At 37.7% G+C, this 288,358-nt stretch overlaps 1 protein-coding gene across 1 annotated transcript; it reads right to left on the bottom strand.

The window, feature by feature from the left end:
* Positions 1-64,691: 64,691 nt before the first annotated feature.
* Positions 64,692-268,517, bottom strand: CFTR (CF transmembrane conductance regulator; the record flags this gene model as incomplete). The annotated part of the gene is made up of 30 exons (XM_082846837.1): positions 64,692-66,300; positions 67,452-67,557; positions 68,197-68,369; positions 80,129-80,218; positions 89,715-89,870; positions 104,894-105,145; positions 119,232-119,332; positions 122,280-122,507; positions 123,592-123,742; positions 129,025-129,104; positions 132,346-132,596; positions 133,054-133,091; positions 141,034-141,162; positions 142,916-143,642; positions 145,370-145,456; positions 147,980-148,074; positions 180,944-181,135; positions 187,385-187,567; positions 193,731-193,823; positions 195,763-196,009; positions 205,439-205,564; positions 206,383-206,546; positions 207,393-207,482; positions 210,941-211,156; positions 226,157-226,265; positions 230,236-230,346; positions 259,878-260,314; positions 260,578-260,723; positions 263,298-263,420; positions 268,508-268,517. 30 exons carry the CDS (start codon positions 268,515-268,517, stop codon positions 66,100-66,102), a joined length of 5,112 nt encoding a protein of 1,703 aa, XP_082702963.1. The 3' UTR covers positions 64,692-66,099.
* Positions 268,518-288,358: the final 19,841 nt, after the last annotated feature.

The following is a 288,358-nucleotide window of genomic DNA, read 5'->3' as shown; positions in this document are numbered from 1 at the left end:
TGTGGAACAACTCCTACAGAACACCTACTGAACGTTGGCAGAAGACCAAAGACCAATCAAAAGGCAAGAAACTCCCCACGTACCTGGGTAGGACAAAAGGAAAAAGAAAAAACAGAGACAAAAGAATAGGGACGGGACCTGCACCAGTGGGAGGGAGCTATGAAGGAGGAAAGGTTTCCACGTACTAGAAGCCCCTTCGCGGGTGGAGACTGCGGGTGGCGGAGCGGGGGAGCTTCCGAGCCACAGAGTAGAGCGCAGCAACAGGGGTGCAGAGGGCAAAGCGGAGAGATTTCCGCACAGAGGATCGGTGCCGACCAGCACTCACCAGTCCAAGAGGCTTGTCTGCTCACCCGCCGGGACGGGTCGGGCCTGGGAGCTGAGGCTCGGGCTTCGGTCGGAGCGCAGGGAGAGGACTGGGGTTGGTGGCGTGAACACAGCCTGAAGGGGGCTAGTGCGCCACAGCTAGCTGGGAGGGAGTCCGGGAAAGAACCTGGAGCTGCCAAAGAGACAAGAGACTTTCTTGCCTCTCTGCTTCCTGGTGCGTGAGGAGAGGGGATTATGAGCGCCACTTAAGGAGCTCCAGAGATGGGCGAGAGCTGCAGCGATCAGCGCGGACCCCAGAGACAGGCATGAGACACTAAGGCTGCTGCTGCTGCCACCAAGAAACCTGTGTGCAAGCACAGGTCACTATCCACACCTCCCCTCCCAGGAGCCTGTGCAACCCGCCACTGCCAGGGTCCAGTGATCCAGGGACAACTCCCCCGGGAGACACACGGTGCACCTCAGGCTGGTGCAACGTCACGCCGGCCTCTGCCGCCCTGCATTCGTACCCCTCCCTCTCCCCGACCTGAGTAAGCCAGAGCTCCCTAATGAGCTGCTCCTTTAACCCCATCCTGTCTGAGCGAAGAACAGACGCCCTCAGGCGACCTACATGCAGAGGTGGTTCCAAATCCAAAGCTGAACCCCAGGAGCTGTGCAAACAAAGAAGAGAAAGGGAAGTCTCTCCCAGAAGCCTCAGGAGCAGCAGATTAAATCTCCACAATCAACTTGATGTACCCTGCATCTGTGGAATACCTGAATAGACAATGAATCATCCCAAACTGAGGAGGTGGACTTTGGGAGCAACGATATATATATATTTTCCCTTTTTCTCTTTTTGTGAGTGTGTATGTGTATGCTTCTGTATGTGATTTTGTCTGTATAGCTTTGCTTTTACCATTTGTCCTAGGGTTCTGTTTTTTTGTTTTGTTTTGTTTTTAGTATAGTTTTCAGCACTTGTTATCATTGGTGGATTTCTTTTTTGGTTTGATTGCTCTCTTCTTTCTTTCTTTTATTTATTATTTAAAAATTTTTTTTAAATAATTTTATTTTACTTCATTTTATCTTATCCTTTCTTTCTTTCTTTTTTTTCTCATTTTTATTCTGAGCCATGTTGATGACAGGCTCTTGGTGCTCCAGCCAGGTGTCAGGGAAGAGCCAAGTTCAGGACACTGGTCCACCAGAGACCTCCCAGCTGCACGTAATATCAAATGGCAAAAAGCTCCCAGAAACCTCGCTCTCAATGCTATGACTCAGCTCCACTCAATGACCAGCAAGCTACAGTGCTGGACAGCCTATGCCAAACACCTAGCAAGACAGGACCATAACCCCATCCATTAGCAGAGAGGCTGCCTAAAATCATAATAAGGCCACAGACACCCCAAAACACACCACCAGAGGTGGACCTGCCCACCAGAAAGACAAGATCCAGCCTCATCCATCAGAACACAGGCACCACTCCCCTCCACCAGGAAGCCTATACAACCCACTGAACCAACTTTAGCCACTGGGGACAGACACCAAAAACAACGGGAACTACGAAGCTGCAGCCTGGAAAAAGAGACCCCAACCACAGTAAGTTAAGCAAAATGAGAAGACAGAGAAACACACAGCAGATGAAGAAGCAAGGTAAAAACCCACCACACCAAACAAGTGAAGAGAAAATAGTCAGTCTACCTGAAAAAGAATTCAGAATAATGATAGTAAAGATGATCCAAAATCTTGGAAATAGAATGGAGAAAATACAAGAAATGTTTAACAAGGACTTAGAAGAATGAAAGAGCAAAGAAAACAGTGATGAACAACACAATAAATGAAATTAAAAATTCTCTAGAAGGGATCAATAGCAGAATAACTGAGGCAGAAGAACGGATAAGTGACCTGGTAGATAAAATAGTGGAAATAACTACTGCAGAGCAGAATAAAGAAAAATGAATGAAAAGAATTGAGGACAGTCTCAGAGACCTCTGGGATAACATTAAACACACCAACAATCAAATTATAGGGGTACCAGAAGAAGAAGAGAAAGAGAAAGGGACTGCGAAAATATCTGAAGAGATTATAGTTGAAAATTTCCCTAATATGGGAAAGGAAATAGTTAATCAAGCCCAGGAAGCACAGAGAGTCCCATACAGGATACATCCAAGGAGAAACACACCAAGACACATATTAATCAACTATCAAAAATTAAATACAAAGAAAACATATTAAAAGCAGCAAGGAAAGAAACAACAAATAACCTTAACCTTATGGGAATCCCCATAAGGTTAATAGCTGATCTTTCAGCAGAAACTCTGCAAGCCAGAAGGAAGGGACAGGACATATTTAAAGTGATGAAGTAGAAGAACCTACAACCAAGATTACTCTACCCAGAAAGGATCTCATTCAGATTGGATGGAGAAATTAAAACCTTTACAGACAAGCAAAAGCTAAGAAAATTCAGCACTACCAAACCAGCTTTACAACAAATGCTAAAGGAACTTCTCTAGGCAGGAAACACAAGAGAAGAAAAAGACCTACAATAACAAACCCAAACAATTAAGAAAATGGTAATAGGAACATACATTTCGATAATTACCTTAAATGTAAGTGGATTAAATGCTCCAACCAAGAGACAAAGACTGGTTGAATGGATACAGAAACAAGACACGTATATATGCTGTCTACAAGAGTCCCACTTCAAAATGAGGGGATAGAAAAAGATATTCCATGCAAATGGAAATCAAAAGAAGGCTGGAGTAGCAATTCTCATATCAGACAAAATAGACTTTAACACAAAGACTATTACAAGAGACAAAGAAGGACACTACATAATGATCAAGGGATCAATCCAAGAAGAAGATACAACAATTGTAAATATTTATGCACCCAACATAGGAGCACCTCAATACATAAGGCAAATACTAACAGCCATAAAAGGGGAAATTGACAGCAACACAATCATAGTAGGGGAATTTAACACCCCACTTTCACCAATGGACAGATCATCCAAAATGAAAATAAATAAGGAAACACAAGCTTTTAAATAATACATTAAATAAGATGGGCTTAATTAAAATTTATATGACATTCCATCCAAAAACAGAATACACTTTCTTGTCAAGGGCTCATGGAACATTCTCCAGGATAGATCATATCTTGGGTCACAAATCAAGCCTTGGTAAATTTAAGAAAATGGAATCGTATCAAGTATCTTTTCCGACCACAATGCTATGAGACTAGATATCAATTACAGGAAAAACTCTGTAAGAAATACAAACACATGGAGGCTAAACAATACACTACTTAATAACCAAGAGATCACTGAAGAAATCAAACAGGAAATCAAAAAATACACAGAAACAAATGACAATGAAAACACGATGACCCAAAACCTATGGGATGCAACAAAAGCAGTTCTAAGACGGAAGTTTATAGCAATACAATCCTACCTTAAGAAACAAGAAACATCTCAAATAAACAACCTAACCTTACACCTAAAGCAATTAGAGAAAGAAGAACAAAAAACCCCCAAAGTTAGCAGAAGGAAAGAAATCATAAAGATCAGACCAGAAATAAATGAAAAAGAAATGAAGGAAACAAGAACAAAGATCAATAAAACTAAAAGCTGGTTCTTTGAGAAGATAAACAGAATTCATAAACCATTAGCCAGACTCATCAAGAAAAAAAGGGAGAAGACTCAAATCAATAGAATTAGAAATGAAAAAGGAGAAGTAACAAGCGACACTGCAGAAATACAAAGGATCGTGAGAGATTACTACAAGCAACTAGATGGCAATAAAATGGACAATCTGGAAGAAATGGACAAATTCTTAGAAAAGCACAACCTTCTGAGACTGAACCAGGATGAAATAGAAAATATGAACAGACCAATCACAAGCACTGAAATTGAAACTGTGATATAAAATCTTCCAGCAAACAAAAGCCCAGGATCAGATGGCTTCAAAGGCGAATTCTATCAAACATTTAGAGAAGAGTTAATACCCATACTTCTCAAACTCTTCCAAAATATAGCAGAGGGAGGAATACTCCCAAACTCATTCTGCGAGGCCACCATCACTCTGATACCAAAACCAGACAAAGATGTCACAAAGAAAGAAAACTACAGGCCAATATCACGGATGAACATAGATGCAAAAATCCTCAACAAAATACTAGCAAACAGAATCCAACAGCACATTAAAAGGATCATACACCATGATCAAGTGAGGTTTATCCCAGGAATGCAAGGATTCTTCAATATATGCAAATCAATCAACGTGATACACCATATTAACAAATTGAAGGAGAAAAAACATGATCACCTCAATAGATGCAGAGAAAGCTTTCGACAAATTCAACACCCATTTATGATAAAAAAAAAAAAACCCTCCAGAAAACAGGCATAGAGGGAACTTGCCTCAACATAATAAAGGCCATATATGACAAAACCAAGCCACATTGTCCTCAATGGTGAAAAACTGAAAGCATTTCCACTAAGATCAGGAACAAGACAAGGTTGCCCACTCTCACCACTATTATTCAACATAGTTCTGGAAGTTTTAGCCACAGAAATCAGAGAAGAAAAGGAAATAAAAGGAATCCAAATCGGAAAAGAAGAAGTAAAGCTGTCACTGTTGCCGATGACATGATACTATACATAGAGAATCCTAAAGATGCTACCAGAAAACTACTAGAGCTAATCAATGAATTTGGTAAAGTAGCAGGATACAAAATTAACGCACAGAAATCTCTTGCATTCCATTTTTCACTAATGATGAAAAATCTGAAGGTGAAATTAAGAAAACACTCCCATTTACCATTCAACAAAAAGAATAAAATACCTAGGAATAAACCTACCTAAAGAGACAAAAGACCCATATGCAGAAAATTACAAGACACTGATGAAAGAAATTAAAGATGATACAAACAGATGGAGAGAAATACCATGTTCTTGGATGGGAAGAATCAACATTGTGAAAATGACTCTACTATCCAAAGCAATCTACAGATTCAATGCAATGCCTATCAAACTACCACTGGCATTTTTCACAGAACTAGAACAAAAAATTTCACAATTTGTATGGAAACACAAAAGACCCCTAATAGCCAAAGCAATCTTGAGAAAGAAAAACAGAGCTGGAGGAATCAGGCTCCCAGATTCCAGAGTGTACTACAAACCTACAGTAATCAAGACATTTTGGTACTGACACAAAAACAGAAATATAGATCAATGGAACAGGATAGAAAGCCCAGAGGTAAACCCATGCACATATGGTCACCTTATCTTTGATGAAGGAGGCAAGAATATACAATGGCGAAAAGATAGCCTCTTCAATAAGTGGTGCTGGGAAAGCTGGACAGCTACATGTAAAAGAATGAAATTAGAACACTCCTTAACACCATACACAAAAATAAATTCAAAATGGATTAAAGACCAGACACTATGAAACTCTTAAAGGAAAACATAGGCAGAACACTCTATGACATAACTCACAGCAAGATCCTTTTTGACTCAGCTTCTAGAGAAATGGAAATAAAAATAAACAAATGGGACCTAATGAAACTTAAAAGCTTTTGCACAGCAAAGGAAACCATAAAGAAGACCAAAAGACAACCCTCAGAATGGTAGAAAATATTTGCAAATGAAGCAACTGACAATGGATTAATGTCCAAAATTTACAAGCAGCTCATGTAGTTCAATATCAAAACAACAAACAACCCAATCCAAAAATGGACAGAAGACCTAAATAGACATTTCTCCAAAGAACATATACAGATCGCCAACAAACACATGAAAGAATGCTCAACATCATTAATCATTAGAGAAATGCAAATCAAAAGTACAATGAGATATCATCTCACACTGGTCAGAATGGCCATCATCAAAAAATCTTGAAACAATAAATGCTGGAGAGGGTGTGGAGAAAAGGGAACCCTCTTGCACTGTTGGTGGGAATGTAAATTGATACAGCCACTATGGAGAACAGTATGGAGGTTCCTTAAAAAACTACAAATAGAACTACCATATGACCCAGCAATCCCACTACTGGGCATAAACCCTGAGAAAACCATAATTCAAAAAGAGTCATGTACAAAATGTTCATTTCAGCTCTATTTACAATAGCCATAACATGGAAGCAGCCTAAGTGTCCACCAACAAATGAATGGATAAAGAAGATGTGGCACATATATACAATGGAATATTACTCAGCCATAAAAAGAAACGAAACTGAGTTATTTGTAGTGAGGTGTATGGACCTAGCGTCTTTCATACAGAGTGAAGTAAGTCAGAAAGAGAAAAACAAATACCGTGTGTTAACACATATATATGGAATCTAAAAAAAAAAAAAAGGTCATGAAGAACCTAGGGCAAGATGGGAATAAAGACAGAGACCTACTAGAGAATGGACTTGAGGATATAGGGAGGGGGATGGGTAAGCTGGGATAAAGTGAGAGAGTGGCATGGACATACATATACTACCAAACGTAAAATAGATTGCTAGTGGGAAGCAGCCACATAGCACAGGGAGATCAGCTCGGTGCTTTGTGACCACCTAGAGGGGTGGGATAGGGAGGGTAGGAGAGAGGGAGACGCAAGAGGAAAGAGATATGGGGACATATGTATAAGTACCACTGATTCACTTTGTTTTAAAGCAGAAACGAACACACCATTGTAAAGCCATTATACTCCAATAAAGATGTTAAAAAAAAGGACATTTAATCATAAACTTCAAAAAAAAAAAAAAAAACAAAGAGATGTTTAAGGACTAGACCTCAAGAGGCCCAGACTCTGCTCTCAAGAAGTAGCCAAAGTGGTGCAGCACTTTGCAAAGGGGTTCCATGAGAAGAGCGTGGGTGCTTAGCAGGTTAACAGCCAGAAAAGGACTATTTGAACTTTCCCAGGAGCCTGTCTACATCACTTTAGTCTGGTTTTTTAATGGGTATTTTGAGCAGTATTTCATGTGAAAGAGTCCTGGTGCTCTATAAGTGTGAAAATCACTGGTCCAATGGAATGGATCCTGAAGAGAAGTCAGTAGATGAATAATTAAATGCTAATCCAGGCATGGTGTCTTTCTGGTTGTGTGACCTCTAAGCCCTTCATATCAGTAAATGCTACTCCCAAAATATTTACTCCAGAGAGATGAAAATGTATCTACACAAAGAACTTTACATAAATGTTCACAGCAGCTTTATTCCTAATAGCCTCAAAATGGAAACAACCCAAAAGTCCATCAACAGGAGAATGGCTAAGAACGTTACAGTACATCCACACAGTGGGATACCACACAACAGTACAAAGGACTAGACCACACCAACAACGAGGATCAACCTCAAAAATAATTACCATGAGTGAAAGAAGCCAGATATAAGAATACAAAAAATATAATTCCAGTGATATAAAACCTAAAGAGAACCTTCATCTATGATGACAGGAAGCAGATCAGTGGTTGCCTGGACCCAGGTGTAAGAATGGAAGATTAAGTGGGAAAGATGGGAATTTGGGGCGCAATAGAAATGTTTTAAATCTTGGTTATGGTAGTGATTCAATTCTAAACTCACAGCACTGTATACTTAAAATGGGTACATTTTATTGTATGCGAAAATAAAGTTGAAAAAAACAAAACAAAACAAAACAAGGATTGTATATATATATATATGTGTATATATATGTGTGTAACTGAATCGCTTTGCTGTACAGCAGAAATTAACACAACATTGTAAATCAACTATACTTCAATAAAAATTAATTAATTAAAAATAGAACTACTGTGTGATCCAGCAATTCCACTTCTGGGTATTTATCTGAAGGAAATGAAAACACTAACTCAAAAAGATATCTGCACCTCCATGTTCATTGCAGCATTATTTACAATAGCTGGAAGTAACCTAAGTGTCCATCAATGGGTGAATGGATCAAGAAAATGTGGTATATATAAACAATAGAATATCATTCAGCCATAAAAGAGAAAGAAATCTTGCCATTTGTGACAACCTAGATGGACCTTGAGGGCATTATGCTAGATGAAATAAGTCAGAGAAGACAAATATTGTACACTGTCACTTATATATATGTGGAATCTAAAAGATCAAGCTCACAGAAACAGACAAAAGATTGGTAGTTGCCAGATACAAGGGATGGGGGCTTGGGGAAATGAGTGAAGGGGGTAAAAAGGTACAAACTTCCAGTTATAATATAAATAGGCCCTGGGCATGTATTGGGTTGGCCAAAAAGTTCGTTCGGTTAATGAATATGTTAAGTTCTTGGTAAAAATGAAAAGTGTGTCTTTTATTTTTACTTAAAATTGAACAAACTTTTTGGCCAACCCAACAATATACAGCATGGTACTATAGTTAACAATACTGTATTGTATATTTGAAAGTCACTAAGAGAAGAGCAACTTAAAAGTTCTTACACACACACAATGTAACTGTGTGAGGTGATGAATAAGCTAACTAAATTTATTGTGGTAACTGTTTCACAATACATACATATATCAAATCATTGTGTTGACAATAAACTTATACAATACTGTTTGTCAGTTATATATCAAGAAAGCTGGAAAAAATCAACTCAACATTTTTTGAATATAGAAGAAAAATCATAGGATCTTCTTAACAGTTTTAGAAAAGCATCCGAAAAAATTTAACACCCACTCATGACAGAAACTCCCAGGAGACAAGGAATAGAGGGAATTACCTCAACCTGTTAAAGGACATCTAGGAAAAACCTACAACCAATATCATATTCAATGGTGAAAGATTTCATGTATTCCCCGAAAATCAACAGAAGGCAAGGATACTCTTACCACTTTTACTGAAAATAGCCACACACAAAACAAAGGTCTACATACTGGGATGGAAGAATTTAAACTCTCATTATTTGCAGATGACATGATCATATACATAGAAAATCCTAAGGAATCTACAAAAAAGCTTCTAGAACTAATAAAGTGAATTTAGTAAGATACAAGGTTGGTATACAAAAATCAATTGTATTTTTATATTCTACCAATAAACAGTTGGAAAACAATGTCATTTGCCGTAGCATCAAATATATGAAATATAGGAATAAATGTAACAAAATAAGTATAAATCCTATGCTGAATAATACAAAATATTGCTAAATAAATGTAGAGACACAGCGTGTTAGTGGCTAGGAGCACCTAAAGTTGAGTCAATTTGTCCCAGATCTACAGATTTAGTGCAATTCTAACAAAAATCCCAGCAAAAAAAAAAAAATTTAAGAAGTTGACAAGCTCTTTGAAAGAGCATATCTTCCCTTTTAATCTGGAAAGTTCTGGTGTATCTGCTGCTTGGCCCTCTGACCTAGAAACAGCACAAAGATATTCAAGTCACTCTGGCTTAGAGCTGAATTCCTTCTACAATAATTGCATTGATTTGGGGGCATTTTCTCCTCTTTAGGAAGGAAAAACAGGCTGACTGAATTCATCTGGCTTCTGGGTCTCTGTGCCAAGGGGCCTAAACAATCAATGTTCTATTTTCTTCCTGACAAATCCTCCAAGGAGTGTTCAAGTCAAAATATAATAATATTTTAGCTAAAGTATTTTTAAAAAGCAAAAGCAGCCTGAGTTGGTCTTGTCAAACCAGTTTGTTGTTCAGATATTTCTGACAACTCATTCACTTTAGCCTGGATCTTTCAAGACTGGCCGTGTAATGAAATAGGCACTAGTATAATATGTAGCATTTGTGTGGTATAATTTGAGAGGTGAGGCAAGCTTTGCCTGCCCCACTCTTTTCCTTTCTCGTTTCTAAACTGTCTTAAGATGTGATATATATTGTGGCATTTTGTGCTTTGGTCAAGAGAGCACAGGAACTGAAGTAATAAAATTTCCTGTTCTACCCTTGAGTGATCTGTGTCATTGACCTTGTGACACTTAACTTTCCTGGGCCTAGGTTTTTGATTTGGAAAGAAAGTACCTTCTAACTCCATAAATCTTTGCTTCTATAATTTATCAACTACCTCAAGTAACCTCAGGTTAGCTTTTTTTCTTTAATTTCTCTCAGCTGAACACTGAAGGATGGCACAAGAATCCCTGCATTTAGTTAGAAGGAAGCCATCAGATAGGATAAAGGACATGGGTCCCTCAACATCAAGTGATGCCCCAGGTGCGTGGTGTTGGAAGGGAAACACCACGAAAGTGTGAAAGACGCTGTGTTGGTACAGGAAGGGAGTGAGGAGCAGAAAATCCAAGAGGAAAATACACAGAAGCTAGAAAAGTAGGTAATGAAAAGGAAACACAGACAGAAGATGGGCATTTTGGTGGAGAGATATTTCAACCAGCTAGTCCTAGCTGAGTCCAGGAACTCTGAATGAAAATAAAATATTGTGTCAAATATTAACACCAACCAAACACAAGGTTCTCTATCAGCTACTTGGAGGCAAAGGTCATTCATGCCTTCCTCACTTCTTTTTACCTCTAATACCTAGTACTACCCTACAGTAGAACAATAATAGATATATAAATATTTGACAAGAACTGATGGTGATATGATGGTAGTGTCCTAGACTAACCAGGAACCCAACTTCAGTTCAAGTTCCTCTTAAGAAAAGTTCTAAGGGCTTCTCACCTTCGCCCTCACCTCCTCCACCACAGTAGATAACTACATGTCTTTCATGTAGGGAGTTAGAGCTCCTGTGATTGTATGCATTAGGTTGATAACAGCAGGGCAAAAACCACAGGATAAGAACTGGCAGGTGGAAAATGCAAACCATCAGCTTGTAACCCCCCCATCCCATCCAGGTTCCTCAGCATCCAAATGGGCCCTCTTGCAGTGGCTCTTCCCTCTAGCCACTGGCTTCTCTTTCCAACCATGTTTCCTAATGAACGCCCAGTTTTTTAGACCCTGGGTTCCCCAACCCCTTCTTTGCTCTTTCTTCCCTACTTCCTTCATTTCCTGCCCACCCAAGTTCTTTTCCCTTGCAGAAGAGAAGTCCTTAGTTTACTTCACAGAATTTTCATGGCCAATTAAACTCAAAAGCTAAAAAGTATCCATCTAAAATGGCAAAGAAAAAAAGAAAAGATTATTTATCTACTAAATTAGATAATGTTTATTGATCTAAATATATTTATGCCAGCTACTGTGTTAAGTGTTATCTCATGCATTATTCCACCTAATATATTGAGAAATAGTATCGTATTGTTTTGTATCATATAGTTTATCAGATGAGTTTTGGCTCTGTAGACAGACTTGAGTTTGAGTAACAGCTCCTTCATTTACTAGCTGAGAATGACCTTAGGGAAATTACATACATTTCTGACTCCAAGTTCCTTATCTGAATAATGGAGATAATATTTGTACTACTTCATAGGGTTTTTATAAAGATGAATTGATGAAAAGTAAATACCACTGAGAACCTATTATATGGTCAACACATTAGAAAGTGTGATCTCTAAAATCTAGACAAATGCAGATGAGCAAATAAAGGTCTGTGGTTAAACAGATAAAATTTTATTTGTACAGATAAAATTTTTAATTATTAAACCTTAAGGGTCAATGGAGAGGACATGGGATTCATCAGAACTGTAGAGAGATTTCATAGAGGACCTTGATTAATCCTTGGAACAATTAAATCAAGTGTCTAGGGAAGGACAGTAAAAAATTAAAGGACTATATAGATAACATTGAAAGTTTCTTTCAACCCTGACCTACCTAACTGTGACTCAAGGCTGTGATTTAAGTTTTTTGATGTTTTTGAAGATGGATATTGTGGACAGAAAAAAGCTATTTGGGTGATTTCATGTTTTTAAGTCTTATTTTCTATTTATATATCTAGTACATTTTAATAATCATTTTTATAAGGACCATTAACTAATTTGGGGCCTGGTATAAATTTTTTTAAACATCTTTATTGGAGTATAATTGCTTTACAATGGTGTGTTAGTTTCTGCTGTATAACAAAGTGAATCAGCTATACATATACATATATCCCCATATCTCCTCCCTCTTGCATCTCCCTCCCACCCTCCCTATCCCACCCCTCTAGGTGGTCACAAAGCACTGAGCTGATCTCCCTGTGCTACGTGGCTGCTTCCCACTAGCTATCTATTTTACGTTTGGTAGTGTATATATGTCCATGCCACTCTCTCACTTCATCCCAGCTTACCCATCCCCCTCCCGATGTCCTCAAGTCTGTTCTCTACGTCTGTGTCTTTATTCCTGTCCTGCCCCTAGGTTCTTCAGAACCTTTTTTTTTTTTTAGATTCCATATCTATGTGTTAGCATACGGTATTTGTTTTTCTCTTTCTGACTTACTTCACTCTGTATGACAGACTCTAGGTCCATGCACCTCAGTACAAATAACTCAATTTCATTTCTTTTTATGGCTGAGTAATATCCCATTGTATGTGGGGATATAATATCCCATTGTATATGTGGGGCCTGTTATAAATTGGTCACGCACAACTCTTAGGTCCTTTTTGGTAAATACTGATAGCCACCTAAAATTAAAGGTGGGTAAAGGTTAATTACTTCCCTCAACTTCACTATCAGGTGATTATGAAAGCAAGAATCTCAGATCAAATTTTGCCTCATATTCACATGTTTTTTAAAAACCTTCATTAGAAATTAGACACCAAGCAGTTCTCATAACTTTTTTTTAAGAAGTTTGATGAAGTCTCGGCTTTCTATCCCTTTCAGATGATCTAACATCTTGCATGAAAAGACGTCAGAATACAAGGATATGGAACTCACCTCCTGCCACAAATACATCAAAAATACTTTTACAGACGGAACAATTCTCACAGAACACCTACTGAACACTAGCAGAAGACCTCAAACACCTGAAAGGACAAGAAAGATCTCCATATAACCAGGCTGAAATTAAAAAAAAAAAAAAAGAGGAAGCAGGATAGGATCTGTGTCCCTGGGAGGGAGCTGAAAAACAGGAAATGTTCCCACACGCCGGGAAGCCTCCTCACTGGCAGGGAGATCAGTTGGGACAGGAAGGGAATTTCAGAGGCTCAGAGGACAGCACAACAACTGGTTTGTGGCAGGCAGAACAGAGAGAGAGAGAGACCTGCGCAGATGATCCCTGCCACTGCCCTGCGAGCCCCAGCCTGAGACATGCATGTCCACTGGTAGGGGCCAGGGCTGGGTGTTGAGATTCATTGTTTAGAGGACAGACCCAGAGAGAGGACTGCTGTTGGATGGGCGGATACAGCCAGAAGGGGCTGGAGTGGGGTATGGCCACAACCTGGGGTGTTCACAGCAGAAGCCCTGATCTGCCATAGAAGCGAAGAGCCATTGTTAAGTGGTGCACAAAGGGAGGGGCGGGGCTGCCATTACAGCCTCTTTCTCCATGCACCGGCCCCCACCTCCATGGGCTCCAGGAGAACACGCCCCAGCCACTGCCTGGGGGGCTCCTGTCTCCATGGGCTGTCATGCCCCAGCTGCCACCTCAGCCAGCTCCAGGAGCAGAAGCCAGTGGGTTGCCCACTCACAGAGGTGGGGCTGAAACCACAGCTGAGCCCCAGGGGCCACGTGACTTAGGAAGCAGGGCTGAAATCTCTCGCCATGGCTATGCAAGCCGCAGACTTACACTTCTACTAGCAGCTTTGTAGATTCAGCGCCTGCAGGACATCTGAGTGGACAATGGGGGTTCCCACAGCTAGGATGGGTTGGGCCTTAGCAGCTGTGGGCTTTGTGGGCATGTGCACATGGGGGCTGGGCCAGGTCAAAGTCTGAACTGCCTCTATAGCTCTCACAGTGGGTCCAGGTGCACAATCACTACAGTCCTGGGACCTGATTTCAGTGGATCTGTGCTGGTGGACTTGTAAAAACAATGCCTGAGGGACACCAGGGCCAACTGTTGGCATTCCCAAGGTTGACAGGGGGCCAAGGGCAGTGCCAACAACAGTGTACTTTGTGTGTCTGCAGAATGGGTGACAGGTGACACAACAGAGCACACTCACTGGTGAACAGCTCTGGTAGAGAAATACTCAGTGGCTCCTCTCCCAGTGGGAGTGCTCTAATCCATCTACCTTGCACCACAGCTCAGAAACAGATCTGGGGGCTTCTACTCCAACAGCTAAGGAACAGAGTCAGCCCCTGACAGGGCAGTGGCAACCACAGAGCAAAGAGGAGGTCCTGCTCAGTATCCAGTGAAGGCTCTGGTCACCACAACATCAGTCACACCTCCTATCAAGGGGATACTGGCCAGCATACACTGAGGAAAGAGGCAGCAGGCAAGCACACGAAAAAACAGCACTGACACCAAAAAACATTAAACCCACACAGGCTACACAGGGACGCTCCCACATAGAAATAGCCCTCCAAGACCACAGTAGAAAATTGTTTCTCCTAAAGTCAAAGACAAAGAGAGATAAGTAAAAAGAAGAAGCAAAGGAACCACTCCCAATTAAAAGATCAAGAGAATTCCCCTGAAAGAACAAACAATGAAACAGACCTCTTCTGTCTAATAGACTGAGTTCAAAAAGGAGATAATGAAAATACTGAAGGAACTAAGAAAGGCTATCAACAGAAATGCAGATTGCTATAAAAAGGAACTAGAAACTATAAAGAGAAACTAAGAAAAATTAGAACCTTCATTCACTGAGACAGAAGCTGAGCTAAAAGCAATAAATAGCAGAATGAATAATGCAGAAGAATGAATAAGTGACCTGGAAGATAGAATAATGGAAATCACTCAATCAGAACAGCAGACAGAAAGCCAAATGAAAAAAATGAAAGCAATATAAGAGACCTACGGGATAATATAAAGCATGCCATTCTATGCATAATAGGGATCCCAGAAGGAGAAGAAAGAGAAAAGGGGATTGAAAATGTATTTGAAGAAATTATGGCTGAAAACTTCCCAAACCTACAGAAGGAAACAGATATCCAGGTACAGGAAGCACAGAGGGTCCCAAACAATATAAACCCAAACAGACCTACACCAAGACATATTATAATAAAAATGGCAAAAGTTAAAGATAAAGAGAGGTTTCTAAAGGCAGGAAGAGAAAAACAAATAGTTAATTACAAGGGAACCCCCATAAGGCTATTAGCTGATTTACCTACAGAAACGTTGCAGGCCAGAAGGAGTGTCAAGATATATGTAAAGTCCTGAAAGGGAAAAGTCTGCAAGCTAGGGTACTCTAACCAGCAAGATTATCATTTAGAGTAGAGAGAGAAAAAGAGTTTCTCAGACAAGCAAAAACTAAAAGAATAAAGCAATAATAACCTATCCTAAAGGAAATACTGAAAGGTTTTCTCTAAATAGAAAATATGTAAGAATCTATAGGAAAGAGAAAAGCACAATTGGAAAGTAATCACTTAAATAAGCCAGTACACAGATTAAAAAATAATCAAAAAAATTCCTGTGAAAGCAGTGATAACCACAATCAACAGCAAAAGGATGAACATGAAGATATAAAAGAGGACATCAAAATCATAAAATATGGGGGAGGAGAGTAAGAAAATGTAGATTTTTTTTCCCCCTAGCATGTGTTTGAGACTATATGACTACCAGTCTAAGGAAAGCAGATATAGGAAGGGGTTAACATACCTGAGTAACAGGGCAACCACAAATCAAAAACATACAGTAGATTCACAAAAACCAGAAAGAAGAGAACATAAACATAATACAAAAGAAAATCATCAAACCACAAAAGGAAAAACAAAAAGAAAAAGAAAGGGACAAAAGAAGAAATACAAAATCAACGGGAAAACAAGGTTTAAAATGGCAATAAATACATATCTATCAATAATTACCTAAATGTCAATGGACTAAATGCTCCAATCAAAAAACATGGAGTGGCAGGTTGGGTAAAAAAACAAGAGCCTACAATATGCTGCCTAAAAGACACCCACTTTAGGGCAAAGGAAACACACAGATGGAAAGTGAGGGGATGGAAAAAGATATTTCATGCAAACAGAAATGACTAGAAAGCAGAGGTTACAATACTCATATCAGACAAAATAGACTTTACAACAAAGGTTATAAAGAAAGATAAAAAAGGACACTATATAATGATAAAAGGATCAATACAAGGAGAAGATATTACACTTGTCAACACATATACACCCAATACAGGAGCACCCAAATACATAAAACAAATACTAACAGACATAAAGGGAGAAATTGAAAGGAATACAATAATAGTAGGAGACTTTAACACCCCACTCACATCAATGGACAGATCTTTGAGACAGAAAATCAATAAGGCAACAGAGATCCTAAATGATACAACAGAACAGTTAGACTTAATTGATATTTTCAGGACATTACATCCAAAAAAAGCAGAAAACACATTCTTTTCAAGTGCACATGGAACATCCTCTAGGATTGACCACACGCTAGGGCACAAAACAAGCCTCAACAAATTTCAGAGCACAGATATTATTTCAAGCACCTCTTCCGACCACAATGGCATAAAACTAGAAATCAACCACAGAAAAAGAAACAAGAAAAAACAAACCAATTACATGGAGACTAAACAACATGCTACTAAAAAACCAATTGGTCAATGATGAAATCAAAGAAGAAATTTTAACATACCTTGAGACAAATGACAATGAAAACACAACCATACAAGATCTATGGGAGGCAGCAAAAGCAGTTATTAGAGGGAAGTTCATAGTGATACAGGCCTTTTTTAAGAAACAAGAAAAATCTCAAATCAATAACCTAACCCACCACCTAAAATAATTAGAAAAAGAAGAACAAACAAAACCTAAAGTCAAGAGAAGGAAGGAGATAATAAAGATCAGAGAGGAAATAAATAAAATAGAGATTAAAAAAACAAGAGAAAAATATCAATAAAACAAAGACCTGGTTCTTTGAAATGGTAGACAATATTGACAAACCTCTGGCCAAGCTCACCAGGAAGAAAAGAGAGAAGTCCCAAGTAAAGAAAACAAGAAATGAAAGAGGAGAAAACACTAGATACTGCAGAAATACAAAAAACTGTAAGAGAATGCTATGAACAATTATATGCCAACAAATTCGACAACCTAGAAGAAATGGACAACTTTCTAGAAACATACAGCCCACGAAAACTGAATCAAAAAGAGATAGATGATTTGAACAGACCAATCACTAAAAGCAAAATAGAATATGTAATTCAAAAACTCCCTACAAACAAAAGTCCAGGACCAGATGGCTTCACAGGCAAATTCTACCAAACGTACAAAGAAGAACTTATACCGATGCTTCTCAAACTCTTCCAAAAGATTGAAGAGGAGGGAACACTCCCAAAGACATTCTATGAAGCCACCATCACCCTGATACCAAAACTAGACAACAACACTCCCAAAAAATAAAATTACAGGCCAATATCTTTGATGAATATAGATGCAAAAATTCTCAATAAAATATTAGCAAACTCGAATCCAAAAACACATAAAAAAGATCATACACCAGGACAAAGTTGGATTCATCCTAGGGTCATAAGGATGGTAATACATACTCAAATCAGTCAATGTCATACACCACATCAAGAAAAGAAAACACAAAAAGTACATGATCATCTCAATAGATGCAGAAAAACATTTGATAAAATTCAACATCCATTCATGATAAAAACTCTTACCAAAGTGGGTATAGAGGGAACATATCTCAACATAATAAAAGCTATCTATGACAAACTCACGGCCACTGTAATACTCAACAGTGAAAAGCTGAAAACCTTCCCATTAAAATCTGGAAAAAGAGAAGGATGCCTACTCTTACCACTTCTCTTCAACATAGTATTAGAAGTCCTAGCCACAGCAATCAGACAAGAAAAAGAAATAAACGGTATCCAAGTCAGAAGGGAAGAAGTAAAATTGTCATTATATGCAGATGACATGATACTATATATAGAAAACCCTAAAGACTCCACAAAATAATTGCTAAAACTGACAAATGAATTCAGCAAGGTAGCAGGATACAAGATTAGCATACAGAAATCGGTTGCATTTCTTTACTAATAATGAAATATCAGAACGGGAATGTAAACAAACAATCCTTTTAAAATCGGACCCCCTAAAATAAAATACTTAGGAATAAACCTGACCAAGGAGGTGAAAGACTTACATGCTGAGAACTACAAAACATTAATAAAGGAAACTGAAGATGATTCAAGGAAATGGAAAGCTATCCTATGTTCCTGGATTGGAAGAATTAATATTGTTAAAATGGCCATACTACCCAAAGTAATCTACAGATTTAGTGTGATCCCTATAAAACTACCCATGACATTTTTCACTGAAATAGAACAAATAATTCTAAAATTTATATGGAACCATAAAAGACCCAGAATTGCCAAAGCAATCCTGAGGAGAAAGAACAAAGCAGGACGCATAACCCTCCCAGACTTCAGACAATACTCCAAAGCTACAGTAATCAAAACAGAATGATATTGGCACAAAAACAGACATATGGACCAATGGAACAGAATAGAGAGCCCAGAATTAAACCCACACACTTATGGACAATTAATCTTTGACAAACGAGGGAAGAATATACAATGGAGAAAAAACAGTCTCTTCAGTAAGTGGTGTTGGGAATTTGGACAGCCACATGTAAATCAGTGACTTTAGAACACACCCTCACACTATACACAAAAATAAACTCAAAATCACTTAAAGACTTAAATATAAGACATGACACCATAAAGCTCCTAGAAGAGACAATAGGCAAAACATTCTCTGACACAAATCATACCAATATTTTCTTAGGTCACTCTCCCATGGCAATATAGATAAAAGCAAAAAAATAAACAAATGGGGCCTAATCAAACACATAAGCTTCTGCACAGCAAAGGAAACCAAAAATAAAACAAAATGACAACCTACAGACTGGGAGAAAATGTTTGGAAATGACGTGACTGACAAGGGATTTCCAAAGTATACAAACAGCACATACAACTCAATAACAAAGAAACATAGATGCAGAGAAAGCTTTCGACAAAATTCAACACCCGTTTATGATAAAAACCCTGCAGAAAGTAGGCATAGAGAGAACTTTCCTCAACATAATAAAGGCCATATATGACAAACCCACAGCCAACATCATCCTCAATGGTGAAAAACTGAAACCATTTCCACTAAGATCAGGAACAAGACAAGGTTGCCCACTCTCACCACTCTTATTCAACATAGTTTTGGAAGTTTTAGCCACAGCAATCAGAGAAGAAAAGGAAATAAAAGGAATCCAAATCGGAAAAGAAGAAGTAAAGCTGTCACTGTTTGCAGATGACATGATACTATACATAGAGAATCCTAAAGATGCCACCAGAAAACTACTAGAGCTAATCAATGAATTTGGTAAAGTAACAGGATACAAAATTAATGCACTGAAATCTCTGGCATTCCTATACACTAATGATGAAAAATCTGAAAGTGAAATCAAGAAAATACTCCCATTTACCACTGCAACAAAAAGAATAAAATATCTAGGAATAAACCTACCTAAGGAGACAAAAGACCTGTATGCAGAAAATTATAAGACACTGATGAAAGAAATTAAAGATGATACAAATAGATGGAGAGATATACCATGTTCTTGGATTGGAAGAATCAACATTGTGAAAATGACTCTACTACCCAAAGCAATCTACACATTCAATGCAATCCCTATCAAACTACCACTGGTATTTTTCACAGAACTAGGACAAAAATTTTCACAATTTGTATGGAAAAACAAAAGACCCCGAATAGCCAAAGCAATCTTGAGAACGAAAAATGGAGCTGGAGGAATCAGGCTCCCTGACTTCAGACTATACTACAAAGCTACAGTAACCAAGACAGTATGGTACTGGCACAAAAACAGAAAGATAGATCAATGGAACAGGATAGAAAGCCCAGAGATAAACCCACGCACATACAGTCACCTTATCTTTGATAAAGGAGGCAGGAATGTATAGTGGAGAAAGGACAGCCTCTTCAATAAGTGGCTGGGAAAACTGGACAGGTACATGTAAAAGTATGAGATTAGATCACTCCCTAACACCATACACAAAAATAAGCTCAAAATGGATTAAAGACCTAAATGTAAGGCCAGAAACTATCAAACTCTTAGAGGAAAACATAGGCAGAACACTCTATGACATAAATCACAGCAAGATCCTTTTTGACCCACCTCCTAGAGAAGTGGAAATAAAAACAAACAAATGGGACCTAATGAAACTTAAAAGCTTTTGCACAGCAAAGGAAACCATAAACAAGACCAAAAGACAACCCTCAGAATGGGAGAAAACATTTGCAAATGAAGCAACTGACAAAGGATTAATCTCCAAAATTTATAAGCAGCTCATGCAGCTCAATAACAAAAAAACAAACAAACCAATTCAAAAATGGGCAGAAGACCTAAAGAGACATTTCTCCAAAGACATACAGATGGCCAAGAAGCACATGAAAGAATGCTCAACATCACTAGTCATTAGAGAAATGCAAATCAAAACTACAATGAGGTATCATCTCACACCAGTCAGAATGGCCATCATCAAGAAATCTAGAAACAATAAATTTTGGAGCGGGTGTGGAGAAAAGGGAACCCTCTTGAACTGTTGGTGGGAATGTAAATTGATACAGCCACTGTGGAGAACAGTATGGAGGTTCCTTAAAAAACTACAAATAGAACTACCATATGACCCAGCAATCCCACTACTGGGCATATACCCTGAGAAAACTATAATTCACAAAGAGTCATGTACCAAAATGTTCATTGCAGCTCTATTTACAATATCCCGGAGATGGAAACAACCTAAGTGTCCATCTTCAGATGAATGGATAAAGAAGATGTGGCACATATATACAATGGAATATTACTCAGCCATAAAAAGAAACGAAATTGAGTTATTTGTAATGAGGTGGATAGACCTAGAGTCTGTCATACAGAGTGAAGTAAGTCAGAAAGAGAAAGACAAATACCGTATGCTAACACTTATATATGGAATTTAAGAAAAAATGTCATGAAGAACAAGACAGGGATAAAGACACAGACCTACTAGAGAATGGACTTGAGGATATGGGGAGGGGGAAGGGTAAGCTGTGACAAAGCGAGAGAGTGGCATGGACATATATACACTACCAAACATAAGGTAGATAGCTAGTGGGAAGCAGCTGCATAGCACAGAGAGATCAGCTCGGTGCTTTGTGACCGCCTGGAGGGGTGGGATAGGGAGGGTGGGAGGGAGGGAGATGCAAGAGGGAAGAGATATGGGAACACATGTATATATATAACTGATTCATTTTGTTGTAAAGCAGAAACTAATACACCATCGTAAAGCAATTATACTCCAATAAAGATGTTAAAAAAACAAAAGAAACAAAGAACCCAATCGAAAAATCAGCAGAAAACCTAAGTAGACATTTTTCTTTAAAGAAAACATACAGATGGCCAACAGGCACGTGAAAAGATGCTCATCATCGCTAATTATCAGAGAAATGTAAATCACAACTACAATGAGGTATCACCACACACCAGTTAGAATGGCCATCATTAAAAAGTCTACAACTATTAAATGCTGGAGAGAGTGTGGAAAAAAGGGAACCCTCTTACACTGTTGGTGGGAATGTAAATTGGTGTAGCCATTATGTAAAACAGTATGGAGATTCCTCAAAAAACTAAAACTAGAATTACCATATGATCCAGCAATCCCACTCCTGGGCATATATCAAGACAAAACTCTAATTCAAAAAGATACATGTACCCCTATGTTCATAGCAGCACTATTCACAATAGCCAAGACATGGAAACAACCTAAGTGTCCATCAAAAGTCTACAAATAACAAAGGGAACCCTCTTACACTGTTGGTGGGAATGTAAATTGGTGCAGCCACTGTAGAAAACAGTATGGAGATTCCTCAGAAAACTAAAAATAGAGTTGCCATATGATCCAGCAATTCCACTCCTTGGCATATAACCAGACAAAACTATAATATGAAAAGAAAGATGCACCCCTATGTTCATAGCAGCACTATTTACAATAGCCAAGACATGGAAGCAACCTAAGTGTTCATCAACAGATGAATGGATAAAGAAGATGTGGTACATATATACAATGGAATATTACTCAGCCATAAAAAAGAATGAAATAATGCCATTTTCAGCAGCATGGATGGACCTAGAGATTATCATACTAAGCGAAGTAAGTCAGAAAGAGAAAGACAAATACCAATATGATATCACTTATATGTGGAATCTAAAATATGACACAAATGAACATATTTATGAAACAGAAACAGACTCACAGACATAGAGAACAGACTTGTTGGGCTGCCAAGCAGGAGTGGAGGTAGGGGAGGGAAGGATTGGGAGTTTGGGATTAGCATATGCAAACTAGTATATATAGGATGAGTAAACACAAGGTCCTACTATATAGCACAGGAAACTATACTCAATATCCTGTGACAAACCATAATGGAAAAAATATGAAAAAGAACATATCAACATATATGTATAACCGAGTCACTTGGCTGCACAGGAGAAATTAACACAGCATTGTAAATCAACTATACTTCAATTAAAAAAAAAGTTTGCTTGAGGTAGACATATTCTTAAAGCAGATTGATTTATGTTATAGTCAGAACTGGTCAACCAGAAAAACCCTTAACTAATGATTGGATCTGGGAGCACTTAAGAGATCAAGCACCGTCTTCGAGGTGCTAGAATTTCCAAGATGCCTATAATTTATTCTCTGTAAAGAATGTCTCCAAAATATTCTAGCCAGGTCATAAAACTTGAATACTCATTTAACCAACAAGATATTTCTAACATTCATTTAGCTAATTGACAAGTCACTAATTTCATCAATGAAAACTTATTTCAGACATGTATTACACTAACTAGCCAAGGATCTAATGTTGATCAATGGTGACGTTAGAAAAGTGCTTGTAGTATCTGCTTCTGTCGCCTGAGCTTCCTCTTTAGAATGCTGGCCGACCACCCCTGGGGTATGGATTTCTGGTTAGGAAAACAGCCTGAACTAAAGTGATAAAGAGAAAATCTTAAAAACAGTCAGAGAAAGACAGACTTATTACAGACAAAGATAAGAACTTCCGCAGACTTATCAGAAACTATAAAAGCCAGAAGAAAATCAAATGATATTTCTAAAGTGCTAAAAAAAAGTAATACTATCAACTTATGGTTTCAATATCCAGTGAAAAATATCTTCTGAAGGTTAAAATACAGGAGAAAAAATATTCATATATAACCATTTCAATACAGGCAGAAAAACACATAAGACAATTCAACACCCATTCATGATAAGAACTCTCAGCTGACCAGGAAGAGACTTAACCTGAAAAAGGGCATCTACAAAAAACAAAAACAAAACAACACGGAAGCCTTTTAAAATGGTGACACAGCAGGCTCCTGAACTCCCCCCTCTTCCCATGGATGCACTGAATGAACAACTACACGTGGAACAATTTCCTCCAAAAGAAATCCAGAAATTAGCTGAGCGATTCCTATACATAGGGCAAACAAGAAGAAAACCCACATGGAAGTGGGTGGAGAAGGAGGAGCCACACTCCCGCCAGTAACCCCACCTCAGCACAGTGCCATACAGTTGGGAGGGAACCCTCAACTCCCAGCTTCTCCATGAGGAGCAAAGGGTTTGGACCCCAGTCTAGCGATCCAACTTTTAAGAATCCCACAGGAGGGATGGGCCTCACCTACATCTGAAACCTAACAAAGCTTGGGTCCACAAGACCCACAAGACTAACGGCACAAACATTCACTGAAGCCATCACCAGGGTTCCACTCAGAGAGAGCAGGCAAAAAATGCCCATTTCCCAGTCTTCCCCTGAATAAAATCTATTTGCATCCTTTAAAAGCTACTGCCTCGGGGTCAAATTGTAATTTAGCATACACCTAGGGGCTGACTGCAATCCTTCCCAGAGATGAGAGAAGCCAGCAGACACCTCACCCACCGTTTCCTCCCTGCGTGTCCCAAGTAGCCAGTATTTCCCTGGAGGGAGCTGGGACACACATCTATACCCCACTTTTGCAGTTGCCACCTAAGAGGTGGGTGCCCAGATTACCTTAGCTCTGATCACCAATGGGGTTTCCATTCAGGAGCCCCACAGGACTGTAGGAAACAAAAACTTAAGTTTTTACTGGTTCACCTTACCCCAGCTGTACACCCTGACCCCGGCACAGAGGAAGAAAATAAAAACCACGATGAGGTATCACCTCACATCTGTTAGAATGGCTATATTATCAAAAAGTCAAGTAAAAACAAATGTTGGAGAGGGGGTGGAGAAAAGGGAACCCTTGTGCACTGCTGGTGGGAATGTAAATTGGTGCAGCCACTATGGAAAACAGTATGAAGTTTCCTCAAAAAATTAAAAATAGAATTATCATATGATCTGGCAATTCCACTTTGGGAATCTTAGAAAAACAAATAAAATTCATGGATACAGCAAACAGATTGGTGGTTGCCAGAGGTACGGGGTAGGGCATGGGTGGGTGAAATGGGTGAAGGTGGTCAAGAGGTACAGATTTCCAGTTACAAAGTAAGTCAGTCCTGGGGATGTAATCTACAGCACAGTTACTATAATTAATAATACTTTACTATATGTCTGAAATTTACTAATAGAAGAGTTCTTAAAAGTTCTCACAGAAGGAAAAGAAATCACCATCTCAAAGAGTTATCTGCACCCCCATGTTCATTGAATTATTATTTACAGTAGCCAAGATAGGGAAACAACCTAAGTGACCATCAGTGAATAAATGGATAAAGAAAACGTGGCATAGATACACAATGGCATATTATTCAGCCATAAAAAAGAAGGAAATCTGCCATTTGTGCAACATGGATGGACCTTGAGGGGATTATGCTAAATGAAATAAGTCCAATAAAGAAAGACAAATACCGTATGATCTCATGTATGTGTGGGATCATAAAAAAACCAAAACCAAAAAACCTCCCATCAATACAGCAAACAGATTGGTGGTTGTCAGAAGCAGGGTAGGTAGGGGAGTAAAATGGGTGAAGGTGTTCAAAAGGTAGAAAATTCCAGTTATAAATTAAGCAAGCCCAGGAAATGTAATGTAGAGCATGTTGACTCTAATTAATAATACTCTATTATATATTTATAAGTTACTAATACAATAGTTCTTAAAAGTTCTCATCAAAAGAAAAAAGGTAATTACATGTGGTGATGGGTGTTACCTAAATTTGTGTTGATCATTTCACAATATACATATACATGTATCGAATCATTATGTTGTACATCTAAAAACTAACACAATGTCAATTATATTTAAATTTTGAAAAAAAGAAAAGAGAAAAAATCACTAGGAATTTCATACAGTAGCAAATGGACATTTTAAAAGATACCTTATTTATAATATCAGCAAAATTAAGAAAAAGTTAGAAATACCTTCAGTAAAATAAGTATGTAAGACATGTACACTGAAAACTGTAAAACAATGTGGGGAAAAAAAAGACTCAGAAAAATGGAGAGATATACTGTGCTAGTGGATGAAGAGAGCTAGTATTTTTTAGATATCCATTCTTCCCAAAATGACCCATAGATTCAAAGCAATCCCCATTAAACTCCCTGCACTTTTTAAAGAAATTTACAAGCTGAATCTAAAATTTATATGGAAATAGAAAGGACAAAAAATAGCCAAACCAATTTTGAAAAGAAATTCAATGGGGAAAGGATAATCTTTACAATAAATGGTACTGATACAATTTTACATCAATATGTAAAAAACAAAAAGAAAAAAAAACCCTCAATCCTTACTTTACATCATATATAAAAATCAACTCAAATGGGGTATAGACCTAAATATAAGAGCTAAAAGTATGCAACTTCTGAAAGAAACCATACGCAAAAACCCTTAACTTCAGATTAGGCACAGATTTCTCAGGATGTAAAAAGCACTAACCATTGAATTTGACTGTTGGCTACTTTCAAGCTCCACCACTCTCCTTTCCCCTTACCCACATCTGGGCAAGATGATGAGAAAACTTGGATTCTCCTTCCGTTAGCACTGGTGAGAAGTTCAAATCATATAAGCCTCACCCATACAAAGGAATCATTACCCCAGCCCTACCACCTAACCACCATAGAACCCCAAGTCCTCCCTGATTGAAGTCCACTTTTGGACTTGCGTGGGAGCCCACCCTGCTTTGTCTAGAAGACCTCATTATATAAGTAATAAACCTTTCATACCTTCTTGGTGGGGTGTGTGTGTTCATCAGTTTTGATATCTGAACCAAATATTGCGTGGAGGGTTCCTACTCCCTCTGTGGGGTGACCACAACATCATCTTCTTTCCCTCCCTTTGAGGTGCTAATATTAATTTATACCTCACTTAATCATGTAAATACTTATAAAGTACTTCACCTTTAAACCTAATACTTACCCAAAGTACTTGGAGAGCATTACTGTACCAACTAATCCCTCATACAAGGTTCATGACTGGGCACTCATGCCAATCACGGAAATCTTGTGGTAGATATGTACGTACGTATTTCAGTATAAGCCTAACAACCTGTTAAGCTCACATCTACCAACTTGCCCATTCACTGGAGCATTTGCATTGCCAAGACAGATCATTATTTTACTCCTTCTCACACCTTCCTTGACAGATGTACTGCATAACCACTTTAGACTTTTCAAAAACGTGGCTGCAATGAACATTTTGGTACATGACTCTTTTTGAATTATGGCTTTCTCAGGGTATATGCCCAGTAGTGGGATTGCTGGGTCATATGGTAGTTCTATTTGTGGTTTTTTAAGGAACCTCCATACTGTTCTCCATAGTGGCTGTATCAATTTACATTCCCACCAACAGTGCAAGAGGGTTCCCTTTTCTCCACACCCTCTCCAGCATTTATTGTTTCAAGATTTTTTGATGATGGCCATTCTGACCGGTGTGAGATGATATCTCATTGTAGTTTTGATTTGCATTTCTCTAATGATTAATGATGTTGAGCATTCTTTCATGTGTTTGTTGGCAATCTGTATATCTTCTTTGGAGAAATGTCTTAAGACCTTTCTTTTGGGCTTACTCTTTTCCCCAGCTCAATTCTATAGTTCTTAACTTGTGATGATAGCTCCATTTTTTTAAAAAAAAAGCATATCAGAAGGTTCATTTATGCTAGCAACCTGACTCTATCTCGTTTTTTCTAACTGATCCTTGCTACTTCCAAGAATTCATTCATTCTCTAAGCAACACCACAAGGCTTGATGTAAACATACAGAAAGTACTGGAAGCAACTTGATCTCCAGTATGACTTCTTCTAAATCATAAGGGATTAAACTTCTTTAAACAGACTAGAGAGTTCAACAATGAGTTAGAAACCTTGCACTCTTCTAGTTAATATTCAGTTATCAAAGACAGCACACAACCTCATGACTCCAGGCAGAACCGTGCTTGCTATAGGATATATTCCATGAAAGTCATTGTACTGATTTTTATCAAAGAAACTCAGGGCTAGTCATGCCTATTTAATACCAAAATATCTAGCCAATTCATCACTGAAATAGAATTTTAAACAGAGACCTTTAAGGACTACTTATGCAAGTCTGTAGTTTTACAAAATTTGGAACCAATGTCTACAGAGTAAGTGATTTGTTTCAGGTAATAAAACTACTTAGTGGCAAATAAGACTAAAATCCAGATTTTATGACTCATACTGCAGCAGTCTTTAATCATGATCCTTTCTTTTTACCGGCCCCAAAGCCATCCCTTTGACCGCTTCATCTGGTAACGCACCCAATTTTCCTTGGGAAACAATTCCTCCCCTTTTCTGTCAAGTGGACCAGACAGAGCTGACTCCCTCTCCAGTGCCAAGAGTTGGCATGTGACCCAGTTCAGGCCAATCAGAGCCAAGGACACTCAATTCTACGACTATGTTTCTGGTTCACATAGAGGTATTCTCCCCACCACTAAGGTTGTTGAGAGGATAGATTGTACGTCTGGAGCTGCTGGCAGCCACCCTGCCACCTTAAGGAGCAAGCCTGCCTTAGAATGGAGTCAACCAAGAAAGGCAGAGGGCACAAGACTGAACCTTGGTGATAGTGTTTGAGCATCTAATCTGGCAGTGCCTAAGGACCCTGGGTTCACATGAGCCAATAAATCCCCATTTTGCTTAAGTCAGCGTGAGTCAGACTTCTGTCTCTTGTGATTGGAAATTCTAAGTAATATAACTTCCAACTATACCATGCCGTACATGATCACGTTTTGTAAAAAAGGAAAGAAAGCCTATCTAAAACTAATCAGGCATTCTCTAATCATAGCACAGATCTCTTTTCCTTCTCAATGTTATGCTTTGATACTATGTAGAGTGCTAAAAAATATATTTTGTTCTGCTTTAATTTTGAAGTAAATGGTACGTTTAGTCACAGGTGCTAATCCAACTGGAGTGCAGAGAACAGAACCCAGTGTCTGTTTCTCCACACCAAGGGACTGAAACAGGGAAATCCAAGCCAGAGAATATATTAAAAAAAACATTTTTTAAATCTTCTTACAGAACGCTATGTATTTTAAAAAGCCAAAAAACCAGTAACTGTGAAGAGATAGAGAGTAGATTAGCAGTTGCTTAGGCCTAGGGGAGATAGAGGGGTTGAGGGCGGTAATAGCTAAAGGTGTAGGGTTTCTTTTTGAGGTGATAAGAATATCTCAAATTGATTTTTTTATTGTTTCATAATTCTAAATACACTAAAAACCATTGAATTGTAGTGGTTTCAAATGGAAGAATTGTACGACATCCTACCTATATACGAATTATATCTCGGTAAAGTTGTTACCAAAATAAAATAAAATAAAACAAAAAGTTGCAGTCTAAGGAGTGTACTCTTTCAAGGACCACATGGAATTGTTTTCCTTGTAATGTGGCAATGATATTGTAAAATTTTCTATAGAAAAAAATAGAAAGATAATTCAGTTTTTACTGTAGCAGAGTTTTTCAGACTTTAATTATTGCTGCTTCTGGCTGTGGGCAGGATGGGCCAGCTGGTCATATAGGCTAAGTCACGGTGGTCTGGCTCAGAGAGCAAAGCAGCGACTCATTCAGATTCTTCTCCTTGGGGCCTTGGGGCAAAAACAAGATTTGATCCTGGATGAAGTCTATTGGTCTGGGGTAATCAAAGCTTCTGGGTAACAACACTGTATCTCTTATCACATGCTGTGGCTATTGTGTTAACCTGCAACCACTGAGGAGAATATTTGGAGGTTTGGAATGGGTCAGTGTAAGAGAATATCCATGAACTTAAGCTTCATGGTAAATTCCTTTGACATATTTCTAACCCTAAGCCTGGAACTAGCCATTCACCTAAATTATAAAATTCTCTAAGAGTGAGTAAGAGGAAGGGGAAAGGAAGAGGACCCAGCTACCAAGGTTTATGTTATGATGAAGTTCAGGGACCGACTTGGACATAATCCACCAATGGGCTTCAGTGGTCTATAAATTGGTCATTTTGAGGCACTGATCAAGTAATCCTTTTATCATACATTATAGGTGAGAATAAGGTTGTCTAAAGGTAGGATGTCAGCCCAATGTCACAATTAACTGAGCAGTCACAAGCAAACTTGAGAGGTGGTTGAATATTATGTGAACTTCCTACAACCATGGGTCAATTATCCATGTCTTAGATGTGTGTCAAGGCAGCATGGAAAGTGGCCTTTCCATGCTTATCTACCTGGCACTTAACACAGTGAAAAGGATGGCTGTAAGCTGTTTGGAAAATATTTTGAGAAGGATTGTCAAATTCTGGTTCTAGAGGATTATTGGATCAGAGATGCGATCACTTGTTGAAATGGAGCTCTAAATGGCCTTTGTGTGCAGAACCAGACAGCCAGAGACTCTGCATATTGAAAGCTAAAATAGTAAGAATCTTAAATCCAAGGAGGGGCAGCTCACCTCCCCAACCCTCAAAGAATAAAATAAAGTGCAAAGAAAACACTTAGAGTTAGACCTATGGATAATTAAAAAGAGTTTTCATATGTGTTGGAGAAGATTCTCACATGGAAGTTTCTACCACATCTAAGATAGAAGAGTAAGCCTCCCTCAGAGTCCTTTTCTCAGCTACTCTAAGGTCCTATCCATCTGCATCTTCCTTTCCTTTATGACATTAAGTTTCCAGCCTTTTCGCCAACACTAACAAACTCCACTTTTTTCTGAAGTGGCAACAGCCCAGTTTGCTATGCGGGAGGAAAGTAGATCTTAATAACCTTAAAAGTAGATACTGTTAATACAAAAGGATTATTCAAATAAATCCACTCTGTTCTGTTGACCTTGTCAAAGTTTCCTCAAAGAAGATGTCTTTTCCTCTGAAGGAACGGAACCCTGAGAGACCAATGGTAGCTACATAACAAGCAGAAATTGGAGCTGAAATCTAGGTCCTCAGAGTTTACCTCTAAATAGAGAGAAAAATATTAACCTTCAGAAAAGATGAAAAATCATTAATTATGAAACATCTAAGTACTGGTTATCTGAGTAAATCACCAGAAAAGTCTCTTGGAGGGGCTTATCACGTTGGCAAGGGCTCTATGACTTTAATTTCATTCACAACTGTTTACTGATATTTCTGTATGACATTGTAAAGCCTGGAGTGAATTAATCAAGTGTGAAGAGCCTTAAACATGTTTTCTTGACTGGAGTCTACTGTGTAGCATTAACAGTGAAGATAATTCAGCTGGGCATACCTTGATGGCCTGTATTAAGCTTCATCGGAAGAACTTAGCAATAGCACTGAATAACCTCCATTCTGTACAGTAAGTACATTTCCCTCCATTCTGTAGAGTAAGTACATTCTGTACAGCAATTCATTTTTACCTTATAAGGTAGAGGCCCTGATTATACAATATTATACTTGTATCCTCCAGTAGTTTTTATCCCAAGTTACTGAGAAGACAGAAGAGGCTTATTAATGAGGGGGAAATTTTTTAAACGGTTCCACATATTATGACTAGCTGGAGTCTCAAACGTTTGGAAATGAACAAAAGGGCCCAAGTGAAGAAATGCTATAGACTGAATTTGTGTCTCCTCAAATTCTTATGTTGAAACCTAATCCCCAATGTGATGGTTTTAGGAGGTAGGGACTTAAGGAAGTGATTAGGTCATGAAGGTAGGTTTCTCCTGAATGGGATTAGTGCCCATTAAAAGAGACCACAGAGTCCTCCTTTGCCCCTTCTGCCATGTGAGGACACAGGGGAAAAAACAGCTGTCTATGAACCAGGCCCTCACCAGACATGATTCTGCCAGTGACTTGATCTTGGACTCAGCAGACTTCAGAACTGTGAGAAATAAATTTCTGTTGTTTATAAACCACCCACTCTATGGTATTTTTGTTTTAGCAGCCCAAACAGACTAATAATCAACATTCAGGATTAGCTTATTTACTGGTTAAGGTGAATTAGATACTATAGCAGGGCTACCTCCCTCCTTTCCTCTCCAAACCCAGACCTTGACTGATTTACAGACTCATTGGCAGGTAAGATAACTAAGTGAATAACTAAGACGCTGCACCAACACTACTGTGTACCAAGTATATGTAGTTTCCTGCCCACAAAATTATCACTGCCTAGTAGAGGGAAATACCTGGGTGCAATACGGCATTGTGCGAATGTGCAAAATTTGAAAATGTGCAGGAAGTGCAAAATGCAGCAGCATCTGTTAAGCTTGGGAAATAGGGGAGAGATCCCCAAAAGCTTGAGGAGTGTATGAACAACAGATTTACCCACCTGTGTTTGAAACTGGGCATATGAGACACTAGATATAAAGAGTGACTGAGCAGTTGATTAGCAATCTAGACATGAGGTGGTCACCATTTGGCCCGGATCAAGGTCCTGAATTAGAAGATGACAAATGGGGAGAAGGGTCGGCACCTGGTGCTATTTTAGACATTGAAGATAATAACCCAGCCACAACTCTATCCACTCCATGAGTCTCAACCCAAAGCCACCTCCACAAAGGCTTTCTTGACCTACCTACCCTCCCTACTATCTCCTGTCTGGGTGGCTCTATACCTCTTCTGAAATCCCGTAGATTTTATTTGTACCTCTCTATGCCACCTATCATAGCCTCCCTTGTTCAAAGTTACACATTCCTTGAGGGCAGAAAACCATGTTTATATCTCCCTCTGTGATGTATACATAGCAAGTGAGATATATATATATATATATATATATGTGTGTGTGTGTGTGTGTGTGTGTGTATATATATATGTATATGTATATATTTGCATTTAATTAAATGAGGGACAACTTACTAATAACTTAAAGTCTCAATGTGACTCTGCCTTGGAACCAGGCATGACACTAACAGTAAAGGGATCAGTCACAAGATCATCCTTCTCTATTCTTACTACATCCCTCCAGAGGAAAGCACATTTGTGCCTTGTTAGTTCCACTACACAACACAGTCCATTAAGTTTCCATTCTCAGCGATATCTTGTGTGGCACAAAATCATTTATCTTCTCAGTTTCTGCTGTTCCAAACCTTCATCACACAAGTCCCTTCCCCAATTCTGTTCTCTCCTCTTTTTTCATTTTAGCCAGATTAAAACGTAAAGCTCCAAACTTCAAAGAAAAATGAGGCTGCCAGCTGAGACTTCCCTTATCTTCCTGCTCTCATTTCTTGACATCCAAACACAGCCACAGTTGTAGCAACATTTTACCATGAAAATGCACTGCCCAGATTTCCTGCTGCAGCAGAATCCCTGAGGACTCCAGCTGCTGCCCCTAGGGGTCCACCCCTTCATTGGTTTGAGACCACACTGCCCATAGGCTGCCCCTCAGCTAGGGAGTGAGCATGGAAGGGATACTGACCGGCCCATTCCTATGAGACATAGAACTTCTTTAACTAGAGACTTTGTCACTCCATAGGCACTCCATAGGCCTGGCCCAAACTTCCTTGGAACTGTGTTAGAGAAGAGATACTTCCTGCCTAATCCTCCTCCCTTCCCCTTTCCTTCACAGGTGTCAGATCTCCACCGAAGTCTGAAAGCTCTCCCTCCTTACACTTGCTCCTTATCCTTCACAAGTGTTTTCCCCAGTGACTCTTACACATCCAATCACATCTTGGTGTCTGCTTCTTGGAGAACCCAAACTAACATACTTCTTATCACAAAATGAGGTTTTCCCTTTCACCTGCACAACTGCCCAGGACCTAGCTCCTTCAGTGACCTCTTTGGTCTCCTTTATTTTCCCTCATTGTAGTTCTTTCCCTTAAGCCCACATGTAAGCTCAAAAAGCCCTCACTAAAAAATGAAAAGGACCACCTCTAGCAACTGACATCTCTTCCCATGTCTTCTCATCCAGCCTTTTCCTCCCCTCCTTTATTCTTTAATCAACTAAAATGGGCTCTGTGCTCATTCTATTAGTGCAACTGCTATCCCTAAAATCACCCATGACCTTCTAACTTCCAGAACCAATGGGCAGATTTTAAGCCTTGAGTTACTACATTTCCATGCTGTATTTGGCACTATTGATCATGCCTCTCCTTCCCCTCCTGCCTCTACCACCACGACAAAGGCTTTCTCCTTCCATGGTCCCCCCAGAACACCAAGCTCTTCCAGTCTTCTTTCTACTCCAGTGGCTGCTTCTCAGCTTCCCTCACTGGAACCTCTATCTGTTCAACTCAAAAGTTCAAGCACAAACTCCCTTTGCACTTGTTTTTCTGCTCACTAAACTCTTCCTGAAGAACCTTATCCACTCCCATGGTGTTAACAACCTATATGCTAATGATTACCAAAAATTCATATCTGTACTGTGGGTTGTAAATACTTAGATCTATTTGTGAAATGATGACAGACAATTGCCTTGAAGTTGACATGGCCACATCTGAACCTACTCCTTCTTTACCTTCACATGCTTTTATTCTTGTTCCTTATCTCAGGTGTCAGGAGCATAAAGACACAAACCTGCAAGTCACCCTTACTTTTTCCCTCCAGTTAGAAACAGCATGGATGATAGTTTCTAGCATAAAATGCTGAGCGGGAGAGCTAGAGTGTCCTGTATATAAAAGATAGGAAACCCAGAAAGAAGATGACAAGAGAAAAGCAGAAAAATAAAGTTGAACACAATAAAAATAAAAACTGGAAGGGCTACCTGTTCACTTCTCTGCCTTTAGACAAATAGGGAAATAGTCTTATCCCCAATTTACCGATGAATAGCTTAGACCCCGAGTGATTAACCCAAGGTCACCCAGCAAGTCTGGTGTAAAAGGGAAACTAAGACCCAGGATTCTGGTGTATTAGTGCAGTGCACCTCATGCTACAAGATGGTGGCTGAAGGGTGACAGGGAATAAATGTACTGGAGGCCAGGTCTTTCAGCAGAGGCTGCCCTACAACAATGGGACACAGACATCTTTCAGAGAAAGCTCACTCTCCTCACTCCATGCATCTCTAACACAGAGCTTAATCTCAAACACTTTCTGGCAGACAATATAGCATCTGTAGAAACAGATCAAAAGGCAACTTCATCTCCTCTGCTTGTTACCTGAAAAAAAAATCAGTGTTGTCTCCTGATGATAACCCACCCCACTACCACCAAGTTTGAGAAGCCACTTGGGCAAGTCAGTCTCCTAAAATCCATGGACATCTGGGAACATCATTTCATCACAGCAATTTCACTGGCTGCAAGAAAATCATGGTGGAGGGAGCTCTGGCTGCCCTAAACCTGACAAAACAAATTTCAGAGAATTACACACTATCTGACCAAACATGATCATTGATTTCATTGAGATGTTGGAGAACGTGCTGAAGTTATTACAAATTCAATATTTAAAAGTGTACCAAATCACAATATTGTAGAGTGGGCTCACAGCAGAGTCTAGAATTAGGACTTTTTAATGAACATTTTGCCCAGCCATGCAAATAAGCACACTAAATTCACCAATCCTTAGAAAAAGAACTTTTACACATGGGTAATAATATTGTGTACTGACATTCAACACAGGAGGCCCTGTGAACATTTCACCTGAATTAATCTTCTACAATCCTATGACGGTTATTACTTTTTTGCATTTGAAGGAAAGAAAGGCTGGAATTATAATTCGGGCATTTCTAACCTCAAACATCTTGCTTTCCACTGTGTCCCAAGACTGGCTATAAAAGAATGATCCTTTGGTCAATGACCCAATCCGAGGCTTACGTTTAATTATAGCTGACCACAACCATATCCTCTTCATCTCTCACCTCCTTACACACGCACACAAAGTGCAGAAGTGACATGGGAGCTACCTTCCTCACTTAGCCAGCGCAAATATTTACCTAGCTCAGCTCTGTTGACAAATTTGTATTGTCACATTAAGACATTTTGGCCGGATAGCAGCTTGAGGCTAAGGCTACTATAGTATTCTAGATTAGGTACAGTCCTCTTCAAATTCATCCCTATGTAAACACTATCTTTATTTTCTTCATTTGCTTACACAAACCTACTCAAATGTAGACAGGTTTTATAGGGGTGTAATTTTTCAACTTTATTGAGAAAGGACTTATGTAAAATGAACTACATTCAATGTACAATTCCATGAGTTTTAACGGTTGTATATACCCATGAAACCATCACTACAATTAAGATACAGAACATTTCTATCACCACATAATGGGTTTTTTAAAATAATTTTAGATTGTTATATAGTATTACACTTTCTACTTACATATTATTTCTGTAGGCCAGTCTACCACTCAAAATAATGTATTGTGGACATTTTTCTAAGTCAAATACAGATCCAACACATTCTTTTTTTTTTTTTTTTTTTTTTTGCGGTACGCGGAGCTCTCACTGTTGTGCCCTCTCCCGTTGCCGAGCACAGGCTCCGGACGCGCAGGCTCAGCGGCCATGGCTCACGGGCCTAGCCGCTCCGCGGCATGTGGGATCTTCCCGGACCGGGGCACGAACTCGTGTCCCCTGCATCTGCAGGCAGACTCTCAACCACTGCGCCACCGGGGAAGCCCCCAACACATTCTTTTTAATAGCTGCACAGAAGTCCATCTTATATATGTACCGTAATTTATTCATCCATTTCCCTGTTGATGGGCTTTATTCAGATTGTTTCAGGGTTTCTTTTTCCCCCTCATATTAAATCCTGTATTTTATCTCCTGCTGTTTGTACTAAAGTCATTGGTAAGATGTGACTTTTTTTTTTTTTTTTTTTTTTTGGCTGCACTGGGTCTTCATTGCTGTGCACGGGCTTTCTCTAGTTGTGGCGAGCGGGGACTACTCTTCATTGCAGTGCACAGCCTTCTCATTGCGGTGGTTTCTCTTGTTGTGGAGCACGGGCTCTAGGCATGTGGGCTTCAGTAGTTGTGGCTCACGGGCTCTAGAGCGCAGGCTCAGTAGTTGTGGCACACGGGCTTAGTTGCTCCGCGGCATGTGGGATTTTCCCGGACCAGGGATCAAATCCGTGTCTCCTGCATTGGCAGGTGGATTCTTAACCACTGCACCACCAGGGAAGTCCAAGATGTGACTTCTTTTTCCTTAAAAGAAACTTGGGGTTTGAGTCATGGGTGTATTTTCCTTCCACTTACTTTCTTAGGTTGCATACAAGGAAAGCCTTATCATTCAACTGTTCATTTAATCACCTAATCCACAATATTACCAGCAATCAGAACAGATTTGTAATTCATGAGCAAAGAAGAGAGATCTCGCTTCACTGAGAAAATAGACAATTTTGTGAAACATTAGCCATTTATCTGTCAAAGTGGGTCATTATACATTGAACCACAGTAAGAAGCCACTATGTAGCTTCAATTCTTTTCATTTGTGCTTTAATAAAGCTTTTTTGTATCAGGTGTAAGTTTCATCCAAATTTTGCTATATTTCAATTTGCTTTTGACAAAACTAAGTATACGAAAATATTAATCAGGAGAATTAGAAGAATGAAGTTAGAATGCACAGTCAGCCCCAATTTTTTTTTTAATTAAAAAGTCAATAATTGAGAAAACAGTAAAGGAGATTGTTTCAGTTTTTTGAATGTTGTTTCTACTATTATAATCAACGGCACAGTAAAATCTTTACACTCTGTATTTAAGTATTAATAATTTTGTTTCTATAAGACAGATTCCTGGAAATGGTCTTGCTGTGTGAAAGGCATAGATGTTTTAGAGTTAGTTGTAATGCTTTGCAGAGGGACACCCTCTAAATGATCATATCTCACAAAGTGGTCACTCCTTCGTCTTACATTGAGGAATGCTGTGCCTTACAATGGCAGTGGGAGCCCACGATCCACAAACAGCGACTTCAGGGGCCAGGGACAGTATCCTGTTCCTGGAAGGCAGCCACAGAGCCTCGGGTCCCCGCTGGTACTCTGAAGAAGTTCAGGAAATGAAGACAGGACCCACAGGGGCCCACCTGACGCTGCCCTGCCTCTTTCCCTTTGATTGCTATGGTGCATCTGATGGCTTCCCAGGCTGAAATCATCAAGGTTCTAGCTGTCCTTTCTTTCCTTCAACACACTGGGCTTAAGGCTTTCCAATTTCTATTCCCTCAAGGTTTTTAGAAGGCCGGCTACTTCTGGTCATTCATGTATGAGCTAAGATGTCACCTCCTCAGGGAGACCTTGCCTGGTTACTAGCAGCCTAACAGAATTACCTTTCTGCACACCCCCTCCTCTCCTTCATGCCAAGTTTACCTCACAGCACTTTTCACTATCTGAATCCCATTGGCTCTGTAGTCAAAATCCCTCCCAAACCTGAGTCCCTTTCCACCCATTACTCACAATAGCCAAGGGAGGGGGGACTTCCCTGGTGGCACAGTGATAAAGAATCCACCTGCCAATGCAGGGGACATGGGTTCAATCCCTGGTCCGGGAAAATCCCACATGCTGCAGAGCAACTAAGCCTGTGAGCCACAACTACTGAGCCTGCGCTCTAGAGCCGCGAGCCACAACTACTGAGTCCATGTGCCACAACTACTGAAGCCCACGCAGCTAGACCCCAATCTCCACAAGAGAAGCCACGACAATAAGAAGTCCACGCACCGCAACGAAGAGTAGCCCCTGCTCGCCCCAACCAGAGAAAGCCCGTGTACAGCAACGAAGACCCAACACAGCCAAAAATAAAAATAAATAAAAAATAAATAAAATTTAAAAAAAATGGCCAAGGGGGTTCCCTATCAAACCCAAGTAAATTCAAATTACTCTCCTGCTCAAAACCCTCAGACTGCTTTCCAGAGGTTTAGAGCCATAGTATCTTTTGATGGTTTACCAGGCTCTATCTGAGCCCCAGGCTACTACTGCTCAATCCTTTTCTTTCCATTCTTTCCTGTTTGACTCCACAGTGGCCTCCTGCTGTTTCTAAATGTACCAGGAACTTCCTTTACCTCCAGTCCCTCCCACTAGAACACTGAACTTACACATTCAGGAGACTCATATCCTGGCTTCCTTCAGGCTCAGAACAAAAGAACTCCCTGCACCACTTTGCTCTGCCTTTTATTTCTTCATGGCATTTATCACTAGCTAAAATTATTTTGCTTCCTTAATTTATGAATTGTTTTTCTACCAATGGAAAGTAAGTTCTATGAGGGCATGGACTTCTGCTCTTTCTTCCCCTTCTTCATCCTCAGTGACCAGCACATAGTAAGTTCTCAAAATATATTGCCGGTGAGCCCAGTGAAATTGTACTTGTATCTCTCTCCCCCAACTAGAATGTAAGCTCCTTGAGAACAAGGACCTCGCGTCTCTGGTTCTTCACTGTCTTCCTAGTGCCCACCACTGTCTGTGGCGTCTGACAGACTCTCAATAAGTATTTGTTAAATGCATGGAAGTGTGGCACTTGGGAATGTGATGGTGATTATTTCTGTCTAGGTATTTGTTTGAACCACATTTAGTTTAAAAGGATTTAGCATATTAAGAAGAATATCTTCAAGACTACTTGTACTGAGTTGAATAGTGTCTGTCCAAAATTCACTTGAACTTACGAGTGTGACCTTATTTGGAAATAGGGTCTTGGCAGGAGTGATCACATTAAGTTGAGGACGAAGGTGGTGGCACTTAATCGAGTGCCCGGTGCCCTTATAAGAGGGAAATGCTGATACACAAAGATACGCAGGGAGAACGGCATGTGATAAAGGAGACAGAGACTACATTGATGCATTTGCAAGCCGAGAACACCAAGGATTGCTGGCACCTACCAGAAGCTAGGAAGAAGCAAGGAAGTCTCCTCCCCTAGAGCCTTCAGAGAACATGGCCCTGCCAACACCTTGATCTTGGACTTCTAGAACTTCTAGAACTCTGAGAGTAAGTTTCTGTTGTTTTAATCCACCCAGTTTGTGTTACTTTGTTTTAGCATCCCTAGGAAACTTATAATACACCGTCTCTCTTTTTTAAAAAAATGTTATTAATCAAAAGATATAATGGTGTCAATATCAAAAAACAGTTAAGAGTTTGATAGTGGTTTAGAAGTCCCTCCATTTTGAATGTTGGAGATTCTATAAAAGACAAGATTGTTCAAGGTGAGAAACTAATGACAAACTGGCTTGGCCTGTTAAACATTTGCCTGAAGAAATGAGAATCTATTTCCAGGGAAATCAGTGCTCAGTGTAACAGCTGGTGAGGTGAGCAAACACACATTGGTATTAGCTTTACTGACAGAAAGTCAAGAACACAGAAGTAGTTGAGTCATATGAATGTATCCTGAGACAGCCTCTAGGAAAGCCAAGATTTATGTAACATGTAACACACCTAGACAGCTACACACTCATTAAACAGCAGCAGTATGTAAGGAATGATGCTTACTTGGCCTACACTCATTGGGTAAAACAATCTTAACTGAAATCATCAGTTGACGTTATAGATATATATCACTAACAATACCTGAAGGGGTTCCTTCACCCAAGACATTAAAAAACATTGAGAAAATTAAGCCTATCCTATGGAAAAGTACCTTTATATATGTAGAGAAAAACACCCCCATGTCTGTCCCCACACTCCCTCTAACCCAGCAAACATATGAGGCTTAATTAGGAGAGAAAGTTAAGGCGAATCTGGATGGAGAAGTCTGGATTCCAGGAGAGAGCAGGCATAATATTCAGGTCTCATGGGATACTTCACAATATTTTGTGACACTGCAGAGAATGAGGAAGGAAAAAACAATTCCTTGCCTCTCCTGGGAACAAAGCAAGTTTTACTCCTTACTGGGAATTTCTGCTCAAGCATATGAGAAAGGAAAAAGTGGAAAAGGTCACAGTCCTTCTTATAGAAGCTTCTGATTCTCTTGTGTTAAATAATACGAAATTGTTCTTTTTGTCCGGCAAAAATGGTCAATATCAGCAATATCATATGGTTCAACATAATGCATTCCACCTGGATTTGCAGGGGAGGTGCTTTTCTTCTCTGATCCTTTGGGTGGGAGGATTAACTTCCACACTGAAAAGTGAGGATCTTCCCAGGGTGCATCACACTATTAAACAAGTCCCCTGATGCAGCGCCTGGGCATTTAACTCTTTCACCTTTCTATGCCACATTAGCAAAGCTCAATAATCCTTAATTTCAGTAAAAAGGATGCTTAAGTCAAACCTAGAAGATGGAATTGCTTTATATTTTTTTCCTCTAACTTGTGTATCATTTTTTTTTAATGTAAAATGCCAGTGCATGGTAGTATTTTAATTACAACAACCGTTTGGGTTTTAAAAGTGCATGAAAATAGACTCTTTATTCTCTCTGAGCTCTTCTCCAACTAAAGCCAAGTCTGAAGAGGTGTCAGGGTCCACCTGGGGCTGCACTCCAAAGGGAAGCAGCCTGCCTAGGGACAGCTGATGGTCTCATATGTGCTGTTGGCCATGCTAACCTAATGTAGTGGTGCACGGTCACACTGGCCATCACTGTTCATTAGAGGTAATAAAACTGATCACTGAAATAAGGCTGTTTTTATTATTTTTGTCTTCATAGCAAAAAAGCTTGAAAACAATAACCCATTTGTCCTGAGGGAGAGATAGAAGACAACCTCCTAGGCTCTGAGAGGAGACGCTGAACAGCACCAGGTGGAAATCATAAGGTAAATACCAACCAAGAAGTACCTGCAGGAGAGTTGCTTATTTAACATGTATTGAGAACATTCTGCCAACCCCTCAGCTTTGTATCAGTTAGTCCCTGAGGTACTACTTGACATGGTTACTCTAAAGAAAAACCCATCCACTATGAGAGACCGTGCACAGGCCAACCTACCTTTTCCCTGCTGCTTCCCAGAGGCGAAGATCTCACTGGATCCAGGCAATAACGTTTCAGGAAGATCCATCACACATTCCTTCGGGGCCTCTCGTGTTTGCCATGGGTTCTTATAACCTAGACAGCAAGAGCCACGAAAAGAAAGTGTGGTGGGAGCTGACAAGATAATGTAATGGAAGTTTTTCCAACAAATAAGATGTGTGTTCAAATAAAAGGAAAAGAACCAAGCTCTCTGAAAACTACATGAACAACAATATAAAAGGTAAGGTCAGAAGTAGAGCCAAAAATAAGTTTTTTAAAAATGCTGAGGGCTTCCCTGGTGGCGCAGTGGTTGAGAGTCCGCCTGCCGATGCAGGGGACGTGGGTTCGTGCCCCGGTCCGGGAAGATCCCACATGCCGCGAAGCGGCTGGGCCTGTGAGCCATCGCTGCTGAGCTTGCGCGTCCGGAGCCCGTGCTCCGCAACGGGAGAGGCCACAACAGTGAGAGGCCCGCGTACTGCAAAAAAAAAAAAAAAAATTGCTGAGAACATAATGCCAGCTGGTTGTGTTGATCTGTCTTCCTTCATAAGGGTTTTCTCTCTTCTTGATTCAATATAAGCATTGTTCTGACCCTTTCCAAATCCAAAGAGAAAAGTAAAATGTAATCATCATGTTTTACGTGTCTTTCCTGGAGCTGTATTCAAGATTTGTGTAGAGCATGTTATTGAAATATTGGCTTTTTTCTTTACCTTAATAGAATAGTCTATTATAATAAAAGACCTGGTATTGATAAACATTAAAAAAAAATCTTCCAAAACAAATGCAGAAAATACAAGTGCAAGCCCTAAATGCCTTTTCAACTGAAATGAATTTTCATTCACTTTTTTAAAAGAGTTCAGATTTCTCAAAGGAAGAAAAATAAGAGTATTTCTTACAGTTACATTGGTCTTTGCATGAGAAACTTTCTGCAAAAATTAACAATGATCCTTGATGCCCAGGGAACTGAGTAGTGATCATCCCTACTCTCAAAAGATGTCTTAAAAATTTGTAAAGACCCTTACAGTACATTCACATTATCAAGTCTTAAACCCTTTCAATGTCAGCGAACTGAAAACTCTGGCAAAATAAATTTTGTTTCCTGGCTTTGGTTAGCTTTGGTAGGTGCTGCTGGTTAATTCACTTACAGAGTTAATGACATCAGGTTGAACTTGAACCACGTGTTGCTTCACTCGGAAGACAAACACCACCCAAACCTTCCTTCCATCTTCTCTAACTCAGGGCCCTGAAGCCCAGGCAGAGCCCTGGCTATGAAAGTGATTGTTTACATCAAGAGATAAGTGCATTCGACTTGGAATAGCTGACTATACAAGCAACGTAAGTTCACGTCATCCATGTCATCTTTGGGGTTGAAGAACAGCATTTACACTTTCTTTTTAGACTTGCTATCCATTTATTTTGATAATGCTGTTGATTGGGTCTGAGTCAATGCCAGATATACTGAAAACCCTGCTGCAGGTGGTTAAAAGTTTACCTTTGCACAGAGGCATGGGCCAGAGAAACCTTTAGGATTGCCTGGAATTCCCGTACATATAGTCGGAGAATCTTTACCACTAAAGTGTGGGAGATTGGCATCTAAACTGTCTGCTCTCTAAAAAGTGAAAATCCTGGAATGGCTTTCACTTATTCAACCTTGATCACTCAGGAGGAAATGAGAACTGAGTGCAGCAACTATGGCGACCATCGTTAAGGCATATACAGAGTCTATTTGAACAGCGTAAAAGAAACTTATTTGGCCAGAACCACACAAGAAAACCATTCTACATTTGTCACTGAGTCAGGGGGTGGGTATGAGCCCATGGAGACAGATGGGAGAATTTCTGTGATTAATGGAAAGACCAGAAGGAGATATCAGAATCCAATCTGGGGAGGTGAGAGAATTACCTTGCACATTTTGTTCTGTGTCCAGCTGCAGGAGGAGGCTCTGAAGCCTCCAGCTGCTGCCAGGTCATGGACCCCTATTGAGGGTGATGACTCGAATGAACTCATTCCCGCCTGCATTGCCATGGGCCATGAGTAAAGCCCAAATCTGTTACCTGAGCCATGGTTAACTGAAGCAAGGATTAAGGCCCCTTTGGCAATGGGTGATCAACTCCCAAGAAAATGCACATAGGAACAGACTCTCATTCGGGCATATAATTCCAGGGGGGTTTGTGGATCCCCAAAGCCTCAGGTCAAAACTCCCCGATGCTAGAGAAGCTGACCATCAAAGAGGTGAACTTTGGGGAACGATTTCTAGTTGGGGGGCCTCACAGTGAAAAGCTGAAAGCTGACTCAGACTCTGTGGTGGGACGGGAAAAAAGAGAAGACAGTACCTCTCTTCCCTTTGATTACAGGTGAGAAATCTGTTGTGCTTCCTCATCCCAGCTCTGAGGCTCTTGGACCAGGAGGAATTGTGTAGCCGATGAGGAAGTTTCCCATCCTACCCTAAGTTCTCACATATTCTGACAAAATCCCATCAAAGAAGGTGATATGTTATTTATAAGATTCCTTCTTGTGACCTTGAAAAGCCCAACTAATATACCTACCAAGATGTGAGGTGGGATGTTGCAGCAGGATTATTCCATTGCCTGCCGGAAGGCTGGCTTCTCTCTTCCCCACTGCTTCCCTGTGGCATCACAGCCAAGATGGGACCACCCACATGCCAGCCCTTATCCTACATACTGATTGTCTTTATTGTTTGCCTCTTATTGTGGGCTTAGAAGAAAGTTTCTGGGTAGTTGACCTCTGAAATGAGTAATCTGGTAACTTGGAAAACAAGTGCTAACAAAAGTTGCCCAATAAAATGCTGTGAGGGAGGGGAATTGCTCCTCATTAGAATTTGGACAGACTCCTAGAATTTCCTAGCTGTCCTTCAGTGCACAGTGTTTTTGAAAAGAACATTAGTCAAGGTGAGTCACACCCAAAGTCACCAGGTCACAGGAATTGGAAATACCATGGAAGTCCACAGAGGTCAGGTCTAAAGAGCATTCAGGACACCACCACTCCCATCCTGGCAACACACACACACACACACACACACACTCACATACACTGGTATACACCTGCCCTCACCTCCAGAGCAAAGGCTCATGTCCTCATACGGAACACTAAGATGGAATGAGGGCTGCTAAAGATTTGGATCAATGTTCAAATCAGAAGGAGACTCAATAAAGAGGCTTTAAAAAGAGTCTTGAAGAAAATGGATCATCGCTTTTCTAGAATGAATTATCTTAAGGCAGGGAATTAGATGAGATTCATTTCTCATTTCTGGAATTGATAAATGAGGAAATTTTCAAGAAAGGGTTAAAGGAAGGCCAGGCAGCTTTCTCAGCTAGATTATGAGAAAATATTTTGTCTTAGGAAAAAAAATACATTATCTGAAAAGTGACATTAGATAACCTGTAGCTGCTTAGGTAGAAAATTCTGAATGAATTTTCAGAATTGTTGTTGCTCACCAGTAATCGTAGCAGCAGCAGTAATAGCAATACCCATCACTTCATCACCTGAACTCTCATCCCCATCACTCTATGTACCCCCAATCTGATCTCATCTCTCAGATATCCCAAACTCCCAACTCCTCATATCCTCCCATTGTACCCTCTGGAATCACAGCCCTCTCAGAAAAATCTCTGCATCTTCAAACACGGCCAACTGTTTCTTTTTCCAAATGGTTTTAATGAAAATCTGGCTCTCTGTGAGCACACCGCTTTTCCTGGTGCCCTCAAGTGGATTGTTCTCCTTTCCATACATCTTGTACCACCAGACCCAGAGGTGGAGGATGATGGCCTCCCCGACCTCCTTATCCCACCAACACATTGTACCTCCCTCCTCCACAAATGCCCTTCTTTGAAGTTCTGACATCAGACTCTATTAGCAGACAATAGTGGCTCTTTTTTATGGTCACATATCTTTCTTTAGAGTTACTCTCCCTCGCTTGTTGAAGATTGTATCTCCATGTGCTCTGTTACCATCAGCTGGTATCACTTTTGGTGATTTTAATATCAATGTAAATTATTCCTCTGATACCCTGACCTCTCAGCTCATCAACCTCTTCTCCACCTTTCTTCAGCTATCACTGTCATGCAGCACCTTGGCTTTGTCATTACCAATATCTGCATCCCATCCATGATCAAGCATTCCATTCTTTGATCATCTCCTTCCTTTTGGTATCCCACTTCCAAAAACCTTGAGACCCCACATAATTCACAGTCCAGTCAACCATTCACCTTTCAATATTCCTCACCCATTCAGTGTCCTGGTCTCCCTCCTCACTTAGTTTATATTACCTGCTCCAAACTTAAGTCATTCCTTTGCATTCTCCTCAACTCCCTCATCCCCTCTCTCTTCCTGTTGTATTTGCTTGGCATAACTCCAAACCTACTTAAATCCAATTCTCCACCTGCTGTATGACTATACCTGTGTAGCTGAAGATGGTTAAAAAACATACAAACATCCTGACCAGTCTCTCTTCAAATTCATGAACTCTACTGCACATGGATCCTTTCACGATACCTTGCTATCTCTTTACTCTGGTCCATTCATTCCCATATCTTACTTCAAAGCCATATGGCAAACAGAACCAGGGTGCCAGGAGATATTACTTTTGTTACCCATGTGAACATCTAGGCAGGACCTATGGCAAGCAGAAAACCTGAGCCAGTTGCCTCCTACCCCAATAAACTTGTCCAGAGCTCCAAATGCCCTCATAAATACCCAAGTGTGCCACCCAAATATTCTCATGGTTTTATGTGTGCCATGACTTTAAAAGATTAGGGAAAGTATTTTAGATAATAGTTCATACTTCCTTTTCCTTGAATCCCCAATATTTCCTTCCCAATTCTCATGCTCAACTTACGGCTTTCTCCCTATTTAATTGACAAAATTGAGTCAATCAAGAGAAAACTTTCATAATTTCCACCCCCACATTTATCAACCTGCCTTTTCTCCGTTCCTGTGAATGACGTCCATCCTCTTCACTAAAGGTGATCCCTCCTCTTGTGCCCTAGGTCCCTTCACTCTCTCCTACTCAAGGTATCTGGGACAACTCCCGCCTCCCCTTAGCTGCTTATTCCCACATCCAATATACCAATAGGATGCTATTTTTCTTATCTTAAAAACAAACAAAAAACTTGACCTCACTTTCCCATCCACTTACAACCCATCTCTCTCCTTTCCTTTTAAGCAAAACTCAAAATCTATACTTACTGTCTCTAATTGCTCTCTCCCCAATCTCTTGGACTCTCAGCTCTTCTTTTCTATATTGATTCAGACCCCAGGTCATCTAATCCTAAAGCATCTTCAAACTTTAAAGTGCCTTAAAATCACCTGGGGATCATGGTAAAATGCCAATATCCTTTCAATAGTTCTGGGGTAGGGTCTGAGACTCTGCATTCCTAACAAGCTCCTAGGTAATGTTAATGGTGCAAGGAGCAACGATCTAGTTCGCTCTCATGGCATGAAAGAAAATCTACATTTTGATGACTTTCATATTTCTGTCTCTACTCTGGACCTCTCTCCTGAACTTCAGACTCATAATCAACTGCTCACTTGCCATTCCACTTGGATGTCTCAAACTTAATATATCTAAAACAAGTCCTGAATCCTACTGTCCCTCAACCAGCTTCTTCTTCAGTCTTCCCAATCTCAGTAACTGACAATTTCATCCTTAAAACTTCTCAGGCCAAAAACTTTAGCATCATCCTTGAGTACTATCCTTCTTTGCCACCTATATCCAATTCATCATCAAATTCTGTTGCTTCTTTCTTCAAGATACATGCAGGATCCAACCACCTCTCAGCTACACCGTTGTTGCCACCTCAGTCCAAGATGTTGTGGTCTTTCACTGGGACCATATCAACAGACTCCTAACTGGTCTCTCTGCCTTTATGTTCTTACCTCTTTCAGTCTAGTCTCAACACAGCAGCAGAGTGATGCTGCTAGAATATAACTCCAATCACTTCACTTCTCACTCCAATGGCTTTCCTTATCACTTGGGGTAAAAGCCAGTGTTCTTACAGAAGACCATATCATCTCCTCTCCTACCACCCTTATCCCTATGATTCTATTTCTCTAATCTTAATAAAACACCTCATTGTTGTTCCTCCAACTTAATGAGGATCATTTTGCCTTTGCTTTTGCTCTTCCATTTGCCTCAGTGACTCTTCTTCAAGATACCCACATGGCTTACTTCCCTTTAAATCTCTAGTTTTTCTCCTTAATCTACTATATTACATAGTTTAACCAATTGTTTATTTCTGTCCCCACCCAAGAGAATGTAAGCTGCATGAGACTGAAGACTTTGCCTTTTTCGTTGCTGCTATACCACTAACACCTAGAACACAGAGCTGACACTTGATAATTTGTTGAACATCTGGTTAAGAAGTCTCATTTGACCTCACTTTTTCATAAATGCTTCTGTAGTACCCTCAGGTGCCAGGCATCACATTACTGTTCTTGTACTTAGTTGACAAGCTTCAGTCTCCCCAGTCACTGCTGTAATGTTCCACTGGTCTAAGCATCCCAGCTCTTTCAGCCTGCTTGATTGCCCAAGCTACAAGGTTAATGGTTCTCAGCTGGCTGCACATTAGAATCACTTGTGGAGCCTTTGAGCTATCAATAACCTAACTCCATTCTCCCAAGATTCTTCTTTAATTGGTTTGAAATGGGGCTTTGTCTCCATGTTTCCTCAAGTTCTCCAGATTTTCCTAATGTTCATCCAGGTTTAACAACCACTGCTCTGATAATTATCACTCTTAGTTCAGGCTCTACAAAAAAATACCATTACAACAGCAATTTATTTCTTACATTTCTGGAGGCTGGGAAGTCTAGGATCAAGGTGCCGGCAGATCTGGGGTCTGGTGAGAGCGAGCTCCTCGTTCATACGCAGCCATCTTCTCACTGCGTCCTCATCGGAAAAGGACCAGAGAGCATTCTGGGATCTCTTTTATAAGGGAACTAATTCTCTTCATGAAGGCTCCACCCTCATGACCTCATCACCTCCCAAAGGCTCCACCTCCTAATACCATCACACTGAGATTAGGGTTTCAACATAGGAATTTTGGGGAGATACAAACGTTCAGACCATAGCAATCATTTTGACCTTGAAAGAATAGTGTGTTTTTTAAACTTTAGTGTGAATAAGAGTCACCTGGAGGGTTTGTTAAAACAGCTTCCTGGGCAAACCACCAGTGATTCTCATTCAGTAGGTTCGGGGAGGGGTACATGAGTTTCTATATCTAATAAGCTTACAGGTAATGCATGATGCTACAGGCCTCAGGACCACACTCTGCGAACCACTGGTCTAGTTCTTTCAGGTTACTCTCTCTGTGGAGAAAGTTCCAGTAGCCTTGCAGGGACTGGGTTTAGGAGCTCTCAGCAGGATAGCATTTTCTGCAGTCCTGGTCATACCCTCTAGGCACCCACACGTGGGTGCTTGCAGCAAAGGCGCTTTCATTCTCTCTCTCCTCAGAGTGAGTTCCCTCCCCAACAGTGAGGGCAGAACTAATTTTCCTTTTGGGGGGGAAGCTTGACTTTGAATTGTGCATTGACTTGGTATTTATTTAAAGCATTTATTGGAACTTCCCTGGTGGTCCAGTGGTAAAAAAAAAATCTGCCTTCCAGTGCAGGGGACACGGGTTCAATCCCTGGTCGGGGAACTGAGATCCCACATGCCGTGGGGCAACTAAGCCTGTAGTAAGCCACAACTACTGAGCTTGTGCGCCTCAATGAGAGAGCCTGCGTGCCCTGAAGCCACCCGCATGCCATAAGGAAGAGCCCGTAGGCCGCAATGAAAGATCCCACATGCCTCGACAAAGATCCCGTGTGCTGCAACTAAGACCGGACGCAGCCAAAAAAATAAAGAAAACAAATAAAATTAAAAAGAAAATAATTTATTAAACTCCTATTATGCACAATACACCATGCTTGGCACTGGAGGATACAGCAGGGTGTTCTCGCCATAGCAAAGTTAACCACTGGCCCCAAAGTGTTTTTCTGCATTTCTTCCAAGGATCAACAGGTAGCCTGGGAGGTTATTCCAGAGTTCTCCAGACAGAAATGCAGATTAGACTTCAATAGGGAGTTGGATGTGCCCTCACGGACCCTTGCAGCAACTGAACAGTTTGTCCTTGTGCTCTCCCTTTAAGAGACAAAAAAGTAGTTACTCTCATCCAAAAACTAACCCTAAAGGATGACTGATGGAAACATTGTTAATATGCAAATATTTTCCAGCCATTGGTAAGGATTTCCCATGCCCTTTCCTTGCTGGGTAAGTATTTTAGGCCAACCATCCTCCACATAGAGTGTAAGTAGCACAAGGAAATAGAGCTGCACAGCCAAATAAGATGGGAAACACTGCACATGATATTCCACTCTTAGAGAGTTGAAAATGCACCTTTGCAAGTTAAAGGCTCTGAAACGTCCTTCAGTAACATACAACATTCCCCTAAACAGACTGAGAAACTATTGATACAGGTCCATCCAAGCCCCTTGTTAGTATACCTTTACAGACTGGGTTATATTAGGTAGAATCACTTCAGCATTAGTAAAGACTGTTACCAATCAACGACAAAGCCACAAACCTGAATCTCGGCAGTGCTGGGAAACGTGAGCTTTCTCCTGCTGTGAGCATTCTGTTTTTCTGAAGAGATTTTCTGCAGTTTGAGACCCAGGGGGAGGGTAGAGCAGGGCTGGTAGGCTCTCTACACAGGAAAGCATAACTAGAAAGTGGTTCTCTCTTTGTGTGGTAAACAGTCAGGTGACTTGCCTCTGATTAGAAATGAGTCTAAACTTCCAGTGGCTCCAAATCCAGGAGTCAGATGTGATTTCTGGAAAGACCTGTGACCTCTGAGCCTCACAGCTCTCTGAACATCCTTCAACAGGGATTGCGTGAGGAACAAAATGAAAACTATATATAAAAAGCACCTGGCACAAACTCAGTGAAAAAAAAAAAATAGAGTTAACTAGGGGGTGAAAGATCAGAAAAACTGAAAACCACAGGAATTAGTATTAAGCTGGAAGACACCTTCCAGAACCAGCAGGTGAGGAACTTGTGGACCTGCTCCCCAGTGAAACAATGGTTACTGGTAAAAAATCATCAAACAACCATTTAAAGTCTCTGGACTAAAGGCATACAGTAAATGCAGAAACATTTATTCAAGAAAATATAGTAAATCTATTAAGAACAGCAAAAGTCCATAGCAATTCAGCCATAACCTGCTCCCATATCCCTTCCCTAGCTTGGTATGAAAGAAGCTCTACTCTGGGATGTTGTGGTCAAGAAGACGGGGTTCCTTTTCCCCCCGTTCACAGTCTGGGACTACAGGATCTCCCTATGGGTGCAGGCCAGCAGCATTTCGCATTCCCCTGGCCTGCAGCTCTGTGTCACAGAGGCTAAATTCCAGATGAGTGCAATGGAGAGGTCAGGGCCCCCCCACCTCCCCCCAGTCCCCACTGTAGGGCGGAGGCTCATCCCAGGCGTGGCAGCTGAGAACGCTTGGGCCCTGATTACTCACACACTAGCTCATTCAAAGGGCAGAAGTTTTATGTCAGGAGATGCAAGCTTAGAAGACCAGACTCTACCACCCCAACTCAGTACCTTGCTATAAAACTGGGGTGTCCTCCAAGGGCAGTGGGAAACGGCTTGCCCCCAGTTCTGGAACAGTGGCTCAGAGATTTTGCCCAGGTGGAGAGGCACATAATCAGGACAGAGAACTCTCCCCAGATGAAAGGACTTCATTGGGAACAGAGTGTGGGGGAAGCTCAAGCCTGAAGGCACTTTCAGAAACAATGGAGATTTGGGTGGGAAGAAATTGAGAGCAGGCTGGTAGCTCCAGAAGAACAAGGTAGCTACAGTGCTTTGTGACCACCTAGAGGGGTGGGAGAGGGGGGGTGGGAGGGACACTGCAAGAGGGAGGAGATGTGGGGATATGTGTATAACTGATTCACTTTGTTGTGAAGCAGAAAATAACACACCATTGTAAAGCAATTATACTCCAATAAAGATGTTAAAAAAAAAAAAAAAAGAACAACGAGCTAAACCAGTAGGCCGGCTAGTTTACCAGAGAGAACCAGGAAAAAAGACAGCTAAGAAAAAATAAAATAAAACAAAGGAACCTAAATGTGTCACAAGCGGGCAGCTTTATCACATAGAAAGGAATTATTCCAAATGACTTTAAAGCACAGAAATTTGCCTGCATCTCCGGTGGAATATACCCTAAAGATGAAAAAAAAAAATGCAAGGGAAACAGAGGAAAAGGAAATCAAACATTTTTCAGTAATTGTAGTGTTGGTATAGTGTTGTACTATTACTCTGAAACTGTGAGCCAGAGAGTAATTACATAATACCCTAACTTTTATCACTGTTAGTGTTTTGAGGACTGGGATTCTTGGCATGGGAGAAAGAAAATGCAGATAGAAGACAGAAGAAGGTAAGTAAAAACGCTATAGTCCTGAATTTGGATTGAAAGTGATGGTATGACCTTATGACATATTTTCACTATAGTATAGAAATAGGTAGAGATATAGACATAGACATAAACATAGAAATGACATATAGAGAGATGTACTTCTTTGCTCAGTTCAAATCCATTATATATTTTATCTATATCTATTTCTTAGCTCGATCCACTGAAAAGACCAATGCAATGACCAGTTCAATAGCAAGGAGCGACTCTAGTGACCAAATTTTGGTCTTCAAATACCATTGCCCACTGAGAGGAAACTGGGCTCCTTGGAGAAGTGGCAAGTTCCATGTCTGCAAGTAAGCTTAGAATATGTACAAGTAAGCTGAGATACCAAGATGCAAAGAAACTATCCAAACCTACTAGGATGTTTCAAAAGGGCTCAACTAGAAACCTTTGGATCTAACCACTAATTAATAGGAAATAGTGAGTACAGAAACTTGTTAAACAACTCTAGGGAGAAGAAAATAGCAAAATCCAGGCTGTGGAAAACTGCAAAGGATTAAAAAACCCAGTTTCTCCAACCAGTAAATTGCATGAAAAAAAGAAAGAAAACAAAATGGAGGGAGAATCTACAAAGCAACTTAAGAGGTATATAAACCAATTACAATATGTAAACCTTAATAGGATCTTGATTCAAACAAACTAGGCAGGCCTGTTTTATACCATTCAGATATGAATAAATATCTGTTACAACAGTTTAGTTAAATGATACCAGTCCCTCGGCAACATCGTTCAAATCTCAGTTGACACAGTATACTGATTGTGAATAATTGCATAACATACAAACCTCACTACTAGCCCTTCTGTCAGTATCCACAGGGACTGGTTCCAGGAGCCCCCATGGATACCCAAATCCATGGATGCTCAAGTCCCTTATATAAAATGGCATAGTACAATGAATAGTCGACCCTCCATGTCTGCAGGTTTTGCATCAGGCTCAGTGACAAATCACGTCACTTCTTTCAAAGTCTGTTGGTGACTGGTCTCTGTGCAACCGTTACTCAGTACACTCAAAAACAGTAAGGTGGGGTGGGAGGGAGACGCAAGAGGGAGGAGATATGGGGATATATATATATATATATATATATATGTATGTATGTATAGCTGACTCACTTCGTTATAAAGCAGAAATGAACACACCATTGTAAAGCAATTATACTCCAATAAAGATGTTAAAAAAACAACAAAACAGCACGGTGTGTGGAGTGTGTGGTGGTGTGCCTCCTGGTCTCACAGTGATAAACCCACATGCTAGTTTACAAAAATGGAAAATCAAGAGGGAATTGGCCAACAAAGATGAAAATGCAGCAGCGACAAAAAGTGATAACGCTGGAAGTGAAATTCAAATAGTACGTAAATGGAGTTATGGAAGAAACAGCCGACCATGGGAATGTTGAGCAGCTATTTAAGAGATTCTAGATATGCAGCCAGAGGGACCTGATGAAGGCAAACTTAGTGACATAAACGAGGAAAGCGGTTGTGACAAAAAGACAAAGATGTCCCAGAAGAAGTGACATCAGCCAAAGTCTTTACATTAAACAGACTCTTGGAGATATTTCACAACATTGGAGGCACTAAGGATAAAACGCTGGAAGCCGGACTTCCCTGGTGGCGCAGTGGTTGAGAGTCCGCCTGCCGATGCAGGGGACGCAGGTTCGTGCCCCGGTCCGGGAAGATCCCACATGCCGCGGAGCGGCTGGCCCGTGAGCCATGGCCGCTGAGCCTGCGCGTCCGGAGCCTGCGCTCCGCAACGGTAGAGGCCACAACAGTGAGAGGCCCGCGTACGGCAAAAAAAAAAAAAAAAAAAAAAAATGTTGGAAGCCAATCCAAACAGAAAGTATGACAACTTGCCAAGACATGCTCTCTTCACATCGCAAGTTACATGCCCGGAAGAAAAGCATTGCTCAAACAATTCTTGACGATTATTTATAAAGAGATAAAACACTTTAATTCTAAATGTTTTAGAGTGTACTAAATATTAGTTTTACCAGATATTTCATTTCCTTATTTATAACCAGCAGTTTGAGAGGTTTTAAAATTGTTTAATATTTTTAAAGGTCATGGAACAATCATATTTTTCCCATTAATTATTTATTTTTTTAACATCTTTATTGGAGTATAATTGCTTTACAATGGTGTGTTAGTTTCTGCTTTATAACAAAGTGAATCAGTTATACATATATATATGTTCCCATACCTCTTCCCTCTTGCGTCTCCCTCCCTCCCACCCTCCCTATCCCACCCCTCTAGGTGGTCACAAACCACTGAGCTCCCATTAATTATTTAAATTATTTTTGTATGGTACTTTAACATTCCCACACTATTGTGCAAAGGGAGGACTACCTATGTTTGGAAAAAAATGAGACAATGGCACTTGAACATTGAGTGGATATTTGAGGATATTAAGGACTTTTTTCTTTTTAGTTGTTGCAGGGGCATTGTGGATATGGTTTTTTCTTTCTTTTTTCTTTTTTTAAACAAAAGGATAAGAGAGGAAGTCCTTGCCTTTTAGAGATACACACAGCTAAAGTTGTATGATGTCTGGGATTTGCTGAAAATTATGTAGGAGGGAAATTCAAGGGAGAACAGATGAAATAAGATTGGCTACGTGTTGATACCTATTGAAGCTCAGCAACAGGGATGTGAAGTTTATTATATTATATGCCTACTTTTATATATATTTGAAATTTCCAAAATTTTCTAAATATGCTAATTGGCCAGATAATGTAAAAAGATCATCATCCAATGTTTAATTTTACTTTGTAGATCCCTGGCCGCAGAACAGTCAGGCAACATTGCAAAGTTCAAGTGCAAAGCCTGGTGTGGGCTCCCAAGTAGGAAGGAAGCTTAGTCTGTGCAAGGACACTCTAGTGCCTGCTTTGCCTCCTCAAGGGCACTGGAGCATCCAACCTAAATGGGTGACAAGAGGAAATAAAAATAAAGATTTCTTCCTCACAAGAGTATTGCCTATGATCATAAGTTTGTTTATACGTTTCCATAGAATATTAGTAAGCCCCTGGTACCTGTTGCCAGTGAAGAGGCAGAGGGGAAGAGAGATGGTTGTTTAGAAAATTGCCTTGTTTTTGTTAGCTTATAGAACTCGGACAATAATGATGGTCAGGCAATCAACTGTGGCCAACTATTTCTTTTTACCACTGAATTTAATTTCCAGCTTTACTGAGATATAATTTACATATAGGACTGTGTAAATTTAATGTGTTGATTTGATATACTTATGTATTACAAAATGATGACCACCATAGTGTTGGCTAATACCTCCATCACATCACATAATCACCACTTCTTTTCTGTGGTGAGAATATATAAGATGTACTCTCTTGGCAACTTTCAAGTATATAACACAGATTGTTAACTGTAATCAACATGCTGCACATTACATCCCCAGACTTATTCATCCTGACGACTGGAAGTTTGTATCCTTTGACTAAAGTTTGTATCCTTTGACATCTCCCTATTTCCCTTGGCCCCTGGCAACCACCATTCTACTCTGTATTTTTTAAAACAATAAAACAGAGAAAGCCTTTTCTTTGCATTATAATTTTAGGTAAATTACAACTTTAATTTCTTAGGAGTTAATTGCAAGATGGATTTCTGTATTTTTTTAGCATTTGTGTCAATACTTGTCAATCAAAATACAATTCAGCTTTAGTTCATTTATCAGCACATCTGTCATTGCTGTTGAAGATCATTCCTTCTATTATTCCATCAGTGTCAAAGGTGAATGGGGAAGAACATAGTTAAAGAGTTGTTTATACACGAAAATTATTTAGGCTTAAATCCCAATATTTACAATGGCTTCAGGAGAAAATGTATTAGAGATTCATTTAAATCAGTGTGTGAGTCTGAGTTCATTTCTGTAATTGGCATATGCGTTTTTTTTGGGGAAAAGCAGTTAGCCTAACAATAGAACCAAATCTCTACAAGGGAGCACTATTTGAAGGTCAATCTGTACTTTCTGTACCGATTTTGTACTTTGATGAATGGAAGATGTAAACTGTGTCAACTTTTGATCCAAGTAACTATTTATCATTACTGCTGCATTAATTCCTTTTGCTACATGAAATTAAAGGCCAGCGTTAGCATATTTGCTTAAACAAAAATTTTGACCACATTTCCCAATGCTCCATATCATTTTACAGTTAGAGAAACTGAGTTATTAAAAAAAATAGAGTGGTCCCACTATAATGAATTAAGGATGAAGCCTAAACTTCTGCCAAGAAGTCTCCCTTCTCTGAGAAGGTACATAGATACTGATTCCCCAGTTTCCTGTCAACAGACAGAAAGTGACTGGGGTCTGTTTGGCTCTACACACTGCGAGCAGCTAATAATTCACCATCTATTGATTTGGAGTTCTCATGCCCAAGGCATTTGTCTTGAATTTATGGGTTTTTCTCATTGTATCTTTTAATAGGGAATTGTGATTGTCTGCACCTGTTTTAACAGGTCGAACAGGTTTTTATATTGAGCTTTTTAAACTTCATTCTAAATTGTCTTCCACATAATATTTGAGGGTTCTTTCTTTAGCAAACCACTAAAATATTTACATTGGGGGTTTTATTAACCTTTCACTCTGGTACACTGCAATTTCCCAACCCTGGAAGGTTCTCAGTTACTGGAAGGAAATGTACTTGTTTCAAGCCTTAGCTTTTTTCTCGTAATGAGGAAGAATAAAGTGAAAGGTCTGAGAAATAAATGAAAAAAGTATGAGTCAGATGAGAGTGGGTGTAGACTGAGATGAGTAGAACCCCAAACTCCAGACTTGCATATAGAAAATAAATAGATAAAAGTAGAAGGCCTGTGGCCAGAATAATGTATTTTGAAAATGAAAAGAAAGGAGTGAAGAAAATCTGATGTGAGGAGAAGCCCAGTGGTATGATGAGCAGTGGAGCTTTGGGTGAACAACGTTGACTTTCCCTTCTTGTTTCAGAGTTTTCCTTCTTAAAGTGAGCTTTTAGAATTAGGGCTTCTTTTGTCACATTGAGTTTGCATTTGACTCCTTCTACCTCTGCAAAGTTTTGTTTGTTTGGTTTTTGCTCAAAAAGAACTAGAAAGACTTCTGGTTTCAGATCTGGTATGTAAGGAACTTAGAAGTTGCCACTCCAACCTAACAATAAATAAAAGGCTGAACAAACTGAAAGATCAGCAACTCTTCGTAGATCTGTCAGAGAAGTAAAGTCACAGGACAAACTGCTGCTGAAGCAGGGGCTGAGACTGGGGCTAGATGAGGGTGCTCCTGGCTGCCCAGCCTTCTGTCGAGAACCTTTCCTGGGATTAGAGCTGCTGTTGCCAGGGAAAAGTGTTGTCTCCCTTGCCCCTCTAATGGGCCCCATGGTGTGAAGCTGTGTCTGTGTACTCTATACAAAGGTACTTGTCCTTTACCTTTGTAACTACATTTAACATAGATTAAACCTGTATAAACAGCTTTAAAAAATTGGAGACAGACAGGTGTATACAGAGAATCACAACTTACCTGAGTAGAAACTACCAAGGAGAAATCTCCGTAGGAACCAGTGCTGGGATAGGACAACCTGAACTGTAACTGATGAGTTTCTAGAGGCTCAGTGTAGGCAAGCCTGAGAGATGAAAACTCCGAGGGGATGCAGTCATCAGGCGAGAGGGACCCACACCTTCATGAGTTTTACCTCCCAAAGCTCTAACAGGGTCTCACAAAAAAAGATGGACGAAAATTCCCTTTTGCTTCCAGCATGGGGAGCGGAAAGGTAATCATTTTGAAGAATACCAGAGAAGGCCTGACCTCAGAAAAGACTATTTTACCAGAGCCTAACCTATCTGGGGATGGGAAGTACCCAATTCTAACCCACTCTAGCAATCCAGCTCCACTTAAGAGGGGCGAAAAATGCTGAGAAGCATTGGTGAAGTTCACAGTCCAGGGGCACAGGATCACCAGAAGACTGAGACCTAGTCATAAGAGTACAGAACTCTTGTTTCCCCTACATATTACTACTACATAACTAACAGCCTATTTAGCACAGCTCCTTTTCCCCAGTACATCACAAAAAATTTACAAGGGGCATACAGAAAGGTAAAAAAAACAGTTTAAAGAGATTGAACAAGTATCAGAACTAGAGTCAGATATGCCAGGAATTATCAGACCAGGAATGCATAAAAACTATTAATATCCTAAGGGATCTAAAAGAAAAAATAGACAAGATACAAGAACAGATAGATAATGTAAGCAAAAAGATAGAAATTCTAAGAAAGAATCCAAAAGAAATGTAGAAATCAAAAACACTGTAATAGAAATGAAGAATGCCTTTGATGGGCTCATTAGTAGACTGAACATGGCGGAGGAAAGAATCTCTGAGCTTGACGATATGATAATAGAAACCTCCCAGACTGAAAAACATACGGAAAAAAACCTGAATATTCAAGAACTATGGGACAACTACATAAGGTGTAATATATCTGTAATAGGAATACCAGAAGAAAAAGAAAGAAATAAACAAAAGAAATATTTGAAGCAATAATGACTGAGAACTTCCCCCAAAGTAATGTCAGACACCAAACTGCAGATCCAGGAAGCTCAGTGAACACCAAGCAAGATTAATGGCCCTCCAAAGCCCCACACCTAGGCATTATATTCTAACTGCAGAAAATCAAACATAGAGAAAAAATCTTGAAAGAAGAAGAAAAAATACACTATACCTATGAGGAGAAAAGACAAGAATTACATTTGACTACTGCTCAAAAACCATGCAGGCAAGAAGAGTGGGGTGAAATATTTAAAGTGTTGACAGAAAAAACCCAAAACCTAGAATTCAGTACCCTCTAAAATTATCATACAAAAGTAAAGGAGAAATAAAGACAGTGTGAAACAAACAAAAATTGAGGGAATTTGTTGCCAGTAGACCTACTTAGAAAGAAACATTAAAAGAAGTTCTTCAGAGAGAAGGAAAATTATATAGGTCAGAAACACAGCCTTCCATGAAAAAAGGAAGAGCATCAAAGAATGAATAAGTAAAGGTAAAATAAAATCTTTTATTTTTATATTCTTAAATGATCTAAAATATTATAGCTTGTTCAATAAATAATAGAAACATATTTGGTTACATATAGCATGCATATAAATATGCTTACATAATAAATAAAATGAATGCCAGCAATGATATAAGAAACAGGAGAGAGGTATTAGGAATATTTTGTTATTATGAGGTACCTGTACTACTCCTGCAGTGCCATGGTGTTATTTAAAGTTGCCAACTCTATGGCAACCACTAAAAAAGTTCGAAAAAAAAGTTTAATTGATGTGCTAAGAAAGGAGAAAAAATGGCATCATAAAATGCTCAATTAAAGTCATAAAAGGGAGAAAAAGTGACGAGGACAAAAATAGGAACAAAGAACAAGGGCAATAAATAGAAAATAATAACAAGTGTGGTAGATATTAATTGAACTATATCAATAATCACTTTAAATTTTAATGGTCTAAACACTACTTAAAAGAGAGAGACTGTCAGAGTGAATTAAAAAAATTAGACCCAACTTTAAAAATGAAAAGTATGGAAAAAGTTATACCATGCTAACATTAATCAAAAGAAAGTGGGAGTACCTATATTAATTTCAGACAGAGCTGACTTCACAGCAAAGAAAGTTATTAGGGATAGAGAGGGGCATTACATAATTATAAAGAGGTCAATACTACAAGAAGCCTTAACAATCCTTAATGTGTATTTGCCTAACAACTGAGGTGTGTGTACACACAAAATACATGAAGCAAAAACTGACAGAACTGCAAGGAGAAATTGCAATAGATGAATCCACTATTACAGTTGAGAGACTCTATTAATGACAGATTCAGCAGGCAGAAAATCAGTGTGGACATAGTTGAACTCAACAGCACCATTAATCAACTGGATATAACTGACATCTACAGCCTTCATCCAACAACAGAAAAATACTCACTCTTTTCAACCTTGCATGGAACATTCACCAACCTTGCATGGAAAATCACACTGTGGGCCATAGAAACCCTTAACAAATTTAAAAGAATAGAAATTGCATGATGTCTGCTCTCAGACCACAGTGGAATTAAACTAGAAATCAATAAGAGAAGGATAGCTGGAAAACCCCAGAATACTTGGAGATTAAACATTAATTTCTAAAGAACACAAGTCAAACAAGCAATCTCAATATAGATAAAAATATTTTGAACTAAATGAACATAAAAAAGCAACTTATCAAAATTTGTGGCATGCAGCAAAAATCGTGCTTAGACAAAAATTTATAGCATTGAAGGCATATATTAGAAAAGAAGAAGGACCTAAATTCAATCATCTAAGCTTCCACCTTAGAAACCAATAAAGAAACGCATATTAAATCCAAATTAGGCAAAAGAAAAGAAATAAAAAATTAAAGCAGTAATCAATGAAATTTAAAACAGGAGGTCATTTGAGAAAATAAACAAAACAAAAACTTGGTTCTTCGAAAAGATCAACAAAATAGACAAATCTCTAGCCAGGCTAGCTAAGAAAATGAAAGAGAGGACATAAATTACTAATATCAGAAATGAAAGAGGGAAAATCACTACTGATCCTATGGGCATTAAAAAGACAATAAAAGAACAATACGTAAAACTCTATGCCCATAAATTTGATAACCTAGAGGAGATGGACCCATCCCCAAAAGACACAATCTGCTAAACCTCAGACAAGAAGAAATAGGCAATTTGAATAGACCTTTTAAAGAAATTGAAATAATAATTAATAACTTTCTGAAACAAAGCACCAGGCCCAGATGGGTTCACTGGTGAATTCTATCAAACATTTAAGGAAGAAATTCTACCAATTCTCTGCAATCTCTTTCAGAAGATGGACATAGAAGAGATACTTTCTAACTCATTCTTTGAAGCCAGCATTACCCTAATAATAAATCTGACAAAGGCTTTACAAGAAAACAAAAGACCAATATCTCTCATGAACATAGATGCAAAATGCTGAATAAAATATTAGCAAGTCAAATTCAACAATGTGTAAAAAGAATTATATACCATGACCAAGTGGGATTATTCCTTGATATACCAGGCTGGTTCAGCATTTGAAATCAGTTCATGTAATTCATCACAATGACAGGATAAGAAAAATCACATGATCATAACAATATATGCGGAAAAAGCATCTGACAAAATTCAACACCAATTCCTGATAAAAACTCTCAGCAAAGTAGGAATAGAGGGGAACATTCTCAACTTGATAAAGAACATCTACAGAAACCCTCCAGCTAACCTACTTAATGGTGAGAAATTTGAAGCTTTCCCACTATGATCAAGAACCCGGCAATGATGTACCCTCTCACCACTGCTTTCAGCATCTTACCAGAAGTTCTAGCTAATTCAAAACAAAGAGAAAATAAAATCATACAAATTGTGAAGGAAAAAATAAAACTGTATTTGCTCATAATCACATATGTAGAAAATCCAAAAGAATTGACAAAAAAAAAAATCCACTTGAAGCTCGTAAGTGATTTTTTCAAGGATACAAGGTACAAGGTAAATATACAAACAATTACTTTCCTATTTCTAGTAATGAACAAGTAAAATTTGAAATTAAAAACACATTACCATTTACATTAGCATCCTCCCCCAAATGAAATACTTAGGTATAAATCTAACAAAATATTTCCTCTATGTGAGGAAAACTATAAAACTCTGATGAATGAAATAAAAAAGGAACTAAATAGATATTCCATATTCATGGGTAGGAAGACTCAATATTGTCAAGATATTGGTTCTCCCCAACTTATCTACAGATTCAACACAATCCCTATCAGAATCCCAACAAGTTATTTTATAGATATCAACAAACTGATTCTAAAGTTTATATGGAGAGAATAAAGACCCAGAATATCCAGCTCAATAATGAAAGAGAAGAACAAAGTCCAAGAACTGACACTACCCAACTTCAAGTTTTTCTACAAAGTTTCAAGAGACTATAGTATTGGCAAAAGAATACACAAATAGTTCAATGAAGCAGAGTAGAGAGCCCAGAAATAGACCCACATAAATATAGTCAACTTAACTGTGACAATGAGGAAAGGCAATACAATGGGGAAAAGACAGTCCTTTCAACAAATGGTGCTAGAACACCTGGACATCCTCACACCAGAAATGACTCTAGATACAGACCGTACACTTTTCACAAAACCTAACTCAAAATGGATCACAGACATAAATATAAAATACAGAACTATAAAACTTATAGAAGATAACATAGAAAACCTACATGACCTTGGGTATGGTGATGACTTTTTATATACAACACCAAAGGCACGATTAACGAAAGAAAAATTGATAAGTTGGACTTCATTAAAATTAAAAACCTCTGCTCTGCCTAAGGCATTGTCAGGAGCATAAGACAAGCCACACTTGCAAAAGACACATTTGATAAAGGACTGTTACCCACAATATACAAAGAACTCTTAAAACTCTCCAATAAGAGAATGAACGACCCAATTAAAAAATGTGCAAAAGACCTGAACAGACATCCCATCAAAGAAGATATACAGATGGCAAATAAGCATATGAAAAGAGTTCAACATCAGGTCATCAGGGAAATGCAAATTAAAACAACAATGAGATAACATTATACACCTATTAGAATGGCCAAATTCCCAGACACTGACACCACCAAATGCTGGTGAGGATTCAAACAGGAATTCTCATTCATTGCTGGCGGGAATGCAAAATGGTACAGTCACTTTGGAAAACAGTTTGAAGGTTTCTTACAACATTAAATATATTCTTACCACAAGATCCTTGGTATTTACCCAAAGGATTTGAAAACTTATGTCAACACAAAAAGCTGCACAGGAAAGTTTATTCATAATTGCCAGAAGTTGGATACAACCAAAATGTCCTTCAGTAGGTGAATGGATAAATAAACAGTGGTACATCCAGACAATGGAATATTATTCTATACCAAAATGAAATGAGATAGCAAGCCATGAGAAGACAGGGCTTTCCTATCTGAAGGAGGAAACAAATGCAAATTATCAGTACTAAGTAAGAGAAGTCAATTTGAAAAGGCTACTACATACTGTATGATTTCAACTACGTGACATTCCAGAAAAGGCAAAACTATGGAAACAGTAAAAAGATCTGTGGTTACTGGGGCTTAGGAAGGAGGAAGGTATGAATAAGAGTTCACCAAGAATGAAACCTAATGTAAACATTGGATTTTGGGTGATAATGATGTGTTGATCGTAACAAATGTACCACTCTGGTGCGGGATGTTGAGAGTGGGGGAGGTTAGGGAGGGCTGGGATGGGGGTGGGTTACGGGAAGTCTCTTACTTTCTGCTCAGTTTTGCTGTGAACTTAAAACTGCCCTAAAAAATAAAGTTTATTCATTTAAAAACTTGAACTGGGTTAACTAGAATAGAGCATGCTCTGAGACTGCCTTCTCGCGGTCACATATAAAAATAAAAATTTTTTTCTCCCAATAAGAAAAGGGAGTGGGAGGCCTTGGCACTCAGTTGGGATCTACTGTCCATCTACCACACAATGGCACCTGCATATTTCAGGAAGAAACTCTGCAAGGAAGAAAAGGGGTCCCAAGAAGCCTCATCAATTAAAAACAGGGATTTGGACAAAGAAATCCACCCAGGTTCTAGTGTAGAAGTACTATTTCCCTTGATGAGATTTGCTCAGTTGTCAAGATAGTGATAAAAATAGCTACTGCTCTTTAAATAAGCTTTCAAATAAATAAATGAGCCCTTGTGGAATATATTATTTTTTATTCTATAAGTCTCCATTTTAAAACAGAAATAAGCTCAAAAGTGTCCTCATTCGTCAAAGTGGGGACACAAATAGTCATTTGTACAACCATGTTCATAAAAGCATCATCCAACATAGTCAAAAGGTGGAAGCAACCTAAGTTGCCCATTGACAAATGAATGGAAAATCAAAATGTCATATATATGTACCTGCAATGGAATATCATTCAGCCTTTAAAAGAAAATTCTGGGCTTCCCTGGTGGCGCAGTGGTTGAGCGTCCGCCTGCCGATGCAGGGGACGCAGGTTCGTGCCCCGGTCCGGGAAGATCCCACATGCCGTGGAGTGGCTAGGCCCGTGAGCCATGGCCGCTGAGCCTGCGCGTCCGGAGCCTGTGCTCCGCCACGGGAGAGGCCACAACAGTGAGAGGCCCGTGTACCGCAAAAAAAAAAAAAAAAAAAAAAGAAAATTCTGACATATGCTACAATATGATGAACCCTGAAGACATTATTAAGTGAAATAAGCCAGTCACAAAAGGACAAATACTATATGATTCCACTCACATGAGGTACGCAGAGTAGTTAAATTCATAGAGACTGAAGATAGAATGGTAGTTGCCAGGAGCTGGGGGAAAGGATAAATAGGGAGTTTTAGTTAATGGTTTCAGAGTTTCAGTTTTGCAAGATGAAAAAATTTCTGTGGAAAGGATTGTGATGATGATCGTACAACAATGTGAATGTACTTAAAGCCACTGAATTGTACATTTAGAAATGATTAAAATAGTAAATTTTAGGTTATGTATATTTTACCACAATTTAAAAAAAGAAATAATTTTTAGAGTGTCTTAATTCACATAGGATTCTCAAGAAGCTATATCTAAAGGAAAGATTCATGTTTTGTCTACCATGATCCTTAGAGACTGAAGTAAGAGATCAATGAGACACGATTAATGAACACATCTGAAAACCCCTAAGTTTCACACAAATATATGGATTTTATTGACACACGATATTTTCCTACAGTAATAAATAGAATGCAATCTTAAGGGTTACTTTGGAGTTGAGAAGGCAGTGTATCCTTGATAGGGGTGGTCAGATTTTGTGGTACCATTTTCTTTAGAACTGCATCTAAGAGGGAACAAGTGTACTGGCCGGGAATCACACAAGTATATGCAACATCTGTGTGGGCCCTACTGTTTCTCTCCACACCAACATAATTCATAATTCAAACTGGCTAATATCCCCCAAGTTTTCCCCTCCTCCCAGTTTTAACATATCATAAAAATAGCTAGTACCATAAAAGTCAACATTTCAAATATAAAAATCTCTTACACAAATATAATTCATAATATAATCATTCTTAAAATACAGCCATTTATATGAGTTTGAAACATTATTAAAATAAATATTTCCTAGAGAAAATTTCATTTGCATCACAAAATTATAAAACAGAAGCATATAAAACTAATTCATGATTGACTCTACTTCAGTGTGTCCATTATCTCTCCTGCTCAGTATATACAGTATGAAGTACACATAGGTAGCCTGAAAACACACCACATCACCCTTTCTATACCTAGATCTTTGAATTTCACGTACATCTACCTGTAGCGCCCACAGCCTACCTGCCTACACACTCTACCTGGAGCTTCTGGGTGATGAAGGGTTCTCCTGCACCAATTTGCATTAAAGCGTTTTTCCAGCCATCCTTCGGTTCAGAAGTCTTACGAGCTTGTTACTTTCTGGAAGCAGACATCTTCTCTTCCAAATCAAGGGAGCTACATCTTGGTTCCCTACATGGGACTGTAACAGCCCGTTTCCCAGATAACGGATGTTTTCTGATTTATTTGCATTTGGGTACTGCTGAATGGTACTAACCCTGATTTCCAAGATCGGGAAGTTCTGTCTCCTGACTGATACTTAGGTGTTGTGTGGTGCATATTTTGATGGGCTGTCTTGTGACTCTCACAGCATTCCATTACTTGCTTGGAAACGGGGCAGTCTGAATCCTTAACAGACAATATAGCTGTGTTTTTAAATATCGTGGAGAAAGTGGAGAAAAAGGTATATAAACATATATAAGCCACTAAAGTTTCCAGTTATCATTACTTAATTGTATCTCTAAGTAGTATGATTACAGTTCTTCTTCAATAATATAAATGGGTAAGTTTCACTAAACAATAAGTTGAAGAATTAAGCTGGCTGACGTTTACAGCCACCTTTCCAGTGACGACCAAAGGGAAAAGTTTTCAGGAAAAGCTGGCTTGCGATTCCAAGTGGTAAACCTTCAAGGATTTGAAGTACCTGTCACACGGTTTGACCATTGCCAGGAAGCCATTCATCCACGGGAACATCCTTAATTCCTCTTACCCGAAGTTTTCCTTTTTTAAAAAAACATCATTCATCCTTGTTTTCTGAGGCAGAAACTCTTTTTTTTTTCTTTTCTTCAACTCCACGCGTGAATGTCCCAGGCAAACCTTTGTTCTGCTCTCTAAAGCCTTGTTTCTTGTACCTCTTCTTCCGTCTCCTCCTTCAGGGCAGCGATTTTGGACCGAGACGTCTGCTTGCTCGAGTTCCGGTGGGGGAAGAGCTTCAAGCGGACTGTGGGGCTGATCGCCTGCCGGAAGAGGCTCTTCTCGCTCAGCATCCTCTGGATGGAGTCGTACTGCCGCACTCTATTCTCCTCTATGACCTAGGGAAGTGGCCGTTAGTGACAACTCGGACAAAGAGGCAGGGCGGACCAAAGCAAGGCAAGAAGGGCACAGGCTCAGAGGATGAGGAAAGCCAGAAAGAACACACAGCGAGTGTCCAGAGGCTTGCAGTCTGAACAGTCAGGCAGAGCTTGTTTCACTGCTGAGTCCTCGTGCTTTATGGAGCTTCTACCATTTGTGAAATCAGCTGTAATTTTTTACTTGGAAGCTGGGAGATTGCTTTTTTTAAATTGATATAGTACTGAACAATGTGCTTCTTCAGAGAACTTTAGAACTAAGGGGGCTTTGAAAACAAGAACTATTCATGTTAGATCCCTTGTGTATTAACCTTACAAATGAGTGTTAAGTCCACAGCACCATAAAGAGTTGAACCACGTCAACAGTGGATTTGAAGCTTAACAATTTCAAATTGGTCAGGATGTGCCTGAGTTACTGTGCCTCCTTCACTCGTTCAAGCTGAACCTGACCGTAGCTGGGCAAGAGGTTGTGAGTCGGCCCCTAACTTGTCACTCGAAGCTTAGTAATAATAATGGTAATAACAATCCTTCAGTAAGAAAAGCATTTACCTCCAGGAGCCTGAAAAGCCTTAACAGAAATGATGTGATACATCACCTCAGGATTTCCTTGTGGCTAAACCCAAAGGAATTTGTAAACATCACTTGAAAGAATCGGTGACAGTTTTGAAACCACAATGAGAAGGTGGTTGGGAGACGCACTAAGCTGAGTTCCAAATAATGGCTAGAAAAATGAAATAAACCTTTCAACTACTGCGTTAAAACCATACATCAGGTTGCAAGACAATCCAGGCCTGTTCTGGACCCCATCCATGGGAGATTCAGTTACTGAAAGCATCAGGACCTAGTCTTTTTCATGACTGATCCCCAAATAAAAGAAGCAAAACGTATAGATGTTCCAATTTATTAATGTAATTTAGTAATAAGCTGCTATTTTAGATTGGCTGAATTCCAACCTCAACTCGTTGCACAAAGTGAGACACTTGGGCAGGTATTTTGAGTAAAGCTGGATAGCTGTGAGCTTGTACATTGCTGTGACTTGCAGGAACCAGCACATATCAGATTGTTATCAAGAATCAAAGGAGAGATGAGATCTTAGGTAAATTAGAAACACTCACCAAAAATCGCTGACATTCCAACATTGCCTCTATCCTGTGTTCAGAGAGGATTACTGTGCAATCAGCAAATGCTTGTTTTAGGGTTCTTCGAATGATCTGGTATGTTCTAGCAAAGAAAAAATACCACATATAACATCACAGAATGTTAATAATCTGTCTCTATCCTTGATAACATACCTATTCTTCTGTCAATGTAATTCCTTAAATTATCTTTCCTTGAATCCTTTTAACAGAATGTTGCAGTAGAGTCAGCCACAATCAGCTTTCCAACCACAGGGCAGATTCTAAGTTTTCATAAATAAATAGGACAAATATTTGGGAAAAAATTTCACAGTTTGAAAAAAGTTTCCCAAATAAGTATATTTTTCATTATGTAGCATCAATAGTAGTTCTTTATTTTATGCTATAAATATTTCCTATGTTATAAATGGGATAGTAAGGAAGACCATAAGGACCCAAGTATGCCTATGTAACTAAATATTTTATCACACGTCAATAAGGGGGAAGAGTTTGTATGAAATTGCAAAATTACACTTAGAAGAGAACACATAGCTCTTATACTAGGAAATAAGCACTTGTGCGCATGTCAAATAGTAACTTTTCCACTGGGCAATTATTTCATATCTAGAAGGTAGTCTCCTGCTTGCAGACATGACAGCCTGATGGAAATTTGTGTCAATATGAAGTATGTCTCAATGATTCTTTTCCCCCTGTGTTATTAAATAGCAGGAATTCTGAAACTCACATTGGATCCAAATGAGCACTGGGTTCATCAAGCAGCAAGATCTTTGCTTTACTGAGAACAGATCTGGCCAAGCACATCAGCTGCTTGTGGCCATGGCTTAGGACACAACCCCCATCCATAAGGACAAAATCAAGCTTCCCAGGAAACTGCTCTATCACAGATCTGAGTCCAACCTGCAGAAAAGAAAGAGGAAAAACACTGGGCTTAGGAGGGGTAGTTCACATACTACAGGGTTAAAAACACTTAAGAGGCTGATAATCTGAAAAGACAGGAGCTCTAAAAGTTTAAATTTCAAAACAACCCCCCACCATTCCTGCTATTTGGCTTTAACTGAACAAAAGACTATGTATAATCTTGGCAGCTCTAAAGCATCAGTCTACAGACTGTTTCAGCTCTGTACTTTTCCTTTCATGAGGTTTTCAGGGAATGCCTATTCTACGCCAGGTCCTCCAATAGGGATTAAAGAGAGGATAAATGGTCCGTGGGCCCTGCAAAGCTCAGGGTTTATAAAGACATACACAGATAATTATAACACAATTTAATACATGCTAGAAAAGATAATATGTATAGAATGCAGTTACTTACTGTATCATGACAGATTCTTTTATGTTACCTTCCATTCTCTACTCTGTAATAACAGAGCATGAAAGGCAGCAATAAAAATCAACTGAGGAGCCATTTAAAACCACATATGGCAATGTGGTTTTAAATCTCTTTAATTCATAAAAACTGACTTTAAGAAAGTCACGAAACTATGAAGTAAAAATAACTGGAGTTAAAATAGTGGTGTATTACTGGAGATTTAAAGGTGCTTAAATATTCGGGTGGAATATGAGAGTTGTGTTAGGGTCAACGGCTTATTTTTTTAAGCTAGATAGGAAAAATAAATAGGTTGAAAAAGCAAATGAGATAGAGAAACCCATTCTTTCGAAATGAGATAAAAAATGAAACCTTCCCTCATATCACTTATTCAAATAAATGTGCATTGACATATATATTTTTGCCAAGTGTTGCTGAGTGTTTGAGACCTAAAGAGATACACATATGATTATATCCTGCCCTTAGGAAGTCTGGGATTTAGTATTGGGAGGTAAGATGTGTTCCCACCTACCTGTAATACAGGCAGAATAAGATAGTGGCCTTAAGACAGACTCTCACGAGTTCAGTGATGAATCTGGAGATGGCTCACATCACTGTGTTTGTTCAGTAAATATTAACTGTGCCCAGGATATGTATTGCAGCCAATATTCCTTTCCTTGAGTGGATTTCTCATTAAAACAACCTCACTTTGTGTGAATTCATTAATGTTTGAAAAGAGTTTCTGAGATGGTAGGGAAAGTAAACATATTAATTAGACAAGGGGGACTATTCTCATGTATCCTGGAAGACTCAAACATAAAACTAATTTTGGATCTAACCAGCTGAGAATGTGAATAAGGGCTCTTGGGTGAGGAACTGGAGGACTTGTGTTCTTTCTCTCTTCAACTTTCGCTTTTTATTGGCTTCAGCCTGTGAACCTGCTACATCTCTCCCCCCTTGAAACAAAAACCCCTCATTTGCCTCCAGATTCTCCTTTGGCTATTATTTATTTATTTAACAGATCTTTACTGGAGTATAATTGCTTCACAATACTGTGTTAGTTTCTGTTGTACAACAAAGTGAATCAGCCATATGTATATCTATGTCCCCATATCCCCTCCCTCTTGAGCCTCCCTCCCACCCTCCCTATCCCACCTCTCTAGGTCATCGCAAAGCACTGAGCTGATCTCCCTGTGCTATGCAGCAGCTTCCCACTAGCTAACCATTTTAAATTTGGTAGTGTATGTATGTCGATGCTACTCTCACTTTGCCCAGCTTCCCCCTCCCCTCCCGTGTCCTCAAGTCCATTCTCTATGTTTATGTCTTTATTCCTGCCCTGCCACTAGGTTTGTCAGTACCACTTTTTTTTTTTAGAGTCCATATATATGCGTTTGCATACAGTATTTTCTCTTTCTGACTTATTTCACTCTGTATGACAAACTAGGTTCAGACTCATCCACCTAACTATAAATAACTCAATTTCGTTTCTTTTTATGGCTGAGTAATATTCCATTGTATATATGTGCCACGTCTTTATCCATTCATCTGTCGACGGACACTTAGGTTGCTTCCATGTCCTGGCTATTGCAAATAGTGCTGCAATGAATATTGTGGTATATGTTGCTTTTTGAATTATGGTTTTCTCAGGGTATATGCCCAGTAGTGGGATTGCTGGGTTGTATGGTAGTTCTATTTGTAGTTTTTTAAGGAAACTCTATACTGTTCTCCATAGTGGCTGTATCAATTTACATTCCCACCAACAGCGTAAGAGGGTTCCCTTTTCTCCACACCCGCTCCAGCACTTATTGTTTGTAGATTTTTTGATGATGGCCACTCTGACTGGTGTGAGGTGATACCTCATTGTAGTTTTGATTTGCATTTCTCTAATAATTAGTGATGTTGAGCATCCTTTCATGTGCCTCTTGGCCATCTGTATGTCTTCTTTGGTGAAATGTCTATTTAGGTCTTCTGCCCATTTTTTAATTGCATTGTTTGTCTTTTTGATATTGAGCTCCATGAGCGGTTTGTATATTTTGGAGATTAATCCTTTGTCCATTGCTTCATTTGCAAATATATTCTCCCATTCTGAGGGTTGTCTTTTTGTCTTGTTTATGGTTTCCTTTGCTGTGCAAAAGCTTTTAAGTTTAATGAGGTCCCATTGGTTTATTTTTGTTTTATTTTCATTACTCTAGGAGGTGGGTCAAAAAAGATCTTGCTGTGGTTTACATCAAAGAGTGTTTTTCCTATGTTTTCCTTTAAGAGTTTTATAGTGTCTGGTCTTACATTTAGGTCTTTAATCCATTTGGAGTTTATTTTTGTGTATGGTGTTAGGGAGTGTTCTAATTTCATTCTTTTACATGTAGCTGCCCAGTTTTTGCAGCACCACTTATTGAAAAGGCTGCCTTTTCTCCATTTTATGTTCTTGCCTCCTTTGTCGTAAATTAGGTGACCATATATGTGTGGGTTTATCTCTGGGTTTTCTATCCCGTACCATTGATCTATATTTCTGTTCTTGTGCCAGTACCATACTGTCTTGATTACTGTAGCTTTGTAGTATAGTTTGACATCAGGGAGCCTGATACCTCTAGCTCCGTTTTTCTTTCTCAAGATTTCTTTGGCTATTCGGGGTCTTTTGTATTTCCATACGAACTGTAAAATTTTTTGTTCTAACTCTGTGAAGAATGACATTGGTAGTTTGATAGGGATTGCATTGAATCTGTAGATTGCTTTGGGTAGTATAGTCATTTTCACAATACTGATTCTTCCAATCCAAGAACATGGTATATTTCTCCATCTGTTTATGTCATCTTTCATTTCTTTCATCAGTGTTTAATAGTTTTCTGAGTACAAGTCTTTCACCTCCTTAGGCAGGTTTATTCCTGGGTATTTCATTCTTTTTGCTGTGATGGTAAATGGGATTGTTTCCTTAATTCTTCATTTTGATTTTTCATTGTTAGTGTATAGGAATGCCAGAGATTTCTGTGCATTAATTTTGTATCCTGCAACCTTACCAAATTCATTGATTAGTTCTAGTAGTTTTCTGGTGGCATCTTTAGGATTTTCTATGTATAGTATCATGTCATCTGCAAACAGTGACAGTTTTACTTCTTCTTTCCCAATTTGTATTCCTTTTATTTCTTTTTCTTCTCTGGTTGCCGTGGCCAGGACTTCCAAAACTATGTTGAATAAGAATGGTGAGAGTGGACATCCTTGTCTTGTTCCCGATCTTAGAGTAAAGGCTTTCAGCTTTTCACCATTGAGTATGTTTGCTGTGGGCCTGTCATATATGGCCTTTATTATGTTGAGGTATGTTCCCTCTATGCCCATTTTCTGGAGAGTTTTTATCGTAAATGGGTGTCGAATTTTGTCAAAAGCTTTTTCTGCATCTATTGAGATGATCATACGGTTTTTATTCCTTAATTCATTAATACGGTGTATCACATTGATTGATTTGCGTATACTGAAGAATCCTTGCATCCCTGGGATAAATCCCACTTGGTCATGGTGTATGATCATTTTAATATGTTGTTGGATTCTGTTTGCTAGTATTTTGTTCAGGATTTTTGCATCTATGTTCATCAGTGATACTGGTCCATAATTTTCTTTTTTTGTGATATCTTTTTCTGGTTTTGGTATCAGGGTGATGGTCGTTTCATAGAATGAATTTGGGAGTGTTCCTCCCTCTGCAATTTTTTGGAAGAGTTTGAGAAGGATCAGTGTTAGCTCTTCTCTAAATGTTTCGTAGAATTCACTTGTGAAGCCATCTGGTCCTGGACTTTTGTTTGTTGGAAGATTTTAAATTACAGTTTCAATTTCATTACTTCTGTGCACGGGCTTTTACTAGTCGCAGCCAGTGGGGGCTACTCTTTATTTCAGTGCACAGGCTTCTCATTGCGGTGGCTTCTCTTGTTGCGGAGCACAGGCTCTAGATGCGCTGGCTTCAGTAGTTGTGGCGTGCAGGCTCCATAGTTGTGGCTCATGGGCTTAGCTGCTCCGCGGTGTGTGGGATCTTCCCGGACCAGGGCTCAAACCCATGTCCCCTGCAGTGGCACACCGATTCTTAACCACTGTGCCACCAGGGAAGCCCTAGCTATTATTTAATGTATCCCCCTTTTCTCATCTAGAAATCTTAAATAATGAGTGTGTATCTGTTGTCTCTACTGCCTGAGACCATAGAACATTTTTTCCCTTCTTCAAACATCTATTCCTTGCCTTATGAGAAACCACACCCTCTATGGACATTTCTTCTTATTATCACATGTAGGTAATTCTCCCTCTTCCTGTCCCTTGAATATTAGTTTTCCTCATTGCCAGCTCTCCAAATGCTCCTTCTGAGATCTCATTCATGCTCAGAGTATCAACTACCACCGATAAGCGAATGATTTTTCATCTTTATATCCAGCCCTGGACCTCTTCCAAATACTTCTTAATCTTCCATCTCCTTGCCAGCCCTATTACAACAACCCTAGGACAGGCCAGGCCATTATTGTCTCTTAAGCTTCATACTGTAATCTCAAGTTGATTGTCACCCGACAACCCCACAGGGATCCTTCTAAAATATAGGTTTGACCCCATCATTTCTCTGTTTTAAATCCTATGGTGGCTCTCCTGCTGAGAATAACTGAACTCTCTCAGATGGCAGATAAGGCATCCAGAATCGAGCCCCCTCCACTTTTACTTCCAGCAGCACTAAACACTCAGCTTGTAGTTCCCCATACACCTTGACCTTCTCAGGTTTGTGCCATTGCTTAGCCGGGAGCACCATTCCAAATACTCCTGATCATCCTCTAGGGCAGTCAGGCACATAGTCACAGAAGTATGGGTGCAAGTTCCCCTGTTAGACTGTTGGCTTCCTGAGGGTAAAGACATGTGCTCTTTAGCTCACTACCAATGTCAGACACATTGTCAGCCTCAACACACCCATTCATTTGTTCAACAAATGTGTACTGAGCCCCTGGAATGCTGGCCAAACAACACAAACACAGTTTTGATGAATGACAAATCAATCCGATTTAAGGAAGAATGACAAATGGTAAATGAATGAGTGCTGGTTTTAGCTCCCCCAATATGGAGTGTGATCTAAAACCAGTCACTTCACCTGTCGGTGTGCCTCCACTTTCTCATCTTTAAGACTCTATAAAACTCCTTAAAAACAAATTATCAAATAAGAAGTTCTTTAACACTGATAGGTCAGCATTTCCTTTCAGATCAATCAGAAATACTTGAGAATTTTTCTTAAGTCAAATTAAGCATCAAGAAAAGTGCTGATGAAAGACTGGAGCTATGAAGTCACACAGAAGTGGCTTTAAGTCTGCACTCCACCACTCGCTGGCTGACGCTGTCAGATGTGTTACTGGAAGTCTCACTTAGCTCACTGGAAAAAAATGGAGAAAATACTAGGATAGACTTCAAAGGCTTGTAATGGGGACTAAATGGGATAATTTGTGGAAAGAGCTTGCCACAGAGTGTAGCTTGTGGTAAGCACCTAATCAACCCTAACTATTAGTATTGTTAGAGTCTGGGAAATCCCAAGACATGGGCCTGGCCACTGAAACGTTTCCCTGGTATGACAGTATGACTTGTAAGACTTTCCCTTTACAAGTTACCTTGGAAAGCAAGTTAGCAGAAAGTGTCACAATACTAGTAATTTACATCATGCTTAGTAACAAGGTTGAGACTTTGTTAAGAATATTGCAGCATGTAGTCTCCCTTTAGATTCACACCAATCATACTCTAGTTTCCTAAGGCCATAGGGGGAAAGCTACTTTAGTGTGTTATACTTTGTACTTTCTTGTGATAGAGAGCTGAGCAAAGTGTGTGGTTCTTACCCAAATGAAACTATTTCTTAACACAAGTAAATAAGTACCTAAATATATAGCACTGTCAATATTTAGAGAAGAAAACTGTATAAAATGAGTGACAGAGACACAGGCCAATCTAGGGTGCATTTTGCCACATTCCTATCTCAACCGTTTTACTCACTATCAAGTATAGTAAAAATCTTTTAAAATCATATTCACTAGAGAAAGGTCAACATAAGTTAGTAAAAGTTTACTAGTTTGAAGTCAGTGAATATTTAACAAATGTATTAATTACCTATTTTCTGCCAGATATTGTGATAGGCTTTGGAGAGAAAATGGGAAGCAAGATAGACTAGTAATTGGTTTTTAAAAGATGTAAAGTTCTTGTTACCAACTCCATGTACTGATAAGAATGGCTTAAATTAACCTCGTGATTGTTTGGGTGCTCAGTCATGTATTCCTTAATAGACTCTTAATGAGAGTTTATTAAGTTCTAGGCACTATGGCAGACCTGGGAATTCAAAGATGAATAACACAAGGCTCTGCCTTGAAGGAACTCATGGCTCAGACAGGGAGAAAAATAATAGGTGGGAAATTACTGTTAAAAGAGAAAAGAGCTATGGGGGGGGGGGGGAAAGACTTAAAGGGAACTTGCTACAGAGATCATCAAATTTAGTGATCTTTAACAGCAGAATTCTTTAAAAATAAATATATACATGTATACACACACATATACATATATATTCCCAATATAATATTATTTACACTATTGTCACAAACCACTTTTCAACAGATTAAAAAAAAATACAAACTTTAGATTAGCTCTGTCCAAACTAAGGTGAATTTTAATTACTGGGATCTAAACATTTCTAAGTATTTTCGTTCCAACTTAGCATTACAAATTAATCAAAGCATCAAAAGTTTGTGGATATAAAGAACTTTGGGAAGAAAGAATTTGCCAGATTTATGCAGTTGAGCTAATAAATCATATGTATTTCCAAACTACTATTTACAAAGAAGAAATTTTATTTTGTGACATATGAAACTTAAAAAATGTATTACAGTCTGTAAAGGACCAGGTATTTTCTTCAAAGTGTTGACTTTTGCTATTGCTGCCCTCTGGAATGTTATTATAGAGCAAGAGTTTGCTCTTGTGATAAGGAAACATGAAAAAAAAAATCAGAAAAGTGAACTGTGGTTGGACAGGGCAGTTATAAAAATAGACTCTGTCAACTCCTTTAGACACTCCTTTTGCTATTCTGCAGGTTTTCCAGGGCAAATTTTCACCTTAAAAGGCCACTATTTCTGTTAGTTTGTTTGCCCTCTAAAATAGCTTACCTGACTATCGATGTGTAAGGAAGGAAACTATTTTCTAAGTAATCCAAAAAGCAAACAATTACCGAACAGTTTTCCTTCTAAAAGCATTCTAAACCATTCTAGAACCAACAGATGTGCTGCTTGGATGACACAGGGTAACACAGACTGTGGTGAAGGAGCCTGAGATTATGGATGCCACTGGGAAAGCTCACTGTGGCGAAAGAGCCTGTGAACCAGAAATCAAGGGAGACAGCTGTTTCTGCGCCCACCACCCAGCTCAGCTAAGTCCCTCCGATGTCTCAGAGCTCAGTGTCCTCATTGCTAATGGTGATACCCGTTGTGTGTCAATCACAAGGCTACCTGCATGATACAGTACACATGAACCATTTATTTATTCATTTAAATAAATGAATCAGATCATTCATTCATTCATTCATTCATCCAATCAATGTTGATTGAACACCATGCACATGCCCAACACTACTCTAAGCAAGGAAATACCACAGTGAATATCTCTGCCCTCAAGGAACTTACAAGCCGGTGGTGGACATGGACAAGTTAAGAGGTAAATCTCTCTCCCGTGCGAAGAAAGCTGTGAAAGGGGTGGAGGTACAGGATACACGTAGGAGGGGCTCCTCTCTCACACCTGGAGCATCAGGGCAGGTTTCTGGGAAGAAGTGATGTGTAAGGAGAGGCCTGAATGGTGAGGGGGATCAGGCAGTGAAGGGCTGGGGGTGCCCCAGGCACAGAGCGTGTGAAAAAACCTCTGGAGAACAGACAGCACATGGTGCCTTAGAGGAAGCAAAGGAATTCAGTGTAGCTGGATCCTGGCAAGCAGAGGCAGTTGGGGAGGGAGTTTAGAGAGGCAGGCAAAGATGAAATCATGAAGGACGTTACAAGCCACCTTGAGCAGTGTGGACTTTGTCCAACAGGCAATAAGGAGCCTTAGAAGGGGAGAAACAAGTGCTCAGATGCAAGGCTGCAAAGAACAGAATGAACTGTAGGGAGCCAGTAAGAGAGACACCGGACAGGAGCCTGTTTCTAAAATCCACATGAGAATTAGTAGTGGTGTGAGACGGGGATGGAGAAAAGTGAATATATCCTAGATTTTTGCAGGAGACAGTCTTGACAGGGCTTGATATGTGAAGACAGGCGGAGAAACTGGGAGTCAAGGATGAGACCCAGGTCTTGGCTTTGGGCAACGAGAAGCTGGTGATGCCATCCACTGGAATTGGAAACGCAGGACACTTGTGTGGGTGGGGCAGCTAAGAGACTCACTTATGGACATAAGATGCCTGTCCATGCTGAGATGTCAGGTAGGGAGCTCTGGGGACAGGTGGATTTGGGAGTCATCAGCACAGAAGTATTAGTTAGAGCTAAGAGGATGCATGATATTTCCCAGGAAGAGTAAGTAAAGTAAGAAAACAATTAGGATTCTGGCAAGCAACAACATTTAAGAGACGGCCAGGTAAAGACCTCATGAAAACATGATTATAATAGCTAACATTTACTTAGTACCTATTATGTGCCAGGCCTTAGGCTGGGCCCATTATACATATTAGCCTGAAAATGTACAGCAATGCTACCAATTTATTAGACCACAATGTTAGGGTCATCTTTTTGTTTCCTTAAGATTCAGCCTCCTTTGAGATTCTCTTTGGTCTACACAGCTGGTAAAGTCAGTGCTCCTATGGAGAAGCTATCTGGTCCTGAGTTGTTTGTGAAGGGGAAAATTAGATCTCTGTAGTTCTGGGTCTTAGAAACTCTTTCCCTCCCTTGGACTTGCTTTAAATTCATCCATAGAATTATAGGGCATACAGTGCCAAGATGAAGGTACGGGCCTAGGGCACAAAGGGTAAGGAAGCTGCTTTGGCCAGTTTTGTTTCCAAGTCTTAGAGCTTGTAACTAATCATGTTCCTCATGGCTTCACACAATTCAGCCCAGATCTGCAAAGATAAGGTTTCACACTGGAGTGCAGGGCCCAATCCAAGGTAGGAATAGAGTGTTTCTTGGCCTGACATTGTCATCGTGCACACTTTTGATTTCCGTTTCAGGGAAAGGGGAATTACAAAGAATTGGGATAAGATTCAAGTGTTTGGCTCTCTGCTGTTACTCAATTCATTTCCCTCTAGAGAAACAAGTCATACCAAGGTCACAGAGAGGACGTAGATGAAATGAAATTCAATCCCAGTTTGCCCTGGCCAATCCTGGTTTACACCTTTTGTCCCATTATCCTGTCCAGGTGAGAAACTGACCCCTCCCCACATGGTCCTGTTTGGGCAAAGTATATGATCAACCATTTAGGACTAAAGTCCAGACCCCAAAACTTGTAAATCAATGCCTTTTCTGCTTCTCTGGGATGTTGCTTTTTTGTCTGTGCTCCATTCTAAGGCTTCCTCAACAAAAATTTATCACTGCTACTCAAACACATGGCATAACTGTAAGGACAGCAGCCCATCTCTGGTTTTGAACAGCAAATTATTTTTAAAAGGATCAGTAAAAAAGATATACCTAGGGGGCTTCCCTGGTGGCGCAGTGGTTGAGAATCTGCCTGCCAATGCAAGGGACACGGGTTCGAGCCCTGGTCTGGGAAGATCCCACATGCCGCAGAGCAACTAGGCCCGTGAGCCATGGCCGCTGAGCCTGCGCGTCCGGAGCCTGTGCTCCGCAACGGGAGAGGCCGTGATACTGAGAGGCCCGTGCACCACGATGGAGTGGTCCCCACTTGTCGCAACTAGAGAAAGCCCTCGCACAGAAACGAAGAGCCAACACAGCCAAAAATAAATAAATAAATAATTTTTTAAAAAAAGATATACCTAAGTATGAGTTGATCAAATAAAAATCTAAACAGGTAAAATTTCTGCACATATTGGCATTTAAAATCTTAACCATGTCTTCTAAAATTTTAGATTATTTTTATGATCCTGATTTCCTGTAAACTTTATTGTGACTTGGCAATACTTGCAGATTTTATAAAGTCTAATGTCTTCCTTTCAAAGTTTCTCTCCCACCACACTGTGTTCCTATAGTTCATTCTCTGAAGTCACATCAAAGACCTTAAAACGTGTCACTTGCAATTTAGTTAATGTTTTCTTTAAAACCCCTGTTTGTTCGGTAATAAGGAAACTTTGATAATGAAGACGGTTAATCTAAGTGCATTTTATTAGGGGCATGTTAAGGTTAGACACTCAATGGGTAAGTGTTTAACACTCACAGGCATTTCAAAGCTTCTGTCAAGATCTACTCTGAAGGGAGGAAGCCAAGGAAAGAACATTTGGGATAAACCGAATTGGGCTTTACAACAAGGACCAAAAATGTCAGAGACAGTGGAATTAAGCTGTTCTCTGAGAAGACCTTTGCATCTCAATGTTCTTAGGTCCCATAATTGTAGTCTGCCACCATCCAGAGCTTTGGACATAAACCTCAAGTTTAGTAAACTGGAACAATTTATGTTCTCCTTTTCTTAAATATAACGCCTGTATTTCAAGGATTATCAGTTAACAGCTAGGGTGTCGGTTAAGGGAACCAAGAATCCCACTCTAGCTCTCCCCCAGCCCTAAATTCCTTAACCACCTGGTGGGTAAATACAGGGCATTATTTAGGAATTTAGATTCCATTTTAATCCATGTATTTCCTATGGTGTCCTAATGACCTCAAGGAATAGAGTCTGCCACATCTACGTCATGTGGTAATTTGGCTGGAGGTGCTCACAGCCAAAGCCTCTGAAGGCAGTTGATTTCTGGTGACTTCCAGAGAAGACTGTAGCCATCTTCAGGTGTTCTAGGATGATCATTAACCTTTTGTGCTAAACCTATGCTTCCCAGAGAAGTATATCATGGCAAACCAAAGCCTCCTTCTTATGCTGGGAAAGTTTCAGAACCTAGACAGGGAGTAGATGAGATGGTGTGGACAGATGCTCCTCTGTATCGGGAATAATCCTGGTGTGCTGTAGGTGTCTGGGTCTCTCCTAGTTCATGTCTCAGTGATGCGCATTTGGGAAGAAGGCCAAAGTATACTATCTCTGGGGCCTGAGAGTTGGAAACTTACTACTGAGGAAAGGGCTGGGTCTAATCCAAAAAACTTGGTGCTCGAGGTATATTAGAGTTTTCCATTTTAAAGTTATCCACACACACATGCACATACATGCACAAAAGTGTATAAAATTATCTCAGCTGTGATAACCACTCGTGTGTATGAGCAACCTTTTTCAGAATTACTTCAGTGAGAATCCTTACCTCATCAGCAACTTTCCATATTTCTTGATCACTCCACTGCCCATAAGGATCCAGGTTTTTTCTAAATGTTCCATAAAAGATGAATACTTTCTATATCAATAAAAAAAGAGGAAAGCATGAATAACCTAAAAAACTTTGTATATTTCCCTCATTTTATTGTGAAATATTCCAAACAGAAAAAAATATTTAAAGAAATAGCACAACAAACATCCATGTACTTACCATCCAGTTTTCTTAAATTTTTATCATATTTGCTTTGTATATTTTTAAGAAATAAAATATTACAGCTACATTTGAAGCCCCTTGTTAACACTTATCTAATCACAATGTCCTTAGAATAAAGAAACTGAGATCACTATAAGTTGTGGGAAATTAATTATTTTTATTCCTAGTAATATTCCTTACTATGAACAAATATAAAATTAAAGTTAAAAATTACAAGTTTATGAGTTATAATTAACTTGTTAGAAGAAATTCCTATTTTGTTCATGTATTTTCCTTGGATTTCTTTTATGATCCTAGCTTCCTCAGGGATTCTGAAACTCTATGAATTTACAGACACTCAAACACATATATTCATATGGTCTATAAACCAAGGCACACTTCTACTTACACAACCAGACAGACACAGGAAAATGTCACGACTTAGAAATCAGTGAAAGAATGAGAATCAAATATTTGTTTAACTGAATGTATGACACAGAAGGGAAGGGAGGCAGATGAGCTGGATCCTGCTGAGGTAGCAAAATGACAATCAAATTTCCTGTAAGGAGCATTGCAGAACTATCCCCCCTACTTGCTACATCACTGTCTACTTAGGTCTGCCTATATGAATAAAAAAATTTTTTTAAAGAAAATCACTGTCTCACTGGGAAATGCTGATGCAACAATAAAGATAATATTTAGGTCTCTCTCTCTCTGTACACATGGGTGAACTGAAAAATACTTTTGATGTAACATTCAGAAAATTTTTTTCTTTACCATTTTTCTTTTGCCTTTGGTTAATAACATCCAGTCAGGAGAATTGAGAACTAAATTCTTTGAAGCTTTAGTTTTCATTAATTGCCTTAGGCTAAGAGAGAATGCTCAGTGCCCAACTGGTCTGTGAGGAACTGCACAAGGTAAGTCAGCCCCAGATGAATGGTGTCTGTGCCTCTCAGGCAGAAGGAGAGTATCCTCACCATGGCAGCCAAGTTCAAGGACAGTCACATTAGAAACCTCAGTCCCCAGGGCATAATTTATGGCTTAAAGAACAAAGTTGTGGCCAAATATCACAGGAACCCTCTGGAGAAGGCAACAAGACTTATGCTGGTATTTCTTAATCTGCATCAAATCACGTTCCTAAGGGATGCTTCCACTGCTTTACAGAAGTGAATATAAGAGACAAATATATGACTCATAAGAGATGATGGATATATTTGTACATCCTCCTCCAAGCTTCCAGGTAAATGAAAGTAATGTCCAAATAAGCTAAAGAGAGCAGACAAAGTGTGCTATCAGGAGATTCTGATAAACTAAAGAGAATTAAATAAGAAGTGGCTCTGAGAACGCCAGTCAATGTATTATTGAAGCAATTAGGTTTATTTGGTATCTAAAGTTCAAAGGCTTGCCAATGGAATTTTGCCATTTACTGTTTTTCACATGTTTTCTTTTAATATTATGTTTCTTTATATAAAAGCTTCTAGCATTATTGAGAAACATAGGAAATAACAACTATGAGGGTTTACCAAGTATAAGCCAATGTATTACTTCACTGAAGTTATCTCCACCGGGAACTCAGAGGCCAGAACACAGAGCTCCGGTCTATGGCAGGCTTACCGTGTGCCTGGCAAGGCTCTTTACATGTGTTATATCTTTTTATCTTCATATCAGCCTAATGAAATAGATCTTATTGTACATGAAGAAATCACAGCTGGGAGAAGTTAAGTGACTTGCCCAGGGTTACTTAGCTAGTAGTTATGGAGCTGGAATTCAAACCTAATAGTGTTTGTCTCCAAACCTGTGCTCCTCATAACCATAGCAAAATGCCTCAAGTCCTGGGCAGACCAGTTTTTATTCCTATCTGGAGCTCAAGAAAGATTAAAGGTTGAGCAGGTGCAGCCCATTGGGTCCATAAAAAGTCCATCAGTGCTCAGCAGCATAGTCATAATCCAAGCACTGCTATCCATCCCTCTGGTCACAGGCTCAGTTCCTGCACTGGGAGTGGAGATTTTAGCTTCCTGTTCCTATTCAGGACCTGACTTGAAGGTTTTTATATGGGTTACAGTGTCCTTGTAACTTTCAAAGAGACTTAACACATCCAATGGAAGAGCACAATAGGAAATTTTACTTTGGCCAAATGGAAAAGGCCATTATTCTGGAGGACTGTGTAGAGGCCAAAGGTGTCATAACATCAAAGCAGACACAGAAGTTATAAAGGCAAGGTGCCTTCCTAAGATGCTGTGGCAATGCAGCTCCGGCCTGGTAGGTATACCTGTGAACAGGAACCCAATCTCTTTAAGCCTTAGTGTTATTGTAAAATGGGGAGATGCTACCTTTCTTCTCAAATCTTCTCTCACTTCGGGCTTTCCCATTTTGATAGATGGCACCTTCGTTTTATCAATCCACAAACTTTGGAGTCATCCATGACTTTTCTTTCTTCCTGATCCTCCCAAAAGGAACCAATCATCAGTCCTGTGGATTGTTTTCCCCAATGTATCTCAAATCCATTTGTTTCTCTATCTCTATGGCCACCACATAGTTCAAGCCACCAGTATCTTTCTCTGAACACTGTAAGAACCTCCTAATTGGTTTCCTTCCTTTCACTCTTGCCTCCCTCCCAGTCCACTCTCATTTAGCAACCAAAGTAATCACCACAAGTGTAAGTTGCATCATGTCATTAACCTTTTAAAAAACTGTCAGCGGCCTTCCATTACATTCAGAGTAAAATGTAAAACCCTTAAGATGGCCTACAGACCCTGCATGATGCAACCTCTTGCACTTCGTCTGTCTCATTTAGTGTCCCTGGCTACTCCACTCCCTTTTTCACTCCAGCCTCCAGCCACCCGGGTTTCTTTTACTTCCTCAGTTCACTTCACACATTCTATCCTCCCTGCCTGGGAATCTCATCCCCTACCTTCTTCCTATGGCCAACTACATCCTTCAGGTCTCAAGTTCAATGTCACTTCCTCAGAGAATCTCTCTTGATTCTTAACACCGAATAAGGTCGTCCAGTAGGATACGGCTTATAGTGAATATTAAAATTACATATGCATTTATGAGCATTTTGTTTTTAATGTCTATCTCCTCTCCTAGACCATAACTTTGCTGTGTACCCTGTCATTAGCACACAGGCTTTACATAGTATATGCTCAGTAAACACTGCCTGAATAAATAAATGGGCTGATGTGAACATAAGAAGTAAAACTATGAAACATCATAGTCACAGTTCAGCACATACTATTTTTCTTCCTTTTGAAAGAATAGCTACCACAACCCAGAGTGTTTAAATGAATAGTACTAACAGCCCATTAAAACCTTGATGTTTGTAATTGCTTGAGAAATGGTATGCCTAACTTTTTTCACAGTAGCCTGATAATTTATATGTAATAAATGTATGGCAATATACTATATATTAATTTTATTTAAAGTAGATACATATTCAAAATTACACTGGAAGAAAGTTTTCGTTGAAACTAGACATCCAAAAATTTTAGATGCAGTGGATTTGATACCATTCAGAAATTCTATAGGTCTTTTGTTTACAGTTTATTGTCTAGCATTAAAATAATACTTTAATTTTAACTTTAAAGAAAAATTAAGTGAAGGAACTGGTTCAGTTAAAATTCAGTTTCATACAACTAATCAAACATTCCATTCTTGTCTGACAAATAGTACCTGGCACTCATTTGCTTTGAGGGGTGCCAGTGGGTGTCCCATTGTTTTCTATACTATTGGAAACAGTGTTTCTGCAAACTCATCTCTAAAGCTGAGAGGTCCTTGGAGGTCACCTACGTCCTTTTCCTGGTGTACAGATGAAACAGCCAGGGTCCTAAGAAGTTATATGGTTTGGCCAAGGAGGCACAGTCTGATTGTGCAGCAAAAAATACGCTGGAAATTATGTATCACAATGATCTTCTACCTCTCTTTCAAGAAACTGTTCACCGGTGGGAAAATTAGGATGTGCAAATATTTGATATTTATGTAATGTCATCACGTATGTATGCTACAAAAACAATTCTTGGGGCTCAAGGAAGAACAAAGAGAGCACCATTGTTCGCCACCTGACTCATCTCTTCCCTGAAGCTGACTCCTCAGCTGCTCAGGTCAGTGGCGATGGCTGAGCCTGTGTGGGGCGTTCAGGGCTGGCCACGCATCACAGCAACAGGCATTATGCTTTAGCCTTGGAGGTCAGATGAAAAACAAAAAAGCATTTGTCTTCTGCGGTTATTGAGTGTAGTATAAATTAAATAAGTGGGAGGAATGACTCCTTATCCTTAAGTATACAGTGTTGCTTTGTTTTGGCTCAGAAGGGTGGGAAAAAATATATATATATACACAATATGTATATACATACATATACAATGTATAGTTTTATTAAAATGTGGCCCAAATGTTTATAAGCAACAAAGTGTCTGTGATCTTGCCTCTTGGCAATGTTTGCAAAACTTTATTATACATTGAATTTGTACAATAAAAATTCATCAATATGAACAAATCGAGATCCTAAGGTTGGATTACAGAATGTCTAAAAATAAATGCTGCTTTGCTTTTAGGAACATCTAGGAAGAAAAACAAGGTGAATTTTATGAGTCAAAAATGTTTAAGCTTGATAACAACTTGAGAATAACTTTAAAATTTTGATGTACGTATCATTTATTTGTAGGTAAATTGACTGCATGTAACGTGTTCAGATTTTTGTTTCTGTAAAGTCATTTAATGTTTCACGACCTTTTACACTACGTTTTAATACACACTTTCTCAGAAATAGCATTAAAAAATGATTTTCAGATCTGGCCAAATTATCACAAATTTCAAATGGTTAGGCTCAGAAATAGTATAATTGTGTTGCACTAATGTCCATACTAGTTATTTTTCGTTTCTCCCTTGAATTCGGCACTCCACGCCCAATGCCCACTGTCCTCTTCACTTTAGTCCAGGCTCTCACCACATCACAGCTAGAGAGTTTCTGAGCCCATCTCCGTGCTTCCCATCCTGCCTGCTGAAGTCCTCTGTCCACACACAGCCAGCCGCAGCATACCCTTTGGCTGCTCTTTTCCTACCCTCCTTCCAGCTCAAGAAGACTCAACCCACTCCTCGACCACTTTAGTACTAGTGAAGTCTTTCCCTCTTTCTCCTAACGCTCCCTAACAGGTGGCCTCCTCTGCCCATTTTGCCCCCACAGCTCTTTCTAGTTCCACCCCTGTAGCTGTTTACAATATCCATGTCTAGGATCCTAGAATATCCTCTCCACAGCTCCCTGCCCCCAACCCTTCTAAAACCTACACATTTTATGACCCTTTGAGGCCCACCTCCATCATCATCTTCTTTGTGAAACTGTCAATATTCATTTGACAATACAAAGATGAAAGAGACATGCTCCTCTACCCTTAAGGAACTCTAAAAAATAGTAACCACCAGCATAACACAGTGTGTTGTAATTGCTACATGCCAGGGAGTATTTTAAGTACTTCGAGTTATTTATTCCTTTACTCATTTAATCCTCATAAAACCCCAATGAAGTAGTTACTACCATTATACACATTTTACAGACAAGGAAATTGAGGCTCGGAGAAATTAAATAAATTGCATAAGTTTATATGGCAAGAAAACCCAGACACTGGTAGAACCACAGCCTCTTGTAAAAGAGAGCAAGCATTTAGTGACTCAGCAGAAAAATATACATCTTGAATTCCTACCATGTAACCTACTGTATGTGCTATATAAGAGATAGAAAAGTCAGTAAGGGAAAAAAAAATCTGTGTTTAATTTAGCATTGCTACTCTATTCTTCTCGCTAGATTTCTTAGATTGTTGATGATTTTGTCTTTACGTCTTGCTTCCTTAACTAGTATGTCTACAAAGTGTTTATAATACTGAGTGGAAATTAAATAAATACACAGATAATTCCAATATAAGACATAGAGAAGTACCAGGAGAGATTTGTAAATAAAGTTCTAGATCCCATCTGGGACTGGGATGTGGGAGTGGAGAGCTGGGGTTAGAGTCAGGGTTAACAGGGAAAGGGAGTCAGAAGAGGCCATCTGGCAGAGTTTAACATCTGAGATGCCAAAGTGACTCCAGTGAAGGAAGATCATCTCAGACAGAGGAAGTGCATGGACAGAGGAAATGAGCGAGAAAAGTGAGGTACATCTCACGGCACAGTAAGTCCAGCTTGACTGAAACTTAAAGGTGCCCAGGTATGAGGAGTGGTGGATCTGACTGGACAGGTTGGGTTGGGACCAGATTATCAGGGACCTAAACCACAAATGGAAGAATCTGGATGTTATTCAGTGAAGAAAGGGGTGTCTTAGAAGGTTTTTGACTTGGCAAATCACAGAGTTGGAATGCTACTGTAAAAAGTTTAATCTGTGTGCAACATGTGATAGAGAATTCCAAAGAATAAGGTGAGAAAAGCACAGCAGTGGGGGTGAAAGAAGGAAGGCTACAGTTCTGTGGTGGAAGTAGCAATGACGGAGCGTGGAGCTGGATTCTTGCTCATCATTACCCACGGCACTCCATCACTACACTTAATTGCCTATGCTTAATTTATCATTTGGCTTCTTCCTCTGATCGCTGACTTAAGGCGATGAGCTCCCACTGAAAGCTCCTGGGTGGGATCGGGACCTCAGTATCTTTTACATAAGTATGGAACCTATGGTACTTATTACCATTTAAAGCATATGGAAGTAGTTTAATAACTAATTATTAAATTGTTAATTATTGTGAAATTGAATGTGAACTGCTGCACTCAGTTTCATTGTTCAGCTCTACAGATACACGACTTGGCCCTACCTGACATCCCTGATAGCAAAAGAGGCTCCAGCTCTGGGGGAAGTCGTACGCAGGTATGGATTATTTTCAGATCATAAAGTCTTATTGCAGGAATAGGCCTAGTCATTCCCCAATTATAGTTTGCAGCCTTTCAAATTTGTAATTGAGGCTTTAAAATAAATTTAACCTTATTTTTCTGTTTTTCATGAATTAAGTGATTAACAAGATTCAAGGCGAACGAACAATTTTAAGTCTTGGTGTTCAATTGCCTAAGCCAATGGGACTCTGACTATAGGCCTCACTGTCTTGTCCACGCTCTCAGAGCTGAGAGGTAGAGTAGAACAAATTAAAGAAGGCTCCACCTTGAAACGTACACAACGTCCTGTTTTCCACGCTGGTACCTTCTCTAAGATTGCTTTCTAGCTGCAGGAGGGAAGAACACACACACACACACACACACACACACACACACACACACGCACGCACACACACACACACAAACTGCAAGAATTTGCCGAAACTAATGACATCTTGTGATTCCGAGCTGACGTCTCGGGATCACTATGAGGGAGAGGGAAGTTTCTTGTTCAAAGTTCCTGTTTCATGTGTCTGAAAACAAGTGATTAATTGACCTAGAGATCTCTGCTATCTCAATGTCAGAGGTCTTGGGGAAACTCTTGCAAGGTCAGAAAGATGGAAGGGAAAACAAAAGATGGAAAAGCAAACAAAAATAGTTCCTGGATTTTTAATTTCTTCTTTCTGCTTTTTAAAGATCAAACTCCAGAAAAGGAAAAAAATTACTTAATTTGAACTTTCAAAGGAAAGTTGGGAAAATAAAAGCAACTCTTGGTTTGGATGTTAAAAAGGTCTGAGGAGTTTACCCTCTTTCTCTCTTTCTTGGGCATTCACTTAACGTTCTCAAGATGTCACTGTACAAGAAATAGTACCTTCTGTCTACAGACATCCTTGTGATACCGGAAGACAGTCCCAGAAACCGGGGTCATAAACATGTACAATGAGAAGCATTTTTATTAGCACGATTACACAGTTTTAAAGGCGTAGCTCAAAGGATTTCTTGTTTAGTTTATAAAAAACTTGATGCCATAGAAGAGGGAAAAGGCAAGTTTGGAAGATTCATGTTGGCAGAGAGGCAAGATAAAGAATTTTCATAATCCTAGCTCACTTGGTTTTCCCCTACGTTTTGCATATTTGGGTTCCTAAATAGAACATACAATAAAACAAAAATCTTTTCATCACATGGCAGATAAACTAAAGGATTCTCAATGAAACTGAAATTATTTCTTAGAGCTTTGCTTATTCTAATGGGCGGATTTGTATAAACAAGAACAACAAAAAAGAACAAAAGTTTCACTACTGTAGTTTAAAATGGGATCAGAAAACAGAGCCAACTGAACGGCAGTGCATCTCGGAAAACCAAATTCTATCCCATGCTCTTCAACATTGTTATCTTGCCTAATGCTGTCACCTTGGGATACTTGTATTCCCAGTGTTTCTTTATCTTCAGACCCTCTGACAATCCCTTTTTTCTTTCTGAAGAAACAATACTGTTTTTCAAAAGTTCAACCAAAGCTGAACTTTTGAAAAAGCTTTTGATGAAGCTTCTGGCAACATGACAAAGTTTAGACAAATGAATTAAAAGCATCAGTCTAGCAGTTACGATATTTAGTGCCTCACTAGATGAACGGAGCAAATGTTCCACAGAGGTAATCTATCAAGACATACAAGCTGTTTTCTCAGGCTAGATTTGTAGCCTGTAGCATCTACCTGGAGATGCTCCTGGCATTTTAATTTTGTGTTAAAAGTAGAGAATTGTTAGGACCATGGTAGTAGAAAGGATTCAGTGACCATTAGTATAAGGGGAACAAAGATATTAAACCAGCAACTATATCCATAGAGATGAGAACAAACACCAGTAGATATACAGCCCATGCCTTTCAGATTTGGTCCCAGTAAAGACATTCCTTGGTTTCCATTAAGATCATTTAAAAATGGAACTGTTGCTATTTCTCTCATAATTAAAAAGTCCTCTTGCACAATAACACAGATAGAATGATGCTAAGCCAGTGAGGCTGAAGATCCTTTGTGACCCAAATCAAAGAGTGACATTAAAAAAAAAAAAAAGCTACAGATTACTCTGACATGGTTCATTCTTTTAAAGAACAAAAAACCAATCATTACACTTTTTATTTTCAATTCCACTACTTCATGCTTCCAAGTGTTTGTTATTTCAGCAGCATCTTTTATATCTTGCAAAGCATTTCTCAACCTGCTGTGATTGCTAACTTGGAGCTCAGACCACTGAAGCAGAAACAAAAAGTTGATAAAAACAAAAGCCCCATGCTCCTGCTGTGGTTTACGTCTTCTGGAAAAAGCTATCAAAACTATTAATAGTTCGATAACTGTATGTCAGAGAATTCCAAACTTCTAGAAGTAGTTTCTCTCCTATGAAAAGACTGCATTGCAGAAAAAAAAAAGACAGCGATACATAGGGAATATATTTTGCAGGGAAATGTGAATTTCTTGAGTGCAAGTGTCAAATAAAGGGAACACTGTACTTAGTCATTTTTTTTACTAGCTAAGTCTTTCTGGCTTACCTGTGGTAGGACTCCAAAGGCTTTCCTCCACTGTTGCAAAGTTACTGAATCCCAAGACACACCATCTATCTGGATTTCTCCTTTGGTGTTCAGCAGTCTCAAAAAAGCCAGTAACAAAGTGCTCTTCCCTGATCCAGTTCTTCCCAAGAGGCCCACCTAGAATATCAGTGATGGAATTACTCCTGTGACAGATAGATACAATACCATAAATGTAATCTGATATTATACGTTAATAAAAAACCCCACTGGAACCGTTTTCTTGTTGCTGTTGTTGTTTTTTAAATCATCACCAGGGGAAGTTTCACTTATTCATTCAAACCTTTTTGCACACTTCAAATTCTGACCAAAATGGATCTGGAACAGAGCAACCCTGGAAGACAATATAGAAACTGGCCATAACAGATTGGACCCCGATGCTGGGTTCATTTATTACTGACCTTTACTAACGGCAAAAAGGTTGAAAATGCCCATTTTGCATGGAAGAAAACAAAGATACAGTGTCTTAATGCACTAATTTTTTTTTAACATCTTTATTGGGGTATAATTGCTTTACAATGGTGTGTTAGTTTCTGCTTTATAACAAAGTGAATCAGTTATACATATACATATGTTCCCACATCTCTTCCCTCTTGCGTCTCCCTCCCTCCCATCCTCCTTATCCCACCCCTCCAGGCTGTCACAAAGCACCGAGCTGATCTCCCTGTTAATGCACTAATTTTTGAGAATGGGCTCAAGCCAGAAGCAGAGACCTGTAGCTTGATCTAGTTCCAAACATGAATATGAGTTTGAAAATTAATAAATCTGCAACGGTTCTAATATTTAGATACTGCCATAATAAAATAAGCGAGCATCAAGTTTAAGCCTAAAATAAAGAATAAGTTCAGATTCTCACAGAAGGCAGGCTGGGCCTTACCACTCCTCAGTGGATAAGCACATGGACAGTTGTCAAATCAACTTTTTATATCCATTCTGATTGGCAAGAAGAGAATTTTAGGAAGCAAAAGGGATATTAAGGAAAAGAAAAAACTAGTCTTGTTCCTTAAAGACTGTAAGAACACAGCACGGAAGTGAGACGGCTGTGCACTGCAAGGAGAGAAGAGGTGCCTCATGTGCCCCACAGGGAGCTGACTCTGTGTTCTGATGCCAGCCCAGAACCAGCTCTTAGAGGAAGATGCTGTGAGTGGGACAGAACATTTCTGCAGTCATTAACTAAACCCTGAATAAAGTGCTCGACATTTAGTGGCACTGAATGTTTCTTTCTTTCCTCTTACATTATTGCTATTTCTTTTTTATCATTTGGCCTTTTTACAAGAGAGCTGAACAAATGGTCTTGTAAATTGTGCTTTTTACACTATTTGTGGTAAAGGACAGTTTTGCTTTGTGTTTTAGTTTCCAATCCACCATCAGTACTTTAAAAACTAGAAAATAAAAATGAATTTCTAAATGCTTACTCTCAATTTCTATACTTATTACAGACTAGTAACAGTTTCTAAACCAGAACTAGTTACAGACCACAATAAATGCTTGAGAGTGTACAGAAACCCACAATAATAACTTATTGAATACTGATTAGGAACCTGGTAGTAAACTAGGCCTTTAGGTAAGCTGATAAACAAAAGTGACACAATTGTCTTTCTGTCTATCATAAGAGCCCTATAATGGGAGTTTCACACGTTTGTTTTCTGAGACAACTGAGAAAATCAGATAAACAACAGGTTATACATAACACCCTGTTGAGGTTCTTCATACTACTAATCACAATTGGTAATTATTTTATTTATTCTTTCCTTGATTATTGCTTGTATTCACCCGAAGAATATAAGTTCAAAAAGGGCAGGGTAATCTATCTTGTTTTCCACTGAATTCTCAGCACCTGGCATAGTGGTTGGCTCACATAAATACTCAATAAAAACTTATTTGGATTGACTGAGAGACAGTCAGATGGAAGGATGAATGGATGGGTGGACAGACAGACAGATAGGTGGGTGAGCAGGTGGGTAGATAGAGGGAAGGAAGGAAGGAAGGAGGGGAGGAAGGGAGGGAGGGTAGATGAATGAATAAACTTATTTAGTAGATCTAATAAATAAATGGATATAGTCAATTTTGGTCAATTACCAGATCAACTCTTAATTTAAAAATCTTGTGGAATTTCATATGCACACTTCTATTTCTGAATCAGCCCATGTTGTACAAACACATTCGCCATACATCATGATTTTCCAAACACAACAGTAAGGCTTTGTATAAGCAATCTGAGTATGCCCTGTGTAGATGAGGCATGAGGAAAGAGAAGCAAAGGCAAGTTCAAGAGCAGGAAGTGATCTGCTCTAAAGTCATATCAAGCACTTTTGATGAAAAGTTCCTTGAGTTTCAGGCTCTTAAATCATTAGCCAGGATTCTAATGATTAGGATAAATGACTACATTCCTTTTCCTTAAGAAGCAAATATTGAATGTTTAGAGAACACAGGTTTTATGCTGGGATAAAACCGGATTAAGAGGCAATTTGTAAATCTTTAGCTTTAAAGTTTTTAGCTATTGCTCTGGTTTCCTTATATTGTTGAACTGCTGGCATTGCATTATGCCACACACAGTTTTCAGCAGCGTGGAATCTAATTGGTTCATACATAACAAAGTCTTCTGTTGTTTATATAATTGGCACATAATAATTCTTTTCCAGGATTTGTTTTTCCAGGCTTCTCAGTGATCTGTTGAATAAGGCCAGAGTACTTCCCGCAAATAAGCTTTTAAGATAGATCTTAATTCCAAGTCAATGTTTTCTAGTAACTTCAGTGTACCTCCTCTTTGAGAACTTTGGATCAAGATAAATCAAAATGTTATGTGGAAAGTTAAACAGTGTTGAGTTTGGTGCTAGCTGTAATTGCATTGTACCATGACTAGAACAGTCTCAGTACATTCTTTTCAGAGTGTCTTATTCACCATTTTAATACTGCAACAGATTGAAACCTGTTGTAATTATTTTTCATCTCCTTTAGTCTCCAGAAATCAAGATGCCAAATCAAATGAAATTTGGATCCCCAGAGTTATAATAATTGTAACTTTTATATGTTGATTATTAATCTGTTTATTATTAATAAAACATAATTCCTAACATAATAAGTTCTTGAGACTATGCTCCTTATAAAACCAGTATAAGACAGAATTCCATATGCGTTTAACAAATCAAATAGATACTAGGCACTTATGCTGCTATGATCTGAGCCCTTGATATTGTTTGAATTGTTTGTGGCATCTTAGTATTTTAAAGAGACTACAAATGGAGAGAGCAGATAAGCTCACCCAAAAGAACAGACCTTGAAGTCTGATTCAATATCTATTTAATCAGAGAACTATCCAGCACTGTAATATATACAATATATCATCTGAGGCATTTTGTTAATTCTAGGTTTATCATGAAAGACCTAGCTCCAGATTAAAATCACAGCCTGTATTTTGAGAGGAAAGAGAAAAGGAAAAAAAGGAAGAGATATTCTAGTTAGGGGAAGGTGATGTTAAAAATTTAGGCAAAAATCAAAAGCTTTTAAGAAAAAACTATTTGAGACTGAAAAGAAAAATAAGTTTCTTTTAAGTTACTGTTTTTAAGTTAAAGTTATGGAATACTTTCTACATTTCTCATGCGTTGAAAATAAAATTTAAAGCACAGGTTCTGTGAAGTAAAGGCCTAAATTAAGAGCCAAGAAAGTAATAGGACACCTCTTCACTAAAGTAATTTCTATGAACAAAGTGTTTTAATATGAATATTGAATCATTTTTATGCACAAAATATTGATTTTTTCATCTTTTCACCATGCTATAGGCTGAATATTTGTGCCTCTCCTAAATTCATATGTTGAAATCCTAACCCCCAATGTGACAGTATTAGGAGGTAGGGCCAATGGGAGGTGATTTGGTCACAAGGGTGGAGCCTTCATGAATGGGATTAGTGCCCTTATAAAAGAGGCCCCAGAGAAATCCCTTGTCCCTTCCACCATGTGAGGTTACAGTGAGAAGACAGACACCTATGATGAAGTGGGCTCTCATCAGACACTGAACCTGTGGGGCCATGATCTTGGACTTCCCAGACTCCAGAATTGTGAGAAATAAATTTCTGTTGTTTATAAGTCACGAAGCCTATGATATTTTGTAATAGCAGCCTGAATGGACTCAGACACACCATAGAACCAAGAACACTAAAATTCATTAAAAATTAAACAAGAAATGCCCATTTAGGTCCTTTTCAAATGTTTTCTCTCTCTCTTTTAAGAAGATGAATTAGACCACAGTTAAGATTGCAGGACTTTTGGATACTAGAAATAATATACAGATGGTCCCTGACTTAAGATGGTTTGACTTACAATTTTCTGACTTTACAATGAGGCAAAAGCAATATGCATTCAGTAGAAACTGTACTTTGAATTCTGAATTTTGATCTTTTCCTGGGCTAGTGATATGTGGTATGATACTCTCTCATGATGCTGGATAGCAGCAGTGAGCTGCAGCTCCCAGTCAGCCATGTGATTATGAGGGTAAAGAACTGATACATTCACAACCTTTCCATAACCATACAACCATTCTGTTTTCACTCAGTATAATACTCAATAAAGTACATGAGATATTTGACACTTTATTATAAACTAGGCTTTGTGTAAGATAACTTTGCCCAACTGTAGGCTAACGTAAGTGTTCTGAGCTTGTTTAAGGTAGGCCAGGCTAAGCTATGATGTTCAGTAGATTAAGTGTATTAAATGCATTTTTGACTTAATATTTTCAACTTATGATGGGTTTAATAGGACATAACCCCATCATAAGCCAAGGGAGATCCATACTAAACTTGAGCCAACTTCTTAATCACCAGGCAAGAAGTTTTTGGGGGGGCATCTTGTTACAGTTTGTAAGATGTTGTTAAAGGTTCTAAGGGCAAAGCAGTAGAAATTACATTCTTAAGAGAGTTGCTCAGAATAACATTTTAAGAATCAATTCCTACTGTAATCAATCATATGACCTAGAAGTAGGTATAATCCATTCATTCATTCATGCATTTAACATATAGTAAGCTAGGCAATGTGCCAGGCAAAGGGACAAAAAAAATTGAAAAACAAGACTTCTAGTTTCTGGTCCAGCATATAAGGAATTTGGGTGTCATCACTCTGTATTAACAACAAGTGAAAAGCTGAGCAAACTGAAAATCAAAACTCTTCTTAGATCCTTCAGAAAATGAAGTCACAGGGCAAATCACTGCCACCACAAGTGGAGAGACAGACAGAATCACGACTTACTGGAACAGAAACCCATGATCAGAAACCTCCATAGCAACTCGAGTGAGGGTAGGGAAATCTAAACTATAACCAACAAATTGCTGGAGGCTCAGTGGTCAAGTCTGAGAGTAAAAACCTCCCAGGGAGGTCATTCATAGAGAGGTCCCCACACTTTTGTAAGTATTACCTCCAGGAGCTCAATCACAGTTCATCTCACAGTGAAGTACACAGAAATACCCTCTGGTGCATCCAGCAGGAAGATGTGGGAAACCACAATATCATAATATTACAGAACATTCTGTTTTTCTTAACAAGGCCTCCTTCAAGAGAAACTATTTTACCAGAACCTAACCTACTGGGTTTTTTATTAGAACCTAACTGATTGAAGAAAGGAGAATACTCAACTCCGCCCACATAAGTGTACTGTTGCACCTAAGGGGGAGAAAAATCTGAGAAGCACTTGTGAAGTTCACTGCTCAAGGGCACAGTCTCAATAAAAGACTGAGACCTAATTATAGGACAACAGAACACTTCCCTTTCCCCCAGACCTTACACCACTAAAGGCCTAATTATCAGTTTCTTTTATCCAGTATGTCATGCCCACCTTTCAACAAAAAAATCACAAGGTAGGGAATTCCCTGGCAGTCCAGTGGTTAAGACTTCGCCTTCCAATGCAGGGGGTACAAGTTCGATCCCTGGTGAAGGAGCTAAGATCCCATATGCTTCGTGGCCAAAAAACCAAAGCAAAAAAACAGAAGCAATATTGTAACAAATTCAATAAAGACTTTAAAAATGGTCCATGTCAAAAAAAAAAAAACTTTAAAAAAAAATTACAAGGTACGCTAAAAGGCAAAAAACACAGTATGAAGAGATTGAGCAAGCATCAGAACCAGAGTCAGATATGCCAGAAATGTTGGGATTATCAGTCTAGGAATTTAAAACAACTATGAATAACATGCTAAGAGCTCTAATGGAAAAATTAGAAAACATGCAAGAACAGATCGTGTAAGCAGAGAGAATGAAATTTTAATAAAATTAAAAAAGAAATGCAAGAGATAAAAAACAACACCACCACTTTAACAGGAGTGAAGAATGGCTATGATGGGCACAGCCGACTGAACATGGCTAAGGAAAAAAAACCTGTGAGCTTGAGGCTATGACAACAGAAACCTCCAAACCAAAAAGCAAAGAGAAAAAGACTAAAAAACAGAATATCCAAGAACTGTGGGATAATTACAAAAGGTATAATATACCGCCAATGGAAATACCAGAAGGAGAAGAAACAGAGAAAGGAACAAAAATATTTGAAACAATAATGACTCAGAACTTCCCCAAATTAATGTCAAAAACTAAACCACAGGTGCAGGAAGTTCAGAACACCAAGCAGGATAAATGTCAAAAAACTACATGTAGGCATATTATATTCAAACTACAGAAAATCAGAGATAAAGAAAAAATCTTGAAAGAAGCCAGAGGGAAAAAAAACCACCTTACTTATAGAGGAACAAAGAAAAGAACCAAATTCAACTATTCTTCAGAAAACATGCAAGCAAAAAAAGAATGGAGTGAAATATTTAAAGTGTTGAGAGAAAAGAACCACCAAGCTAGAATTCTGTACCTTGTGAAATTATCCTTCAAAAGATAATGGAGAAATAAAGAGTTTCTCAAACAAAAATCAAGGGAATTTGATGCCAGTAGATCAGCTTTGCAATAAGTGTTTTAAAAAGTTCTTTAGGAAAATTATTTAAGCCAGAAATTCTGATCTACGTAAAGAAAGGAAGAGCATCAGAGAATGAATAAGTGAAGGTAAAATAAGAAATATTATTTTTCTTATTCTTAATTGATCTGACAGGTAGTAGTGTGTTCAAAATAATAATAGCAACAATGTATTCAATTATGTACATTTATATATATGCTTCTGTATAAGTGAAATGAATGGCAGCAACAATACAAGGGACAAAGAGGGAGGAAGTGGGAATACAGTTGACCCTTGAACAACACAGGTTTGAACTGTGCAAGTCCACTTACATGCAGATTATTTTCAATAGTAAACACTACAGTGCTACAATATCTAGAGTTGGTTGAATTAGATGATGCAGAACTGCGGATAAAGAGGGACCATGTGTACAGAGCAATCCCGGATAAACAGAGAAGATATTTTCGACTGTGCAGAGGGTGGGCACCCCCTACCTCTACTCTGTTCAGGGGTCAACTGTATTTTGTTATAATAACATACTTCCAAGACCTGTGAGGCACTATAGTGTTGTTTAAAGGTAACCTGGATTAGTTGAAAACATTTATTGCAAATTTTAGGGCAACTACAAAAAATTTTAATCTCTCTCATCTATTTCTCTCATCCTCCCAGTGCCCACCCCTCTGGCAACCACTTGTTCTCTGTATCTATGGCTCTCTGTTTTGTTATATTTGTTCATTTTTTTTTGTTTTTAGAGTTCATGTATAAGTGAAGCCAGGTGGTATTTGTCTTTCCCTAATTTCACTTTAAAGAAATAAACCCACTTTAAATGTAAAGGCATATATAAATAGATTAAAAGTACAGAAAAAGATATACCATGTTAATACTAATTAAAGAAAGTTGTAGTAACTAATTTTACACAGAGCAGACATCAGAGCAAGAGAAATTATCAGATAAGGGGTACCATATAATGATAAAGGGGCCAGAAAGACATAATAATTTTTAATGTGTATATGCCTAACAGTGTGTCAAAATAACATGAGGCAAAAACTGACAGAATTGCAAAGAGAAATAGATGAATCCACTATTAAGTTGGAGACTTCAATATTCCTCTATCAAAAATGGACAGACACAGAAGTTAGAAAATCAGTAAGGATATAGTTGAACTCTACACAATCATCAGTCAATTGGATATAATTAACACCTATACACTACTTCATCCAACAACAGCAAAATAACATTATTCTCAAGCTCACAGGTAACATTCACCAAGATAAATCACATTATGGGTCATAAAACACAATTTAACGAATTCAAGAGAATGCAACTCATACAATGTATGCTCTCAGACCATGATGGAATTAAACCAGAAATCAATAACAGAAAGACAGCTGGAAAATCCCCAAATACTTGGACATTAAAAAACACATAGGTTAAAAAAGAAATCTCAAGGGAAAAAAGATTTCGAATAAATGAAAATAAAAAAGAAATTTATCAGATTTTGTGGTATGCAGCAAAAGCAGTACAGAGGGAAATTTATAATATTAAATGCTATAGAAAATAAGAAATATCTAATATAGAAATATCTAATATATCTCATACAAAAAATATATATTTGTAGTATAATATAAATATCTTGTATAGAAAAGAATATATAATACAAAAAAGAAGAAATATCTAAAATCAATAATCTAAGCTTCCATCTTAGGAAACCAGAAAAAGAAAAGTAAATTAAATCCAAATTAAGCAGAAGAAAAATAAATAAATAACAATTACAGTAGAATCAACCAATTGAAAATAGGAAATTGGCAGGGAAAATCAATGAAACTAAAAACTGGTTCTCTGAAAAGATGATTAAATTTTATAAGTTTCTAGCCAGGCTAACTAAGAAAATAAGGAGATGACACAAATTACTAACATCAAAAATGAAAGAATATTTACCTTATTTAGCATAAGGAATGTGGTTAATATTGTAATAACTTTGTATGGGGATGAATGGTTACTAGACTTATTGTGGTGACCATTTCATAATGTATGCAGATGTCAAATCACTATGTAGTACACCTGAACCTTACATATTATTGTAAGTCAACTATATTTCAATTAAAATTTTTTTTAAAGAAATGAAAGAGGGAAAGTCACTACATCTCTTAATACATATTATTAATAGTAAAGAAATACTATGAACAACTCTATGCCCACTAGTTTGATAACTTAGATGAAATGAACAAATTCCTTAAAAGATACAATCTGCCAAAACTCATAAGAAATAGACAATCTGAATAGGCATATACTTTTTAAAGAAATTGAATTGATAATTAATAACCTTCCAAATCGGAAAGCACCAATCCCAGATAGATTCACTGGTGAATTCTACAAATCACCTAAAGTAGAATTTCTACCAATTTTCTACAATCTCATTCAGAAGACAGAAGCAAAAGGGATACATCCTAAATCATTCTATGAAACCAACATTGCCATAATACCAAAACTAGACATTACAGATCAATATTTCTCATGAACACAGATGCAAAATGCTTTAAAAAATTAACAAATGAAATCCAACAATGTATAAAGAGAATTATACACCATGACCAAGTGGGATTTATCCCAGATATGCAGGGTTGGTTCAACATTTGAAAATCAATTAATACAATCCATCATATCAATGGGCAAGAAAAATAATACGGCCATATCAACAGATGCAGAAAAAGCCTTTGACAAAATCCACCATCAATGCCTGATAAAAACTCTTAGCAAAGTAGGAATAGAGGGAAAGGTCATCAACTTGATAAAGAACCTCTGCAAAAACCCTACAGCTATTATTACTGAATGATGAAAAATGTGAAGCTTTCCCACTAAGATCAACATCAAGGCAAGAATGCCCCCTCTTACAACTGCTTTCAGCATCCTAATCTTAGCTAATGCAAGACAAGAAAAGGAAATAAAAGTCATACAGATTGAGAAGAACAAAATAAAACTGTTTTTGTTCGCAGATGACGTTATCATCTATGTAGAGAGTACAAAAGGATCAATACTAAAACTCCTGGAACTAATAAGTGACTACAGGAAGATTGCAGGATACAAGGTTAATATACATAAGTCAACTGCTTTCCTACATACCAGCAATGAACAAGTGGAATTTTAAATTAAAAACAAAATACAATTTACATTAGCACTCCCCAAAATGAAATACTTAGGTATAAATCTAAGAAAATATACACAAGATCAGGATGAGAAAAACTACAAAAAGTGATGAATTAAATCAAAGAAAAATTAAACAAGTGGAGAGATATTCCATGTTCATGGATAGGAAGACTCAATATTGTCAAGATGTTGGTTCTTCTCAACTTGATCTATAGACTCAGTGCAATCCCAGTCAAAATCCCAGCAAGTTATTTTGTGTATATGGCAAACTGATTCTAAAGTTTACATGGAGATGCAAAAGAACAGTCAACACATTATTGAAGGAGAAGAACAAAATCAGAGAACTGACACTACTCAACTTCGATGATTTTGGAAGTTGACTTAAAATATTAAGGCAGTCTAATAAGAACACCTTCAGTTTTTAGCTTTTTGCTCAATGATTCTCTTTAACTCCACTTCTCTTTAACTCCACTTATCTCCTTTCCTCCTGTCTCAAGAAACAAAACAAAACAAACAAACAAAAAAAAACCCCCAACTACTCCTACAGGACAAAGGCAAATCCCTCTATATACCCATCCTCTTAGACAGATGTTCTTGCTTTCTCTCTCCCACCACCAACATTGGTGTTTTATATAACCCCTCAATTTAGGAATCACCCATTCCCTAAGCCTTTACAGTTGGAATTCTACCCTCACTCTTCTACATCACTCCTCTACACCTAAAGACTCTCTTAAATATGGGTTCTCACAAGTAGATGGGCATGTATCAGCACCACCTGGAAGGTGTGATAAAACACAGACCACTGTTCCCACCCCTTGGGCAGTAGGGCTCAGTGAGGCTCAAAAATATGCATTTCTTGCAAGTTTTCAAGTGACACAGATGATGCTGGTGCAGGAACCACACTTTGAGAACCACTGCTGTCAAAGACCATGTGGTAGCAAAATCAATTAGGATTTTCTGAGTTATCACCTCCCTTTATTGCTTTGGCTCTCAAGATCCATAATCTGCACCAACTTGCACCAACCTTGGATCCAATTACATCCTTTATGCATCCTCTAGTCATCAAATGGCTGAACCAGTCATTGTTTTCCACACATGCTCCATGCCTCATGTTTTTCCCTCTGCCTACAGCACCTTTCTTCACCCACCTTAATCATTCAAATCACAGTTTAAGTCTTGAAGCCTCATTCTAAATGCCACTTCCTGTGGAAAACCTTCCCTGAATAGCCCAACTCCTAGCCAAATGATAATAACTGCTTCCTCTTCTGAACTACCTTAGCATTTTATCTATATATCTCTTATTCAAGGGTATAATTTTTTGGGGGGGAGGGGAGCTCTTTTCAAGAATAAAGATTTCAAAACTATAAACACAAAATTATGTACAGGGCCTTGAAAGGGGCTCAGGCAAGTGAAGTTCTTTGAAACCTCAGCCTTGTTAGCTTCAGAGTAATTCTGCTTTAGCTGTTACTGGATTTCACATTTCCCCTTTTAGAATGACATCTTCTGTGACAGATCTCTCTCTCTCTTTCTGTCTTCTGTCTTCTTTCTTCTGCTCCTTCTTTTTCTTCTTTTAAGAGAAGAGGTAAAATAGGACTTTGAGGTCAGACAGATCTGAGTTTGAGATCCCTGCTACTTCACTCACTTAACTGATTGTTAGTTTCTTCCACTATGCGCAAAAAGGGTAATAACATCTACCTTTGGAGTTAAAATAAGATCAAATGTGATAGCAAATAAAGGTCTTTAAACAGTGCTTAGGACATGATAAGCACTCTATAAACATCTATAGCCTTATGTGAGTGATTTTCAATTCCCCCAAAGCACCTAGGGAGTGTCTTGCAAAGACACATCGCCTGCTTCCTGTGTAAAGGTTCAGAGAAGATGGAATGCCTGAGCATATTGCTTCTTCCTCATTTTACAGCATCTCTGATTACTACTCTCGCATCAAGGAAACTACCTACAAAAACGAGGACTCTGAAACTCTGTCACTCTACTCGGACTTGTTTGTATTTAATTTAGTGGGCAAGTGAGCATTGGAAAAGCAAATGGATGGGAGAATGTCAGGAGGAGGGAAAGCAAATAATTTACCAAATCTATTCCTCCTGTGGATCAACCTATCTGTTGCTGTTGTTATAACTTCACAGTGCTTTTGGCATCCATCCTGGTGACCCTCAGCTGCCTATGGCATTCACTGATGTATAAGCAAGGAAGAGTAATTAATTATGCTTTTCTCAATGGAAGGGAAGAATGAAGGCAAACCATTAATTTTACTTAGTTCCAAAGCATAACTTTAGACAACCTCATTCTAATATTAGGGAAAAATTCAGTCTAAAACCTAGTCTTCCCATTTATGCCCATTTATACTTTTCTCTCAGAAAAAAAAATCTCATTCTTGATGAGCATAAATATAATAGAGAGCTAATTTTAGTAGGATGTGAATATATTTTTCCTAACTAGACTAAAAGGTAAGTCAAACTTTCCAGTGTGCAATTTCAAGCCATTTAGCATAAGATGTAGAAAATTTTTGCTCACTCCATACATTTTTCTTATCAGAACTTTGCCTAATACATCCAATTATCAAACATTCCTAAACCCATGGGCAAAAGCAAGTGAAAACAGTCTGTTTCTGTGTTGGTGACAGTGATGGTGGCCTAACGAAACTTACTGACCAGTATCTCCCCAGTTAAAAAAAAATTTTTTTAAAAATTTAAAAAATTTAAAAAAAAAGTTTTAAAATTCAGTTTTCAGCAAATTCGTTGGTGGCGCAGTGGTTAAAACTTCGCGCTCCCAATGCAGGGGGCCGGGTTAGATCCCTGGTCAGGGAACTAGATCCCAAATGCATGCCACAACTAAGGAGCTGGTGAGCTGCAACTAAGACCAGCGCAACCCAATAAATATTTTTAAAAATAAATAAAATAAAATTCAGTTTTCATAAGAAGTGGCCCTATTGTATTCTATCTCAATTTAAATGGAAAAGAAAGCAATCAAAACAATATAATACTCCTGCTAGATTTATAGAGTGGCCCAGAATAAGGAATCTGGAGAGAATGCAAAATCACATTTACAGAGCATAAAATGTAGGGAGAATGACCATCCCCTTCTCTAAGAATCAATTCCAGAATCCGTATATTTCAGTAACTTCTGTGAATTCAGCCCAGCGCTGGGATCCATAAAAAAACACTTCAAAATAGTACAAGGTTATTTTTGCTTATTAAATTAAAAAAAATTATGGCTTCATAAATAATTATAACTTAGCACATTATTGGGAAAAAAATTTAACAATCCATACCTTGATGAAAACTCCAACTAAACAAGAAAATTGGAAAAAGCTAAGAAAAAAAGTACCACTTGTTTGAAAGAGTGTCAATTACATAAAATTTAAGAAAACTTTAGATGGAGTCAGCAACAAAATATTTCCCTCACCTGAAATGGAAGATAGTTTCAAGATGCAAAATCTAAAACATGTTATAATTTTGGTTTATTTAACAGCTTCTTTAGTTGGTAAGGTAGCAATCAATTAGATATTCTGCAAGTAGAATCACATTTAAAATGGTCCCAGGGCTTCCCTGGTGGCGCAGTGGTTGAGAATCCGCCTGCCAATGCAGTTCGATTCCTGGTCCAGGAAGATCCCACATGCCACAGAGCAACTAAGCCTGTGCGCCACAACTACAGAGCCTGTGCTCTAGAGCCCGTGAGCCATAACTATTGAACCTGCATACCGCAACCACTGAAGCCCACGCACCTAGAGCCCGTGCTCTGCAACAAGAGAAGCCACTGCAATGAGAAGCCTGCGCACCGCAACGAAGAGTAGCCCCTGCTCACCACAACTAGAGAAAGCATGTGCACAGCAACAAAGACCCAACTCAGCCAAAAATAAATAAATCAAATAAATTAATTTTTTTAAAAAAAGATCCCATTATATGCCCAGGAGTGGGATTGCTGGATCATATGGTAGCTCTATTTTTAGTTTTTTAAGGAAACTCCATACTGTTCTCCATAGTGGCGGTATCAATTTACATTCCCACCAACAGTGCAAGAGGGTTCCCTTTTCTCCACACCCTCTCCAGCATTTATTATTTGTAGACTTTTTGATGATGGTCACTCTGACCAGTGTGAGGTGATACCTCACTGTAGTTCTGATTTGCATTTCTCTAATAATTAGTGATGTTGAGCATCTTTTCATGTGTTTTTTTGGCCATGTGTATGTCTTCTTTGGAGAAATGTCTACTTAGATCTTCTACCCATTTTTTGATTGGGTTGTTTGTTTTTTGATATTGAGCTGCATGAGTTGTTTGTATAAGCAACCTAAATGTCCACTGACAGAGGAATGGATAAAGAAGATGTGGCATATATATATATATATATATATATATATATATAAAATGGAATATTACTCAGCCATAAAAAAGAACGAAATAATATCATTTCCAGCAACATGGATGGACCCAGAGATTGTCATACAGAGTGAAGTAAGTCAGAAAGAGGAAGACAAATATCATATAATATTGCTTATATGTGGAACCTAGAAAAATGGTACAGATGAACTTACTTGCAAAGCAGAAATAGAATCACAGATGTAGAAAACAAACTCATGTTTACCAAGGGGGAAAGAGGTGAGTGGGATGAATTGGGGGATTAGGACTGACATATATACACTACTATGTATAAAATAGATAACTAATGAGCACCTACTGTATAGCACAGGGAGTGCTACTCAGTGCTCTGTGGTGATCTAAATAGGAATGGAATCTAAAAAAGAGTGCATATATGTATATATATAACTGATTCACTTTGGTGTACAGCAGAAACTAACATAACATTGTAAAGTAACTATACTCCAATAAAAATTAATACAAAAATAAAATAAAATGGAATAAAGTGGTTCCATTATATAGACTCAGGACTTTGCAAAGTATATTTCACATGAAACAATGACTTCATATAATAACTTGAAAATATTTGTGTTCAATATTGGTCCTGGTCTACAATAACAGTGTTACAAATGGATTCTACTAACACATTGCTTTAGGCTACTGAAATTCACCTACTGAACACAGGTTTAACAAAGGAAGCAATGTTTAAATCTCACCCTCTGGCCAGGACTTATTGAGAAGGAAATGTTCTCTAATATGGCATTCCCACCGTCTATATACTTCGCTGTGAGGTCTTTCACGGTCATTCGGCCCCCTGAGGGCCAGATGTCATCTTTCTTCACATGATGATTCTCGATAATCATAACTTTTGAGAGCTGGCCATCCTTGGATGGTTTCAGTGACTTGTTAGGTTTACCATCTTCTGCTGGCATATCAATAAACTTAAAGACTCGGCTCACAGATCGCATCTGAAATAAAAATAATTTTTAATTTTTCTTTAAGAGCTGCAGACAATGTCTTAATTAGTTTGGTGTTTCCTAAAAAATAACTTGTAAGGTGGGATGCTAGCTAGTCGTCACTTGGTTATTTGTTAGGTTTTTCAATGAACTAACAGGAAATAACTGGATGTAATTAAAAGCTTAACCAAGAGAATTAACTAGGATTTCTATAAATGTGCTCTGTATAAAACTGCTTGTTTTTGTGATCAGTAAATTCTCAGTTATGCAAGTCACACATAAATAGCCAAACTCTACTCAAGGGAATAGATGATGTCAAGGGGAAAACTTTTTTCTACCATGAGTAGTACTACACAATGTTTTACAACTGGTATATTATAATAAAATACTTCACACCTCTAAACCACTACATAGGAGTCTTGCCTTACTCTCACAGTACATTAATAACTATCAACAATTCTATGTCAGCTGGGTGGTAAGTGGACTCTTGAGGCTTAGTAAATTTTGAATAACCACAATAATCTTCAAACAAATTTAAGTCACTGGCATATATCTGTAGTTAGATATTACATTTTTAATCTGAATTACTTAAAGATCAATTTCCATTGCTGAGCAAAATGTGACTGTGTATAAGAGCTGTATTTAAAATTCAACGATTTTTTAAATTAATTTATTTTTTAAAATGTATTTTATTGAAGTATAGTTGATTTACAATGTTGTGTTAGTTTCTGATGTACAGCAAAGTGATTCAGTTATGCATATGTATATAAATTCTTTTTCATATTCTTTTCCCTTATGGTTTATCACAGGATATTGAATATAGTTCCCTTGCAACAGTAGGACCTTGTTGTTTATCCATTCTATATATAATGGCTTGCATCTGCTAACCTCAAACTCCCAATCCATCCCCCACCCCTGCACTGCCTACCCTCCTTGGCAACCACAAGTCCATTCTCTATGTCTGTGAGTCTGTTTCTGTTTTGTAAATAAGTTCATTTGTGTCATATTTTAGATTCTACATATAAGTGATATCATATAGTATTTGTCTTTCTCCTTCTGACTTACTTCACTTAGTATGATAATCTCTAGTTGCATCCATGTTGCTGCAAATGGCATTAAGAAATTCAACTATTTTTCAAAGGTGCTTAAATTCTTTAACAAGAACATATTTCTCTGAACAACTATGATTTATTGGAATTTGATTTTTAAAATAGCCTGGCATATAATAAGCATCCAATAAATATTTGAAAAAATTTAAGTGAATAAAGGGATAAATATGTGAATGATTAAATAAATAAATGAATAAGAAGAAAGAGTTGGAGACTTTGAATTCACTCAATTTCTTTTTTTTTTTTTTTTGCGGTACACGGGCCTCTCACTTTTGTGGCCTCTCCCGTTGCGGAGCACAGGCTCCGGACACGCAGGCTCAGCGGCCATGGCTCATGGGCCCAGCCGCTCCGCGGCATGTGGGATCTTCCCAGACCGAGGCACAAACCCGTGTCCCCTGCATCGGCAGGCGTACTCTCAACCACTGCGCCACCAGGGAAGCCCTCAATTTCTATTTTTAAAAGATATCATCCTTGATTCTATGGCTTAGTCCTTCACAGGTGTTAACAGCTTACTAGACAGAAATTTTTTTGTCTTAAAAGTAATTGTTGATTCTGGCTTTACCCAGTCAAGAACTTAACCTTCTCCTTTACACTGTTAATTTCTTATCATTGTATTTATAGTTAAGGTTTAGATTATTAGAAATGATTCTTTTTGCAAAAAAAATGGTGGGAAGAAATGCCTTTGGGCATATGTCTCTATTATTTCTATTTTTCATTATCAAAAGGTGAAATGGGAAGAATTCTTCACCTTTAGTATGAATGACTGGTAGATGAATCTGAGAAGTTTAGATACTGATCCTTAACTGAACATTAAAAGTTCCACCTTAGCAAATCTAATAGCGTTGCCTGTTTTCACATGCACTGATCAAGCCTGCTGTTTATAAAGGGCTTTCTTCTGTCTAGTAATTGTGTGCTTCAATTTCCTTCATCTTGAGACTATCTTTGAAGTATCTTCAATAATTATTCAAAATTCAAAAAGGGAATCCTTTTAAGCCAAACCCACTGTAAATGGAAGTGAAAAGTGTCCAAAGCCCACATCCATCATAACTAACTCTAGAGGAAATGAAAGGCATATTATAACTAGTCCTCTGACATAGTATTTTAAATTCCAAATTATGAGTGATTTTCAGGGTTTGTTAAATCCTGATTCAGTTATTTTTTATTAATTTTGAATTAAAGTAAACTGTTGACATTTCTGCATGTCAATGCTGTGAAGAATTCTGAACTAGTCTTTGTTAGGTGCTTTAGTATGTCAGGAAAGGTACTGTATAACAAAAATCTATCGTATTTTCATACTTCCAAGCAATCAAAAAGAACATTTAAATATTGCTATCTAAACTACTCAAAATTATATGTGGTGTTATTAGAAAATGACATTCAAAACTACTATTTTGGTAGCACTAAAATGTAGTGGATAAGCTTTCTGTGTAAGGATTTGTGTTTGAGTACAGCAAATTACATTCTCCATTAGCAAGGGTGAATCCAGAACTTCTTTGTTTGCTTGTTTTTTGAATGCAGAACTTCTAATGTCAGCTATGATAGATGGAATGTACCTACCAAATTTAGAAAACAATTTTCAACTCGTCACCTTTCATATAGTCTAATTGCATAAAGTGACCCCAAGACAGGCTATTATAGTTACCCACAGCATGGTTGAATATCCCTGACCAAGAACTAGTTCACCTTAACAATGGGCACTCATCCACAGCACATGAACATTCACTCAACTCAGTGGGTTAGAATATTTTCTGATGGGAAGAAAAGGTGGCTAGGGCAGACACCTGCATTATGGTCAGTTTATCAGCCACTGAAATGCCACTACTGAATAGATGATGTGTCCAGATAATGTTATGAATTGCTAACTAATTCCTTGTACCTCGCAGGCTCTCCAATTTGCACATTCTACTTTCACTGCCTCTCAAAGGAGAAGCTACATCAGAACCAGAGCACAGAAAATCATTTCTAGTCTTGCAAGTTGCAAAAATTTGCCTTTGTAGTCAGAGATTGACAGTTTGAAAATTTTGAGCCACATGAATATTGCCTTTTAAGCTTCAAAAACCAAAACCTGAAGGACACAAAGCACAGTGTTTATGTAAAAAACAGTAGTCATGGATGAAATTCTGATGGATGAGAAATAGCTTCTCTCCTCACTGCACAATCCAACTCATGAATGGGCTGAGACACCAGTTCCTCTTAGAAGAAGCACTGCCTTGCAACTGAACTCTGGTTCTCTCCTCAAGTAGATTTGAGGGATTTTAGAACATAGGAAGCCTATGCCTCATTTCTAAGGTGGAGCCAGGAATGAGGAGGGCCTCAGAGAAGCTTCCAGTGCCCGGCATGGCACAGGAGCAATAGAGTGGACACGGATGCTTGGCATGTCTAGACATAGATAACTTGACATAGCTTCAGACTTTCTTGTATTTCCAGAATGGTGCTGAAGGGAAGCCAAAGAATCCCAATGCTTTGATCCCTCAAGGTCTTCCATTCCTCAGAGACATGGAAGCAGCTGAGAGAGAGAGAGAGAGAGAGCTCACCTAAGGAGAGCTCAGAATCAGGACCAGAAGGACAAAGACCCCATAGACCTGGACTGTACACTTCTAGCTCAGAGATAGTCTCGGAGACAGCAAGCACAACAAGGGACAACCTAGGGCCAGACGCCCCCTCCTTCAGGGTCTTGGCATCCTGTAAACTCCACTCACAATTTATTATAGTTTCACTTCTAGGAAGATCTCTGTATTTGCTGAGGTTGTTTCTTCCACTCGGCGGAAGGCATGTTCAAATAGAAAATAAATTTCACTATAGCACAAGTCATATTTCTCGTACACTTGATTTCACAGCCAAAGATTCATACCTGCAGTCAGGGATGGATCCAGGTTTGGTGGAACCTGAAACTTCAGTAATTTAGGGGACTCTTCTTAAGAAAAAGAATATATATACAATGAAATCTTAGCCATAAAAAGGACGAAATATTGCCATTTGCAGCAACATTGATGGGTCTAGAGAATATCATACTAAGTGAAGCAAGTCAGACAGAGAAAGATAAATATTATATGATATCACTTATATGTGAAATCTAAAAAATAATACTAATGAATCCACCTACAAAACAGAAACAGACTCACAGATACAGAAAACAAACTTATGGTTACTAAGGGGGAATAAATTAGGAGTATGGGATTGACAGATGCACACTACTATAAATAAAATAGATAAGCAACAAGGATTTACTGTATAACAACAAGGATTTACAGGGAACAATATTCAAAAAGAGAGAAGAAAGAAAAAGAATTAAAATTCTGCATAAAAAATTAAGTATAGGGCCTTCAAAGGGTTCCATGCAAGTGGGAGAACGTGAAGCTTACATCTTATGGGCTTCAGTTAAATCCACTGTGGCTATTACAGTAAACTTATTCAAGCATTGTTTGTTGTATCTTCCCCATCTAGTGTTTACCATCATGCAGTCCCTTAATAAATCTTTGTTCATAATGAATTAATGCATTGTTCTACCTCATATGCAGAAAGCAGTTTCTGAGCAGGGAGAATGACAGTGCTGTGAGGACCTTAGCAGGAAATCCAGGCTGCAGTTGTAGCCTCGGCCTCTCAGCCTGAAAATGTACACTGCTATCTGGATTAGAAGGAAGTTGTAACATACCAAACTATTTTTAGTCTCATATATTTGTCTTCATTGAGCTTTTTAAACTAACTTAATTCTGTCTCTAATTTGGAATGTCTAAACATTTTCAGGTGATATGTAAAAACTGCTACGCCATTGTCCAGTTATGTAGATGGAGCTGGATGGAAATTCAAAGTTGGCAATTTTCAGAGCTCTGTAGACGGAGTCGGGCAAACTCCTTAACCGTAAGCTGCTGCTTCTATGCATAGAAACGTGTTTCCCGAAGAGGAATGAGGGGGAAGCTCTGTCTAGCCCACTGACAGCAAAGTCTCAACGTAGCCATTACCAGCTTAGGTGGGAGAATGTGTCTTAGATTTTAAGAAGTAAATGATGAAGTCAAAATGAGACTCAGGCACTGAAACATCAAACCTTTCCTCACATGAAGAGGAAAACTTGATATAATTTGCACAGACTTCTATAAAATTGGAGTTTAACTAAAATGAAGTGGGATTTTTGCTTGAGTAGCATCTGCTTTAAATTTTTGGCTTGATTATTTAAATTTACTATGCTCAAAAAATTCTCCTGAGTCAGTCTTTAAAACTGAATCTCATTATCTTTATGATAGCATCTAAATCAGAGGTCCCCAACCCCCAGTCTGCGGACCGCAGCCCGTTAGGAACAGGGCCGCACAACAGCAGGTGAGCGGTTGGGCAGCGAGCAAAGCCTCATTTGCCGCTCCCCACCGCTCGCGTTACTGCCTGAACCAACCCCCCAACCCCCCGTCCGAGGAAAAATTGTCTTCCATGAAACCGGTCCCTGGTGCCAAAAGGTTGGGGACCGTTGGTCTAAATTACTAATCTAAGCATCAGGAGAACAGAGTCTTTTGGGAAAAGACAGCTCCACAGCCTCATCTCAACTTTATAACAGATATATTTAGTGAAAAAGAAAATGATTCCTGATTTTCCTTTCCACCTTTCGTTAACAAAGAGGCTTAAACATCTATTCTAGGGCAAGTCAGGAAGCCAAACTCCTCTCCCTCACAAAATATTGCTCTTTTTCCTTTCATCCTTTTGGTTATTTGGAAACCAGTACATCAAAACTGTGCATTAACACCTAAACTACATGCTGTAATACCCCAAAAGCCATGATGATAGAAAATATATTTCATAAGCCTGAGATCTGGCTGGCAACACTGTAAAGAGTTTTCACAACTGGTTGTTATAAGAAGATTATAAGAAATAAATGTGAAGAGAATCATCTAGAAGAGTGACATGTGAAATAACACACATTTTGCAAGAGAGATTTTCAAAATGTGAAGTACATGAAAGGGAGGATTAAAGTGTTTTAAATCATAGATTCTTCCTGGTAGACCCAAACTAAATGCTTTTCAGAATCAACTAACTAGAGACCTGAGACCCAAGACCATGTTAGAGTCATTGGCATAATCTTTAAGCCATGCATATAGATTTAAGAGATAATGGTTGAGTAGTGACCACCTGGAGGGGTGGGATAGGGAGGGTGGGAGGGAGGGAGACGCAAGAGGGAAGAGATATGGGAACACATGTATATGTATAACTGATTCACTTTGTTATAAAGCAGAAACTAACTCACCATTGTAAAGCAATTATACTCTAATAAACATGTAAAAAAAAAAAAAAGAGATAATGGTTATCATGGAAACAGACTCTGCCCAAAATATATTCTTGAAACTCTGGTCTATCTTTCTGCGCCCATTACTTATGCTCCTAGAGCACTTAAAAAGTCAATCAGAACTGTATTGTTATAAATTATTAACAGCATGAGTGAGTTACTTATAGTATACTATAAATTCTAACCCTTTGGAAATTATTATAGCTTGCTATTTAACTTGTGGCAAATCACATGGCAAGTCAATGTCACTTTTTCTGACTGTAAGAAGTGAGAAAGAGAAAGAAAACACATTACAACTAATGACAAAAGACATATCCTAAATAAACGTAGAGGTATCAAATATGTTGTGCCTATTTTAATAATTAAGAGTTTCAATAATCAAGGTACTAAGTGCCAATAGGCAAAGGAAGACTCTCAAATTTACCTATCTGAAAAGGTCTGGTATCACTTATTGAATCTATTACTCCAACTTGAACTCTTTCTGGTGTTACTGTTTTTTAACAGCACATGATAGGCCATCAGCAAGTGCTTGGTGAATGCAACTGGGTCTATGTGGTATCCATTAAACATATTTCAAAGGAAATCTCAAGAAGAGAAGATTTACTAAAAAACAAAATCCAGAACAACAAATCAAAATATTTTCCCGAGGTTTTGATTTTCTATAAGCATCTTAATTTTGAGATAGTGCAACTTCCCCAAGTTCTCTCTCATTAAGCACCATCTTTTATATGTCTTATACAGATTTATATGTGTCATTGGTTGATATACAGGACAAAAATAATTTGCTGATGGTCTGTCAGTTCCAAGGTAAATTCTATCCCATAGACCAGAGGTCAGCAAAACTATGGCCCAATGGCCAGATCCAGCCACATCCATTGTTTACATTAGCTTTGCCCGACAAAGGCTGAGTTGAATAAGTGCCATAGAGACCACATAGCTCACAAGGCTGAAAAAAGTACTATCTAACCCTTTATAGACAAAGCTTGCTGACTCCGTGCCATGACTCTCAGAAAACTGGAGTGAAAATGAATCTTAGAGACCATCCAATCCAGTGATTCACAAGTCTAGATATACCAGAATCATCTGTAACACTTTTTAAAAGATAGACATCATGCCTGGTCACCTCGCCCCCAACGAAGAGAACGGCTTTAACTAATCTTAGAGGACCCTGAGTAATCTCTCTCTTTATAAAGTTTCCACATGCGCTGTCAGGTTGAGAACCTCTGTTCTAATCCATTCCTTCTTGGTACAAATGAAAAATTCTAAACCCAGAAAGTTAAAGTGACAGGCACAAAGCTCAACAAATTTTCCCAACTTTTCCACACTCCCGCAATCCCTTCAGGTTCTCGTAAGCCTCTCCTACTAATTCAAGACCCAAGAACATCTTAATGGTGCTTTCTTTGTCTTTCTTGGTTCCAGTAACACACTGGTTCAGAGTTCTTTATCAGCTCTGACAACTGCAGTGGATAATGACCTAATCATTGGACATGAGCATTCAGGGACAGTGGCAGATATGTGTGATTCCTGAGAGCACCTGGAATAGTGCCTGTATACATGCCAGTCAAGACTTGAAATCTTTCATAGGTTCACAAGAGAATGTCAGAGCTAACAGAAGCTTAAAAAATTTCTAACCAAAATAGAATTAGGCATCAGGAGCATTGAAGAAAAGGCAGGTTCCCCACTTCTCCTCCCATCAGGTTTCTTGTTGGTCATTATACAATCAGTCACTTGATCTTTACTGGAACCCAAAATAAACACGGTCAATAAAAGGACAAAGGAGAAACAGAGGGAGTTTCTATTGACAGAAAACTCTTCTCAGATTACATCAATCTTGCAAGAACTTTCTGGAAACTCATTAACTGGAATCTAACTGTGAACCGTACAGAGGCACAGTCTTCCCTGCTCATCCCGGCGGCTTCCTTTACTCCTGTGTTATTAGGAACACACTCTATAACAGGGATGGCTTATCTGCTGCTGCAATTGGTGAATTAAGGCAGTAGATACTATTCATATGCTCAGATCTTTTAGCTACGCTCACTAGGATGTAGACAGTCCTGAAAACAGATGAATTGTCAACTGCCTCATTCAAACATTGAGGCTATGAGTGTGGGCAATTCACTAGTCACCAGATGGCTTGATAACCACTAAGTCTGAAACATCACCTCATCACCTTTCATCCTTTCTACCTCTTATTTATTTATTTAATTTTCACTCATTCATGGAGGCAAAAATCTAGGTATGCACAGCCTACTTAAGATATATAATATTTAAGTAGCTAACAATAGGAGACAGAGAAGCTTTATGGTACTAAAAATGGCAGGCATCTTGTGAATCCAAATAAAATAAGTAAGTACACAGCTTTGTTAATTAAGAACACAAAAATTTTAAGATAATAGCTTTAGCAATAACAACTATAATCCATATAGTATGTGAGGAATGGAGCTAAAAAGAATTAACACTTCTCTTTTCATCCCATCTACAGAACAGTATGAGATACACAACTGAAATGAATAGAGAGACATACATGCTATTCATGTTAAAATGAAGAGTGAATTAGAAGTAATAGTTTTTAAAACACTGTGATATCAATTGAAATAATTGGAAATCCCCTAACATGGGGGTTTCTAGTGGGAATTATTAAGTTGGACTCTGATAATTTTACTATTTTAAAAATTTCTGGGGTTATTCACAACCTATTACACTATGCTGTTCATAAGGTGACAATGTTCAGATGATTTTTTTTCCAAACTGCTATATAAAACTAGACAAACTAGTAGGTAGAAGTTTTGTTCACTTTAAATGGTCTCTTGATACTGCAAGCATATTTTGAGGAGATTCCAAACAAGAGCTTTTGCCCTAGAATGTCGAGTCTACTGGAAGACATTCTATCACTGTGTTTTATAAACACCGGGAGGTGTCAAGTTAGTAGTTGGATATATACTTAGAGGGCAGGGGAGTGGTCTAAATTAGAGATATGAATGTGCAATGCATTGAGAGATGATTTCTGAAGCATGGAGTTAGATAACAGCTAGAGAAAGTGTAGACAGAGGAGGGCTGGAATACAGCTGATGTTTAAGGCTCTGCAAGAAGATGAGAGGCCAGCACAGAGAACTATGGAGGAACCAGAGAGGTAGCGGGAAAACGAGGTGGGAGGAGCATCACCCTATGGAGAGAAGAAAGGATCACAAGAAGGACGTGTCCATGGCATAAGTAACTGCTGAGAGGTTGAGAGAAACAAAGAAGCTGGCTCTGGAAAGATGCTGGTCATGAGTGCTGGGGATGATGGAAATGAAATGAAGCAGGTTATGTAAAGAATGGGCGGGGGGAGGAAATGGAGTCAGGCACTCTTTTAAGAAATTTTGCTGAAAATTGGTCAAAGAAATGGAGTGCTAGCTGGAGATTAAGGGATGGCAGGTTTTTTTTTTTTAATATATATATCTTTATTGGAGTATAATTGCTTTACAGTGTTGTGTTAGTTTCTGCTGTACAACAAACTGAATCAGCTATATGTACACCTATATCCCCATATCCCCTCCCTCTTGAGCCTCCCTCCCACCCTCCTTATCCCACCCCTCTAGATCGTCACAAAGCATCAAGCTGATCTCCCTGTGCTATGCAGCAGCTTCCCAGGATGGTAGTTTTATGCTAGGGAGAAAGGTCCCACAAAGAGGGGTTGATTGCATATCACTGGCCTTTATACAGGAGCGAAGACACAGAGAGCACTGGAGCATATGAGTAGGGGTGCAGAAGGGTGGTGGAGAGAAAGGAGGGAATTCTTTCTGGTTGCATGTTTTTTTTCTATATAGTATGTAGCAAGGTCATTGGCTGAGAATGCAGGGGGTGGAATTATTGGAGCATCTAAGAAGAGACAAGAAGGTGGGAAAGAACCATCTTAGGGAATAAAATAGAGAATTTATTAGGAAAATGTAATAAAAGGGTTGTTGACCAGTTCTGAGTGCCAACATCTGAGATGTGCAGTCAGTCATAAATGCAAAGATACCTGAGGTTGTGATGAGGAAGTGTTATCCTCCAAATATTACCTCTACTGTTTGAAAGCTAATGAAAGCTAGGCACCTGGGTTAAGCAATGGATGAGCAGTAGAAGAAAAGTCATATTGCCATTTTTATAACATCGTATTTCTGTTGATGGTTGACTCTTTGTTCATGCCTAAACCCAGCCAGATGCATAAATGAAATATTCTTTCCAAGTCTAAAGACGTTTTTTCCTGGGTACCTTTGTACTGAAAAACTAAAAGTGTGTGTCAAACAAAACACCCTGTTTACTGCATTTTAAACTCACGTCTAAATCCATTTCAGAACTCAATAAAGTAAAGTGAGTTTTTACTTCAGAGGTCACAAGGACCTTTAGTGTTAACATATATGTAAACATGAAATTTGAGGGCAGACCTCTCTCCCCTTCTACTTTCAACGTATGCTAGGTGAAAACCAACAGATTACTGGACAACTTTAGCAGTTGCAGAGGTGGAAGCAGCAAGATGTGAATTAATAACTAGATAAAGGCCCAGGAAAGACCAGTTGTGCTGTTTGGCAGGGAAATGAAAACTAACATGATCGCTTTGATATTCAAAGAAAAGAAAACGACTTTAAAAAATATGATGAAATGCAAATATTGATACTTTTCATAGATTGTATTAGAACATAATAGTTTTTTGCAAAGATCCTTTTATGCCAGGAGGTGAAACAATGTCGGAGGCAAAACAATGTCAAAGCACAGGTCACAAAGCCCAGGATGACCATGTGAAAAACTAGAGAAATAAAAATGCCTGAAGGAAATTTTAATGGAGATTAGACATGCAAAACAGACAGACACCAAACAAAGAGAGGCTGTAGAGGCTGTTACATAAACCAAGCAAATTAATGTGACAAACAGAAAGGAATTGTGCATAAACGAGGTAAAGAGATGCTTTCAGATAAAGAAAATGAAGTGAAGTGCATGAGGATTTTCATCGTAAAGTCAAAGTTGTAGAAAGTTTGAACAAAGAATTAAATAGATGCCAGCACAATATGTACTTACTACCTTCCTGCTATTTTCCAACAGAAACATTTTAAAGTACATTTACAAGACTCAACCCCAAAAGCATAAGAGCTAAGTGAGCAGATGAATGGCGTCACTAAAAAGAGTTGGTCAAACTCAAAAAAAAAAAAAAAATGTTAAAGGAAAAGAAAAAAAACCCTGCCATAAATCAGGTTAAGGTTAAATTACATTTCAATGAATTACTACAATGCTTTGGTTAAATAAAATATTAAGTCACATAGACAAGAAGAGGGCATGAAAAGGTTTGGATTTTCCCTATAGAAGTATGTTTTATAATGATACTTGTTCTGACAGGAATTGATTATACAAATTTCACAGCTGAACGAATGTGTGCATTTTGAGAACACATCAACTGTCTCAGAGAATAATAAAAAGAACCTAAGCCAAAAGGGTAATAACAAGTGTTATATAGTCATTCCCAACATGGGTTTCTAGACCATCCACAAATACAGTATTGGATGTCTGATTTTGAATACAGTACTCCAGCTAGACTAATAGAAGTTGATGATGAAGCTATCCATCCAGACCAACTATACCATCGGATGAAAATTATGCTTTTTTTTTTTTTTTTTTTGTGGCGATACGCGGGCGTCTCACTGTTGTGGCCTCTCCCGTTGCGGAGCACAGGCTCCGGACGCGCAGGCTCAGTGGACATGGCTCACGGGCCCAGCCGCTCTGCGGCATGTGGGATCTTCCTGGACCGGGGCATGAACCCGTGTCCCCTGCATCGGCAGGCGGACTCTCAACCACTGCACCACCAGGGAAGCCCATGCATTTGTTTTTTAAATAAAAGGGGAAATATGCCTTGATTCCATTTATCTCTCACTCTTGCTGCCATGGGATTTGTGCCCTGGACACAGTGTTACCTCACATACATTACTGCAGGCTCTGCACTCCAAGGAACCAAAACAAGAGGAATCACAAAACCAAAATATGGTCTTTGTACACACTAATAAATTACATAAATATGTGGCAATATTGACCAAGCAAAAAGAGAAGGCAATGATAAACACTTGAGAATGAGGAGCTACCACCAAAGAAAAAAAAAAAGACTGTGGAAATTTTAAAAATATGAAAAAATATTATGAAAAATGTAATGCTGATAAATTTGAAAACCCAAGATAGGGGAGGATTTCTTAAAAAGATACCAAAAGCACAAAACATAAAGGAAAATATTGAAAAATTTAATTTCATTAAACTTAAAAGTTTCATCAAAAGATACTATAAGCTAAGCCACTGACTGAAGGACCATGTTTGAAATGTAAAGAAGTGATAACTGATTCAGAATTCATAAACTCCAACAAATGAATTAAGAAAGAAACCAATCTACCTGAAAAATGAGCAATCGAAATGCACAAGCAATTAACAGAGAAGGAATCTCAAATGGCCAATAAGTATGTATTAAGCTGCCCTAACTCCCTAGCATTCACTTCATACCCATCAGATTTCCAAAATTAAAAAGTCTGACAAGGATGGCTATCGTCAGAAAGTCTACAAATAATAAATGCTGGAGAGGTTGTGGAGAAAAGAGAACCCTCTTACACTACTGGTGGGAATGTAAATTTGTGCAGCCACTATGGAAAACAGTATGGGGAGGTTCCTTAAAAAAAATTAAAATAGAGCTACCATTTGATCCAGCAATCCCATTCCTGGGCATATGTCTGGAAAAGTTAAAAGCTAATTCGAAAAGATACATGTACCCCAATGTTCACAGCAGCACTGTTTACAATAGCCAAGACATGGAAGCAACCTAAGTGTCCATCGACAGATGAATGGATAAAGAAGATGCGGTACATATATACAATGGAATACTACTCAGCCATAAAAAAGAATGAAATAATGCCATTTGCAGCAACATGGATGGACCTAGAGATTATCATACTAATGAAGTCAGACAGAGAAATACTGATGCTATATATTATCACTTATATGTGGAATCTAAAAAGTAATACAAATGAATCTATATACAAAACAGAAACAGACTCACAGACATAGAAAACAAACTTATGGTTACCAAAGGGGCAAGGGAGGAGCGGAGGGATAAATTAGGAGTATAGGGTTAGCAGATACAAACTACTATATAAAATAGATAAGCAACAAGGATTTACTATATCCACAAGGAACTATATTCAATATCTTGTAATAACCTATAATGGAAAATAATCTGAAAAATATATATAACTGAATCACTTCACTGTACACCTGAAACTAACACAGTATTGTAAATCAACTATACTTCAATTAAACCAAAGTCTGACAATATCAAGTGTTGCAGGTCATAGCTATGGACCTCTGAGAATTCTTATACTCTCTTGATGGGAGGTTAAACTGGTACAACAGATCTTAGAACAATTTGGCACCATCTTGTAAAGTTGAACGTGGGTGACTTCTATGGCCTAGCAATACCACTCCTGGATGGCTATCCTAGAAAAATCCTGGGCAAGGAGACTGCAAGAATGTTCACCGTAGCACCAGATCTTGATTGTGGCTATTTATGTGGAGGAAAGAAGAGTTATGGGTTTAATGAGAGATAGATAGTGACCTTCGATTTATCCGCAGTGTTTTATATCTTAAACTGGGTCTGGGTATATAGTCATCCCTTATGTTATTACCTATACTTTTTGGTTCATCTGAATTTTTTTTCATAGAAGATAAAAAGAATAATACTTACCAAGCTATCCACATCTATGCTAGAGTTTACGGCCCACTGTAGTGTACCCATGATATTCATGGCTAAAGTTAGAATAATCCCAGCTGTTCCTTCTCCTTCACCTATAGGTGGAAAAAAGATATAAACAAACTTTATGCTATTTCTCTCTTCTGTGAGCCACTTTATGTATTCCTAGAAGAGGGCACATATTAAAGTTACATTTTGATTCTGTGCCAGTTTTAACCATTTTTCATCTCAGATCCCCACAGCATGTATCCCTAGTAATAATATGCCCTGTATATAATAAGTATTCAACCAACATTTTAAATCAAAGAGTGATTGACTATTAGGAAAGAGTTACCTTTTTTTTTTTTTTTTTTGCGGTACACGGGCCTCTCACTGTTGTGGACTCTCCCGTTGCGGAGCACAGGCTCCGGACGCGCAGGCCCAGCGGCCATGGCGCACGGGCCCAGCCGCTCCACAGCATGTGGGATCTTCCCGGACCGGGGCACGAACCCGTGTCCCCTGCATCGGCAGGTGGACTCTCAACCACTGCGCCACCAGGGAAGCCCAAGTTGCCCTTTTTTAAATGCTTCAGATATTGAAGGGGATGTTGGTGTTGGGTAAATATCACTTTTATCCCTTCTACTATTACTCTGTAAGTAATAATACCTTCAAAGACTTCAAATAATGGACAATGGAAGAAAAGTACTGTGTCTGAATAAGCTCCTCTACAAAGAAGTCAAAAGTAGGAGAGATATGTGTGTGAACAGCATCCAGAAGATGTTTAGATGTACTTCATGCCTTTGCGAGGAGGACTTTCTCTGCCAATCAGATGCTGCTGGGAAGAAAGAACTTCGAGTTTCATGGGGAAGTCAGAACTCATGGGTCTGCCATTTGGAAAAAGAGAAGACTGCTCTTTATGTTAAAAAAAAAATTGACTCGTTCACCCAGGAAGAACAATACTTAAATGTCTAATTAAATAGTTTTTAAGGGCTACAGGGGACCACTAATTAAAATTCATAAATACTCTCTATTCATAGCCCTACAATTTTTCTAATAGGAATGTTCTTAAATTATTATAAATTTAGGTTATCAAGTCTCAATTGAGAGTCAGTCTTTGCATCTGTAATGCATGATAAAACTGTCATAGGGTTCTAAAATTGGGAGAAATAATTCATCCCATTATTATAAATTGAAACTTTGCTTCTACAATTCCTCTAACAGAAAACAAACCATAGATAGCAGGTATGTGCTTTTCATACTAAATCATTTATTCTAAATAGGTAAGATTTATCCAGGGCCCCAATATATTACTCATTCTGAAGATTAAGATGAGAGTAAGATAAAATTTTTAAAATAATAACAATAATAAGTAATATGAGATTTTCAGGTGCTTACTATGGACCAGGCACTATACTAAGTGTTTTATACAAATTATCACATTTAATACTCACCACAAACTTACGGGATAGGTACTATCATTATGTTTATTTATACATGAGGAAAATGAGGGCTTTAGAGAAGTTAGTTAAAGTGTACAAGTTCCCACAGCTGAAGACCAGCAGAGGCAGGGTTGTTATTAGCTGTGTGGCTAACATTCACTCTGGCTGGGCATCTGATTTAATGGATAGGTCCTGAACTATACTGATTGCTAAATGCTTTGACTATCATGCCTGGTAAATCGGGACTCAATCAGATCCTTAACCATTATGTTATAGCACATGATATATTGGTTTGAATTCACTGTTAACAAATCCTTGTTCACTCAGCCCTCTTGGATCCCATTTCAAATAACTTAATCAAAGGCAAAATTTTTAAAAAATTCTGAACTGCAAAAGAGATTTTATTTTGTTTTAAAGTTGCCCCAAATTACTGTACTGCTAAGGATTTAGTTCATTTGCCTGACCCTTTATATTCCTTTCATAGAGTAATTTCCCATCGCCCTAGGCTGAGAGAACAGTGAAGGCGGGGAATCCACTACTCTCACGGCACCTGTGTGGATGGCAGGTGGACCCTTCAGCCAAAATGAGCCTGTTTTCGGTTCTTGCCCATACTTGGTAACTGGACAGAGGAAGTCAGCTGTTCATTCAAAGGGCCTGAATGGAGAGGCCATATAAGGTCACTGTAGCACAGCTCTGGGACATTAGGGAAGCCAGTCTTCAGAGAAAGAGAAATGAATGAAGTAGCCAGAGGAAGGAGTGGGCACAGCCGGCATCCAGTGCCCAGAGACAGGAAGCTCTGAGTCCAACTCTCCACGCCTGTCCCATTTTCCCTGGAGGCTCCGTGTGCCTCCCACCCTGTGCTCCACGAGGTCCTCCTATAATTCTCCAACACGCACTTCATTTTGTTTGATCCGGATTCTATTCTTAGAAACGAACGACCCCTCAGATTTGGCAGTCACTCTGAATCTCTGTCCACAGTCACATATATAAGATATTTCAACTTTTCTTATAGCTCAGTAATTCACTTTTTTAATTAGAAGAGCTCACTTGTCTATATAGGTTTTCATTTTACTTACGATGAAATAGTTTACGTTTGTCACCCAAAGATCCTAAAACTCAGAACATCTGTATTTGAAAAACATGGCACTTTCACCTCAGTTATTTCACTTCTGTGGCAGTTTTTCACCATGCAAAGTTCACATTAGGATGACAAATTGCACCAACAGGTGGTTAAAAGAACAAAATTTACCAGGGATGGAGGTTTTGTGTGTATCTGTATATAAATTTGGATGTTTCTTTTCCCCTATTCAGAGAGTTCTTTAATAAAGAGACCTGTTACTTTTGAAGCCAAGATCCTTTATCAAAATGAGAGTATTAGATGGTTTTTCTCTTTGAATCACAGATTTGTTATCTGACACTCCTTGTATCTCAGTTTTTCAACTGCATACATCTCTAATTCAAAGAAATCATTCATTCAACAATAAACAAATTTTTTGATCAATTAACTCTCAAAAAATTGATTTAAAGATACCTAAAATTTTTAACCTATAAGAATGTAGCATTTTATTGGTTGGCAAAGCTTTAAATTAAGTGCTTAGCTAAATAGTTAAGGAGCTCACAGTACCTGTTGTTAAAATGGAAATGAAGGTAACAGCAATGAAGAAGAGGACAAAAATCAATTCTATTCTCATTTGGAACCAGCGCAGTGTTGATAGATACAAGAACCAGTTGGCAGTATGTAAATTCAGAGCTTTGTGGAACAAAGTTTCAAAGTAAGGCTGCCGTCCAAAGGCACGAAGTGTCCATAGTCCTTTTAAGCTCGTAACAAGATGAGTGAAAATTGGACTTCTGCCTGTGAAATATTCCCATAGAAAATAATGCAAGTCATGTAAACACATAATGCAAATTCTTACTTTAAAAAGAGTGGCTTAAAGAATAACCAAACAACAAACGTCATTGGTTAAAAAGGCTTTTCATTCTGGTGCTGTACTTTGAATAGATGCAATCTGTTATTTTTTTAATGAGTTACCCTCTTTTTTACTTGGTTACCATGGATGGGAACTTATTATAAAATCACTGCCATTATTTATTCATATTCCTTGGCTACCACTGGGCATTGTTTATCTGACTAATTCTAAATTAATCAGAGAAAATGTTTTTCTTTTGAGACAATTTATTCAAGGCCTCAATTAAGAAAGTTCATGTGACTTAATTTAGCAAATAACCTTCAATGCAGAAACACACTGGAAATATATCCCCTGAAAATGCACCCAAACAAAGGCTGTTACTGAACAATGTGCTTCCCAAAGAGCTCAAGCAGTGTTTGGGGGCACACAAAAAGGCAGACCCCCAGGAGAGAAAGGAAAGGTGTCTGAAAACAAGCCAGAGGGAAGAATTTTGTCCAGTACCATTTGGGAACACACACAAACATTTAGTGATAGTAGCACTATCTTTTCAAATTTTAGTTTATATGATTATGAATGGATATCATATACATCAAGCCTCCTAAGACTCTATATACTTGTTTTAAAATCAAAATGAAGTCACATGGTCATTAATTAATAAAAACAATCTATGTGTTCTTTATAATTTACTGTTTCCTTTTCCTACTTATACTATTTTTTTGGGGGGGATAGTTTGTGGTTTAACATTATATTTTAAATCTGAAAGAAGACAAAGGTCAAATTCTCAATAATAATACTTAAGATCTAATGAATAACAAAAGTATGAGACCCAAGAGAGTTATATATGATGAGAATGTACAGACATGGCCTGGATCACAGTTGAAATAGATGTTTTTAAAAGTCATTGTCATATAATGCAAGAGTTTAAAAATAGGAAAAAAATTTTGGAAAGGTACATAAATCACAGATAAATATCCACGAATAGCTCTTGTGATATTTTCCCAGGTGAGCGTTGCACAGGCTGCATCATACCTTCAGATTCCAGCTGTTTGAGTTGCTGTGAGGTGCAGAGGAAGTAGCCTCTCAATAGAATAAAAGCCGCTATCACTGGCACTGTAGCTAGGAAGATGTAGGGTTGTAAAACTGAGACTACCGCCATAGCCCCAATCACAATTAATAACAACTGTGGGATCAAAGAAAATACACTGGTAAGTACATAGTTCCGTGTTGCAAAGTGGACAAGGTATGTTAGCAACATCTTTCTAAATAGGGTCTTCACACTCTGTTCCATTCTTAATACGGGGCAGGTACCTTCATACTGGGAAGGCAGCCACCTCAAAGTACGTTTTTCATAAGTTCTATCAAAATTCCAAAAATTGTTTAGGTTGCTCATAATAATATTTTGAAGTTTAGAAAACACGGTATTCTTGCATCTTAGTATATACTCACTTCCTATACACTTTAAAGTGCTGTATGACAAATAAATTTTAAATGAACATAATTTTTTTCTAGCCTGGGCTTCTTTTAAAACAAACTTTATATTTTAAAATAATTTTAGTATGAATATGAAATTTTAGGATTTATTTTGTTCAGACAATTTCTGAAAATTGGGCATTCATCTTGGAGCCTTTTGAGTCAGAAAAATCTGGTAGGCTTGGTCATCTAGGCAAGCTACTTAATTTCTCCAAACCTAGTTGATTAACATTTAAGATTAAAAAAAAAAAGTATACTTAATAAATTTCACTCCCCTTCCTGTTTTTGTTACTGTTCCTTAAAACAATCGAAGATGACCTAGAGGCTCAAAAAAAAAGAAAAAAGAAGATTTTGGGGGTATGGTTGATTTAATTTGAAATTAGACCACTTTTCTCTCATATATTATCAAATGGATTTTGTGTTTCAGTCAAGCCCATTCATTAGAGACATATCTTCACATTATCCACCCTCAAAACTGGATCCTTGTGGGCAGTCTCAGAAACAAGTTAACCATATTGGTGTTCTTCAGATCAAGTTCAATGCTTAAATTCTATATTTCCAAAGGACACTAAATCCATACATATTAAAAAAAAAATCTGCTAACATTTGTTCCACAATACCCCATGTGAATAAAGCATAAATAAAGTAACTGTCACAACAAGGGTTGAAAAATAAACCTATCATAACATCTATCTGATAATCACTGAGCCAGTTGTCTACCAACTGCCATGGGTGACATATGTACTTTGTACAACCAATGTACTTTGTACAACACATGTACAACCGATACAGAAATACAGAACATTTTGGTAGATGAAAACATGAATAAGCATGTAACTAAGATCTGCATAAATCTTCTTTGAATGGGTTGTTATGTTCATCTAAAGCTTCGGATGATCATATCTCAATGATACTTTTCTAGGGAAAATGCCTCTAAGGTGTCCATCATCAAATTCTACAATAAGCCGTTCACTCATTTTCTTTCAACAAATACTCAGATAAATACAGTGCCAAACACTGGACTAAGTACATATGATGACTCAATAATCTAAAGAAAGTCTTCTCTATTCTGTTCTTGCCCTACAAGTTCCACCAGTACAATGAGAAAGCCTCAAACGCCCCAGTTACTACATGACAAGACTTCATCAATGGCGAAGGACTCAGTTGTTTAACTGAGGGTATTTATTTCTCAGAAATAGGATCTTTTGAAAAAAAGAGAAAAATTAACTTCCAAGCATTATTTACTAGGAAATACAATTTAATTTAAATGGGCCACCATATTATATACCAGTATGTCTGAAACACAAATGCTATTGCATTGGCAACATGGAAACGTTCAGCTATTCCATTAGAATCAGGGTTTTTTTTTTTGTTTGCTGTTGACAGTTGTGAACGGCACTGTGTTCATTTGTCTTGTGCTATTTTTACCATGTAATTCCAATCTGGAGCTGTTGGATTATAACAATGGGTGGGGAAAGTGATCATTATTTTTTCTTTGTTTGTTTTTTCTTTTTTTTTAACATCTTTATTGGAGTATAATTGCTTTACAATGGTGTGTTAGTTTCTGCTTTATAACAAAGTGAATCAGTTATACATATACATATGTCCCCATATCTCTTCCCTCTTGCGTCTCTCTCCCTCCCACCCTCCCTATCCCACCCCTCTAGGTGGTCACAAATTACCAAGCCGATCTCCCTGTGCTATGCGGCTGCTTCCCACTAGCTATCTGTTTTAGGTTTGGTAGTGTATATATGTCCATGCCACTCTCTCACTTTGTCCCAGCTTACCCTTCCCCCTCCCCGTATCCTCAAATCCATTCTCTAGTAAGTCTGTGTCTTTATTCCTGTCTTGCCCCTAGGTTCTTCATGACCATTTTTGTTTTTTTAGATTCCATATATATGTGTTAGCATACGGTATTTGTTTCTCTCTTTCTGACCTAATTATTGCTGATATGGTGGAGATTCTTAGGAATGACAATAACTATTTTACAATAGAACAGGAAGAATTGTGCAGCCAACCCAACCAAGATATCACATAGGGTTTGAGAAGAATGGAGAAGGTGGGTAAACCTGGAAATGGTGAAGTATTCACAAAGTAGATTTCCAGAGATTAAAATTATCCAGAATAAAGCCCAAACTGAGAAGTGGACAGTAAATCTAAGCTTTGAGGAAAATAACTCTATTTGCTTTATAAGAAGCCATCCTTAGGCATTGAGGTCAGAAGCTAATAATTTAGCACTTGTGCAAAACTAAAGGTACTGGTTTAATATGTTTGATATTCTAATTATACAAAGAAACTTTAAATTCTGTCCTAGTTTTTAATTCACAGTGAATAAGAAACAAGTCATTTCAGACCAGGTATATTAGTGAGAGGACAACAAAATAAATAAATAGAGGGACTTCAATACAAGATGGAAATGTGAGTACAGATTCTAATTCCCATTCATCCTTACCCAAATCCTAAAATTCTAGGGGAAAACAAATCAACAGACTATAAAACCTGCAAGGCACCAGATGATAAGAATGAAGGATCACTTTGAAATCATTTAGAAGGTTAATTAATAAATTGATTGATCAATAAATAGATAATAAATACCTATTTAAAACCAGGCAATGAACACCAGATCTGGAATTTCATTCATAATTGATAGTTAGTCCTTGAGAATTTTTAAGCCAGGCATTAATGGGATTAATAGAATGAATAAGGGAAGAAAAAAGATGTAAAAGACACAGTAGAGATCAAAGTGGTGGGACTCACTGTGTATTCATATATTAGGGTAAGACAGAAAGAATCAAACAAATCTAAAGGTTTTGAGGCTGATAAGAGAAGATTTGCATATTTTAAAACACGGAGGCTTCTGTTTTGTGAAAAAAATCAGTCACTGAAGCATAGAGATAAGTAGGACGCCAGGATAGTTCTTTTTCTGTGTGGCTTCAAGTTCAAATTTGTCATGTATGGTCCACCTCCAGTATGCCCATCGGCAGCATACGACTTTAATACTGAAAGTGACCATCATCAGACTTATCTTCCTCACTTGAGAAACCTGAGACTCTTAGAGATTAAGTATCTTGCTCAAGGTAAAATAAACAGTGGTATCTGCAGAATAGAATCTGGATCTTTCATTTTCACTATACAATGTTCCAATCCAGAAAGTAAATTGCCCAGAATATTATCAAATGTTAAGAACTAGAGTTACTAGAAATAACATTTTTTTAAAAAAAGGAAATTTACAGGTGTGCTTCATTCTGTGAAAAAAATCTGTTTCTGAAATGTGACTAAAAAGAAATTTAACTAATCTGAACATAAGTATAACCAAAGGGGTTCACAATTTAAAGGACCCCTCTGATGCATTTTTTAATGAATCAAAATTAATCAGATTTTTACTGTATTTGATTGTCATGTACCATGCTTCCTTAATGTGAGACCTCCTTGTAAATAAAATAGGGAAATCAAAATTAAAAAGCCCTGCCCAATCACTTATGAAACAACTAGTGAGCTGCAACAACATTAGAAGTTGAGCAGAAACTACTGAAATTGCCGTAAGAGGAAGGATGAGAACCATCACATGTGTCAAGACGTGTTAATTCATAAAATAAATGTTCAAAACTGCACTCTCCCAAAGGACTTCTGAAGTAAGCCTTACACTGATTCAGAAAATACTCAGCAGACTACAAAAGTTTTTTTTTTTTAATTATCAAGGGCTAACATTCGTGAATTCTTTTGCAATCATGTCAAGATGTCCATGTTCCAGTTTGTACCTGATTTACTAATATTACAGTTGAGACCAGTCATTTACAATCCTAGAACAAGGAAGAAATGTCTGGAAATTAAAGAAAGACATGGGAAACATTCCTTCACATGCATAAACTCAAAGCAGCGGTTAAAGAATTCCAGCAGCGGCTGCTAAGTTATATCCCTAAACAGAGTAACTGAAGGAAACTCAAGATACTAAAGTTCACCTGGAACAGTTAATGTGTTTGACTGTGCCAATCATTCCAGATGAGGTAAACTGACAATCTGGTTTTTGTGCACCTGCCAATGTCAGTTGTGTATACACACAAATGTGATAGCCCTTATGTTATTTTATTTCACAGGTTCTCAGTGGCGGGGGTGGCAAACAACTCATCCTAAGACGGGCAGCATCCTGTTCCAAGTGTCTCTCTAAGGAGGTCATTGCGACTGCGTCATTTACTCTCTGAGGCTCAACCTAAGCCAGACAGTAAGCTGTTTTCAAACCTCGTTCAACAGCCAAGGTTGTTAGCTCACAACACTCAAGTTCTGTCACTTATGAAGTCTTAATGCGGTATCCCCTAGGTCAACTTCATCTCCAACCCCTTCTTCCCTTCTCCACTTTCACCATCAATCACCCCACCCCAAGGACACATGCTCAGAGTCAGGCTGCCCTGCAGGTGTCTTCAATCTGTCACCCAGGGATAGTCCTGACTAGTCCTGAATTTTTCCTTCCTCTCTCACCTGCTTGAAAACTTACCTGTACTTCTGTCCCTGCATTATGGTCCTTACTGTGAGATTGCTAACTAGCTAATCTTTGCCAAAGTGTTCATGGATGAGACTGGTTGAAACTGTAGTCCACCAGGAAACTGACTGATCTACATTTTAACACGGGCCCTCTGGAGGTAGGTGACTTCTCTCAAATAATGATGCCAATGTCAAAAATGTCACACTTCATGGGCAGTGATTTGGGGGAAAGCGGTCTGCTATACATCTTAAATCACTCCCAAGTAGACAGCTATTATATCTAAATGAGGAATTGCCTTAGGTTTTGGTCAGGTAAACAGTTCTGACTTACTACTGAATTTACTAAATTTATGACTATTTCGAAGATTTTTTTTAATATTGAAAAGATTTATAAATATACAGCCTTCAACTCTTAATCAGATGAAAAGTAAGCAAGAACTAATTTACTACATTTTCTAATTAGTTTTAAAAAGTGCAACAAAGCAAAGTCACTTAATATTACTTATTTTTACAAACCTGAATGAAGTCAAATATGGTAAGAGGCAGAAGATCATCCAAAACTGCTATATCTTTGGAGAATCTATTAAGAATCCCACCTATAATGTGAAGAAAAATTCTTCAGAAACTAGTAATCTTAAAAATACATATCAATATCTGATGAATTTGATAACTTTGGATCACAGCAGAAGCCTTCAGAACTCAAATACAAATGAGTACATAATCATATATATATACATATATATATATAATGACGTACACAATGTTAGTACAAGGATTCTAAGTTGTACAAAGATTCTAAATAACTCTGTGTTCAACTTATTGTCTCCTACTTTTAAACTTTTATCAAATACAGATTGCTATAAGATTCAGGCAAAAACCAAGGTCTTTAATAGAGCCCTATCACAAATTATGTCAGGAATAGGCATCCATCCTACTACTACAGTCTCCCATTTACAAGCCTGAGTTTAGTAATCATTTTCTGGATATGCTCTCATCATTCCCCTATATCTGTATTTTGTAATATAGAGCCTCCGTATCCTTCAGCTTCCACACCTTTCTAAAACATACCTCAGCAGAACCCGTGGCTGCTCTCAACCCCTTCCTGCCCACCATGTGGACCTCCTTTGCCATGTCCTCCTTTTCTACCCTCTTCACTGGCAATCTAAGCTTCCGTCTGTCTTCTAAATTAACAGACTCACATTTGTAAGTCTGATCACTTTTTCCTTCAGGGAAGAAAAGTTACACACGGAGTGCTAGGTGGCAGGCACAATGCTAGGCACTGAGATAACAGAGGTGAATAAGCCTTGCTCCTTGCCCTTGAGGAGTACGTTGTCTAGGGGTGAGTTAAACCTATAATTATAACATATTACTGTACAAACAAAGTGATATTGAATCTTATCATTTACTCCCCCCCCATTTACTGCAGGATAAAGTCTAAAATTCTTAGTTTAATATTTAATACCTTCCATGATTTGGCCTTAAACTACCCTAGGTACAAGCTTCCTCTTCTCAAACATTGTTTCAAACTGGCTTATTGTTTAAATACACCTTATACTCTCCTACCTCCTTGCCTTTTCCATGTAGCTCCTCTGCCTGAAAACCCTTTCCTCTCATGTCTACATGTTAAAATCTATGTCTCCTTCCTGGCCCAACTCAAATGCCTCTCCTGCAAGGAAGCATCAATTTTTGCACCAGCTCAAATTAATCCCTTCTTCCTCTGGACACACTTAATACCTTTAATACATCTTTACAGCACTTCTGTGTTGTAATAATTATATCCATGTTGTACAGTCGCTTGTATACATGTCATCTCTTTTTTCTAGACTGTAAATTTCTAGAGGTCATTGGACCATGCCACATTTATTTTGTATCACTCTGAGCCCTCGGCAAAAAGCCTTATGTAGGAAGAATTCAATTATTTTTTATTTGTCACTATCTCCTTGCCCTTACTAATGATATTTTATTTAGCATATTTAATTAAACATATTTGTATATCTTTTCATAAATGAATCAAAAATTGAAAAAAAGTAGCGTATGGTATTTATTCTGTGTAGAAAATGAAAGTTGCTTTGGTAAAAAATAATATATATACATACATCATTCTAGTGCTTAGTATATTTCAAATGGGAAACAATAGAAAGGGAACAACAGTGGGGAACCGGCATTTATTTCATGTTGGCTATGTAACAGGCTAGTAGATGATGACTTTTTTTCATTCTCACAATGACCCTCTGAGATAATTATTCCTTTCCTCATTTTACAGATGTGGATGCAAAGTCTCAGAAGAGTAACTTGCCCATGATCATCACTCTTATGAGGACAAGCCAGACCTCAAATAATTCCCATGCTCCTTTCATTATATCTCATTGCCCATTTCTCACTGCTAGAATCCTGGGCAAATCCCCTACCTTCTCTGGATCTCAGTTTTCCCATTTAAAAAAATGAAATCATTGGATCAAGGTAATTGGGCATTCTCTTTTAGGTCTAAAATTTCTTAGCTCTAAAACAGAAGTGTGGTGATGAGTATATCCAAATGAGGCAAGGCTTTAGTGATACACAAGGGCTTAAAAGAATAAATGTAAGGAAGATCTTCTTGAATACGAACACTGAAATGTTTTACCCAGAAAAAAATGATGGATAATTCTTATCTTGAGATTTTTAGATACATATCACTCTAAAAATCTCAGTCTTGGAATTTATTCTTTCCTTTATAATCAAGCGTTCCTGTGTCTACCTCCTCTCCCTTGACTGGATTCTTCCAGGGCAAGAACTGTGCCTTATTCATCTTTTCATACCAGTCCCTGGCTTAGTGCCATAGAAAGTAAGTGTTCAACAGATTTCTGTAAGAATAAAACTCGGGAGATTCCTTATTAACCTCAGATTCTTTAAATGTGAATTTGTCTAAAGGGGAATCAATAAAATTGATTACTTTCAAAGTACCTTATTGTCCTTAGTTTTTAAAATCTTTGGTCCCTCTATTTCACTACTCTTAATTTCTGTGGCCTTAATTATTTTTGTTGAGGTATAATTGACAAAAAATTGTAAGATATTTAAAGTATACAATGTGATGATTTAATATATGTATACGTTGGGAAAGGATTCCTCTCACTGAGTTCGTTAACACATTCATCCCCTTTCATAGTTACCTTTGTGTGTGTGTGAGAGAACATTTCAGTTTTATTCTCTTAGCAAATTTCAATAATACAGGGCAGTGTTATTAATTATAGTCACCACATTATACATTAGATCTTCAGACCTTACTCATCTTATAACTGACAGCTTGTACTCTTTTACTAACCTCTATGATAGTGTCAAAAATACTTTAGAAATACATTTGGGATCCACCCAACCCATTTAAAACAACCTTGAATGAATTTATGGGATCATCTTTGAACAGTTACATGAAACTAGATTACTCTACCTCATCAAAACACTTTATTAGTAAAAGAATCTTAGAATTTTTTTGATCACTTCAAATCTTCTCCTCTTTTAAACAACAATATACATTGGCAGCAAGATGCTTAGAAGGGGGCTAAATCAAATATCTGAATAGAGAAGGACAGCTGACTCAGAAGGGCCTGCTTCTGCTGCTACAGTCCCATCAGCATCATGTCCTAACAAACTGAGCTACTCTAATTAACTGATACAGAAAATATGAGGAGTGACTGTATCTGAGAGCCTATAATACCTGAGACAGGTACATGCCAGTCATAAGGAAGCTCAACAAAGGGTAGATGCCTGCATGCAAAAGCCAGTGCTACTACTAGAAAACCAACCAACTCACAGGCCCTGTTTGTGGAGGTGCAGTAGCTTCATTTTGTACACCTAGTCAAGTACCTGCTTTCAACGTGTTGAGGGTTGACATAGGGGCTTGAAGAACAGACTGTAACATTTTGTGGTGTAGTATTTTTGACACTCTGATTAGAGCATGCACCAGTGGTAAACCTCTGAAGAGTCCCAGAGCAAGCAAAGTGTCAGCTACTCCCACATAAATGTAAAAAACATAATACGAGCTGGTGTTGGTGATGATCACTGCATAACTGTTATTTGCACTCTTAGTACTATTCCCTTTGTCTTGAGGAAGTACTCTGTAAAGCAAAAGGAAATTGCTATCAGGCAACCAAACTTTCCCATTGAATTTCCAATACATGTAAATGATGCTGAATTTGAGTCTAAAGAAACACAACATATTTCATTAGCAGAGCTTATGCCTTTAACCTGAAGGACTTACTATTGCAAGAAAGTAGATTAAGTTTTTAACCACTGAAATAGATAAAATTTCAAATACTCAGAGAAAATACTAAGTGTGCAAGGTTGTTTTAAATATTGTTATTGCATTTTATGGAAACTAAACACAACTAAACCCTTTAAAAATTGGTAAAGAGCTGCAGGAACTGCACATGCTCACAATTTTAAACAAAAGAACTCAATTTTCCACTACAGTACTGTGGGGAAATGAAGCAGAGTGGATATTACAATAATTAATAAGACCCAAATAATCAATAGAAACAAAATACAATCCACAATAGGACATGGAATACTCACTTTGGAAGCAGCCACAACAGAACCAAAGAAGCAGCCACCTGGAATGGAACAATACACACTTGATTTTTTTTTCCAGCATCTTCTCCTATTTTTCCCACACCCACTTCTAATTCCACCATGACTAACATTGAAATATATACAATTTCATTTTCCTTTGCTTTACTTTCCTGGGTCCAGCAGCTGCAATAATTGCTCTAAGAACCACTATTTGAGGTGAGAACATGTTAAGTTAATGGAATTCCAATTTCACTGAATAAAATACTTTTCCATTTCTCTCCTTCATTCAACAGGAACTGTTCATTGAACCTCACAGGAGAGCTAATACTGCAGTTAAACACTTTAAATAATAAAGTTTTTTTCTTATGAAGAGATTACTCTCAGCCTGCTGGCAGATAATTTATCTGGTTGATGGCTATAAATAATTTCATTTGTCATACAATGATTATGAGGGGCATAACTATAAGACCAATTAATTACTGGAAAAGATGAGATATATATTCATGAAAACAAGTTAAAATCTCAAAAGTGTAAAAATTCATGGTTTTTTGGGAGGTGGTGGTGGTGGGATGAATTGGGAGATTGGGATTGACAGATATACACTAATATGTATAAAACAGATAACTAATAAGAACTTGCTGTAAACAAAATAAATAAATAAAATAAAATTCAAAATAAATAAATAAATAAATTCATATTTTTTAAATAAAGATAAGGTGCATTCAGGTTAAAACATACACTATTGGCACTATTTGGGCTTTCTCAAGGTGGAAACTTTTGGTTGAAGAACAAATGTTCTACCTCATAACTAAACCAAAAAAGAAAAATGTTTAACAACCATGATTTTATTTTTTAGTTTCTGTGTTATTTAAATGATCTGTACTCTGTTCTATTTCAATTTGGCATTGCAGTCTCCTAAATGCTTGGGAAAACAATCTTGTGATGATACCAACACAACTATAACACCAGAAATATTTACACAATTATAAGACTGAAATTATACAATTAGCCTGATAATAACTTTAACAAAGAATCAAATAGAAAAAAAGGAGAAATTGTAAGTAAAATAATTTGAAAATGAACACAGAGTAAAAATAAATAGGGGAAAAACAAATACGCTTGGTATAAGAAATCTATCTCTTATTTCATAATCAATTTATCTTAAGTATTTAACAGTACCATATAAAAATTATGGAGAATAATTAGCATTAAGAAATTACATTATGAAGTTATATACTTTAAATAGTATATAATTTTTGGTAAATTTGCATACCAGATAGGAGTATAATAATGAAAAATCTAATAGCATCATTCTCACTTTCCCACTTTTTTTCATTATACACATAGCCTCCATGAACCATATTAATAAAAAGAAAAACCACCTTTGTTTCCTTGAAATTCAAGTGAATTCAAAATGACAAGAAACACAGCAATAATCTAGCTATTTCAAAAGTCTTTGTTCCAGTACAAATGTTTTCCTACTTCCTAAGACTAATCAAATTATTCAAGAACCTAGATAAGGGTGTATTTGTGAGGGACTCTTTGGTTATTACAGTCCCTCTTTGTTCCAGTGAAAGAAGTGTCAATAATGTTGGCATTCCAACCTTCTCTGAATGTGAGTAAATCCCAGAAATAAATATTTTATAATATTTACAATAACCAAAGCAGTTGTTCAAAGACACTGGTCTAATCAGTGTAATATAAAGTTATTTCTTGGCTCTTGTGAATAGAGACCACTTGCGGAAGAGACCACTTGTGGAACCACCAACCCAAACTACTTTTATTGACTGGAACAAAAACATTTCCAAGGACTTGACATAATGACTTTAATGAAAATGTCTGGGGCATATAGAAACAATTAAGCAAGCAAGTTCTAACATTTAATTTCCAAAATGTTTGAGGTTGGGCTTCCCTGGTGGCGCAGTGGTCGAGAATCTGCCTGCTAATGCAGGGGACACGGGCTCGAGCCCTGGTCTGGGAGGATCCCACATCCCGCGGAGCAACTAGGCCCATGAGCCACAACTACTGAGCCTGCACGTCTGGAACCTGTGCTCCGTAACAAGAGAGTCCGTGATCGTGAGAGGCCCGCGCACCGTGATGAAGAGTGGACCCCGCTTGCCACAACTAGAGAAAGCCCTTGCACAGAAACCAAAACCCAACACAGCAAAAATTAATTAATTAATTAATAAACTCCTACCCCCAACATCTTCTTTAAAAAAAAAAAATGTTTGAGGTTATAAAGTTCATACAGTTTGTGATAGAGTGACAGTACTGAAAGATTAGAGGAAAAGCAAAAAGGTCATTATTTTCAGCTCTTTCAGGGTTTTAAACACCATTCCATAACACATAGAAAATGGTCCCGTCTAGATCAGCACTGTCCAAGAGAAATTTCTACAAAAATAGAAATGTTTAATATCTGCACTGTTCAGTATCGTTGCCACTTAATACACATGGCACTTGATCACTTGAAATGTGGCCATTGTGGGTGACTGAGGAACTGAATTTTACATTGTGTTTCATTTAAAATAATTTCATTTAATTTACGTGGTCATACATGGCTGGTGGGCGGCTACTGTACCGGACAGTGCATGAATAGACTAAAACTGTTAGTTAGATAGCGGTGTAGCCAGAGTATTTATTATATACCCATGCTAAGTACCAGGAGTCTGATGATGGTGTCCTCTAAGGATAGATCCCTGAACAGTCAACGTGATGATTCACGAACTTTGCAAATGACCCCAAATGAAAAAGAAGTAGCCAGTATTTAGAAGCTAGGTCACAATTTAACTTATATAGATAATTTGTCTCTATGATTTAAAAAATAATGGCATGTCGGGGATAGAATATACAGCATATACATACGGAAAGAGAAATTAAGTGCCTCTTTCTGAAAGGCTTATTTGCTAAATGAACTAGTAAACATCTTCGGACACGTGATAGATGAAGCTTGGTCATCTATATAGTAAAACACCAACAGTATGATTTCAAAAATAAGATGTGATGGAGAACTACAGCAAGAATACATTCAAGACCTAGGAGGAACCCTACCATGACATAACCTGGCTAGGTACAAGTTTGATACTCACAACGAAAGAAAATAGGCGTGAAAAGAGAAGAAAACTGCCAAGGTCCAATATTCTATCATGAAGAACTTTAATAAACTACAAAGAAGACACTCCTATATACTTCACTGTGGAATATCTTCAGAGGCCTTTAAGTATGACTTAACGGTTCTAAACACTCTGGATGCTGAGCCTAGTTAATAACAGCAATCCCTTCCTGTCATAACAGATGTTCCGGCCTCCCTTCGTGTCCCCATCCAATCCATTTTCCATATAGCAGACAGAGTGATCTTTTTTAAAGCATAAAAAAAGTCATATCATACCCTGAATGAAGCCTTTCAAAGGCTTCCTGTTGCATTTAAAATAAAACCCAAACTCTTTACTTCAGCCAATGGTTCTGCAAACCTGTTTCTGGCCTGCTTTTCCAATGTCACCACGTGACATGCCACTCACTTCTCTCTCCCACTGTTTCAATTGTGCTGGCCTCCTCTCAGTTTCCGTAATTTACCAAACTTTTCCAAGACCTTTGCATTTGCCCCAGTTTCTGCATGTCTGAGTCCTTCTTATCTTTCGGGTGTGAATGAAATGTCATTTCGTCAGGAAGCCTTCCCTGTCTACCCTCCTTTGCCCAGATTTATATTAGCCCTTATTATAATATAAGTGCCTTATATTAATAAGGTTAATATAAGTGCCTTATATTAATAAGGCACTTATTACACTCTGTGATTATTTCCATCAAAATGTATTTATCCTCTGTTCTCTTTCCTATTATAGCCTTAGTGTCTAAAACAACGCCCAGTAAACAGTAGGCATTCGGTAAATCCGTACTTAATAAATAAAGGAAGGGATAAATAAGAGTATACTTAAATAAAATATACAGGGACTTCCCTGGTGGCATGATGGTTGGGACTCTGCTCTCCCAATGGGGGGGGGGGGCCTGGGTTCAATCCCTGGTCAGGGAACTAGATCCCACGTGCATGCCACATCTAAGAGTTCGCCTGCCACAACTAAGACCCAGCGCAACCAAATAAATAATAAATAAATATTTTTTTAAAATAAAAAATACCAATGTCAACAGACAGAAATTATATACTAATCACATAGAAAACATTTAAAAAAGCATAACATATCATGATATGTTATGTAGGATAAAGATAAAGAACCGGAACCAATTCATTCTATAAGTTCTGTACAAATGCAGAATTCAGAGCTCTTCCCAAGTCACACAAGGAGATCTGTGTGTAAATGACTACCATTCAAATAGTATTGGCATTTTGAGTTTTCACCAAGGAGCACAGTATTATGAATGCTCTGCTAACATAAGTACATTAGTGTATTCTATCTGTACACTCTGTTTTGTACTTTATGGTATACACAGCATATAGAATTATGCCTGACATACTGAAAGAACTAAAAAAATATGTGTTGAATTAGTAAGTGGCTGAATGAATGACAGGCAGTAATAGTAAAGTGACACCTTGTTATGACTTAATCGCAGATTTCAATGCTTTGCAGGTTAAATCACGCCCTAAAACATAGACACTTGCTAAGTAATGCTGCCTTAAAAGTATTACTATCAATAAAGGTATAACTATCATTAAGGTATTATGGGAGCATATATTGTGTATACTAATAATGTAAAGCCACCTAGTGATTCCTCATTAGCAAACAGAAGGGAAATCATAAGGGAATAGTATATAGCAGTTCTCTGACACTTTTCTTAAAACTCTCAGGAGTAAAAGGACTAAACTGGATCTTTAGATACTCCAGGCAACAATAATACCCTCTGGTTGTTGTAAAAGTAAGGAGGAAACTGCCTCCTACTGTATAATTTGCGTTTCTTCTCTATCTAGTCAATGCTGTACTGCCAAGTTAGAGCACTAGAGAGACCAACATAATAGAAATTTAAAAGCCTATATCCCTGGTGCTAATATCTAAGAACTTAACAGAAGACATTGTTCTATGGTAAAGAAAACAGTATAAAAATATAAGGTAGACTGACTCCTTTATCAAAATGACACTCTAATGATAATTGGTAACAAACTGAGTAGACCAAACTAATTTTTTCAGTTTAGCACTTTGAAGAAATAAAAAAGTTATTACTTTCATACTCTAAAAGGGAAGTTTATTGAACCTACTCTATAAAATTATAAAATCTAGATTGAAGTGGCCCCTATGAAAACTAAAAATGGGTACATCACTTCCACAAAGGAAGAAATGTATCTTTTCTTTAGGTTCTCTGATCATGTTGAGTATGAGACTCTAAATAAAGTTTAAAAGACCTAAACTATCTTCCTGGATTAGCACTTGTACCATGATGCAAAGCACATATGAGATATTTCAATGGTAATGAGAAGAGGCACATTGGTATTAAGAAAGGAGCTTAGTCTAAAAGTAAAATTATGTAAATTTTGATTCAAAGATGTGACAGAATTGTGAACATCGGAATGATTTGTTTAGCTGTATAACGGTGCACATGATGAAAACAATTACTCTTTTTCTACTATCACCAAGTTCTTGTTATTCAAAATTTTGAGAACCAGTCAATTGGCAATGCCTTCAGGATATTGGGCCAAAAAAGGCTCATAATTTTTTATATTATTTCTTGCCTAGAAAATGACATTACTGGTTATTTTGTCCATTAAAAAGAAAAGTTTTTGCAATAATTGTGAGAGCTCAACTAATAATGGGAAGTTATACAACATTTACATCCTCTGTTGTAGTTTGGTTTCTAGCCTAAAGACAAAGGACCACTGTCTTCTTGAGTAAGTGAGCTAATAATATTGTACACATGTTCAATAGCTCAACGCTCAGTCTCTAATTAATTAACTATACACTGTGTTGAAAGGCATGTAAGTTCAGCTCTACAGCTCTACAGCTCTACATGGGACAAGGGTCCTGTAAGTGAACATAAATCACCACCACGTTCAGATAGGACCATTTTTTCTCATAAAACTAAACTGAAGACAGTCAAGTAATGTTGATCTTTCAATGAAGAGGTTCAAATCATTAACAATGACAAAGGGCTGGTTTGAGATTAACTGTGGCACAAGACTGAGTTTCAGTCGCATTAATGTTGGTCATTTGGCATGACTGGCAGAGATTGATGAGGTAAATTAAAAATACATTTCAACGTAATTTTCATTACCTCATGTGAGAGTCTCAAGTTACTCAACCCCATAGTTTTGTTAAACTGTAAAAGGAATTATTGAAATTTTTACTATATCTCTGTCATGGACTTGTTCACCTCAAACTAACTTGAGCTTTATAATGATGATAGACATTAAGGATACTAGTAAGAATAGCAATTAGCATCGCTCATTATATGCCAAGCCCTACAGTAAGTGCTTTATAATCATGATATCTCTTAACCCACAAAAATGACCTTTGAAATTGGTACTATTACAACCTCCATTTTATAGATGAGGAAACTGAGGCTCAGAGAGGTTAACTAACTTGTTCAGTGTCATAGTGTTAAAAACACAGAATTAGAATTCACAGCCAGATCAGTCTGAGTCCAGAGGTGGCACTATGCAATACTGCATCTCACATTCAGCCTCCATTTGTTTTATTAATTTAAAAAAGTAGTAGAGCAAAAGAAGTGATATCATCAAAACTCAAAGATCAAATGGAAACCAACACTTTATAGGTGAAGTGGTATGTACAACTTTTGGTACATACCTTTAATATTTTACACTACTTTACTTGGTCAAGGAGGAGTGATAATATTTTATGTGGACTTCTTAACTGAGATTAGAAGCAGCCTAATAAGACAATGGTGTAGTTTTAAGTTTGGGTTTCAGGTATGTATATAATTATACACCCTCAGTAGAGGCAGTACTTCACCTGGGTCATTTCTCCCCCTGAAGGCAGCCTGGGCCTTTATGTTGGATTCAGCCTGTATATTAGGACACATCCAGCAGTATCCTCTGAGATAAATATCTAGAGTAGTCATTCACAGGCTGAATCCAATCCACAGATATGTTTTTTTGTCCCCACGTAGTGTTCATTTGTTTGTTTTGATTTAACCAACTACCCACACTTACAAATGAGAAATTTTTACAGAAAAAATCTGTATTTTCATCTTATGTTGAAAAATAAGAAGATTTAGTGAAACTGATCCCGAAACCCCTCATGGGAAGTCCTTGGCTGGTGTTGAGTTACGACTGCCCCCGTTCGACAATTGGAGGGCAAATATTCTCCATCCAGCCTCCAAGCCACTTCACCACTAGACGTCCTCTGCCAAGCCTCTTTTCTCATTTAAGTGGCTGCTCCTGACCTAGAGAATAACCTCATTCACCAACCAGCTTCAGAAACCTCTTACCTTAATGCAGAACTGAACCTGTGACCTACTGCCCCCCTCTTTTATTTTAACCTGGTGATGTGAAGGAGAGCAGCATGGTAAAGAGACCATGATGGTGGCATTGAAGACAAAAGAATTCTGTAAGCAAATGGGTGATCTGAATCTCTGAAAGGCTTATTTAAAATGATTTCTAAGCCACTAATATATATTTATTTTATTTTGTGAGGAAATAGTCTTTTAAAGGTGGTGATTCATCACTGGCATATTTAATAATGCAATATCTAGAGTCAAATGAATTTAATATTTAGTACAGAATAATTTTCATTGTTTAAATTCAATTCATATAAAGACATTCTACTCTGAGGTTTTGAATGTCTCAAAAACTCTTCATACAGAAGATATGTGCTTAAGTATATTTTATATGCTATGTATGAAGTAATAAAATATCAGTAGAACTATACATATCATTATATGATATAAAATTTCATATATACACTTACATTTATGCATATATATACATTTATACATGTATATATATATATATATATATATATCCTTCCAAACTATTCCTAATTTAACTTTAAATCACATTAATATTTAATAACAGAAAATTCTTACCTCAGCCAGAAAAATGACTAAGCACCAAATTAGCACAAAAAGTAAGCTCTTGCGGACAGTAATATATCGAAGGTATGTGTTCCATGTAGTCACTGCTGGTATGTTCTCCACATCATCAAAAAAGCACTCCTGAAAAAAAGAATCATAGTTATTACAATGTGACAATACAGGTTCACACCAGCACTGTGGTTTTATTTTGAATGTGTGGAAATAAAGGAATAGTACTATTTGAAACTAAGTGAATTTCAACAAATATAAACCATTATGAATGACACATGTGATGTCACTCCACAGCCAATATAATGTCCACTGGAGCAACATAGCTTTTTGAAAAATGAGAAACACTGCGATTCTTCAAACTCTGAATGTAATATTGCTGATAAAACGACTGTATTGTTTTTGAACAATTTTACCATTTTAATGCTTAACAGTGTCACACATTTTATCAAATAAATGGTACCAGCAAACTGAAGCTTCCCAGAACCGTCCTTGACTTAACTTTGAGAGCTATAGTTCAATAATTTGAAAGAGAGAAAATCCAGATATTTCAAAGGGAAAGGATAGTTTTGTTCCTTATAAAGTCAACAAAATTCACAGAAGAAGCACTAGAACATCAAAGAAAGGGTCCTAGGAAATTGGAATATGACACACTGGTTAGATGTAAAAATTTTCGAAGTCAAGTAAACCTGGATTTGAATCTGGACTCTATCATTGACTTCCTAGGAGCTGCTTGAATTCAGGCAGCTGAACTTCTCTAAAATTTAGTTTCCTTCTCTATAAATGAGGATAATGAGAGGATCTTCTAAGAATATGCTCATGGCACTAGAAGCAATCAATAAATACTATTATCAGTCAAAGTGATCATTCTTTACAATTAAACTTATAGAATCAGGTTTGAGAAATTCATTCAGATTGGTATTAAAACCATACAGATAAATTATCTTTTAGGAAATCTTTTTTAAGATTATAGAAACACTGAAAGTATGTATTTTAGAGATCATCTATTCTGTTCCCTCATTTTACAAAGAAAGAAACTTTGGCCCAGAGACATTAAATGACATGTGACTTGCCAAAGGTCACACTACTCGTAATTGATCTACGCTATTAAACATATCAATTTATTACAACACTGTTTCATCCAAGGCACTTAAGGAATTTTTCTAGTTTAAAAAAAAACCCTCCTCTTTTCTATTGCCTCCTATTTTAAAAATAAAAGCATTTTATTCTTTAGAACTTAATATAAAAGACTTTCTACCTGAACGTTGGCACTAGTATATGTTGAATTTCACATACCTTCTTTAAAAGAAATCTGCCCAGAAATCCTACGTATAATGAAATTTAAATGATAAAAAAGCTCACATTAACTAAATTCAGGCAAGACTGAGGTATAAGCCAGAATGTTAGTCCTGTTGAGAGACTAGATGTTTATATACCTTATAGAGGCTACCCGCATACAGAAACATTTCTTTGTCTCTCAATAACTGAAGCTATTATTTGTTTATATATTTGTTTTCACTCCACCTCTTCCCACAGAGGTTTTAGGAGGGTAATGAAACAGATTTATAATAATTCATAATTTTTCTCATTAACAATAATGATTATCACTGCTTAGTAAAGGACTCAATATTAGTCCTTGCTTTGACTTACAATACATCTTACAGTAAGAGACATCACAAAAGGAAATAGTTGATTCTTTCACATTTCGAAGCTGCTTACGTAATTTACATACTTCGGACTTTGGGAATCTTAAAAATAAACCTCATCCTAAACTCAAATTTGAGTAAATTTTGCTACATAGTATGTATTACATCCCACTCTTTGTGGCCAAAAGAAAAAAAAGAAAGGAAAACATGGAAACACCACACTGATTACTTATACACACCCTTAAATCTTCTTCATTAATTTCTTCACTTATTTCAAAGCCAGTATCTTCAGATAACCGTCTTGAATATATATCTATTTCAGTTAAATTCGCCTGAGGGGCCAGTGACATTTTTCGTGTGGATGTCGCTGTCTTTCGGTGAATGCTTTGACCTTGGTTCACCGAGGAGCGGGTCATAAGGTTCAGGACTGACTGCCTCCTTCGTCCCTGAAATGTGGGACCAGCATCGATCATGTTGCTCCGAGGCAGGATAGCCTCTCCCAGTTCAGAACCGGAAACTAAGGATAGTCTTCTCTCTGAAGGCTCAACAGAATCATCTTCGATGCCATTCATTTGTAATGGAGTCTTCTGTACAAATGAAAATTTCCTCATAGAGCTGATTGAATTGAGAATGGAGTTCTTCCTTTTTTCACCAAACTCTCCAGTCTGTTTAAAAGATTGCTTTTTCGTTTCATTCCAGGACACAGAGGTATCTCCTTCCAGTGAGAAACGCCGTAAAGTCTCAGTTATGATTGAATTTCTTCGTTCTGCAGTAAACTGGTCAAAAGTGTCATATCCCATGAGCTTTGAGCTGAAGTCGGGCCGTTGATTTTGTAATTCAGAAAATGTCCCATAAAAATAGCTGCTACCTTCATGTAAAATTAATATTTTGTCAGCTTTCTTTAAATGTTCCATTTTAGAAGTGACCAAAATCCTAGTTTTGTTAGCCATCAATTTACAGACACAGCTTTAAGAATATAAAAATATATAAATATTAATTTAATAAACAATTTATTACAATAGTATATATATTGCATTTTAACATTTTATTAACCTATTCTTGTATAAAACCTCTACCATACAATGCTATTATTATACTTAAAATAAGTAAATATTCAATAGTAACTAATTTGCACTTCTTGAATTATTATGACATGAAATACTGTATTACTGAATTATTATAGTATGCTACATTATAAAGTTGAGTGTTAACAGACCTAGAATGAAATTAAATATCTGATATTAAATAAACATTTGACTTTGAATGAACTGGTTACCCTCTGGGTCATGGCTGATTCATCTAGAAAATAAGGGAATCGTTAGATGACCTTTAAGATTCCTTAGGGTTTATATTTCTACATGTCTTCTAAAACGTCAGAGCTTTCTTGTTCTTTAAACTTTCTACTCATTTCCTTTTATATTTTAAGTTGACCACCAATTTTGTCCTCAAGAGCTTATATTAAGACTAATTTTATTTGTTAAAAACACAACAACAGGGCTTCCCTGGTGGCGCAGTGGTTGAGAGTCCACCTGCCGATGCAGGGGACACGGATTCGTGCCCTGGTCCGGGAAGATCCTACATGCCGCGGAGCGGCTGGGCCCGTGAGCGGTGGCCGCTGAGCCTGCGCGTCCGGAGCCTGTGCTCCGCAACGGGAGAGGCCACAACAGTGAGAGGCCCGCGTACCACAAAAAAACCCACAAAAAACAAAAAACACAACAACAATAACAAACCTGAGAATTGGATAATACATTTGACCGTCCTCCAACAAAACTTCCCTCTAAGTCTAGAAGTAAATCCTGACTAGAACCATCTGAGACCAATTTCTTTTTGGCATTAAAACATTTTATATTATATATTGATAGAAAGAGGCATCATTCTAGTCTATACTCTAACATACTAACATAACTAGCAAAGTTTATATTGGTAAGAAGGTACTTATAGTTACAGGATTATAAAAACAGTATCATAGGTATTAAATTTTGCTAAATTCTAGGAAAGGTGCTTCTAGGAAAAATATGGCCATTTTATACACACACAATCTACATCCTTATTGATTAAAATGAATCATGATAATTCTCTTAATAAACTACTTTACAGTCTATGAAATCATTTTGAAACCTTAAAATCAAGTTATATAACTAACTGTTCCTGGTAGGAACTTCACATACATTGAGCCCTAATGGGAGCTCCAATGAAATGTATACCCTGAGCTTTGTGTGACTGAGGAGAAGGTTCTGAAGGAGGTATTGAGGTAGATGAATAGTCTGAGCATTCACCTATATTAAAACATTAAAACCTTCAGTTTCTTTGGTTCCTTAAGAAGTTTACTACCTAAGGAGGAGATAAAATAAAATACTAACACGAAAAAAGTGAATAAAAAGTTTAAGTATAATAATCAATTAAAATAATATAAGCTATGTCACAAGACAATAATACTATAAAAACCTACATAAATAGTGATTGTTAAAGTAATAATGGGAAAAATTGGTTCAGCGTAAGGTGGACAGAAAAGTGGACGTGATCTTTAATGTTGACCATAGAGGGAAGATCAGATTTGAGTAAGTGGCTACATTACATTCTGCCATTCTGAGTCACAATGGTGGACATATTTCTCAAGCAGTAATATGCAGCCTATGGTGGTATAGTTGTTCCTTCTTGTCTTTTAGCATGAATAAGTTATTCAAAGAACATACCTTTCAAATATTTCTTTCTCTGTTAACACATCTAGGTATCCAAAGGGAGAGTCTAATAGGTACAAATCAGCATCTCTGTATACTGCTCTAAAAAGAAAATGGAAATGAAATTAGATTCCTTCAATATTTCCCATGTCTTTTGGTATGGATTATTTTAAGTGAAGAACAAAAAGATAAGTCATATGTGATTTTTATGGCTTTTCACAATACTCCAAAAACTGCTGAAGTGGTTTTGCTAAATATAAGTGACATACACTTGAAGTTACAAAAGTTACAAACTGAATCACACCATACATACAATTTTAAATATTACTTCAAAAAAGAAAAAGAAAACCTTTTAACAGTAGTATCTATTTACAGCCAAGCACTATGCCACACGCTGGGAATACAATCGTAAAAATTACACAAGTTCTGCCCTCAAAGGTCTTGCATTTTGGTGGGAAACAAAGAAGAATAGACTGTTTCAAACCTGTAAAATGTCAGAGACAGCAATTAAATTGCAGCACTTATGTGAAATTATTTTTTAAATATTTTTTCAGTGTTGACTGTTACCAACAAATTGATAGCAGTGTTGTTACGGCTGTATGATTGACATTGCTCTTTGCTCCTTATAGTCTTAGTTTCTGGACCATACTCATAAAAATGCCACACAAGTGAAGGATGAAAAATTTGCAATGAAAATGTATACCCATATTATTTTATATTATAAAATTTTAGAAAATTTTACTATTTTCTAAGTTAAAAGATAAAATTTTATGAGCAAGTAAAATCTTCATTAAGTTGATCTTAGGACAGTAATAAGATGAAGATATGGTCCCATATGAACGGAAGTGAGGCAATTTCTTCATAACATTTAAATTTTTTCAGCTGTGGTTGTTAGTACCCTATACCTGTGCCAGTCACATAGCATTCAGTGTTTACGTATAATTCTGTAAAAAAGGAAACTGTGTTTAGTCAGCAGGTAACTAAGAGAAGTAATAATAATAATAATAATAATTAAAAAACAGAACTGACAAAAAGTCAAAGTAAAATCTAGAAGAACCTTTGCAGTGTAAATTATTTTTGAAGATAACACGTAAGAACTAGATAAAAGTCCCCCATCTAAATGTACCCTCGAGGGCTTTCTTCCCTGACTCAGCTCTTCTCTCTATCTACACATCTATGACCACAGTTTCTCAAGAGATCAGAAATAACATATTCACCATCCCCAAATGGACAACACATGACACATTCAGATCAGAATAGCAATAAACAATTATTTTCTTTAATGCCTCAAACTGTGTGCATTTTATAATAAAACTGCATCTTCAACTGGGAAATACAAACTCAATTCTATTCTGAATGCCTGAAGCCATAGAGCATATCCTACCTAAATTTGAAATGAAATGTTTAAGACAAGTCTTACTTTGGCTCACAGATTAATCAACTTTCAGTTATTTAGAAAATATTATTTTGTCTTTGAATTATCCATATCTATTGATTTATTACTTGACATTGTAATCCCAAGATCAAGGTGTGGTTTAATGTAGAGTCAAGACGACCTGGTTCAAATTGTAACCCTGGAATTTCCCAGTGTGGATTTTGGCAAGTTAAGATCTAACCTCCTCATTTATCTCATTATCTCTTCTATAAGTTGGGGAGAACAATCCTTTTTTGGCAGAGTGATATGGGGATTAAGTAAAATTACACATGTACTCATGCACACCCAACCCAGAATAGTACTAGGCAACTGTAGGTGCTCAGTGAGTTAGTTTCCTGTCCCAGCTTTTGAAAGCACAAGAAAGTAAGGGAAAGAAGTCAAAATATCAATAAGTCAAGGTGATTTCTTGCTAACAACTTCGGCAACACAGTAAGAAGAATCTTGTTCAAATAAAACTGGAGTAACATTTGCCATACCACATCACCAATAATTTTTTAAACTGAGAGTTACAATTTAACCGCAAAGGTTTCTTCTTGACACAAATTAACTATACATATATATATATATATATATATATATATATACACTTCCCTTTGACACTTCAAAATGCTTAGGCCAAGAATGTCTCCACCAAGGGACCACCATAGCCCCCACTATATTAGATGTGCTTGTCCTATTTATTTTTCTTTAAAGATTACAGACTTTAAGCTGAGTGACATCATTTGCCCTGCTATCTCTGTCATGAGATTAATTAGTTATGTTGAAAATTTTGAAAATTTATGTTTATCTAAACCAAGTAGCATAAACAGAAGCCTAGAGCAGGTGTGTACATTTTGGGATGGGGCGAGCAAGGAACTGTATGAAGGACTAAATAAAAATTTACATCTTCTCTTACCTGGGCTAGGCAGAGTGCCAGGGTTTTCCATTTGTAGTCAATCATATCATGAGGCAAACAAACACACACACCAACATAAGGGTATGCATTTTTAAAAAGCCATCAGCTTTATCAGACATGAACACTATATCATTAACTATAATTCTTAAAGGTTATTCTTAACCTGCTACCTATAAGATCCTGGGCATTTTTCAATTCCAGAAACAGAATATAAAGAAATAGAGAATCATCTATAAGTTTTTACATGCATGATATTTACAACAAATGCTCACTGGACCAATAATCAGATATTCACCTTGCTAAAGAAATTCTTGCTTGCTGACCTCCACTCAATGTGATTCCACCATCTCCAAGAACTATGTTGTCTTTCTCTGCAAATTTGGAGATGTCCTATTATCAAAAATAGACAGAGAGGAATTGTCAGTACGTTGGATCTGAATTTGAAAGGTACATTTTCCTTCAAATGCAATCGTATATCAGACTTCTGCTTTAACCACAGCAGAAATTGTGAACACCGCATCTCAGTTATTTTAAATGCATTTCAATTGCTCAAAACATTGTTGAAATTTTATAAAGAAAACTTTAATTTTTCAAATGTTATTTATAATTAAATAAGAATTGGAAAATATCAGAAAGTAAAGCTTATGCATACTTATGATATGTAAAGATGTGTGTATATCATCCATTGACCATTTTACAAACCCAAGTGCTATTAATGTGCTAAAGTGCACTTCCTTTCAATTTAAATTCACTCCTTTAAAAGGAAATCCCCAAAGATGAATAAACCTCCTAATAAGAGAAACTAAAAGAATACCATTTACAGCTCCCTGCAGTATCTAAGCATATTCAGTGACCAGGGGTACAAGGCATCTTTTTTCCACACTTCTCTCACCTACCCACCCAAACAACACAGCCTTCTCCCTCATCCATCCTCCCACCTCATTCTTATGTCCTCTCCCCATCCGCTCTGTCTCTCCTGTCACCTCCCTGCCACACGTGTCCTGTCATCCCTTCTCCAGTTAATGAACTCTGTGGCAACAACCATGCTAGACATTGTGAAAGATTAGATTTTATAAGAAACAGTCCTCAAATTGCAGTCATTGTAAGTCTAACTTGGAAAATAAGCCATAATCCTGGAGAAAGCTAAAAAACATCCCAAAGAATCAATTAACCACTTTAAGATAATAAAACAATATGCAATTAATTGGCAAATTAATTGTTCAGAATATAGAAGTATTGTAAAGTAAGTAGAAAATGCTATAATGCTTTCTGGAATAGGTGAGGTTTGCCCTGAGACTTGAGAATGTGACGAGTTAGATGGATAGGATTCTCTCTTTAATTCAAAACAAGTTCTTCGCCTTTTCTTTTCTCAACCCCATACATCTTCTCTTTTCTTTTGTTACCACCTTCTTCTCTCTCCTTCTATTAAAAATACTCTTCCACTCTATTCCTCCTTTTGCTTTCACAATCTAGAAGCAGTACATCCGCTCTCCTTGAACTGACATGAACATTACCTGTATTTAAATTGTCAAAATGGTTACTTATATTGTCCATTTGTTTTTGTTATCCACCATATGAAAGTCAAATAGAACTTCATACACAAAACTGTAAACTCACAAAGCTGGTAAATTAGTACATGATCATTCGTATTAAAAGCTAGTTGGCAGCTCCTGTAGGCTTAGAACCATGCCAGCCACTGCCCCCAAGGAATGGTTGCTGTCAATAGTCCTGAGCTAAGGGGACCAAAAAGGATAAAAAATGTGACTTAAAAAATGCTGACATGTTGGAGGAGATACAGCAGGACCCAGTGGAGCTAGCTACTCAGGCACTGGAGAAATACAACACAGAGAGGTCATTGAGACCCATAGAGCACTGTGATGAGTAGGACCTTCTGTAGTTATGAGACACGTGAAACGAAGTGCTTCATTTCTTTCCACTGGACTGAATTTTTTTGTTCAACTCATGGACCAGGCCACATAACCAGGATTCCATCCAAATAACAAGGACTACAGCTAAATTCCACACTCGAGGTTTTAAATCTCAGTCTTGCTAAGGGAGCATGTCCAGGAGCACCTCAGCCTTTAAGCCTTTAGTGAGCAGTTCTATGCAGCACAACCTCTGTATTCAATTTAGAGCAATTAGTAAAATGGCTCACATGTGTATTTCTTCTCTGCTGCACCATATTTTCCTTCCCCATATCCCATTCCCTTTTTAAAAAATTAAATCTTTTAGAGGAAAAGAAAGAATAATTTATCTTATATGAATAGATTGAGTGCAGGCTTTTGTAAAGGAGGCACATTTTCTAACACAATCTTTTTTTTTTTTTTTTGGCTGCGTTGGGTCTTCATTGCTGTGTGCGGGCTCTCTCTAGTTGCAGCGAGTGGGGGATACTGCTTGTTGGGGTGCGTGGGCTTCTCATTGCGGGGGCTTCTCTTGTTATGGAGCACGGGCTCTAGGTGTGCGGGCTTCAGTAGTTGTGGCTCGCGGGCTCAGTAGTAGTGGCTCACGGGATCTAGAGCACAGGCTCAGTAGTTGTGGCACACGGGCTTAATTGCTCCTCGGTACATGGGATCTTCCCGGACCAGGGCTTGAACCTGTGTCCCCGGCACTGGCAGGCGGACTCTCAACCACTGTGGTACCAGGGAAGCCCTCTGACACAATCTTGAAAAACCAGAGGTTGCTGGAATTATTGGAGTTTTTTTTTCTTCAAATTTGAATTCAATACACTATCAGTTAAATCAGTTAAAATTTCTATTTTTTTTAAAATTCAGAAATATCAGTAGTTATTTTGATGGTACACTAATAACACTGTTACATTTAGGGGATTATAGATTTGGAGGGTGTAGAATCCTAGCCCAGTGCAAGAGTTTAACAAATATTTGTGGAATGAAGGAAGAAAAAAGGAGAGAATGGATGAAGGAAAGGTAAACAAACATTAAGTGACAAAGAAACAGGTGCATATAAGAAAATAAGAAAGGTATACAGCATAGAAAAAGAAAGAAAATGGGAAAAGGAATAATTGTCAGAAGAAGTAGACATCTGTAGGAAAAAGTAGGAAGATACTGGCAGCATAAAGAGACAAGAAAAGTGAAGGGAAAGATAGGAAATGATAGAAGACAAGGAACTATAATTGACACTTTAGTAAATATCCCTAGTGAATGTAAATGTCCAAAGAATACAAATGCAATTTATTTCAATAATTTTCTTCTCTTAAGACAGAATAAATAAGAGGCTGTTTTAGCCAAATTTCTCTCACAGGAGCCTGTAATATTCATCCTTTAAACAAGCCAAGGAAATAGGAGGGAGAAGGAAAAAAAAATCTCTTTCTTCCTTCCCATATGAGTAGGCTGAAACGTAATATTAGAGAAAGAAATTGGAAGATCCTCAAGTGAGCTTAGACTTTACATGTTCAGATTGAATGGAAAACCATCAATTTCCTCCAAAAAAGACCAGAAATAGCCATTCCTTTGAGTATCAGTCCTCAAATCCTGACCTGGAACTGGTCCGGGAAAGGAGAAAATACATTAAGAAAATGAGGGATTCAAGGAAGGAATTGCTTAGATGGTTTCCTGGTACCAAGTTAATCTATTTCAATTATAACCACAAGCTACTCTGTTTCATTTTTAGTTTCAGAACGCTATTAATTTTGAGCTCCTATGATAATGTACTCTGCCCCGTGCCTGGTCTGTTCAGCACGTTCAGTCAGTAAGCCATGCCTGCATCCCTGGGGTGCCCCAGGCCTGCCTGGCATGATGCCTGGTAAGTGACTGGTCATCTTCTTTGGCCTGCCTTAGATGGAATGGGATTTCTCAGTGTGAAATTTCACCTCATACTTGGGAGAATTTCCAGGTTGGGTGCACCCTGGGAAAAAGCCATGACGAACTGAATCTAAGCATCTCTGCTCCCAAGTCACTGGTGAGCTGAAATCGGAATTATGTTTGCGGTGTGCATTTAGAGAGCTGTTGGGATGTCATGTAAACTATGCTAATGGTGATGGTTCAATAAGTAACAAAGCTGGAATACTGAACTGCATGGCATGGGGCCCAGGATTTGAACCCTGCTCTGCAGGCTTATTGTGAAATCTCAGTTACTTAACAGCTTTGTAACTTAATTCTAACCATAAGCTAGGTGCAATTATAGTCCATCTTTTATAAAGGGTGCTCAGTATAAGAATTAAGAGTATGTCATATACAAAGCAATTCAATAAATATAAATCAATGAAGTGAAATGTGCCAATCCAAGTGGAGTATTTTTAATTCTAAAATAAAGTTTAAAACAAAATAAAGAACATGAATGGCACCATTGACCAGAGAGCACAATGACTTATTTTGTAGCTCTGTTTCCGCTAATAACTGGATAAGTAGCTTTGGGCCAGTCTATTCTGGCCTTCAGTTCTCCCTCTGTAAATGGGGGTAATAGTACCTTCCTTTAACAGTTGCAAAAATTTGAAGTAACTTCATATAAAGAGCTTGGTCCATAATGCGCACTCAAACTTTGGTGATCTGCAATTTTAGAATGATATATTTACCAACAATCTGTGTACATCATTCATTTCCATTTGGCCTTGAGTAGAATGCTTACCTGATGTAATACTCTGCGCCATTCTCATATTAAAGGAAAAGCAGATTCTTATTAAGGCCTGAAAATATAGCCTTTATTAGCATATGATTGTAAGAAACGTACAAGGGATAATGTATCGGAAAAGAATCAGACTTAGAATTGGAAGCCGTGCATTCAAGTCCCAAGTTCACGTGCCTTTACCAAATGTACTTTTGTTGAGGTTGCTATGTATGTAGTCACATGTTTTGAAACTAAAAGTCAAGGTTCTTAAGGGTGACACCATATTCCCAGACAAGATCTAGATACCTTCCAAATGCTACCTCTCTAGAGATGGTTAGTTAATTTTATTTAACATTTTAGCCATAGTAAATTGTGCTATGATATTTTTATTCATCTTATTATCTTCTCATTATAAAAGAATCAAGGAGGGTAGGGAACACCTACTTTCTTTTTTCTGAGAAACCTTTTCATGTTTTGGGGATGATTCTGTAGTATTTGATTAGAAATTTCCACTAGAATATGTTTCAGCAGTACAAACAAATAAGAAGACTATTTTTAACTCCCCACACTTTCTGCTAATTGACTAAGGTGCTACTGAATGAAGAACACCTAGTTAGACAAATAAATATTTTAGCAATCAACACCAGAGTAACCTTCTTGATGAGTCAACATCAGAATTCTATAATAAGAAAGCAGCTTGATGCAAGCTCCTTTCAGGAAGCTCTGTGCTTGAATTCACTGGTCCACATTTATTTGCAGTCTGGACTAGACTGGACTGGAAGTGTAAGATTTTGAATTTCAAAATACATAGCTCCGGGCTTCCCTGGGGGCGCAGTGGTTAAGAATCCGTCTGCCAATGCAGGGGACATGGGTTCAAGCCCTTGTCCGGGAAGATCGCACATGCCATGGAACAACTAAGTCCGTGTGCCACAACTACTGAAACTGACACAACTACTGAACTGGTGGCAACAAGGGAGGCCACCGCAATGAGAAGCCAGTGCACCGCAGCAAAGAGTAGCCCCCGCTCGCCTCAACTAGAGAAAAGCTCGGGTGCAGCAACAGAGACCCAGCGCAGCCAAAAATAAAAAATAAATAAATTTTAAAAAACACAAAACATAGCTCTGTCAGATGCTCTGTGATCTTCACTGGCATTTGCTACCAAAAAAAAAAAGTCTACTGATAACACCATTGTACATAAATCATTGAGCTTTTGTGATTTTATTTCTATAAGATATATTCTCATGAATGAGACAGCATGGTCACAGGTACGTGTCTTTTCTTTTTAAAAGTTATTGCTGCCAGAATCCTTTACAAAACAACTTTTAAAAGTAACTGTTCCAGGGCTTCCCTGATGGCGCAGTGGTTGAGAATCCATCTGCCAATGCAGGGGACACAGGTTCAGGCACTGGTCCAGGAAGATCCCACATGCCGCGGAGCAACTAAGCCTGTCCGCTACAACTACTGAGCCTGCGCTCTATTGATCGCGAGCCACAACTATTAAAGCCCACGCACCTAGAGCTCGTGCTCCGCAACGAGAAGCCACAGCAGTGAGAAGCCCATGCACCTCAACAAAGAGTAGCCCCCGCTCACCGTAACTGGAGAAAGCCCACGCGCAGCAACGAAAACCCAACGCAGCCAAAAATAAATAAATTAATTAATTTTTTTTAAAAAGTGGGGGTCTTCCCTGGTGGCGCAGTGGTTGAGAGTCCGCCTGCCGATGCAGGGAACACGGGTTCGTGCCCTGGTTTGGGAAGATCCCACATGCCGCGGAGCAGCTGCGGGCCATGGCCGTTGAGCCTGCGCGTCCGGAGCCTGTGCTCCGCAACGGGAGAGGCCACAGCAGTGAGAGGCCCGCGTACGGCAAAAAAAAAAGAAAAAAAAAAAAGTAACAGTTCCATCATCAAGATTTGATGGAACTGTTACTTTTCTTCACATCATCACCAACAATAGGTACCATCACATTTTAATTTTTGCTAACTTGTCATTTTAATTTGCATTTTCCTTAATAATGGTGAAATTTTAAATATTTATTGGTAACGTGGGTTTTGTCTTCTGTGAAATGCCTGTTTCTACCAGATTTTTGTCCTTTTCTTATTAATTCATTTTTCATTGTAAGGTATAGATATTAACAACTTTTTCTTTAAGATTTTTAAAACATTTTCCCTGTTTCTATTTTCACTATGTATGTACCATCTGTCATATGCAAAATTTAAATTTTTCATTTAGTCAATATATCTACCTGTAATTAGTATATTGGTTAAAAAATACTACTGCACTTTCAGGTTGTACAGATAGTATCCTAAATTTTCTTGTAAAATATTTATTACTCTTTTTAAATTAAAGAATTTATTCAAGGTATGATTTATGTTTATACATGGTGTGAGATAAGAATGTAGTCTTCTTTTAGTTGGATAGTAGACATAATTTATTAAATGATGTTTCCACTCAATTTATATATCATCTTTCATAGTCTCATATTGCCAAAGATCTATTTCTGGGTTCTCTGTTTGGTTCCTCTGATCCATTCTCTACTCCTACACTAATATTCTGCTGAGTTTTTGGTGTTTAGGTTTTTTTAATGGCTTTAAGTATGATTTAATACCTGACAAAGCACAATTCTTCTTCATAAATTTTTGTCTCTTTTTGCTCACTTAGTCTTCTATATAATAATAATATTAACAACAACAATAATATAAATAATAATACTAATAATAGCTAATGGATATTGAGTGCTTACTATGCACCAGGTACTATTTTCAGCATTTTACAAGTATTAACTTCTTTAATACTCATCACAACCCTATCCCCATTTTAAATATGAGAAAATTGAAAGTTAGAAAAGGTTAATATCATTCCAAAGATAACACAGCCAGTAAACAATAGAGCCAGAATTGAAACCAAGGCAGTTTGTCTACAAAGTGTATACTCTTAACTACTCTTTATATTTCCTCCCACATGAAATTTAAGTACAGTTTAATAAAATTCCAAAAACAATCTCATTCAGATGTATTGTGATTTTATTAAATGTATACATAAGTTTGGATGTGATTCGCATCTTAGGATTCTAAATCATATCTTTCCATTAATTCAGTTGTTTTAGATCTTTCGATAAGACTGCAATCTTCTTCATATATGTCCTGTAAATTTCCTGTTACATTTATCCTTAAGTATTTTATGGTTTTCTACTATTGTGAATTGAATAGCTTTTCTTTTTTTCAGTATGTGGGCCTCTCACTGTTGTAGCCTCTCCCGTTGCGGAGCACAGGCTCCGGACGCGCAGACTCAGAGGCCATGGCTCACGGAACTAGCCGCTCCGCGGCATGTGGGATCTTCCCAGACCGGGGCACGAACCCGTGTCCCCTGCATCGGCAGGTGGACTCTCAACCACTGCGCCACCAGGGAAGCCCCTGAATAGCTTTTTATTTCCACTTCTAGATTGTTGTTGCCAGTGTAAAGAAAAGCTGATTATTTTTGTATGCTCATCTACTATTCAGCCATCTTATCATAGTCCCTTATTAATTCTGGCAGGGTTTTGCTCTCCGTTTGCCTTTGCTAGAATCACTTGGGGTTTTTTTAGGTGAACAATTTTTTCACGAACATGTAATATTATTCTTATTTTAAGACAAATGGCATTAACCTTTCACCATTTAAAATAATGCTAGGACTTCCCTGGTGACACAGTGGTTAAGAATCCGCCTGCCAATGCAGGCGACACGGGTTCGAGCCCTGGTCCGGGAAGAACCCACATGCCACGGAGCAACTAAGACCGTGCGCCACAACTACTGAGCCTGTGCTCTAGAGCCCACGAGCCACAACTACTGAAGCCCGTGCGCCTAGAGCCCGTGCTCCACAACAAGAGAAGCCACCGCAATGAGAAGCCCGTGCACCACAACGAAGAGTAGCCTCCGGTCACGGCAACTGGAGAAAGTCCACATGCAGCAACGACGATCCAACACAGCCAAAAATAAATAAATAAATAAATTTTAAATAAATAAAATAATGCTTACTTTGGATTGTTTGTTTAAAAAAAGGTACGAAGCTCTTTAATGAAGTTTTCTCCTACTATTCTTACTTTGAAGTTTTATTAGAAATAACTGCTGAATTTATGTAAGACCCTTTTAGCATCTACTGACCCTATTTTATGGTTTTCTTCCTTCAATGTAACAAATTATATTGTATTTATAGATTGTTTATATTGAAGCACCCTTGTATTCCTATTCATGAATCTTGCCTGATATTTTATTTTTTATACCATACTGAATTCTATTTAGTAGTATTTTATTTGATAGCATTTTATTTAAATATCTATATTCATAAGTATGATTTGTTACAGTTTTCTTTTTTATATAATTTTTCATATTTTGATACAAATGCTATTCTGGCTTTAGAAAATGACGTTTTTCATTTTTTTCTATGATTTGGTATGGTTTAAATAATATTGGAAGTTATGTTATTACAGGTAAAATAGAACCCAGCTATGAAATTATCTAGTGATAGTGCCTTTTAATTTTTATTAATCCACATTGAACCAACTTTACAATGGTAATCTGTCTATTCAAGTTTTTTTATGCTTCTTTCTTCAATTTTGATCATTTGTATTTTGCTAGTAAATCATCCAGTTCCTCTAGGTTTTTAACTTTTCAACAGATTTGCACTAATTTTTAATAATAGTTTTAATCTTGTCCATATTTTTGCTTAAGCTTCTTCATCATTCCTAATATTTTAAGTCTTCCTTACTAAAGACAAGGATAGATTTAACTATTTTACTGGTCTTTTCAAAGAATTGGCTTTGAAGAATTATTATATCTTTCATTTATCTGTTTGTTTCCTACTTCATTAAATTTTTATCCTTACTTGCTCCCTCTTTTAACTTATTATTTGGTTGCTTTTTTAAAATTCTCAAGAAAAATACGAATTTTGTGTATTTTTAGGCTTGCTTCTTAACAATAAAGGCATTTAAAGCTATAAATTTCCCTCTGAGTACAGCCATGTTCTATAGATTTTTATATGAAGTGTTCACTCTTTCAGTGTATTCTAGATTTTAAACAATTTATACTCAGTCAGGAGATTTTACCTCTCAAAGTACGTGTTTTTCAACTTAACTAGATTAATCATAGCTAAACAAGTTTTATCTTTTACCAAGCATAGGTAACATGTTTAGTCAGAGATTCTCATTAGAAACTCTGAACTATGACTTAAGAAGAAGCTAAGAAACTATTTTTTAAAAAAGAAAAGAAAAGAAAGAAAAGGAAAAAGTTTGAGTGGAAGAAGAGTGCTATTAAAAGGGCTTACATCTATTTCCTAAAATTTTAATGGATTTTTACAGACATTCATTAGCCAAACTTAAAAAATTGGGGTTTGGGCTAAATTTAGCTTAAGAGAAGAGATCTACAAAATTACTTGAAAAAGATCTAAACTGGTAATGAAATTTAAGGGTTTTGTTCATTTGTTTCTTTTTTAGGGAACTGAAGATGTTTTAAGTGTTAGATAAGATTTTATCCGCTAGCAGAGGAGTTTCAAGATGATGGAGGAGTAAGACATGGAGATCACCTTCCTCCCCACAAATACATCAGAAATACATCCACATGTGGCACAACTCCTACAGAATACCTACTGAACGCTGGCAGAAGACCTCAGACCTCCCAAAACGCAAGAAACTCCCCACATACCTGTGTAGGGCAAAAGAAAAAACAGAGACAAAAGAATAGGGACGGGACCTGCACCAGTGGGAGGGAGCTGTGAAGGAGGAAAGGTTCCCACACACTAGGAAGCCCCTTCGCGGGTGGAGACTGCAGGTGGTGGAGTGGGGGAAGCTTTGGAGCCACGGAGGAGAGCGCAGCAACAGGGGTGCGGAGGGCAAAGCGGAGAGATTCACGCACAGAGGATCAGGACGACCAGCACTCACCAGCCTGAGAGGCTCGTCTGCTCACCCGCCGGGGCGGGCGGGGTCTGGGAACTGAGGCTCTGGCTTCGGAGGTCGAATCCCAGGGAGAGGACTGGGGTTGGCTGCGTGAACACAGCCTGAAGGGGGTTAGTGCGCCACGGCTGGCCGGGAGGGAGTCCGGGAAAAGTCTGGAGCTGCCGAAGAGACAAGAGACTTTTTCTTGCCTCTCTGTTTCCTGGTGCACGAGGAGAGGGGATTAAGAGCGCCGCTTAAAGGAGCTCCAGAGACAGGCGCGAGCTGCCGCTATCAGCGCAGACCCCAGAAGCAGGCATGAGATGCTAAGGCTGCTGCCACCAAGAGACTGTGTGCAAGCACAGGTCACTGTCCACACCTCCCCTCCCGGGAGCCTGTGCAGCCCGCCACTGCCACGGTCCCGTGATCCAGGGACAGCTTCCCCGGGAGAACACACGGCGCGCCTCAGGCTGGTGCAACGTCACGTTGGCCTCTGCTGCCGCAGGCTCGCTCCGCACTCCATGTCCCTCCCTCATCCCGGCCTGAGTGCGCCAGAGCCCCCGAATCAGTGGTTCCTTCAACCCCGTTCTGTCTGAGCGAAGAACAGACGCCCTCAGGCGACCTACACGCAGAGGCGGGGCCAAATCCAAAGCTGAACTCCGGGAGTTGTGCGAACAAAGAAGACAAAGGGGAATCAATCCTGGGGGCCTCAGGAGCAGCGGATTAAACTCCACAATCAACTTGATGTACTCTGCATCTGTGGAATGCCTGAATTGACAACGAATCATCCCAAATTGAGGAGGTGGACTTTGGGAGCAACTATATATATATATATATTTCCCCTATTTCTCTTTTTGTAAGTGTGTATGTTTCTGTGTGTGATTTTGTCCGTATAGCTATGCTTTTACCATTTGCCCTAGAGTTCTGCCTGTCCATTTCTTTATTTTTTTTTTTTAGTATAGTTTTCAGCACTTGTTATCACTGGTGGATGTGTCTTTTGGTTTCATTGTTCTTTCTTTCTTTCTTTTAAATTACTTAAAAAAATTTTAATAACTATTTTTTGTTTTTTATTTTAATAACTTTTTAATTTTAATTTATTTTATCTTTATCTTTCTTTCTTTTATTCTCCCTTTCATTCTGAGCCATGTGGATGACAGGCTCTTGGTTCTCCAGCCAGGTGTCAGGGCTGTGCATCTGATGTGAGAGAGCCAACTTCAAGACACTGGTCCACAAGAGACCTCACAACTCCATGTAATATCAAACGGGGAAAATCTCCCACAGATCTCCATCTCAACACCAAGACCCAGCTCCACTCAATGACCAGCAAGCTACAGTGCTGGACACCCTATGCCAAACAACTAGCAAGACAGGAACACAACCCCACCCATTAGCAGAGAGGCTACCTAAAATCATAATAAGGTCACAGACCCACCAAAACACACCACCGGACATGGTCCTGCCCACCACAAAGACAAGATCCAGCCTCATCCACCAGAACACAGGCACTAGTCCCCTCCACCAGGAAGGCTACACAACCCACTGAACCAACCTTAGTCACTGGGGGCACACACCAAAAACAACGGGAACTACGAACCTACAGCCTGCATAAAGGAGACCCCATACACAGGAAGTTAAGCAAAATGAGAAGACAGAAACACAGCAGTTGAAGAAGCAAGGTAAAAACCCACCAGACCTACCAAATGAAGAGGAGAATGGTGAAAATACAAGAAACGTTTAACAAGGACCTAGAAGAACTAAAAAGCAAACAAACAATCATGAACAACACAATAAATGAAATTAAAAATTCTCTAGAAGGGATCAATAGCAGAATAACTGAGGCAGAAAAATGGATAAGTGACCTGGAAGATAAAATAGTGGAAATAGCTACTGCAGAGCAAATAAAGAAGAAAAAAAAAAAAAAGAAAAGAATTGAGGACAGTCTCAGAGACCTCTGGGACTATTAAAATATTAAACACACCAACATTCGAATAATAGGGGTCCCCGAAGAAGAAGAGAAAAAAACGGACTGAGAAAATATTTGAAGAGATTATAGTTGAAAACTTCCCTAATATGGGAAAGGAAATAGTTAATCAAGTCCAGGAAGCACAGAGAGTCCCATACAGATAAATCCAAGGAGAAACATGCCAAGACACATATTAACCAAACTATCAAAAATTAAATACACAGAAAAAATATTAAAAGCAGCAAGGGAAAAACAACAAATAAAATACAAGGACATCCCCATAAGGCTAACAGCAGATCTTTCAGCAGAAACTCTGCAAGCCAGAAGGGAGTGGCAGGACATATTTAAAGTGATGAAAGGGAAAAACCTACAACCAAGACTACTCTACCCAGCAAGGATCTCATTCAGATTTGACGGAGAAATTAAAACCTTTACAGACAAGCAAAAGTTAAGAGAATTCAGCACCACCAAACGAGCTTTACAACAAATGCTAAAGGAACTTCTCTAGGCAGGAAACACAAGAGAAGGAAAAGACCTACAATAACAAACCCAAAACAATTAAGAAAATGGTAATAGGAATAGCCATTTCAATAATTACCTTAAATGTAAGTGGATTAAATGCTCCACCTAAAACAGACTGACTGAATGGATACAAAAACAAGACCCATAAATATGCTGTCTACAAGAGACCCATTTCTGACCTAGGGACACATACAGACTGAAAGTGAGGGGATGGAAAAAGATATTCCATGCAAATGGAAATCAAAAGAAAGCTGGAGTAGCAATTCTCATATCAGACAAAATAGACTTTAAAACAAAGACTATTACAAGAGACAAAGAAGGACACTACATAATGATCAAGGGATCAATCCAAGAAGAAGATATAACAATTTTAAATATTTATGCACCCAACAAAGGAGCACCTCGATACATAAGGTAAATACTAACAGCCATAAAAGGGGAAATCAATAGTAACACAATCTTAGTAGGGGGCTTAAACACCCCACTTTCACCATTGGACAGATCATCCAAAATGAAAATAAATAAGGAAACACAAGCTTTAAAAGATACATTAAACAAGATGGACTTAATTGATAATTATAGGACCATCCATCCAAAAACAGCAGAATACACTTTCTTCTCAAGTGCTCATGGAACATTCTCCAGGATAGACCATATCTTGGGTCACAAATCAAGCCTTGGTAAATTTAAGAAAATTGAAATCGTATCAAGTATCTTTTCCGACCACAACGCTATTAGACTACATATCAATTACAGGAAAAAGTCTGTAAAAAATACAAACACATGAGGCTAAACAATACACTAGTTAATAACCAAGAGATCACTGAAGAAATCAAAGAGGAAATCAAAAAATACCTAGAAAAAAATGACAATGAAAACATGACGACCCAAAACCTATGGGATGCAGCAAAAGCAGTTCTAAGAGGGAAGTTTAGAGCAATACAATCCTACCTTAAGAAACAAGAAACATCTCAAATAAACAACCTAACCTTATATCAAAAACAATTAGAGAAAGAAGAACAAAAAAACCCCAAAGTTAGCAAAAGGAAAGCAATCATAAAGATCAGATCAGAAATAAATGAAAAAGAAATGAAGAAAACAGTAGCAAAGATCAATACAACTAAAAGCTGGTTCTTTGAGAAGATAAACAAAACTGATAAACCATTAGCCAGGCTCATCAAAAAAAAGGGAGAAGACTCAAATCAATAGAATTAGAAATGAAAAAGCAGCAGTAACAACTGACACTGCAGAAATCCAAAGGATCATGAGAGATTACTACAAGCAACTATATGCCAAAAAAATGGACAACCTGGAAGAAATGGACAAATTCTTAGAAGAGCACAACCTTCTGAGACTGAACCAGGAAGAAATAGAAAGTATGAACAGACCAATCACAAGCACTGAAATTGAAACTGTGATTAAAAATCTTCCGGCAAACAAAAGCCCAGGACCAGATGGCTTCACAGGCAAATTCTATCAAACATTTAGAGAAGAGCTAACCCCTATCCTTCTCAAATTCTTCCAAAATACAGCAGAGGGACGAACACTCCCAAACTCATTCTACGAGGACACCATCACCCTGATACAAAAACCAGACAAACATGTCACAAAAAGAGAAAACTACAGACCAATATCACTGATGAACATAGATGCAAAAATCCTCAACAAAATACTAGCAAAGAGAATCCAACAGCACATTAAAAGGATCATACACCATGATCAAGTGGGGTTTATCGCAGGAATGCAAGGATTCTTAAATATACGCAAATCAATCAATGTGATACACCATATTAACAAATTGAAGGAGAAAAGCCATATGATCATCTCAATAGATGCAGAAAAAGCTTTCGACAAAATTCAACACTCATTTATGATAAAAACCCTCCAGAAAGTAGGCATAGAGGGAACTTTCCTCAACATAATAAAGGCCATATATTACAAACCCACAGCGAACATCATCCTCGATGGTGAAAAACTGAAACCATTTCCACTAAGATCAGGAACAAGACAAGGTTGCCCACTCTCACCACTATTATTCACCATAGTTTTGGAAGTTTTAGCCACAGCAATCAGAGAAGAAAAAGAAATAAAAGTAATCCAAATTGGAAAAGAAGTAAAGCTGTCACTGTTTGCAGATGACATGATACTATACATAGAGAATCCCAAAGATGCTACCAGAAAACTACTAGAGCTAATCAATGAATTTGGTAAAGTAGCAGGATACAAAATTAATGCACAGAAATCTCTTGCATTCCTATACACTAATGATGAAAAATCTGAAAGAGAAATTAAGGAGACACTCCCATTTACCACTGCAACAAAAAGAATAAAATACCTAGGAATAAACCTACCTAAGGAGAAAAAAGACCTATATGCAGAAAATTATAAGACACTGATGAAAGAAATTAAAAATGATACAAACAGATGGAGAGATATACCATGTTCTTGGATTGGAAGAATCAACATTGTGAAAATGACTCTACTACCCAAAGCAATCTACAGATTCAATGCAATCCCTATCAAACTACCAAAGGCATTTTTCACAGAACTAGAACAAAAAATTTCACAATTTGTATGGAAACATAAAAGACCTCGAATAGCCAAAGCAATCTTGAGAAAAAAAATGGAGCTGGAGGAATCAGGCTCCCTGACTTCAGACTATACTACAAAGCTACAGGAATCAAGACAGTATGGTACTGGCACAAAAACAGAAATATAGATCAATGGAATAGGATAGAAAGCCCAGAGATAAACCCACACACATATGGTCTCCTTATCTTTCATAAAGGAGGCAAGAATACACAATGGAGAAGAGACAGCCTCTTCAATAAGTGGTGCTGGGAAAACTGGACAGCTACATCTAAAAGAATGAAATTGGAACACTCCCTAGCACCATACACAAAAGTAAACTCAAAATGGATTAAAGACCTAAATGTAAGGCCAAATACTATCAAACTCTTAGAGGAAAACATAGGCAGAACACTCGATGACATAAATCGCAGCAAGATCCTTTTGGACCCACCTCCTAGAGAAATGGAAATAAAACAAAAATAAACAAATGGGACCTAATGAAACTTAAAAGCTTTTGCACAGCAAAAGAAACCACAAACAAGACGAAAAGACAACCCTCAGAATGGGAGAAAATATTTGCAAAGGAAGCAACTGACAAAGGATTAATCTCCAAAATTTACAAGCAGCTCATGCAGCTCAATATCAAAAAAACAACCCAATCCAAAAATGGGCAGAAGACCTAAATCAACATTTCTCCCAAGAAGATATACCAATTGCCAACAAACACATGAAGGAATGCTCAACAGCATTAATCATTAGAGAAATGCAAATCAAAACTACAATGAGGTATCACCTCACACCTGTCAGAATGGCCATCATCAAAAAATCTACCAACAATAAATTCTGGAGAGGGTGTGGAGAAAAGGGAGCCCTCTTGCACTGTTGGTGGGAATGTCATTGATACAGCCACTATGGAGAACAGTATGGAGGTTCCTTAAAAAACTACAAATAGAACTACCATATGACCCAGCAATCCCACTACTGGGCATAGACCCTGAGAAAACCATAATTCGAAAAGTGTCATATACCACAATGTTCATTGCAGCTCTATTTACAATAGCCAGGACATGGAAGCAACCTAAGTGTCCATCAACAGATGAATGGATAAAGAAGTTGTGGCGCATATATACAATGGAATATTACTCAGCCATAAAAGGAAATGAAATTGAGTTATTTGTAGTGAGGTGGATGGACCTAGAGTCTGTCATACTGAGTGAAGTAAGTCAGAAAGAGAAAAACAAATACTGTATGCTAACACAAATATATGGAATCTAAAAAAGAAAAAAAAAAGGTCATGAAGAACCTAGGGGCAAGAAGGGAATAAAGACTCAGACTTACTAGAGAATGGACTTGAGGACCTGGGGAGGGGGACGTGTGAGCTGGGACAAAGTGAGAGAGTGGTAGTGTATGTACAGACATATATACACTACCAAATGTAAAATAGATAGCTAGTGGGAAGCAGTCACATAGCACAGGAGATCAGCTCGGTGCTTCGTGACCAACTGTAAGGGTGGGATAGGGAGTGTGGGAGGGAGGGAGACACAAGAGGGAGGAGATATGGGGATATATGTATATGTATAACTGATTTACTTTGTTATAAAGGAGAAACTAACACACTATTGTAAAGCAATTATACTCCAATAAAAATGTTTTTAAAAATTAAATAAATAATAAAAATTTTAAAAAGACTTTATCCGCTAGCAGTACTTTCCTCAATAATATTTTAATGGTGTATAAAATATTTTCTTTGGTAACTATAGTATATCTAACCATAGGTTATCACAACTGCTATCCAAAATACTCATTATAGTGACTGGGGTATAGACACACATACATTTGAATATACATATATATACACATACAGATTGCATTTTTATACATCTTTATATGTGTACATAGATATGTGTATATATATATATTACACGTATATGTATGGTATACATACATATATGCATGTGTTTATTCAGCTTGATCTCTATCATCCACTATTATGGTGCTAAGCAAGTGAATTCTGCATAAGTAAAAGGGGATGTTTATTGATACTTTTCTTATGAACTAGGTTACTAGTTCTGTTATCAAAAAAATAATAAAACATATGTGGAAGATATGGAGTTCTTAAGTATCAAGTTGTCTCACTTTCCAAAGGTTTATTCTCTTCAATCCTGTTAACATAACATAATGAGAGCTGATTCATGGAGAATGCTCATCATATCCCATGACCCTAAAATATAGGAGAAGTCATATTTTTTCTCAGCTGGTAGCGGATAGCTTGGCCAAAGAACATATGATCCACATTACTTTGAACAATTCAAATTCATTCAAGTGAACTGATCATGTCACATCTCTGCTTAAAACAAAACATCATAAAACAAACAACCAAAAATATATTGGATCCTTGTGAACTCCAGAATAAAATCCAAACTTTAAAAGATGGCACACAGGCACTTCCCTGGTGGCGCAGTGGTTAAGAATCCACCTGCCAGTGCACGGGACACACGTTTGAGCCCTGGTCCAGGAAGATCCTACATGCCACGGAGCAACTAAGCCCCTACGCCACAACTGCTGAGCCTGCGCTCTGGAGCCCATGAGCCACAACTGCTGAGGACCGCACGCCTAGAGCCCGTGCTCTGCAGCAGGAGAAGCCACCACAATAAGAAGACCACGCACCACGACGAGGAGTAGGCCCTGCTCGCCACAACTAGAGGGAAAGCCCGTGCACAGCAATGAAGACCCCATGCAGCCAAAATATAAATAAATTAAAAAAATAAAAATAGAAAAATGGCATACAAAACTTTTCCCAGCTCATTTCTTCAGACTCACCTCCCAGCACTCTTCCAAATACGTCTTGACCCTTAGCCACACGGAAGTTTTATTGTTCTCCAAATTTACCATATCTTTCACTATTTGCACCTGCCGGTCCCTCTATCTAGAATGGCTTTCCTCTACTTCTTTATCCGGCAAAGTCCTTTAACATCAATAAGAATTTATTATCCTCCATAAAGTCTTCCATGACTTCTTTGACAACTAGTCATGACTTTTCTGTTCCTATGTGTTATAAGAGCTTTTATGTCTTTTCTTATTAATTGTCTGTTTACCCTCAAAGACTGTGAGCTTCTCAAGGGCAAGGGCAGGGTTGTAATTTGCTCTATGCTTTGGGAACCAGGACAAGTTTAAATTATTATAGGCATATGTTCCAAACAGTGAGCAAGTATTTTAGGCAATTTAGAGATGGTTAAGATTAATCCCCTGCATTCGGGAGCTTACAATCTATAATCTATCAAGGACAACTTAATGAAAGAGCTGGATTTTGAGCTGAGATGTGGCTTCATGCCTGGGAGAACCTTTGTGACTTCCTCACAAAGGAAGGTTAGGTTCGAACCTAACCAAGTCTGCCCCCAACTTATCTCTCTGGCCAGCTTAAGATACTGGGATATGTCGCTAGAGCATACTCGTTAACCCTAAATAATAAATAAAGTTAAATGGTAAGCCTACTGTCATTTGAAAAGTAGATTCTGATGGAGAGTAAACAGACAGATGAACGGAACAGAAGATTCCACAAACAAACAAACAAACCCACACACAGATCAGAACCTAGCATAAAAGTGTTAGAATGATAGTTTATAGGGAAAGGAGAAACTGCTCAAAAAATTATCTCATGACATATGGATCTCCATTTGGAAGATAAAATTAGACCCCTAGCTCATACCAAATACAAAAATTAATTCCAATGGTTTGTAGGCCTGAATGCAAAAACTGAAACTTTAAGAATATTGAGAATACACAAGAATATATTTTTATGATTTGTATTAGAAAGGATTGTCTTAAAGATAAAGAACAAACCATAAAAGACAATATAGATATAATTCATTATATGAAAATCAAAAAAACTCTCTATAACAAAAGATTCCAGAACAAAACATACATTGCATTACCTCCCATCCCTAAAGGAGAGTAATGCAATGTATATAACTGTTTTAGTACAGTCCCTCCAAGCTGCAGATACCAAGAAAGTATTGAACATGAAATTATCTTATTATGGGAAATACTTGCATAAAAGAAAACAGGAAAGGAGGCAAGGAAGGCTGGGAGAGCTGTCAGACCTCAATGCAGTTCCAACCCCTGAGCGAGGGAGAGAAGGACAGAAGGTTAGACGGAAAGACATTAGAACACTTTGCAATCTAAGCAAGGTCTGACAGAGCCGTCTGAGAGTCTCTGAGCCAAAATCCATTAATAAATAAGTCCCATGTCTTTCAGACACAAATCTGCTTCAGTATCCCTGCCACACTCAATCATTTGTGGGAAGGTGTAGTCTCAAGACAAACTCTGAAAGTGACGGATTTTAACTCATAGCAGTGGGCCCTCATTCAGTTACATTCCCTACGACAGAGCTGTATAAGGCACATCTCACAGCTTCCACAACCTTACCAAAAAAATGGCAAAGGATATGTAGTCAAATGGCTAACAAATATAATCTCACAAGCAATCAGGCAACTGCAAATTAGAACAGTAAAGAGATAGGACTTCTTACAACTTAGAATGGCAAAAATTAAACTCTCTGTCAAAAACAAGAGTTTTCAAAGATTGAGGAAATGGAAACGCTCATAAATGACTGTTCGTAGTGTAAATCGGTACAGCTACTTTAAAATACAATTTGGCAGCATCTAGCGATACTGGAAATGTACATACATATCCTAGGACACCACAATTCATCTATTTATACCGGAGAAGCTCTTACATACGTGCAAAGAGAAATATTCAAAGATTGTCATTGCAGTACTAAGTAAAATCTTAGAACAATCTAAATATTCATCAAGAGCAGAGTAAATAAAATGTTACACATAAGCACCATCCAGCAGTTTAATAGAATGAAATAAATTTCTACATCTAAGTAGCATAGCTAGACCTCAAAAAGGTAACTGGAACAAAGAAAGCAAGTTGAAGAATTATGTGTACAAATTATACCATTTATGTAAATTTTAAAGCCACACAAAACAATTAAGTATTGTTTATAGATAAATATATATGGTGTAAATTCATTTAAATGGATTGAAAAGTGCATATCACATTCGTAACAGTGATTGCCTGAAGCTTGGGGTTTATGGAAGAATGATGGTGAGAAGGATTTGGTGAAATGTTCTTTTTTGTTTGTTTGTTTTTAACATCTTTATTGGAATATAATTGCTTTACAATGGTGTGTTAGTTTCTGCTTTATAACAAAGTGAATCAGCTATACATACATGTATCTCCCCATATCTCCTCCCTCTTGCATCTCCCTCCCTCCCACCCTCCCTATCCCACCCCTCTAGGTGGTCACAAAGCACAGAGCTGATCTCCCTGTGCTACGCGGCTGCTTCCCACTAGCTATTGGTTTTACACTTGGTAGTGTATATATGTCCATGCCACTCTCTTACTTTGTCCCAGCTTACCCTTCCCCCTCCCCGGGCAGGATGGGAATAAAGACTCAGACCTACTAGAGAATGGACTTGAGGATTTGGTGAAATGCTCTTACAATTCGTCTAGGGCTCTAACAATATAGTTAAGAAAACAGGGATGTTGTCATATGAATGTTTCCTATCTGGAATAGATGCTAGTGATGCAGATTACCTTGAAAAAGCACGAAAATAAGAGATTCCTGCGTCTGAAAAAGATTTGATGTTCTGAGCCAATGCACTTGGCCTCCTTTTCTGGACTGAAACCATTTATGAAGAAAAATGTGTCAATATGGATAATTTAACAAAGATCTCAAAGATCATAATTACCAGAAAGCTGCTGAGATTGAAGTGAAACAAAATAGTAGGGGTAGATTGAAGAGAATTGTGAATAAGCCCATTATTTTAAGATCAAATGCATTAATAAAACCAATATCCTGCTGCTAATGTGAGTACTTGTTCTGATTACTTTATTGTTCATTTGGAGATTTCTTTATTAGTATTTAGCTTCTATTTAACATAAAACACTTTGTTTTGTATACTCTGTTAAACATTTATCTTTGCTGATTACTAAGGGCACTCCAATCTGGTGCTATATTTATCTTAAGGGTGTTGGTTTTCAGCCTTGGTGCTATCATGAGTTTAAAAAGCAGCATAAGAGCATGTGCTGCCCAGAGAAACTTTGCAACCAGAGACAAATTTGATTTCTCTTTACTTGCACTGCAACTTCTCTTGAGTTCTCTTGGAGTTACCCATAAAAATTATTGGAGGAGGGCTTCCCTGGTGGCACAGTGGTTGAGAGTCCACCTGCCGATGCAGGGGACACGGGTTCGTGCCCCGGTCCGGGAAGATCCCACATGCTGCAGAGCGGCTGGGCCCGTGAGCCATGGCCGCTGAGCCTGCGTGTCCAGAGCCCGTGCTCCGCAACGGGAGAGGCCACAACAATGAGAGGACCGCGTACCGCAAAAAAAAAAAAAAAAAAATTATTGGAGGAAATCATTTATTGGAATTAAGATACTGGGCATGATTTGATCTCTAATATAAAAATTAACTACTGAGATTTTTCTAAACCTAAATCTTAAAATAAATCAAATATAAACTTTTAAAAATTGTGATCAGTTAATTTTCCTATTGAAGGAGACCCTGAAAAATCTTTCTTTGTAACCACCCTACACTGCCATTTCAGTTTTTAATAATTTTCTCATCACAGTTTATTTACAGATAAAATCAAATATCTGGATCATTGGTTTTCAAAGTGTGATCCCTGGACCAATTATTTCAGAACCACCTGGGGAGCTTGCTTAAAAATGCTGCACCTATTCTTACTCAGAAGAATTAGGGCAGAGTACAGGAATCTGCATTTTAACCTGTGATTTTTATGCCTGTTTGAATAGGTACCTGTTCTTTTGGCTAACTTCCTTTACAACATGCTGGTCAGAAAGGCAAATGTCAACTTCAAAGGATTCTGTGCACAAAAAACATTAAGTCTGTTCGAGATTGTAAAGCACTTGAAAATACTTAGATAAAGAGTACCAGCGAGGGTAAAAGTAATATTATAATAAATGTGCAATAAAGATTAACTTATTTTATTATTAAAAAAGTATATAATATACCCAATGTTATGAACACACTTTTCACACAAATGTGTACCACTTTACTTTTTTAAAATGCACCTAAATTTCATCACCCTGATATTATTCAACTGAGCCAGACAAACCAGAAGCTGTTAAGGAGGAACTGCTAATACAAAGCTCATCAACTCTGACGTGAACATAGAGGAATGGTATAGGGTATTAGTATATTGAGAGAGAGAGAACTTTAAAGAAAGGGTGAAGTGTTACATTTAATGGTCCTATGTAATTTTGCAATATTTGCTGAGTACATTTGAGCTTGCTGTGGCTCTGTAGATAGGAAAATACCATAAACCTTGTTTTATGGCTGTCTTATCACTCTTCAGAACAACCTTGACAATACAGCTGCTTGTGGTAAGGGAGGATGGTGAGAAGCTTGGGTTGCGGGAACATGAACTTCAGAAGTAATGCCATTCAATAAAGCATGTCTTTAACAGTGAATCATTAGACAGTTAATGCCACTGTTATTAATGTTTAATAATTACTAAGCACTTGTATTATGCTTTATGCACAAGGAAACTAGGCAAGAAGGAGGAAGGAGAAAAGAAGTGTTGGGGGAACAGAGGGAAGGGGAAGGGAGAAGAGAGGAAGAAGAGAATGTGAGAAAGCCAAGAGAGTACTGTATAGAGAGAAAAAATGAATTAACCACTTTTGCACACAGCTGTTGTAACTGTGGATGTAGCACTGTATGACATGTATCCACAGACGGAGGTTAACTTCTAAAGCAGGGAATATACATGAATGAATTCTAGAAATTAAAAATTGGAATTCTGTTCATTAGGGAAGACAGTCTGTTGGCCTAAGTCAAACTTGATTACAAATAGCTGTACCTACAAATATTGGCTAAAGATTAATCCTTGCTAGAAAGCTTAAGAAGTGAGAACATTCTATCAACTTGAAAAATAAAAACTCTTCTTTCACTGGGCTTTGGTACTGACCAATTCGCAGCAGAAAACTCGAATTCCAATATATTTGTTATTGGACCCAACAAAAGTACAAAAAGCACTATTATAATAGATATTACAGTCTTTTGTTGTCGATATTAAACTATTGTTTAATATTCATATATATATACATACATGGTTTTTACGTATGAACTTGTGAGTATATATGTAATTCTATTCATAGCTTGAAGAGCTGTAAAATGCAGTGCTTTAACGTATCTTGAGATAAGTGTCCCCAAGGAAGCTAAAAAAGATACTTGAGACAAAGAATCTTATTTATTGTGTTCTGGCTCTACATTAGACTCATTTAATGACAGATTTCTGGACTCCAGATTTCAGATTCTCTGAAATGATTCTTAACAATCTATTTTCTAAAAGCTCTCTCTAGATGATTTTAATTCAGTTGGTCTAAGAATTGGCAGTTAAGAACCTACTCATTCCTTAACTATCTTTTCTAGGTCTACCCACCCAAGATACTGGGACAAATCCAGCATCTAGAAAGTACTCCTTTCTCAAGAGCTTCCTTGGCACATTACTGTGTTATCTCTCACTTGATCCTGCTCTGGAGCTCCTCGCAGGTCTCCCAGGTCCCTAGTGACCAAGGCTCCCCAGGAGATGGGCTTCAATATGTCCTTACCCATCACCTCTGAAGTAATCCTACCAAGATCCTTATTCTCTCAAGAGCTCATTTTAGAAAACCAGCTGCTCAACTTTCCCTGAGAAGGCTTTCTTCCCTGAGCTGACTGCCCACCTACTTAGGCCTCCATATTTTAAATTTGAGGTCATGAGGCGTGAAGAGGAGATTCTGCCCCAAGGTGAGAAGAAAAGAAGATAATTTGGAAGAAGATATGGATAGAAATGTCTTGACATTTAAATTTCAAGTGTGTTAGTATAGGTGGTCTTCCCAAGATCAAGGAGTACGGAATTCAGGAGTATGGTAGCCTGATATGTCAATTATATGAAAATAAATATCCTGCAAAGACTTTTCAAAACTATGTCATGAAATTTTCAGTGCCGTTAGTTCACAAGTCTTTGTCATCATAACCTTCTCTTTCACAAATGGCAGACTTATAATCCCAATGGTTTAATAATACTGTTACAATCATAGTGACATTAACCAGCCTGAAGTCCTAACTCAAAGTCTGCAATGTTCAATGCATAAGTCATAGGAGTTTCTAATAGGCAACAACCCTAATCGAGTATAGCAAAAAAGAGAAGTCAGAAGATTTGGATTCTCTTGCTGGTCCCATCAGTTATGAGACGTGATCTTCAACAAGTCTCTCAAACTTTCCTTTCTTACACTTTAAAATGTGCATAACAATATTTCATAAATGTCTATCCACATCTCCATTACCCCCTCCAGTTTTCATGTTACACTGGATAAATCTCCCTAAAATATTGTTTTTATTATGGTACTCCCTCCAGTGAAGAAAAGCAACCATGGAGGATCCACCTGCTCCCCTCCCAAGGGGCCTGTGCTCCCACTAAGCACCACGTTTCACCGACTCCTCTTGCAGCTAAACCACTGCATGAGAACTGCATTTCCCCAGGTATATGAAACATGAAAGTGAAGTGTGGATGACTCTCTCTTTCTGTCTCTTTTGGCTATTTGGTTTAATTGCTGGCAAGTGGGGAGACAGAAACCACGATCTGATTGTTCTCTCCCAGTTCGGCTCTCATCATATACGCCTTCCTTTCCAGGTCCCAGCTTCGCTGCACCACCTAGAGTTCCCCTGAAAGTGCAGTGCTCTCACTTGACTCCAGCCCATTTCATCCTACACCCCAGCTACACACAACTGATCATAGCTCCTCGAAGGTACAATGTTCTCTGTTGGCTCCCAGCTTTGTACATTGTGTTCTCTTTCTGGAATATTCTCCCTGTTCTTCATTCAAATGATTCCTACTCATCCATCATCTCTCACCTTAGATGTCACTTCCTCCAGGGAAACCTCACCTGACCTTCTAAGACCAGATTAAGTGCTGCTTCTCTATACCATATAAGTACCCGGTATTAACCAATATCGTAGAACTTAACAAACTGCACTGGTTTTACTTGTTCATCTCCACCAGAGTGGAAGACCTTTGAGGACAGGGATTGTGCCTTTTTTACCAGTAATTCCGAGAGTTTGACGTAGTTCCTAGTTTAATGTTTGCACTCACAAATATTTACTACATGAGTGAATATATATATTCATATATATGTGTGTGTATATATATATATTTTTCCCCCCCAAAAAAATCTGTAAGTCAAAAACTCATTACAGACAGGACCCTTGTTATACTTGCAGGCAGCATTCAGAGTACCTAACATATACTGTGTCCACAGCAGAAACTCAACAAATGCTTATTGAAATCAATTTTTTAATTTATGAAATTTGAATCAAGGGTAATTAAACCTTCTAAATAAAAATTAGGTATTACAGACTTGGTTCTGAAACATATTCATGGTAATATAATTGCCATTTCAAGGGCAATTTTTGTCTACAGAATACTTATACTAAATTTTTAGAAAACCCAAGTGTCCCTTCCTGGAAAGGAATTTATGAACATTACCAAATTCTAAGGTTCTATTAAAGTCTAAAGTTCTATTAAAATATAAGTGTAAAATCTTCTCTTGACCTTTTTGAATTAGCCATCACTACAAAATGGAAAATTCCAAGAGTGTGGGGTCCAGTATCCCAGTTCTTCAAAAGGGATGAAACATCAGGCCTATATATAATGATACAGCATGGCTTTGACCTTTGGAAAACTTAATGATGTTTTGTTTTTTAATATGAGGGGCCTGGCTTAAATATCTTAATTTCATTATCTATTCATGAGACAGCTTGGTCCCAGACAGTTATAATTCGACTTTTTTTTTTCTTGCAACTAAAGATTCTTTTATAATTCGACTTTTATAGTACTGTTCTGTTGATCTGCCCACATCTTAGGAAGAGGGGCAGTCTTAGGGTTATTCAGGTTTTAGAGACATAAGAACTCCCGTTTATTTAAGCTAATAATTAGTTCCAGAATTGTAATCTTAATTGCTAAACCCTAGTTCACATTTTAGAATTCAGCACATTTTCATTTTGATTGCAAACTCTAGGGAAAGTGGTCACTAGATAACTAGAAAGTTAGAATTAATGGACCAATGCATGCAAAAATGCTTAGCAGAGCAATGCTGACTTGTGCCCTCCCAATGGATGTTAGCTAGTATTTATTTTTAAGTTCCAGGGTTCAAATGAAGTGAAATAATAGTCTAGTTCAGGAAACGCTATGGTGTTCCTGTTTGGTTCCACAGTTTTATTAAATAAATGTAGTTGCTTCATATTACAATAAATAAATGGGAGTGCTTTCAAACTTAATTACCTATCAGTAGAAAATGACAGGTGGTTCAAGGTACAGTCACTTAGTGTGGTTTATTCTGGTTTAGGGGACATAGTTCAGTGTGTTTCGAATATCTGTTTTGGATGTCTATTATATCTTGGCTACTACTGAATGCAAATGTTAATTTGTGTGGCCATTTTTTATTTACAGATCTCCCAACTGAACATTCCTGAATTCTCCTACAATGGCGGATTGACCACCCAAAGGTCAAGTCTGTTCAATGCAGGTGAGTTTTGGCCAGATCTGAAGATCCAGGGGTCAAATTCAAATTTAATTAGTCTTGTGGTATCTGCATGATGGAATTTATTTTCCAGAACAGCTGTTAACTCATTTCTTTGCTTACTTCCCTCCCAAGTTTTTCATATTTCTTGCCAGTTTCCCTCCCAAGATTTCTTTCTCTTAGTAATCTCTTGCCAAGTTCCCTCCCAATGTTTTTTTCTTCTAGTGACTAAATGTGAAAACTGTCTAGTGGAATAGAAAACACAAACAGATTTTACTTCTTCAACTTACACAGTAAATATTTTTATTACAATGTGTATGTAATGAATGGCCATGACAAATATTTACCTAATGACGACCATTTTGTGGTTACAGAAGGACTGCAACAGCTCTGTGGATACCAGTAACATATCCTAAACCTCGGACCTCTTCTCACATCCCCCACCCCACCTCCCACCATGCACTGTTACAAAAGCCAATTACGGCTCCAAACCAGGTCCTCTTACAAGAGAGTGAGTCACTGAAGAAAGACAGTCCAATTACTTGGTACCCAAACACTAGCCTGCCTAGGATCTGTTGCTGTCAGTTGTGAGACAGTGTCATAGGATAAGATATTGGAGAATGGCAAAGGAGCGGTATTCTGGAAAGTTTTAAAAGGCAAGAGGACAGTGAAACCTGTCACTCTTTCAATGACAAAATATGATTATAATCTCCTTACGGGATAAGTAAATTAACGGGGGCCCAATTATATTAATTCCTCTTTTTGAGCTAGTAAAATCTTCAGTGCTGGTTACAAAAGTCACAAATATTTAGGAGGATTCTAAGGGTAGTTTGGGAACGTGGAAAGAAAAAATTGGAGGAGAAGTTAATGGGCACAAGGATACAAAATGGTATTTTTAAGAATTAACTATTAATTTGTCTAGAAATCCATTCTACTATAATCTAGATCCAAAGTAGGACATATAAGCAAGACATGGAAAAGTTCCTGAAAGAGGAGACCTAAAGGTGAAGAGTCAACAGGACTTGCTTACTCGTGTCTGCTTGTTACAATTTATTCTATCAGCATAGCACTGTCTCCATGCTCTTCCCTGTGATAAAGTCTTCACTCAATCCCACTGGCTGAATAGTTTTCAACCACAGACTGAAATCAGAAAACTATGTGAACTATGTTGTGCATGCTTTTCCCTATCGAAGCAAATTTGCACCTACCTGCCTACTCCTATGACACCAGGCATCATTACACACTCAAGTGCTTTGTAGATATCAAAGTTGAATAAAAACACAAAAATGAGGAAGAAAATATTCCGCCTCATCTACAGCCCCAAGTCTAGATGTAGTACATTAAGAAACAGATCAGCTTTGGCAGTCAAAATGAAAACCTACTGAATCATGAATGTTTGTATTTGGTGATAGGGGCCACAGAGAGAACACGCTGAGGGAGTGTTGGGCTGACACCAGCTGTTAACCCTCAAGGATTCTGTAGGTATTTTCTGTTCCTGTGCTCAAAACTCCTCCACCAAATGCTTAAAAAAATAAAACCTTCATCTTGGAAGGTTCTCACTGGCCTCTTTCAAAGGCGGGAACAGTTGTTTAACAACAACAAAAATCGGTAACTCTAAAGTCACTGAAAATAGGGGAAACTTGATTTTGACTGTCAGGATAGTCTAGCACTTTTAATTATTTTTATTTGTCACTCCCAGCAAAAACTTGTTGTTGTATAATTGTCTCCTCAAACTCTGAGACTGTGAGGCTCAGAAAAGAACATTTTCTGAGCAAAATTCTTGCAACTGACATGCCTACTTCAAAATATTTCTGAAACAGTCATCCAACAAGAATTTATCCTTCTCCCTATCAATGTGCTTGGTGGAGTATCCCAAAATAAAATTTTTAGAATCACTATTCTCAAGGAATTTACCATGTAGTTGGATAGATAACAGCATACAGGACACATTCAGTAAAGAGAAGAGAAAATCATATACTAATGTACTCATTGTACTTACTACATTTGCCACTTCAAAGTACAGGAATTTAGGAGAGACTGGATGTTTTTGCCTATCATAAGATGACTAGGAAGACCTAAGTCAGTTGCAAAAGTCAGCAGGACAGAAAGGAGCAGGGACTCAGGGACTATTAAAAATAAAAAACTAAGTGTTTTATTTGCTATTTTAAGGCAAAGAGGATGAAGAGTGAATTGTACAGTAAAAAAACAAAGAACATCATCATTATTAAAACCCATCTAGTGGTGTCCTCCACTGGTACTTTGTTAGCAATACCTGTGATCCCTCTGCTTGATCAGACATCTTAGTCATCATAAGATCAGACATCTTAACTGACCTCCACATCCTTCTTTTCTAAACCCATAGCATCTCTACCTGTACCTCTTTCCAGTTCCTGTTATGTAAGGAATCCTTAATCCTAAACCAATTTCTCTTCTAATTTCTTGAGGAAAAAAATATTCACTTTTTCCCAAAGGCTCATTTTTCCTGATGCCCTTTCCTAAGGATGCAAATATTGAATAGTACACAAATAAGGGATTCCTTATCTTCTCATAATTACTCTGATACTTTAGTCTCTTCTTGTCCATCATTGACATTATCTGGATTACTGAAATAGCTTCCTATTAGTCTTCCTCCTTCTAATCAGAATAGCAAATAGTACTACTACTACTAATAATAATAATCACTGTTTTATTTATTAAGTACTTTCTATGTGCCAGAAGAATCCACAAAACCCTATAAAATAGGTAATATTATCCTTATATTGCAGAGGATAAAACTCAGTATACAGCAAGGTTAAGTAACTTTCTTCAGTAGCCCAGCTCTAACAGGTTTCAAAATCTCTGTTCTTTCTGCTAGTCCACAAAGGTTCGAATCACATCCACCTTAATTCTGCTTCTCATATCACAGCCAAAGAGATATACCTAAATTGCAAAGCTGATTACATCACTTCCCTGATTAAAGCTCTCCAAGACCAAATTCCTGAGACTGGTTTTCAAGGCTCCCAAGACATGGCCCTCCGGTTTCATTCCTCCCCACTCACTGTCCCCCAATAATACTCTCGTTCTATCAAGATGCTTGTGGTTCCCTGCGCAAACCAAGTGGTTTCATGTCTGGTTTTTCTGCTCATGCAGTTTCCTCTGTCCAGAATATATTTTCCATTTTTACTTATCCTTCAAGGTGTCTGTTTTTAGAGAAAGCCTCCCTGAGAAGCTCCATCAACTGGACTTCTGTAGTGCCTGAGAGTACTTCTACCTCAACGCTTGCTATATTGTATTGAAATGGTCTCTTTGCATATGTTTTCTTTGAGTAAAGGGATAATAAAGTTTTCATTTTGTACCCACCTTGCCTCCACCACAGTGAACGGTGTCTGGTAATCACAAAAGTCATGTTGTGGTGTCTGAAAGGGAGAGAGAAACTAGAAGCACCTCCCAACCCTGTGGCCATTTCTGGAGCATGGAACCAATATGCCTACACGCCAGACCTTCAGGATCGTATGCCAACTGTTTTCTCCCACAGAACACTCCAACTTTTGTTGATTGGGTCATGTAGACCAGCTATAGATGACCACTTTTATAATTTTCTCTTAAAACTGCTTTTGTCAGCATCAAAATTGATATTGATGATTTTTCATGGTTCTCTTCAATTACGCCAAACCCCACCTTGTTTCCCCAGTACTCACTAATAAGAACAGGCTCTCAGACACATTTATCTTACATCATGCTCTCTAGCAGTATTCTCCACCTCCAAAGGAAATAGAAATAAGCTACTGTTTACTGAATGGCTAATTTGTACCAGATGTTGTGTTAGGCACCTTCTATTTATCTCATTTAATTTTCTCAACAATCCAGGGAACATCACTCATCAATCTTCACTTCTTCATATCAACCTAATCTTCTCTATTCCTATTGGCAGCTCTAATGTTCTTAATCAAAAAAAATTCCTCCAATGCCGTAAGTTTCACTCTTGTCACCATTAGAATTCCACAGGGAATCATTCCATCAGAGGACATTAGCCTTGTGCCTCCTCTGGAGATTACTCCTTACATTAGCAGACTCAGCTTCATCCTTTTACTCCTATAGAAATGTCTCTTTTGTTCCTATTAGAGCAAGCATTACATTCTTTATTGATTTTTTTTCCCTACTGGCCCATGAACTTCCACAGTATATAGATCTTGCTCTATTCATATTTTCATAAAAGACAGCAAGTTTCAATAAATGTTTTCAAAATTAAGACTCCCTATTTTCTTATAGTTTAAAAGTTCATTTAGGCACAGAAAACCATATATTGTATGATTCTAATTATGTGAAATATCTAGAATAGGAATATTTTAAAGACAAAAGTTTGCTTAGGGCTGGGTGGACGAGTTAGGTGTGAGAGAATGTAAATTGATTGCTAACCGGGATTTCTTTTAGAGTAGTTCAAAATGTGGTGATGGTTGTACTACCTTGAGAATATACTAAAAAAAAAAAAAGAAAAAGTATTATACATTTGAAAAATAATTTTAAGGCTGGCCATGGAATCAGAAAAAAAAAGGAATAATATGTTTTGATTCTTATCCTCTTTCCTTCATTATTTTAACAGTTTTATCAAGATATAATTCACATACCATACAACCATTCATTAAAATACAGGTCACTTTACTATGCACTCTTTAGAAAATAGACCACATCTTATTCAACTTGGTATTCTCAGGACCTAGCACACTATTCAGAAGATAGTAAATGCTCATTCTATGAATTAGGTACCTATACCTCTGAATTTACTACTACTAATATAGCTATGCCATATTTGGGTTAAATATACTTCCATAGGTTTACTTGGGGGAATCAAGACACTATTTATAAAACCATTTCTATGGGAAAAGATATATTCAAAGCAAAAAATAAAACCTACCAGAAACCTGCCAACACCTTGCCACTAATAAACAAATAGAGCCCATGATTTATCTTGCAGGGCACTCACTAACAGTCCTACATCCTAGCCCCCTCCTAGACAAATACCTGTATTCTCTAGAAACATGCAGATTCTTTATAACAAATTTAATGAGTGTTCCAACCTCTAGGTTGTAAACACTATCCCTGGAAGAAGAGCTTTTGAGGAATGAAGAATATTTTCTTCAAGGTAAATCCAGTATTTTTCAGGATAGTTTTCATTTTTATTATGCTTTCAGAGTGTATGAAAAATAAGAGAATGGAGCTTTTAAAAACTACTGTTGAATGAGTCAGTATATACATAAAAAGCCATTTGTTCAAGGATGTAGCCCTCTTTTGTAAGGACTGCAGTTTCTATCTAATCCACAATTAGCCTTTTTTCTATTTTTCTTGCACTGCATTTTAAGCTTCATTTTATTCCACTGCAATTTTTTTCATAAAAGTTGATTTAAAGGAATCTACTAATGTCAAATGCCATTTACCAAGGATAGTGCTTTTGAATCAAGATCACTATTCAGGCAATACTACTGATAAACCTCATAATGTGGTATTTTCCCTGCTGATAAACCTCATAATGATATATTCCCTACCATTAACATCGATAATTATTGAACCCTTTATTATGCAATTTATGTATTGAATAGTACAAGATCCATGTACTGACTTCACTTGGAATGCTTTCTGTATTTCCAGATGATTAGCTCATTCCTCGATATTGTCACGAAGTGATTCATGGTAATTTTGCCTCTGTTTCAGAGAATTAGTCACTAAAAGTTGTATGGTTACACGTTCAAGGCCAAAGGATGAGATATAATCACAATTTAATCGCTGATTCCCTACTGGTGGTCAATGTTTGTTTCATTAGGCTGTGGTGTTATTAAAATAATTAAAATCCTCTTATGTAATTTTGAAGTACCTTTTAAAAAATATATGCTATATAAATGTCCATGGAGGACATCTGTCTCACTAATAAGTGTACAAAATTCTTACCATTCATAGAGTTTTTATTGTAACCAAACCAGACCACCATTTAAAAAATAAATTGTAATTTCTTTATGTTTCTGCAAGCTTCATACAGCAGGAGTCATATATTTTATTAATTAATTTACTCACAGTTTACCCCTTGTGGAAATGTGATTAATATATACAGATTGATTAAGCAAAAAGTTAAATATCTAGTTTGAAGGTTTCATATGCATAATCAGATATTTTTCACATAATTACTTACCTCTTCTAGTTGGCATGCTTTGATGACACTCCTGTATCTATACTCATCATAGGAAACACCAAAGATGATGTTATCTTTAATGGTGCCAGGCATGATCCAGGAAAACTGAGAGCAGAATGAAATTCTTCCACTGTGCTTAATTTTACCCTCTGAAGGCTCCAGTTCTCCCATAATCATCATGAGAAGTGAAGTCTGGAAATAAACCCATTGTTATTACGTTAAATCACTTGATCAAATCACTCTCAGGATGCACGTGCCTCCAACTGTCATCCTAAGCAGAAGTAACTCTTCTAATTTTTAAAGATTCTATATTAATTTATTCAATTCAAAAAAGTTTAAGCACTTCCTGTTCTAGGTATACTGCTATGCACAAAAGATACGAACAGGAATAAAACAAAGGGGAATAAAAGAGACAATTACAATGGAGTGTGATAAATGCTACAATAGAGGCTCACAGAGATGGGGCACCTAATTCAGATTGTTGGGATGGGTTTGGAAGAGGTCAGGGAAAGATTAGTAACAGCTGACATTTATTGACGGCTCACTCATTTTCTCATATGCCTTGTTCAATCTATCTAATGCCATTGTACCTTTCTTGGAAACATGTTCAGAATCTGGGGGCTTCTTCCACTACTACCTGGATTAAGCTAATACCATCTCTTGCCAGAATAAATACAATAGCCTTCTAACTTACCTCTTTGCTCTGCCCTTGTCTTCCTATAATCTATTCTCAAAGTGGCCCTGTCAAAATGTAAGTCTGATCATGTTACTTTTCTACTGAAAACCCTCCAAAGGTTTCTAATGTCTTCAGAACAAAAGCCTAACTCCTCACAAGGCCCTTTGTAAGTCCCTCAGAGCCTTTTTACAAGGTCCCAAGTAATGGTGTGGCTCCCATTACTTCTCTGACAGCTCTACTCTCCATGGCTCACTGTGCCAACCCCACTGACCTCCTTGCTGTTGTGTGAACTAAACAGACACAGTCCCATTTCACAGGTTTGCTCCACCCCTTACCTGGAAGACTTCCCCAGAGAGCCACATGACCTAATCTCTCACCTCCTTCAATTTTTTGCTCAAATGTTACCTTTCAATGAGGCCTTCTCTATCTCCACTGCTTAAAATCACACCGCTATCACCAATCTTCCTTTCTGTTTTATCTTCATAGCATTTACTATCATATCACACACACACACACACACACACACACACACACACACATATGTATATCTCCCACTAGAATGTGTGCCTCTTGGGTTGAGGAAGAGGGTATGTTGTGGGTTTTGTTCACTACTATATCCTCAGGGCCTAGAATGGTACCTGGCACAAAGTACCTACTCAATATAATTGCTAAATGATATTGTATTTTACTCAATAATTTAATGATATGATACATTATATTAAATTAGAAGGGCTCAATAACTTTAAACAGTGAATTACTGGTACATAAATATAGAAACCAATGGAAGTGAATTAAAACTACACAAACAAATCCAAATGCATAAAAGAACTAGTGTTTGATAAAGATGTCATCTAAAATCAGTGGAGAAAAATAGACTATTCAGTATATGGTGCTGAACAACTGAACAGCCAACTGGAGGTCAAACAAAAGAACTGTAGCCATATATCACACCATATGCATGATGCACTCCAAACAGGCCAAAGAATAAGTATAAAAATAAGACCATAAAATACTTGAAGAAAACATTGAAGGATGCCTAAATTTTAAAAAAACAGAAAGAAAAATGGAGTAAGAAAGCCTTTCTATGACTCAAAATCCAGAATCTATAAAAGATAAATTAAATCACGTTAAAAAAATCTTGTGCACAGAAAATGAAAGGAAAGAATGTCAAACTGAAGTAAATATTTGCAAGTTATATCACTCAAAGGAATAATTTCCCTCTTAAGTGATCTTAAAATCAAAAGGAAAAACACTAACATCTCATTAGAAAATTGTGCAAAGTATACAAACAGATATTTTACCAAAAATTAAAATAGAAGTGGCCTTTAAACATATGACAAGATACTGTACTTTATTCATAGTAAGTGCAAATTGAAAAAAACACTGACATATGACTTCACCCAATGAGACTGGAAATAATTAAAAAATTAGATGCTGTCTGCTGGGGATGCTGTGGGGTAATAAATCTGCAATCTTATATGGACTGTATGGCACGTGAATAAATCGATGCAACCTTCAGGAAGTTTGACAGATATACAAATGCTTTACCATTTCTAGGAAGCTACCTTGCAGAAATACTTGTAGGCATGCTAAATGGCATATATGCAAGATTAGTCATAGCGTCATTCTTTGTGTTAGTTAAGCACTGGAAATAACCCAAATGTCAATCGATAGGTGACTCATTACATTACAGACCTCTAACCAAACAATAAAATACTATACAGCGATATATATAATATATATACATTCAAAAAATTAACAAGAGTAGCTGCCTGGGTTGGGAGAAATGGTGGAAAGTGGAAAATAAGCAGAGGAGAAACAGAAGTGAGAGGGAAATTTTTCAACTTTTTATACATTTTAATTTTCCGGAATTTTTAATTTTAATAAATAATAATATCACCTAAAATATATTAGGAAGAAAGGAGGGACAAGAGACAGACATTTTTGTGATATCTAGTTCAGTAAATTTTAAAATTCTTATTGTATAGGGAAAAAAATTCCAAAATTCCTTATTTCTACATAAAATTCTTCTATATAAAAATTAAAACTAGAAGTGTTATTTTCATATGGAACAGCTTTATAAATCCCAACAATAGAATGGATCTGATTATATATGGATTACATATCTATATATATAATATATAAATATATATATGTGTAGGCATATATTATATGTGTATATATACATATATATGTATACATATATATACACACAATATACAGGTTAAATATAGGTTTGTATATATTAAATACAAAGGTTAAATATATATTTAACAATATTTATCTATATAAACTTATATAGATAAATATATAATATTTATCAATATAAACATTTATCAATATTTTGGTATTTTGAGAGATGTGAAGTTAAATGTAAACATCATTGAATATAATACATATATAAAATACCAAATATTGATAAAACTTGGCAGACTTTGTATTTTATTTAAAAAGTAAGCAAAAACAGAAGCCAACAGCCATTCCACACATCTGATGCTCAGTTATTAGCAGAGCAAGCTAAGAGTTCCAGAGCAAGGCCAGCCAGGGCAGAAGACAGAGACTATGTGCTGTCAGGGGTTGTCAGCAAGGCCACAGACCTGCTTCAGTTGTGTAGACAACAGAAGAACTAAAAATCCCCACACCCTGGGGGCGATACCATAAGCCAGCCTTTAGTTGGGGATACCCAGGAGTGTAGACTCTTACACCAGTACTGCTTAATTAAAATAATTCAAGGAAGTTTCATAAATGAAAGATATTGAATGTAGATTAGAACCCCCCCAAAATTCATTTTCCCAAAGACATTCAATTAAATAAATTTATATCAAGCACCTATTACATGCTAGGTACTATGATAGTCCTTGGAATATAAAAACAAAGAAGACATGGTTCCCCTACAGTCCCCTAGACATTAATAACAAGGGAGAGTGATAAAATTAAACCTGACCTTACTGGATTTTTTTAAGAGACTAGGACGTGTGTTTTATTCAAAAATTAAACAGTCCAATAAAAATTAGGTTTTAAAATCTGTAAACTCTTTGACTCTGCAATCCTAGTCTTAGAAACTGATCATTAGAAAATTATGAAATGCACAAAGATACAGATCAATCGATTTACAAATAATAGAGAATGCCATCACAACATCATTTATACAAAAATAACTTGGCAATAATCTGAATATTCAACAAAAACATGTAATGCTATGCAGCCATTGCGAATGACTGTGTTCTGCAGATAAAGCTTTGTGATGTGTTTGATTTCTAGCTGAGTGAAATTGGTTACAATATAGTATTAGAGAATAATCCTATTTTGGTTTTTATAAACACATATATATAGGAAAATGTCTAGAAGAAAAATATTTCAAAATATTTACCTGATTATCCCTAACAGGTGAAATTAGGAATAATGTGCATTTTTCCCTGATATTTTTTGTTCTATCTGCATTTTCTTGCTTTTCTACAAAGTTTTAACAACAGTATAAACAACTACCATTTATTAAGCATGTATTTTGTTCCAAGTACTGCATCAAGGGCTTTCTATACATTTCCTTATCTAATCCTTATACCTGACCTTATTGTATTTTATATCTCCGGATTTCCAGAGATATAAAGTACAACCAAAATCTCAGAGATAGCTACTTGATCCATAATGTCCTTCTGGACACAAGTATACACATATATGTGCTTTTATAAAATGCAGATCATAATGTACATATTATTTTATAACCTGTTGTCTTTCTTCACTTAAGAGTATCTTCAGAGTCATTTTTTAACATCCCTTAGCCTGACTGAATAACACGCCATTATATAACTACACCAAAATTTATCTAATCAATCCCCTATTGTTAGATATTTAGGGCTTCCCCCAATTTTGGGCTACTGAAACTATGTTGTGATGAATATATAAAATCTCTGCAAACATACTAGGATAAGTCATACAAATCGACAAGTTATTTGGTTATTTTTAAGGCTTTGGATATACAAATTACCAAATTGAGTGGTGCAGGAATTATCTTGAAATGTGAATATTTTCATATTCTATCTTATATTTTAGTTAGACCTTTTATCTAATAAGATTATAAAATGCTCCATTCCTATACTATGAAAGGACATCCTCCTAGACTGAGTTGCCAAGTTGTTTCTCAGAGGGGTTTAATTATTCCTAAGGGGTCACTGCCTCCATCTGACTCCATCTTCATGTCTACTTCCCAGAAGATGCAACTGTAACTCCAGCCAGCAATTATCTGCTCATCAGTTCTTAATAGAGTTGCCTGAAATTTAATTGCTGGTTAAGTCTTGTGATCTGTAATCCCAAAGCTATTTGTTTACACCTTTAAAGAAGTAATTTTAAACACCTAAACAAAATTAATTAAAAAAATTCTGTGAAATACTATTACTGTGTGCTCACAAGCAATCATTCTTGTTTAGATCATCTGTGACTTGCTTATTAGCAACTCCTCCTATGGTATCATTTTCTTTTAATAGTGATAATTGCTAGTAATATTATACAAGAAATAGAAGAAAAAAGTAGCACTTGAAGAAGAAACACATTTTTCTAAGAAGATAATGCACAACTACAGCTACTTTATTGAAAGGCCTGTTTCTCATGTGGGAGAACGTACCTGGAGAGAGAAATAAGCAAACTGTATATCACTAGCACTATGAACACCAAATTCAATGATTAGAAATTTTCTATGGCATTTTGTTTCCCACGTCTCAGACTAAATTCTAAAATATGGTTCTTCCTAAATTAGACATTAATAAATAACTGTCTTTCAGGAGTATTTCTATTTTTATTTACATTTTTATCTTATAGCAGCACTGCTCCGTCCTTCCTCTCTCCCTTCCTCCCTCCCTTCTTCCCTCCCTCCCTTTCTTCCTTCCTTCCTTTTCTTTCATCAAAGCTAAAATTATAATCAAATGGGATGAAGAACCTATTTTTAATAGACTTTCAAAGCAAATACCTATTATCCTTAGTCGCCCATTCCAAAGCCAGGAGGCCCTTTCTTATCCCTGATTTTATTCCTTCATGCCCTTTAAATTTATTTCCTAGATAAAGACAACAAGTGTTTATAATTATCTGAACAACAACTCAGGTCTTTGAAGATCACTATAAAGTCTTCTTCTGACAATAAACTTTGACCCTTTAGCTTTCTAACCTATTAATTTTTGTCAGATATATCTCCAAATATCCATGGTTTATAATTAGTTGGGGTGGGGGCAGGTGTTGAGGCTGACCAGCACTGAATAAATTAACATTCCTATGTATTGCCTTCAAAAAACTGTCCCAACTCAATAATTTTTCCTCATAATAAATCATAAGCAAGTCTGAGTCCATTCTCCAAAATTCTAATGTCAACAAAATGGGACCTTTTACATGCAGTTACTGAAGTAAAATCTAAGCCATGATTTTCCTGGACCAGCTCTGAGAAAATGTCTGTGCCACAGACTGGTAAAAATGGATGCTTTATTTGTTCAATAAAGTTATTGAATGCTCATCCTGTATGTGCATGACGCTGTGCTGAGCAGTGTCCAAAATATAAAGATATAAAAGAAAAAGTCACTGAAAATAATAGGAAGAAATAAAAGGCTAGAGGATGCTATCAGTGGAATAATTTATATTATAAGGAACTCTATATCCAAGTATTCTCCTAATACCAACGTAAGAATTTCTCCAAAACACCTTATTACATTACAGACAAACTAGAAAAAGAAAGGAGAAAATCATGTCAAGTTAAGATCTTCATAATGAGGTATAAATGAGACTACCTTGCCTGCTCCAGTAGATCCAGCAACGGCCAACAACTGTCCTCTTTCTATATTGAAACTGATATCTTTCAGGACAGGAGCACCGAGAAGTGAGAAGTTACTGAAGAAGAGGCTGTTATCACCATTGGAAATTTTTCTATTGTTATTATTTTGTTTTGCTTTCTCAAATAATTTCCCAAATCCCTGTAAAAAAACAAACAAACATGTTTTTCAGATATTTTCAATAGCTATTTGCATTATGTATGATTAGTTTGAAAAGCACATGGCACATGACCCATACTTTACAGCACACAATTGATAGCACATGATTTCTAGAGCACATAATCCAAAACATCTGAAAATTATAATAATAATTTCAATTTCTCAGATTCTTGCTCACCGCCAAATTTAATTAAAGATATCTATCTACATATATAAAGGTATCTATCTATATATATGTGTGCGTGTGATGTAAATATATACACACACATAAATATATATCCTCTCCTATAGGCTGGGTACATAAACATAATTATTTAATCTTCAGTAGAATAACAATATATGAGGTAGATTTTATAATCCTCTTTCAAAGCTGTAGACTGTGACTCAAAGAAGTTAAGCAACTAAAGTCATGTAAGTAGTAGGCCTGAGTAGAATTACAACCCAGATCTTCTGCTCTATCATGCTGGTAGTACCTTCCTCTGAGAAGCTCAAAGCATTTCTTTAATTAGCTATTATTAAGTGTAAATATGATGATACTGCCATATGATTTGAATGAATTCCATTTTTGTAAGAGTAGCTGGGAGAAAGAATTCTCTTTTGAAAGTGCCCTGCTTCTATACTGCCCCATGGAAAGCTTTAGGGTAGTGGTCTTCAAACCAAAGTAAACAGCACTACAGAGTATCAGGAGGAAGGTAGTGCACACAGTTTTAACGGAATGTATTCCCACATCCTCAACATGCAAAAGTACTCCTTCCTAAAGTTAGTCTGCCTGAGAATTTGCCTGCTGTTTGTCATTTCTCTTTCCCACTTCCTGCTCACAATTGTCCTTCCCTCACTTTACACAGAAGAGGCAGCCTTCTCACTAGCTCTAAGTTTAGTTACATTGCATTTTCTGGAGTGTAAAAAGCTCAATAATACAAACAAGGGGACCGTAAGAGAATGATTTTCTCCTGAAAGGTGATCCCATAAAAGCAAAGCCAGAAATACTGAAGGAGGTAACATCTTATTTCACCCAAGTTTCAAACTGATGGCGATCTATGTGTCTTATCATCTCAGAATCAGATTTCAGAAATGAATTGAGAAATAAGATATTTTAATTAACTTATTATTTATTTAATTTTAATGAGTTAATAATTTAATACAAATTATTATCTGTATTTTAAAGTCAAGTCACACTTTCCTGACATAAAGCAAGTCACATTTAGCTGATTGGCTTGACAATGAGACCTGACTTCATAAATTCATTTATTTCCCATGAAATTGCACTGAAACTGCAGCTCCCAAGTTTTGAAAAAAATTATTTAACATATGAAAACAATATACAATAGACAAGAATTACATTCTTTGCCACCACTTAAACCTATGTTGAAAAATTAGTTTTTAAGTTGAAAAGTCAACTTAAAATGTATCAGATATACATAGTTTTTCAGAACTATTTTAGGGCATACATAAGCAATTAAGCTTAAAGACCACTGCTTGAATTCTTATGATATGGATGGCTAACATCCCTTTCAGTTAACAGATAACTAAAAGCAAAGCTTTTAAGAAGTAGGCAATGAAAAGTCTTTAAATGAAACAAAGGCATCTGTTATTCCTTTATTCATTTATTTAACTAATAGACATTTCTTGAGCATCACCTCTGTATTAAAGACCACTCAGGGACTTCCCTGGTGGTCCAGCAGTTAACACTCCATGGTCCCAATGCAGGGGGCCTGGGTTCGATCCCTGGTCAGGGAATTAGATCCCGCTTGCGGCAACTAAGAGTCCGCATGCTGCAACTAAAAATCCCCGAAGATCCCACGTGCCGCAACTAAGACCCAGCACAACCAAATAAACAAATAAATATTTTTTAAAAAGACCACTTCAAAAATCCCACATAGGAGAATAACATATGGATAGATATTAATACTGCAATGTGTTTAGTGCTACAACTGAAAATTCACACCAAGTCCTATAGGAGTGCATTAGAGAAAGCAACTGACTCAGTCTGGAATTTGACCAAGTAAATGACACAGTACTAGGCTATGAAGGATGTAAGTGGTTATTTCACAAGAGCAAGAAATAGTCTAGGTGTTCCAGGAAGAAGGATCTGCATGCACATTTTAGGCTTAAAAGAACAAAATACATCTCAGGAATGGTGAGTGGCTAGGTGAGATGTATATGGTAAGATGACAAAGGGTATCCTTGGTAAGGTGGGCAGTGCAGGCTATTAAGGGGCTCATGTGCCATGCTTAGAAATAGGACTTTTATCCAATAAACCCTTGGACCAATGGAAGGTTGTTTTTACTAATAACTTTAATTTCTGAGTACAGAAGTAAAACACTTATTTCAGGAAATTTGGTAAACAGAGGAAAGCAGCAAGAAGAAAAAGATAATCACCTGTAATCCTACCACTGAAAAGAAACCATGTTTAACATTTTAATGATACCCCTCCACTCCTTCACATATATATATATATATAAAATCATATATATGATATTTTACAACATTAAGGAAAAATTATACATAAGGTTTGTGACCTGCTTTTTCTGACTTACAATAAATCATAAATATTTTCACATACCATTAAACATTCTTTTAAATATAATTTTAAGTTGCAGGATAGTATCCAAGAGCATGGATAAAGTATAAATAGTTCTCTATTTTTGACATTATATGGTTTTCTTTTTAACTTAATAATTCTGTGATGCATGGACTTTGCTATAAATCTTGGAGCAAATCTTTTTTTATATCTAAGTATAAATTCCCAAACGTGGGATTTCCAGGGCAAAAGGTATAGCAAAAATTCTAAGTCTTTTGAAAAGTAGTTCCAAATTTTCCTCCATTAAGGTATGAGAGTGCTAGATTTGAGGAACCATTATCAACACTGTTGCTTTCTGGTTTGGGATTTATTTTGTTTTGTTTTGTTCTGTTTTTTCTGTTTTATAGGTGAAAATGGAATCTCACTATTGATCTTATTTTTATTTGATACCTAGTAAAGTTGAACATGTTCCATGTTTACAAGTCCCCTGTGGTTGTCAGAGGAAGGATTATGATATCCTTTGTCTTTACTTCAGTCTCTGTCTCATCTTCTCAACTAGCTGGGTAATAAATCATGACATTCTGAATTTCAGTCTCCTGAGTTGTTGAGGGTTTTAAATGAGGTAATATATATGAAAGTATTTTGTATACAGTAAAGCATTAGTCCATTTCTTTTAATTAGAGGCAGAGAAACCTAGGCTGACCTTTTGGCTCTCCCCTAACCGGTTGTATAACCTTCTTCTAGTTACTTAAAATCCCTAAAGCTCAGCTACCTAATACCTAAATAGAAATTGTACCTATTCAGTTTGTGTGGTGTGAGGGAAGAGTCATATATAACTCATCAGGGACTTGCCTCTTGAATAACTGGGTGAACGGTGACATCATCAAATGGGTGGAGAAGACAATGGAAGGAGCAGATTTATGAAGCTTGGGGAGTGATAAATGTGGGTGCTTGAGGAGCTTGCAGGGAATTTGGAAATAATGTATGAAGTTCAGGAAAGAAACTGGGGCTAAAGAGTTGCCTTTGAGAGTCATCAGCACATTGATGTCAGGTGAGCCTGAGTCACCCGGAGAGCATGAAATGCCAGAAGGAAGCCTAGGTGCAGACACAGTGGCCCATCACCATTGAAGAGGCAGGCAGGGAAGACTTAGAAGTCATGGTCGGAATATAAGATGACATGGAAAGAGTGGTTCACTAAAGCTAAGTTAAATAAGTATTTTTAAAAGAAAAGTTTTAATGTATTGGTAAGGGCAGAATCCAGATTGCAGCAGGGAAAAGTCATAAAAGATGACGAAGTAAGAACAGCTTTGATGGCAAAAGGAAGCAGAATGATAAAGCTTGGAGGATGAGGCTGGGTGGGCAAAAGTCAGAGAAGAAATTTTTTTAACTTGAAAATATTTAAATGTGAAAAGGAGTCAGTTGAAAAAAAGATGTTAAAACTTGTAGAGAGAGACTAATTGCTGGCCCCATGTCCTGAGAAGATGAAGCAAGATGATAACAGTTTAGTCAAAGGCAGGAGGAAGCATACATCTTTCACTTAGATAAGAAAGAGAAGAAAAAAATAATCCCAAGGGCAAAGAAAGAAGTTATAAATATGCATACATGATGCTGCATATTTTATAGCATCTATATATTTTCTCTATATCTTACAGGAGTCAAGGCCATCTGCTGGGGGTGAGCAGAACCTAGGAGAGATTGGGAGTTTCAGGAAAGTGGTAAAAATCTGGAAAAGCTTTTAGAGAAATGATAAAGAAAATTAACTAAATACAAATGAAAAGATTTCCCAAGAAAGTTTATAGGTCCATTTGAAGTTGAAACAATAACTGTATAAAACTTATAACTGACTAGAGTATATGATTTTCCCAGATAGCACCTCCTTCGTCAAAGATATCAAGTGAATGTTTTGTAGCAAAAGATTCAGTGAAAGGAAAAGGGAATTGAGGGTGTTGCTGGGAGAAGAACTGAAGTGACTGGTGGTGTCATTGGTGAAGGTTAAACCAGGAGTAGTCCAAAAGGGAGAACTAAGGAGCCTAGAAATCTTCATGAAATTAGAAGGCAGTAAAGGTGGGATGAAGAGACTGAGAGAGCTAAGGTTAGGAAATTCTGAACTAAGAGATTCCAGAGTGTGACATTTCCAAAGTGGAGTAAGTCTAGGTGCTCACCAAGCTCAGCATGTGACCATGAAAGGAAGCTTCTGAACTAACTGTAAAATGTAAGTTCTGAGGACAGTACTGGAAGGATTTCTCATATGGGTGCTGAAGTTTCAGACATGATGGCAGAGATTTAACAAGCACCACTATCCTGGGTAAATATCATCAAGGGGTATCCAGAATTTGACAGCTGACAGAGTTTGGAGGATGAGGATACAGCCAGATGGAAGGTTCACTGAAAGAGTTGTAGTCTGTGACATTTGGGTCCAAAACCTGACTTCAGCCCTTGCCTGTTCTGTGAGCTGAGCCAGGTTCTGTAACCTTCCTAAGCCTCCATTCCCTTATCAGCAAAATGGAAACATTAAGATTTCATCATAGGAATGTTATGAGAAATAAGACAAAACATATAAAGTGCTTATCTAGTACCTGGCAGATTGTAAGGGCTCAAGCATGCTACCTATTTTATTAGATGAAAGCAGAGTGAAATGGAGATTAGAAAAACAATTGTCTGTAAGTACTGTCAAACTTCTTATTTTTCTTCCTGCCTAGAAAGGCATTTGAAATTCCTAAAATCAAAGAAGTAAAATCAACCTGATCCACACACCTCTCCACAATTTTTCTGGGCAGATAAAGAATTATTCTCTTACCTATGTCTAAAAAAATGAAGTATAGTAAAGCCCTTGAGGTCAAGTTACTTATGTAAATAAAACCAATTTAAGATATTGTGAAATATGTAGAAGTGGGACATTGGTTTCATAACTCCTATGTTTACTCAACATAAAAAAATGATAAGGAAAGAGGAACTCAACAGGTATTCTCAATAATCAAATATTACTTCTTTAGAAGCTGAAAAATCATTGATTAAATTTTTCCTGACCATGAGAAATATTTACTACAGAATTTTTAGTAGTGAATTAAAATAAGTAAAAATAGTAGAAAACAATACATTGGTCTATTTCTCATACATCTTTATGGTGACTGGTGTTTGTAAAGGGCATTGGATTGGAACTTGAGATCAGAGAGGGTAGCATTTAGTGAGGAACTATTATGTGCATGGTACTATGCTGAATACTTTCCATAAGTTATCTCAGTCAATCCTCACAACAAATTGCAAGGTATATATTAATATTCCCATTTTATAGATGAAGAACAAGAGGCTCCACAAAGTTCAGTAACTTGGTCTAGATTACACAGATAGTAAATGGCAGAACCAGGATTCAAACCCTGTTCTATCTGGCTCCAAAACCTATAAGCTTTGTATTACTTCCTAATTTGTATGTGAAGCAAATTACATGACTTAGAGAAAAATAACGAGGCTTGCCTATCGTATTTAATATTCCTGGGCCTCTACCTCTTAATCTATAAAATAAGTTCTATCATCATGCTAACTTTATTGCCCATTCGGATGAAAACCAGAACCACAAACAAGCAAAGCTTAAATATTTAGAACAAACAAAAACAAAAAATATCTGACCTCCTCCCAGAAGGCTGTTACATTCTCCATCACTACTTCTGTAGTTGTTAAGTTATATTCCAGTGTCTTATATTCTTGCTTTTGTAAGAAATCCTGTTTGCAAAAGAGAGCAAAAACGTATTGCCAAACCAGGATACCATTAATACATTATTACATCTATTTTACACTCTAATAGTGATGCATTCTGTACTTGGATTTTATGAATTACATTAGAAATTGTTTCTTAATAAAATAATTTTATAAGTGTTCTAAAGTTAATTTGCCAAGTACTAGAATTAATCATTTTGAAATGTAATATTTTATAGAACTGTTTTTATACATTAGATTTTTAACATACCACTGATTCATCCTTGTACTATTACATGTTAACCTTAGTGATGAATTTATAAAGCACACCTGAATTACCCACCAATTGCCTCAACTCAACATTGAGAGAGAGAAAACCATTACCTTCATCTTTATAGCACCCTCCTTACTAGAGGCATCATTAGCAGCACTTCTCTGGGTTAAGTAAAGGTGTGAAGATCTGATATAACTGATTTTAGGGCATCAAACCTTGATTCTAAAAGAAGGGCTCTATTAGCGACTCAGAATCACAGTGCTCCTAGAGATGGTGGGAGCATGAGGAAGAATTAGGTTTATGCATCCTGAAGTCTTCTTCATAGGAGGTAGTTTTAAAAGTCTTGTCCTTGCTAACTTTTTCCCTTCTCGCCTCTTCAATTCACTCACTATCTCTATTTTGGTTTCCCTCTTTTTCTCCCAGTTTTGTTTTTAAGATCTGTTTCTCTGTCTGTATTCCTGTTTAGTGAATCTGTTTCTCTGATGCATTCTCTTTGGGTCTCTATGTCTGTTTCTCTCTTCTCTTTCTCTGTCTCCCCACCATGTCTCACATGGCTGTGATGGACTAACAGAAGAAATAAGACTAGTCCAAGAGCTGCCATGGTTCTGAGCTACATTCACCAATTTGTCTAAATTGCAGATCTCAAACTCACATATTTTCAAGATGATAAAACTAAGGAAGGTGGCTAAGTAGAGACTGTGATGAACTGGAGAGGGCAGACCCTCTCTGAGTGGGGAGCTGCCACAGCTTGTGAGGGAAGAGGACCCAGTCTATGGTATACTTCAAATTTTCAAAAGAGGCTGAAGACATGATTTGTTGTATATGTGACAGCAAACAATTTTTAAATGTTGCCAACTAATTCAAATGCATTGTTTTAGGTTTTTTTGTTTTGTTTTGTTTTTGAATGTAAAGGTCAAATAAAACAGGTCAAGGGCCAAAATTAAGTCCATGGGCCACCATTTGCAAACTCTGGCCTAGGCTAAATAATGGCAGAACTACCTAAAAGTGGCTCACCCTTCACCCTCATTTTTAACATTTATGTCACAATGATTTATTTTCTGGGTTAAATATTTAAATGGATATCAAACAAGTATAATAAAACATTTTGAACTGTATATTAATTATAAAAATTAAAACCACACCCAAGGTTATGGTGCTGATTCTGTTAGCTTTGCATTAATTGAGTCTCATTACCTGAGGACTTTAGAACCTCTCTTCAAAATTACCAGCTACATCACCCTGCTGATATTTTAAGTAATTAATGTGTCACAAAATGCCACTGTCATCCATCATGCAGTCCAGAAAAACACTTGGAAAAGTTTAAGGCGAACATTCCTAGTGTTAGCTGGAAAAACTTATAACTTCCGGATGAATCTGCCACCATCATTTTGCACATTTGCCAAGTTCATTAGAACTGCTCTACTGATTGATTACTTGAATAAAAATCTCCAGAATACAGAAACAATATTTTCTTCAATTTCTCTGACTTAAGAGAATTTCACAGGCCTTCATTTTATTTCACTAGGCTTTCATTACAAGGGCTCATTAGAGCACATACAGACATCAAGAGAGGAAATACTGTGCATCAAACTGGCCCAAGGCCAAGAATACCTCTCCAGAGAGTTTGCTCATGAGAAAAGTTCTAAACTGTTCTAAATTCATTGTGTATGATGCCCCATTTTGGTACATTACCTGTATTTTGTTTATTGCTCCAAGAGAATCATACCAAGTTTGTACAGCCCAGGGGAACTGCCGAGTGACTGCCATGCGCAGAACGATGCAGAATGAGATGGTTGTGAATATTTTTCGAAGGCCGATTCCATTAAGCAGTGCATAAGGAAACACAGATAAAAACACTACAAAGAACCCTGAGAAGAAGAAGGCTGAGCTATTGAGGTATCTCACATAGGCTGCCTTCCGGGTCAGTTTCAGTTCTGTTCTATAAAAAAATAAATAAGATTTGGGATGCTTATTTACTTTTCAAATATCAGGCATCTTGGAATTAAAAATCTGAACATAGACTCTCAAATCTTTCTCTCTGTGTTCTGATCCTTGTTCTACCCTGCATGAGCTGTGTGACCTTGTGCAAGTTATATAACCTCTCTGGGCCTCAGTTACCTTATCTGAAAGGGAGATGGATCATAATGAATGTACCAGTGTCTTGCATATAATACCTATAAATATTATTTTAAAATTACAATAATCTTAATAATTATTACTGTAATTATTATATTACTTTTATATCTTTATTCACTTCTTTATTAATTTTTAAGATTAATGACACTGATAATTTTTTGTTTGTTGGTTGGTTGGTTGGTGTTTTAAGTAATTAAGTGTGGATATAAGAATAATGACTTATAAAGGAAAAAGACAATTCTGGGATTCCCTAATGGATTGTTAACATTTTAGAAGTTCTAGCTTGACTTTGGGGAACCTTGAAAATAACATATAAGCCATAGAGGAGTGGTTCTCAAGCCTTAGCATGAGTAAAAATCACCTGAGAAACCTGTTAAAATGCAGAGTTTCAGGTCCACCACTCAGAGAAACTGACTGAGTCTGCAGTAGGCCTCCAGAATCTGCAAATGGGGCCTCCCTGATGGCGCAGTAGTTAAGAATCCACCTGCCAATGCAGGGGACACGGGTTTGAACCCTGATCTGGGAAGATCCCACATGCCATGGGGCAACTAAGCCTGTGCACCACAACTACTGAGTCTGCGCTCTAGAGCCCGCAAGCCACAACTACTGAGCCCATGTGCCACAACTACTGAAGCCCATGTGCCTAGAGCCCATGCTCAACAAAAGAAGCCACCGCAATGAGAAGCCTGTGCATTGCAAGAGAGTAGTAGCCCCTGCTCGCCACAACCAGAGAAAAGCCCACACTCAGCAACAAAGGTCCGACACAGCCAAAAGTAAATAAATAAATAATTTTTAAAAAAGAAGCCAAGTGATTCTGTTACAGGTAATTTTTGAAAAATTATAAGTGAGTAGATGCTGCATCCTCCCTGTCTCTCTCCTTTCAGTATAATTATTTGCAATCATACTGCTGATCCTTTAGTCTGAACTACAAATGTGAACAATTTTTCTAACACACGCAGAAGAGGTTTAAATGCACCAATAAGCAGAAAACAGGGAGTGCAGAGGCTGGTGAGAAGAGAAGACAATGCTGCCTTCAACCTCCGTCCTACTCTTCCAGGACTATCAAAACTAGAGTCACTTGTGATCCCCCTATTCAGCTCTTGCAAGGGAAAGAGCAAAGATAAAACAGACAAGTAGAGAGTGCTGGTGGGAAGTAGCAATAGCTGCGCCCGGCATTTAGTTCCACATGCTTGTACAACTCAGAAAAGTTCTCATTCTCAAGTTGTAGAATTCAGAGGAAATCTTTTTTTTTTTAAGTCTGAAAAAAATGTAATCCGGAGCCCTCTGATGAAGAAAACGAAGTTCAATGTTCCCAATCTACATTGTGACTCCCAGTCTAATGTGGTCTAGCCTACCTATTTTAATTATTTGGTATTGAAGGCAGATTATGATTTGGGAATCTCACTGGGGTGTGACTCTCAGCTCTCCTGGTTATAGCTGTGCCATCTTAAGCAAGTTTCTCTTTCCTCTGATCCTATAGAATCCACATCTACAGCAGAGAAACATAATATCTCCCCTGTGGAGTTGCTGCCAAGATAAATGACAGCACAGCACAGGGCCTTGCACATAGAATCTACATGTGTGTTGCTAATCTACAACAGAAAGAAGAACACTATTGGCTAGGCTTATATGTTTTTAATGCTAGAAAATACTGTTTAAAAAAATGTTAATAAATTTGTCAAAATTGTTGTGTATTATAAACAGTTGAGGAAAATGAAAGAAGTGGTACTATAAGAATAATGGAATCAGAAACATCTACAAGAGAAGGAGTACTTCCCAAAACTTCTGCTACCAGTGTCCTTGTCCTCACGGTGAGACACAGCCACCCCCCCCACCTCTGCGGGAGACCCGACAACACTAGCAGAAACTGAAACTCAGCAAGCAATCTGCTGCTGACAATCAAATCAATTTTGTGATATTTAAAACTTTTACTGAGAGGGCAGACAGCAGAAGCAAGAAGAACTACAATCCTGCAGCCTGTGGGACAAAAACTACATTCATAGAAAGATACAAAACATGAAAAGGCAGAGGGCTATGTACCAGATGAAGGAACAAGGTAAAACTGCAGAAAAAAACTAAATGAAGTGGAGACAGGCAACCTTCCAGAAAAAGAATTCAGAATAATGATAGTGAAGATGATCCAGGGCCTCAGAAAAAGAATGGAGGCAAAGATCGAGAAGATGCAAGAAATGTTTCACAGGGACCTAGAAGAATTAAAGAACAAACAAACAGAGATGAACAATACAATAACTGAAATGAAAACTACACTAGAAGGAATCAATAGCAGAATAACTGAGGCAGAAGAACGGATAAGTGACCTGGAAAACAGAATGGTGGAATTCACTGCTGCGGAACAGAATAAAGAAAAAAGAATGAAAAGAAATGAAGACAGCCTAAGAGACTTCTGGGACAACATTAAACACAACAACATTCGCATTATAGGGGTCCGAGAAGGAGAAGAGAGAGAGAAAGAACCAGAGAAAATATTTGAAGAGATTATAGTCGAAAAATTCCCTAACATGGGAAAGGAAATAGCCACCCAAGTCCAGAAAGCACAGAGAGTCCCATACAGCATAAACCCAAGGAGGAACACGCTGAGACACATAGTAATCAAATTGGCAAAAATTAAAGACAAAGAAAAATTATTGAAAGCAGCAAGGGAAAAAATAACAAATAATATACAAGGGAACTCCCATAAGGTTAACAGCTGATTTCTCAGCAGAAACTCTACAAGCCAGAAGCGACTGGCATGATATACTTTAAGTGATGAAAGGGAAGAACCTACAGCAAAGATTACTCTACCCAGCAAGGATCTCATTCAGATTCGATGGAGACATCAAAAGCTTTACAGACAAGCAAAATCTAAGAAAATTCAGCACCACCAAACCAGCTCTACAACAAATGCTAAAGGACTTCTCTAAGTGGGAAACACAGGAGAAGAAAAGGACCTACAAAAAAAAAATCAAAACAATTAAGAAAATGGTCATAGGAACATACATATCGATAACTACCTTAAACGTGAATGGATTAAATGCTCCAACCAAAAGACACAGGCTCACTGAATGGATACAAAAAGAAGACCCATATATATGCTGTCTACAATAGACCCACTTCAGACCTAGGGACACATACAGACTGACAGTGAGGGGATGGAAAAAGATATACCATGCAAATGGAAATCAAAAGAAAGCTGCAGTAGCAATCCTCATATCAGATAACATAGACTTCAAAATAAAGAATGTTACAAGAGACAAGGAAGGACACTACATAATGATCAAGGGATCATGCCAAGAAGAAGATATAACAATTGTAAATATTTATGCACCCAATATAGGAGCACCTCAATACATAATGCAACTACTAACAGCTATAAAAGAGGAAGTCAACAATAACACAATAATAATGGGGGACTTTAATACCTCACTTACACCAATGGGCAGATCATCCAAAATGAAAATAAATAAGGAAACAAGCTTTAAATGACACAATAGAACAGATAGATGTAATTGATATTTATAGGACATTCCATCCAAAAACAGCAGATTACACTTTCTTCTCAGGTGCGCATGGAACATTCTCCAGGATAGATCACATCCTGAGTCACAAATCAAGCCTCAGTAAATTTAAGAAAATTGAAATCATATCAAGCATCTTTTCTGACCAGAACACTATGAGATTAGAAATGAATGACAGGGAAAATAAACGAAAAAAACATAAACACATGGAGGCTAAACAATACATTACTAAATAAGCAAGAGATCACTGAAGAAATCATAGAGGAAATCAGAAAATCCCTAGAGACAAAGAACAATGAAAACACAATGATCCAAAACCTATGGGATGCAGCAAAAGCAGTTCTAAGAGGGAAGTTTATAGCTATACAAGCCTACCTCAAGAAACAAGAAAAATCTCAAATAAACAATCTAACCTTACACCTAAAGGAACTAGAGAAAGAAGAACAAACAAAACCCAAGATTAGCAGAAGGAAGGAAATCATAAAAATCAGAGCAGAAATAAATGAAATAGAAACAAAGAAAACAATAGCAAAGATCAGTAAAACTAAAAGCTGTTTCTTTGAGAAGATAAACAAAATTGATCAACCATTAGCCAGACTCATCAAGAAAAAGAGGGAGAGGACTCAAATCAAAAAAAGTAGAAATGAAAAAGGAGAAGTTACAACAGACACCACAGATATACAAAGCATCCTAAGAGACTACTACAAGCAACTCTATGCCAATAAAATGGACAACCTGGAAGAAATGGACAAATTCTTAGAAAGGTATAACTTTCCAAGACTGAACCAGGAAGAAATAGAAAATATGAACAGACCAATCACAACTAATGAAATTGAAACTGTGACTAAAAATCTTCCAACAAAAGTCCAGGACCGGATGCCTTCACAGGTGAATTGTATCAAACATTTAGAAAAGAGCTAACACCCATCCTTCTGAAACCCTTCCAAAAAATTATGGAGGAAGGAACACTCCCAAACTCATTCTATGAGGCCACCATCACCCTGATTCCAAAACCAGACAAAGATACTACAAGAAAAGAAAATTACAGACCAATATCACTGATGAATATAGATGGAAAAATCCTCAACAAAGTACTAGCAAACAGAATCCAACAACACATTAAAAGGATCATACACCATGATCAAGCGGGATTTTTCCCAGGGATGCAAGGATTCTTCAATATACGCAAATCAATCAATGTGGTACACCATATTAACAAACTGAAGAATAAAAACCATATGATCATCTCAATAGATGCAGAAAAAGCTTTTGACAAAATTCAACACCCATTTATGATAATTCTCCAGGAAATGGGCATAGACGGAACCTACTTCATCATAATAAAGGCCATATATGACAAACCCACAGCAAATATCATTCTCAATGGTGAAAAACTGAAAGCATTTCCTCTAAGATCAGGAACAAGACAAGGTTGTCCACTCTCACCACTATTATTCAACATAGTTTTGGAGGTCCTAGCCACTGCAATCAGAGAAGAAAAAGAAATAAAAGGAATCCAAATTGGAAAAGAAGAAGTAAAACTGTCACTCTTTGTAGATGACATGATATTATACATAGAGAATCCTAAAGATGCCACCAGAAAACTACTAGAGCTAAACAATGAATTTGGTAAAGATGCAGGATACAAAATTAATGCACAGAAATCTCTTGCATTCCTATACATTAATGATGAAAAACCTGAAAGAGAAATTAAGAAAACACTCCTATTTACCACTGCAACAAAAAGAATAAAATACCTAGGAATAAAGCTACCTGGGAGACAAAAGACCTGTATGCAGAAAACTATAAGACACTGATGAAAGAAATTAAAGATGATACCAACAGATGGGGAGATAACCATGTTATTGGGTTGGAAGAATCAACGTTGTGAAAATGACTATACTATCCAAAGCAATCTACAGATTCAATGCAATCCCTATCAAATTACCAATGGCACTTTTTACGGAACTAGAACAAAAACTCTTAAAATTTGTATGGAGACACAAAAGACCCCGAATAGCCAAAGCAGTCTTGAGGGAAAAAAAACGGAGCTGGAGGAATCAGACTCCCTGACTTCAGACTATACTATAAAGCTACAGTAATCAAGACAATATGGTACTGGCACAAAAACAGAAACATAGATCAATGGAACAGGATAGAAAGCCCAGAGATAAACCCACGCACGTATGGTCAACTAATCTATGACAAAGGAGGCAAGGATATACAATGGAGAAAAGACAGTCTCTTCAATAAGTAGTGCTGGGAAATTGGACAGCTACATGTAAAGGAATGAAATTAGAACACTCTCTAACACCATACACAAAAATAAACTCAAAATGGAATCGAGACCTAAATGTAAGACGGAACACTATAAAACTCTTAGAGGAAAACATAGGAAGAACACTCTTTGGCATAAATCACAGCAAGATCTTTTTTGATCCACCTCCTAGGGTAATGGAAATAAAAACAAAAATAAATAAATGGGACCTAATGAAACTTAGATGCTTTTGCACAGCAAAGGAAACCATAAACAAGAAGAAAAGACAACCCTCAGAATGGGAGAATATATTTGCAAACAAATCAATGGACAAAGGATTAATCTCCAAAATATATAAACAGCTCATACAGCTCAATATTAAAAAAAAAAAAACAACCCAATCCAAAAATGGGCAGAAGACCTAGATAGACATTTCTCCAAAGAAGACATACAGATGGCCAAGAAGCACATGAAAAACTGCTCACCATCACTAATCATTAGAGAAATGCAAATCAAAACCACAATGAGGTATCACCTCACACCAGTAAGAATGGGCATCATCAGAATATCTACAAACAACAGATGCTGGAGAGGGTGTGGAGAAAAGGGAACCCTCTTGCACTGTTGGTGGGAATGTAAATTGATACAGCCACTATGGAGAACAGTATGCCAGTTCCTTAAAAATCTAAAAATAGAATTACCATATGATCCAGCTATCCCACTACTGGGCATATACTCAGAGAAAGCCATAATTCAAAAAGACACATGCACCCCAATGTTCATTGTAGCACTATTTACAATAGCCAGGTCATGGAAGCAACCTAAATGCCCATCGACACACGAATGGATAAAGAAGAAGTGGTACATATATACAATGGAATATTACTCAGCAACCAAAAGGAACGAAATTGGGTCATTTGTTGAGATGTGGATGGATCTAGATATTGTCATACAGGGTGAAGTAAGTCAGAAAGAGAAAAACAAATATCGTATATGAACGCATATATGTGGAATGTAGAAAAATGGTACAGATGAACCAGTTTGCAGGGCAAAAGTTGAGGCACAGATGTAGAAAACAAACGTATGGACACCAAGTGGGGAAAGACATGGGGGTGGAGGTGGGTGTGGGAGTGTGATTAATTGGGAGATTGGGATTGACATGTATACACTGATGTGTATAAAATGGATGACTAATAAGAACCTGCTGTATAAAAAAATAAATAAAATTAAATTAAAAAAAAGGGAATGAGAGCATGTCCTTCTACTCTGCCATCTTGAGTCAATCTCCCTATGACTTTAGTCTTGTTAATTAGAATACATCATTAGAATGCTTAATTGTATACCCTGATATGGACATTTACAAATAAAAATAAATAACTGCTCCTGAGTGAAATAAAAGACTTGGAGTTTCTTAAAAAAAAAAAAAGAACATATATAAGAATCACCTAGAAAGCAGTACTCACCATAATAAAATCACTAACACTATATGAGTCATAAAAATATTTTATCTTATAAAAAAAAATTGAAAGTGACTTTATTACCAGAGAGCAATAAAGAAGTAGATTTTCAGGGAGTGTTACACAGCCTTTTGCCCAGTGCAGCAGTGGCCCAGGCTGAGGTCATCCCTTTGCAGCGCATCCTGCCAATCTCTTCCAGAACATTCTATTTGCTCTTTTGAGTAGAAGCAATTCTTGCTTTCCCATATTTACGTCAGTACTTTGCAGCCTTTTCAGGTAACAATTTCATGCCAGATTAAGGAACCGGATTATACAAGTTAAAACCAAACATTTGCTATTAGAATTGGTTAAACAAAAATACAGAATAGGAAGGATGGATTTCATCTTTTGAGGAAGAGGGGAAAAGAAACCCAAAGTCAAGAAAAGTCAGCACCTAGAATGATCTGACCAGGAGTTTACCCTGAAGCTTGAGAAAACCAAATTCTCTGATAATCTCCTCATCATTCTGGTTATGCCTGTGCCTATAGGCATTTAAGAGTGACCCAGGGGCAAGTGTGATGGAAAACTCACTTGTTAATGAGAAAAACCTTCAACCAACTAAACAAGATCTTTAAGGATGTTTCTGGAAAGAAAATATAATTTCTTTCCTGGATTTGTCTTGAAAGGCATAATAAAAACAGGCGACCAATTATGTTTGGGCAATAAATATGCTTTTACTCTTTCTATTTACACCAAAAAGGACTTAACATTTCAGCATTTCTTTTGTTGTTCCAATCACACACCTGCAGCTCAGTTACCACTGTCTACTGGAATCAGCAGCCTGATATCCTGAATAACCCATATTCACAGCATCCAAAATGCGACTCTTCCCTTTAGGACCTTTTTTCCCCAAGAAATTCTCATGAGCTAATTCATCTTGAAATTATTTGCCCTTTAACAGAAGATCTATGCCCACTGAATCTCAGAGAGCCTTTTTTTTTGGATTGCAATTTGTAGAACATGGAACTTGACTGAAGAAAAATGGTCACAGCTATAGATATGCCCTAGTCTATATTTTGTCCAAAATTTTCTCAGTAACAGTATCTCTCAGTCTGTGCTGTACTTTTTTCCTGGCTATAATCTTTACTAATCAGTGAGAGAAAGGTTATCTGAGGTAAAACAAGACCAGATATGTAGACGGTTGCCAAGTACTGATTCTACTTCAGGTGGCGGCTTTCATTACTTGAACTGATTTCTCAAGTGGAGGGTTTATAGAAACACAATGTATAGATATTACCCTGTATTACTCTTAAGTTAAGGAAGAACAAACATATTTTAAACAAACAGAAGGGTTTGTTTTTTGTTTGTTTTTCATGAGCCATAACATATAAATTAAGGAAGCTGTAATACTAGAGAATCATTCATTTGGTTCAGAATCATATCCTTATTATGCTAGCAGTTCCATTTAAGGTTTCAATCAGTCTCTAGAATCATGATCATTATTTTAGTCAATAAGTATATTAAGCAGCTATAAGCACATACAGACAATTCTTTCATAAGGGATACATATCCTTGTAGTGCAAAATAGCATACTTAATCACCTACGTAAAACGATAGCCCCATGAAAATGACATTAAGCCACTAACACATGAATATTGATATAACTTAATACAACTGTTTGGTTGTCAGAAATTTCAAGTATGAGCTGAAGTCCACTCTGACATACTCATTTTTATTTATTTATTTATTTTTTTTTTGCGGTACGCGGGCCTCTCACTGTCGTGGCCTCGCCCGTTGCAGAGCACAGGCTCTGGAAGCGCAGGCTCAGCGGCCATGACTCACGGGCCCAGCCGCTCTGCGGCATGTGGGATCTTCCCGGACCGGGGCACCACCTCGTGTCCCTGCATTGGCAGGCGGACCCTCAACCACTGCGCCACCAGGGAAGCCCAAGACATACTCATTTTTAATATGTTAAACCTTAATTGGCTAATTCAATTGATACTGAAATTATCAGAATGACTTACTGTCTTAGGTTTTCAATTATTTTTTCCATTGCTTCTTCCCAGCAGTAGGCCTTAACCGACTGGATATTTTCAATCATTTCTGACGTGATCACCAGTCTTTCATTAATCTTTCCAGCTCTCTGATCTCTGTAAATAATCCATCCACCAATCAAATACTTAGTATAAACAAGTCAAAATGTCCACTAAGAACTGCCCAAGCTTTTAAGAAAAGCCACATTTCTTTTATTAAAAGGATGTTTATTTTATTATCAAATATATAGTAACAAAAATAGTATCTGTCATTTAGTAAATGCCTCCCATGTGCCAGACACTGTATTAGATGCATGTCATACATTATGCCTAATCCTTCTGACAACCTAACAGAGGTGATTACCTCCATTTTAAAGACAAAAAAACCCAGAAACACAGTGGCTGAAGCAGCTTGACACAGGTCATTTAACTAGTAAGCATGAAATCTGGGATTCAAACTAAGAGCTATTTGACTCCAAAATTTGTACACTTTCTATCATACTCTAGCTGGCACACTAGAAGTCCTCTTTCATAAGCAGTGACTGGTGTCACCGATTCATTCTGTAATAAAAAGCAACTAAGGCTGTGGTGTGATGATTCATGAACCAGGGTAGAAAAAGCCTATAAACTCTCCCCAAAATATATGTATTCCCTCCCATTCACATAAATGTATTATCCATTGTACCTAAATCTCTGATGTGCAAAAAGTGAACTGGATGGTAACATATTTATAAAGAAATTCTATAGACTAACAAGCAAAAAAATGTCCCCTTGATATAGAAAGTATTATTTATGTCATGAAAATAATTCCTTTTTTTGTGACACCTAGCAAGGAGATCACGGTTCAGTGCATAGAGAAGTTCTGGTTTTATTAGAGTGGGCTTTTGGAAAACCTAATTTAAAACCCTTTCAAACTATGTAAATAAGAGCGCTACCTGTACTTCATCAGCATTTTCCCTAATCCGGCTTGAAAAAGGGCAAGGACTATGAGAAAACCAAGTCCACAGAAGGCGCAGGCCTGTAACAACTCCCAGAGCAGCCCCATCAGCAGCGTCACTTGCAAAGGAGCAATCCACACGAAATGTGCCAGTGCAAGTCCCTGAAAAATAAAATCACAGTGAAAACCACTGACATTTTTTCCTCCATGCCCAAAACAAAGGAAAAAACAATCAAAGAAGAAAGAAATCAAGCACAGTGAGCTCATACAATCAAACACTTCATGGTTCTGAACACACTAAAATCTAGGTATTCACTACATGGAACACGTAGCAATGTGCTTAAACATTCTATGCATAGGATTTCCCCCCGAACAAACTTCAAGTCACTGTGATCTTTTTCCAGTGGAATTGCATGGTGATTGAAGAATTTATTTTAAATAACTTACTTCTGTGTGGATAAAGCAAGAGCCATGACACAGAACATGAGAGAACAAAAGACTCTTCAGAAGTTCAATCTACACAACTGTACAACCCTATCACCTGACAATATATTCAGAATACATGCATGCTCAATTCAACACCTGCTAAGGGTTTGACACCATGTAAAATACTAGAAATACAAAGGTAAATAAAACAATCTGTCCTCAAGGACCTTGAATTTTATTGTGACAGAAGACAGCACTGAACAAGAATTGCTCAGAGTATCATACTCAGCCAAAGTAAATAACTGATTTAAAGTATTAAAAGGAAACAAGGTCTGATAAGGACTGAATTTTTAAAAAAACTCATAAATACAAAGCAAGCTGAGGTGCCCTTGAGTTGGGTGGTTCCATGAGACCCCAAAATGGCACTCTGCTACACAACTTAGCCTTCTCAGTTTTCAGAAATAGGGAAGGTAGGGATGCTTATGACTTAACCACTTATTACTGTTATCTGACCCAGAAAACCTTTGGGGTTGTATGAGTTATAATAAAGATGCATAAAAGATTAAATCAGTAGGTACATACTTCATCAAATTTGTTCACGTTGTTGGAAAGGAGACTAACAAGTTGTCCAATACTTATTTTATCTAGAACACGGCTTGACAGCTTCAAAGTCTAAAAGGAAAATGGGAAGTTAGATGTTGTCAATGAACAATAGACAAATATATTCATAAGTAATGTTACAATACAGCTGAGGAATTAGGTAACCATGCACGCATTTTTAAGTTAAGGTAATGAAAATTATTTTATGTTCATCTAACTCAGTGTCTTCTCAGATTTATAAATATTTCTCTTTACAACAAATATTACACTGGCATGCCTCTTCTTATTTTATTTTACAGTATCTAGAGAGGAGTAAATATTTCTTCTAATCCAAAATGGGAACAACATTGTACTTAAATATTCATTTATATACTGTAGAGGGGTTTTTTTTGCTTTTGTTTGTTTTTATAAAAGATGGAACCAAAGGCAGTGAAATTTGAGATTAATACCTTGGCCTTACAGGGAACTATATTCAATATCTTGTAATAATGGAAAAGAACTGAAAAAAATATATATATATTTATATCACTTTGCTGTATACTTGAAACTAACACAATATTGTAAACCAACTATACGTCAATAAAAAAAAATTGTTTTAATAAAATCTTGGCCTTAAATTTTCATGCAATCTTATAGTAACTGTGTTGAATAAAATTACTGTTAAAGTCAATAAAATTATATTACAAATAATTTAATCATTAATAATTTTGTGAAAGATTACATTAATAAAAAATTCTTAAATTTTACAAAGAAAAATATATCCGTCTATACAGCATAGAATTTTTATGTAGATAAATTATTATTATGAAAGATCACAGTCATACTTTGCCTATAAAATTTAATAAGAATTGATTTGCCATTAGATGGCTTTGACTGAAAAGTACCTATCTAATATTTGCTTCAACTGAATCCCTCACATATGTATTGAGCACTTAGTAGACACAAATCACTATATTCAAGGCTTCAGGGATTATTGTTAAGATTTCTTAAACATAATTCTTGCCTCGATAACCTAGTACATACATAACTAAATATGATAAATTAGTTAAAGGGAGTAGATAGAATAAAATAGGGTGATTAAGAAAAAGTTCCCATATCTGGTTATATAAATCTGCAAATATTTTATTGAGGTTGAATTTTAAGATGGGTGTGTAATAATGAATAGCATTTAGATAAGCACAGATGAATAAGGAATAAAGCAATTAATTCCAAAATGCTATTAGAGCAATATGGGGCAGGGGCTGGGGGGAATCCATTGAGCTGGATGACACATGACTTGGTACCATACTCAGTCTCAGGTAACTTGAGACTGGGCTTAACATGGGTTCCACATGGCTTAACATGGAGTTTATGTGCACAATAAACAGTGAATATCTGTTCACTCTAGTTAACTTTATCTTCTTGAAATTCACAGGCAAAGCTCAATCTAGTTTGTATTTAGATTCATTATTTAAAAATATAATTTGAATGTATCATGGTTACAGATTTTGGAACAAAGAAAACTATGCTCTATTACAAAATCTGGAACAATGTGGGAAGAATTAGTGGCTGCCTGCCACATAGATGAAACTGGTCAGATATGGTACCAGTTTATTTTAGGGACCAAACCACAGCCACATGGAGATGAAATTGTATTCTTTGGAGATGATGTTAATGCAGGTCAATAGTGGCTAGAGGGGTAAAGAAAATGTGTAAGAACACAGATAATCAATGTTGAAAAAGGACAGACACAACTTCTAACTTTTCATTAATGCATTCTGGGTCTGAAAGCACATATATCGCTGTATTTGTGCTAAACATTATATATGAACTTATTCACAAACTAACCTGCTCCTTCTTTGATCTCCCCTCCCCTTAGCCCAGAGCACTTCATGTTTCTCTCTGCCTATGTAACACAATTTGACTTGTTATATTATTTCAGTACTTATTTTATGTTCTCTAATAGTTGGAAAACCCTCCACTTCAAGGATTGTGACTTACCCATTTTAGAAATTTTGAAGCAGTTCTTGCACAATGTTTTATACCTTTTAGGTCTTAGCTTCTCAAAATATTTTATCCATAAAATAGGAATAATAGTTTCTACCATATGGAGTTTTGGTCAAATGAAATGATATACCTAAAAATCACTTAGAAGCTTGTCATGTACATCCTTAGCTATTAGTTATCATTATGATAAAATCACTTTTATAAGTATTTTTAAACTGGATTCAACTTCCTTTGATATGCATTCTGTGTAAATTCTACCCTCCAAATAATACCTAATAATTTCTTCACTTACATATAATTTCTGGATCAAGATAAAATTTTTATTGATTTATCACCCATGCTTTCCTGGTATTTGTGAACTGATGAGACTGTGGTTCAGGTGATTTGATTAAACTGCAGAGTCGGTTTTTCCCTTGTGCCTCCACAAACGGCTTTTTTGAACAATAAAGTATGGCTATCAAGGTTTTACAACACCGCTGATCTTGCATGTATATTATGGAAGTGTTATGGGTTATTTGCTAGAGGGAATTTCAGGTCCATGTCCCTTATAAGCCAAGTATATAAAGTTTTTACATTGGGGAAAGAAAAAAGAGAAGGGTAAAGCAATACCCAAATGATTCAACCAAACAGGTTTCTATAATCACTTGGTAGATCAAAGGGTCACACATGAATCAGGCTGGTGAAAGCACATGTCACTGAGATGACCTTAAATTGTGTTTGTAAGATACGGAAGTCTTAATCTGAATTCATCCAAAGCACGCTTCAGCAACTTGGGCTCTTAACTGGACAATGCATACAGAAAAGCAGAGAAGGTTCTTATGGTTGCCATGCATGTGCTATTCTAAAAATGTTTAACTTGCAGAACTTAGGATGACAAAAATCTAACTCAAAATAAGGCAGTGGGGGCTTCCCTGGTGGCGCAGTGGTTGAGAGTCCGCCTGCCGATGCAGGGGACAGGGGTTCGTGCCCTGGTCCGGGAAGATCCCACATGCCGCGGAGCGGCTGGGACCGTGAGCCATGGCCGCTGGGCCTCCGTGTCCGGAACCTGTGCTCCACAACGGGAGAGGCCGCAGCAGTGAGAGGCCCGTGTAGCGCAAAATAAAAAAAAATAAGGCAGTGGATACCACCACTGTGTCACAACTAGTTAAGGTAGAAATGTCTATTGCTTGGGCTATTGTTAACAATTTCTTGTTATTGAACATAAAGATACATGGCATTTTACCATAAGATGATATTTTGTCAATGACTTTTATGCAGATAGTAAGAATCATTTCAATGGGGAGCCATGGATTCCAAAAACTGGTATATGACTAGTGAAAAAAAAAAGAAATCTAAAATATAGGCAGTTTATAGAAGGCACTCAATAATTATTAGTTGAAGTAAAGTGAATTATCAGCGAAAATTAGAAATATTCATTATTGCTGCCATTTATTTCACAGGTATACAAAACTGATTTCAGCATTTAGCCCTTATTTGTATCAGCATGGCATCTAAAACATGATGCCACTAACACGTAGCATGGAGACTGTGCAAGAAAGTATTACCTTCTTATAAATCAAACTAAACATAGCTATTCTCATCTGCATTCCAATGCGATGGAGGCCAAAAATGGCTGGGTGAAGGAGCAGCATCCTCACGATAAAGAGAAGGCATAAGCCTATGCCTAGGTAAATCGCAATGGCGCGTTCTACCTTGTTATCTGGATCATAGGAAGCAATGATTCTTCCCAGTAAGAGAGGCTGTACTGCTTTGGTGACTTCCTGCAGAAGACGGAAAACAGAAATGAAATTTTATTTTTCTTTCATAAAATGCCCTCATGATTTCAACACAAGAAGTTTCATCTTTACAGGAGATGAAAGAGAGCCATGCCATACATGAAACTCTTGATGTCCTTTGTAATATCTTTATACTTTGAAATAACATTTTATTTTAGGTTACAGCAAAAGTCACTTGGAGACGTTTATGTATGAGGTATTCTTTACTAAAAAGTGAAGAGCGGCCATAAAGCAAAGGTGTAATTTCTGAAATAGTGTGTTAATTGGTAACATCTACAGAGCACTTAACAATTCATAAAATATTTTTCATTTGATTTTTATGACAACTTTAGGAGTCAGAGTAAGCATTAATATTTTCACATTGCAGATGAAGAAACTGAGGCCAAAGAGCCCAAGTGATTTGACGTGATTTCAAAATAGAACTTTCAAAAGCACTTTGAGTGATGGAATTATTACCAAAATGAACAGTTTCTTGAGGCAACCACATAAAGGGGAACTGGCAACAGGAGGGAGGAGTATAAAGGCACACGTGGTATTTAAAGCCCAGTGCCACACCCTTCGCAGTCTGGCATAGGTGGGGATTTTAGGAAAAAAGTGTGACAGAAGACTTCAGTCTCAGGCCAGTTTCCAACATTTCATCAAGTCCTCAAAGGCCTATGAGTTAACAAGGGAAGACCAAAGTTGTATTTTCCAAATCTTCCTCATCAGACTTTCCATTCATCACTAAATCAAATTGTTCATCAAATTCATTACCATTTTGCCTGAATATATAAGAATAGATCTGAACACACGGATTTGAACCCAGAAGGTCTAAGTCTTAACCATCTTGCTAATTTGCCTTCGAAAGAGAAAGACATGTAATCCTGTAATTTTGTTTTATGATGGCCTAGTGAAATGGGGATCTGAGGCTAAACCCTTCTGGGAAATAATATTATGCTAATTGATTCCATTTCAAATGTATATTTTCAAGCCAGACTGCCCCTTCCCCCAGCATTGCTCAGCATTACTTTCTGGCAGCCCATAATTTGCTTTTTTTTTTTTTCCATTTTCTACTATGTCTTTTCTAAACCTCAGTGTCCAATCCCACCAGCCCTCTCATTCTCAATAAATGAAAATGCTTTCTTATAGCAACTTCATCCCCACAAGGAATCCTAAGCTATAGCACCATCATTGATTGGCCACTAGCTTTGGGTAGCTGCTCACTCTATACCTGGTATTCAGTACCTCATTTCACATTAACTGTGTAGACCAAGAATGTGAATGTAGGAAAAGATTCAAACGTTTTAAAAAAAGTTTACAAACTAATCACAGACATGGAATATTAGAGTTCTCGCATCTCACACAGCCATATTTTAATATAAGTTTGAATTTCAGCAAACTGATAGGTGCTGAAAAGAAAATTGTTAACTACCTACCCAGATATACCATGTTACAGTTGGCCAATATCAACTGAAGAGCACTTTTGTTTTTGGAACTTCATATCATCTTTATTTTATATTTTTTAACATCTTTATTGGAGTATAATTGCTTTACAATGGTGTGTTAGTTTCTCCTTTTTAACAAAGTGAATCAGTTATACATATACATACATCTCCATATCTCCTCCCTCTTGCGTCTCCCTCCCACCCTCCCTATCCCACCCCTCTAGGTGGTCACAGAGCACCGAGCTGATCTCCCTGTACTATGTGGCTGCTTCCCACTTAGCTATCTGTTTTACATTTGGTAGTGTATATATGTCCATGTCACTTTCTCACTTCTTCCCAGATTACCCTTCCCCCTCTCCATGTCCTTAAGTCCATTCTCTATGTCTGCGTCTTTATTCCTGTCCTGCCCCTACTACGTTCGTCAGAACTTTTTTTTTTTTTTTTTTTACATTCCACATATATGTGTTAGCCAGCACTTGTTTTTTAAAAAGTAAATGAGTGGGGCTTCCCTGGTGGCACAGTGGTTGAGAGTCCGCCTGCCGATGCAGAGGACTCGGGTTCGTGCCCCGGTCCGAGAAGATCCCACATGCCGCAGAGCGGCTGGGCCCGTGAGCCATGGCCACTGGGCCTGCGCGTCCGGAGCCTGTGCTCCGCAACGGGAGAGGCCGCAACAGTGAGAGGTCCGCGTACCGCAAAAAAAAAAAAAAAAAAAAAAAAAGTAAATAAGTGAACAATTACTGCTTGTTGGCATGTGTAATTTTATGCATGCTTTGTACTTTTGTTACACGTGTATCCATTTTTAGAATGTACAGAACTGTTTTTGAGGTTTTAAATTTTATATAAATGGTATCATATTGTGCTTCTTGCAACTTTTTTTTAACTTAAAAGTTGTGTTTCTGACATTTAGTCCCATTGATACTTGTATATCTACCTCATTTATTCTGAGTGCTGTTTAACATGACATCCTGTGAATAAATCAGGCTATTTGCCCCACTGCCCTATGTTGGAGAAGATAGGTTGTTCCCATTCGTAAACTATTACAATCTGTGCAAGTGTTGCACTCGCTGTTTTCATTAAATTCTATAGATCCATGCCAAACTTTCTCTAGAGTAGATAAATTTTATTTCAAAATAACTCCTTAAACTAGGAAAATGTACAGTTAAACCTTGGATTTTAAATTATATGTATAAATATATCTGCAATACAAATATAATTTTCTATAGTATGTTTATAGTGGCAATATTTCATCCTCAAAATTATTTTTAGATCAATATTTTATCCTAGAATTTTTCAATATTATGCTGTTCTTCATAGACAAATGTCAATGCCACATCTACTTTGATTTACTTTTCCATTAATAGTGGGTTTGCACTTGGCTAAAATGCTCTCAAGTTTCAGTCAAGGGCATTGGATTCATGTGCGCCACCCATGCTGGAGATATTGTGTGTGGCCACAAAGCAGAGAGTAAGTAAGGAGCTTTGATGTTTACCAGGCATACCACATAAAACATAATTTCTTGTTCATTATAAGACAATAACCAGAAGACTATGATCTGTGACTGCTTCTCATGAATCCAACTGCTTATATCATAATTAACATAATCACCTTTCTTTTTCCAGAACTTGTATATATATATGTATATATAAAATCTCCTAATAGATAATATTATCGAATATAGAACCACTGATAAAGACCACAGTACATATTTCCAAGGAGTAACTCCTATCTATGGAATGCTAAAAGGAGCATTCTGAGGAAAAAGAGAAATATTTTAGTAATTGAGCTGTACACAGAATTTTTAGAGTTAAAAATGGTCAGGCTTACATAAGTTTTCTCCTATTGAGTAATCTGAACTAAAGTCCCTGCCATTGTATCACCATTATATTTTTTCCATAACCTGTCACCTCTATCACAATAGACCCATTTGCTGAATTTATTTTGATTTATAACAAAATAAATAAAATTGTGTCAGTCTGATTCAGACACCTATTCTGCAGGTTGCATAACTGAATTAATTAGTCGTCTTCTGGCCTCAAACAAAAGAGGACATACTCATCCTTTGAACAATAACAGCTATTCCACAATGACACTGGTAGTATTACAGTGGAAGGGTACCTGTTCATAGGAAAAAAAGGCAGTTTATTTCTGGTAGAGAGAATTCCAATAATTGGACCATCTGCCGACAGCAAAACAACATTAACCTCACCACAACATGGAACTGTCAACATTCAAGGACAAAATCAGCACTCCAGACCCCTCCCTCCTATAGTTTCCCCTACTCTGTTTTAAGCAGCATGTTCTCTAATATTTATAATGAAAGCATTTACAGACATCACCTGATTTTATAATTTGGAAGGGAAAACAATGGTAACTGATACCTAGCTTAATCTACGTGTGCAGTCCTTTACAAAAATCATCCCTGTAATGACTGGGACAAACACAGTCCTCTATTCTTGATATGTGAAAGTTGTGTGAACCCTGTTGCCAGTATATTTTCAGTTACACAAGAAATTTCCCAATTTGCCACCATATAAAATAGTGTAAGCAGACTGAGGCTTGAATGTAATGAGTCAGAATGTAAATTATTTTGAAAATTTGATAAAATATTTTATTAAATTTTAATTAGACACAAATCAAGATGAAATTAAGGGTTCACTTAGATAATGGAAGAAGGCTGATACCAATCTTTAAGTCAGCATGACAGGGAAATGAACACTGAATTCAGAGTCATGAAACCCAAGTTCTTATCCCAGCATGTTACCTACACTCTGTGTCACCTTAGTCACTTCCCTTCTCTTGACAGTTTCCTCACTGATAAAATGAGCGGTGGAGCAAGCTTATCTTAAAGTTCCCCTCCAGAGCTAATATCTCAGATTATATGATCTGAGTCTGGGGAGTCCTGTGGCAGAGGCTGAGGATTCTTGGGCAAATGTCCTGGTACACATCCTGACATCGCTATGGGTGTTTTCTACTCAGAGGGACGCAGGTCTGAATAGGATGAGTTCAGAATGCCATGTGGGTAGAGGGGGTCAGGTTAGAGAACAGCACAAGTGACTACATTCCTGCTGGGAATAATCATGAATCTCAATTTAGATCAGCCTCCCAGGGGAAAATTAGGAAGCCTGAAAATACCTCCTGGGAAATACATCTGGTCTCCCATGGGATCCCCCAGACCAGAACTTAAAGTCACTGTAGATGAGTCTGAATCCTTTAACCATTTTGTTCTACCCGCACACCTAGGACAGAGTCAGATGTTTCTAGAGATGGGGATGTCCGCTGGATATTCAGACCAAGAAAGAAAGTTCAGGTGAAAATAAAAAACTTAGTTCGCGCTTGCAATTACATTAAATTAATTAATCCCCAAATAACTTTACTTTAAAAATTACAATTCCAAATCCAAAGCATAGTTGCTTCTAATACGGGAAGAATCATTACTGAAGAACTTCTAAGGTTACATTGTTTTCTATTGTGCATAGTCAGTAAAATCATCATTATCATCATCTCAACTTGCTTTAAATATATTTTATATATCTTAATCCCAGAAATACAGAAATAAGAAAATAGAAATAATAGAAAATAAGAAAATAGATTCCTAGATACCAAGTGTAATAATCAATTAAATAAGTATCCCAATTATAGTAATGATACAAAAGATACTTTGTAAATACCAATAATTAATATATACATATCTTAAAATATATTCTAAAACACATTACTAAGACTTATTTCTTAAGTGTCAAATAAATGGAGAGACTTTAAAACTTTCCATAAAATAATCTGAATATTGCAAAGATTACATTCTCCTCCAAGTTATTTTATAAGATTAATACAATCTTCATCAGAATTCCAAGTGGATTTTTTGGATGTGAACCACAAGAGCAGGGACTGTCTTAGTTTATGCAACAATCTCAACATCATGCACAACACCTAGCACAGAATATCCACTCAGCAGATACTTGTTGAATCAATGGATAAAATGATACTAAATTTCATTTGGAAAAAAAAAATGAGAGATTAATCAAAAACATTTGAGGAATAAGAATAATGTGTGAGAAGGTATACATTACTGGATATTAAATTATATTATACAGCTATAATAGTATGTGGCATGACAAAGAAATAGACTGACTTATCTGGAATGTTCAAGAACAGGTCCAAGTACGTGTAGCAATTTTATATATAATAAAATATGGCATTTTAATTCAGTGGAGGAAGTGCAATAAGCAATGGAGAAACCGGATATTCATTTTTTAAAAATTAGATTTCTATCTCATAAATACATCCAAATAAGTTCAAATGGATTCAACAGTTACATGTAAAAGATGAAATAATAAAAACATACATATGTGTTTACACAATATTTGGGTAGAAAGGACTTTTTAAAATGTCAAATGACAGAAACAGAAAACAAAACAAAACAAACTATGGATACTGGCAACAAATTTTTAAAAACTGAAACTTCTGATTGTCAAGAAAATAAAAAATTAACAAAACTCACTAGAAGCAAATGACAGTCACCTCATACTGCTCAGAATGGCCATCATCAAAAAATCTACAAACAATAAATGCTGGAGAGGGTGTGGAGAAAAGGGAACCTTCTTGCACAGTTGGTGGGAATGTAAATTGATACAGCCACTATGGAGAACAGTACAGAGGTTCCTTAAAAAACTAAAAATAGAACTACCATATGACCCAGCAATCTCACTACTGGGCATATACCCTGAGAAAACCGTAATTCAAAAAGAGTCATGGGGCTTCCCTGGTGGCGCAGTGGTTGAGAGTCCGCCTGCCGATGCAGGGGACGCGGGTTCGTGCCCCGGTCCGGGAAGATCCCACATGCCGCGGAGCGGCTAGGCCCGTGAGCCATGGCCGCTGAGCCTGTGCGTCCGGAGCCTGTGCTCCGTGACGGAAGAGGCCACAACAGTGAGAGGCCCGCGTACCGCAAAAAAAAAAAAAAAAAGAGCCATGTACCACAATGTTCATTGCAGTTCTATTTACAATAGCCAGGACTTGGAAGCAACCTAAGTGTTCATCAACAGATGAATGGATAAAGAAGATGTGGCACATATATACAATGGAATATTACTTAGCCATAAAAAGAAACGAAATTGAGTTATTTGTAGTGAGGTGGATGAACCTAGAGTCTGTCATATGGAGTGAAGTTAAGTCAGAAAGAGAAAAACAAATACCATATGCTAACACATATATATGGAATCTAAAAAAAAAAACCGGTTCTTATGAACTTAGGTGCAGGACAGGAATAAAGATGCAGACGTAGAGAATGGACTTGAGGACACGGGGAGTGGGAAGTGTAAGCTGGGACGACGTGAGAGAGTGGCAGGGACATATATACACTGCCAGATGTAAAATAGATAGCTAGTGGGAAGTAGCTGTATGGCACAGGGAGATCAGTTCAGTGTTTTGTGACCACCTAGAGGGGTGGGAGAGGGAGGGTGGGAGGGAGATGCAAGAGGGAGGGGATATGGGGATATATATGTATACATATACCTGATTCACTTTGTTATACAGCAGAAACTAACACACCATTGTAAAGCAATTATATCCCAATAAAGATGTTAAAAAAATTATTTTTAATTTGAAAAAAAAAAGAAACAAATGACAGGCTGAGGAAAATAGTCTCTCATAGATCAATAAGAAAGAGCAAACACACCAAAATAAAAATAGACAAAGAATATGAAAAGGCAATTTGCACCCCACAAGAAATATGCATAATACATAAAAACAGTTTAAACTCACTAGGAACCAAAAGTAATGCAAATACAAATGATAATATACTGTTTTTCACATAGCAATTTGGAAACATTTTTTAAATGATAATAAGTATTGTTAATGAGGGCTGAATTTCATACTTCAGTATCAGGAAAGTAAATTAATACATCTTTTCTGGAAGGCAACTGGAAAATCTACTAAAATTTAGCTTTTAAAGAGATGTGCATTGAAGAATTATTTATGACAGTAAAATATTGGAGGCTATCTAAATATTCAACAATGAGGAACTAATAAACTATGGTACAGCCACATGAGTCATTAAACACTAAAATGATTAGGAAGAGAAATATCTAATGATATGAAAAGGCATTCACAAAACATTAAGAGGAGAAGTAGATTTATAACATATGTAAAGTAATGATCCACCTCCCTTCATTAAGTATATATTCTCATGGGAAAAAATTGGAAAGATAAACATCAAATTTATCAATCATTATCTGATTATTTTCATAATTATAAAAGAATATACTTATGACAACAAATAAATGATAAAAAGAAAACATGCATATAAAAAATAGAACAGAGTAAACACACATGCAGGCATACACCCAGAATTTATCATAAAATACAAAGACTACTGGCTTATATACCAAAGCAAAGGCTTAAGATTCTGCCTTTGACAGGGTAAACAAGAGTGTCAAATTTTTGTTTATCTTGATACACTAGAGTCTTCTGTAAATTTTTGGCTTTATACAATTGGCTAAATGAAAAAATTTTCCATATTCAGCATAGAAAATGAAACCTATCCAATGCTCCAACTGTACGTAGTTTTTACAAAAATGTATGTATACCATACCACAGGGGTCTCCAACCCCCAGAACTAGGCCACACAGCAGGAGGTGAATGGCAGGCGAGTGAGCAAAGCTTCATCTGTATTTACAGCTGCTCCCCATCACTCGCATTACCTCTTGAGCTCCGTCTCCTGTCAGATTATCGGCAGTATTAGATTCTCATCAGAGCAAGAACCCTACTGTGAACTACGCATGCGAGGCATCTAGGTTGCACACTCCTTATAAGAATCTAATGCCTGATGATCTGAGGTGGAGCTGATGTGGTGATGCTAGCACTGGGCAGCGGCTGCAAATACAGATTATCATTAGCAGAGAGGTTTGACTGCACAGAGACCATAATAAATCAATGGCTTACAGACTCATATCAAAACTCTATCAGTGAGTGGCAAGTGACAATTAAGCTGCATCTTATGGAGTAGACTGGACATAAGCAACACACGGGTGTCACTGCCTCCCATTGCCCCCAGATGGGACCATCTAGTTGCAGGAAAACAAGCTCAGGTCTCCCACTGATCCTGCATTATGGTGAGTTGTATAATTATTTCATTATATATTACAATGTAATAATAATAGAAATAAAATGCACAATAAATGTAATGCACTTGAATAATCCTGAAACCTTCCCCCCTCCCCCCAGTCCGTGGAAAAATTGTCTTCCACGAAACTGGTCCCTGGTCCCAAAAAGGTTGGGGACCGCTGCCATACCGAGAACAGAATCTCAAAAATATTGTTATAGTATCTGTCTACCCTGAATCGTGTTTTTAGATTCAGTGCCTAATTTAAAATGTTTTGCTTTTGGTATTTTCCTTTGAGTGTTCATTGACTTATTAACTATTACCAGCAATGTCGTCACTAGAAATCTAAGCTCTATTCTTCATGTTTTGTAAGAAAACATCCTAGACTTGCTGATACAGCAGCAAAAGTAGGTTTAATCCAGAAAATGCAATAATGGAAGACACGTTAAAATAATTTTAATTTCTGAAGTAATGCTTAGAATCTAGGTATCATTTTTAAACATTAGCAAAATATTTTCCTGTGCCCTATAAAAATGAAATTGGTACTTTAAGACTTGCTTATAGCATATATAGAGAAACAAGTAAATGCAAATAATAGGAGTATTTGTGAAGGTAGGTAGAGATTGTATTTAATGATACAGTAACAGGTAACATTTATAAAGCACTTGCTATGTACCAGGATCTATTCTACATGCTTAACTTGTTTAATTCTCACAATAATTCTATGAAATATGTGCTATTATTGTCTTCATCTTACAATCAAAGAAACTGAGACAAAAAGAATTTAAATAACTTTCCCAGTATCAGACAGCTAGCAAGTGGTAAAACTAGGATTTGAACCAGATAGTTTGACTCCAGAACCCCCCATCTTATTCATAACCTTAAATAGAAAAGACAGTGTTATAATATGACCTGGCAGTTGATCAATTCAAGCATTGTGACTAGTTCAGTATCAACCTACCAAATAAAGTTACAATTTAATATCACTGTAATTTAAGATAAAGCCATTTCTCTAGGCCCCGTATCATAGACACATAATTTAAAAGGCAGAAGGGATCATAGAAACTATACACTTTCACCACATCACACTCATTAGTCACCATAGGATACTGGTTAACTACAAGAAGTAAAGAGGCACCATGTTCACACCAAGAATGAGGAAACTGGGCCCCCTCATATCTAGTTTATGTTGAAAGTACAAGATCACAGACAATTCCTAACTTACAAATCGATTTTGTTCTGAAATTTCACACGTGAGAACAGACGCATTTTGCCCTAGATACAATATCCTACCAGATATGGTGTTGGATTCCTAGGTTCGCCTTCAAAAGCACATATAATGGTAAATGCTCTTGGAGCACCTCTGTGTTCAATAGTACTGTAAAAGCCTAACCAACCTACATAACAATGTTTTTACAGAAAGAGATGGATCATCTCCTCCGTGCAGTCTTGGAAGAGAAACATAGTCCCTCCTAGCTATACCTTTGCCCTCTCCATGCACATAGTCATCTATCTACTTCTCTCCAGCAGAGTCTTGAGAGAGAGTGCCGGAGGAAGATACAGAAAGTTAACAGTTAACGTTGGGACACTGCAGTAAACCCTCAGCCACATTTAATCTCAGTGGGATTCTTGTCACTTCTATTCAGGGGCTCTCTGACCATGATTAGTCCACCTACTTCTCTCTTCACAATAACTGTAACTTCTAACTAGGCTTTCTCTTCTTTCATGACCCTGTAAATCCTTGCTACTCAAAGCATGGTGCTAGGGCAAACAGGATCTTCACCAGGGAGCTTTTAGAAATGCAGAATCTCAGGTTCCACCCAAAATCTGCATTTTAGCCAGATGGGAGGGGGAAGTGGTTGATATGCATATAAAAGTTTGAGAAACACTGTCCTTCTGTCATTAAAGGACTTAATATTTATTTTTTTGTCTAAAATTTTTTTGATATTATCATTTTTAAAAAATCAAACTAAAAAATTCCACGTGTACCACCCCCTAATACCCTCACCTTAGATTCTAGCGAAAGTCAGATGCATTCAGTGATAACGTTCCTGCTTGTCTACCTCAGTCAGAATCACCCGGGGAACTTTAGCCCCGAGCTCATCCCAGACCAATTAAGTCACATTATCTGGGGTTGGGCTGCTGGTTACTCTAAAGTAAAAATTCTCTGTTTCAAAGAAATCTAAACCCCATGATTTTCCAAACCTGGACACAGGAACTGGGTAGTACACTGTGGGGAGCACAGGAAGTACGGCATGTGTGTTATGGATGGGGGTTCTAGTAGAGGGTAGAAATATTCAGGATGTAGGGTGAGTGTAGGCAGTGTAGCATTCAAGTCCCTGCTGGGGTTAGAGAAGCAGCTAGATATGGGGGGATGTGAGAGGAAGCTGAGAAAAGAGGTCTCCATGACAGGCATCTAGAAAATTTGCTGGAGGTAGGTGACCTTAGGTGAAAGGGACAAAAGTAAGTCAAAGTGCCTAAGCCAGAGACTACCTGTGTGCAGAATTCCCCAAAACACTCTCTTAGTTAGCAGTATGCTTAAATTCAACACCTACCCAACGTGTCTGTCAAAACATAAGGGACAAAGATCTTTTGCAAGAGAGACTGTGGGACTTGAAAACTCTAACAGCCTAAGTCCTAAGACTTCTTTATGACTTTAAACTTCTTGGAGTTTAAGAAATTTAAATAATAAAAGTAGTTTGACTCAAGTTGCACTGACATTTATCTCAATTTGATGATGGAAATATGCCCAGAGCTGCCTAGGAGTCAAGAATATATTTGAGTGAATGCTTGTAAATTTCTTATCATAATAAAAGTATTGTGATAACCATATTCTCTCAGTAATCTGCCTACAGGACTCCCTTCCCTTGGCTTCCCTCTGACTGTCCTTAATTGACTTGCACACACAATTCTTCAAAGGCCAGTTTTTCCTTTATGCTGGGAGTCTTAAATGTTAAAGGCAATGTTATATCTGGCTGCTGAGTCAAATGGAGAAAAAACAAGTACACATTTAATCATGAGAGGCCATAGCTAATACGATTTAAAATTACATCAGTACTGCAGAGAGACAAACTCTTTCATGATGGCATTTCCTTTTTTTCTTAACCTTTCACAGTCAACAGCTTCTTCTTTTTTTTTTTTTTTTGGCCACACCAGCATGGCATGTGGGATCTTAGTTCCCTGACCAGGGATCAAACCCATGCCCACTGCAGTGGAAGCTCAGAGTTTTAACCACTGGACTGCCAGGAGAGTCCCAACAGCAAATCTTATAGTACTTTTTCTATCAGTTCTGAAACCAATCAAATATTCTTTATACCACAATGATCCTGGTTTAGAGGGATTAAGAACACACAGGATATCTTGAAAGTATGTCCACCTTTTACCAAAAATAGTGTTATAGCAACTTCAAGAATCCCTGCTCATTTAATGGAAATTAAAACATTACCAAGATGACACACACAGAAGAAAGAAGAAATCCCCAGAAAGAATACAATAAACACTAAGGCATTGGTATAAGTTGTTTAAAAGAATAGAGGTCTTATTATAACAGTGAAATTTTCTCCCCTTCTTTTCTTCCTGTAACAGACAGAAAGGATGAGGTAGAGAGATCAGATGCTCTGAAAAGCTACACTCATATTAATGACCACCATATAAGTTCTTAAAGACTTAGCCCCAGTTTTCAACGTTTTTACCACTTAAAACTGCACGGTGAGGCCGTGAAGCCTTTATTCTGTGACAAGGGTGAGAAACCCACAGCCTCACCACACCTGTGCCATTGCCAATGTAAATTTCCTCTCCATGCCTTCTCACCATACACATTTCAGCTGCTTTCCCCATCGGTTCTTTTCCTCACCCATTTTCTGCTGGTTATCAGAAGTTGAGCTGATGGAAATCAACTTTGCCCTTTAAACATGCTGTCAGTTCCAGACCAGTGGCCCTGGGCTCAGCTTAGATCAGGACCACCACTCAGTCCCCTCAATCCCACCCCTGGGTAATTAATACACCAAGAAAGGCTTTAAGATTCCTTTTGCTGGGATATTTTTAAGCTTGAGAAGTTTAAGAATAAGTTAGTCCTTCTCCACATCCACTCCATTCTTCTACCCTTAATTTTTTCTATATGTTTGACTCTTAGCACTGCTGGCTCTTGGGTGGATTCCACACAGTTCCTTTCCAAGTATAAGTGGGAAGAGTCCAGTTGGTTCTCCTGTCCTGCCACCTGCTCTGAACTTTCTTCAGATTTGCCCCTGAGGTGACCCTGGGAGAATCTTCAACATTCAAGCTTTTAACCTATATCTCCTGAGCAGATGGCAAAGAAGCTCAGCAGACCCAAGACTGATTACTACAGTCACCATTCTATTGAGTACCCACATACAATCATTACAAATATAGTTACATAGCAATTATAATCTGATCTAATGCAAGGGTCATAGGTTTTGGAACCAAAGAGACCTGGCTATCACTCAAATTTACCACATGCGTAACGTTGGAAAAGTTACTTATTTTCCTGCATCTCAATTTCCTTTTCTATATATTTGAGATACTAATGTCTGCTCCATGGAGTTGCTAGGAGAATGATCTAAAATAATCTGTATAAAGGGCTTAATGCTGAACCTGGAACAGATTTGGTACTCAATAAATATTAAACTATATTTTGTTTATTTTTTGATCTGTGTATACCAGACCAAAAATAAATTTTATAAATATGTTCATGTATCATCTAAATTTTCATGTTTAGGTGACTGCTTTGGTTCACATGAAACTTCTCTGCTGCTGGAATCTAGAGGAATAAATTATCTCACAAGTCAGGCTGAGCATAAAAGGGACTTAAGAATTCAGCCTCTCTCCCAGCTTCTACTCAGTTGTGCTTATGTTAACTGATGGAAGCAGCATGTGATGGAGAACATGAAGAGAAAATTTTGAGTTTCTATACAATCTTAGTTATGACATAACAATTATTTGAAATATCATTCACTTCAATCCAAGGATGACCTATTAAGAATGTTGCATTCTCGGGACTTCCTTGGTGGTGCAGTGGTTAAGAATCCGCCTGCCAATGCAGGGGACACGGGTTCGATCCCTGGACCGGGAAGATCCCACATGCCGGGGAGCAACTAAGCCCATGCACCACAACTACTGAGCCTGTGCTCTACAGCCCGCGAGCCACAAGTACTGAAGCCCACACGTCTAGAGCCCGTGCTCTGCAACAAGAGAAGCCACTGCAATGAGAAGCCCACACATCGCAACGAAGAGTAGCCCCCTCTCACGGCAACTAGAGAAAGCCCACGTGCAGCAACGAAGACTCAACACAGCCAAATAAATAAATAAATAAAATGGGTGACATAGATTAGTGGCTATATTAGTACAATACTAGAAAAATAACTCAGTGCTGAACATATATTTTTTAAAAAAAGAATGTTGTATTCTTATATGCTATGGGCAGAGTAAACCGTACTTCTATACACTGATACAAATGCAGAGAGTATACTCATTAAGGCAAACAACAAAACATTTTAAAAAATTAAGTCAAATGGAGCCAGAGCTATGGATAAAATTGTTCCCCCAAACTGGGACTTCCCTGGTTGAACATCCCAGACTGCACTTAAACACCATAAAGCCTGGGATCTTCACGCATTGAGCTCTCTTCACAATGAGGAAGACATAGGAGACTAAGAAAACATACTGCAGGAGTACCTCACTGCCATATTTTTAATTTTTGCTATTTTTTCTTGAAACAATTCAGCATGCAGATATGATTTCAAAATATTACAAACACTCATATATGTAATTGCTGAATTTTACCTAATTCTTCTCCTGACATTGTCTCCTGACTTTCTCCTGTTGAATACAGGAAGATAAAATCATCAGCAATCTCATATACCAGTAATATAATGTGATTTGGGATCATAACAGAAAATAACTTTTTAAAAGAAATTTATTTTACTGAACCCATTTTAAATTATAAATGGCCACCTGTGTTCCAGGACATCCTAGTTCCAATGCATTTTTTACTTGTCTCCACTAGAGTTTTAGTGGTTTCTTTGTATTCAGAGTTAGCCTTTTACCTGTGTATCAGATTACCCTAGTCCTTCTATAATCATAAAAATGAATATAGGGACTTCCCTGGTGACGCAGTGGTTAAGAATCCGTCTGCCAATGCAGGGGACACAGGTTTGAGCCCTGGTCCAGGAAGATCCCACATGCCACGGAGCAACTAAGCCCATGCGCCACAACTACTGAGCTTGCACTCCAGAGCCCACGAGCCACTAGTACTGAGCCCACGTGCCACAGCTACTGAAGCCTATGCACCTAGAGCCCACGCACTGCAACAAAGAGTGTCCCTTGTTCGCCGCAACTAGAGAAAGCCCACGTGCAGCAATGAAGACCCAACAAAGCCAAAAATAAATAAATAAATAAAAATGAATATAATTATTTTACCCATAATGAACTTACAGATGAGATCCTTACCCCTAAATATAATATGATTCCATAGAACATAAATCTCCAGAAAAAGCATCGCCGAAGGGCATTAATGAGTTTGGGATTTTTCTTTGAGGCCAGTTCTCTATCCCATTCTCTGCAAAAGAATACAAAGTGGGATCAGTAAGTTGCATGTGCAAGTATCTGAGTTCTCTATTTCCCTTAACATAGTTTTATTCACACAAGTACCTTCAAGGAAATTAACCCAAGTGACTAAAGAGACAAAACCTTGTGGGGACCTTCCAACACCAACGCTCAGGCAGATGTTTCGCAGAATTCAGTGCTCCGCCATATATCAATTTTCAAGGAGTTGACTTCATGAAAAGGCCACACTATATGTGTTAAAGAAAGGTTCTGGGCTTCTAAGAAGCAATGAATGCAAGAGGTGGACAAATAAAATGTGACTCTTATGAATACACATTGCTGTGCTTAGAACAAGGTGAAAAATAAATACTTAATTTTTTCCCCTTCACCTCTTGATCTTTACCCGTTTAGAATTGTAGTGGATTTTACAAAATCTAACTGTCAAACCAAAAACAAGATTAAAAGTCAGGTGGATTTTTCTGTGATTTAACATTAGAAAAACTTGTTGTTTTTAAACGTAGGGGTATGAAACAAGTATCATCAACTTTGATTTTCAAATACTAAAGTCATTCTTTACAATAAACATCTTTGGAAAATTAGAACAGAATCATATTCTATATTTTCTGGCAGGAATAGAAATTAAATAAGTCTGAAAAATGGTTGGTGTCAAATAAATGTCTTTGTTTTCTTTTAAATACTATACATTCATCAGCCGATTATATTTACATTTTTGCCACTACTTTCTGTTCATAAAAACCCTCTTTCTCTTCCCAAGTGGATAAAATATATCCCTAAATGTTACCCTCATCTTCATTTTTAAACTGTACAGAGATGAAAAGTTTCACAGGAAAGAACTATATAAAGACTTTATATTTTATCAACAGCTATTCTCATTACTATCCATCTACCATTATTAGAGGTGGTTCTAAGTTACTCCAAAGGAAGACCACACAACTGAGATTTGAGGGCAGGTTTGGCAGTCATGGGCATTGTGCATGGACACTGGCTCCCCTGAGAAGCTTACTCTCTCTCATGCCTAATTACGCTATGCCACCCATCTACCTGCTCACACTCTTCCCACTCTTCCACTCACACACAAGACTTGCCTCCCATCTATGTCATTTGGTGATTCACAACGGGGTAAGAAGCTAAATGTGGAGACAGATTCTGCCTCTCTTTCAAAGGAAGAATGAGTCAGATGAGAAAGCCAGGAAGAGAGCTGGTACATAAACCAAAGAAATGGTTTCAAGTTGGGAAGAATTGGTCAACCCTGAAGTCATGGTAGGAAGATGTCATTATATTTGACATTAAGAGACCTCTGGTGACCCTAGTCAAGGTCATTTTAGGAATATGGTAGACCCAGAAACCATATTTCAGGGAGCTGAGATGTAAAGGAAAAGAGAAGTAGAGAGACCAGGAGAGCACAGAGATATTACCTGTTGGGGGGGGGGGGGGAATGAATGAGGTAGCGATCTGAGAGGAAGGCAAAGCTGGCGAATGTTTCAGTGGATGGGACTTGAACTACTGGACCCTGAGGGAAGGAATCAGCAATGAGAGTACATGGGGTAGTTCCCACAATACCACAACAGACCCAGTAAGCATTCCAAACACCAAGAGTTGAATCATAGTGGAAGAAATTTTATACTTATCAAGTTTGTAGCTTAGCTACAATCATGGAATAGATGTGCGATCTGCATACAGGAGTAATGCACAGGGTTCAAATCCACGGCCACAAACTGAGTCAGATAGGCCAAGGTACCTCAACCACATGGTAACCACTTAGGGCCTTCGTCACATATCATCTTTGAAATCTGTGGCCAGGGTCACTTTCCAAGGGTGCAGAGATACAAAGCACTATAAGTGATATTTCACTCTTTCAAAATACTTCAGTAAATTCTAAATAACAATTTTTACAAAAAAGAAATAACAGAGTGAAGAAGAGATACCCAAAAAAAGACAAAAATAATAAAGATAAAGTTTATGGACTTATGCTGGCACAGTGTTGGATTGAAACAAAATAGGTACATTTTAAACATTGAATTGATATGGAGACACAATGAAAACTGAGGAGAAAAAACTGTTAGGCCAGATAATCCTACAAATTCAGGTTATGTCCTCTATTTGGCCATAAGTAAAACTAAATCTGGAGTATGCAGGTTTTGATTAATCTAGTCCTACTCTGATTAATCTTTCCCTCAGCATCCATTTAGAACTTAGATATTCATTAACTACTATATTATTTTGAACTTGCTGATATACCTACAATATACTATGTTTATATATTTTATCTCTGCAGAAGTGTTACAGGTTTTTACATAATGCTAGCCATTTCACATTCAATCATCATTCATTCATACAACAAATATTTACTGAGCACCTACTACAGTTAGCCCTTCATGTCTGCGGGTTCCTCATCCTCAGATTCAACCAACTGGGGATGGAAAATACTCACCAAAAAAAATTCCAGAAAGTTCCAAACAGGAAAACTTGGATTTGTCATGTGCCAGCAACAATTTACATAGCATTTACATTTTATTACGTATCATAAGTAATCTAGAGACGATTTAAAATATACAAAAGGATATGTGTAGGTTATATGCATTTTGTATACGGGACTTGAGCATCCATAGATTTTTATATCCAGGGGGAATCTAGCAAGGGACAATAGACCCTATTCCAGGCACATCACAAACTGAACAAATCAAACAAAAACAAAACAAAAAAATATATCCCTGCCCTCATGGCACGTACACACACTAAGTACTCGACATTAGGAGCTGGACCTTGAACTTGGAAATGTGAAGCTGGCTACTCCCACTAGCCTAATTCTTTGAATAAAATCAAGAAAAAGTAAGGCTGAATATCTTGTCTTGAAATTTCAAAAGAAATTCAATGAATTTCATGAAAATAAGGTAAACAAATTGCAAATATACTCAACTATTTTATTTTGGTGCAGTAAAAAGTAGCTACTTCTTTTTCCTTTTTCTGTCAACTCCCTCTCCCCTTTCCCCTTCATCTGGTATCAGACCCTGTACTGCTGGCACAAGACCCAGTCTAGCTCATTCATAGATTGTTGTTGGTCCAAGGAGTGAGCTTGTGACTCAAAAGTTTCTGGGATTTTTCACATTTGGCCACAGAGAAAGGACTCTTTCCTCTGTGGTCTATAAAAATGTGAGCAAAGAGTTCTGAGGACCCACTCCATGGAGGAAGCTGGTCTGAGAGAATAAAACCAGTCCCTGGTTCCACTGAGTCCCTAAGGCCAATTTTCTACCTAGGCCTTCACACAGGTTGACTACATGAACCAATGAATTCCCTCTTAAATAAATTCACTGGCAACCAAAAGGATTATAACCAGTACTCTTAGAAAGGGAGACTTCTTTACAACGGGAAACACTGTTCCTGGGGGGGCCAGGAGTATAGACCTGGGTTTGAACCACAGCTCAATCAATCATTAGCTGGAAAATTACATCATCTCTCTGAGCCTCAGTTTGCTCTTCTGTAAGAAAGAGATAATGATGCTTTCCTTCCAGAGTGGCTGAGAGGAGATATTACACCTGGCATTCAACATATACTCAAAAATATGAAATTTTTACATTTCTTTGACATCCAACAGCCTTTACCCTAAGATTTCCGAGTATGTACATTTGTATTCACACATTAAGATTTTGGAGGCAAATGTACACAACTTGCTTCATAAAGATATGATTCCAGTCTTCACAGAATCCACGTAATAGTCTTCAAAGACAGGTAGTTTCTCAGAATTCAAATATGTGTTTTTCCAAAAAAGGTCCTATCTCAGGAAAATGGTTTTTCTTCTTTCATCCTTTCATTGTTTAATTCTTAACTAATCAAGACTTCATCAAGAAAACAGGATGTTCCTATTATAAGTATGCCATTTTAAGAATTAAACCCTCTAATGTCAGTTCTCTAGTCTCTAAATAATATTAATTTCTCTCTTCAATAAACAATGTGTATGAACATACCTTTCCAATTTTTCAGATAGATTGTCAGCAGAATCAGAAGAAGAGATATGGTATATGTCTGACAATTCCAGGCGCTGTCTGTACCCTTTCCTCAAAATTGGTCTGGTCCAGCTAAAATAAAGAGAGGAGAGACAGATATAAATGTTAACTTGATTTGATCTCCAATGTAGACTTGGAATCAGATACAGTTTCAAATTTTATAGCATGTGGAAAATGGTGGTAGTGCATAAATACGAGAATAAAATAAGTCAACTTATATAAGTGCCAGGGAGTCATATCTTACAGAACACAACTATATAAAACAACATCACCTCTGAACTGATGTGACTATAGCTTTGTCTAAAAGGATGGGGGATGACGGTAGAATCATCATCTTTCCCAGAGGGAAAAAAACAAACTGCTAACCATTCTATACTAAAAGTATTCTTCAAGAAAAAAAAAGAAGAAAATTCCCCAAAATAACCAGATACTAGGAGTTTATAGTTTGCTGAAGTCCACTCTCTACCACTTCAAATACAAAATGATCTGTGAATAAGAAGACAGACCCTCAAACAACACCCTTATATAATTTTGTTAACCATAGCTCACAGTACTCAGCAATGAGCTATTTGTTGAATGAACTGACTGTAGCTGGAGTATCAATTTGTTGACTTAATCATCACCGCTGAATGAGGGTGGGGATCATAATTTTATGTTTTGTCTCCTCACCCCATAGCAGTTACGCACATCTGCCCTCTAGGCATCTAATAAATAACAATTTATGATGGAAGCTAGGGAAGCTGGCATAGTAAATACTTATGCAGGATACTCCAGTTATTTTCAAATATATTGTTTCTAACTACTGTGAATAAGGAAAAATAATCATCACAGAGATAAGAAAATCTAAAAAGAAGTCAAAGACAAGGGAAAACAAAGAGGAAGGAGAGAGGGGCAGGAGAATTGTAAAACAAAGAAATCACGTACAAAGAGAAACTTCTAAATGAAATTTGAGCAAATGAGACCTTTCTCATGTGAAATTTCATATATTTATTTTGTTAACATCTTTATTGGAGTATAATTGCTTTACAATGGTGTGTTAGTTTCTGCTTTATAACAAAGTGAATCAGCTGTACATATACATATATCCCCACATCTCCTCCCTCTTGTGTCTCCCTCCCACCCTCCCTACCCCACCCCTCTAGGTGGTCACAAAGCACCGAGCTGTGCTATGTGTCATATATGTATTAAAGAAAGGAATTGAACTTGGAATCAGTGATTCCCAACATATGCTTTTACCCTTACCATCTTTCTTTGCTTCAGAGAGTCCTAAAATTTGGTGTCATTGAGACATTGGTAATACATCAAAATTCATGTTACCCACCAAAAATCAATAGGGAGTGTTTTAGCAGTATCTGAGAAGCAAAATAAACTTATACTAGGAAAATTATTCTAGCAAAGCCATTCAGAATAAAAAGAGGAAATGCTATGCCAAATGCATAGCATTTTGACATTGTTTCAGGGCAAAACTTTGCAGAAGGCTCTCATGTCCACCTTCACCACTCCCACCCCAAGAGTCCAGATTCTTGTTTACACTTCCCTTGTCTCCACCTTCTTCAGTCAGCCACTGCCCTGTGTTCCTGATGTCTCCACAACTTGTCCTTCCTTAAAATTTACCTGAATTAAGACCCAGCTCAAGGACTTTGCTGGTGGTCCAGCAGTTAAGACTTCACCCTCCCAATGCAGAGGGCCCAGGTTCGATCTCTGGTCAGGGAACTAGACCCCACATGCCGCAACTAAAGACCCTGCATACTGCAATTAAAGATCCAGCGTGCCACAACTAAGACCCGGCACAGCCAAATACATAAATAAATATTTTTAAAAAAAGACCCTGCTCAAAGGCTCAGTAGTTTCACCAACCATTTCTGACCAAGATATCAACGAGTGACAATGGTTTAATATGGCAGTTTCTTCCATTAACTTGCAATATTTTTATCTTAACAAGAGCCTTCAAACTTCAGCAAAGGATGATAATTGTTTTATCTTTATTGCCCAGTGTGATCCATGGGCAATTTCTCCTGGAGAGCAAGAATGAAAATAGTTAAGGACAGTCTGAACACAGCAGTTAAAGAAGTGCTGTGATCATGCAGCATCTGCATTGGGCATCGTCTGTGAGAGTGCTGGCACACCTGCCTGGCACTCACAATCTAGTAGCCAACATAAGCACTTTGGAAGCACATTTGCCAATACAGGGGGCAGTAAGGGTGTGAAAAATCTGGGACAGCAATTTCGGATATAAACTCCATTCTGTTGGTTATAAGCCTTTGTAAACTTAAGAAGTGAAAAGGTGAAGCAAGTGTTTACTACTAATAAAAAAATTATGTGTATATAGCACTTTCACAAACACTAGCATATTGTGATTTTCATTGGAAAGTCTTGATAGGTAGGTAGAACAAGAAGAGATCATTGCCCTACTATGAGGATAAAGAAATGGAGGCTCAAAGATGTTAAATTTGTCCGTTACTAAATGCCACAAACTAGATTTTTACCACATTCTTCTCATGTTATTTCTTCCTTTACCGTGTTCAGCTCTTATGTTTAGGAAAATTAAACTTGGTGGGTTATTCTAGACATAGTGCTGGAACGTGGGTCTGGAAGCAGGGAGACCAGAAGCTAGCAGACTGCAGGCAGTAGTGTGGTGTCGTGTACTGACAAATCTTTAACCATGCCTTCTCCAGGAAAACAAAAAACAGAAAGTGACTTATGGTATTTGCCAATTTCTGTGGTGTAAATACTCCCACCATGACCAGTTTCAAGTCACCAAATGTGAAGTCACTGAACACAGAGTTGGGAAGAGAAACACAGCTGCATATTATAAGATAGTGTGATTACCATTCAGATACAATCAACATAACCTCAATACATAGATAATAATTATGTAGTGATAACTTTTCAATTATTACCTTTGTTTTAATATAATTTATTTAATTGTAAGTGTAAATCAATTAATTTTTAATACTAGTTGTACTTAACAACCAGCTCACAAAGTTCCTGAAAATTTAATAATCAGCTCAGCCAGAAAGGGCCAACAGCAATAGATCACTGACTGCCAGATGGTTGACAGACTCAGAACAAGGGTAATAGCACTGAGAATGGAAAGGAAGGGGCCTATGGAAAATTTAGAAGAGAAAAATATACTCCATGTATTAATAAACCTTTCATTTTCAGTATGTTTGAAATTGTTAAAATATGAAACTAAATTTATAAATAAAGAGAAGTTCACTATCTGTAAATATTGCAATACCAAAGACATTTTCAGGAAATTTAAAAACAAATCTTTTCTTTCTTTTAAAAAGTAAATAAACAGGGGCTTCCTTGGTGGCGCAGTGGTTGATAGTCCGCCTGCTGATGCAGGGGACACGGGTTCGTGCCCCGGTCCGGGAAGATCCCACATGGTGCGGAGTGGCTGGGCCCGTGGGCCATGGCCGCTGAGCCTGCGCGTCCGGAGCCTGTGCTCCGCAACGGGCGAGGCCACAACAGTGAGAGGCCCACGCAAGGAAAAAAAAAAAAAAAAAAACTAAATAAACATACATCTTTTGGTCCATATCTAAGACCTGATCACCGTTTCCATTAATGAGTTTCTAGATCATTTTTAAAATACTTTAAGTAACACCTACATTTATAAAAAGCTTCCTGCGTTATCCATGCTCATTTTAATATATATGTTATACCAAGGCATCTAGTTTTGATTATCAAGAGTTCCACAGCCCAGCATCATCAAATCAAACATTCAGTAGTATTAAAAGTTAGCCATTTATAATTATTAATATAATTTAGTGTTTCTGACAGATTTACTACAGTAAACCTATATTTGTAATCTGAAATAGAAACAACTTAAGGTAAATTATGAAAACTAAAATCAATTAACCTTAGGCTGCCTGGCAATCACCAGAGTTATCTGAAAGAATTTATTTCGTGAGATTAAACCTAAAAGAAAATTGAATGAAATTTCTGCCCCATCAAGGAGGTCTCCATGACTACCTCAAGCCAGTCACAGAAATACAAAAAAAAACCCAAAACAAACAAAAAACTCCCCAGGTATCTACACTTAGACATTCATTGAAATATTAGTTACTGTAAAACTCCAGCCACCGCTTTTTTTGAATGAGCTTGAGTATGTTAAACATACTTGGATAGAATTTAGAAATGACAACTCAGGATTTCTACTTCAGCATTTCTTCCATTAAATATTAATGAGTACCCAGGTGTTTCATTAGCAAGGCAGGTACACCTGGAATAACCAAAAGCAATAAACACTATTCTTCCTCCTTATCCTCAAATTTGCTCTCACCCACCCTTCCTCTCACCTCTAACTGACCTTACCCTTCTCCTTCATTCATAACCTGTCACTGTATATTGAAAATGGCCTTATAAATTGATCTACTTAGAAACTGTGACAGTTTCCAAAATTCTCGTTATTTCTAACAGAAACTAGCTAATCATTAATTACAAGGTAGCAGACAGAGATCCTTAAGATATATAGTTCTTTATATCCTAAAGTTTTGGGACTTCCCTGGAAGCGCAGTGGTTAAGAATCCACCCACCAATGCAGGGGACATGGGTTCGAGCCCTGGTCCGCGAAGATCCCACATGCTGTGGAGCAACTAAGCCCGTCTGCCACAACTACTGAGCCCGCGAGCCACAACTACTGAAGCCCGCGTGCCTAGAGCCCATGCTCTGCAACAAGAGAAGCCACCGCTCACAGCAACGAGAGAAAGCCCGCATGCAGCAATGAAGACCCAATGCAGCAAAAAATAATAATAACAATAAATAAATAAATTTATTATATATATATATATATATATATATATATATATATATATATATATCCTGAAGTTTTCAATGAACTTAAAAAAAGTCTGGTACCCAGACACACTGTGCACTTAACGATAAGAGTCTTCAGGTTTTATTAAGGAAAAATGCTATCACTTGATTTTTTTTTAATACATACACATACATACACACCATGAAACTGTATTTAGTTTCTTAGGACAAAATTTCCGATTTCTACATAAATTTAGAGTGACTTGTAATTCCTTATGATGAAAAGAATTTTCCAATTATAGACACTATTAAAGCTTTGATTTTCATGAAACCTATCCCCGTAAAACCACATAATTAAAGCTTATAATCATTTTTCCATTTGACATTTGGCTTTTATTAATCCAACAGAGGCATCTGACATTTTCATCTGCTAGAATTTAAGATGAAGGGCAGGTATCAGATCTTTTCAGTTTCAGATGATTTTGTTTGTATAAAACAATCATGCCTCCACATTATTTAACATTACTTTTGATTTAACTAGCCAGATAAAATGAAATGAAATAGCAAATTCAAACCCATGGTTGCATGACACATCTCCTAAATACTGACAAACGGATACACTCAAATGACTCAGCCTTTTTCCTTTTTGCATGAAATAACACTTGAGGAACTAAGTAGAAATTACTCTAAACTGCTTAGTATGGACAAAATTAAATACGCTAGAGGTTTTCTCATCATCCAATATATTTACCATGAGTTTGAAATAGCCCAAATAAGCTGGATAGTCCTAACTAAAGAAAACGGTGAAGTTCAGGCTGAGGAAAGAGGGGGAATCATTTGAACAGACCGTAACAACAAATCTCAAATTCCTGCAGCATACTCTGCCGGTTTGCTTTAGGTTTTTTGATAAATGGCTATGATGGGAAGAGTTGATTTGAGACCAGAAGTCATTTCATCCCTAAAAGGATGTTTCTTTTCTAATTCACATAAATAACACTTCAAATGTCACAGTTATTTTATCAACTTAGATCTGGTGTTATCTTATAGTTGGATATGTTTTTTCTCAATGAATTTTAGTAAAAATAAAACTTGAGAAAGTAGTGGCATCTAGCTCTCAAAAGTCCTGTATAAAACTTGTAGGCTTCAAGAATGCACCCCAAAGTCACAGCACTGGGGTGAGGGTCAAGTCGGTGAGTCTCTGTCCTCTCATCCCACAAGGTAATTAAACAGGGTTTGCTGCTTACCCATAAAATGGTAAATTTATAATAAATAACCACTTTAGTCAGCTCAATCACCTTTTTGCTTGCTAAAGATGAGCTATTTTTGTGTTTGAGAGTTAATTTCTCATGAGGCTCCTAGTTTACCAAGAGAACAGTAGAAGTTCTTTTTCTTTCTGTAGATGAGTAAACAGTAAATGTAGTCAATGAATTTTAGAAGATTTGGAAAGATAATTATTTGCTGCTCAACAAAACACTACAAACCAATTCTGAAAAACCTTCCGGAGGCCCAGAAATTAAAACCATAACATAAATTACTTTAACTTCATGCTTAATGAACCTAAACATTAAATAGGAAATCGATCTGCCCATTTTAAAAGATGCTCCCAAATATAAATGTATTTGGAATGTAAGCATATTAAGAAAACTTCAGGAAAGATATTTTCTTTTTTGCTTATCTATATTCACTAATGTTTAACTATGAGCATGTATAACTTTGGAAATAAGGAGGAAGTTCTTTTTAATTAAAGAAGAAGTTACATATTATAATTAGTACTTGCTATGGCTAGCTATGCACATAAACTTTCTAGTCAAATATGTTTTAACTCCATGATTTTCATATAATGCTCACTATTAATTTTCATTTCCCATAAAGCTGCTTTCTTTTCTTTCCTAATATGATTGTCTGAGGTAAAACTTTATAATGAAGACTACAAAACTCCAGTCACCTAACTTCTACTGCAAATCTGTTACTGGAAAAACTGAATTAGTGATTTTAAGAAAACTCTAGGTATTAACTGTCATTTTCCAGTCATGTGACCTTGGAAATAGCTTTTCTTAAGCTCTCTCAGCTGCAGCTCCTGCTGGAAATAATTACTATGACTACCTGGTTTTCATGGGGGCAAAATTCAATGTTGTCTATAAAATATTACAGCTGTACGTTATTGCGTTGCTTCTTCATAGAAACTATTTGGCTTTAGTTTAATTTTCAGAGCACTAGAGTTTATTATTATTGTGATTATAACAAAAGTACTAGCTAACCTTAATAGACTATTCCTATAACTCTCTAAAATTCTAAGTATTTCACATACGTTATTTCATCTGATCCCCACTACAATTCAAGAGAGAAGCCCTAATATTATCTCCATCTTACAGATGAGTAACTGAGGCTGAGGGAGCTTAAATAGTTTATCCAAGGCAGAGTTAGAATTTCAAAACAGGACTGTGATAGCAAAGCCTACACTTGTACCAAATTTGCCATATTAGGACTAATTTTAGAAGAGGAGAAAAAAAAGCACACAGATAAGTATAATATGAAAAGCATAAGCAACAATAGAAAAAATAGATAAATTTGACATCATCAAATTATAAAACTTGGGCTTCCCTGGTGGTGCAGTGGTTGAGAATCTGCCTTTAATGCAGGGGACACGGGTTCGAGCCCTGGTCTGGGAAGATCCCACATGCCGCAGAGCAACTAGGCCCATGAGCCACAACTGCTGAGCCTGCGCGTCTGGAGCCTGTGCTCCGCAACAAGAGAGGCCGCGATAGTGAGAGGCCTGCGCACCACAATGAAGAGTGGCCCCCACTTGCTGCAACTAGAGGAAGCCCTCACACAGAAACAAAGACCCAATATAGCCAAAAATAAATATAAATTAATTAATTTAAAAAAATTATAAAACTTTTATCCTCCAAGCAGACCATCAATAAAGTAGAAAAAATAACCCAGAGAATGGGAGAAAATTTTTGCAAATCATATATCTGATAAGAGACCTGTATCTGGAACATACAAGGGACTCTTACAACTCAGTAATAAAAAGACAACCCAATTTAGAAATTGGCAAAGGATCTGAATAAACATTTCTCCAAAGAAGATATATAAACACCCCAAAACATATGAAAAGATGTTCAACCTCATTAGCCATTAGAGAAATGCAAATCAAAACCACAGTGAGATTCTACTACACACCCACTAGAAAGGCTAAATAAAAAAGACAGGTAACGATAAGTGTTGGCATAGATGTGGAAAATAATATTAGAGCCCTTATACCCTGCTGGTGGGGAGGTAAAATTATGCAGCCACTTTGGAAAACAATCTGAAACAAAATATTAAACAGAAAGTTACCATATGACCCAGCAATTCCACTCCTTGGTGTATGCTCAAGAGAAATGAAAATATGTGTCCACATGAAAACTTGTACACAAGTGTTTATAACAGCATTTTTTATAATAAGCAAAAATGTAGAAACAATCCAAATATCTACCAACTGCTGAATGGATAAATGTATAATCCTACAGCTTGAATATTGTTTAGCGATAAAAAAGAATGACATACTGATGCATGCTACAACTTGGATGAATCTTGAAAACACTATGCTAAGTGAAAGAAGCTAGTCACAGAAGACCACACTGTTTCTTTTATATGTAATGTCCAGAACTGGCACACCTACGGAGAAAGTGGATTAGTAGTTGTCCAGGGTGGGGATGAAGGAGGGAATGGGGAATGATTGCTTATGGGTATGGAATTTCTTTTTGGGGTGATGCAAGTGTTCTAAAATTGGTTGTAGTGATAGTTACACATCTCATATACTTTAAGTAGGTAAATTTTTTGGTATGTGAATTATATCTTTAAAAAGCTGGTATTAAGACAAACAGCATAAAGAAATCAATTGTCAGCATGGATTTTAGAAACTTTTCCCAAATGTTTGATTTTCCCTCCTAGAGTTGGTGAAATGCACATTTTTATTATGGTGACTTTGACACTCTAAACGCTTTCATATATGTCAGTGCCTGGGTAGCTGCTACAAGTGATTAAGACTCTGTGCAAAGCCCACGAAAGGATCTAAGGATTGATGACATGAAACATGAGTCATATAAATCGTTTATTCCTGGCCCCTGCAAGCAAAGCATTTAATTGCTGGAACTACTATGAATACAGAAAAAATAAGAATGGTGAGGGAGTAGCACTGGCATAAAAAGACCACTTCTAACAGCTATACTTAATCCATTCACATTTATTGGATTTCAGGGACTCAAGCAATTGAGAGACAATTAGCAATGCTACAAAAAATAGCCCAAGTCCGTGTACTTTAGAAAAGCAGCCTCAGAGCATTGTTTCATGGTTTTAGTTTGATTTTTATTCTATCTGGGCATGAAGCCACAAGTAAGAGACACAAAACTGATTATAGCTGGAACAACTGGCTAGAAAGATAGGATGATTAACTACCCAATAAAATTGCTGCATCTTGTATGAGTTCACTTTTAGGAACTCTTTACTAACCTAGAAAGACAAGTGATAACATTGCTCTCTAACTTCTGATTTTTATTTCCATTGGCAATAATAAATATATCTGGGGGCTTCCCTGGTGGCGCAGTGGTTAAGAATCTGCCTGCCAATGCAGGGGACATGGGTTCGAGCCCTGGTCCGGGAAGATCCCACATGCCGCGGAGCAACTAAGCTCGTGTGCCGCAACTACTGAGCCTGCGCTCTAGAGCCCGCGAGCCACAACTACTGAGCCCGAGTGCAACAACTGCTGAGCCTGCACTCTAGAGCTCACGTGTCACAACTACCGAGCCCATGTGCCACAACTACTGAAGCCCGCGTGCCTAGAGCCCATGCTCTGCAACAAGAGAAGCCACCACAATCAGAAGCCCATGCAAGACCCAACGCAACCAAAAATAAAAACAATTATAAAAAAAAAGAAAGAAATATATCTGAAACCAAGAAAATAAGGAAGAGGGGAAATGGATTGGCCTTCTGATTTTATGGTAGAAATGCCACTGGGTTACTGGCTGGCATTTGTAAAAGCTTACAGAGAGAAACTTGTGTGACTATCAGAAAATCACCATTATTTTAGACAATTCCATACTAGCAACAGAGCAGAGAAGCAGTTTTAAGCATGAAAGGAAAAGAAGGAAAACAAGTTCTATGTCATCTTCTAAGGTAGGAACAAAACATACTTCACATGAGTGATGTAAGGATATCTCACACATGATATATTGATTTAACTGGTATTTATAATTAACCCACTTATTCCCTCACTTTTTTTTTTTTTTTTTTTTTTTTTTGCGGTTCGTGGGCCTCTCACTGTTGCGGCCTCTCCCGTTGTGGAGCACAGGATCCGGACGCGCAGGCTCAGCGGCCATGGCTTACGGGCCCAGCCGCTCCACGGTATGTGGGATCTTCCCGGACCGGGACACGAACCCATGTCCCCTGCATCGGCAGGTGGATTCTCAACCACTGCGCCACCAGGGAAGCCCCTCCCTCACTTTTTTACATAACTCTGAATCCCTTATTGAAGCTCTTTGTTCACCTAGTTTGTTCAGACACCATCACTAGGACCCAAAGTAAACACTCGCTAACAGGCTTCTTCATCCTTCGGCAATGAAATCCCCATGTCCTTCAGGGTCAGGGTTGCCATTCTAGAATTAACTCAACATCTGGAGTCAAGGCCACTTGATATTTCTCTGCTAAAGTCTTTCTTGCAATATGGAGATAACTCTCCTCTCTTGGGGACAGAAATCCTCTGAGAAGCTCTGGGCTGTGGAATCAGGGATCTGTTTGGTATGAGCTGTAATAGGCAAATCACATGCTAGACTCTCATGACCTTCAACTTCCAAATGACTTAATGACCCCTCACCATGTGTACAAAAAAAAATCACTACTTATTAAATCCTCTGTGATACCTGCTTTCCAGTTACTGCCTCAAAGCAACTTTTCCCAAAATTAAAAAAAAAAAAGAAAAAAAGCAGTCTAAGTCCACCCAACATAGTTTATTTGAGGATGTTTACTTGTTTATTTTGCTTGATAGATGGAATGGTAAAATGGAGGTTGGAGACAACCTCAGAAATGTTTTAAGATGAAGATGGTTAAGAATGAATCTTCCAAGGGTAACATTCATATGTGATGCATCAGGAAGACAAAGCTGGTGATTTTTTAAATTTAGGCATGATAAATCTGGTCTCTAGGGTTCTGCTTGGAATCCTCTAGCCAGATATATGATCAGTCAAATTCTAGAATTTTTCTCATTTATCTTAACTTTCTCTTTAACTTGTGTATGCTGTATGTTCTGTTATACTGTTATCCTGCTGCTACTCATGACTATTTCTCAGGATTCAAAGAGGCTTATGGCATTGTATTCAGACTTCTCCGCTGCAGATAATTCCCCATCTTCAAACTATATATGGAATTTGGTCATTGGTTGCATTTTAACCCTTTTTTATCTTCCATTGTTACTAGTTCACCCTCTAGAAAACAAATCACAAATTATAGCATTAAAAGGTAAATTTAGGGGCTTCTCTGGTTGTGCTGTTGTTGAGAGTCCGCCTGCCGATGCAGGGGACACGGGTTCGAGCCCTGGTCTGGGAAGATCCCACATGCCGCGGAGCAACTAAGCCCGTGCGCCACAACTACTGAGCCTGTGCGTCTGGAGCCTGTGCTCCGCAACAAGAGAGGCCGCTATAGTGAGAGGCCCGCGCACCGCGATGAAGAGTGGCCCCCGCTTGCCGCAACTAGAGAAAGCCCACGCACAGAAACGAAGACCCAACACGGCCATAAATAAATAAATAATTTTTTTAAAAAAGGTAAATTTAGCATCTTCTTTATTTCTCCCTGCTTTGGCAAGGTGTGGAGTGTTTGTAGACACATTGTATGACTCAGGATTAAGATTCAGATCCTGTTCCTGAGGTTCTGGAGCAATGCTAATGCTATTTTTCATTTTCTTGGAGCCTTGATATCACTGAGAGGGACACTGACAGTAAAACTCCTATGAGATGTAAGAGGAGAACAGTAGTGGCTGAACCCTCACTCATTCCCAGTGTGAATCCCAGGAAAAAAAGGAGGCCTGACAGAAGCAGAGAATGGAGACAGCCATTGGTTCAAGGTTTATCATGGAAATAAGACTTCACTGTAAAAGCCTTACTTTAAATCCTCTTCACTTAATCTCTACATCTTTTTCTCATATAGGCAACATATAAGTAAATAAAGATCCACAAAATAACCTAAGTTACTTTTTCCCCCAATAGCAAAACACATAATAATGGACGACTGAATCATTAGATCCTAACAAGCAATTTAAAAGCTCAGAGCAGTCACCTTTGCAATCAGGTCCTTAAAAACAGAAATCATAACACAAATGATAATAGTTTAGTGCAAATCATTTTTACAGGCACTTAAGAATTGTTTTTACTTCAAAATGTCATAATCTCTTGCTTGCATATACACGTTAGGAAAAAGAACTTTAAAGAAAACATCAAGCCAGATTCTCTTCCTTTTAAACTCTGCGGGAGCTCTCACTGGATGAAACCGTTGATAATAAGATGGCTCTTAATTTTTTAAAGGATTCGCCTATTCCTATCATTTGATACAGCATTTTTTTTGGTTTTGTTCCAACACCAGCCAAATGCCAGGTCACACTGAAGAAAAATTAATAACATCCTCAAAATAAAACCTGACCTCTATTTCCCAAAAATCTCAAATGCATTGAAATAGTTTCATATGAATTACGTGTGTCTCTCTACAATCTAGGTTTAATTTTCCTCCCATGCATTCCATTCTCTCCTGTACTTCCTCCACCTGAGCTGTCATTACTAATTGTCTATTTGCTTGTCTGCCAAACCCCTGTGTTTCCAAACACGCCAGACTATAAACTCCCCAAGGGCAAATACCTTAGAGATTTTTTTTACTGCTGTATTCCCTGCCTACCACAGAGCATAGCACATAACTGTCACTCAATTATTTTTTAAATTGTTAAATTTATGTTACCACATTATACTTTGCTAGTTTATTTCCCTCATAAGATTAACTTCCTGAGGACAATGTAGTTGTAATATATATCTTTATATCTCCATAGTCTGGTCCAGTGCCTGAGGCAGTGCAAAAAAAAAAAAAGTGAAAATATTTTTCAAGTCAATGGTAAATGCAGTGCAAATGTGAGGGTGCCTATACTTTTCCAGGGACCACTCTTTATTAACAGTTATGCCCCTTTTCTGAGTCATAAGTTAAAGCCAATAATTCTAAAACTTCCAGCCAAAATTATTTAATTCTCCTCAATAAAATGTTTTCATTTTTAACACTCTTCATTACCAAAACATTCTAATGTCTGGCCTTCAAGCTATTTATTCTCAGTGGAGATGTACCAAAATTTCATAAATGGAAAGTTGTTCTTCAGTCTACTCAAGAACAACTGGACGCTTTTTCTTTTTCATTTATTTATTTATTTTTTCTTTCTTTGCGGTACGCGGGCCTCTCACTGTTGTGGCCTGTCCCGTTGCGGAGCACAGGCTCCGGACGCGCAGGCTCAGCGGCCATGGCTCAAGGGCCCAGCCGCTCCGAGGCATGTGGGATCTTCCCGGACCGGGGCACGAACCCGTGTCACCTGCATCGGCAGGCGGACTCTCAACCACTGCGCCACCAGGGAAGCCCTGGACCCTTTTATTTTGACCCTTCTTGACCGTTCCCATGTCATGTCACCTGACGTACTTGACATTGTCTCCATGTTACCTGTGTACCATTACAAATGAGGTACACACAGCTTTTTAAAATATTTCATAAATTAGTGTAACCCTCTATATGTATTATACTTTAGAGTTTCAAATTGCTTCCATAGCTCATTCTGCTCCTGAAGACTATTACTATTTTCGGTTGAATTGTGCTCCTCTCAAAAAAGATATATTTTAATTCTAACACCAAGTACCTCAGAATGTGATCTTTACAGAGGTGACCAAGTTAAAATGAGTTCATGAGAGTGGGCCCTACACCTATATGACTGGTGTTGGGTTGCATGCGTTGCATGGGTTGCATGTCCTTATAAAAAAAGGAAATGTGGACACAGAGACAGGCACACAGGGAAAATGCCATGTGAAGATGAAGGCAGAGATCAAAGTGAGGTGTCTATAAGTCAAAGAGTGCCAGCAAATCACCAGAAGCTGGGGGAGAACATGGAACAGATTCTCTCTCAGAGCCTCAGAGGAAACCCAACCGGCTGACACCTTGGTCTCAGACATCTAGCCCTCAGAACTGTGAGACATTACATTTCTGTTGTCTAAGCCACCCAGATTCTGGTACTTTGTTACAGCAGCCCTAGCAAACTAATGCACTGGCTTATAAGAGCATGATGGTAAGAGGGTGTTTTTGGATGAGACTTATACTTAACTTGGTGGACATTGGACAAAACAGATTGCCCTCCATAACGCGGGTGGGCCTCATCCAATCAACTGAATGCCTGAATAGAACAAAAATGCAGGCTTGACCAAATGAGAGAATTCTCCAGGAGATTGCCTTCAGAATAAAACTGGAACATCAGCTCTCCTGGGTCTCCAGCCTACCAGCCTATGCTGCAGATTTTGGACTTGCCAGCCTTCATAATCATGTGAGCCAATTCCTTGTAATAAATCATTTTTTATATATATATATATATATATCCTATTGGTTTCATTTCTCTGGAGAATGCTGACTAATACACATATTAAACACTCAATGAATATTAGATCTCATAATAATGCTGAGCTGTGTTAAGAGGAGGAGAACTCATTGTACTGATGAGCATAACATCATCATCAAAGTTAAGTAAATTACCCAAGATCATATTGCTGTTAAGTCACAGAGCAAGGATTCAAGCCAGGTCTGTCTGACTCCAAAATACATGTTTCTTCCCCTATATATTGCTACTTAAGAGTTGACAATAAGGATAGAGACAAAGTCAAATGTGAGACCATTTTCTAAGAGTATAGGATGGGTGAAATGAGGACTCAAGGGAAGGTCGAGACCAACCAATATGGGGGAAAAACTAGTTCAGTGGTTTTCAAACTATGGACCCCAACACCTAGTGTTCCCCTGAGATACTTCCTGGAGTTCACCAACTTTTGATTTGAAATGTCAATATTTTAAAGTATGTTTTACTATTCTAAAAATAAGAATAAAATCATCACACATTCCCAAAACTGTTATATGAAAATTTTAACACACTGGGTCCATCCAAACATTATCCTGGACTTCAAGGCTAACTCATTTGTGTCCACTGTGCAGGAAAGCTTCCCCAACATCTCTTTGAACCTATTTAAACATATTGCAATCTGTCATTGGTTATACCCACACTGCATAAGTGAGCATGTTCACTATAAACCAAGTGAACATGGTCTATAGGGAACATGCACCAAGAAATGCACATATAGACTTGCACCAGGCTCAATTAACAGCCCATCATATCTCTGGCATACCTGCTTATACAAGGTTTCATTCCAGCATAACAGAGAGTTGTGCAATTCCCAGGGAATGATAACAAGAAGCATATGATATTATCTTGGTTTTACAATACTTTGCCATGCTTACTCAACAATAAGGTGACATTGATTACAAGACTCATCATCAGTGTAATAATGGCCTTTCCAAAAAAGCCCCTCTAAATTAAATATACACAGTTAAAAAAATTTTTTTTCAATATTATATACTTATTCACACAATTACACACCACTTCCTTCTTCAGTGTCATAATTAAAGTTTTCTTCTAAGCCTTCACATTCAGGTCAAAAATATACTTTTGAATTATTCTTGGTATTCACAGTTATGAATAGGGTTACAAGTGGCAAGTTGCATTCACACCACCTTCACCTGTAGGACAGGCAGTATAATTTCAAAGTAAAGCACAGTGCTGAGCTTGGGCAACTTCTACCTTAATTACAGTGCTTGGTATGCCAGACAAACTTCAGACTAAATAATTACTGTTCTTTCAAAACTAGATCACAGAATAATCTTTCTCAGGAAATTTCAAGCAAGAAACTAAATTTAAGTTAAAAGTCAACCTTGTGGGGTACAACAAATGCAAATAATTCAACTGAAGTTACAGGAAGATATACCTTCTATGAACTGCTAAGTTCCCATATTTCAAGTTATTCCTGGGCCTGATGGCTGACAGGTTTCTTTTGACATCAATTATAAGAGTCATCTCAATTTCAGAAGCATAATGTGAAAAACGTAAGCATGTAGGACCAAGGAAAGAGCACGTAAATGTTATACAGTCATTTCAGCCCTTATCTTGGAGCAGGAAGTTACCTATATCTTTGTATTTATGGAGGACTTACTGTCTTTTATTTTCACTTTTATTTGCATATATTGCAGTTCCATGGAAGATTTCCTTTGGATTCTGGATTCACTGATAAAAATATTGTTTTTAAAAAATTGTAAAAACCACTGCACTAGGAAAATCCAAGATTTATACATACAAAGAGTCAAACATCAAGTTGAAGAACCATCTGCGAGGTGACTCTGCCTCTTCCTTCAGCCCCAAGAAATACAATAAGAGTAAACATAAAGAAACAAATGACATGAGTGATGAACAACCAGGGACTGGTGATCAGAACAGGACACCAAAGAGGGTGGGTGGTGGTGAGAGGAACACTAAAGTGACTGAACCTGGAACTCAGCGGAGGGGATTAAGTTGGTAAGGAAGGAAGAATGGCTACAAAAACGCAACAGAAAGCCTAGCTGAGTAGGTTTGACAAAGTGGAAGAAGGCAGGAAGCTAGATTTAGAAAATGAAAAAGATGAAGGGAGTTCATTAGTACCTGGATGGAAAAAATAAGGGTAAGAAGTGCAGTCTGGGTCAAGTTTTGTGAAACTGAGCTGTGTTCATGTAACAATGGTTGGCTAACGGCATGCCTTTGGCTGATCACATCTCTCACTCTTCAACTGGACATTTAGAATTTTAAAGACCTCATTAATCTAAGACAAGACCCTTCCCTTCCCCTCCCCATCCTTCCCTCTTCACCTCTCTCCGCCTCAAGTAGTTTGTCTTATAGATCCATGCAAAACACTGTCAGAGGGCATGCTCCTGGCACTTCCGAGAAGAACAGAGTCTAATGCCTTATTTAAATAATATTATTTATAATACATGTATCAAAAATAAATTTCAGAGACAAGAAATTAAGAAAACCTATATACAAAATTAAGTGAAATTATATAATTTACCAATTCCACTCTAGATTGTTGGATAGTGTGATACACTGGTTAAGAGTTCTAGAGATCAATGTAAGTTCATGTCTTGACTTCACAGTAATTAGCTGGGTGGCCTTGTATAAGCTCTTTAATCTTTCTAAACTACATATTTCTTACATGTAGACTCTATCTAAAATTATTTGAAGAATTCACTGAGATAATACGTATAATCCCTGGTACATAGAAAGTGCTTAGAAGATGTTAGGAGATACCGGAGGCAAAACTGCAGATTTCAAGAACTATTTAAGAGGAAATTTTGAATTCTGCGGCAAGTTGAACGATATTTATATTTCTATTGTTAATTTGCTAAAAAAAAAATGTGAACTTTCAAAATTCTCTTCCTTGGATCCTAAGATTAAAAAAGAAGAATGTTAGGCTGCAACTAGAGATTATCATACTAAGTGAAGTAAGTCAGAAAGAGGACAAATACCATATGATATCACTTATACGTGGAATCTAAAATATGGCACAAATGAACCTATCTACAAAACAGAAACAGACTCATAGACATAGAGAACAGACTTGTGGTTGCCAAGGGAGAGGGATGCACTGAGAGTTTGGGGTTAGTAGATGCAAACTATTACATTTAGAATGGATAAACAACAAGGTCCTAATGTATAGCACAAGGAACTGTATTCAATATCCTGTGATAAGCCACGATGGAAAAGAATATAAAAAAAAGAATGTCTGTATGTGTATAACTGAGTCACTTTGCTGTACAGCAGAGACTCGCACAGCATTGTAAATCAACTATACTGCAATAAAAAAAATTTTTTTTAAAAAAAGAAGAATTTTAGGAAAGAGAAGTTTAGTGGAGCTGGGAGAAGATGGAATCACCTCCATATCCCACGTTTTATGATTATGTGGTAGAATCCTGGTTTTTGTCCTCAAATCTGCAGTTTTCCAATCTTTCATTAAGGTTGAAAAGCACTAGTTGGGCCATTTAAACCCACTTTCTTAAGATTAACTTAATGGCTTTTAGACTTTAGTATGCAAAAAGAATCACCTGAAATGTAACAAACAAACAAACAAACAGGAAACAAAAAACCAAGATTATAGTTGCCCTCTCCCAGAGATTCTGGATTTAGTTGGTATGGAGTGGGACCTAGGAATCTGCATATTTAATGTAAGCTATATTATAGATACATAGATCTATCTTAATATATTTTTTGAGCAGGTGACTGGCAATTTGAGAAGCACTTATCTAAAGCTATAGAAAATACTGATATTTATGAAGGGCTTCTAATTTTAAGAGCATAAGTTTTTACCTAAAGAATTTCTTGGGACTTCCCTGGTGGCAGAGTTGTTAAGAATCCGCCTCCCAGTGCAGGGGACACGGGTTCGAGCCCTGGTCTGGGAAGATCCCACATGCCGCAGAGCAACTAAGCCGGTGCGCCACAACTACGGAGCCTGCGCTCTAGAGCCCGCGAGCCACAACTACTGAGCCTGTATGCCACAACTACTGAAGTCTGCACACCTGTGCTCCGCAACAAGAGAAGCCACCGCAGTGAGAAGCCTGCACACCGCAACGAAGAGTAGCCACTGCTCGCCGCAACTAGAGAAAGCCCACACTCAGCAACAAAGACCCAATGAAGCCAAAAGAAAAAAAAAGAATTTCTTAATCCTGTTTTTAGCTAGATTTCTTTTCCAACAGAATAACTAAACTTTGATCAAATTTTCATTGATAGGAGATTTGGCAACTCATTGTTTTTTAATAATAACATACGTGTCTACTAACCCCAGAATCTAACTCTACTTTGCAGTAATAGTGGCTGGAGTGACAGACCGTGACTCAAGAAAGACAAGAGTTGTGTTGCTACCCTTGGCAGAAACAGAAACAATTGAATCAGCAAAACCTTGTATGAGAGTTCAAAAAGGCTGCCAAGTTACAAGTTAACACCTCAGTGGATCCAAAGACTGTGTTCAAGGACTAAATCCAATATACATTTCTAAATGTAATGATCTTATCTTTACATTTCATAGGAAGTATTTAAAAATTTTTAAATACATCAAACAATATTTGCTGTCAAGGAATTATACTGCTGACTTTAGAGAAGTTTATGTGAGATGACCTTTATTCAGTCATTTGGTAAATCAATAAAAAATTTAGGCCCCCTTCATTAAATGGAGTAAGGGAAAATCTATAGATATATATGATGGCCTTTGCTCCAAAGAGAAATAAAATTGTCTCATTAAAAATATCAATGTGAAAATTCTAGTAAAAGAATAATTAGAATGTATAATAGGTTTTGATATGTGGCCTAAGCCTTCAAACTGCTATATCCTGGAATATATCAGAGATTCAACATTTATACTGAATAAAGGCATGCATGCATGAATAAATGAATGAATAAAAATCACATTAGTATTTCAAAAATTACTTTTACATTAATGAGTTCATTTTACAGTGGTTGTCTTTTTAGCTAATAAAATTGCATAAAACCTTAGCTCTGATGTTATTGGGATGGCTGAATTGGAGCTTTAATTTCATCAGTCTTATAAACTCTTAATACAGTGAATAAAATTTTGGATCTCAGCGTCATTATATATTTTATGCTCTTATTTATGAAACTGATTTATGAAAATACCTATTGTTTAACTTTATGAATGATGTTGAGCCAAGTTTGCTCCATAATCAAATTAATCCATAGGGGATTTATTTGTGCACTTTTGTTCACAGTCCATATATACAAGATATACATTCACTTTTATGGATAGGAGAGATTAACTCTAATAGATCTCAGATGAAAAGCGACGGAAAAGAGGCTAATGTGTTTCAGAAGCCAACCCTATCTTTGATTGAAAGGGAGAAGTTCTTTTGGTAATAAATATTTCATCAGCTTTTTTATTATTTTGAAAAATGTATTCAGAGGTCCAAGACTAAATTGAGTTTAAGGTCTTTTTTTTTTTAAGACTAGATTGTGGTATATACATTTAGGAAGAAATTCTGGAAATAATCATTGAAATAATCTGTTTTAAAATTAAACTGTCAGGCACCCAGAATACTCACATGATATTTGAAGAGAAAAAATATTTCAGGTGGAAAACTCATCTTTAGCAAAGCATTGATCTTCTGAAGAAAAATAATAGTGTACTAACTTAACCTAGAATTTTCCTAGAAAGTCCTGTAACCCACACAAGAAAGCAAACAAAAAAAACAAATTTTCCTATTTTGTTATACTTTAGAATTCATGGATTTGGTAAAGCAACTAAAATTTTTATTCAAAATTAATATTTTATCTTCAGAAAAGTCAAATGGAAAGTTTTTAAAATTTCATATTTGTAAGTAAATTTTTACACTTCCATCAAAAATTAAATTTTAGAAGTATAAACATAAACTGAATTAGTCAAGTTTTATTCATTCAACAAGTATATATATATATATATATTTTATTTATTTTTTTTTTTTTTCTTGCGGTACACGGGCCTCTCACTGTTGTGGCCTCTCCCGTTGTGGAGCACAGGCTCCGGACACACAGGCTCAGCGGCCATGGCTCATGGGCCCAGCCGCTCCGCAGCATGTGGGATCTTCTCGGACCGGGGCACGAACCCGTGTCCCCTGCATCGGCAGGCAGACTCTCAACCACTGCGCCACCAGGGAAGCCCCAACAAGTATATTTTAAAGGCCTACTATTCACCAGGGAGTCAGACAGGTGCTGGAACCAAAAGATGGATAAGATAGAGCCTATATCTTAAAGGACGCATATAAAAAATGTATACGCAAAAAAAAAGTAAAGAAGAGATGGTCAGTAGGTTCCTATAAGACAAAACTATTCTGAGAAGTTAATATCTAATCTAATGTTAAACTACTGTTCCCTCTTCTGAAAAGTCCACTTTGCATGTCTAAGTGTTTCACTTACTTTTAAAATTACTCAATTATTGAATACACTAATGTTAATTACAAATGAGCCCTGAAATTTTTTCTAGATCTTTATTTAAAACTAAGTAATTTTAAAGCTGCAAATTCTGAAGCTTATTGCAATAGAATTTTTTTAAAAAATATTATATGAAATTCAATTTTCAGTGCCCATAAATAAAGTTTTATTGGAATGCAGCCATGCCCATTTGTTTGCATCCTGTCTATGGCTGCTTCCCTACAATGGCAGAGACTATGTGGCCCACAACATTGAAAATATTTACTACCTGGCCTTTTACAGAAATAGTTTGCCGACCCCTCATGTAAAGGATAGCAATGGATTTGGGCTGAAAACGTACAGCTTTATTGTTGTTGTTCTATTTTCCAGAGTTTGCAGAGAGATTTAAAATAAATAAAATGTGCACAGAGAGCTTCCTATAAAGTTTCTCCAGTATGCTGCCTCTATGAGGATTGCTAATCCTGGCCAGCAGTGGCTTCATTTTCTTGTTGCTCCCATAGCCAATACTGCACTCCAAGGTCTGGCCTAGAATCTTCTCGAAACACAGCTGTCAGCACCTCTAGGATTCTGCCTATTAAGCTTAATTTTCACATAATGGTCTGACTGGTAACAGATGAAACTCCTGTGTCCCTTTTTGAAGTTAAGAACTTCAGTTAAGAATTTCACTAGGTGTTGGGGTTGGGTGTGAAGTTGGGCAGAAGGTAGCTGCACCTATGTAGGCAATGCTAAGAAATTTCTGTGTGCTTTAACAGGTTCAAAGTTTTAACATAAAACAATGATATGTAATCTTTTCAAGAGTATGAGAATCTTCTTCTTTCAGATTAACAAAACTTAATAGTGGTATTAGGTATTAAATTAGGGTTTAAAATATATATTGAAACCACAGTGTTACCCATGGCTTACACATTCTACATTATATATTTCTGTAACTTTGAAATACCTTTTTGCTAATGATCGTGCATTACCTTTTTCAGCTATATTTTTTTCAGATTGTATTCCAGAAAATCTTTTTTTCAATCACCGCAGGCAATACTTAAAGCCCCAGTGAATTTTCATACGTCCTTCTTAAACGTCTATGATCGTAATAATCAGCTGTGTAAAAACTGCTGTTTAAATGTGTGAAGTTATGGTGGGGTGGGGACCCTTCACATATCAGTTGGTGGGTTTGCAGGGGAGGGTGCTAAGTAGAATTTCTAGGTAGAATTTAACTAGTGCTGTCCCTAGTATACCGCTGCTTTTTTTCTGACACACTCTCAGGTGACTCCATATCACAAAAAAGTTCAAAAAGTCAGCACTTTAAATTATTACCTAGATACCACCCTGGACTTTACTGAACAGTGTGAGGGATGTATTTACGATTCTGACTGTCACCTCTGACACCTCTAAATATCTCTCACCTAAAGCTCTAAATCACTTCAATGTGTTTTCAAATAATCATATTACCTGGCCTTGAGCCGTATGCATCATTTCCTTTTTCATCTCAAAAAGAAGCTGAGAGTCTTCATAAGCCTCCCCCTCCCCCCTCAAGATGCCTCCTCCAACCGAAACCTCTGCCCTCAGCAAGCGTCAACACCACCCACTGCTACCCATGTCAGCAAATCTAGACAGCATCCTTGATTCTTCTCTCTTCTTCACTTTCCACCTCTAATCAATTACCAAACCTGTTGATTTTACCTCCTAATGTCTTTCAAATCCATCTTTCTCTCTATCCCAACTGCTACTCTTTCATTTCATCAGTTTTTTGCCTAACTGCAACAGCTTTCAACTGGACACATTGCTCCCCTGCTACAAAGCCACGGCTTTTGACTTTCAGTATGATAAAGCCCAGACAAAGTTCACCAAGCCCCTTACGATCTGGTCCTCGCTAGAGTTCCAGACCCAGCTCCCACAAATCTTTGTCACACATCTTATGCTCCAGTTACCGGGAACTTCTTTGACTCTTTTGAAGGTGCCATGCTCGCTTTTGCTGCCAGTGCTACACACAGTCTGCCACTTCTGTGGCATTTTTCCTAACCCAGCCCTACCCTTTTTGTCTGGATAGGTGCCAACTCAAGAGTCACTCCTGCAGCAAGCCTTCCTTAACCGGTCTAAGACTGGATTAGATGCCCAGGGAGAGTTACTATAAGCCCTTGAAAAGCTGGGTTTCAGAGAACTCATTCCATGAAGGCAGCACCAATTTCTTCCTTGTCCACGTCAACCTTCAAAATGCCTCTCATAGAATACAGAAGGTGGTGAATTAATGAATTAAGGTATCCTCCAAGCTGTGCTGAATCATAACCTACAAAGCCAGTATTGCTCTGACTCAGTTCTCTGAAGCAACCTATGGGAAAATTCTCTGATTATATCAGAGTAGAGCCCAGTTGTCCAGTTTCAGAGCTAAGAATCTTAACCAAAAGGACTGAGCAGAAATCTTCAAATCACTTCTTGACCCCATAAGCAAGGAATTAGCAAGCAGGCCTTCCCGCAAGGCAAAGGCCTGGCTATAAAGGAAGATAAGAAATATTTCACGGAATAATTACTCTAAGTATTAGAAAATCTGTCCAGGGTCCTGCTCACTTTGACCTCTCTTTATCAGAATAATGCTGTATTACAGGACTGTTGAATGTCAGCAAACTACAATATCCATAAATCTCCATGGATCACCATGGAATTATCATCATCACAAAGAAATATTTAGTAAACTGTTGCATGCAGGAGTCTTGAAATGGTCTGAATACTAAACAAGTCATAGAAGGCCCTGACATCCAGGGCTTTACAATTTGAAAGAGTCATTGATGTCAAAAGATAGTAATAAGCTAACAGAGCTGCACAAAGAATAGCAAACTTGACAAGTCTTGCGACTTGGGTACAGCTGCGAAAACAGATCATTCAGAGCTCTGTAAGAATATATTCGTTGTCTACATCAAGCAATCTAAGTGAATTTTTACAGGTTTCTTGCAAAAAGAAGCCTAAACTCTTAGGTTCAATAGCAAAGCCACTTTGTAATGCTAATTTTACTTTCAAACAACCACAAGGTAAAATCTTAGGAGCTGAAGAGAAGCACCTGAAATAGTAATGTTAACATATTTATAAAGTAAGCCTTCAGTCAGGGTTCCCAAACAACCAGACCTCTATCATAATCTGTTTTCTCCTCTTGACATCATTGCATCACAGAGATTTTGCTCCAGGGAAGAGCCCTACACAGATGCGTCAGGAATCACTGGAATCAAAATTGCCAAAATTGCTGCTGAGTCAGAGGTGGTTTTAAAGTTTTGATAAACAACATATAGGTGCACGCTAAACGGTTAACACCCTTCCCTGATGGTTTTGCAATCCTATACTTATATTGTAGCTCTATCACTGAAATTATAGGTTCCTGTGAAGCGACACTGATAATAATAATACATTTTATACTGGGGATCATTTAAGGGCGTTTTAAACAAGTTTTAACATTTATGCACTGAATATTATCACACTAACTCCTACTTCTTCCCATGAAACATAAATGGAAAACTGAAAAACCATGATTTCCCTAGGGTATCAGTTGGCTCTAGAGGATATTTTGACTGTCACATCAAACATAAAATATTAATGAACTAGTTAAGACAGCTGATTCCACTTCTCTCTTTAGCAAGGGATGCAATATTACGGTTACACTGTATGGTATGTGTTATAAGTATATAAAAATCTTCCCAGAGAGTTGAGTAATAATTTGAACCAGCATATAAAAACTATTGGAATACACTTCATAACCAAGGAGGAATTTTTTAAACTTGCAAAATGAACTAAAAGAAACTTAATATATACACATATATTTTATATAATAAAATATAATTACAATTTTAGTAATATCATGCAGAGGAGGTACTTTTAGAACTGAGAGTTAAATCAATCAAACTTGACACATACCCCAAGTTGCAAATCCGAACTGTATCATAAAAATCATGATTAGCAAAAGACAGATGGGTAGAAAGGAATTTTAGGGGACTGGGGTAGGGAGTCAACATTTGTCAGTGTTCAGGCAACACTGTTCCAGAGGGGCCCCTGTCCCAAAAGTGGTCTCCTCCAATTCCTACAAGAGACAAAGCCAAGAGAATGTATGGGAACCCTGGGCTGTCCTCACTGGATGGCATTTGCCCACTGACTGACTAAATGAACTCATGCTATTGAGGGACCCTTGCAGCTGTACGTATCAATACGAATTGTGCAACTCATATTGGCATTTTGTTTTATGCATCTATTTCTTTTGATTTGGATAGTCTAAGCCTTGTCTGAGAGACGAACCTGAGATACAATATGGGTATTGATCAGGATAGGAACAGGCCCTTGTTTGAGTGGCCATCTGGTCTCCCTTGGCAACATTTCTATAAATACCCCCAACAAACTGCAAAAATACTTATGGCTCTGCCATAATTTTAGATTCCCTCACATCCTGCAAAAAGTAAATAAAATGTAAATATAAAGTCATTGTGATGGATTTTTTTTTACATATACTTTAATTTATATAACCAAATTAGTGTGGTCCTCTTCAAAATTGTCATCTTTATGGGTCTTTCATTACATACTTGCTGTAATCATCTTCTGTTGCTCAAAGCACTTTCGTTTCTCTTCATTAAGAAATGTCTTTAAAGTTTGCAATACACTTTTGGAATGATAATACCTAAGCTTAAGTAGCACTTGGCTGTTAACAAAGCAAATTATGATGAAAAATCTTTATACTTTTTTGAGCTACAATCAAAAGTCATTTAGAAGCAAGTCCAAGTGATTGGTCTGGGTAATATAACTTTTAATCCAAAGCAAGCTATGACTATAAAATAATGGCTAAAAAAGGTAATGAAGCTACTTATGAGAATAAATTTATATACTGTTTTAAAGTTAATTGCATTAAAAGAATCCAAAAATATTCTGATCAAAGGCAGAATTTCACTGGTAGCTACTTTGATCCACCACATCCATCCTGATGTAGAAATTCTAGTGTATTTATTTAAAAATCTCTCATTACTTCATATTTAATGATTACAAAAGTAACTTAAATTATCTTATTATTAACCTGAGACTTACAATATTCGACTCTTTGCTGAATTTCCACTTTAGAGCCTAACCTTGTTTACTTTTTGGTCTTACTTGAGACTTACCTGTGGAATTTATTGGGGGCCCCTATATCCAGTCTTAGTAAGAAAACTGTGGCATTGTACACATGGATTCTGTGGGGCTCTGACAATTCCTCAAGTATAGATCTAGACTTCTGGTATGAAAACCATGACCAAAATTCAAGCTGTGTCATCTGACACATGGTTTGGTACACAATCTAACATCTAAAGAGAATATGGGAAATTCAGGACATGAGAGAAGACAGACAACAAACTGAATAACCACCTTTAAAAGTTAGAAAATGTAAACTTGACAAATTGCTCAAAAATGAAAAACATAATCTCTCTTGGTAAACATTTGTAAATCAATTGCACTGGTATATAAATTATAAATTCTATGCAAATATATCACCTCTAGTTTAAAAACATCTTTGTATTTCATAAAAGCTTTAAGTTAATGTAACTTGGTCTCCATGATACACACTATTTGAATTTTTGTGGTGAAATTCTCTTTTAGGTTATGTTTATAATATTGACATTATTATTATTTTATGCATTATGACACCTCAGATATCTTTCAAATTTCATACTTGATGTGAAATTCATGCAAAATTAAGAAAGTACTTAGGGTTTCCCTGGTAGCGCAGTGGTTGAGAGTCCGCCTGCCGATGCAGGGGACGTGGGTTCGTGCCCCGGTCCAGGAAGATCCCACATGCCGTGGAGCGGCTGGGCCGGTGAGCCATGGCCACTGAGCCTGCGCGTCCGGAGCCTGTGCTCCGCAACGGGAGAGGCCACAACAGTGAGAGGCCCGCGTATCGTAAAAAAAAAAAAAAAAAAAAAGTACTTAAATCTTTCCTAAACATTATTAGTTTTCCCAGTAACAAAATCTAGACAATAAAAGAGATATTTAATATAATCTATAAACTAGACCAAACAGCTTAATCTTTTATGACTCTGAAACTGAATGGATCATACTCAGAAAGTTAAATTCTGAGGCATTTAACAACATATGACACAAGCATATGACTTTTTTCCTGTATATCTGGTAATGCCATGTTGGACGAGATTTTTCCTAAATTAAATTCTCATCTAGGCCCATTCATTGCACATACAGATGGCTGGTCATAAAATTATATTCAACAAAAATGAATTGAATATTTTATATAAACAAGGTATGTGCTATTGTAAAGAATGTAAAAATATGGTAATTAATAATAATAACAGTGGCAGCTAACATTTACTAGGCTAATGACTGTACATGCATTTTCTCAACAGATTAACCCCTAAGACATCGGTCCTACTAGTGTCCAAGTTTTAAAGGTCAAGTCACACAAACAGAGATGTTAAGGGACTTGCCTCAGGTCACAGAGCTACTAAGTAGCAGATCCAGGATCTGAATCAAAGCAATCTGAATCCAAGGCCTAAAACCCTGGACCACTAAGCAGGACTACTGTCTAATCCGAAGACAGAAAATACGTTTCTTACCTTTTCAGAATTACAACCCAGAAGGAAGTTTATAATCACTGGTACTTTAGGTGAATGTCAGTTCCTAGAAATAGTAGGAACTTAACTTTTAAAAATATACCTATTCTTAGAGCAACTTATTATAAAGTAGTTTGAAGAGCAGGACTGAGTATGCTCTTCACAAATTTAGTAGCCATTATAATATTTATTTTTTAACAAACCCACCTGAGAACATTTTTAAAACTATACCAAAATGTGTAAGGTGATCTGTTTTAAAAAAAGAAAAAAATACTTTGATAGACCAACAGTGATATAATTTAAATCAACAATGAGCTAATTTAAAGTTCCTTAGTATTATACTTAGACGTAGCCATGGGATATGTATTCTTCTGAAAACTGCATTTTTTTTAAAACTGCATTTTTAGACAGAATGGCATTTAGGTTCCTCCAAGTGCTCTAGTAGAAAGGCTACAATTTATGCCAATTACCATTCTGATTTTGTAAATAACAGGAAAACAGATCAACAATCCCATTCATATAGATGCAGTAACAAAAGGTGCTGAAAACACCCACCCAAGAGGCAATTCCAAACAGTAAAGTCCTTCTCTCCCATCCACAGGGAGGAGCTCTCCTTCTACGGCCTATGCCCTCTCCTTAGCACCTGAGTTCCAGGTTTGCTGCACATTCAGAGAATAAAACATTTTAGAAAGATGTGAAAGCCAAGCTCCTTTCTCCCACACACATATGAGCATATTTATAATGTATTTGGCTTTTCTGATACCTAAGTATGCTGATTCATTAGATAATTATGAATTAGTAATATCCCATGAGAGAGCTGAACCTATTCATTCATTCATACAAGTATAACAGAAATAAAGTAGATACAGTATCCAAAGAACACTTCAAATATGAAATGCTACATCTAACTACACTTTGCCTAAGACTCTGAACTTAGACTCAATTTTTTAAAATCTCATTAGATGAAGTTCACAAGCTTTTATGGCTCATCACATGTAAAGTAGGATAAGAGTACAATTTATTAAATGTCAGTTGGTTTAACTTCAGTACCTATTCCCATGGTTTCACATTTCCATGGTAATTCTGACCCCTCTTTTCAAATGTATAGCTTGTAGAATTGGCTTTTTTAAAAACAGATATTTCGAAGGATTTGCTTTCATTCTTAAAAGAAAGAATAATGGAATTGTGGCAAATACTTGTTAGATATACTCAGTATCATAACAATAAAAACTTTAAGCACATATTACCCACTTTATATTTCTCCCCTATAAACGTTCAAAATTCAGTCAACAAGTGTTTTCTGAGCACCTACTACATGCAGGCATGGCACTTGTAGTACATGAGCCAAGAAGACTTCTAAGTTTCCAAGGCATGAAGGAGGGAAAAATAGGGGCCAAACGTAAGTATTTGTTATTAACAAGTTTATAATTCACAAGTTACTTAGAAAAATCTAAGGAGACAATTGCACAGTAGCACATTTGGGTCTTGAGAGTGATTTTCAGCTGCAAGTAGTTAAAACTTCAGGGTTAAGCTAAGGCTCTTTATTCACACAATCGGCTTCAGTTTATTCTTTTATCTCTTCCTAATGTTTTCTATCTTATTCCACAAAATCCTCGTTCTCCTCCATAGCAATGAATGACAGCGCATCTTTTTAAAAAACTATTCCACTTTCCCCAAAACCCAGCCCATACACACGTCCTCCTCTTTCCTGGGCACGTGTGCTTCCAAAGCTCAGCTGGACACCCTCTCACCTGAAAAAAAGTTGGGAGAAGACGCTGGCCTTTTCCAGAGGCGACCTCTGCATGGTCTCTGGGAGCACCGGGGTCCCTGCCGGGGCAGGCCGGGCACGAGCTCCTAATGCCAAACGCCCTACTCTTCTCAGAGACTGCCGCTCGCCCCTTTTTCTCTGACCTGCTGTGATGTCATTTGCTTCCAACTCCCCCCACCCACCCCTACCCCACACACCTCCCCTCTCGTTTCGCTCCTTCCCCCGCCTCCACTGCCCAGGTTAAAAGCTGGACGCTGCCTGGTCCGGCCCCAAATTTGCTCTAGCGGCTTTCTCCACCCCGTCCGCGCCCAGCGTCCGCGCCGCGCCCGCTCCTTCGTTCTCGCGTCCTTCCCTCCCTCGCTGCTCCGCGCCACCCTTTCCCGGTTCTGACTCCCAGCCTTCCCTCCCTCGCGCGCGCTCCTTCCAGGTCCGTGTCCCTACCTACCGTCCGGCCCCAGCCCAGCCCGCAGGCGGGGGACCGTCGCGGCCGCTCTCCAGGTCCAGACAGAAGGAGCCACCAGCGGAAGCAGCGCCAGTCAGTCCGCCGGGAGCCTCCTGGACCCTCCTGCGCCCCAGGCTCCGCGATACCCAGGGCACGCCGCGGCCAACTTCCCCGAGCCTTCTTCCTCCTCCCTTTTTCCGAGATCCTAGCCGGGTTCGTGTTACGTTTGCACGGTGCCTTTTGAAAGGGGAACGAAAAGATGTCTCTCCTGTATCACACTGCAGCCTCGGAGAGCTGCAAAGTTCCACGGCAGCGTCTGATGTGTTCGCCTTAGCGCTTCCCTTGAGTGTCAGAGGGAAAAACCAAGCTTGTTCGTTTTCAGGCTTAGGTGAGCTGCAAGTGTGGCCCCTTAGGAGACGTACTTCAGGTGGAGGGAATCCCTATAAGGACGTAAGAGGAATTGCCGCTTTGTCCATTACCCGCCCAGGATTTGTTCATTGTCTGTCCTAAGTTTTTCAGTCCGGCTTGCAGTTTTCAAGAAGGCTTTTGTGTGTGTTAGCGACTACGATGATGACAAGCGGACAGTGTGTAGACTCACCCGCCATCCTATAGTTCCTAGTCTCGTTCAGCAAAATATCTTGACCAATAACACTGAAAGGAATCCAAACAATCTTTGAAGCGAAGGTAGCATGTTAACGCTGACCTGCCTCAGAGAAACGCCATCTTCAACTCTTGAAGGGCATCTAAGCTTTCCCAGGTGTGGGCGCTCTAGCTTCCCCGAGTTTTTGCTGCGTGGATTGTGTGCCTGTTTGATGGTTTTTAAAGAACCAAATCGTTCGTTCCTGAATCCTGTTGTGTAAAAGCAAGGGCACATTGAGTTTAAATTGAAAAATTCCAATGGAAGTAAAAAGTTTGGTCTGATTACGTTAATGCCTCTACACCTAAAGCAAGGGCGTTTACTTATGAATTGCTTGTTGTTCACTTGTGGTCACCCAGATACAGTACAAATGAAACTGCAATTCATAATAATAGAAAGACAGGAACACGTATTTAAATTAATAAATGTGTTCAAATCAGGTCTTTATAGCTCCCCTTTGCATTTCCATGTCACCTTTTTTTTTTTAAACCTTAAAGTGGGTTTTATAAACATTTCAGTTTTATTATCCTAAATTTTAACAGTAGGGAAAATAACACTAAAGAGATAGGCAAATTGCATAAAGTTAGATACCAGGAGAAAACTTAATTTCTAACACATGATCTCTTGCTTCAAATCCTGTACCTGTGTTTTCCTCTCTCCCGTGTGGCAGGCAAATCTAGGCTCTGCCTTCATTATTGACTTTTCCCAGGTATGTGATTGAACTCACTTCATCCACTTTCCCACCCTCCACTCTACTGTTTGCTTTATAACTGCTAATGTAACCCATCAAATGTAATACACACATTTTGAAAGGAAGCGGTAATCAGTTCCTCTTTGTTCTCAAAGAGCAGGAGACAATAAAGAGATTAAGAATTGAGTTCCAAAGAAGATCAAAGAAGCTGACCAAGTGATATGCCTCAGAGACCCCAAATATTTGTCAATCTCTTTCCTCTGAAAAGAATAGATAAAATAGTGACTATTTCTTGATTTCTTACTATTTGCCAGGCATCATCTCATGGGAATCTAACAACAACCATGTAAATAGGTGTTATTCTCCCCAGTTTTCAGTAGAGGAAACAGAAAAGAGAAGTAAATGCCTGTAATGATAGAGCTAACATTTAAACTCATGTCTGATTTCAAACCATCATGCCTATCAGTGCGTAATATTGCTTCTAATCAAATCATCCCTCATGCATTTATGTACTGTCACTTACACTGGTATAACCAGTCTTTCTTCTCATATTAGTTTCATGCAGTCGTAACTGCTAGACCTGTTCAAGAATGAGGCAAGAAAGCAGAAATCTGCAAACCAAGTAGCTACTGGAGTTCACACTTTTAAAAGATGACATCTAACTATAATATTCCATTTTAAGTGTGTGTACACACACATATTCCTAGGAAGACCCTAGTTTTTATCATGAAAGGTTACATCCCAAATTTGTTCTTGGCATAAGTAAGACTTCACCATTATTCAGAACATTAACACGGTTAGCTGACATGAACAAATGAACTAATTGAGACGTGATATTCAAGGCTTGCATCTACGCACAACCGTAATGTGGGAATGTAGATTTATGCACTAGGAAAATGTTCAAATATGGCTGAAGGTCATGACTGAAATCCTAAATGTGTCTTTGAGATGTCAGGAATAGGAAAGAGATTAAAGGGCCAGGATGAAAATAAAAGGTGGTAGTAAGAAACAATGAAACTCTTCTCTCCAAGCTGCTCAAATATCAGCTCACAAAATTTTATAACAGCTTATATATGTTAAGCACTTACCATGTATGTAAGGTGCCATGCACAGAATGCTTTGCCTTTTTTTAATCCTTATGACACCTTCATGAGATATTACCTTCTTCATTGTCTGTATATTATAGGTGAAGAAACTGAGGTATAAAAAGTTTAGTAATTTTCCCAAGCAAGTTTCACAGTAAAAAGTAACAGAGAAAACTGAGATTTGAACTAAACAGTCTATTGCCTGAGCACAAGCATTTAACCACTACTCATACTCCCCCCACAGAATTTCCTAACATTTTAAGCAGAACTGACCTTCAATATAGAAGATTAGGTGGCCATTTGTATGGGTTTTTTTAATTGCAGAATACATATAAAATTTGCTAACTTACACCTTTTTTGAGTGTACAGTCCAGTAACATATTCACACTGTTGTGCAATCACCACAATCACAGTAACCCTTTTATCTTGTAAAGCTGAAACTCTATACACATTACACAATAACTCCCCATTCTCCCTTCCCCCCAGCCCCTGGCAACCACCATTGTATCAATTCTTTCTTGTTTTTTATGATTTTGACTCTACCTCACATACGGGGAATCACACAGTATTTGTCTTTTTGTGACTGGCTTATTTCACTTAGCATAATGTCCTCAAGGTTTATCCATGTTGTAGCCTAGTGCAGGATTTCTTTCCCTTTTAAGGCTGAATAATATTGCATTGTACGTATATACCACATTTGGTTTATCCACTCATTTTTTGGTGGGCACATGGGTTTCAGCTATTGTGAATAATGCTGCTGTGAACATGGGTGTAATGGTATGGCATCATTTTAAAGGTATATTAAAAAGAAGCAAGAAGAAGAGAAGAAGGAGAAGGAAAGAAAGTCAATATTTATTTAGTACCTATTATGTGTTCAGCAATGTGCCATGTGCTTCCTCAAATGATCTCAATATATGAAAGCTTGAGATAACCTTCCTCTCATATATTCCTGTCATACATTACTCACTCCACCATGAGATGATGGCTGAAGTTTCATCATTAGATATCACCAGAGTGCAACTGCCTATACTTATCCATTACGTTCAATTTAATATGACTGTGTTCCTCAGATTCTCTCTTGAGAACAGGCCTTAATAGGGATAAGCAGGTCATGACAATGAGTGCACTAAAACCTGGAAAAGTAGAAGGAAAAAGGAAAAAGTCACAAAACAAGAGAAGGGCAAATTCTTGTCAGCTTCATGTGCACAGGCTGGCTCTGTATATAAATGTATCTAAGCCAGAAGAGTGAGAGCAGCTGAGCTTTCCCACAGTGTGCCATAGTGTTGGCCAAGGATGCAAGTACACATCATAGTCTTACAAAGATGTTTCAGACCCAGACAGAGGTGTCCTGGTACATGACTAAGCCAGATTATCATTTATTTTTACCACTTCCAACATTCTGTTTGGTCTGAAAATTCTGTTTATAAACACACATGCACACATACTTCTGTTTATATACATACATAACCTTTCTTCCCCACAACCTCCTTGGAGACAAGAATTGTGTCCTCTGTTTTCCTTTCAACTCATCTCTTATTTAGTAATACTGTGTACAGTCAAACAATTTTCTCTCGGGGTTACTGACCTAATAGTTGAAATGTCATCCTAAAGGGGGAATCTGAAGATGCTCAAGAGATGAATCGTTGCCATTAATGTCTCAGCAAGCAAGAGCTCAGTGCTAAGGCAGGAGTATGGAATAAAAGAGGATCTCCACCCTCCAAAACTCAGAATCTACCCATGGTCATCAAAATTCCCTGAAGAGGGTAGCAGAGTGTAGTGGAAAGAGCTTGGGCTTTGAGGCAATAAAGAGCTGGTTTTTCAATCTTGGTACCGCTACTTACTTAGCTGTGTGGTCTTGGGTAAGTTACTTAACCTTTCTGTGTCTCAGTTCCCTTTTCTGAAAATGAGGTTAACAATAGCCACTTCCAAGTGTTGTTGAATGTATTCAGTCATTGTCTTTCTACCTCAGCACTACTGACATTTGGGGCTGAGTAACTCTTTGATGTGGGCGGACTGTCCTGTGCATTGTAGGAGGTTTAGCAGCATCTCTAGCTTCTACCCCTTGGATGCCAGTAGAACTACCCCCTCCCCCCAGATGTGACAACGAAAACTGTCTCCAGACTTTGCCAAATACCCTCTGGGTGGCAAAATTGCTCCCGTTATGAATCACTGGATGAAATTATTTAAAGGTGAGGCATACAACAGCCATAAAGGGCTTAGAACCTAATAAGGACGTCACAAACTTTAGAATTTATTGTTACATATCACTAGCGATAAATCAGAAATCAGTGTAGCATTGCAAAATGGATGGTTACAGAAAACGGAACTTCTTAACAGCTATCAGAATTCTCAGGAACACTGGGCTCTCTCATCCCTTCTGAAGTTATTTGCTTGTATTCAGATTACATAAAAGACGGAAATTCAGGTACCCTTCCAATTGTAAGCTAATTTTGATTTAGAGGCAGAACTATGTTTTTATACTGTGGAAACATTCTTACTACTTTTGCATTGAAATGACATTTGAAAGCTCTATTTTTCAGTTCCTCTCATTTTAAGCTCATCACCGGTGGTATATTCTTAACAACTGTATCCAGATGGAATTTGGCACCCTGAGAGTCTTCTGTAACTTAAAAGTACTTCCTTGTAAGGGAAGCCTTAAGGATACTCAATCTGTACAAAACAGGAGATTATTAATGCTACTAATGAACTGGAACTATTGTTAACCATAGTTAAAATACTTTGGGGCTTCCCTGGTGGCGCAGCGGTTAAGAATCCGCCTGCTAATTCAGGGGACACAGGTTCAAGCCCTGGTCCAGGAAAATCCCACATGCCGCGGAGCAACTACGTCCGTGAGCCACAACTACTGAGCCCACGTGCCACAACTACTGAGGCCCGTGCGCCTAGAGCCTGTGCTCTGCAACAAGAGAAGCCACCGCAATGAGAGGCCCATGCACCACAATGAAGAGTAGCTCCCGCTCACCACAACTAGAGAAAGCCCGCAAGCAGCAACGAAGACCCAACACAGCCAAAAATAAAATAAATAAAAAGTAAATAAAATAAAATACAGTAAATAAAATAAAATACAACTTTTTCATGAACGTAAAAGCTAATAAATCTGGGATTTTCTAAAACTCCTTTTTATAAAATGTTTCATTGTTTACATTGGTGCTTTTCCATTTTTCCTACTGAAGCTTTTTTAGAAACAAGAGAATGTATAACACCAGATTAAATTTTCATTGATGATATCGTCTTGAAAGCCAGATGTTCTCTATAGAATTAAAATTGTGGTTTAATATATTTAAACCTTAAGAAAAATTTTCCTCAGGCGAATTCTATACTAATCTATGTGCTTCATAGAAGAGTTACATTTAGAAAGGCAGTAGAGAGACTTCCCACTGGTGGCCCAGTGGGTAGGACTCCATGCTCCCAACGCAGGGGGCCTGGGTTCGATCCCTGGTTGGGAAACTAGATCCTGCATGCATGCGGAAACTGAGAAATCCCACATACCACATCCAACATGCCACAACGAAGATCCTGTGTGCTGCAACTAAGACCTGGAACATCCTAAATAAATAAATAAATCTTTAAAAAAAAAAAAAGAAAGAAAGAAAGTAGAGCGCAGTAAGTAGAATAGTAGGTTATTTACTTATTTGCAACTATTTCCCCCAAATAGATAATTTATAATAAAAACCTATAAATCAGGAGAATGTTTGAAATAAAAAATAAGAGAGACTAGGTGGGAAATCTTTATCGTATCTGGGAACTAAAAGTAATTCTGAATATCTTGGTTGTCAAAGTCCAAAAGGTTGTATTATTCTCATAGTCTGATACCTGAGAGAGGTCGATATGCAAGTTCACCTGGGGAAAAAAAAAATCCTCCCTCTACCCCAATCTTTGAAGAGTTTGTCATTCAAAGACTTATAGAATTATTACTGAATGACATCATGGTCATTATTTTCAGCAATAATTTTTTCAGAAACAACTATTTGATGGTCATTTCTTATACCAATTCATAATTAAAGCCAAGGACACAACATGAAGTCAGTTACTCAAGGAAGGCTGTTCAGCCTGGGAAACTAGAATAGAAGAATTCCCAGGTTCAGAGTTTCCTTTCTGTTTTGCTTTAACTTACCCTATATAGACAAAGTCTATGAGATCTTGTTGTTTTAGACACTATGCTGGCTACTTATTGATCTACAAGTTCAATGTGATTGGTGAAACTAGGGTGATTAATCTGTATGGTCAAAAGGACAACCAATTCCTGGTTCAGTGACTCTGGCTCATTGGCCTCCGCAGCCTGCATCCCAGTGTCTCCCAGTGTGACTACAACCTCCTTAACTTCAAAGACTGCTGAGAGGCAGCACTGATGAAGTGATGGCAAAACACTTTGGAATTCTTATTTACTTGAGCAAGAATTATGTTTAGCAATATGTATGAAAATCGTCTAAATCCTTTCTAGAATAAAGTGTATCATGCTAACTAAAGAAAATCAAACTGACAAATACGTATCAGAGTTTTCATCTAAACAAATTAGACAGTCATAAAATTTTACCTAAAACTAATTGAAAATTTTTATAACAAATTAAGTTTAGCATGATCCTGTTTTTCAAGAAAAAAATTATATGTTGTCTATATTTATTTGCTGCATAAATAATATTACACACCTCAGAAAAACCCTATAAAGATGGTATATTTATTTTCATCGTGGTTCCATTTTACAAATGAAGAAACTGAGGTACAGAAGGTTAAAGACCATGTCCAAATTCAAGAAATAGGGCTAGAATTTGAACAAACCTATTGGTTTGGTTCTGGAGCTGAGCATTTCATCATGGTGCCCTGTGTGTAACTGGACCATATAGAACGGTTTTGTTTGTTTAACTAAAAGGAGCTGCTTTTTACAATTTATCCACTTGCTTCTCTGTTTAGGTGAAAACAGGGGCTTATTACAAAGGAGATGTTTCTTTCTTCTTTTTCTTCATTTCTTCAGAATCCACTGAGTGGTCTCTTCATTATAGGATTATAAAGTAGGTAGGTATCCATGGGGAGAAAGGGGGAAACAAAATCTTTTTTCTATTTCTTTCTTTTTAAAAATAAATATATTTATTTATTTTTGGCTGCATTAGTTCTCCATTGCTGCAGACGGGCTTTCTCTAGTTGCGTCGAGCGGGGGCTACTCTTTGTTGCGGTGCGTGGACTTCTCATTGCAGTGGCTTCTCTTGTTGCGGAGCATGGGCTCTAGGTGTGTGGGCTTCAGTAGTTGTGGCACATGGGCTCAGTAGATGTGGCTTGCGGGCTCTAGAGCACAGGCTCAGTAGTTGTGGCGCACGGGCTTATTAGTTGCTCCGCAGCATGTGGGATCTTCCCAGGCCCGAGCTAAAACCCATGTCCTCTGCATTGGCAGGCGGATTCTTAACTACTGCGCCACCAGGGAAGCCCTTATTTTTCTTTTGAGGTTCAACATAGAATCTATTTGATGAATTGAGATGACCCCCAACTGAAATGCTCAAATATGGACGCCAAGGGTCCCCATGGAGAACCAGACATACCATGAGAGGAAAAGTTTAATGTCAATGTCTTCAGTTTGGTGGGAGATGGGCCACTTTGCAGCTGAAACTGGAAGGTGGCCTTTTCCTACCCATCATGGGATGCTGGGCAGGCCTTGCCAACTACTGGAGAAATGTTAAAAGTCCAATTATAATGTACTACTGGCTGAGACTAAGGTGGGGGAGTGAGCTTCATCTTCCTCTAGGAACTGCTATGACCTCTGCAGAGATCTGTTCCAACAGGGTGATGATCGTAGTAGCGCGCCAGGGTGCATCAGACTCTGTGGGAGGACGTTTTTTCACCAGTAACACAAAGTTGTGGTGACAGAGGCTCCTGCAGCAGAAAATGAGGTGGGGCATGCGACAGCAGCCTGGTCAGATTCTCCATATTCTCCATCTCTCTGGTGTTTGGAAACAGAAGTAACCCCTTTGGATGATGAAGACCCTGGGGTTCCTGGACAGTTGGGCGATGGAGGAAGAAATGCATCCTGTGAAGTAAAGTGACTTTCTGATTCCATTCCACAAATGTTTTTGGAAAGCCTATAGCACTGCAGCTCTATGTCAGGAAGGGGGGAAAGATGGAATTCTGCTACAACCTTCAAAGGGCTTCATAGATCTAATTTGTTACTTAAACTGACAAAACAAAGCATTAGTTGCCTGAGCCCAAAGGAAAGTACCAGGGTCCATGTCTCTTTCATTCATTCTGGATTCTGCAAAATCTACAGCAACTCCCTAAATCTTCTTCAGCCACCTTTCTTTTGCCCCACCCCAGGGCTGCACTGTTTCCCCATTCCTGGTTTTAGGATACAGTTACCAAGACGCCCTGTCAAGAGTAGCAGAAAAATACTTCCATCAAGTGACTTTAAACATATGACCCATAACCAGCTTCCTCTACTAGTTCATCAGAAGTTAATATTCTTAAATAAATCCTATGAGTGTTACGTGTCTTATGTAAGTGCCACAGTTATACAGCATTTCATTTTGTGCAGGTTAAGGGCAATAATTTTTTAAATGTAGAAATGCCAGATAAGACACAATTTTTAGAACTCTAAATTGGCAATTTTTTTCTTAAAAAAAAAAAACAAAGGGCTTCCCTGGTGGCGCAGTGGTTGAGAGTCCGCCTGCCGATGCAGGGGACGCGGGTTCGTGCCCCTGTCTGTGAAGATCCCACATGTCGTGGAGCGGCTGGGCCCGTGAGCCATGGCCGCTGAGCCTGCGCGTCCGGAGTCTGTGCTCCGCAACGGGAGAGGCCACAACAGTGAGAGATCCGCGTAACGCAAAAAAAAAAACACCCCCCCAAAAAAAACACTAGAGGAGCTTCCCTGGTGGCGCAGTGGTTGAGAATCTGCCTGCCAACGCAGGGTACACGGGTTCAAGCCCTGGTCCGGGAAGATCCCACATGCCCGCGGAGCAGCTGGGCCCGTGAGCCACAACTACTGATCCTGCGCGTCTGGAGCCTGTGCTCCGCAACAAGAGGGGCTGCGATAGTGAGAGGCCCACGCACTGCGATGAAGAATGGCCCGCGCTTGCCGTAACTAGAGAAAGCCCTTGCACAGAAACGAAGACCCAACACAGCCATAAATAAATAAATAAAATAAATAAAAATTTTTTAAAAAACAAAACAAAACACTAGAAGCCTCCAAAATGGAAGTGTCTCAGTCCTGTTTCTGTGGAGGACCCTGCAAACTCGCCACTCGTCTCAGAGGCCAGGCTAAGGAAGGCACTGGAGGATCAGCAGTTCTCACACCCCTGTCAACACAGAGCTCTTCCCCGAGACAGAGCAGAAGCTCCACTCCCCATGCCCCTCAGGGGCCTAGGGGGAACAGAAACCTTGAACCTTTCTGCACCTGCCGAGTGCTTGGCACTGTGGGAACCCAGCAACTGACAGCTCCCTGGAGGGGAGCCAGGCCGAGTGGAACACCCAGTCCCACGCTGCGGGCTCCTGGCCAGCTCAGAGCCAGCCGCCAGCTGCGACTGCACTGCTATGTTTTTCAAGGCCCAATTTGGTCGTGAGTCTAATTGTCTTTAGGAATTCTTTTTGTTCTCAACCCAAACAAATTTGAGGCTTGTAACAATCTGGATAATTCAAGAAAAATGGACTTTTTTTCTGGAATCTGTTTCTATGTTCACTGATAATTAAATTTAAAATATACTTTCATTTGGCTATGTAATAAAATAAACTTTAGATCATCTCCTTTTAAAGTTCAGAGCTTCTTCACTGGGAGCTGAGAATTCCTCACTTGTAAAACGGGCGAAACAAGAGCTTTCATTACATAGGGGTTGTTGTGAGGATTAAGTGAGTTGATATAAGTGAAAAATGTAACAGATTATCTGACATAGGATAAGCACTCAATACATAGTGTGTGTGTGTGTGTGTGTGTGTGTGCATGAGTGTGTTTCAAATTTCACATCCTTACATTAGTGATTCACTGAAGGCTGAAGTGGTTCTTCCACATTGCTTTTTTTACACAAAAGAATGAAATGAGCATGGGATAGTTCTTTTAATGCACATCTTCTCACCAAGTTTTATTTTTTGTTCATTTACTTCCTTCAAAAATAAGGGAAAATAAAACTCAACAATAAGAAAACAAACAACCCAATTTAAAAAACAAGCCAGACATCTGAACAGACACTGCACCAAAAAAGATATACAGATGGCAAATAAGCATATGAAAAGGTGCTCATCATCATTTGTCACTAGGGAATTGCAAATGAAAACAACGAGACACCACTGCTCACCCTTTAGAGGGGCTAAAATCCAAAAAACTGACAATACCATATCCTGATGAGGATTGATTGTGGGATTGCAAAATAGTACAACCACTTTGGAATACAATGTGGCAGTTTCTTGCAAAGCTAAGTATAGTCTTACTAGACAATCTAGCAGACATACTTCTAGGTATTTATCCAACTGATTTGAAAACTTACATCCACACAGAAATCTGCATGCCAATGTTTATAGTCGTTTTATTCATAATTGCCAAAACCTGAAGTAAACAAGATATGTGTCAGTCGGCAAATGTATAAACAAACTGGTCCATCTCAACAGTGGAATACTACTCAGTAATAAAAAGGAATGAACTATCAAGCCACGAAAAGACATGGATGAATCTTAATTGCATATTGTTAGTGAAAGAAGCCAGTGTGGAAAGTCTACATACAGTATGATTTCAATTATATACATTCTGGAAAAGGTACAACTATTCAGAGATGTTACATGGATCACTGGTTGCCAAGACTTTGGGGTAAGGAGAGGGTTACATTAATGGAGCACAAGGAATACTTTTAGGGCAGTGAAACTATTCATTATAATACTGCAATGGTGGATACATGATACTATGCATTTCCCAAAAACCATAGAACTTTACAGCACAAAGAGTGAACCTTAATGTCTGTGAATTTTTAAAAAATCATTTAGGTGATCAGGAATGGGGGGTGGTCTCCAGGTTGGAACACAGAATAAGACAAAAGAATCTAACTGTATTACAAATATATGAAACAACCTCACTGAAAGGAATTGGGGGAGAAGTGTTGTGGGAGAAGCTTCTGGTCTAAGTAACTTGGAAATAGTGGAGTCTGTAAAACTAAACGTAAAAGAGTCTACATAAGCACTCCTCTAGTTGATAAAGTTTTATCCCACAGGGGAACAGGTTAACGATTCTGAAACCACTATACACGTATACTGGAAACGAACGAGTAAGTAAATAGATAGTGGACAGTGGAAGTCAGGTTTCTCACTATTAGAGTGGGAAGCTACAGATAAGGAAGAGGAAGAGATTAGAATGAGCCATACCGTAATGGATTAGAATTAGAGACACCAATATTAACTCACTATGAGTTTAATAAAGATATAGATGCTTCTACTTTGAATTATTTATAGACGTGTGTATACACTAGTTAGCATACACACATATATTTTCTTGCTCTGTCAGCTGAGATAGCCTAGAGACTATGACACCTCAATAGCAGCCATACACCCTAACACCCAGATCTTGGTATTAAATACTGTTCCTCAATTCAAAGAACCAGGATTCCTTTTAGGACTGGGGCAGAAAATACACAAAAGGAGCCTAGAAAATCTTATAGTGCCAGAAAGTAAAGAAGTGTTCAAACAGAACAAAAATAAAATTTGGGGTATTTTAAAGGGAAAAGAGCACACCAGTGGTCAAAGATGGAAAAATTTGAGCAATAAAATAATTATAACCCAGTTCAATTATAACCCAAGTCTAAAATAAATATCTACAAGTCCATAGTGGCAAAAATAAATGATTTCATAAATTAATGGTAGAGAATAGACAAATTTGCAACACAGAAAGATTTCACTTAGATTATGTAGATACTTCACTCTCAAGGAGGTGGAGCTCAACTGCCCACTCCAGTGTGGGCTGTGCATAATGACTTCCTTCCAAAGAGTACAGTATCAAGGGGAGAACAGGGTAACTTTATAGAGAAGGAACCTGACAAACACTATTTCAGCCAGGTGATCAAGGTCAACATCAACGGTGACAGGTCATGTTGACAGTATGTACCCTTGACATTATGTGATGAAGATGGCCCTTTTCCTCTGTGGTCCTTCTCCCTAAAACTCATAACCCTAGTCTTACTATGAAAAAACATCAGACAAATCCCAAACTGTCAAGGTCATCAAAAATAAGGAAAATCTGAGACGTTGTCACAGCCAAGAGGAGCCTAATAAAACATGAGGATTAAATATAATGTGTTAACCTGGATGAGATCTCGGAACAGAAAAAGAATTCTGGGGAATTCTGACTAAGGTATGGACTTCAGTTAATAATGTATCAATATTGGTTCATTAATTGTGACAAATGTACCCTACTAATGTATGATGTTAACAATAGGGGAAACTGAGTGTGGGATGTATGGGGCCTCTCTGTGGTATGTTCACAATATTTCTGTAAATCTAAAACTATTTTAAAAGAAAATTTTTATTTAGAAAATAAGGAAAATTTTTATTGATTTTTGGCACATTTCCATGCAACAACAAATTACTAACAATTTAGACTTTTAATAATCTTTAATATTTAATAACAATATCTCAAGCTCAGTCAGGTCCTTTTATCTCATATTTAGCATTTTCAAAATTAATACTTTTGTACTTACTTTTATTAATTATTTCTCTTGCAAGGGTGAGCATAGGATCTAGGACTTAGAGCATGAACCACGTAAGTCTGGGAAATTGGCTTCAAATTGGGTTACTCAATGACCTTAAAAAAACCTTTCTACTCCCAGTGGGAAATAAATCACGTAAAAAACAATAGTCAATGAGTATTTCTTAAAAACTAATTTTAAAAAAACTAATAAATTTATTGACTCCAAAAAACTCACAAGAAAAATAAAGTCTTCGTGTTCTAATGTCAACTCGGGACCATCAAATTGGCCTGCAATTATTCCATAATCTGTAGCTATTGTTAAGAAATTATTAAGAAAATGGAAGTCATCTCTCATGCCAAAGTTTTAAGGTAATATTAACTACTCACTATGAAGTTCATATGACTTAAAAATAAAGGTGAGTTTGGCCACAGAGTGGTGACAAATTTCTACTCACATAGTGTTATGTAAAAAACATTTGGATTCTAGGAGAATATTGGATTCAACTTTAAGGTGCTATTGTTTATTTTCTCTAGGAAAATACTTCACGGAAATAATTATATTCTATCTGTGTGATTCCATCTGTCCACGCACTCTGTTCTCTCTTTCTTCTGCAGTTAACATTACTGACTTTCAGCTTAAAATTTTATGTGAGATTGCTATGAATTAACAGAGTTGTCACATTTCACTCAAAAAAAGAAAAAGTATTTTGGAAGTAGTTGAAGTTGTCCAGCCATAGTTTTTACATCTCTGTTGGAAAATGTGTAGTAAAACATGCTTTGAAAATAAAATATTTTTCTTTGGGGAACAACTAATGTTTTAAGACATTGTTCCTCACTTGATCCTGTCTCATTTTCAAATCTGAATCAAACCCACTGTGTATCCAGGATAAATGAAATGCAGGAAATTAATTAGTATTGAGTTTCTAATGTACTAAGCCTTTCATTTGTTTTCTCCCCCCATTTAACTCTCTCAGTATCCTGAGATGAGTTACTATTATCCATGAGACGTTTTACTCTTAAGGAAAATACAATTCAAAAGAATCTTCACCATACATATCTAGAGCCTTCTATCTAGTAGAGGTAGTCCTGGATTATATCCCAAGACCACTCTCTGACTACACTGTTGTGGGGTAAAATGTCACTCAGTGAGCTAAAATCATTGAGAATAGGAAATTGTTGAAGTAATGCCCAATACGTTTTTAACAAGAGATCTTTACGAATAAAAAAATTTAAGTTTTTACCGTGTAATACCAGCAAAATAATTTGTTCTGGAAAATTCATCTGGCTTCTTAACATCACACAGATTTTTGGCATTTGGAAGAGGGGACACTATGGTTGTTCCCTTGAGTCCCAAGAGGTCCACTTTACAGAGCAAAGGGCAAGAAGGAAGGAGAGAATTACAAAGCAATACTCTCTTTTTTCCCTTCCCACACTCAGAAGAAGTCAGTTGATGGGACACCTCTCATTCAACAGTTCAAGTCAGAGCTCAAACCAATGTCCAGGGTTGGCAGAAGGTGTTAAGGTTAAATGTGGTTGGCAATGTCTGTGGTTGGCAGAAGGGGTTAAGGTTAAATTATGTATTTGGAGAGTAATATAAGTTTTGTTGCATTTGAACATGGAATTCCATGTGGTTATCTGTAAATAAAGACACATACTGAGTTTTGTTTTGTAACACTGCACAGAAATATTTAAACTTACAGTTTTTTAAAGTGAGACAAATTTTAAATTCTTATTGGAACCTTTGAAATGGTTGGGACTACACTGAGTGTTTCACAACTACATAATTAACAGAGTTTTGCACACAAATGAATGTTTATTTTCAGATACCTGTTGGCCATATATATGCTTACTCAACTGGAAAGTGCTGGTCATTAGGTCATCATGAGAGCTATCCTTCAGATATATTTTTGTATGTGCAAACTGTCCTCTTGATATTTTTCCTTAGTCGTTAAAAAACTACCTTCATTTTTTTCCATAAAATTCTACATTGATAGCATTTGCATACTAATAGTTTTCCTAAGTTTAAGTTATATTGGGAATTATCTTAAATGCCTTCATGTGCTATACTTAAAAACAAATTGTAGGTTAGCAAAATGCTTTTAACTTTTGGTAAATTAAAAAATTTATAGGTTAAAAAATGAGAATATGAGACATATATGGGTTATTCATATTGCAATTTACTTCAAGTCATTAAAAAACCTTTAGTGTTCTTATAGATTTTTAAATGTTTTTAATGCATAATAAAGTTTAAATAAGTGTAAGTTACTGTATTTAAAATACATTTATCAATAACCTTGACAAATAAGTTTAACTTTCAAGTTTTCATATAATTAATTATCTATCTCTCAGGAATGATTCTTGTGGTGGACATATCAGAATCACTTGCATTTAATAAAACATAATTAATTCTAACTTCACCACTCCTTGGTTCCCAATCCTTCTCCACTCCTACTTCTTGAACCCCTGATACTTATGGGCATATGTCAAATCCCTCAGGTATACAGGAGTAGGATAAAAGGTTTATACCTAATGCTTAAATAACCAAATTTTATTTCTTACTACTGAATTATCACAAGCAACTGGGTCCTCTTCATTTCTTCTTTTCCTCTTCATTATAAAATAATTTTCTAGAAAAGGTTGGGTTCATATTAATTTAGCAAAGTAGGGCTTGAAACACATCATTCTACTAATTAGTCTAAGAGAGAGAGATTACATCAGAAAAGAATACCTAAATGCATACATTTCAAAAAATAAACAATGGTAATTCTAATAATGAGTCCATGCTTCCAATTGTGCCTGATTTCTATGCACTGTATTAGAAGAAGAATCACAGAGATTCTCATTATTTTTCATCCCTAGCCTAGTTTCGAGAAATAAATTATGCTAATTCTCATCAGGTGTTCATTTTTGATACTAAGTCAGGAGAGTCACAGAGAACACAGTTCTCTTTGTGTGCCTCATACTACAGGGAAATATGCACTTAGTCACTCAATCAGTAAGAATGAGTAATTTTTAAGCTTCCCAGTGTCTAGTTCTTTGATCTGACAAGTGTAAAACAAGTAAAAGTTAAATTATAGGCATTAAATTTGAAGTTAATATTAACTTTCAATTCTATTTCTGAATAATATTCTGATCAAATTAAAAATAGGAATTAATGCAGTATATTTATATACAGCACCTTTTTGGCATATAATTAAATTTAACTCATTTCAGTGAATCTCTATCAGGGCCCCTCACACAGGAAGCCGGAGGGTCCTTCAGCCCAGGCCTCAGGTGATGCACAGTCCCAGGGATACCCTGGCAAGACTGAAAGAAGATAGTTGCTATACAAGGTTAAACTTGAGTCCAGTTACTAGACCACATCAGCTGAAGTGTACTATGAGTTAAATGTTTTAAAAATCCTATGATTATCTCATGAACATCACAATTACTTTGGGGATTATTGTGGGCATTCATATGTTTTAATTGCATCCATTTATCAACATAACATTTTAAATACACCACAATTTTGTAACCCTGGCATTTTTAATATACTGAGGGCCTCAAAAATGCAAATGGCCCTAGCCTCTCTGAATATCTGACAGGTTCTGCCAGCTGCAAGGCACCATGCTGTTCTCTGGGGACAAGAAGACATAGTCCCTGCTCTCAACAAGCTTACTGTCAGCAGAAAAAACGAATCAAATACAAAAATACCTATTATAGATAATAGAATAAGATAAGGGCCACTCTAGAGATGCAAATAGCCGTGAGATTCAATGGCACCAAAATCTATTTCCAGTTAAGAATTAAAATATCTTTAAGAGGAGGTGTCATTGAAGATGGATCTTGAAAAACAAGGCGCTACTGACAGTCAGAGATGAGTGAGAAAGACATGAATGGAGAGGGACATCTTTAGAACAGCACTGTTTGGTTGGTGTGTAAAAAGTAGAGGAGGAAGTGAACATGGAAAATCAGATTGGGACCAGGTAGTTCAGAGTCACAAATGGCAGGGTAAGGAGTCCCACTCCTACTCTCATTGGCAAAAGAAAGTGAGTATGGGGTTTTCAACAAGGAAGTAACATCATCATGCTGCCTTTTAGGAAGATAAAACTGGAATAAATACACACGGTGGCCTAGTGAATCAGGAAAAGATGGTATGGGAAATCAGTGTGGAGGTTGGCATGCAGCCCTCAGCCTGAAGATTCATCACTCTTTGCCTAACCCGAAGAACTTCCTTTTTCCTCAGTCTTGAAGACCCTTTCTTATATTCTCCCTCCACCTAAGCTATAAGCTTACGTACAGGGGGTGATCAGAAGAATTTCTCTTTTGTTCAGGGTTTTGAGACACTCCTTATTAAGACCAGGAGGATTTCTCATCAAAGGTACGATTTTCTTCCTCACCCAGCTTGGTTCCTTTAAAAGAAGCAGATCTTATCCTATTATATATTTATTGTGCATAGTCAGGAAATTCAATACCAATTTACAATACCAGGAAGCATTTAGTCCAAGAAAACTAAGTGACATACATCACTGCTCCCATTTGCTCAATAAAGTTAGTATTAAGAGTCACTCAAGTCAAAGTTGTTTTTGTTTTCCATCGAATAAATGAAGAATAGAACTGGCCTTTCCAAGAATGAGATTATTTTTCTAGTTTTTCCTTTTACTGAAGACTCCATTTTTTTCAACTGTACATGATCCCCTAGCCTAGTTCAATAAATGGATTAAATTTAGGATTAGTCTATGACTTTGTAATTATCGCTAACACTTACAAAGCACTCACTATGTGCCGGTAGTGTTCTAAGCACTATATATAACTTCGCTTGGCAGTTTAAAAAAAAAAAAGAAAAAGATTCTTACAGATGAGGTTCATAGAGGAGGAAAGAAAGAATTCCTAGCACTTGGAATAAGTAGCCTGGCTATTTCTCTTCCCAATGGTAGAACTTATTCAGTTTCTTCCTGCTCCTGTACTTCCAGAACAATGGTATAATTCAAACAGAGAAGGCAAAAATCCAAGCTGCCACTTGACTTCTGATTTAACAAAGGTTACGTGGAAGCTGTCCTGAGCTGTTGCATTACATAGTTTATCATACCATCTAATGTTTTGAAAAGGATGTTTTATTATTGATCAAACAAATTTAAAGTTGCAAGAGAAAACATCTTAATATACCTACAAAAACTATATTTAAACATTCCCATGAGGTACACTACTACAAGAAAGAGAAAAAAAAACCTCTACTGCATTGAGCTTGAGTTTCCTTCAGTTTTACTTTATTTTATTTTATTTGTTAAACATCTTTGTTGGAGTATAATTGCTTTACAATGGTGTGTTAGTTTCTGCTGTATAACAAAGTGAACCAGCTATATGTATACATATATTCCCATATCCCCTCCCTCTTGCGTCTCCCTCACACTCTCTCTATCCCACCCCTCTAGGTGGTCACAAAGCACCGAGCTGATCTCCCTGTGCTATGCGGCTGCTTCCCACTAGCTATGTATTTTACATTTGGTAGTATATATATGTCCACGCCACTCTCCCACTTCATCCCAGCTTACCCTTCCCCCTCCCCTTGTCCTCAAGTCCATTCTCTACATCTGCGTCTTTATTCCTGTCCTGCTCCTAGGTTCTTCAGAAAAATTTTTTTCTTCAATTTTGTTTTAAAAGACACATTAGTTGATTGAAAAGCTGCAAACTATGCTTAACAACCCTGCATATTGAAGCAATGGCCAAATAACTGTATTAAGATACATATGTAAAATATACAATAAACATATCCATAATTGAATTAGAAAATCAAAATAAAAGAGGTTTAACTAATCAGCATTAGCCAAAACAAGGAGCATGGTAGACATATAACCTCAAAATGCAAATTAATTCCTATTTTTCAATACAATCACTGATTTATAAACTTAAAAATTCAAATAATTTCATTTGAAATTCATTAATTAAGCCAAATATACCTATACAGAGTGAAATTTATACTTAAATATCTTTCAAAATAGAATAGCCAAAGAGAAAGCAAAATAACCTGCTTTGTAAACATTTTGGAAAAGTGTTTAAATAGTTTGAATCAAGACCAGGAAGAGGTACCTATATTTTCTTCTCTCTTCCTCGCCTGCCCTCTGCTGGCAAAATAGAGAAAAGTGAAGAGTAAAGAAGCCTCACACAACATACTGAAAAAGTATTACTTTTAAACAAGAAATGTACTATAGAGTTATATATATAATTTTCCATAAGATTAATTTGCCATCATATTATCTCACCACTCATATGTGAGTTAATATTGGAATAAAAAAATAATGTTTAGAACTTGGAAATATTTCAGTATTTACAATAGTTCAGATAAATGACCATGTTAAAATAAGAATATAAACATAAAAACATGTCAGAGTGAGAGATACTTTATGTCATCTACATCCTTACTGACAAGTTAAACACGGACTAGGTGAGTTTCATTAGCAGCACTCATAACTGTTTGAATGACTGTAACCAAAAGGGTCTGATTACTGGATCACTGTGAGCCAGGACAGAGGGTGGTCTGCAGGGCTTTTTCTCTGGTCCTCCCTAAATAGCATTCCCATTAATGCTGAGGATGAATAACAGTGAATCCCAATCTATAAAGATCTCAACTAACTGGACATTGAACCAATTCTACCACAGTAAAATAAAACAGGAATTACTACATTGGTCCACAAGTTGCACAAGCATGAGGTTCATAGTGGTACCATTTGTGAAAGAGACTTGCACATTTTAGATATTAGCAAAGTTAAAGTAAGTCTACAGTGTGATACAAGTTTTCCCCCAAGTTTTCACATAAATGGAACTCTACAGTCTGTTCTCTTTAGAGTCTGGCTTCTTTCTCTCAAATTATGTTTGTGGGATTCATCCATACTGTTGTATGTAAAAGTAGTGCACTCATTATCATTGCTATATAGTATCCCATCATATGTATATACTTGATATGCTTATCCATTCTATTCTTAATGAATGTTTGGATTTTACAGTTTTTGCACTTCTTTTAGGATATCTAGGAGTAGAAAATCTGGGTCATGAGTTTTACATATGCTCAATTTTAGTAGAAATCTCCATAGTTTTCCAAGTGTTATATCATTTCATAATTTATGCTCTACCAACAGCAGTTCTAGTTGTTGGGAGTTCTAGTTGTTCTACATCTAAGATAACACTTGGCATAACCATGTTTTTTTCCCTTTTTTAATTTTAGTCATTTTGGTGAGTAGTGGTATCTCATTGTGGGGTTTGATTATTAATAATTTTGAGTCCATTTTTATATGTTTATTGACCAACTGAATGTGTTCACTTGTGAAACACTTGTTCAACACATCTGCTCATTTTTCCACTAGATTATGTGTTCTCTCTCTCTCTCTCTCTTATTGATTGTTGGAAGTTCTTCATATATCTGGATATAAGTTCTTTATCTGGATATAAGTTCTTTTTCTTTATCAATATAACATATTGCAAATATCCTCTTCCCTTTGGTGGGTTTACTTTTCACTCTTTTAATAATATCATCTGATGAAAGAAGTACCTAATTTTTTAAAAATAAATTTCTTTATTTTATTTACTTATTTATGGCTACATTGAGTCTTCGTTGCTGAGTGTGGGCTTTCTCTAGTTGCAGCGAGCAGGGGCTACACTTCGTTGCAGTGTGCAGGCTTCTCATTAGGGTGACTTCTCTTGTTACAGAGCAGGGGCTCTAGGCGCACGGGCTTCAGTAGTTGTGGCAGGCAGGCTGAGTAGTTGTGGCCCGTGGGCTCTAGAGCGCAGGCTCAGTAGTTGTGACGCATGGGCTTAGTTGCTCTGCGGCATGTGGGATCTTCCCGGGCCAGGGATCGAACCTGTGTCCCCTGCATTGGCAGGCAGATTCTTAACCATTGCGCCACCAGGGAAGTCCCAAGAAGTACGTAATTTTAATGAAGTCCTTCATTAATCTTTTCCTTTATAGTTGAGTACTTTTGTATTCTGCTAGAAATATACAAGTGTCTTTTGGGCAAAATCCAGGTTTGCTTCTCCAAGCATTTTGGCCTCTCAAGTCCTGGCTGCTAATCATGCTAAGCAGGGAAGGCAAGGGGTAGGAAATACACAATGCTGTCTTCAAATATTGGAAAGGCTACCATAGGGATGAAAACATTAGGTTGGCCCTGCATAGTGCCCTGAAAGAAATAAGAGCTTAGGTTGGAAAGTAACAACATAAAATTGTATATCTGACTAGCCCAATAATGAAAAGAGATTGTACTTTCTCCCTGTCACTGGACGTGTTGAAGTACAAGCTGATGCGTAGTTTTCTGGAAACATACATTCTAAAAGATAACCTTTCAGCCAATCCATGTGACTTTAAGAGTGTGGCTATAGCATGTGATGTAGAACAGAATAGTTGCCCTATATGCCACCAGCTTAAAGAAATTAGGGTTGAACTTCCATAATATCCTTATTTAACTCCTAATAGAATTCACAAATCTTTATAAATTCTTACTTGCAACTATTTATATTTTCAGTCTCTATGACCTCCACTTTTTAAAATAGTATAGTAATTCCCTTCACCTTAAATTTTCATTTTGAAAGTTTTCAAGGGAAAATCTCTACCTCTAATATTCCAGGATTTGTCAAATAAGATTCTATTTATCCTAAGCATAGGCTTCAGAATTTAACTCCAGTCCTTTTCCCATTCTACCTTCATCTATACAGAAGAAAAAAAATTTCTGTTAACTGATAACATGGCAGTAAATGTCCTTCAGTTCTTTGTTTATTCTAAAATGCATTCTCCAGCATATTCTCCATACATTCTCCTATAGCTCTATGTATTCCTTGAAGTTCAGTATCAAAAATATATAAATATTACAAGAGAGAACATACTACTAAGATAGCACTGTACTGTCTTGCTTAACCCTAGAGATAGACAGACCTAGTTCAGATTCTATCCCTACCATATTCTAAACCATGTTACTTAAACTTTCCAGGCCCCAGTGTTCTCATCCATAAACTGGAGATAATAATATTACCTACCCCGTTGGTTGTTGTGAGGTTTAAATGAGATATTGCCCATAAAATTTAACATAGTGAGTGACTGGCAGCATACTCTTTCCTTTAAAAAAAGTACATGTGGTGGAATATTATTCAGCTGTAAAAAGAATGACATTCTGCTACAACTTGGATGAACCTTGAAACATTATGCTAAGTGAAATAAGTCAGACACAAAATGATAGATATTGTATGATTCCACTTATAGAAGATATCTGGAATAGGGAAATTCATAGAAACAGAAAGTAGAATACAGGTTACCAGGGGCTGGAGGGAGAAGGAAACAGGGAGTTATTGTTTAATGGATACAGCGCTTCTATTTGGGATGATAAAAAATTTATGGAAACGGATGATGGGGATGGTTGCACACTGTGAATGTACTTAGTGCCACTGAATTATACCATTAAAAATGGTTTAAATGGTACATTTTATGGTATGTATATTTTACCAGAATAAAACAAGTTAATTAATTTAAAATTTTTTAATGAGACATCATTTTTAACTTCCCAAAAATCTCTAAGGAAGGTCTACAGTGACTCGTATAAGATCATGTCCCTACAATGATAATTTGGATTCTTTCTAGGCTTAGATTATATCTTATACTTAGCCATACCAAAGTTTAACTCTCTTCTTTCTGTCCTCCCTCCCATAATTCCAGACTTTAAAAATCTCTTTCTTAAGCTTTTCCACATCTATAAAGCATTTATTATATGATTGTGAACTTAGACATTTAATATAAGTGCCTCATCTATAAAATTTTTGAACTAACATCAGCACTTCTTACGGGGAGAGCCAACTACGAAACTTTACTTTTTAAATAAGTAACTGCCCTGACTCTTTGTTACTGGTCTCTAAATCAGTTCCTAAACAAAGCAAATCTTTCCCTCCAACCCTATACCAACCCTATAGTGTGTGTCTTAAGAAATAGTTTCTGGGGTGTTTGTGTATGTGTATGTGTGTGTGTGTGCGTGTGTTGGGATGTGTGTGGGGAATGGGGGGAGCACAGCAAGGAGAAGGAAGACTTTGTCAAAGGTATTTTTTCTAATGTTAATAAGTTATATCTATTTGTTCCTCTTATTTCAGATAGTTATTTAATCATTCCACTCAACTCAACTTGATTGGGTGGCATGATTTCCCATTACGTAAATCATACAGTTCATCTGCAAATAGACTGTGTTTGCTTAAATGTTCAACAATTATACCATTCATTACAAATTCTACCAGCTTCCCTGCCCTTGAAGTAAAAGTAAGCAATCTGTAATCAAAAAGGACCTCCACTGGAATGCTTTGTGTAGATCGATTACACAGAAGTTATTTGTAATGATAAGATTTACACTTAGTCAGCTAATAGTAGTAGATTAATATGTGCTTGGAAAAATGAAGTCCTTCATGAGCACCACCTAGCCAAATTATTTCATTTCTTAATCTTTGTATTATTTCCTATTCCTAGTCAGATATTTTATAATATATCCTTATTATTATATATACATTTAAAAATCCTGGATGGACATGGAATTTGCTCCACAAAAACTATATATTACTACTGGCACTTAATAGGTACCTGAAAACTAGAGGCAAAAACTTGTAATACTCTGGAATAGAAAAAAATATATATGCTCTTCCACTAATCCTAGTTTTCTGTTATCAGAAAGTATTCCAATTTTGCTTTTACTTTTCCAATTGCTTTTACTGATGTAACTTTCATTAACAGAAAAAATGCAAAATAGTAAATCTAATTTTAGCCAGAGGATTACATTCTCAAATTTCTACTGGACATCCTTGGGCTAGCAGCAGCCCAAGCAGTGATTACAAAAATTTATCTATGTTCAGCTTTAAAATACTCTCAGTAAAAAGAACACAGTATAAGAGCTACTGAGCCTGATCACAAGATGTGTTCATCACGGGGATTCAATCTATTGTCCTATCCATTTACATGAGCAATCAAGGAACCTTCTGGGAGAGAATTTCTACTAAGGAAAGAGAGAACTGAGTAAACCCTCTTGGTACAAAAAAAAAAAAAAAAAGACAGTGTATTGTGGTGGTTAGAAAATGGGATTAGGGGTCTTAGGTCAGGTTCCCTAGAAGGGCCTGAGGTGAGCTTTATTAGGGTGTACTCTCAAAAGTGAAGGATAGGATAGGTCAGGAGAAGCAAGAGAGGGGCCCAGATAGAGACTAGTTTCAGTTTGACCCAACAGGAAAGCTCCAGAGCACAAACTGTACCACAGAATTATCCTTACCTTGAGGCAAGTGGTCAGACCTTTGTAACCCTTACAATCTAGTCATTGGTCAAGAGCTACTAGTAGGGACAGGAGGAATCAGTCTTCCAGGAGAGAGTAACTTGCTGAGTTAGCAGCCCACAGCCATATCAGCTGAGGATGGGATGGCCAGCAGGGTAAAGTGGATCCAGTTGCAGCATCAACATCTACTGCAGGGTCCAAATGACCAGGCTTTTAGTCCCACCATGTAGCTATTAGCTATACAACACTTGGAAATTATTTAGGCTTTCTGAACTTGGGTTCTTTACCTATAAAACTGGGGAGAATAACACTTACCTCTCAAGGTTGTTTTGAAAACTTAAAAAATGTATATGTAGTACTTGGGCTGGTACTGATCAAAGTGCTCAACAAATAAATGCTTTTAAAAATGCTAAGTAGCTAGAAGGCAAGAATGATTGAAAGAATAGCATGGTTTATTTCAAATGAATATGGTGCTTGGCAAAGCTTTACAAGTAAGAAAATATTTTGGGGTGCCCTTCCAACAGAGTATTGCACAATAAAGGTATTCTTGCCTGTTTTTACAAATGTCTGTGTAATCACCAAGTCTCCAGTGACTCAGCGGTAGCACTCAGTGAAAGAGACAAAGTGGTGCGGTGAATGGTGTGATTCTCATGAGAGCAACAGCCTTACCCAAAAGGCACAGAATAGTTGGCAGAAGTTGCAGCATCCAGCAGAAAGGAAATAGAATAGGAAGAAAAAATGGTTGAGCCTATGCCATAGCTGACAAACTTGTTATTCAGGACATAAGAGACACAGGGTGGAGGCGGATGCCTAGCACAAGGCTCAGTAGCAAGGGTGGTGATGGTAAGAGTTAACCAAAGAAGAATAGCACTAGATCCCTAGGGGGCACTGCTCTGTCATATTTATTGATGTAGGACATGGTTGACTAGCTTACAGCTACTGGGTCAGCGAAAACATTTGTGACTGGCAACAACTTCAGTAGACTTGCCTTCAGCACTATTCGGTCTTAAGATACAACAGGGAATAAAACACAGATGCCTGCTATAGGAGCTTATACTCTGGCAGGGAATAAACATAATAAATAAGCAAATAATATATAATGTCGTATGTTAGAAGGTGGTAACTGCTATGGAATAAAAAAAAACATGGAGTAGGGTAAGGCATGTCAGAGGGTGAAGAAGCAGGTTGGAGTATTAAACAGAGTGATCATGTAATGTACAGCATGGAATACAGTTAACAATACTGTATTGTATATTTGAAAGTTGCTAAGAGAGTAGATCAAAATTTCCCATCACAAGAAAAAAAATTGTAACTACATATGTGTGGTGAGGGATGTGAACTAAACTTATTGCAGTAATCATTTCTTAATATATATATGTCATATGTTATACAACTAAAACTAATTCAATGTTATATGTCAATTATACCTCAATTTAAAAAATAAAGGGCGGTCATAATAGGCCTTAGGGAGAGGGTAAAACTTGAGCAAAGACACAAAGGAAGTGAAAATATTAGCTTAGTGGATATCGTGGGAGAGCATTTCAGACAGAAGAAACAGCCACAGCAAAGAAATTTAAGTCAGAAGAGACTAGTGTGTTTAAGAAAAAACACGAGAGGAATAATCAAGGAGGAGAATGATATGAAATGAGGTCACAAGGGTAAGAGAAAGAAGCAACGTGTACAGCAGGGGATTCAAAGTGGAGGGACAGATCGGGGGATAACTTCAAGATGGCGGAAGAGTAAGACGTGGAGATCACCTTCCTCCCCACAAATACACCAGAAATACATCTACATGTGGAATAGCTCCTACAGGACACCTACTGAATGCTGGCAGAAGACCTCAGACTTCCCAAAAGGCAAGAAGCTCCCCCACGTACCTGGGTAGGGCAAAAGAAAAAAGGAAAAACAGAGACAAAGAATAGGGATGGGACCTGCACCTCTGGGAGGGAGCTGTGAAGGAGGAAAGGTTTCCACACACTAGGAAGCCCCTTCGTGGGTGGAGACTGTGGGCGGCGGAGGGGGAAAGCTTCAGAGCCATGGAGGAGAGTGCAGCAACAGGGGTGTGGAGGGCAAAGCAGAGAGATTCCCGCGCAGAGGATCGGTGCCGACAAACACTCATCAGCCCAAGAGGCTTTGTTCACCCACCGGGACAGGCGGGGGCTGGGAGCTGAGGCTCGGGATTTGGAGGTCCGAGGCAGGGAGAGGACTGGGGTTGGCTGCGTGAACACAGCCTGAAGCGGGCTAGTGCGTCACAGCTAGCTGGGAGGAGGTCTGGGGAAAAATCTGGAGTTGCCTAAGAGGCAAAAGACCATTGCTTTGGGGTGCGTGAGGAGAGGAGATTCAGAGCACAGCCTTAATGAGCTCCAGAGACATGCACGAGCCGCGGCTACCAGCGCGGACACAAGAGGCGGGCATGAGATGCTAAGGCTGCTGCTGCAGCCACCAAGAAGCCTGTCACTATCTACACCTCCCCTCCCGGGAGCCTGTACAGCCCGCCACTGCCAGGGTCTCGTGATCCAGGGACAACTTCCTTGGGAGAACACACGGCGCACCTCAGGCTGGTGCAATGTCATGCCAGCCTCTGCCACTGCAGGCTTACCCTGCATTCCGTACCCCTCCCTCCCATGGGCCTGAGTGAGCCAGAGCCCCCTAATCAGCTGCTCCTATAACCCCATCCTGAGCAAAGAACAGACGCCCTCAGGCAGCCTGCACACAGAGGCGGGGCCAAATCCAAAGCTGAACCCCAGGAGCTATGTGAACAAAGAAGAGAAAGGGAAATCTCTCCCAGCAGCCTCAGGAGCAGCGGATTAAATCTCCACAATCAAGTTGATGTACCCTGCATCTGTGGAATACCTGAATAGACAACGGGTCATCCCAAAATTGAGTCAGTGGACTTTGGGAACAATGATATATATATTTTTTCCCTTTTTCTCTTTTAGTGAGCGTGTATGTGTATGCTTTCTTGTGTGATTCTTTTCTATATAGCTTTGCTTTTACCATTTGTCCTAGGGTTCTGTCTGTCCGTTTTTTTTTTTTTTTATTTTTGTCTGTTTTGTTTTTTAGTATAGTTTTTAGTGCTTGTTATAATTGGTGGATTTGTTTTTTGGTTTTCTTGCTCGCTTCTTTCTTGCTTGCTATTTTGCTTCCTGTTTTTAAATTACTTTTTAATTTTTAAATTTTTAATAATTATATTTTATTTATTAAATAAATTTTTAATTAAAAAATTTATTTTTAAATAAATTTTTTAATTTATTAACTAATTTTATTTATTTTAATAACTTTATTTTCTTTTTTTCTTTCCTTTTTTTCTCCCTTTTCTTCTGAGCCGTGTGGCTGACACGGTCTTGGTACTGTGGCCGGGTGTCAGGCCTGTGCCTCTAAGGTGGAAGAACCAAGTTCAGGATATTGGTCCACAAGAGACCTACTGGCTCCATGTAATACCAAACGGTAAAAGCTAACCAGAGATCTCCATCGAATGCTAAGACCCAGCTCCACTCAATGACCAGCAAGCTACAGTGCTGGACACCCTATGCCAAACAACTAGCAAGACAGGAACACAACCCCACCCATTAGCAGACAGGCTGCCTAAAATCATAATAAGGTCACAGACACTCCAAAACACACCACCGGATGTGGTCCTGCCCACCATAAAGACAAGATCCAGCCTCATCCACCAGAACACAGGCACTAGTCCCCTCCACCAGGAAGCCTACACAACCCACTGAACCAACCTTAGCCACTGGGGGCAGACACCAGAAACAATGGGAACTAAGAACAGACAGCCTGTGAAAAGGAGACCCCAAACACAGTAAGTTAAGCAAAATGAGAAGACACAGAAACACACAGCAGATGAAGGAGCAAGGTAAAAACCCACCAGACCAAACAAATCTAGGAAATAGGAAGTTTACCTGAAAAAGAATTCAGAGTAATAATAGTAAAGAAGATCCAAAATCTTGGAAATAGAATGGAGAAAATATAAGAAACGTTTAACAAGGACCTAGGAGAACTAAAGAGCAAACAAACAATGATGAACAACACAATAAATGAAATTAAAAATTCTCTAGAAGGAATCAATAGCAGAATAACTGAGGCAGAAGAATGAATAAGTGACCTGGAAGGTAAAATAGTGGAAATAACTATTACAGAGGAGAATAAAGAAAAAAGAATG

Source organism: Leucopleurus acutus (assembly GCF_964270905.1).
Source record: "Leucopleurus acutus genome assembly, chromosome: 9".
NCBI lineage: Eukaryota > Metazoa > Chordata > Mammalia > Artiodactyla > Delphinidae > Leucopleurus > Leucopleurus acutus.
Note: the sequence above shows the minus strand (reverse complement) of the source record. Positions and strands in the feature narration are given on the sequence as shown.